Below are 261,847 nucleotides of genomic sequence, written 5' to 3'. Positions count from 1 at the left end.
TTCTTTTTAGAGAATCTAAATAAAAAATTAAACATTTTATCCTCCTTAAATTTAATACAAAAACATAATTTATCAATTTAAAATTATAATATATATATGAAAAAATCATTATTTTTATTATATAATTGTAAAACTTATTTTTTTCTTCATAAAATTAAAAATTAGAATAAAAATAAAAAAGGTAAAAAAACAATAAATGATATTTTGAAAATATTTTTTAAAAGTATTTTTGTTTTAAATAGTAAATTTAAATAACAAATTATATATAATTGTAAGGGTTAAACCCAAAATTTTGATTTCAAATTTAAATATCAATAATTACAATAAATATGAGACTCATGTACCATAAATGTATTGACAAATGAAGTGCTTTAAATGCTTTGAATTTTAAAAGTTTTAGTTAAAGGGCAGTTTTGGTATATTAAACCTATTAAAGTCCTCCCCAAGAATTATTAAAAGATACCACATTTTCTAATAATTGTTCTGTCCAGTCCACCCTTTTAGGCAATTCTCCCAAACCCAAATGCCACTTGCCTAGATTATTTGGTGGATCAAATAAATGGATTTTCAATTCTTGTAGTAGATAAAATCCATCCTTTTCACAATTGGTTTTTTGGGTTGGTGTGCCTCATGATTCTCACTTGTTTCAAGAATATTTCATATAAAAATAATTATAAAATAATAATTTTAAAAAGATTCAAATTTTATATACTCATAAATCAAATATAATATTTGAATGATCAAAGATAATATATTTGATGGTAAATTACATTAAATGTTAATTATTTTTAAATTATCACTTAAAAGTTATTATTGAGAAGTATTTTGAAATATAAAAAATAAATTGAGAATATTTCAAGTTTTTAAATAAACTTTTATTTTATAAATCATTAAAATTGTTTTCCAAAATATTTTTAAACATATCTTTATACTTACTATTCTAAAAAATAAAAAATATTATATTTTCATACAATATTTTTAAAATTGTTTTAAAAATATTTTAAATTATCAGATGAATTTTTGTTTTATAAAACATCACAAAACAATATTTAAAAACCATTTTCAAAAATTATTTTTGAGAACCGTTTTCAAAACCGATATCAAACCATTCTTAATAATTAAAAAAATCTTTTAATGAGCTTATTTTCCCAATTATTGCTACCAAATTTAAAAAAAAAAAAAATGTCTGACATATTATTATAATTGAGCAGACGAAGTAACTTTAGAAAGAAGATGGAAAAATTTACCATGTCCCAAGTACGGAGCACAAGAAAACATCTACTTTCAAGGCATGAGAGCAGAGACACATGCTCCCAATGCTGCCGGCCTCTTCATCCAAAAACCCAATAACCCACTCTCATGTATATTTTGCGCGGACCACTTATCAATGGTTAGTTGATAGAAGCATGAGGTTTTTTTTCCTTTTATGTCTTTTCCTCCCTTGTACCCCCAACTTTCTTGCTTTGATTTCAATGTAGAGAATTGGCATTTTGTAGGGGGTAACAATCTTGGGCAGGCTCAAGTTCAACTGCCTTCGCCTAGAAGTCACTCTCACCCAAGATTGGAGAGTCCTGGAGAGTGAGAAAGAAACAGGGGGCATGATATGATATTATGATGGCCCTTTAATTTATTGCATTGAATTGCAAGTTGGCGAGCAAGTTGGTACTTTGGGTTTGGCTGAAAGTGGATGGCTATGACGTTGCTATCACATATTTTCCAACCCCATCTTGCCTTTTCAGATTCGGAATGCTGCCTCTCCTTTGGCTTCTTCTTTACTATATATTTTTTTTATATCTCTTTTACTTCTTTCTTATTATATGTAAATGATACATGATACATCATGCATACACACACGTCTTCGTTGGAGGGACATATGTCCCTTCGCCCAATTTTAAAGTCATCTATCCTTTTTCTTCTTTTTCTCTTTAATTTCTTAATACCCAATGCCTCTTCTCCATCCACCCATTCATCCAACATTAGGGTCGCTCCCTTCCTCTTCCACTTGCTTCCTCCTCCCAACTTTCCATCACCAGATTATCCATGCATATGCCTTTTTTTTGATACATTTTATGTCGCTATTATGAGTACATTGATTTTTCATTATCATTTTTTTAAATATCCTTTAATATTTATATTTTTTTAGGTGTTCATGCTTCATTTTTTAACTAAAATGAATAATAACTTTTTATAACAAAAAAAAATACCGTCGTGTTTAGAACACGACATCTGGCTCGTATTTTCAAGAATACAGCTGTAGAAGGATCTCTGATATAAAGAATTTATATCGTATTATTGTCTATATCTGAATGCTCACTTTAACCATCACCCCTAAAGCTTCCGTGGCTTTTTCTTCCTAAATTTTCTCATATTTTAATAATTATTTTTCTTGGATAACAATTGAACTTAAAATTAAATTATTATAAATGATGTAATACAATGAAGATGATTATTGAGGGTGAGGCGGGTGGGGTGATGATAAAGGAGAGAAGCAAGGGAGGGGAGCAAGTGGTAGGAGTGGGGACAAGCAAAGGAGGTAAAAGCGGATGATAAAATTCCGACATGAAACGGGATAGGGCATGGACTTCACGTGGCGCTACCCTAAAATGGCGGGACAATAAAATCCGACCAGATTTTTCACGCTCCGATATGGTTGACCCTCTACACCCAAACTCTTGGGGGATGCATATGCTGACGTGACCAAGAATGTTTTGTGGCACGTGAAAACGTCAGTTCACAGTGTCCACCTCCATCCAAACGGGAGTCCATGATTCTTCCCCCCTCCCCCAACCCAACTCGTTTGTTGCCACTTGCCACATGCCCACTTGGCTTTACCTACACCTCTCCTCTACATTTACTGTGTCTCCACCGGGCCCCCATCTATATTTATAAACATGGGGTTATAACGTATACCTTTTGTTAAACTGAGACGTACTGGATAACGTGGTGTGCGTTTGGGCTGCTAGGATTGAAATCTGAACATGTCCTTTCGTTGGGCTGGTCCTGCTTCTCATCGGGCCCAAAAAGCAGCAAATGGATCAAAAGCACTTTGGGCTGCCTGGATAAGAGAATCTGGACTTAAAGGTGTATGGGCGGGCCTAAAAACAGATGGATCGTTCGTCGTCTACATCCTGCAGCCCCTGCTCCATGTGGACTCCAATCGGGCTGCTCTTAGGTGTGTTAGAACTTAGTAGACTTACTAAGGATGGAAATATCGAAATGAAAATTTTGGAAAAGAAAGAGACAAAATGTGATCAAAACATGTTTAATATTAAAATAATAATCCATATAATTTAAATGTATTTAAGGATAAGCAGTAATAATGATACACTTATAATTATTTTTTATTTAAAAAAATTTATAATTTCACTTACAAACATATGTATTTTTATATTTAATTATTATATAAAAAGTACAAAAAGTTTTATTAAGAAGATTATCAAGATGATTTTTATATTTTCAGTGAATATTTTAATGAAATTTGAAAATATAATAATTAATAAATATAATTTTATTTCTAATATTTTATTTTTGCATGATATAAAATTAATGTGTAAGTTTTAGGGAAGACAAACTAATATAGTTACATTTTGACATTATTAACCATTTATTTCACTTTTTTTTTTTGCAGAAGAAACATTTTCTTATTATTTTAGAGTTTATTAAATTTTTATATTTTTTTTCTAAAATTTCTTATTAGATTTAAAAAAAAAAAAAATCAAAAAGCAGTTATATTTATCATTTTCATTTTAAAACTAAAAACATTTTTTTAAAAAAACAAAAGTATTTTTTGGACCTTCCATTATTTTACAAAATAAAAAAAAAAAATTCTATAATTTCTATTAACATCTGCAATGTCATTATGACGGATCAATAAAATGAATTGGCATAATTACACGAGGGGCCATCTCCTTAGGCCTAGTATGACCCGCTCCTTTAGGATAGATTGTCTTAGGCTCAGTATGACTTATTTCTTTGGACCATGTCAGCCTAATTTAACCTTTTGGTGTGCCCAGTCATAGGTCAAAATGGACGGTCCGATCCATTGGATACCTTGCAACAATGGCTATGGCCTTGATGTGGGCTGTGGAAGCAATTGACATAAAAAAAGATAGAAAAAAAAAACACATAATTGCTAAAATAGAAAGGATATATGATGCTAGAAATAAGAATGATGACAAAGGAAATTTCAATAGATGATAATTAACAATTTAGCATCAAACACCGCGTAAGATTGGACCCATCAACAATTCCATGAACGTTGTCGTCTTCTTGGTTGGGAAACATTTTAATTCCAACCCATATATATATATTAAAAAATAGGTCCATGGCAGCCATGCTTTGTAGCTTCCAAGTTTTAATATAGGACCATATCACATTTGAGATTTGGCTAAATATTACCAACTGATGCAAGATTCTATACGTAACCCACTCTTACCAATTTCTTAATCCATTGAAAATAATTTCATATGCTTTATTTTATCTTCGACCTACCTACTTAGATGAAGATGAGTCCTCTGAGTTTGTTTTGATGAGGTTTGGTTTTCCACTTTATTGTTTTTGTTGTTCCACCAACCAACTTTGGAGTACTATGAAGTAAATATATTGGTGGTGGTGTCACTCATGCAACCGACATATTGCACATTTGCTAGTTTAGAAGTTAGAACTAGTACTAGAATGGTAACGTTTCGGACTTTCTTTGTCATTTCAACCTTCTCAACTCATTATTAAACTTTAATTGTGGGGAGTAAGAGCTTGTTCGGTAATTCTTTTTAAGAACAATTTTTTGTTCTCGAGAACAAAAAATAGAAAAATATGTTTGATAGATATAAAATTGTTTTTATTTTTTGTTTTTAAGAATAAAAAAGAAAGTATTTTTCGAGAACATTTTTCAATTATTTTTACTAGTTTTTTTTTTTTTTTTTTAAATTTTGTTTTAAGAAATAATTATAAAAACATAAATAATGATTAAAAATAAAGTACTAGCCATCAAAATTATTTTTAAAATTTATTTAAATATATTAAAATCGTGTCAAAATCATTTTAAATTTTTAAATAGACTTTTGTTCTAAAAAAATATAAGAGAACAATTTTCAGAAACTAGTTTTTAGAATTGTTTTTGAAAACATTTACTAACCAGAGCCAAAGACATGACTTTGTTTTTGAAAATAATTTTTTATTCTTAAAAAAAAATTGAAATTTCTATTTTTGAAAATAAAAAACAATTTTCTATGGTTAAAAATAGAAAATAAAATGTTTTTATTGAATATCTTTTAATTATTTTTTATTGTTTTCATTTATTTTTTAAAGACTATTTTTTTAAAAAATATATATAAATATAGAAAATGATTAAAAATAAAGTAGTATACATAAAAGTTATTTTTAAAATATATTTGAAAATATAAAAAACATGTTAAGGATATTTCAAAGTTACTAAAAACACTTTCATTCCATAAAATATTAAACAAAATTATTTCAAAAGTGTTATAAAAAGCCATTTTTCCGAAGTGTTTTTGTTTTTTAAAACACTTCCTAACTTGAGCATAATAGTCTACTTCAAAACATTTTCAAAAACCGTTTTTAAAAAATAGTTTTTGTGAAAGGTTTTTAAAAATAGTTATTTAATTTAATTTAATTTTGAAATAAATTAAATTACTAGAGCCTAATAGCCTATTTAAAGTCATTTCCAACAATCTTTTTTGAGTGAAAGAAACGATGACGACCAATTCTAGATTACTAACCTCATTAATTACCAAAAAAACTTCCTTCCTAATTAGCTTGCAACAAGTGCTTGCTAGTTTGAATCCTCATCATATTCATGCAATAGTTACCTACCTTTGTGGCTAGGTGGTCCTTTGCCTTCACAATAGTTCCAACTTCCAAAGCTACAACAATGATCCAAAAGAATTTCTAGAATTGCAAAAAAGAGAACTGACTAAGGTTTTTAATTACTTGTCTTTGGCAAGCCCAAAATGAAATGTAGTTTACTATGGTCACAGCTGTCACACTCTCATAAATTCTTCATATTATATACAGAGCATATTGGTGGGAAGAGACCATAGATTATTAATCAGTATATGAGACCCAATTAGATGCTAACATATAGTCCATCTTCTTTCTTAGTTTAATCAGCCTCATACAGATGAGAATACCAGACTCTTAGTAATGATTGGGTGGGTTGTTACTTGCTCGAGCCAAGCTTAGATTAGATGGAATAAAAATGGTCACAAGTACTTCTAAAATTACATGAAAAGGGGAATGTCCTTTTTCCGTAGCTCGATATTCTATGCTGCTGTCTCTATGCCTTTGGCCTCCATGCATATTGGGTAATTGTCCCGAGCTTAATGTAGTATAGTCCTAAGCTTGTATGCTTATGATATATGATAAAGAAACAAAGGGAGGAATTATTTGTATAATGAGGGTATCTTGAGCACATGCTAACATTCCTTACTTTCATGCTAAGACCCTTGTTTTATTTGGTGTCTTAATGGAGGAGAAGGGAGGAGCATGGATGCTCGAGAATTCCCCAGTGAGAAAATCCAAAACATGGTCGAACCGTTCACGATAGCCAGTGTGTCCTTTAGTCTTTGTATCTCAAAGTTTAGGAATCCTCCTCAGAATTCTCACAGGGATTATTCAATGCCACTTGTTTAACTTACTTGCTTCTCCTTATGTGCCCTCCTCAGATTCTTCTTAAAACTCTTTTGTTTTCCCTGCATGCTGGTTCACCATATTTTAATGGACACACAAAAATTCATACCCATAGAGGAGAGGGAAAAGGGAAAGGGGGGGAAAAAAAAACAACTAAATAGGAGGATTGGGAAAAGCGAGTCAGCTTTCTCAGATAATCGAGAGTTTTCGTTCACTTTGAAGTTTGAACAGTGAAAATTGGTTGGCAATTGGCATGGATACAGTACAAAGCTAGGGTGGAAGGAAGTCAAGAACATGGTAGAACTTTTAATTCTAACCTTTTAAGGGAGGCTGACTTGGCGACAAGGGAAGTCTTTTCTAGCATAAACCCATGGTTTTCATGATACATAGAGCCTGGAGGAAGATCGACGGTGAGCCCCACAGTAGATTTTGAAATCACATCAGTGAGCTAGAAATGAGCAATAATAAAGCTGGTTTGCTGCAGCCACACAGGACACAGTAAGATAGCTAGCTAGCAGCATTTCTTTTCCTCTCTTTTGCCCCCCTAGCTGTTCATTCTTGGTGTCAGACCTTTTGGTCCCACCTTATTTTTGTGCTGACAACGATTACGTCTATTAAAAGAATGACCAATAATGCTCACTTATAGTATGCTCTTCTGTTGTTTCAGTCGAATAATTGAGGAAAAGGTACATTTCATATATATATGAATGATGGGTCATGGTTTATTAGCTCATCCATCCATATGATCAGCTGAGAGAACATGAATTCATAAAACCCCACATTGACAAGTGAATTTCGAAAATGGGATGAAGGTGATAATGCATGAAGGGGCAAGATCAATATGTGGAGGGTAATAATGAATATTGTTGTGGTTTGGGCTTTTGAGGAGAGGGTGTCCCTTTTGATCTGGGTTGGCATGGTTGTGTGGTCTATTTAAGGTGGGGCTGAGGTTGGGAGAAGAACCAGTGGTTCAGGAGGGAAACAAAAAGAGAGTGTATCACGTGTGGGCCGCAGGAAACTCCAAGAAAGGAATATAGATATATGGACCCGTTCCAAGGGTTGTGCACCCTTTCACACGATATTGCCCATTTATAATCCTGCCTAGCTCTTGCATATATGGCAGATTCAAATTTCCACTGGATATCCAAAACTGGTCCTGGATAAGATTGTAAAAGTTTGGATACCAAAAATTTCAGACACAGGTGGATCAAGTTTGGAGAATTTTAAAATATTAAATCAAAGTGCCAACAAGTGTTTGATATTTTCATGAGATAATTGGCTGATTGAAAATGAAAGGAGATGGGAACATTGATATAAAGAAAATTTGGGAAAAGCTGATATATTTATGTGAAAGAGTTTTCCCTACCACAAGAGTGAGGACTGGGGGAGATGGAATAATGAAGGGGAGGGTGTAACTGATCAATTGGCTTAGACAGTGACCATTGATTTATCTTAATGGAGGGGCGTGTAAAGATATTGGCTGCCATGGTGAGTCATTTGAGGGACCCCTTTCCTCTGTATAAAAACACCCAGAGAGAAGCAATCAATAATATATCATAAGCATGAGCCTATGAGGTATAAAAATTTCAGACTCATGATGAAAAGAATATAGATTAAGCAGAGAAGTGGGGAGTGCAGAAAATGATTTGTGCATGATATGATGGCCCGTGAGTGAGCCAAAGCTAACTGCCTCCCATTCCTCACAATATATGACAAAATCCCAACTCCCACATAGAGACAACACGCTGGCCGGCAACCTCACATGCCACCAAAATCCAACACAAGCCCACCTCCTCTCCTTTATAGTACATCTGTAACCTCCCTATCTGCCTCTCTCTCACTGGCTCTCTTTCTTTCTTTCTCTGTGTCATATTACCTGAGAAGAAAAACAGAAAAGGAGAAATGAAGGGGGATTAGGCCAACTTGTAGTCATGAATAGGTTCATCAAACACTAGTTCTTTAGCCTCATTGCACCCATCCTACACACTGAAAAGTCTGAAATTTGCAAAGACGGGTCTTTTTTTTGCCGAATTTGACTTTAACTAAGCTTTTTCGGGATGAGAGATTTTCTCCTTCTGATCAGTTCTTTTATTTCCATGGGAAGAAAAATAAAACCCCCAGAAAAAGCTGAACTGTCTATTTTCTTGATTCATCTGCAGAATTTTCCCAAACAGTACTCGATTCACCACTAATGGGTCGTTTCCCAATGGCAAGGTACCACTACTAGTCTGGTCTCTTTCACTCTTTCTGCCCTTTTCAGATTTCTGAATTCCATTTTTCATTCTTTCTTACTGCTTTCTTCTGAATTTTGTACTCTCTCTCCCTCTTTCGCCTCTCTCTCTCTCTCTCCATGATGCAATTCACTGAAACTCCACCACCTCCCTTGCATCAAATTACTTCATTCTCAAATCTTCCAATGAACAATAATCAAATTCATCGAACTCGTCCATGGCCTGGCTTCCCTACATCTAAGGCCCTTGGAAGCTTTGGTGATGCCAATTGCATGGAGCAGCTGCTAGTGCACTGCGCAAATGCAATCGAGAGCAATGATGCCACTCTAGCTCAACAGATCTTATGGGTTCTAAACAATATTGCTCCACCCGACGGTGACTCTAACCAGCGCCTCACTTGTGGCTTCCTTCGAGCTCTCATAGCTCGTGCTGCCAACAGTGGAACTTGCAAAATGTTCACCGCCATGGCAAATGCCCACGCCAATCTTGCTATCAATACCCACAAGTTTTCTGTCATCGAGCTCGCCAGCTTTGTCGACTTAACCCCATGGCACCGCTTCGGATTTGCAGCAGCTAATGCAGCCATACTTGAAGTTGTTGAAGGATACTCAGTCATCCACATTGTTGACCTAAGCTTGACCCACTGCATGCAAATTCCCACTCTGATCGATGCTTTAGCTAATCGCCCAGAGGGACCCCCACTTGTCAAGCTCACAGTAGCCGGTGCCACCGAAGATGTCCCGCCTATGCTCGATCTTTCGTATGAAGAATTGGGTTCGAAGTTAGTTAATTTCGCTAGGTCTAGAAATGTTATGTTGGAGTTTAGGGTGATCCCTTCAACTTCTTCAGATGGGTTCTCCTCCTTAATCGACCAACTTCGGGTGCAACATCTAGTCTATGCAGAAAGCGGCGAGGCCTTAATTGTAAACTGTCACATGATGCTTCATTACATACCAGAAGAGACCCTTTCTGCAATTCACAGCACAAATTCCTCATCTTACTCTGTAGAATCTTCATCTCCTTCCTACCACAGAACCATGTTTCTCAAAGCCCTTCGGACTTTAAACCCAACTATTGTTATTCTAGTAGATGAAGACGCGGATTTCACATCAAACAACTTGGTCTGCAGATTAAGGTCCGCTTTCAATTATCTATGGATACCTTATGACACTATGGACACATTTCTTCCGCGAGGGAGCAAGCAGAGGCAGTGGTATGAAGCTGATATTTGCTGGAAGGTTGAGAATGTAATAGCACACGAGGGTCCCCAGAGGGTTGAGCGGCTGGAGCCGAAGGGCCGGTGGGTGCAGCGGATGAGAAATGCCAATTTCCGGAGCATTATGTTTAGTGAAGACACAGTTTCAGAAGTGAAGCACATGCTTGATGAGCATGCAGCTGGGTGGGGATTAAAGAAGGAAGAAGAAGATCTTGTTCTCACATGGAAAGGACACAATGTTGTATTTGCTACTGCATGGGTACCTGCTTAATTAGTTGAAGCCATTTAATTCTCATCACTAAATCCCTATTAATCTTCTTTTGTTAATCCCTTATTCTTCTTCTATAACTATCTTCCGGTTCCAGAGTAGATTAGATCTCAATGTGTTGAGGGTTTTAGCTCATTTCCAATATAAACAACCATTGTTTTTCTTCCTGCAATTAACATTTCTCTAGCTCTCACGTAATGGTGTTCTACAAGCATATCATAAATCTCCCGGCACTACATTAATTTTCCTTGCGGTATAGTTACTTATTATACAGATTGAACTTCATAATTTAACCAGGCGTTTGCAACTGTAAGAATCATCAACAAGAACTGTTCTAACCTTCTATGGCTCTATATCCTTAAGCCAGCTGGGAAGTTTCCATTCTCATATGAACCTTCAATGATTCAAAGTTTTTGTTTCTATGCGTGGAAGTAAATTCTTGGTTGTTGAAATCTGGAGCAAAAGGCAGCCTTCTATAATACAACGAATAAGCAATATATACAGTTGAAGACAAATATAATTGTAATGGGACGTATAGCTTTGATGTTGGGATGGACATCTTGCTTTGTCAGTTCATGTTAACCACAGACAAGCTGTTATCATGACAAGAAAAAATCAACATTTTTCAGAAATCAAGCTGAGAGTCTTCCAGCTAGCAGTACCATCTTAGCATTTACTACCGGGCAGTAGTATAAATACGGTCATTTTGGTTAAGAAAAATGATTTATTCTTCTCATTACTTTTTTGGTGGATTTAGTGTCCCGCCGGTATCTATACATTATGGTGGGTTGCCAAGCATAAAGAAGACTCTAAAAGAGAACATGGTTGATTTTCAACCAATTTAGCTCCCAGAAAGGAAGTGTACAAGATTTGGGTTTTCATCCTTGGGAAGGGGTTTTGAGAAAAATGACAGAGAAATTAGCACCAATTTTGGCTGGGTAGGACGTATGAATAAGAAGCCTGCAGCAGAATCCCCTGTTATAATTACCACACATTTTAATGGTCAAATATCAACTACACGACAGTCCTGAAAGCGAGCCTTGAGGTGATTCTTTGCCTATGCTTTGGGCCTTGAGGTGAATCTCTGCCTATGCTTTGCCAGTTGAATTAAATGCTCCACAATTTAGATTAGATTGGAGCTCTGCAAAGGCAGTATAAGACAAGGGTTTTCCCTTTCCCTTTCCCTTTCACTTTCACCCTGTGGCCATTATTAACCTAAAATGGGAACCCACCATTTCATGGGTTCTCATTTTATTTATGTCAGTATGTATGATGTTAAGATCAATTTAATGTATTGAACTTTGGTCATTGAATTTTGTAACTTTTTCACTAACTGAAAACATACATTTATTATCACTAATTGTGAATTTTAACACCTCAAGTAATGCATTGAATGGATGAAAGAAAAATTAAAGAAAAAAAAAAAACAAAGAATTCTATCTACTGCACCCTTGGTACTAAAACCCAGCATTGGTTCAACTTGAGCTTTTTCTTTTTCTATTTGAAAACTTCCATTAAAGTAAAAAATTCTTAGTCATTTCCAGCAATGGGGTAAAAGTTTTAGAGATGACGATAGGAAAATATCTTTTTGCAGTCGTCGAGAAGGCTGTACCATATGAAAAGGACATATTCAAATAGTGAAAAGAGAGGAAAAGAGACGAGTCTTTTGTAGGTGTTCACAAGTCATGAAATTCAAATTCATGATCTCTTAAAGAGAAAAAAGCGCTCTCATAGAAGCATACGACCTACAACCAGGTTTGATGTCTTGTTAAACCACTATTTTGATTTAAAAATTTAAATCATTATAATAAATATGCTGGTGTAAGAACTCTCCATTGGGTTGATATATAGGCGAGTGAGCCCACAACTCCTTGCACAATTAGTTGATGATTATGCAAATAACACAACATCTCAAGGACTAACTCCTGCAAAGAAAGAATAGGAGGATGATCCTCAAATATGCGCCTCCGACTCCTAAGTAAAGTCTTGATGGAAAAAAGGGATGATTGGAAAAGGATTGATAGTGGTCCCAGGATACCTCTTCTTAGGATAGAACCCTTAAAATGAGATATGATGTAACAAAATTATATTTAATTGTTTTAATCAAAATCGATCTAGGAACATTTAGATTATAAGTATGTTTTTGTGAGTAAATAAATTTATAGTTTTTCATGTATATGCTTTAGCTGTGAAAATGTTGAGATCCTTAGGATAATTTTTCATGCACTCCAACAATCCTAGGCTTGGAATGGAACAGTCTAAATATTCCGACAACTCCTCCAATCAAGTAGCATTGAAATAGGCAATTATTTCGGCATGCTTGGAATCTCTGACCTAGTCTCAAGAGGTCCATTTCGAGTTGCTAGTTGGAATCTTGAAGAGTCTTGCATTAATTGCCATGACCATGCTATAGCTTTGCTTTTGTTGGGAGGCACACCACACATCTACTCCCATCCTATCTAAGACAAAGATTCCAAAATTCTTTTCTGACAACCTTACTTTCTTAGACTCAAACTCCCTCCAATTATGTGTGGAGGACCAATCTCAAACTCTGGAGGGTTTAGATTCATTTGCCTAGACATCCTGAGGCTAGCTTTTATGGTAGATGTTCTCTCAAGGTTCACCAAGGACTATGTAGGCTCAAGTGACACTCAAGGGCTTGAATGACAATAGTCCTGGAGCTCATAATGTCCTTACTTAAGTTGCTACTCTTTGCTAACTTTTTCTAACTTCCCTATATTCTCTTTAGCAAGTTTGTATGAGTGTTTAAGATTTGAATGGGAACTAGAATTATTTTTATGAGAAGCTTTGTGTACAAGACTCCATTAGGGCAAACGAGACTTAAGTCACTTGGTAGATTCGGGCCCACAACATTGCACTGGTTAATGTGGAGAAATAAGGAATTGATGTTACTGTCAAGTTGGCAACAATAAAAAAGAAGGTGAAACATACAAGCTCATTGGAAACCTCAATTGCCTTCCTTAAGGTTAAGCTTGATTAACTTCTTAATTTATGAGAATGACATCTTGAAAAAAAAAAAGAGTTTGGGTCATACATGAGGTAGTTCCCTATAAGGTCAAGCAGGACATTATTGACTTAGGCGAAGAAATACTTGGCCTAGGTTGATAAGATATACACAATGGGATACAACGATTGCTTTTCCAAGCACAAGCTTGTTGAGGACTTCACACTACAAGAAAATTGACTTTCAACGATAAAATATTTTTTCATTGGAAGTCTAAATTTCAATAATAAAAACATTTCCCAACGAAAATTCTTTTGTGCCTTGTTCATCGCCCTAGACCCATCGCTAAAAGTTTCGTGACAAAAATCTTATTTTGTCGCCCAAAGTTTTCCTTGATGAAATAAAATTTTGTCATTGAAGGTGTTTTCCAACGAAATATTTCATCGACAAAAGTAAGAATTTTTTTCATGAAAAAAATAAAATTTGTCCCAAAAGTCATCAATATTTAATGCCGATGAATTTTATTTTTGTTGCCAAATATATTTGGTAACAAATTAATTTCGTCAGTGATAGCCTACCGTCTCTATTAGTTGACTTGGCCATGCCCCAGGTCTTCGCCATTCACCCACAGTGCTAGCTCACCTATCAAACATGTGACCAGGCTCTGATACTACTTGTTGATCGAGGTGCTCTGTATTTCCCAATGGGTCACCCATCTTAAGATTTCTTTGGTTGCAGCACACTTAATCACGAAATATTTTATGACAAGGCCCCCATTTGTTCTAAAAACCAATTGGTGATCAGAACAGGGACCTTATATTATTTACGTTCACTCTCCATAGTCCATTAGGGTGGTTGTTAGCCCCCCCATAAGGCCAACACTATTTATTTATTAAATAAGGTATGCAAGTCGATATGAATTTGACTTGAACTCAATTATACTCAATCCAAAATCATGAAAGGGTGTTAGATTCAAGTCATATTGACAAGTCATATCAAATTTTGTCACCTCTAAACAAACCTAATGTTAAATGGGAACAAATTAGAGGACTATAGTTTATTAATAGTTAGAATAAATTAAATTCCAAACTTATGGATTAAAGTGATAAATTTGAAATATAAAGTAAAAGTACAATTGAAAGACAATGATAGGAGAATGCCAAAGTGTGTTGGGATTTGTGGAGCCTAGTTTTTTTGTTTGATCCGGTTTGACGACCCGACCTGAATAATATTACATGGCTTTTTAATGGGAGATTTATTGAGGCCCGTTGGGCCCATTTAGCCCATTGTGGAACCACATTTTGTAATTAGGGTTTTTTAGTATGGTGGAGTTGTCGTGTTATATATATAGAGAGAATAGTGTAGCCGCTAGGTTGTACTATGTATTCTTCCCTGATAATAGTGATATCCTTGCAACTCTGTGGATGTAGGCAAATTTCCGAACCACGTAAATATTGTCTTGTGCGTGTAATTGTTTTTCTTTGACATGTGTTTTCTCTAATTTTTTTTTTCCCCACGGGTTGAGAATTTGGTTTAATTCCCTACAACTGGTATCAGAGCCTAGGGTTAGGTTTGAGTGGGAGCAATGGCAGAGGAAGCAGGAAAGGCGTCTGGAATAGAAAAGTTTAATGGCACAGACTTTGCGTATTGGAGGATGCAGATTGAAGATTATCTCTATGGGAAGAAATTGCATCTGCCTCTTTTGGGGCAAAACCTGAGAGTATGAAGGCTGAGAAATGGGCGCTTCTTGACAGACAGGTTCTAGGAGTAATTAGGTTAACTCTGTCTAGGTCTGTTGCACATAATGTTGTAAAGGAGAAGACCATAGCAGATTTGATGAAGGCTTTGTCCGGTATGTATGAAAAGTCGTTCGCAAACAATAAGGTGCATCTGATAAAGAAATTGTTCAATTTGAAGATGACAGAGAATGCATCAGTAGCACAACATCTGAATGAATTTAATACAATCACAAATCAATTGTCATCTGTAGAAATTGATTTTGATGATGAGATTCGTGCTCTGATCGTCTTGGCTTCTTTGCCAAACAGTTGGGAGACAATGAGGATGGCAGTAAGCAATTCTACGGGAAATGAAAAGCTCAAGTACAATGATATACGAGATTTAATTCTGGCTGAGGAGATTCGCCGAAGAGATGCAGGTGAAACCTCAGGATCTGGTTTTGCCCTAAACCTTGAAACAAGAGGCAAAGGTAATGATAGAAATTCAAATCGGGGTAGATCAAATTTCAGAAATTCTAATCGAAACAGAAGCAAATCTAGATCAGGCTAACAAGTACAATGCTGAAATTGTGGGAAAACAGGTCACTTTAAAAGGCAATGCAAAAGCCCTAAGAAGAAGAATGAAGATGATGCTGCTAATGCTGTAACAGAAGAGGTACATGATGCATTACTTCTTGCAGTAGACAGTCCACTTGATGATTGGGTTTTGGACTCAAGAGTTTCGTTTCATACCACTCCACACCGAGAAATCATACAGAATTATGTTGCAGGTGATTTTGGTAAGGTGTATTTGGCTGATGGTTCAGCCTTGGATGTTGTGGGTCTGGGAGACGTTCGTATATCGTTGCCCAATGGGTCTGTTTGGTTACTGGAGAAGGTTCGACATATTCCTGACCTGAGGAGGAATCTGATTTCTGTTGGACAACTTGATGATGAAGGACATGCAATACTATTTGTTGGTGGTACTTGGAAGGTTACAAAGGGAGCTAGGGTATTGGCTCGTGGAAAGAAGACCGGTACTCTGTATATGACCTCATGTCCAAAAGACACAATTGCAGTTGCTGATGCAAGTACTGATACAAGCCTATGACATTGCAAACTTGGTCACATGAGTGAGAAAGGGATGAAGATGTTGTCAAAAGGAAAACTATCAGAATTGAAGTCCATTGATTTTGACATGTGTGAAAGTTGCATCTTAGGAAAGCAAAAAAAAGTGAGCTTCTTAAAAACTGGCAGGACACCGAAGGCTGAAAAATTGGAACTAGTACACACTGATTTGTGGGGGCCTTCTCCGGTTGCATCCCTAGGAGGTTCAAGGTACTACAACACTTTTATTGATGACTTAAGTAGAAAGGTATAGGTTTATTTTCTAAAAAATAAATCTGATGTATTTGAAACTTTTAAGAAGTGGAAGGTCATTGTTGAGACAGAAACAGGTTTGAAAATAAAATGTTTGAGGTCAGATAATGGAGGAGAGTACATAGATGGAGGGTTCAATGAGTATTGTGCTACATAGGGAATTAGGATGGAGAAGACTATTCTTGGGACACCACAGCAGAATGGTGTGACTGAGCGCATGAATAGAACTCTCAATGAGCGTGCTAGAAGTATGAGGTTGCATGCTGGACTACCAAAAACTTTTTGGGTTGATGCTGTTAGCACTGCAGCTTACTTGATAAACTGAGGACCATCAGTTCCCATGGAGTTTAGACTTCCTGAGGAGGTTTGGAGCGGTAAAGAGGTGAAGTTTTCACATTTAAAAGTTTTTTATTGTATTTCTTATGTTCATATTGATTCTGATGCTCGTAGTAAACTTGATGCAAAGTCAAAAATATGTTTTTTCATTGGCTATGGTGATGAGAAATTTGGCTATAGGTTTTGGGATGAACAAAATAGGAAAATCATCAAAAGTAGAAATGTGATATTTAATGAATAAGTTATGTATAAGGACATGTCAACTATAGTGTTAGATGTTACAGAGATAGATTAAAAGAAATCTGAGTTTGTCAACTTAGATGAATTGATTGAAAGTACTGTCCAAAAAGTAGGTGAAGAAGATAAGGAGAATGTAAATTCATAGGTAAATTTGAGTACACCTGTAGCTGAAGTTCGCAGATCTTTCAGGAACATTAGACCTCCGCAGCGTTATTCACATGTTTTAAATTATCTCCTGTTGACTGATGGTGGTGAGCTAGAGTGTTATGATGAAGCCTTGCAAGATGAGAATTCAAGCAAGTGGGAGTTAGCCATGAAGGATGAGATGGATTCCCTGTTGGGGAATCAGACATGGGAACTGACTGAATTGCCAATAAGAAAGAAGGCTTTGCACAACAAGTGGGTATACAGAATAAAGAATGAACATGATGGTAGCAAATGTTACAAGGCCAGATTAGTTGTTAAAGGGTTCCAGCAGAAGGAGGGCATTGACTACACAGAGATATTTTCTCTAGTTGTGAAGATGTCAACAATTAGATTTGTACTTGGAATGGTGGCTGCAGAAAACTTACATTTTGAGCAGTTAGATGTGAAGACAACATTCCTTCATGGTGACTTAGAGGAAGACCTTTACATGATTCAGCCAGAAGGGTTCATTGTTCAGGGACAAGATAATCTAGTCTGCAAATTGAGAAAGAGCTTATATGATCTTAAATAAGCTCCTAGACAATGGTACAAGAAATTTGACAATTTTATGCATAGAATTGGGTTCAAGAGATGTGAAGCTAATCACTGTTGCTATGTTAGGTCCTTTGACAATTCTTACATCATATTACTGTTGTATGTGGATGATATGCTTATTGTAGGGTCTGACATTGAGAAGATTAATAATCTGAAGAAGCAATTGTCCAAACAGTTTGCAATGAAGGATTTGGGAGCTGCAAAGCAAATCCTTGGTATGAGAACCATTAGAGACAAGGCTAATGGTACATTAAAGCTTTCACAGTCAGAGTATGTGAAGAAAGTTCTCAGTAGGTTCAACATGAATGAAGCTAAACCAGTGAGCATACCCTTGGGTAGTCATTTCAAACTAAGCAAAGAATAGTCACCGAAGACAGAAGAAGAAAGGGACCATATGAGCAAGGTGCCCTATGCCTCAACTATTGGCAGCTTGATGTATGCTATGGTGTGTACAAGACTAGACATTGCACATGCAGTGGGAGTTGTGAGCAGATTCATGAGTAGGCCTGGAAAGCAGCATTGAGAGGCAGTCAAGTGGATTTTAAGATATCTGAAGGGTTCATTAGATACATGTCTTTGCTTCACAGGTGCAAGTTTGAAACTGCAGGGTTATGTAGATGCTGATTTTGCGAGTGATATTGATAGTAGAAAGAGTACTACTGGGTTTGTTTTTACTCTAGGTGGTACAACTATATCATGGACTTCAAATCTACAGAAGATTGTTACTTTGTCTACTACAGAAACTGAGTATGTTGCAACCATTGAAGTTGGAAAGGAGATGATTTGGCTACATGGTTTCTTAGATGAATTGGGTAAGAAGCAGGAGATGGGCATTCTACACAGTGACAGTCAGAGTGCAATTTTTCTTGCCAAAAATTCGGCTTTTCATTCAAAGTCGAAACATATACAAATAAAATACCACTTTATCCGTTATCTTGTTGAGGATAAATTGGTAATACTTGAGAAGATTTGTGAATCTAAGAAGCTTGCAGACATGTTGACTAAGGGTGTCACTATTGAGAAGTTGAAGTTGTGCACAACTTTAATTGGTCTTTTAGCTTGAGAACAAGAGGATGAGTTGTAGGGATGAGGGATTGTTTCTTGGAGGATAGCGGTTTGATGTTGGTGATTGGACTAGTCTCCAAGTGGGAGATTTGTTGGGATTTGTGGAGCCTAATTTTTTTGTTTGATCCGGTTTGACGACCCGACCCGAATAATATTGCATGGCTTTTTAATGGGAGATTTATTGAAGCTTGTTGGGCCCGTTTAGCCCATTGTGGAACCACCTTTTGTAATTAGGGTTTTTTAGTATGGTGGGGTTGTCGTGTTATATATATAGAGAGAATATTGTAGCCACTAGGTTGTACTCTGTATTCTTCCCTGATAATAGTGATATCCCTGCAACTCCGTGGATGTAAGCAAATTGTCGAATCACGTAAATACTGTCTTGTGCGTGTGATTGTTTTTCTTTGGCGTGTGTTTTCTCTAATTTTTGTTTCTCACGGGTTGGGAATTCGGTTTAATTCCCTACAAAGTGTAATACTCATATTGACATTAATAAAATAATGATCAAAATGAAATTAGGATTCTACATCATTTTTTTTCTTTCCCTTTCTCATCTATTCCAAACAAAAACATCAAACATAATGAAACACTATAAATATAAATCATATAATAATTTATGATATATTTCAATTATTTTTATAACTATATTTGTTTTAAATATTTGATTAAAAATGCATACAAGTATAAAAACTCAGTTACAAGTTAGTAGCCATAGAAGTTACTATTTTGCGGTATAATTTAAGATTTTATTCTTAATAGCTAATCAATTTTGATAAATTAGTCATTAATAATTAAAAATAATAAATATATAATTGATCAATAAAAAATAAAATAACCAATTATTAATAAAGATGTGGTTGAAAACTTTAAAAAAAACTTTATATTTATATAGAATTTCACATGTGCTATATATATTAGACATTTTTTATTTTGTAAATATGAAAATAGAGCTACACATATAGTACTTGCAATATATTATATCATATAATATTTAAATTTTATTTATTTATTTATTTATTAATAATATATGATATATTCGTACACATAAATAATATTTGGAATTTTATGTAGGTAGAATGTTTTTATAGACACTAAACAATTTATTTGAGAAATTTAATTCTGACCAATTATTTAAAAACCAAGTAATAATTAAAAGAAAAATCTATTAATTTAAACTAGGTAACTAAATGTTAGTATAAATTTACTACTTGAGTGAATAAGGTATGATTTTGAATGAGAACAAATTAGAGGACTATAACTTATTCATAGCTAAAATAAATTTAATACTACATTGGACTTGTATTGATAACTTTTATCTAATATAATAAAAATCATTTAGTAGTATTTATGTATGTGTAGCACCATATAATAATATTGAAATTTATATAAATTTATATAATAGGATGTAATCTTACATATCTTGGATTATCTATTGTTATTATTTATATTTATATAAATATCAATAACATATTACACTATAAATATTAATTGCTTAAATAATTTACATTTTTGTTATTTCATAACAATACTATTATTGCATAATAGAACATTTAAATTTAAATAAATCTACATTATAGTATTTAATTTTATGGATCCTTAATTTTTATTATTATTTATATAAATAAATTATTATAGTATAAATATTAAGTGTCAACAAATATATATTATATTATTTCATAGTATAAATCATCTACTTATTTATTAATATTCTTTATTAATATCACAATTTAATAACATTATTTTGGTGACAAAATTACTCAATTTGTCAGGAAATAATATAATTACGGATGAAACCATTTTGTAAGCAAAAATAGAAAAAAAATTTGTAACTTTTAGTGAGGAAATTATTTTCATCATAAAAAATTATAATTAGTGATAAATATTTTCGTAGGGAAATAGTTTATTTTCGTCACAAAAGTGTTTGCGCAAAAAAAAAAAGTGCCAAATTTTCCCGCCACATCCTTCAACGACAAAAATTTCAAATTCGTTAGGAAAAGTTTGTAGAAAATTAGCATTATTGACAACATCTAAAATTTCATCCGTAAAAGTTACTTTTAGCGACAAAAGTAGAATTCACTCTTAAATTTTTGTCATGAAAAGTACATTTTCTTGTAGTGTCAACACAAATGAGAAGTGTCAATTCTCTTGTTGGTAATGAAACTATCAATTAGAACTTACCATTTTCTTATCCGTTGACTACTAATATTGGTCAATGAGGATAACTCAATTGACATAGAGTAAGCATGATGTTGACTATGATATTTTTGTTTCGCTTTCTTGTTTTCATTTAAAAATGGGCCAGTGCCCTTTTTATTTTTATTTTTTTTTAATTGTAGCTTTAATGAATTTCTTCCTATCTTGCAATTCTACTTTCATTCTTGTTTTGCATTGTTTTTATTTAGAAACACCATAAGTACCTTCAACACACTGAAAAACTTTAGAAACATTGAAATTCATGTATATGTAAATGATCTTAGTTCCTTTAAAACATGTAATCAAAGAGATTTAAGAAATATGATGGGTCGGACAAGTGTCAATGTCGGTATGATGACCTTATAAATGTAACGAGTCAAAGACTATTGGATTGTGTGATTGGAGCCAAAATATATGATTTATACATTACAAAAAGTATAAATTACCATACTTTAACTTAAATCACGATGGTTATGAGTTTTTCTATTTCCATGCCAAAATTTTTGACAGGTGCTTGGTCTAATTTAAAATTGACTACAATCCTTCGAATGTTGCAAGTTTTGGTACTTTTCCAACAATAGGCCTTATTCATTTGAAAATTATAATTTTATTATTATTTTTAGTGATTTTTAAGTAATTTTTTTTTATATAAGTGACCAATCAAAAGATGTCACATGTCTCTTTTAGGGTTAGGTGTTATATATGTAGATATGGGGTTATGGGATATGGAACATGGGGAAAGAAATAGACCTATCCTCTTGAAATTCTTCAATAAAGTTTTAGGTTTTCTTTTATTTTCTATTCTTTTCCATTTTATTTTTTTAGCAATCAAATATGGGTTGTGAAGAGAAATCCTCCATCATATTTGATTAATTTGATATGATTTAAGGATACAAACATGAAAGTGAAGAATCTATAGGAGGAGTGACAAGAAACAATAATATGTTAAACAGTTTGATTATGCTTTTAAGTTTAAATTAATAGAAGGGGTTTTACGAGCCATCTTTAGCCCTCCTACACAAGCCAAGGTGATGTTTGTTTGTTTGTTTATTTTTTTTTAAAAAAAACTTAATTATAAATATAACTTAAAACTAAATAGTGCTTAATAGTGTTAATAATTAAGTTTTTTTTAATATTGTATTTTTATTAAGTATTAAGAAGTAAAAAAAAAAAAAAATCCAATAGATTACTTTTAGCGTTTAGAAAAAACCAAATATTTTGGTTTTCTCTATTCAATAAAAACATTTAACAAATAAGTAATAAGTTAACAAATAATAATAATAATAATAATAATAATTTGAAATTTGAAAGCAAATTACTATAAGTAAAAAGGTAAAAAAAAAAAAAACACCTAAGTCCTTATTACTAAATTAATACACTAGTTTTTCGAATTCATTGGATTCTAATAGGATATATCAAAGATAATGCTTTCTCAAACCATGAGTAAGGTACACTCCTGTCGTCCAAATCTTCTAAGTGATAAGTACCTTTCTTTTTTGGTCATGACAATCTATAAGGATCTTTCCAATTAGGTAAAACTTCTTGACTTCAACTATTTTTTAGTGTTTTAGATTACAAGTTGGAGTACCAAATCGCCTTTGCAAAAGAGCCAAGTCTAGATGCGTTTGTTATATTGAGCCATGGTATTTACTTCATCAAAATAATGCTTAGGAAATGAAAGAGTTACAAGAGACTTGATCATCAGATAATGTAGGCAAAGATGAGACACTTCTAGGTAGGTGCCATAGGTAATGGGCAACAATGTCCATCCCTCGTTATGCAAATAGTCACACGATAATGATGAGGGTGAGTTTTGACCTTCTTTATGCAAATTTTTCTTGAGAGACCTTCTCATATTTATGCTAGAACATCACACCCCAAAGTATGCAAATTCAAAAGCACAAATTTATCTCATGAATCATATATATTGACCTAACATTTGGGCTTATTTGGTATGTTTTCTCATCTAGATTTCTTCTATGATGCCTAAAAAGGGTCTAAATATAATTTAGAGATCACAAATCGTTTAATCTTATTTATTCATAGGTTGGATTAGTTAATAATTTATTGCATAGAAGAAAGTTTTTATTTTAGGTGAATTTGAGTTTGATTGTTTTGGTAAGTTATTCTGAGTAAGAGTATGGGTAAAATGTTCAAACTTGAAGCCTAAGATAACCTAGTTTAAGCTTCCAATGATCTTGTGTTTTACAAGTGTCAACTACGAGAATTCTTATCTTGGGTCCTTGTCTTGAAAATATTTTTTAAGGAATGCTGATTATCAGATTGGATTATGATATTTGCCCACTTTTTGAGCTCTTTCTCATACATGATTTGAATTTTGATAGGCCATCACATGTTGTTTCATTTGTATAAGGTTATTTTTATTTTTATTTTTAATTTGGTGGGTGTTTAGATAAACCACTTAAATTATTCTTTAAAATAAATACTTGGTGGATGTTTGATAAACTAACTTAATAACTTAATTTATGTTATTAAGTAAATTAAGTATGTTTGGTAAATAACTTACTAAAATGCTTTAGTAATAAATAAAAATAATTAACTTATTCTTAAGCCTACATCTTCATTTTTAATTTTTTTATCTTTATTGTCATAATTATCTCCACAATATCCTTTACTAATTTACGACTTCTACTGTTACTTATCCTTATTTGCCCTAATTATAATTTATAAGAACAATATGTCAATTTGATGATTTAAAATATGTTTTAAGTTAATTTTATCAAATAACTTTAATACTTAAGGTAAGAATTAAGTAATAAATTTTAAATTAACAACTTAAGTATAGTTTAACTTAAAGTCTACTTAATTCATTAAGTAATAAGTATCAAGTTTTTTTTAAACACCCTCTTGGTAATCCCCTTTTTTTGTTGATAAAAAAAAAAAAAAAAACAAACAAACAAAGCTTTAGGATGACATTTAGAAGGTGTTTGATTTTTTTAGTTTTTTGCTAAAAGTAATTTACTTTTAGACTTTAAATTATTCATTTTTCTAATTTTTGGTCATTTATTATAAATTTTTAGCTAAATAAAAAAAGTCAAAATATTTTATCTTTCTAAATGAAAACTAGTAAATAGTAGTTTTTTTTTTTTTTTTTTTTTTTTTTTTTACTTTTTTAAAATTTTAATAGAAATAAAATATTATAAAAATAAATAACTTAATATTCAACCCTAGTAAATACTATTTAATTTTAATTTTTATTTAAAATTAAATTAAAAAAAACAAGCACCATCTTAATCACTTCCCAAATCCCCCAACCCATAATATACCGGATTGGCCCAAATTTCAATCCGACCCGTTGACATTCGTAGAAAGTGTAACAGTAGATTTTTTCTTCTTTTCTTTTGCAGAAATGCAAAATTTGGTGGGCCGAAGAGGCGACCACGAGGGAAGGAGCGAGAGTGAGAGACTTCAACTAAAAACTGGAGTATGATTGGAGGCCACCAACTTCAAAACCTTAGTAGTACCTCACACCTCCCTTAAACGCACGTGTCGTTTGACCTTGACCCAACCCCAATCAGTCCATGCCTCAAAGAAGCTTCCGAAACCCCAGTCCTACTCGGAGTCTGGACTAAAAGCCCTAACCTCTCTCTTCGTCCTCTCTGACTGTAGCTAATCAACCAACCAGCGAAGCAACAATCTATAGGGAATATCATGTGCAGCTTAAGTGAATTCGACATAACCCGCCCCTTCATTGTCGCAGGTGCGTTTTCTTTTCTGTATTAATTCAGTTGCTTTGCATGTTTCCTTGTCTGAATTTCTGTCCCGGGTTCTTGTTTTCTGATCAAATCCGAAAAGGGGTTGCTTTGTTTTGGGTTGAGGTTAGTTCTTGAAGTTGTTATTGTTCTTTTCCTGTGTTTGTTTTCCTGAATTTGGAGTCTTGGGCGATGAAGATTTTGGGGTTTTTCTTCTTTTTCTAATGGAATAGTTCGGTTTGTTTTTGGTTGGCAATTGAAAGAATCGGCTAGTTGCTTTTGAGTGTAATGGGCTTGTGAGATGTGATTTGAGCTGAATTATTGTCTGGGTTTTTTTTTTTTTTTTTTTTGTTCCAGAATTTTCGTGATGGGCATTCTATCAGCATCCATTGCTGACTTTTCCAAGCTGATGTCGGACCTACCAATTTAGACCGACGAAATTAGGGTTTTCAGTTTGAATTGAGAAATGGTTTGAAGCTTATGGAATTTCTTGCAATTGGGTGGGGGATTTGATTTTGATGATAGTGAGGAGTACCGGAAATCAAAATGCTGGTTGGTCGGAACTTTTCCCGGATACACACTTTGGAGCTGAAAATCCAGATTGAAAAGAAGCTAGGGCGTGCGAAAGCAGAGAAATACTTTGATCTCCTTACCAAATATTTAAGTCTCAAACTTAGTAAAAACGAGTTTAATAAACTCTGTATAGACACAATAGGAAGAGAGAATGTGTTACTTCATAATCAACTCATTGGATCCATTATAAAAAATGCATGCCTTTCCAAGAGTCCCCCACCTAAACAGAGCAAAACAGAAGGTTCTTTAAATGTTAAAGTAGCAAATGGGTATCAAAGGAGTAGTCTTCAGTCAATATGCAGAGATGTGTTTCCTCAATCCCCTCGAAAGGGAAGAACTCCAAGTCTTCGAGACCGCAAGTTCAGGGACCGTCCAAGCCCTCTTGGACCACATGGGAAGAATCATAGTGTTGTATGTGAAGATACAGTGCCTAAAATTCAAGAACAGCAAAGTGCTACTGAGCTGCTTTCCTTGGGCAGCAGACCCCCGGGTGAAGTGAATTCAGTAGAAGATGGGGAAGAGGTTGAGCAGGCCGCTAGAAGCCCAGGAATCCACAGTAGGAGCCCTGTTACAGCTCCTCTTGGCATCCCAAAGACTACAAAAGTGACAAGAAAAGTGCTGTGTAATGAAGCACCGTCTGCTTTCCAAATTGAGTCTTGTCAGATCATGGGTGAGCTACCTGATACCCATTCTCTGAGGAATAGGTTGGAACAGAAATTGGAGATGGAGGGATTTAAGATCTCAGGGGATTGCATTAGCCTTTTGAACAACGGGCTGGATGTTTTCCTGAAGAGATTGATAAAACCCTGTCTGGAATTAGCCAGTTCAAGGTCTGGACAGAAGCATCTAAGCCAAAAACACGGTCATGTTGTACCTGGTCCAAAAGGGATGTGGCCTGTGAGGTATGTACAAAAACCAGCTGGATCCATTCCTGCATCCATCTTGGATTTTCGTGTTGCAATGGAGTTAAATCCATATATACTAGGGGAAGATTGGCCAGTAAAACTTGAGAAAGTTTGCTTGCGCGCATCAGGAGAATAACTGAAACTGATGGTTTTAATGTGACCATAATTTCAGGTTTGTCTTTCGAAGTGATGACATGTTATTGTCATTCTAAAATCCAACTCTAACATTTATCTTGACCTCCCAGTTTTCCAAGCATTGCTGAAGTACATAAGAAGTAGAAGCGATGGGAAGTTTTGGAACAAGGTGATTAGGTTGTAAATAAATCTCAGCGCCAATTATTCCCAGGATGGTATACCGTCAGTGGTATAAGATAAACACATCAACAGAAGCTGGCCATTATAAATAGCTTTGTAGACTTCTTGAACTCATATCTATAGTTTTTTCATTTTATAATTTTGTTAAATAAAACTTATTTATAGGGTTGCAAGACTTACAGTTGTTGAATTTTTAGTGAGGTTGAATAAATTTTTCATTTTGACATAATGTTGTTCAACTATTTATGGTTTTGATGCTTTCTTACTCCCCTTCCCCCTGCACACATGTGCTCTCTCACTGCATGGTGGTCATCTGTTATGAATCATAATGATGTGCATTTGTGTGCAAGTGTGCATGTGTGTTTCTGCACTTTCTTTCCAGCAGTCATCAGCTATGCGATCAAAATGGACTTGCGTCAACGCTGTCTAAAAAGGCTGGTCCCTTGATCAATAGAGTGTGAAATGGGCATGAAGCTCTTTGTTTTTGGCCTGAGTCAATACAAGTGAAGGTTCTATCTTTTAATGCGTTCTCTGGCAAACGTACAATCTTTCAACATATTCTCTTGGCTGGACTTGTCAATACCCACTGCTGTACAAATTTGTTTATGGTTGATTTCAGAGGTACCACTTTCTCATGTTTTGTTGATTTTTCACTGGTGCCATTTGGTTTTGTGTAAAGTTTGTTTTTTGATTATTATCATTCTTGAAATTTGCTTGCTCATTTGTGTTCCTTGCAACCCTATGTAGTTGGAAATAAGGCAGGCCTGCAGTCTGGCAGTAGGATAAAATATTGATTCGAAAAAATTCTTCAAGGCTTTCATGTCATTTATCTATCATCTTACTCTGGAAATGAAACATACTGAAATGGGTGGACAACTAGATGTGATACACCTGTCTGGAGCTCTGATGCCTATCCTTCAAATAAGACTTCTGAGTGCAGAGGAAGTATGACACTCATTGGCACTGAAAGCAAGCCACGGGATTCTTATTCTGATTGGGTGCTGCTTTTCTCCCTTCTTTTCTTGATTGGCATATTAATAATTAAAGCATGAATAAATAACAAGCTTGGAAGCTATTCCAATGATCTTACACCTTTTCAATAATTTTAAGCAAATTTCATCGTTGAAATGAGTCTCAAGGGTGCAAGTACTAACTGGTTCTTGGGATATTGAGGAGCACATTTTGGAGACCATTCCCATGGTATTATTATTCTATATTAATTAGAACATTGGGCCCTGGAAGAGGGGGAAATGGCTAGGAGTAATGGTAGGGTTTCTAGCTTGGGATCAAGGAGAGTTGTCCTACTATGCATTGGGTTTGCAAGGTTTTTTGGGTACACTCAAATTCTACATTTTGGCGTCTTAGCAAGGAGCATGTTGGAGGATTTTTTAAATGGTGCAATGCTCTTTGTGGAGAGACTTAACTATAGTCTATAGGGTCTTACTATTGATATATTTTTGGATTCAGTAGGGATTTCAGCAGGTGTTTCTTTTCTAGATTTACTGGAACTGTTTTCATGTGGTTCCCCTTCCTATAGCTCCACAAAATAGGATCCTCTTTGTGCTCATGGGGCTTGCTCCTTTCTATTTCCTTATTATAAAAAAAATATTACATATTTTTTAGAAAACAGAAATGAGGTTATTTATTAGGTGGTGTTATTAGATACTCTAATCATGAAAGACCAGCTATCATCAATCAACTTAACTAGCATAGTTGTTAAGCTGATGAACAAAGGAATTTATCATGTTTGTTTGTGGTTCCTTCTCTGCATGTTTCTAATTTTTTATGGTTATATTTACCCTTTTTTTTGGTATGAGACAAATAGGATTATAATGTTAATGCCCAGGCACCATGCTGATTTAAAGAAAAACGCAACCCAGGATTTATGAGTCACTTTCACTGGTCCCGCTGCTTTATGCCACCTTTGTTTTCCAATGAGAAGATGTCAAAAGTATGGCTCTTATAAGGTTTGTGGTCATTAGGAGTCAGTTCTTCCTTGTACCAGTTTCCAGAACACCACCCTCAGCATTGGAAATCTATAATTTCAGCTGACTGAAATGCATGTCCTATTTTTTGCTTGTAAATAATGTTTCTAGTATATTCATTGCTCTGTACTGTGCCAGCAAATGGTCATTCATTTCTAAAGCTTCCAGTTTTTATTCTTGATGGAATAGCCAGATGATATGATCTAAGCATGATGGTTTGTTGCTTATATGCTTTACTGGTTCAAGTTTCAACTATCCCTATTTGATGTGATGATATGTTCAGATAGAACTTTTCATGCTCCTTCATACATTTTGGTAACTATGACTTTACTGTTCATTTTGAGTTCAAGATGGAAATTTATGATGTAGAAATGGAAATAGGTCTACTTGGGAATCAGCATTGAACTCTCAGGTTAAGTTGTAGATTTTTTTGTCCAAAGTGCCCTTTTCTTTTCTCAAAAACATGAGAGCTCAATTATCTTGGGTATGAAACCAATTTTTCAATTTTTGTTTCTCATTTAAGTGTGATTTCAATAAAGCTGCTGCTTAAAACAGTTTGGCTTTCATTTAAATCCACTTTTTCGATATATATATATAAGTTATTTTCTGTTGTTACAGGTTGGCGTTCAGAAGAACTTCTGAAAGTACGCCTTTAAACTGCTGTTATGAAATGCCGTTGAAAGAAATTCTGAAATTATTCTGAAACTGTTGCTAAGAAGTGTGATTTAAAGAAATTCCAAAAGCTCTTTAACACTCGAGCAATTTGTTATAACGCACTTGTTTTCCTAAGTGTTCTGAGCATAGAGTTTTAAATTTTTAAAAAGCTCTTTAAACCACACTTTGTAGCAAAGGGCTTGAGAAAAATGTAAGAAACACTTCTTGAAACAGCAGTTTTAAATTTTTATTTAAGTACTTATGCTCAGTTTGCCAATGGTTGTCATTTGAAACAATGGATCTTAATCAGCTGTTCAAATTTTCTAGTAATGTTTGAAATATATTTGCAACATATCATCTGTTCCTATGCAGTATGAACGAAGTTTGTGCACCTATAAATAAGGAGAAAAAAATAAAAAAAGAAGAGAGAAAAAGGAAAGCATAGGTTCTGGGGTGAAAAACTCTCTGGTTGTGGATTGACATTAGCCTGAAGAAAAGGATAATGATATCTCTGCCATATATGTAATATTAATTTAATATATCTTCCTTTGACATATTAGATTTAGCTTTCTAACTTATAACAAAGTTTCTGATTGGCACTAAATATGTTGTGAATCAACAGGCTCCCATGGAGTGCATTGCTGCAGGTCTTGATAAACCAGGTAAGAGAACTTGATCGGTCTCTCCACTCCTTAACCACCCTGTTTTTCTTTTGTGTAATGGCATCCTTACAGAGATTGTGACCCTAAAGTAGTTAGGTCGATTTGATTATCATGGTATGGTAGAAAATCTTTCAGAGGTCTTGAATCTTGGCTCAAAATTATAATACTTGCATCAAACTTCTCAGCAAAAAGGGGTTTAGCTTCTGACCAGCTTTTTCTTTGCTACATGGAGCTTGTATCTTTGACATCTCTTATCAAAACTTCAATATCAATTATGAAAGCGGTTAGAAATCATCACTTGCGCATATGTATGGTTCTTCTTCCATGTTGATTTTCCTTGAGCCTGACTTGCTTCACAAGTAATGTATTGACCGAGTATCACGCCCTTGCCCGGCTTCACAAGATAGAAATTCTATTAATGTTGTGGCCATGCCCTGCTTACAAGGTGTAAATTAACCAAGCTTAGTGGGTTGCCACACTAAGAATACATGCGATTTTGATTAAGTTCAATCTTTACGCAGATCATTTATGGGGCGATTACACTTGCCTTCTGTCAAATTATGTGACATTTGACAATGATATGTGTTTATTATGTTTGACAAATTTGAGTGCTCTGGTGTTTTTGGTTGCACGACTCCTACTGATGTAAACCATTGGTCTAATGTCTCTGTGTACTACAACTCAACTATGTCCTTTACTATAAAACATTAATGAAAGATGTCGATATGTACAGCTTTTTCCAATATCAAAACCCGTGGAAGACGAACTATCGGATAGGGTTGGACTTGGAGAAAATGATTGGATCAGCTATCTCTATATAAAATTAAGAGATTATATATTTCTATGCTGTTGGAGGGTTCTCGGTGGTGATGATGATCTAATTTGATGTGTCGGCAACACTAAAATATGATTTGTGAATTTGAGTACATCGGCTTAATCATGTTAAAAGCTGAATTACTTACTTGATCAAGGACATGATGATACCCAAAATAAGAATTGGTTTGTATTGGAGTCACATGTCGATCAGATGAGGGTGACATAATCATTGAATGTAGAACCGAACATCGTCAATCATGATGGGAGGATCAATCTAATTCACGTGGTCTGAATCAAAATGGGGCTAGAACAGGTTTTGAACACGGTAGGTATTTAAGGATCAGGATATTTTTGTAAATCAAGCAATTCAATTCCAAGACACGACATGTTTTGATCGGAATGTGTAATAGTCCTTATCAACTGCTGATACTAATCATTTCTCCATCGAAGTCGTGTCAAAGACACGTTGGATTCAACTTTAATTATTTGATCAAAGACCTCACCTCACCTGCCTTCGTTTTTCTTCCAATGCTGTCATCTGTATTGCTAACGACGATAACAACAGTAATACGTATACCCGTTTTTGGACTTACCTTGCTAACGTTAATGATAATTTTAATGAACCCAAGAGTGAACCATGAGGTAGTGACAAGATTGAGAAAAGAGGAAACAGCCACTTAAATGTAACATTTTTTTTATAAGAAAATCCAAAGCAAGATCCAACATTCACATGGACTTATTTTTTCTCATGTGATTTGGTGATCTAGTGCATTTGACCCTTATTCCATACATAGACCCACCAAAATTATTACAAAATTTAATCTTTAGATTACAAGTAAGCTCGATCCCGTGCTTTTCCTCTAATTAAACACAGAACAATCACGGCGGATATTGCCATTTTTCCCGGTCTTGACTCCGACTCGGCCCAACTTGGTAATGGCCTGGACAAAGGCTGTCTGGAAGGCTGTTGAGCTGGAGGCCCAAGTGTTAACAGTGGGCTTGGACCTTGAGTCCGTGAACAAGACCTCGTCGGAGGTGAAGAGACCCTTTCCCTGCTGCAGGTTTTGGTAGTAGACATTGTCGAATTTTTTGGGAGTGGTTGGGTCCATATCGATGGCTATCCTTGGGTCCACATTCTTGGGGCACATCGATTGAAGCTGGGCCGCATACGTCTTGTCTAGCGTGGGATCCACTGGATTTGCACGGCTGAAATTGTATATCCTGTTAGCGAACTTGCTGCAGTGGGAGAATCCAAGGGTGTGGGCCGCTGCAATAAAAACAGAGGACCCGTTCAGTGGACGGACCATACTGTGTGTGGTGGTGCTCAGCAACACGATCACGAACAACGCCAGCTCATAGTACGAAAAAGAAAAAGTGGCTCAGTGTGATTGGAGAGTTATTACAGAAGCAAATACCTGAGAGAGCAATCATGTCTGTCTGACTGAGGCCATTGGCGGCAAACAAGGAGTTGAGCTTATCTAAATTAAAGGTTGGCTGAGGAAGTTTTCCATTTACGCTAGCAGAAGTTGAGCTCAGCCCATCCAATCTTCCTAGCTCCACTGCGTATGAAGGTCCACCTGACTGCATTATCACGATCACACCCAAATAAACCATTAACAGATATCCATAGAAGCTCATCTGCATTTTCTTAGGGTACGATGAAATTTAAGAGAACAAACCAGAGCAATGACATCTCGGGTAGCCATGGTGAGAATATCAGCACATGAGACCTTGTTCCTGCACGTTGGGTTTTTATCCACTTCCGCTTTGGCTTTGATCACCGTGTCGAATCCATCTCCAGCCAAGGACAGATTATCAGGGTGATCCTTCTCTGCTGTGTTGCTTCCGGTGGAGGAAATTATAACCGAAGCATCACAACCCTGTGAATATTTAAACCACACGAACAACAAAGTTTTAATTCAACACCGAACTAGCATACTGGGATTTGATCCAAAAAAATGAATGCTCTTTCTTTCTATTTATAATCTAGTATTTACCTGGACAAAGCAGTCATGGAAGAAGAGACGGAGAGTTGCAGGAACTGTGACAAAGGTTTGTTTAAATTTCGTATTAACAACGCCTCTAACGATGTTTTCGACATTGGGGCAGATGTTGGCATAGTAGTTTTGTTTGAGTTGGGCGGATGCGGTGTCGGGGAAGACACATACACTAAGAGAAAGCGACCACATGGCTATAGCGAGAAGAGGGAATCGACCCATTTTCTAGGCAATACAGAAAACAAGAAAATTAGGACGCAGAGATGCTGCTCATAAAGGGGTTGAGTAAAAAGAGTATATAAAGAAAAGGGCGTGAGCCCAATTAAGGTAGACTCATGTGTCAGCCAAAAAAAATTCATATTTTATGGGCTGAGTTAGTGATGTTTGAAAGACACGTCGATCTTGACTCAATCGATGGCCGCCTCCGAATTTTCTTCATATTGTAACTGCTCCCCTCGTCGTCTTCAGATTTAATTTGAGTTACAAACTAAGAGAGCCTGAAATCTGAATCCGGAACGTGGTCCATGTAAAAGAAAGTAAGAAACAACCAGAGAGAGACAGAGAGTGAGAGGCAGCTGGCTAAAGCAGTTGAAGAGCATATCCAGAACGTAGCACGCACGCTACGGCTGCCTCCTGTGGGCTTCACCAACTCACTGTACCGCATTCAACACAAGCCTACTTACTACAAAGCCGGTTTTCTATGAAGATGAACTACCTTGATAATAATGTTAAGTCGTGTAAACACTAAGCTCTTTTAAGAACCGAATCCAATTTTCACGTGGAGGGGATTCACTCCAACGGAATACAGCCGGTATGCATGAATAATTTCTTAAAAGATTCATTTATTTACTAGGTTGCTTCCTAAGAAAAGCTGGAAGGAAATGATTAGACGCCGCCGCCGTAAACATCAGGATGAGTGCATTGTGTCGATGGATTAAGTTTTATTATGTATTTTTAGATGATTAAATTCTTAATTAAGATTAATATGAATGAATATGACATCCAAATCTTACTACCAATTAACTGTTTTTTAGGTGAGAAATTAAAAACTTGTTTGATAATATTTTCAAATATTAGAAAGATTAAAAATATTTTTTAAAATTATTATTCGATAATTAGTAATGATGTGATGTGGGTTAAAATGGAATAAATGAATGAGTGTTTCATGGGTTAGGAGTCAATGGGGACAGCAGGGCCATGGTGTGCGAGAGCTTACACAAAAGGGATATGAGAGGCCAGCGTGGGGGCATTGACTTAAAAAGCTCATCAGGGTCATGGGATATCCAAAGTGAGCAAATGACAGCTAATGAGAGCATAAAGAAAACTTTAGGAGAAGGAAAAGTAATATAATGAGAAGGGTACACATGCTCTTGGCCAAGATTTTTGCTGCGGGGCAGAAATAATGCAAAAATAGTCGTTGTTTTGGCCATTAAAGAAATGGAATATGATTGGATTATGGCATCTCCTTCATCTCCCATTGCCTGTATTTCCTGCTTTTTTAATGATTTTCTAGAAAACATGTCAAGCTTGAGTGAGCGAATGGAATCCCTCATTGCTAGTTAGGTTTCACGTTCTTGTCTGATGGTAAGGCAAGTTGTCACTTGGATGCCCAAGCTGGTCAACCTGAATTAAATTTTTAAAAAATAAAAAATAAAAAATAATATCCTCTTTCCTCTTAAATAAACCTACCAGTCTTGGATTTCTTTTGGTAAATTAAAAATAATAATAATCATAAAAAGCTTCTCATTTAAATATATACTCCGATCATGATTTTTTGTTTTATCTTTTCCCTGCTTTAGAAACTAAAAGTCCAAAAGTTGATTGAATTTTGTAAGAAATTTTAGTACAAATTTTGATTTATTCCGCGAAGCTTTATTAGAGATTCTTATCAAAAGTTTTAGGTTGCTTTCACGCACTTATATAATGATAATTACAAAATAAAAATCCTAAAAAAATAATTCAAATTCTATATATTCATCATATTCGAGATAATGTAATTAAAAATAGTATCTGTACCATTAAAATATAATATCTAAATAGTTAAAAGATAATATATTTTCATATTAGTATATGTATTTAATTTAAAGTTTATTAAAAATCCAACACCATTTAGGCTTGTTCGAGCGCTTGCAGCTAGAATGAAGACGGGGGTGTGACGATACTTTGTTGCATGAACAGGGAACCTGAGAACCATACGACCCAAACATCACTCATACGTCATCAAATTCGCTACAATACGAGACCACGTGTCGGACCACGACTCGTTGAGAGGTGTTTCCTGCTAAGCGCATGGAAGCACGAGCGAAGAAGATCAAAAATTGAAATGTTCAGATCCAATCCGGTTACCCCAATTTGAAGCTACCAAACTGTGGCCAAAAGGTCTCTTTACTACTACTGCTACTTTCCTTTTAAAAACCGTGTGCAGAGCTGTAGATTAAACTTTTATTATTGTCCTTTCACTCTACCTACTACCGTCGTTTCCTCATTATTGTAAAAGCTAAAGATGCCAATTACATGGATGCATGTGGGTCAGAGGCGGCGCCAATAGATACATAAGTTATAAACTTAAAATTAATCAAGTTGACTCTCTGACCCTTGAACTTTCCATGCAGTTCAATGTAAGTAAATAAGTGGGTAACTTTTTCTTATCGACAAGAAAAAGTGTAAGAGAATGCATGGTTGGAAAATTTCAAGATATTTGATCGGAATTTATCAAATGGTTAATGGGATAAAGATACAAAGCAATAGGAACTAAATACAAATATATGAAGAGAAATGTTGGGACAATGATCCCTGGAATTTTCTTGGTAGGGAAGAGAATCAAAGGAGAAAAGTAGTGGTGGGTTCAGAGATGGACTTATGGGGAGAGTGTGATAAATGGCCGATGGAGACTTAGGATACTGAAAAATATTTTGTAGTTTGGTCCACACCCAACCCAGTCCAACAATCACCACAAGACTACAAGAGCCTCTTGGACTAGGCCAATCCCAATTTTCCTCACACTGATGGGAACAGTCTAGAAGAATAGGCGGAATCTTCAGTCACCCCACGTGTCTTGCCAGTACCCACCCTAGAGCCCACCGGTGAGATTGCCTCAACACGGCCAAACTACACCACCCATGTCTCTGCCTTTTTTTTCTTCCTCTCCCCTTTGTTTTCTAATGGGGCCATACCCATTGGCCCATTTATTGTGTTTTGTCCATTTACCCTCTGGAAAGTCTTTCTAACTTAAGCCCAGCATCCAATGTTTCATGGGCTGGCCAAGCCCTATATTTAATTTATTGGGCTATTGTTTCTCATAAAGGAGTAAAAAACACCTTAATAAGATCTTACCAAAACGGAGTTTTAAAGGCGGGAAAAAAAAAAAAAATCCTAGGAGAAGAAACACGTGGAGAGTGAATCCGACATAAAAGGTATCTCATCCCTCCCAAGATTCAACGAAAATCTTTCTCCACATCATTAAAAGTGGTCATATGATACACATGGGACACATACGATCCAAATGTTTTAACATCTTTGTTTCTTAACCCGTAAAAGGAAAGGAAATTTACTAATCCCATTGTTTGACCTCCACTTTGGTTCTCAAAAAAATGATGGAGACTAGACTTATACCAACTTTCTAACAAACATTGGAACCAACCCCATATTAAAATAGAGTTCCAAAAATCATCATCCAAAGCTTCATTGAATTTCTCAGATTTGAACAGTCGAATGGTCTAGGGCCCAAGAGATCTCCAACCAAAGCCTTCATTTCAAATTCTTCGGATATGAAAGACCACTGACCCACCTTCTAATCTGGAAATCTAGAATGGGAAGTGTGGGTGAGAAGCTGATATGATATGACTAAAAATAAGGAGAAAAAAAAAAGAGCAGAGAAAATGTGTGGCTAGAGAAAGAAGATGCGAAAGGCAAAATGGGGAGATGGAGACAAGGATCCAACTAATAATATCTGAATGGAAAAAAGGCGGAGAGAAAATTGAGACCACATTGTGGGAAAGGGGTAGTGTCCAAAGAGATGATGGTGCTACCACGAGGCGTGTACGATATATATATAATATGACTGTGACGTAGTCATCCTTATAATCTCTTTCTTAGTTCTGAGTTGATAAGGATATTGGTGGGGCACTTTCCCTAGATTTTTCTAATGGACCATGTTGGAGTCCTACTCCTCCCGGTTACCATCTCACTAGGGGATGGAAATCAACTGTCTACAAACTTTTCCACCACTCTTTACCACTTTAAAAATCTATACATACATATATGAAGGAAAATGTTTGATTTTTGTTCTTCCACGTCACTGTTACAACTTCCAATTAACACAGCCATAACCTTTGCCTTTTCTTCCCTCTTTGTCTAATACTTGTATTTTTTTAAATGTAGATGGGGTGCACCTTTTCTAAGACGCTTCTTCTAATACATTTACTTTAATTTAGCTGACGATTGAAGAGACCCCATTTCAATTTAGTTTATTAAGGGTACGTCATACGGGAATCAAGTGTAACGATCGGTTTGAAATTATATAAATATTAGTCTGATAAATCATCATAACATTAAAACACGTCTACATCAATAAAGATATTGACAATTTTTTTTTTATGAAAAAATCAAATTAATTTAAATTTTTTTTAAAATGCATTATAAATTTTATCAAGATGTTTTTTACATTCTAACAATATCATAGACAAGAACCTCACCTTGTACAAGTGAGTCTAGCACTAAAAACACTAAGCAGAGGGTTATGAAAAGAATATTGATGGCATCATCGACAGTGGAGTTAGGTAGCTTAACCTATAACAATAATCCAAATAGACGCAGTGGTGCATTTTTGACCAAATTAAACTAAGGAAAAAAGAAAAAAACTCCAGAAAAAAGTCTTGTGGCACAAGAAAATCATGTTGTAACCAAGATGTTTGGAATTGACTGCAACTTCTGTGTGGAGAATGTGAGTAGTTTGGAGAAAAGAAATTGAAATCATATGTTATTAAATAAAAAAGATGTGCAGATAGTCATAGCCATTGAAAAGATGGACAAGGTCTAGAAATGGGAAAATTAACTGGGAGGAAGGAAGCACCACGTGTTCCACCACTAACTATATGACATTACTTGGATTTGAGATTCCACCAGAGTTCATCATCACTATTGGTTTGAATTATCTAGGATTAGTTTATTGAAATTAAATATTAGTTAATCCCTGTCACTAGTTCCATGATTTGTCCCGTGATCATGACAAGGGAAAAAACAATTCACAGAAACAAATGGTCTTTGATTCCTGTATAATTTAATTCATGACATGTCCACGTCGCTTGCTCTAACTCATGATCCAATGAGCTGTAAGAATTCCATTTTTTTTTTCTTTTTTGAAAAAATAATAATAATCAACAACATGTGGATTCCCTTTTACCCACTTCATCTCAATGAATAAGGTTAAGAAAAATAATAATAATAATAATAAAGGATGAAAATGTGGGGAAAGAAGCCAAAAGGGGAGGGGGCAATGGCAGTACTCAATGGATGAAAAGAAGATATCTGATATACCCCGGATGCAGTGGCAGGACTTTCTTGCTGATCCATGAAGAGGCAAGAGATCATTGGTCCAAAAAAGATGTCAAGTATATACTTGATGTTCTTGGGCTTCCATAAAAACAAAATTTGGATTCCATGGAAATGCATTTAGGTGGAAATTTAAAACAAGATTGATTAATTAGTTGATATTCTCCAACAGCGCATGTCATTCTGCTGCATGTTTCTGGCTAAGATGATTATAAAAATGGTAGTGAGACTGAGTTCTAGAGGCTTAGTGGAGACAAGATTGTGGTACAAGCTTGAAAAATACATGATATGAAACAATGGGCTTTGGGGGTTATACGCAATGACAATGATGGCCTAGCCAGCTATGTGTGCTATTCTTTGTTGGATTGAGAATATTTTGTCTCTAGATTGACACAGAGCACAGATACAAATTGGGGAAATGAATCAAATATCAAGTCGTGGATATGTTTCCAGATCTCAGACTCCCAATATTTTATGGCTAACAGCTTTGGCTCAATGAATGAGGAAGTCAGCAAAGAGGGATGTTGATTTCTGATATCATGTTAATTAACCAACAAAGTATGAGAAAGTGGTGTAGAAAGATATACTTCAAAAAAAAAGAAGTGTAGATGGAGGAAGATTGTTAGTTTGATGTAACATAAATGAAGAAATGGGGAAATAAATTTGAAGGGAAACAAACAGAATCTTAAAAGGATTGTGGGCTTTTGCAGGAGGAGGATGGTCGATGCCCCCATGGACAATCAGTGTGACATATGTATCTGGCACTTATGGCTCTTTACAAACGTATAATGATGATCTTGACTAGTATTTTTTGGGTGGGATGGCTCACTTGAAAGTTGAAAGATCCACCCAACACCGACAAGGCAGAGCGCAGATTCCCCAATGAGTCATGTTTTGAAATTCTGGTACAGAGATGAAGAAAAAAAGAAATGGGTGTACCAGCCATCCATGGCCACCGTACTGTTAAAAACAATGAAAATTTTTAAAGTACCCATAATAATTCCCATTTCCTACTGGATTCATTTCTCGAACACTCATTATTATTATTTACTGTGGGACCAGACCCAACAGAGCAAGCCCGTGGCTCAGCCTTTTCAGCAAACCCAATGGACCCACCGCCCCATACGGCTGCACCTTCTCTCTCCGGCAACGCGTGCTTCCATGTCCTCCCTTCTCTCTCTCCAGGCTTCTTTTACTGTTCTATTCCTCTCTCTCTCTCTCTCTCTATCCGCATTAGCCCAACATGCATGTGATCATACTTTCTTGATAACTACGAGCAGACATGACCTCATTTTGGCGTTTTATTTTATTCCGAAAATTATTTAAATACCAAATCCATCCATCTGCATTTTCTTAGCCTTGGATCTTCCTCTTCCAATCTGTCAGTACAGCTACAACAACATAACAAAGACAAACCAACTTCAGATCTATCCATATATATATATATATATATGCCATTTAAATCTGTGTTCATACACAGTTTGAACTGGGTACATTTTTGTAGGGCCATTCCACATTCAGATTGATTTCACATGGGCAATCAACGGCCATGATCATCATCCCTTATCCTCCCCCATATTAAAAATTAGAGCTCTCCTACACTGTTGGATTCAAGATCCTGTGGTCAGTCACAGTTTTGGACTAGTTAAGAGGTACCCACTTAACGTACGGTTGAGATCAAACTGTCGGCGGGCCAGGTGATGCCACCTTACACTCCATAGCCCAGATTAATGCTTCATAATTTATATTATAGATGCAACTGTACTGCTTATATAGAATTCTTGGGTGCATGTGATTCACCTCAGCAGGCTAAGCTGTTATATTTGTTGATTGTCTGGAGCATTGTAAGGTCCTGTGATCCTGAACTAACTGTATAAAATATGTAGGTATGTTATTATATTCTACTTTAAATATTATCTGTATTGCTGGAGCTGTCTGAGGCATCTCTTTCACAAAACTTGAATCGCATTGGCTGGGGCACTGGGATTTGTTTGGCATGCCTCAAACCCCAAATGCAACAGCCCTTTGGTTTCTGTGTGAAAAAAGAGAATCTTAAATTCTTCTTCAGTTTCATTTTTTTAATTTATTTTTTATTTTTTATTTTTAAATTTTTCTGTTTCTTATCCTTTTGCAGTATATAGTACTGATGAAGAACGTGAGGGAGGGTCTTTCTCTATCGAACAAAGGTTTGGTTGAAGCTGAGATGTAGGAGGAGCTATTTCCTAGCTTTTCCTCCCAGTGTTCCTTTTTTTTTTCTTCCCACTTCTTCTCCAAATCAACGCAAAGTTGTGATCTCCCTCGGGTCATCAGACTCTTACAGGTCAGAAGATTCAATCTTATCTTTCTTTACCACCTTTGGTGTATGAGGCTGGGGAATATGTAGGAAAAGCTATATAGTTTGGTTACAGGAAACCAGTTGAGTCTTCCTTTCTTTTTTCTGATTACTACAACAATCAGATTCATACTGACGAATTTTTGTTTTTATAATCTTCTGGGTATTACCAAGATGATCTTAAGAGGAAGTGTTCCTTCTTTTTCTTTTTCTTTTGTTTGATTATCCGTCAGCAATGATAGCAATTTTCTTTTCTAAATTATGGGTTCTAGTATACAGGCATGATCTATGGAAAATTATTTTCCATACTGAGCCTGCAACTCAGAAATTCCCAGTTGTAATTTTTGAATTCTTAGAACCCTCTGGATTTAATTTTGGAGAGGTGGGGAGTTAAAAATTGAAAACGCTAGGCTCAATTCCTTGTCGGGTGTCGAGAAAAACGATTTGAATTTTTCAGTTCCATGGTACCTTACACACAAGTACAACAAAAAGGATAGAATTATCATATTGATGATAATGAAACATAGCTGAAAGGAGGTCATTTCTTGGATCTTTAGGTCTGGTTATCACAAAAACAGAAATAACAGAGGACAGATTTCAGACGCTATAATTAGAAAAAAGGAATATTTTCATTCATTTGAATGAGGCTTCCAGAATCACTGGCTATCGTGCATCACATTTGACAGTATTTGAAATTATCAGGGGGGGGGGGAGGAAATGCTTAGCCACTGACCCAGAAGGATATTTAGTCTGGGAAACTATTATTGTGGCCTAAAATTAATGGGTGAATAAAGAAAAACAAACAAAAAGAAGGAAGTTGGAGTCATCATCCATGTTTAATAGTGTTCAAACTCATCGGTTATATGGATGCTCTCGTCACTTATCTTTTTTTGTCCGTGAACGAAGAAGCCATTATCAATCAATTACATTCTTTGTTCTGATGTTTGTAATATTTTTTCATTCCACAGGTATTGAGTGATGTGAGCTGTTTTTTTCCTTTTCCTGACTGAGAAGGGGGGTCTCGGGAAATTGAGGAAGAATTCAGATTTTATGGTAAAAGTTTCTCTTGGAATAGGACCATTTCCGAGAACTGTACAGGGGGTGGGTAGAGTTCAATGGAGAAGCTTCTCAATCCATACGATAGGGAGTACATGAAGATGGCTATGTTAAAGCATGAAGAAACATTCAAAGAGCAGGTACTTTTCCTTTCTCTTTTTACTTTCCAGAGCTCATGCCTCTAGGGGCAATGATTCTGAGCTCCAGAATAATGTTGCAGGTATATGAACTTCATCGTCTGTACTACATTCAGAAGAAACTAATGAAAAACATTGAAGTCAGTGGGTCTAATGGACAGAGCCAAGAGAGGTTGAACTCGAATGATACTAGTATGAATCAGATCAACCACCAAGAAAAGCCACGGATGAAGCTTGACTTGGAACAGCCTGCAGAAGAGTACAATGCGGAATTGGATGGCGATGGAGTGCTAGAAATTGTGGATGAGAGCAAGTTAGAGCTGACACTGGGGCCAGTGAGTTACAGCCGGAGGAAGAAAGCTGAGACACCACTAACTTCAGATTCTGGACCAAGCTTTTCTTCTTCTTCCACTGGATCCAGCCATATGAAGAGGACAAATTCAAGGACACCTAAGAGGATAGATACAACAAAAGAGGAATCAAACGGCCATGACTGGGGGCTCTTTAATGTACCTGACATGAAGCCGGGTTTCCAAAGTGGACGAAAAAACGGTTTTCATGTGGATGAACAACTAAGACAAGAGAGACTAAATCAGCCTCCTAGGATATTCCAAGTTTTGAGTCTGAACATGACTTGAAAAATCTTCTTGAGTTGGTATGATAAGATTTTAGACTTTTCCCCATGGATAAATTCTATGATTGATCGATGTTTGTGTGGAATTTTCTTACTGGTTTCTGTTGTAATGGGTGATGGAGTCTTGTGTAGATATTATCATTTCCATGGCTTACCCAATCCCATTACAAATTTACAAAGTGATCTAATATTCCATTAATCTTTTCAATCTCCCTCATCTCTGTACATCATCATCATCATTAGCCCAAACCATGGAAAATGCTAGGTTTGACTTTAGGGACAAAAATGTCTGTACTTATCTCAAAATAATAGCGCCTACAATCTCCTTTACTCCCTCATTGGCCCACGTTGGAGAACAAGTTAAAATAAGCTCTAGATTTATGTTCCCCTTGAGTTGATTAAACCTAGATGTCATGTTTGCTTAAATCTTTTGGCATCCTTTTTGCACATCTGCAGCACTATTTCCTGAAGGATTAACTTGGTTTGAAAGAAACAAGTTCCTAAAGTTTGACCACATTTCTAAAAGCTAATCAAGCTGTTCACCATCATTTTTGTCCAGTAATGGGTAGAAGCATTCGTCCATACAGTTGTTTATGGAGTAAGTAAACCATCTCACTACTGGTATAACTTGCAGCAGCCATTAAGGAAAAGACTTCCATCTCAACTTCCTAAGAAAAGCCAAAGGAGCCTCAAGTCAAATGATGGCTGTTATGCTACACTGGTTGTACTCATGGAGACAGAATTTCATCTTAGATTTCCGTCATATCTTCCTGATAACTGGGATTTCATTGTACCAAGTGAACAGATTTACAGTTATATGTAGGCCGAAGCAGCCAGGGGAAGGGGAATCTGTGATTGAAGCCGTTTAACTTCCTCAAAAGAAATATAATTGGTCTTGACTTTTAAGACTTCTTGTTATCTTCATTGTTTCTTTATTTTCCACCCACCACTTGAAAGCTTTTCCCCACCAACAAGAAGTAGAAGAGCCTATTCTTTGCCTGTCTGCCACCAGATCAACACTAGATTCCCCTGTCAAATAAACAAGACCTCCCCTGTAAACAAAACTTCAATGATGCCTGCCCTAAATTATTGCCAACTTATCAAGTTAAAAATCCTTGCCAAAACATATCTATTCTGAAAGCATCATCTTTTAGGTTCCATGATGAATGGCCTCAGACATCAACGTGCACTTCTGCTAGCCTGTCCTTTGAGCTATTCTTACTTTTCCAAAAGCTATTTATCCTAAAGGCTTCAATAATTCGCATAAAGACCCCACTGACTGGTATATCAGGCCCTGCACCCTCGTAATCCAAGCTCGCTCTTTTAGCTCTGGATTACTCCTAGTTTTACAGTAATCTGAGACAATGGATTAGACCCAACTGCAGAACTTGGATGAGTGTAGTTATTACTCCTGTGTGAAGCAACAGCAAAAAAGCTCTAAAATGAGAATAATAATATGAGAATAAACATCAATGAGAGTTTTTGCTCGCTCTGTTTGGAAAATGGAAGAAAAGAGAACGAAGGCTAAATCGAACCTTGGAACTGTTTCAACCAACATTTGTAAGCTCTCAATCTCTTTTCCTTCTCTCAACCACTCAATAGTATTTTGCTTCAATAATGAACTCAGCGGCACATAAAGTTCCATTTCAGTTTGGTAGAGTAGACCCAAAAATCTACCAGTCCTTGATACAAGGAGAATGATCACAGTCCAGGTGATGATATCCTCAGTTATGTCACTTTGTTTATTCACCAGCCTTTGAATTTATATACCATAAAAGGAATATAATTTACAAGAATATCACACAAGGAAGAGGGAGGAAACAAAAAACATACGCCAACTAGTAGTCTTCTCAATCTTTCAGAGACAATGAAACAAAGATGATACATTCTTCACAAAGCACTATAAAGACCTGAGAGATAACCAGCATTTCAAGATATTGAATGCCGCCTGTCTCTGCTGGGTTTCGTCCGAGCTTTGCCATCAGGAGCTACTCCATCAGCACGCACAAAGGGGTAAAGGCGCCCAAGTCTTTTTGACACCGAGTTCATAAATGATTTTCGAGGCAAAGGAGGCTTATCAGCAGATGGCGGGGTGTTTCTTGGACTGCTCGCTGCAGATTGAAGTATTGATGAATATGCTGATGGAAGTGAAGTTGGAACTCCTGATGGAACGGCTGATTTCTCAATTTCTTTCAATCTCATTTTCATTTTCATGAGCTCTAGTTTGAGATCCTCATTTTCCCTTCTTAAGCTCAAGAGCTCATCTGAAACCGGGTGGAGATCATTGGAGAATAGATTCGATTTGGGTGGAATAGCAGGGGATTCCCCACCCATGAGGCTGCCATTCATAACATCTCGCAGGCGTTGTTGCTCATAGTAAAGCACTTGAACCACAGTTTGAACCGGTAGCCTATCATTCTGAGCAGCATGAGCACAGGCCTCTCGAGATAGCTTCTGGCAATCCATCAAGCTGCAGACCTTCTTTTTCTCCATATCACTTAAAGAAGGATGAGCCTGTGGATTATCAAGAGAAAGAGGTGGTGGATCAAAAAGACAATTTCTTTGAAAGATCCATCTCATGGGGTTTATGTTTCAGCAGTTCCAATTACCAAAAAATAAATAATCCAAAATTCTGAAAGATACATAGACACTTTATCCTAAAGTAGATTCCAACCATCAAAAGACAAAATATTCAGATATTGAAATGGCCAGAAATTAAGACAAGAAGTATCATGATGTTCAAATTCCACTGAGACTCGAACCCTTCATCAGTAAAGCAACAATAGAAAATGCCAAGGAAAGCATGAATGAAAGTGCTCAAAATGCTAAAAGAAGCTGTACAAGGAAATTAGGAACATATTTTCTAAAATAGAAATGGTTATGTTAAAAAGTCATGTGATAAGAGCAGATGCATTAGATAAAAAAATAAATAGAAATAAACAGAATCACACATGAGAGTGCACCTTTAAGTAGATGTCTATGGCTCTATACATCCCATCCTCTTTCACCCTGGATTGTTCTGGGAGTAGTTCAGCAAGACTGATGAACTTTGAAACATTTAAGTTCCGGTCTGAGGCTATTTCAGCAAGATAGCTCTCCATGAGCTTCCCCACCCGCTCCAGGTCACTTGGAGGAGGAGAAACATATTCCTCATCTGCATTGTAACTGAAAGGGTTTCCATCAGTTTCACACTCAAGATAGTTCATCATAATTCTCTGAACGGTGTCTACATCAAACAACAAGTCCCCGGTAAAGGAAAACGAAGGAATCAAGAGATCATCTAAGACAGCTTGTCCTAGTTGCAAGCCCATCCTCTTCTCTAAATCAAGCCGGCAAGCAACCGTTGTCTCAAGATATATTGCAGCACGAAGCAGCATAGAAAGAAAGCTAACTGACATGGCATTCTTCTCTCTTGGTAGAAGACTCACTATTGTCTCTAAAATAACCCGTTTTTCATGTTCTTGCTTTGGTTCAATTTTCTTCCTCCCCTTTCCAAATACTTCCTGCAACAAAAAGAAAATAGTCAGTACTTGAACAGAAAAAGTCATAAACCATATAATTGAAAGAGCTTATGGGGTGGGATCTCACCAAACCCCGAAGGGATTTTTGTGCATATAGCATGAGTATTGGACCAAGTGCATATTGTTTAAACCCTCTGGCCATCATTGCAATTAGAACCCTTTGGAAGATGTCGATTCTAAGAACAATTAAATCTTCAGCCCACCAATCTACAATGTGCTTTGGGTGAGATACTAATGAAGAATTGAGAAGATCAGTCCCACTCTCCACCCTACCTGACATACTAAATTGGCTTTCCTTGCAGGCTATATATGCTATTGCATCTATACATCGGCTCACCACTTTTACTTTCTCAGCCATTGGGAGGAGAACTTCAGACAGATGCAAAATGGTAACTGCTCCTGCAAGGCTCTTAAGTGCCACTTCATTCAAGTAAGCCTCTGCTCTTCCCACTAGGTTTCCCACAGAATAATCCTCTGTCATCTCCAGATACTCTGCCACACATCGAAGCATAGCTATGTTTTCTGTGCTTATCTCAAAATTTATTCCATAACAAAACTTTGCTGCAAGTTCGAATGCTTCTGCCCCACCCGGAACATCATGCACTTCTATCACAGAAAGATCAGCATCGCTAGACTCTGATACCAATTTCCTTATGTACCCACACTTTGAAACTAGTGGAAACTGAAAGTGAATTAGGCAATGAATGAAATATTAGATTCAACCCATGATCAGAATCACAATTCCATTCTACTCCTTCATGCAGTTTTATTCAGGAAGGAAAAATGCAAACAACAAATGTGAAGATGCAATTGAGCTGCCCAAGCAGTTAGGACTAATGCTTCAAGTGATAAGTGCTCTTACTATTAAGGATTCTTTAAGGCACTTTGTTATTTGAAATTAAAGACTAGGCAAATGGCCACCCACCTCATGAACATGAATCATGACAATTTGTTATGCCATCTAAGGAGTAGAGTTATGGTAGTTAAGTTGAAATTGAAAAATAAGAGCAGAGATTGAGTTATACCTTGTGCAATGAAAAGGAAACTTCTCCAGCATGCACAGTGACATCGCTGGGAATCTCTTGGGAGAAAATCCTGTAGATATTCAAAGAACCATCTTCACTATTCCCATTTAAATTCTTTTCCAAGAACAAACAGTCAATATACAATTAAAAAAGAGCTGAAGAAAGAAAGAAAGAAAGAAAGAAAGAAAAAGGAGAGATAGGGAACGCAAACCATTCACTTGTTCTCTTCATGGCTGTGGAAAGAAGTTCCTTCTTCTTAGAAGACATATTAACAGTGGTAGGTGCAATACCCTCCTGCTGAAGATCCACCATGGTAAAGGTTGAGGAATCTTTATCATGATCATGTCTCCATTACAGAGTGAACGATGAGGAGAAAGTAGAGATAGATTGAAACTCAGACCCAGTTCCTCCAAAAAAGCTTGTGGGGAAGCAAAAACTCAATGTGCATGTGTCATCTCCTTTGCTCCTTTTGTTTCCTTGTATTCTCTCTTTCTTTCTTTCTATCTTTCTTTCTTTCTTTTTCCTCTTTTCCTTTTCCCCTTTTCTTCTTTTCTATTTTCAATGGCAAATGAAGTGGATGAGTACCTATGAGAGTACAAGCTCAAGCTCTCATTTCTGTAATAATTGAACTATCCCTGTTCAGCATTTGCACACAATGATCATCTTTGGTGAATTTCCGCATTTGGGTCTTCCCTGTTTGCTCAGAGAAGCCACCCTGCAGGGGTAGGAGGTGGTCATCTTCACATTAAGGATTGGAACACAGTGGCATTATGGGAATTATTGGTAGGAAAATGGGTAAATGTAAGTGTGAAGATGTAGTTTATACGACATGTGGTATAGATTTAGGGAGTTGATTTGAATGGATGAGGCAGTTGCCTTTGAGTGGTTGCTATTAATTCACCAATGAGAGCAAACCTCCATGTAGGGAAAATGTAAAATATTCCCATCCACAACCACAAGTATACCCATCTTCATTTCTCTTAAAATCATTTTCAATTCTAGAAATTGGAAAAAAAAAATTAATTTATAAAATAATAATAATGCACCTGTTAATCAAGAAAATGACATTTTTATAGGGTCGAGATTATTAAAAAAAAAAAACCATTTTAAGAATGTGAAATTACTTGTTAAGGAAAGATTATCCAATCTAGTTCTTCATTGTGTTTTCTTTTTCATTGGAAACGGAAAATGGGTAAATGACAGGGCATTTTGGGAGAGCTGGGACTGTGTCCCTGCCACAACTACCCTTTATAAAGATAGCAAGCAGAGGAGGTCGGGGTTAGCTTTAAGACTATACAGTTGAGGAGGATTTGCTCTGCAATAAATGATGCTCCTAAAAGTAATGAAAAGAGCTGCACCTGTAGCCATCAATGGACTACCACAATCGGAGTCTATTCACAACCAAGTGGCTTTAAGGGTCCCGTTCCTAATGTGGATTGGTCATTGGGGAGAAAATGCATCACTGATCTCAATCCCTGATTTCATGTGCGGTCCAATTGACATAGGGTCCTCAAAGCCAAATAATGCAATACATAACTCTTTCGGGTCCCCAAAGCCAGACTACCCAGCTAATCCTCCGTACCCAAACGTTGGGGTACTACCATTTGGCGTTTTATTTTTGTCTTTTTTTCAAAATCATTTTAAAAAAATATATTATTTGATGCTATTTTCTCCCGCCTATTTTGCATTTACATTGATAACATTTTTCAAATATATAAATTCACTTTTTGTACTTAACTTTTTATATATGAGGAATTTAACTTTATATTAAAAAAAAAATAGATTTACTTTTTTTCACATTGAATGTGATATCATGTATCAAACTCGTTTTAATTTTATAAATATGTTTTAAAATTATAAGGGTTCAGTTGTATTTTAAATGAGTAATATCTATACGATTAAGTATGAATCATTACAAATGATATTAAATTTGATCCCTAACTCAGATACGTAAGTTTCTTTAGTCCCGTGATGAATATCTATATATTTAGTCTCATAATGAGACACATTTTCAAAAAAAATAATAAACATTGCATCTTTATAGATCATTTGGGTCAGTAAATTATATAAATGACTGACCGGACAAGAAAACAATCCTGTTTGCTAAAATTCAGAAAAATAAAAATAACCCAACAGCGAAAAGGACACTTTAAGCATGAAAAGGATATCTTCACCTTATAAGGAGAACACATCAAGTGGGATGAACGTGCTCGTTCACATAGAATCACCCAACAGTAGAAAAAGTTGTATGCATTAGACAGACAAGAGCTGGCTCCGATCATTTGATAGTGTCTTTGAAATACCATTTTACCACATGAAGAGGAAACTTCAGACTTTGTCTAATCTTTTTCATAATAAGATTCTTAGAAGCCAGATTGCAATGCTGCCAAGGCTGCAAGGGAAAATCTCAGAATCAAAAGGTTGATAGAGAGGATCGTGAATGAAGAAAATCCAAGGATAAAAGGGACAAGGGAGAAATTTTTTTTGAGTGTATTACAAGGTCCACACCACAATGAGCAATAATTTTCATGCTGAGATGGGATATGATATAAAGAAGACAGAAAACCTATAAGTAGGCATGAGTACTAAACTCGTCATCCCGGCCACTTTCCAATCTGCGATTTGTCACCTCAGTGCAGTACTGTCTCCTTAGACCTTGCAAACTGCCAAGGAACCGCGAGAAAGTTTCAGCCACAGACAGTGAACAGATTCAATAGCCTTATAGGCTTATAGCCATGCCGAGCAAGGCCACAAGGAGGTGTCCCCATTCTGCATGTGGGGGTGCAAAAAAACGATTTAACTTTTCCTGGGAAGCATAAAAAGAGTATGATGTTGATGACTGATGTTGAAGAAAGATTGCATCTGCTCTTCCGCAGTGCTGACGCTGCAACACATGGGGCGCTCCTAAAAGACACTTGGAATCTTGGAGTCAGTAGGATAGGATGTTTTGGTACGACTCAGCTCTTGCTTTTCGTTTCTTCAAACTTGCCATTGATTTCAAGTAAATAATCCAATACTTGAAAACAATGGCCTGCTTACTGGGGGCTATCTGGTCTGGTGCCCAAAAATTTGATTGATGATTCACTATTCGGACGACTATTCCGAGCACATCTATGGAGGGTCAGTACGAGACCAGTTGGAAAAAAGCCTTTCTTTTTTCTTCTTCACGAAACATCATGACCACTAATGCATAAAGATGCATACAACGTAGTTGTAATCATCCAGTCAAACCGTCTTATGGCCCAGTGACCATCTCCTACTTCCTGCAAATTACAGAGACGGTCTCTGGCAGGCCAGGTAGGAATAATAAGATGTCATTTGCAAATTGCAATTTTGCAATACCTGTTCAGCAGAAAATTTACTTGTTTATGCTTAGAATTCAGTAAAACCAAGACAAAGCAGTGGAACAGCAGGGACGAAAATGGCGTGGAGGATGAGTAGGCCAGTTTTTGGATCCAATGCCCCCACGTACCCACCGAACTGTGAAGATACCATGTCAACTGAAGCCTCCATTTTGCAGATGCAAGCCAAAGACGAAAATGTCGCATTGCACTTGCAGTGCTCAGTACGGGTAGAGCTCAAGGCTCTTAACCTTGTGGCTGTGGGTTCAGTTCAATGGTGGGCACAAATTTTTTCATTTCTTTTCTTTTCCGTTTTTTTTTTTTGTGTAGTGTCAATGAGAATGTTAAGATTGATGAGCAGCCGCAGAATGACTGTTGAATTAGTGCATCTTGTTAATAAATCAAACTGAGGAGCAGAAGTAAAGAAAAGAGATTTGTAAAATGGTTTGGCAATATACACACGGAGTGCAAGACACTCAAAAATCTATTATTCAATCCAATGAAAAAAAGTTACAAAAGTGAAGGGTAACCCATAGTACTCTCAATTGATTGCAATCACACTTCAATTTTTTATTTTTTTTTAAGGAAATTCTAAATTATAAGAGAGTTAAAATATAATAAAAACAAACTTGTCATTCAAATAATAATAAAAAAAAAAAAATTGATTCAGGTTTCAACATCCAGCACATGCAAAAATAAAATTAAAGATAGTACATGTTGCACTGACTTGAACAAAATGGGAGGAAGTTGTTTAAGATGGATCAGCCCTGTGCAACGAAGATTTATGAAACCACCAGTATAGAGATCAAGTGGTTTGGTTCAGGTTGAAAAGCACAAGTGGTTGACCAAAACATCTATGGAGGCAACAGATAACAATCTGGTTGCAGGGGATGACAGTGGATTTTGGCTTAATTCAGTTAGAGGCTTGGAGATGGATGGTGGAAAAGAACTTATGAAGCCAACCCTGGTAAGTTTGGATTAAGGGTTCGTTAAAGTTTGGTTGTGTTAGAGACAACATAGTTATCTTCGTAAATTCCCAAAAGGCAAGATTATTAGCAACACCAGTCAAGAAATAACAAGACTGCCTCGGTAGAAAACTTTGAACAGCCATGTATCAGAAGGGTTGCCGTTTTAAGATGAAGCAGAAAGGAGTACAAATCCTGGAAAATCTACAGTAGGAAACATGGGACTGCCATAGGAGGTAGAGCTGTCAGATGAAGCCAATTGGAATGAGCTTGAGTCGACTGAGTCCTTTAGAGATTGGGACGTCCTGGGAACAATCAGACCCAACCAGTCCTTTCCACCCTTAGAAGACCCTCACATTCTCCATTTGCTCAATTATTGTCCTTTAACATTATTGTCCTTTCATTTTGAACACCTTTCTCACCTGATTTTCAATTCCAGTTGTTAATTTTGCAGCAGCCACATCAAAGTACTAACCCTAATTTAGTTGTCGTTAGGCCTCAAGCAGACCATAATCCAACTTTATCTAATCTAATCTCAGACCCAAGACCATGATCAGTCCAAAAGTGAAGAAATTTGAAGGGTAGAGGATTTGGAAATTTTTTTAAGGGATTTAGGAATTCAAATGAGAATTTTATAAGAGTTGAGTCATTTCTAAAATTTCATTTTGAAAGTTTTCATAATGAATAGAATTAGGCACTTAAGAAAAATGAAATCTGATTAAGGATTAAAACCTACCTAACATTGCAGTAGGGTGACAAGAGATTAAGTATGGAAATAAATTACATATGGAATGTAATATTCAGATAATGCATGCCATGTTGTAATTTTTGGTCTCAAAAATTTCCAATGAAAAATGTTAATTGAACAAGTCCAAAAGCTTAGTCACCACTCATCTCTGATGGGATCATTTGTCAAAGTTATCAGCCAATTTTTACAATCAAATAATTTAAGTTGAATTTGTTGGAGTTGTTTGATAAAATTTAATATTTGTTACTTAATGATCTAAATTTACGTTAAATTATATTATTAATTTAAAACTTCTTACGTAATTTTTATTTTAAATAATAAAGTTGTTTGATAAAATTAACTCAAAATTTATTCTAAATCATCATATATTTATCTTCATAAATTATAATTAGCGCAAAAGAGGTTAAGTACTAATGAAGATCATGGAGTAGCAAATGAGATCGTGGAGGTAATTAGGACAAAAGAGAATAAAAATATAAAATAAAGATATGAACTTAATAATAAATTAATTGTTTTTACTAATTACTTAAAGTTGTTTTTTACTTTAAATCATATAATTAAGTTATTTTATCAAACATAGTTTATTTAATGACTTAAATTAAGTTATTAAGTTGATTTACTAAACACCCAATTGTTTTGGAATTTGATTACGTCATATGAATCATTAAATTAAGAATATTGAAGCTAGGGAATAATCAACTCCAATTAAATTGAAGGTATATTGTGTGATTATTTATCCAAGTTAAATTTAATTTAGGATATTTCAAATTGAAAGTAAGAGATTATATTAAATGTTTAAGATTTGGATTATGAAGATTAAAACATGGGTGCTTAATTCGCAACCAATTTCATATTGCTTGGGTGGGTATAATAATGAAATTAATACCCGAAATCTTGATTTGGCATATGATAAGAAAATATTATAGAAGGAATTTAATGAAGAATAATATTGTGGAACGTAATTCCAACAAAAGCTATGAATGTTGAAATTGTTAAGTTAGAGTTATAATATATGCATAGAGATTAAGTTTGGGATTTGATTTTTTAAGGTAATGTTGAAGAAAGTACATAAATGGTGAGAATTGTTGATTGATATGTATACAATACAAGAAGCAATACTTTTAGTCACGTTTTATAATTGTGACTAAAAAAGATGAAATTATAGATAAAAATTACATTGTGATTCTAGTTATGGTTCTTTGGAAGTTGTGATATCAAATTTCTAGATATAATAGTGGGCAAAAAAATGTGAGGAAAACTATTAGACTTTTGGTCACAATCATTATATAAAGATGATTATAAGTTGCTTTTTTTGTCATAGTTAAAGTAAAAACCATGATCATAGGTAAATTTTGTCACGATGTGTGTCCAGTCACTTGTCTGATACTGTTTATTTTATTTTTCCTAAATATCTCCTATAATATGAAATAAAAATAAAATGTCACTTAAATAAATACTAATTAATGAAATACTACAACATAATATTTTTATAATTATCTTACCTTTGCTTCCTTTAAATTCTGAAAGTGAACAAGCCATCTCAAATCATTCTCTAATACTTCTAAAAGTTGATGTTGGAGTTTCTCCTCAATAGTATCATATGGTTCACATGGTACTTGGCTTTTAACTTGCTTTTATACTTGTCTCTCCAAAGCACTTTAGTATATATGGTCTATATTTTTCGTCTACAAAATATTTTTCTTATATTTCATTGAAATGTTAGATATAAATTAAATTTATATCTTTATAATAAGAATATTAAAATATAAATTAATATGAGTTTCTATATACCAATACTACAGCCCACAATTTCTCCTTCAAATCTCTAGTTATTTTGTGCCAAATTTTTAATTAAATAGGTACATTAGTTTCATATCATAACAAAGTATCCAAGTAACCGGCTAATTTTCTACCCTTATCCTTTTCTACTAGTTGCACATTTGTATTGAACAAAGTCTTCAATTGTTTGTCTAGCTTCATTCCATAAAGTGATGGATTACAAGCCGATCCACATATCCTCTTTTTTCTAAATGATGAACCTATTCAAAGTTTAACAATTAGATTGTTTAAAACATAATCAAATATATGAATTAAACAAGAGTTAAACATAACTTTGTCATCATATCGAAAGTAGTCAAAGTAGAGATTAAGACATTAGAGATATTAGGAGATGAAGTACCCAATGGTTGTGTTAGTGGTTATGAATAATAAAGTTCATCTATTGTAAAAACAATTTGAACTTTGTCTTCCAAATGACATATCTGTATAAAAATATAGCAAACACCAAATTATATATTAGAAATAGTTACAATGCAATATAAAATAACTTAAAGTCAAGTGAATCCTAACACAGGCATATGTTTACTCAAAATAGTTATATAGTGTCTTTTATGTTATCATCATTTATAAATCCAATATTTCCTTCATAAATTTCCTTTTACCTTGAAAACTAAATATCGATATGAATAGTTTTTCCTGTAACATCATTTCTATTCCAAGTAATAATATCATTATCAACTAACTCATGCATAGGTTAATTATGATTTATCGCAAATTCTTGATACAGTTCTAAGTGTCAACACTAGATACTTCCTCATTCATGTAATAAACCTTTTGAGGTTGCATCTATACAATAATATGTCAATCTGAATCATTTAAAATTTTCACATGAAACACTTGCTTTACTTGGGATGCAAGCACAAATGGTTCATCTATGAATAAGGTGTGCGCAATAGTTTGATTAAAAATTGAAAATTATTTGAACCATATCCTTCTAGACTATATAAAAAAGAAGCATATTAAGGTGAATGACAAAAATAAATAAATAACAAATAACCATTCCAATTTTTATAAATTAAATAATGACCCATGGGCTATTTAAATTAATTAGTCATATATTTGGTGTATTATTCTTTTTAGTGAATAAAAAAATTAAAAATTTTCATTTTTATCTTTAAATTGTTCATGATTTCTTACCATCAAGAAAGTTTTATTTATTTATTTATTTTACTTAAAAATCATAGTACTATTCCTCCCCCATTTTTTTTTTATTAAGAATGATAGCTAGCTCACAATGCCATAAAGGGTAGTCATAAAAATTTGACAACTGGGGCTAGTTACGATCCGAACAAATAGGAATAGTGTCAAGAAAATTCTCAAATTTCAAACCACAAGATAAAATTCAGCAAAATAAGAAAATCATGTAAGGTTATACTTTTTTTTGTTGACAAAATATCAGTAAAGTCACAATCAACTTAAATGTGATTAGTTCACATCACTGCAACACCACCACGTAGTTGTAACCCTTGTATGTTGTCAAAATTTCTCTCATGTCACATTCATATGTTCATGACCTTATAGCTACCTTGACTTTTAAACAATGTTGTATAATATTATAACAAAATAGGTTAATAATTGCAGTAAGAAGATGCTAGTTTTAAAAAAATAAATAAAATCATTACCCTAAAATAATATTAGGATCTATAAATAATAGAAAATGACAAAAAATAGAGAAAATACACTTCATTAACCCCTCATCGGTTGAGGTTTAAATGCTAGAAAAGGCCTAACATGAGACCCTTTTGACCACATTGTCTCATTTTTCATTGCTCCATGTCAACTTTCCCTACTATAAATTCTCTTTTTCCTCACATACTCAATCCCAAGCATAAAACCTCTCAAACAATACCCAACACTTTGCTTTTATGGAAAAACAACACCATCATACCATAGTCAGGGGCCACAGCAAGGAAAGTGTTATAGTTTTTCATCAAGAGTGCAATCAAATCCTATAAACTCAACTACAATTCCCTAATTTTACTTATCCAAGTACAAATCCAAGTAGTTTCTCATCATTAATCAAATTGCAATAAAAGTCCCTTTAACAACGTTGGAATAAAAGGAGAAAAAGATAGAGCTAGTACTTGGAAGATCTCGTCAAAGTTGAACATACATTGGAAATGGAGAAAAGATTGATACTAAAGATGTGTTTTGGGTTTCCAAAAGGAAAAAATGAATCGTGGGTTTCAGGCAAGAAGGTGGAAAAATGAGTGAAATGTGTTTTTGCTTAAATATTATAATAATGTTTTAAAGATAAAAGGAAACAGGTGAACCACTTTTTGAATTTGAATATCATGACGATAATATTATAATGGTCGAGAGAAAATGTTGAAAGAAATATTCTATTCAATTATTTTAGTAATTTAACCACTAAATAAATAATTTTTCCCAAATTATTGAATACATATATAATATTTCGTGATAGTTTTTAATAAATATATATAATCCTTTTAGTCTCATTTCTATATAAAATTGTGATAATAATAAACAAACATTTCTTATATTATCACTGATTTATAGAAATTATAACCGTAATTCTGGTTATAAAAAACTATAATCATAATTATGATTGCTAATACATATTTGATCACGTTTTCGTACAATAAACATGACTTTATAAGTGTCATGTAATGATTTTTTAGGTTACCATTTTCATTCAAAAACCCACAAAAATTTCTAGTGGGAATTTTTTTTTTATAATCTTTTTACACATCTATTGTTAGACTTCATTGATAGAGACTAAAACTCACATGTGGTTTTGAGTTTTTTGTGATCATGATTAAAACATTGTGACAAAAAACTAAATTTTTTATAGTGCAAAGTTTAATTCCTTTTCTTGTGAGTGCTACTTGAACTTAAAGCAAGTTTCTTCTATAAAAAAAAAAAAAGATATTAACTCTAGATTAGTTTTAAAGAAGAGGATAGACATTAATTAATAAACACTACCTCTACAAAGTCGAAGAACAATTCATTTATTACATTCTCCATCATTTTACTAAGGATTCTTTAACAGTAGTTTGTCATATGGAGACTATTTTAGGATGGCATAAGAAGATTAATAAGATTTGGAGAGGCTCAATGTTCTTAATTGAATTTGTTGATCGGTTGGATTCTAGTTAAAGAAGGTCAGTAAGTTATTTTTATGTTTATGGGCCGTGTAACGAGCCAATGTGCCTGGGCCGGTTTAAATCAGACGCACCGTGTTTGTGCGCATCAAAACGCACCGTTTTTGAAGCGGGCCTTCCTCTCCTGAAATATCTATCTTATCCGCTTCTCTGAGTCGCTTACCCCTGCCAGAACCCACCCTGCAACCCCTAACTCTCCATAAACCTCCATATATGGCTACTGAATTCGAAATCCATTTTTAATACTCAAAGTTCCTTACGCTTATTTCTCCTTCTTCGCGCAAACCACCCACTTTATATATTTTTATCTTCTGATGGAACTCTCGTCTCCCTTCATACACCGCCAAAAACCAAATCCTTACTCATGCCTAACACCTGACCTTTCTTTCTCATCCTCATTTTCTCCATTCCCACTTCAAATTGACCTCAAAAATTCCAAAAGCACAAACCCCACATCGCTAAAATTTCGCATTCTCGCCGTTGCTGTAGACCCCAAAGAACTCCCCCAAAACAGTCCTCAGAGGCTCCTCAAAGAGCTTGCGGAGCGTAAGAAAATCACATCCCCGAAGAAAAAGTTTCCCCCTAAGAGGTTCATTCTAAAACCCCCATTAGATGACGCCAGATTGGCACGAAGGTTTCTCAATAGCCCACAATTATCCCTCAAATCATTCCCTTTATTGAGTTCTTGTTTACCGTCATCGCGGCTTAACAATGCCGATAAAGCTTGGATAGACGAATACTTGCTTGAAGCCAAGCAAGCCCTGGGGTACCCACTGGAGCCGTCCGACCAGTATGGGGATGATAATCCGGCTAAGCAATTTGATGCCTTGTTGTACTTGGCGTTTCAGCATCCGTCGTGTGACAGGGCGAATGCTCGCCATGTGAGGTCGGGGCATTCAAGGCTGTGGTTTTTGGGGCAGTATGTGCTTGAACTGGCGTTTGCAGAGTATTTCTTGCAGAGATATCCGAGGGAGTCGCCGGCTCCGATGAGGGAAAGGGTGTTTGAATTGATTGGGAAGAGGAATCTTCCCCAGTGGATCAAAGCAGCTAGCTTGCAGAATTTGGTATTTCCATTTGATGACATGGACAGGTTGATTCGGAAGGAGCGCGAGCCTCCTGTGAAGTAAGTTCCATTTTGTTTTCCGGGTTTTAGCTTTGAAATGATACTCATGTGTGCTTCCACGTCTTTCTTTGCTTTGATGAGAAATGTGTTTCATTTCTTTTTGTAAGGCATAGAATTGTTTGGCTTCTATTGTGTGTTCCCAACTAGTTTGAAAGAATTGGTAGATAGCTGAATAGCTTTTTAGTTGAACAAAAGGATGATATATGAGAATAATCTATGTAGAAGGCCAGAAAGCCTTGGTATTTATATCAATTACTTACCACCATAAATTTAGGTTCAAAATCACGCTGTTGATAGGATGCAATAAAATAAGAAACTACATCATTGTTATAGTTCGGATTCATATGGGGCAGGGGACTCTGTTTGTTTGCAGTCAAGGATCACATTTATTCAAATTGTAAAGCTTGACAGTTATGTTACATAAACTAGCAGGGTCAAAGCAGTGGTTTTCTGGGTTGGTTTTGCTCTTACATTCTTGCAGAGGTGGAAGGAAGTTAGACCAACTGAAATGGTTGGAAAATGATGGGCCTGTGTTGGTCCCGATTATGATTTTGTGCATTTTTTTTCTATTTTTCTGCCTGTGCTGAAGCCACAAGTTGAAGCTTTTCTGAGTTGCAACATCATCCAGGAAGTTCATGACATTTCTCAAATGCTTTCAGTGAAATTCATGAAAATGGCTTGGGAAATAATCATAAAATGTTTGGATTATGGATTCATCTATAAAAAGGCTTGGATGGCAGCTCCATTATGTCTCATTTGGACGGTTTGGAAGGAAAGAAACATGATCACCTTTGATAATGAAGAACTTTCGATTCAAAGGATGAAAAATTATTTTGTTTGTAATTTTTGCTCTTGGACTAAGTTGTTTATAGATGAAGGTCCTTTATCTTCAATCAATTTTGTTGATTGGTTAGGTTCTAAACGAGGGCGGGTAAGATTTTGGTTTCCCCTCTTCTTTTTTGCTCTTTCCTTTAGGTGCCTGTTGTATACTCCATGTTGCATACTCCCTGTATGCTTTGGGTTGGCCTTTGGGCGCCCTTTTTTTTTAAAAAAAAAAAGATGACTCACTATTTTTTGTGGAGTCATTCTATCATGGAATAGTACCATGATGGTTAAAGCCCTAATGCAGAATGTATGAAACTTTGAGAAGGTAGAGGTTGAAGATATGATTGGCAAGATATATGAGAAGGCCAGAAATAAGTTAGAGCAATGGTGGATGGTTGTTAGGTACCACTTATGTTGATTGGAAGCAACGATATGTGTGCACAGTTCTGTCAGTTTGGTTTTGAGTAATAAAATCAAACCGAATCAATCTAATGAGTTTTTTTATGCATTAAGAACTGAAATAATTGAATTTAAAGAGGAGACCAATGGATTGGGTTCAGTTCGGTTTAATAACAATGACCAATCTAAGTTGGTTTACTTTGTTTCAATTTGGTTTGTTTGCTTTGGTTCGGTTTAACAACAGAAAACCTTCTTTTTTTTTTTTTTTTAATAATTTGGGACAAAACCAAAAAGTCTATAATTGGACAGTGTGGATGAAAAGGTTTAAATGATACTATTATAATAAATTGTGTTTTCATCTTTTCTTTTCAAAATCACATCATTATGGCCAATTTCATATCATATTATTGTAACCAATGACATGAATAACTATTGTTATAGGTTATGTCAGTCATACTGAGTAGCACAATCGTAGAAAAAAAGCTATATGGCTCTGGTTTGGGATCCCATCAAATGTGAAAAATGTGCACTAAATTAATAATATAACTAATAGATATTATATGTTATAGGTTTGTATGCATAATTTTTTGTTCAGTTTGGTATCTTATTGGTTTTTTAAAAGGGAAATCATGGACCGAATTGATCTAATTCAGTGTTATGTTTGGAAAACCAAAATTGCTAAAAAAAAAATAAAAAATTAAACTTGATTAATTCAGGCCTATTTGATTTGATTTGATTTGGTTGGTTTTGTCCGTTAAATCAATTTTTTGCACACCCCTATAACCGTATGTTAAGATGTAGGTAGCTTTTCCATAGGCTAGGAAGTTTGGTTTCTTTGGCATAGTGAAGAACCTCTGGTTTGACATACTACCATTCCCTGAATTATTTCATGATGCATTATGCACAACAACATGCAGACAACACTCATTTTTTTTTTTTTGGAGAGAATGAAAAGTGATGATTTGATGACCTTTCTCTCTTTTCTTAATCATGTAGAGTTTAGGACTTACATCTTTCTTACATGGATTAGGATCCTATGGTTCTCTATGCTGGTTTGTTTGTCATAACATAAAGGCATTCCCCATTTTACTGCATTAGGCATGTAACCTGTTTAAATAGTAAAGATTGTGGACAATGATTTCTCCCTTCTGTAGGATACTTTTATCTATATTCAGCAGTAGATCTTACCTCTCTCTACTAGGTTACAGATTTCTACCAGCTGAGCCAGGCCAACGTTAGCTTGAGCTCATCTTAAACTGTGCATCTTAGCTCAAGCTTGGCTCAGGCTGATTTCAGCTCACATCCCATTGCTGAAGCTCAAACAATTCTGCTGGAGGAGCTACAGGCTGGCTCAAATAATTAGTATATCTTCTACCAAAAAATAAAAAATAAAAATAAAATAGTTCTTTAATATTATTGTTGCACAGTAACTAATAGAAGAAGCATGCTGATTCATGCAAGCAAGGACTTTCACCCAATGCCCTGAGGGTATAAGCTGTTCTGCATAGAACATTTATTTTGTCCAATTAAAAGACAGTATAATTACATATTGGCCTTGGCTGTCTCATGCTGTGCTAAGCATAGCCCAAGCATACCCAAATCCAAGTTTGGGTCTTTGACCAAGTTCAGGTGAGAGTCAGACCAAATCCAAACTCAAAAGAAATATCTGGCCAACCAGACAGTCTGAGCTACCTTACCCCAATTTATAGTCAGTAGCTTCATGTGGTTTTTTGGTGGTAACACTCTGTGATTTAATGTTAACAAATATATTTTGGTACTAAAATCTTATTCTATTGGGCAGGTCTGTGTTCTGGGCTTTGTTTGGGGCAATATATTTATGTTATGGAATGCCAGAAGTATACCGTGTTCTTTTTGAAGTATTTGGAATGGACCCAGAACATGAGGACTGCCAGCCAAAGTTGAGGAGACAGCTTGAAGATGTAGATTATGTTTCTGTGGAATTTGAAGACAACAGGCTCAGTTGGCAAGATGTTGCTGCCTATAAGGCAAGCTTTATCCCTTCTATTTCTCTATTTGGAAAATTTATAAATTAGACATTTTACAGTCAGCATTAAGTTTGAATCTAAGAGTGAAAAACAAAGAAATTCAGAGTAGTGCTTTCTTATTGTGTTGCCTTGGCACAATATTTAAATACTTAAGCCGCAAGGTTCACCTTTGGGAATAAAAGATTCTTGATTGAGATCTAATAAGCATGGGTCTTATAGTTATAAGTAATTTTCAAGCTAATAATTGCCTTCATATCTGCATTCCTTTGTAGAAGTGACTTAAAGTGGTCAAAGAATATCCTTGGAGGAAGACTTGGCTGTATGGAAGGGGGGAAAAAATGGGAAGTATGAAGTCAAGGATGCGTATGGGCTGGTGACCAGCCATAGCACCCCTATGTTTCCCAAAAAAGGAGTTTGGGTGGAGAATGTTCCTTCCAAGTTAGCGTTTTTTGCTTGGGAAGCGACTTGGGGAAGGGTTCTTACTATTGATAGGCTTCAAAAGAGAGGATGGCAGATGCCTAACAGGTGTTACCTTTGTGGTAGTGAGGAGGAAAATGTAAATCATCTTCTCATTCAGTGTACAGTGGCTGGAGTGTTGTGGGGGATGGTTCTTAGCCTGTTTGGAGCCCAGTGGGTTTTTCCAGAAACTGTAAAGGAGGTGATTATCAGCTGGAAGGGCTCTTTTGTGGGCAAAAAGAGGAAGAGAATTTGGAGATCCATACCGTTATTTATTTTTTGGACGGTATGGAAAGAAAGGAATAGATTAGCATTTAGGGGGGGGGAGCTTGCTATACAGAAAATTAAATATTCTTTTGTTTGTAATTTGTGGGGTGGGCTAAGTTGTATAATGGTGCGGAGTCCCGCTCCCTTATAGGTTTCCTGGAGTGGCTAGCCTCCAGTTGAGGGCTGGTGGGTTTTTTTGTTTGTTTTCTGGTCTTTTGTTGTGAGGCCGTCGTCGCCTCGTATACTCCCTGTGTACCTTGCGGCGTTTGCCTTTGCTAATATATTTGTGTTTACGTATCAAAAAAAAAAAAGTGGTCAGCACTTGCTGTTGGTAGTGATTGTAAAATGATAATTTATTCTGGTCTTGGAATCAATTTACCAGTTGATGTTTCATTTTTGTACAGCCTCCCGAAGATGCTCTTTTTGCACATCCAAGACTTTTCAGGGCATGTGTTCCACCAGGTATGCATCGGTTCCGTGGAAACATATGGGATTACGACTGCAGACCCCAAGTTATGCATGCACTGGGTTATCCTTTACCTGTAACTGATAGAATTCCAGATATTACTAAAGCAAGGAACATTGAACTTGGACTTGGTCTACAGGTAATTTTTTTTCCCTTAATAAATATTAAAGGTTGTATGCACATGATTTGTGTAAACCCATATTGTGTCGTATCATAGATTTAAAGAGAAGCTGACTTCTAACAAAATTTGAAAGTTGCAGATTTTATTTGAATGTGTGATTTTAAACAATTACCATGCCATCAATTGTTTTTAAGTAGCAACAAAGGGGGAAGGACCAAATTCACACTCTTCGGTTTATATATTATATAGACACATGCGCATAAATACACACACACACACACACACACATATAAATATATATATATATATATATACACACACACATATATATTTATATGTGTGTGTGCGTGCACGTGCGCATGTGTGTACAGTCATATTCGACCGGATATTATTGGTGGCTATGGATGTCTGCCACTGAACTGTCCATTTTGGCAGCAGCTCCTATTCGCTTCTTATTGCATTTGCATTGAACTTATGTTACATATTGCTGAGTAGCACTTGGAGAAAATGAAAGGGAACAAAATGGAACATCAAAAATGAAAAACGAATAAAGAAAGAAAAAACAGCATAAAGAATATTTGACACTTTTGAATAAGAGTCAACCTTGTAAATATGCTCTACCTCCTTTTATTGTCCACAACTTTACATGAAGGGTTCAATTGTAACTTGTGTGTGTGTGTGTGTGTTTTTGTTTTTTTTTTTTTGGGGGGGGGGGTGGGTGGGTTCAACTTACTCTTGAATAATTGGACCATTGTAACTTCGATTTGAACTTAATATTTGTATAAGATGGGGACCCCATAGGGACTTTCACTGGGATGGAAGTGGGGAATTGTGTGTTAAGATAAGGAGTTTGGTGGCTTTGGGTATCAGGAGTCTTGAGTCACCCAACAAGGACTTGGCACATAAGTGGCTCTGGAGATTTGCATATATGCAAGATAACTTTTGGAGAAAAATGATTGTAGGTAAGTACAGGAAAGTGGAAGGGGGTTGGTCTTCTAGGGAGAGTAGAGATGTTCATAGGTTGAGTTTATGGAAAGCCATAAGGAAGGGAGGTAAAGATTTTTTCTCAAGGACAAGCTCCTCAATTGGAAATGATCAGAAGAATCAAGTTTTGGCATGATATTTGGTGTGGAAGTAGACTGCTGAAAGATTGTTTCCCTTGGCTATTTAACATAGCAGCCTTGTAAAGAAGTTTAGGTTTTTGAATGTTGGGATGGTGGAAGATGGAACTCTATTTATTGAAGAAACTTCTTGGCAGGAGAATTTAGTGGGGTTGCTGTTACAGCTGCTGACTTCTTCATCAGTGGCAGATGGTTTGGAGGATAAGCTTGTGTGGAATTTAACCAAGAATGACTCTTTCTCTATTGAATCCCAGTTCTAGTTTTTGACCATGTGGGAGTTTTCTTTGTTTCCAGCTATTACACTTAGGAATTTGAAGGGGTCATCTAAGGTTAATTGCTTTGTTTGGAAGGTGGCATGAAGAAAATTCTCACAATTGATCAAATTATGAGGAGAGGATGGTCTTTAGTAAATCACTGCTGCCTGTGCAAGGAAGGAGCTGAATTGGCAAGCCACATTCTAATCCAATTTGAGTGGGCTTGTAGCCTTTGATCCTGGGTTTTCTCATCATTGGGAGTGGCTTAGATGCTGCCCCAATCATTTAAGGAGTCTTTACAGAGCTAGCAAGGAGCCTTTTTTTGTATCCAGACACAAAACAGTGTGGATATTAATCACTCTTTGTTACTTCAGAATGTTTGAAAGGAACGAAATCTTAGAACCTTTAAAGGGTCTGAAAAGTCGATTATGATAGTGAAGAATTCTTTCTTTAATGTCTTGTTCTTTTGGTCTACTAAACATTATTTTATTTTGGAGACAGATAGAGAGTGGATTAGCTTGTAAGGGTTTTTTTTTTCTTTTTTTTTTGGCATGTCTTGTATTATATAGTATGCACTTGGTTTCCACCCTTTTTCCTTGGCGCTTTTAACTTAATTCTTCTTTTCCTTGGCTGTCAAAGAGGTTCCATATTTGCTTCAATATCGTCTACTAGTTCAAGTGCTAAATACTAGTTTTCTCTTTCTTCCTATTTATCTTTGGTGCATGTGCACATGCACGCATGATTCTATTTGGTTCAATTGCTAAATACTTTTTTTTCAGAGAGATTCATCGTCTCTCCTGTCTAGTCATGTGTCTATTACATTGAGAATTGATGGCATGTTAGGAATTGTTTTTGATTTCTCTGTCCTGATATTGTGGCATTTCTCATTGACACTGACGTACAGCTTTGCTTCTTGCACCCTTCGAAACACAAATTTGAGCATCCTCGCTTCTGCTATGAGCGATTGGAATACGTCGGCCAAAAGATCCAGGTAATGGTTTTTCATGAGGCAAACAGCTCTGTTCAATTCCAAAGTTGAATCCATTTTTTAAAGTGAAGAGAGATGGGAATATTTCCTTTTGATCATTTACTGCTACTATTATCTATAGGATATTGTAATGGCTGAGAGGTTGCTCATGAAGCATCTTGATGCTCCTGGGAAGTGGCTACAGGAGAAGCACCGCCGCCTTCTTATGAACAAGTTCTGCGGGAGGTACTTGAGGGACAAGTATCTCCACCGCTTTATCATCTACTCTGAGCAGGTTCAGGACTCGTATGAACACAATCGAAGACTAAGGAACCCAGCCACGACTGCTGTTCAACAAGCCATTCATGGCCTCTCCTACCTTGTATATGGGAAACCAGACGTAAGACGCCTCATGTTTGAGGTTTTTGATTTCGAGCAAATCCAACCCAAACCTGTATTAAGATCTTAGAAACATATTTCAATCATCTTGTTAGTTAAAAATATAATACAGTCTTTGTAGTTGAAAATTTTGGTGAACTATCTTAATTTTGCTTTCAGTTTTAGCTTAAGATATAGCCACTTATTGTAACAAGTGTAACCGGTATTAATCTCAAGATCACTGAGTTCTATCAAATCTATCTCATATTTTTCTAGATGAAAGGAAGAACATGTAGGATTTTCTTATGAATATCAATGGAATTTTTTTTTAAACTTTCGGCGGTATTTTAATTCGGTTACATTTGATTGGTGGAATATAAGAAAAAGTGATATGTGAATCATATGTCTTAAAATATTATTTTTAATAAAATATAATATTTTTATATACATGAACATGAAATCTTTTGGTAGTATTTATGATTGGATATATTATGTTACATTATATTTATATTTAGTTTATAAAATAAATAATAATAATAAATAAATAAATCAAATGAAATATATATTTATTTTTTATATTTAATATTTATTTAAAATAAAAATTATATTATATTTCAATATATATTATTTATACTTTTGGGTAGCATTTATCATTTTTTTATATATATAAAAATAAGTATTTTTTAATATATATTTTAAATATTTAAAAGTATTTATATAAAAATGAGTTACTCTTCAAATAAAAATATTAGAAGAGATAAATTTATAAATATAAGAAGTATTTCATCAATTTTAGCCAATTATTTTTAAAATGGTAAATAACAATAATAATAATTTATTTACAAAAGTATATTTAACTTATTTTAGTGTAAAGATAAATTATTTTTAAAATGGTAAATTTTTCTATCTTCACCCAATGGCAGTGGCACAAAGAGATGGGAGTCATGGAACGCATGGACAAGAAAACCGGGAGGGCAGCTTTATGATTAGGGAAGGGATCTCTCTTGTTAGTAGGTAATGGTTATGGCACATGAAAGATGCGCACACCCCCCTCGTCCCACTTTTTCCTCTCTTGCTAGTGTGCGCCCTCGTGGCTTTGCGTGCGCCGCTTGCGCTACCTCCTAACCTACGCCCACACTCATCTCCTCCTATCCCCGACAACAAGATCATCACACCCATCGTCGATACTTCCAAGGCCAGGCTCAAGCTCCAACTTTCCAAGATCTCTTCATCCGACGTCGCTCCCATGTCCAAAGCTCGAGTCTACGCCGACGTCAACGTTCTTCGCCCCAAAGATTACTGGGATTACGAATCTCTCACCGTTCAGTGGGGGTACATATCGATTTTTCTCCTCTTAACCCTAATTCCGGAGGTTTTTTTTTCTTCTGGTTTTTATCTTAGGTTGTTGACTGGGATCGTTTAATTTTTGTGATTTGAACCGAGAAACCCTGATTTCTGAGAAATCTCTGTGAAGAAAAAGAACAATTATCCAAATGATTGAATTTGTTTCCTGCGGTTTCTCGTCAGCCACATGGACTGTGTTGGCGATCGCGATGGATGAGGAGATTAGGTTTTTTTTTTTTTTTTTTGTGTTGATATGGCGGGAATTGAATTTTGTCTACAGAACCTTATTGTGAAAGGTCGGTTCCTGAGTGAGTTCAACTTTTAGGGTTTCAGCTGAAGTATATAGAGGTTAATCTCAAACTTGTGGTTTGGTGTTGTATGTTCATGAGCTTGTTTTTCGACTTATGCTCAAGGAGAGTCGAATACATGAGATTTGAATTTTTTTTTTCCTCTGTATATGTATTGAAAGCTTCACATTCCATGATCTTTGAATATCATTTCCGGGAAGCTAATGGTTTTATGATTTGTGGTTTAGGTGACCAGTGTCACTCCCAAGTTGTAGTAAAGTGAGATCTGGCCCAGGACTTTACTCAGCACTCCATTTGAGAGTTTATGGTTCATTACCACTAATGGAATTACCTCATTCTTATATATATAGTCTTCCTCTTGTCCTTGTGGTCCTTTCAACAATATAATTAAAGATTTATTATAGCTGGCCTAAAGGAGCTTTACTATTATAATGACCACCGGCTTTAATAATAGTTTGTTCTCTTTGTTTAGGGAATTGTAATTTTCAAAATCTGTATGTTGAACTAATTTTTCTCTCATTCTCTTCCCTTCTTTTTCTCCCAGTGATCAGGATGACTATGAGGTTGTTCGGAAAGTTGGAAGGGGAAAATACAGCGAGGTTTTTGAAGGCATAAATGTTAATAGCAATGAGCGATGCATAATCAAGATCCTCAAGCCTGTTAAGAAAAAGAAGGTGATTTTTTTAATCCTTTCTTATGTGGATAGTTAGCACATGATAGAGGTTATTGTTTTGTTGGAAATTACTCTAGCTAGATTTGGCGCTTCATTTGCTTTGTTGATGATGTTTGGTCTATAGTCACACAAGGCCCCTAAGAAAAAAGAACAATGCATTGTTACCCTAAACAATGCATGTTTTTATAAAGAGCATGTAACAAACAGAGAGTGGAAGGAAAACCCCTGCAAGTGTGATTAGTTGTGAAATCATTTACCAGTTGGCTACTTTAAATATTCTCTATTGTAGTCTGATGTTTTATAGCATTTTTGAGAAATTGTTGTGTAGTAAATTTATTAATATAGTTTATCAGACATATCCATTTCTTTAAATGATTGTTATGCAGATAAAGAGGGAGATAAAAATACTTCAGAACCTTTGTGGGGGCCCAAATGTCGTCAAGCTGCTTGATATTGTCAGAGACCAGCATTCAAAAACTCCTAGCTTGATATTTGAATATGTGAACAGTACAGATTTCAAAGTTTTGTACCCCACTCTGACCGATTATGACATACGCTACTACATATATGAGCTTCTCAAGGTAATTTATACTTTAGATTTATTAGAGAAATAACTTTTTTGCCTTTCTCTCTTTGTCTCAACTTGCAGAAATTATGCCCATTCTTGATGTTTTGCTAGTTGATTTATTTGTTCACCTGAGCTGCATGCTTTTTTTATTTGGGAACAAAGAAATAAAACACAAAAAGGATTGCAAGATCTGGATAGGTGAAGATATTGTTCAGAAAATTTTTGTGGACACCATTTAGCCAAAAAAAAAAAACCTGCTTTGCCCGATTGCCTGCTGGAATATCTGCATCTTACAGTGGAAAGAAAGCTTCAGGAGTCACTAGGGTTTTTGTTTTTCTTTGATCTAACCATTTGAATTTCCAGAATTTAGTTCATTTTAAGTTACTATATGGTTGCTAGTTTGGATATAAAGAACATCTGCTCTTACATCGTAAGAAGCCACAAACTTTTTCTGCATCTTCCTATCCGATTTTTGGGTATCCTGATCTAGTTAAAACCTCTTCTGATAGGCTGCCCTTTGTTGCTAAATTGATGGAATTTTGCAAGATCTGGATGGGTGAAGATATTGTTTAGAAAATTTTGTGGACACCATTTAGCCAAAAAAGAAAAAAAAAAACCCTGCTTTGCCTGATTGCCTGCTGGAATATCTGCATCTTACAGTGGAAAGAGAGCTTCAGGAGTCATTAGGGTTTTTGTTTTTCTTTGATCGAACCATTTGAATTTCCAGAATTTAGTTTATTTAAAGTTACTATATGGTTAGTAGTTTGGATATAAAGAGCATTTGCTCTTACATTGTAAGAAGCCACAAACATTTGGGAATTCGTCTTTTGCTACAAACTTTTTCTGCGTCTTCCTATCCAACTTTGGGGTACCCTGATCTAGTTAAAACCTCTTCTGATAGGCTGCCCGTTGTTGCTAAATTGATGGAATTTTGCAAGATCTGGATAGGTGAAGATATTGTTTAGAAAATTTTTGTGGACACCATTTAGCCAAAAAAGAAAAAAAAGAAAAAAAAACCCTGCTTTGCCTGATTGCCTGCTGGAATATCTGCATCTTGCAGTGGAAAGAGAGCTTCATGAGTTATTAGGGTTTTTTTTTTTCTTTGATTGAACCATTTGAATTTCCAGAATTTAGTTTATTTAAAGTTACTATATGGTTAGTAGTTTGGATATAAAGAGCATCTGCTCTTACATCATAAGAAGCCACAAACATTTGGGAATTCTTCTTATGCTACAAACTTTTTCTGCATCTTCCTATCCAAGTTTGGGGTACCCTGATCTAGTTAAAACCTCTTCTGATAGGCTGCCCTTTGTTGCTAAATTGATGGAATTCACTGTTAAGAGTCAATTTGATGAAAGAACCACATAAAATCAGGCTATAGTTGCTGCATATGAAATCATGTGTTCACACATGATTGCTCTCTTTACGCTAAAATCCTAACCACTAGACCTTCTTCATGCAAAAATTTTGCCTTTTAAGGATTGATACTTGAAACTGAATTGGGTACCATACTGGTCATAGGTACTTTTATGTCTTCTACATTGTCTCACACCTTTAAAAACATAACTTGATCTATCCTCTTAGGTTGGAGCCTTCAGCACTGTTTTACTTAAGGATCAGGGGAAACTTTCTTGTTCCCTTTCTGTTGTTGTTGTTATTGTTGTTGTTGTTATGTGTGTTTTGTTTTGTTTACCAACTTGGAGGTCCTCTCTTCAACTAATGGAAGTCAAAAATGGCTTAAATCACATGTCTCAAGAAACAGGAGAATTTTGAACTTTTGATAACTTTTTAAGAGGTGCTGAGTATCTGTTCTAATCAGCAACATCTGATGGACAGTTACATTCTCTCAGCAATAACTTCTTTTAATCATGTGTTCTCACACGACTGAAACAGTGTCAGACTAGGTAAAAGTTCTCCCTCACATTCATCTTAATTGTATATCCTGCATTTATTTTTGGAAAATTAAATCAGTGTAAGAAAAGTAGTGGTTTATTTTATATGTTGTTTTTGATGGTTGACACCATTAGAACTAATTTTTTTTTGGAGAAAATGAAGTTTGCAGGAGTTTCAAATTTTTATTGAGAAATAAGTTTGGATTGAAAATCTTTTAACTGGAATCTCCAAATATTATCATGCATGTAAACGCACTTCATTGTGATAGACACAAATTTTTATGGTGTAATCCTATCATTCCATTCCAATCATTTCTGGAGAAAGTTATTATTCTTTTTCATCCTTTAATTTTTCTAAATGTGTTTTAGATACACTTTAACCCCTTAACAATTGGGAACTATGTTATCTATTGCTTGCTTATTTATCAAAAAAAAAAAAAAACAATTGGGAACTATGTTGGTCTCTCTCTGCCCAAAATCTGCAGACTCGCTGCATGATGCTTTGATTGATTGGAATTTAAATGAGATATATCCTTCTATTGACATATGTACTTGTCATTCTTGTATGGATTCATGTATTTTACTTTCATTTGGTAAGATCAATTTAAGTATCAATCATCATTTGCATTATGAAGATAACTAACTTATTACATGAAACAAACTGTACTTATAAAAAAAAAAAAACTTATTATATGAAACAAACTGGAGGCTCAGCATCACAGAGAACATCTCAACTTGTTGCAAGTGCTTCTTTTCATGCTTGCTTAATTCAGTAAGTCTTGCATATGCAGGCATTAGATTACTGTCACTCACAGGGAATAATGCACAGAGATGTCAAGCCTCACAATGTTATGATAGACCATGAGTTGCGAAAACTTAGACTGATTGATTGGGGTCTTGCTGAATTCTACCATCCTGGCAAAGAATATAATGTTCGTGTTGCTTCTCGGTAAGTGTCTAGAATTATTTGAATTACTTTTCTGGTTCTTTGCCTCTAATATGTGTGTGTGCATGCAGCATGTGTGGGTGGTGTGGGGGTTGGTTTGGGGTGGTGTGCAATTTTTCATTTGTGATACATTTTTGATTTCTTTTGCCTCATGGGTAAAACATGCAAGAGTTGGGGAGAGATGTTGCTAAAATTAACAATTGTGAGTAAGCTTATGTGGTTCTATTAGCTTCATTCTTTCCCACATGTGTCAATAATTTCTCTGACCATGTGAAATATTTGAAAGGAAATGATCAAGATTTCCTGTTCTCTTCAGCTAAGCCATCTTCATGATGCCTTATTTTGTCATATCAATGAATTTCTTAGCTGTACTGATATTGATAATCTAAATTTGAATTTAGACTGACCTAGCAACCTGTTAAGCTCAAGTATTGGATGGAAAAGCTTTGTTATTTGACATGCTTGATTGGATGATCTTTTCTGTTTGATTTGAACCGGTTATAAAATGGAAAGATTGAAATCAAGGATGGTGCCTAAGTGTGGTTTTCTTTGATTTCTGAAATTTTTATAGTAAGATGGGAGATCCTAAGAATTCAGATTTTTTCGTAAGGTTTGAAGTTCCTTTCCTTGTTACTCAGATACTTTAAGGGGCCAGAACTCCTTGTTGATTTGCAAGATTATGATTATTCTTTGGATATGTGGAGCCTTGGGTGCATGTTTGCGGGAATGGTGAGATTTACTTCTACTGTTGATCTTGAATCATTTGAAGGGCTGATTGTGCCATTTACATTTTTTGTATTTATTTTAATTATCATTTTGTTTTACTCAGTATACTTCTACTATTTATGTAGATCTTTCGCAAGGAACCATTCTTTTATGGTCATGACAATCATGATCAGCTTGTCAAGATTGCCAAGGTATGTTTGGCTAAATGATCTTAAAATTTAAGGCAGTCTTTTCATATCATTCAAAGGTTCTGCCACTTTGCCAAAACAGCATGTATTTCAAGTACTAGATCCATATATTCTTATTTATTGTACTGCTTACTTTGTTTATATGAATATTTAGCATATATTGTGTATCTGTCTTATCCATCCAGGATTATTTAATGACCAATGCATTTTTTTTCTTAACTAACGGAAATTTTGTGATACATTTTCTCAAAAGAGTTATAGTTAGAAAATATAGTGGTATATGCAGTGCTGTATTAAAAAATCCGATCCGTGTTTTAATTTAATTTTCTGGTTGAAATTGATTATAGGAATGCCTTCTGACAATTAAGCTTCATCTATTACTCTTGGGTTATTGGTAATGTTCTATATATACTATTAGGATGATGCTGATACTAGTGGATTCACACCCGGACCATTGCACTCCGTCTATTTTGGCTCCTCTAGATGGTTCATCTTCCTGTGATTCCAAAAATAAGTCTTGAAGAACTTGGAATAAATATAAAACTATAACAATAAGGACAATATGAACTTTACCTATCAGAATTATTGATAAAAAAAAATGAACTTTACCTATCAGAAAAAAATAAGGACGATATGAACATTGTGGCCTAATATCATAATAACCCAAAATGAAAGAGAAAAGAAAATAGGAATCCAAGAAGGTACATGCAAAAGACAATGAAACAAAGGAGGCAGAAGAAAGGCCCACAAGGCCTTGTCACTCACATATAGAACAATGGAACATGTCCATCTTCAGCAGTGACTACTCCTTTCTGTGAAATATCCACTTTTCTCATATCAAATTTCCAAGTATGCCATAACAGCCATAGGAGCAACACTTTCCATGGTTTTGTTTTCTTCCTGTCCACAGAACAACCATTCCCACCCAACAAAGACTCTTCAATCGAACTAGGCATCACTCATTACAACCTGAATAAAAACTACCACTGGTTCATAATTCCATGGCTATATTGCAATTAAGAAATTGATAATTCTGTGCTTGTTTGGATATAATTCCTATTTTTTGTTTCTAAAAATAAAAAATGATAGTAACTTTTATAGAAAATATAATAACTCTTATATAAAAAGTGTAGACTTACCTTATGTCCTTTTACTTTTAAATTTTTTAAATTTTGAGTGTATTTTATATAAGAGTTATCTATCATTTTCTGTTTTTGAAAAACAGAAAACAAGAAATGTATACAAACGGGCACTTAACATTCCCCCATCTCTCTTACAAATATTACACTATCCATTGTTAAGATCACCTCCTCTATAGACATCCCCACTAAAATCACCTCTTTTAGAGGTGCTTCTGTAACCATATCTCGTTCCTAGGAACCACCTTCCCCATCTTCTGGTAGAACCATCTTAAAAGCCCACTTTTAGACACTTTCTGCTTAAAGAAATCATCTCTTCCCAATCTTCAATTAACAGCTTAAATGTATTCCATGGATTCATGCACCAATTTCCCCCCTCCCCCTTTTTTAGTAAGCATTTTTTTTCATCTTTTTATTTTGGATGCTACTAGCCTACTATGAGTTGAAATTGGAGACTCACACAACAGTTGAGCAAGGCCTCAAAGGTGTACATACACCAACTTTTACTCCCTAGACAAATCTACTTTCCTTAAGAACACTCATTCTTGGACAATATCTCAAGGGATTTTCTGGTAATTGTTGGACCAAAGAGCTGATATTCAATTATTCAAGTAATGACTCCCCTGCATGGGTTTCATGTTTGTTTGGTACACTGAGGCCTGCTTAACCTGGCAAGGTGGAAATGGTTGTCGGCTTATGTTGTGATTATCACTTTTGGTGATAGTTTTACAATATTTATGCAATTCTGGGGCCTTGATTACCTTTAGAAAGACCAAACAATAATGTTCAAATGATTGAACCTAATTTAGTAGGGTCTTCAAAATGAGGTGATGATTGAACCATTGTATCATATTGAGACAACATTAGATGGCTAATGCTTTGATGACATATAAAAAAAAAAAACCTACTGAATCATTTTGCTGCAACTGCACTGTAATTTCTGGTAGGCCATGGATAATCTGTTTAATAAATATAAAATTTGAATACTGGGTAGAGGCTGCAGCACTACCATAGCAAGTAGTGTTGTATAGGTTTCTTCCCTGCTTCACAGGCCATGGTGGTTACTGACTAATAGTTTGACTGGGACTTAATGAATACAAATAAATAAATAAGTATATAAATAAAAAATGAAAATAAAAATAAAAGTTTGCATTCTTTGTAGCACATGCTATACTAGATCACACAATAACCAAGTCATTAGCAAGTTAACTTGTTCTATGTTCCTGTAGGGTGACGTTTCATGTATTTTCAGGTACTTGGTACAGATGAGTTAAATGCATATCTGAACAAATATCGTTTAGAGCTCGATCCTCAACTTGATGCTCTTGTTGGGAGGTATGTTCAACGTGAATTTCTCCAGCATGTGGTTAATCCACTATCACTCAATGAAAGCTAGGATTACATTAAAATATTACCTTCCGTGGGAACATAAAGGAATGTGAAGGTTTCATTCTTCTCCATAAGTAAGATTTAAGTCACACCACAAACAAGTGATATTAACAGAAATTAATGGGTCAGTTCATTTGTCTGCAGGCACAGCAGAAAGCCGTGGTCCAAATTTATCCATGCAGACAATCAGCATCTAGTTTCTCCAGAGGTCTTTTATTTAATATTGTTTAAAAGCATATCAAATCTTTAGCTTGCTCCTTTGTGCAGCAATAGCCCTATAACTGGTGTTGATTCTTTTGAGGTATGTGACATGCAGGCCATTGATTTTCTTGATAAGCTCCTTCGATATGATCATCAGGACAGGCTTACAGCAAGAGAGGCAATGGTAATGTTATATGGGTCATTGACTCCTATTTCTGTTCCTTAATGCCATAGACTTATGGTTAACTTAAAAAAATGGCTGTTCAGTGGGTTGGACCTTATTCCTGGAATGGGGGGCAGTGGAAGCTAGGGGCCAATCGGAGGGTATTTTTGTGTTCTGGGGCAACCGGGTGCTGGACCTTATTGAGATGGAGAATGGTGCTTTCTCAGTCTCCTGTTGTTTCAAAAATTGCGTGGATAATTTTGTTTGGATGTTTACAAGGGTTTATGGCCCTGTTCTGACTGATGAGGGAGGAAATTTCTGGAATGAATTGAGTGATATTAGAAGTCTTTGGAATGACCCTTGGTGTGTGGGAGGGGACTTCAATGCTGTGAAGTTCCCGGAGAAGAGAAGGAATTGTCAAAGGATTTCAACCTCTATGAGTCACTTTTCAGAGATAATTGAGGACCTGCAATTAATTGATCTTCCTCTAATCGGAGGTTCTTTCACTTGGTGTGGTGGGTTAAATAATAGGCTAGCTTCTAGGCTAGACCATTTCCTTGTTTCTGAAGATTGGGAGAACCAATTCAGTGGTTTGCTTCAAAGCATCCTTCCAAAACCTGTCTCTAATCATGGGCCAATCCTTCTTGATAGTGGAGGGATTAAGAAAGGAAAAGCACCTTTCAAATTTGAAAACATGTGGTTGAAGGTGGAAGGTTTCAGAGAACTAGTAAGAAGCTGGTGAGAAGGGCGTGGTGTACAAGGCTCATTTAGCCACATTTTGGTGATCAAGCTAAAAGCCTTGAAGTGGGATCTTAAGGCTTGGAATAAGGAGGTCTTTGGGAATGTTTCTACAAAGAAGCTAGCAGCCTTTGACAACTAGGGTTTTGGGACTCTCAGGAAAGGGAAAGGGCTCTCACAAAGGAGAAAAGGGAGGTTAAGGAGGGGGTGGTGGAAGATTTCAAAAAATGGGCAGCAATGGAAGAAATCTCTTGGAGACAAAAATCAAGAGAACTATGGTTGAGAGAGGGGGATAAGAATACAAAACTTTTTCACAACATGGCTAATGCTACAAGAAGAAGAAATTTTTTGGCCAAGTTAAGAGTGGATGGTAAATTGCTAAGAACTGATGAGGACAACATTAAAGTTGGTGTAGCAAATGCCTTTAGCAGGATTTTTGCTGAGTCGAGGGATTGGAGGCCAAGCATTAGTGGGTTGAAGTTTGACTCCTTACCAAGTGTGGAATCAGAAACACTGAAGATCCCATTCTCTGAGGAGGAGGTCCTAGCTGCCTTGTCTAGCTTAAGTGGGGATAAAGCCCCCAGTCCAAATAGCTTCACTACGGCTTTTTGGCATTTCTGTTAGGGCTTTGTGAAAAGAGAGGTCATGGAGTTCTTCAAGGAATTCTATGATCTAAGGTCTTTTCAGAGGAGTTTAAATGTCACTTTTCTAGTTCTGATACCAAAGAAAAGAGAGGGGGGTGCGGGGTGTGCAGAAAATCTAAAGGACTTTAGACCAATTAGTTTAATAAGAGGGTTATACAAGCTTCTAGCTATAAGGTTCTTGCAAACAAACTTAAAAGGGTGGTGGGCAACCTAGTCTCGGATTTTCGGCATGCTTTGTGGCAAGTAGACAAATCTTGGATGTTGTTTTGATAGCAAATGAGGCCATTGACTCTAGAATTAAAGGCAACTAAAAGGAATCATCTGCAAGCTAGACATTGAAAAGCTTGCAACCATGTTGATTGGAGTTTTGTTCTTGCTCTATTGGAGAAAATGGGCTTTGGATCCAAGTGGATTAATGAGATTAAATGGTGTATCTCTATAGCACATTTCTCAATCTTGGTCAATGGATCCCCTTCAAGTTTCTTCCAAAGCTCCAGGGGTTTGAGACAAGGAGACCCTTTGTCCTTGTATCTCTTCATTTTGGCAATGGAAATTCTCTTGCATTCTACTAAGGGCAAAAGAAGAGGGTTTTATTGATGGCTTCTTGGTAAGGGGTAGAAATGGTTTGGAGGTGGAGGTCTCCCACTTGCTATTTGCAAATGACACACTAATTTTTTGTGATGCTAGCAAAAAGAACTTGCAGTACTTGAATTGGATCTTCATGTGGCTTGAAACAATATCAAGGTTGAAGATCAATCTAAAGAAAAGTGAGTTGATCCCTATTGGAGATGTTTCTAACTTGGAGGAGCTTGCAAGGATTTTAGGTTATAAGGTGGGTGCTTTTCCTACCACCTATTTAGGCCTACCTTTGGGAGCCCTTTACAAGTCCTATAGGGTTTGGGAAGGAATGGAAAAATGCTTTTAGAAAAGACTTATTTTGTGGAAGAGATAGTATCTTTCAAAGTGGGGAAGATAGACTTTGATAAAGAGCATTTTGTCTAGCTTACCAATCTATTTCATGTCTATCTTTGCCATCTCAAGGAGGGTAGCTATGAGATTGGAAACGATGCAAAGGGATTTTCTATGGGGAAGGGGGGCTTTGACTCACAAGCCACATTTGGTGAATTGGTTTGCTTGCTGCATGGAAAAACAAAAAGGGGGTTTGGGCATCAGAAATTTATCTATCCTTAATAAAGCATTGGGAAAATGGTTCTAGAGATTTGTGAGTGAAAGGAACTCCTTTTGGAAACGGGTAATCATAGGAAAGTATAGTCAGGAAGAAGGGGGTGGTGCATTAAAGAAGTGAGAGAAGGGTATGGTGTGGGTGTGTGGAAGACAATCAGAGGCAGATGAGAGGTGCTCAAGGCTAGAACAGGGTGAAGTTCTGAATAGAGACAAGTGGTGTGGGGACACTTCTTTGAGGGAATCATTTCCAGCTCTTTATTCTATAGCCTCCTTGAAAGATGCTTGCGTGGTTGACGTCTGGGATGGTGGTAGTTGGGGCCCTAGGTTTGTTAGAGAGTTACATGACTAAGAGCTTGAGGAGGTGGTTGTATTTTTTAGGAGATTGTATGACTATTCCATTAGGGTGGGCTCCGAGTATACCATGGTGTGGTTAGGGTTAAGGAATGACACGTTCTAAGTTAATTCTTTTTACTTCTCTTTGGCTTGTAGAAGAGTGTAGCTCTTCCCTTATGATATAGTTTGGAAATCTTAAGTCTCAATGAGAGTGAGTTTTTTTGCTTGGGAAGCTACATGGGCTAGAATTTTAACTCTAGATTAGCTTAAAATGAGGGGTTGGAGGATCCCTAATAGATGTTACATGTGCAAAGAAGATGAGGAAACGAGTGATCATATTCTCCTTCATTACACAAAAGCATGCAATTTGTGGCAATTGGTTTTTTCTTTGTTTGGTGTACAGTGGGTGATGCACTCTTTAGTTAGGGGATTTCTCTTAAGCTCGAGTGGTTCCTTTGTTGGGAAAAAAGGAAAAAAGGCTTAGAAAATTGCTCCATTATGTGTGTTCTAGACCATATGGAGGGAGAGAAATAGGAGAGCCTTCGATAATTGTGAAAGTTTTAGATAAAACAATTTAAAATTCTATCTTGAATCTTTTTTGAGATTGGGTTAAATTGTATATTGGGGACAACTCTTTGGTGATGTTAGGATTTGTGGATCAGTTAAGCTCTATGTAGGGTGTGTTTGCTGGTTTTTGTGTTTTCGCACTTCCTTTTGGGTCTTGTGGCTACTTTGTATACATTGTGCATACCCTCTTTTATACTACATTTTCTTTATCTATAAAAAAAAAACAGCTTAAAAAATAGCTGATGTGATTTTACATTTTCCTCTTATTGGTAGAGATGCTACACATATCTCTACCTAGTTTATTGGTCCATGAAGTACCACTAGCCTGTGTTAATGGACATGGAACTTGATCATATTCATTCTTATTATTCGACCATTCCTATTCGCACTGGGGTAGACTCAGGAATTTTTCATGTGCCAAAGTAAATGTATTTTTCTTGGTAGGATCCTTTTGTGATATAATTCAAATTAGACGGTCCTTCTGATATATTTCATGATTTCTTAGAGAAACCTTTTGAAGCTTTGGAAGGCCATGCAACACCCCTAACCCAACAGCCTGACCCACCAAACACACACCCGATGGTCTAGCCACCATAAACATTATATATAAATACTGTTATGTTTCAAGGAGGTTGTTTCCTTTTGATTGATACATCGTGATTCCTTTTTTTCCTCCTATATCTCCATCAATGGTAGTGAAGATCAAGACTGAAACAAGAAGCCCTCTCTATGCAACATTTTATGAAATGTCATACGCATAATTACATCCTGATCTTAAAATCTTAGCCTCAATGGGAAGCTTCAATTCAAACATTTCTTGTCATACCTATGCAGGGTGGTAAAAAATCTGAACATCTGTCTTAGGACTATGTTACTGAGAATTTGAATTAATTAGTCTCTGACAGATTGCAAGTGGTTTTGGAGAGGGCAACTGTAATGTTCTGTACAGATATTGCCATTCCTTTGAACTATAGGCTTCTCTTCCCTCATCACCCCCGGATAGCGGATATATATACATCTCTATTTTTGTCTTATACAGACCTTTGAAGTTGCTCAAACAGTTGTCTTTCTCAATAATATCTTGGCCTTTTTCTATTTACTTCTTCTGAGGCTGCAATTTGGCCAAAGTTGAAAAGAATCCAACATCTGGAATTTTGTATTTTTTCCTCTCTATCTACACATGCACACACGAAGGAAATTCTCATGTTTGAACCAAGAAAAGCGGAAAAGAAAATTTTTGGAACTGCACAAGCTCTGTTTGATGATAAGAACAATTGCTTGATTACACTGACATGTTATTCTCAACTTATGTTCCGCTGTAGGCACATCCATATTTCTTTCAAGTGAGGGCTGCAGAGAGTAGCAGGATGCGAACACAGTAGCCTCTTCATCTTGTGTGCATACATAAAAACAGCGCATGTCATTGGAATGTAGCATGTTTGCATTTTTATATACCCTATAAAATGTTGGAGCTACCTTGTGCCACTTGTTAGCTCTAGCATTTATCGAATTTTAAAGAATGATCCTAAAGTCTCTCCCTTGAAGATAACTATTGTGGATTTAGGACCCGTCTTTGATATCTAAATTTTTCTGGATTTTACTCAACGTGAAGCTATTTTATATTGTCTGTAACTCACCAATAAGTAGAATTCGTCTTGGAGTGCTTATCTTTTTATTCTTGCAGGAAAGGATATGTTAAAAGATGAGTTATGCTTTGATTGATACCTTCCTCGCCCATTTTTGGTGGGTTCAGTCTGCTAGTTTTAATATTAAATCAAACTTGAAATGGTGGGAAATCTAGCAAGAAAACTGATATTGATAATGGTTCAACTTCTAGAAGATCACCAACCCTGATCCAAGACCATACAAATAAGCAGTAGTAAACCAAAGAGAAGAAATTAATAAAGGCAATCTTCCAATGACCACTTTTTGCAATCCAATTGTATGTTTGGTAAATGAAAACAACTTTCTGTTTGGTAAATGACAACGAGGAATGGGAAGAGAATATTTTGTTTTTATTTTTATTTCTTTTTTAATATAACTGAATTTGATGATTTTAAATTTATATAGATTGGTTATTTGTTTTCATTTTAATGTTAAGTAAAATGGAAATGAAAATGAAAAAAGAATATATTGGTAATATTATTCGAACATGAAGTTTAAAATAATTTTTTACTTTTATTTTTTAAAATATGATAGATATAATTAAAACTTTAATAATTTTAAAAAATGATTTGAAACTAAATATATATAATAACTATAAAAATTATAAACATTATTAATGTTTTAAATTCTTTGATAAATCTTCTAATTTTTAAAAATAATTTAAAATTTAAAAAATTGATTAACTAATCATAGATAAAATAAAAATTTTCAAAATATTATATCCTTAATTGAATGTAGTATATATATAATGAAATTTTGAAAAAAAAAAATTATTTATTTTTAACAAAATAAATTATTTATGCTTTTATAACATATCAATATCCATATTCTCATAATATTTATAAAAAATATATATATAATTTATAATTTCTTTATAAACTACTACTTATATTTTGTTGAAACTATTTATTTTGAAAATTTATTTATAATGACAATTATTTTTATTTTTAATCAAACTTGAACTGAATTGATTTTATATTATATAAATTAAATTTACAATTTATTTTTTTTACAAAATAAGAATAATAAATTATTTTTAAAATCAACTTATCCAAAAAAAGTTTTGGTTTTTTTTTTATTTTTTTTTTAAATTCTAAATAATTTACAATAAAAGTTCAAAAATAAAAATAGTTCCCATCAGGAATCCCACTTATAAGTCATAACTTGATTCCATCCCCACTGCTCTGGAGTTCATCCAAACATACAAATGAATAAATAAAAAAAGGGGAGAGATGCGTACTCACACTCCTCACCCCTGGTACCAAAACATAGCAAAGTCGAAAGGAAAACAAAGTCTCAAGTCGGGCACTACACCAGAACCACCAATAAACATGTAATATGGTCCCAGATCAATTAAGATGTTCACTTTTTAACAAAGACTACACGTGAACACACTCTTTTTAAGAGACATAAGAAGAACCAGTTTAAATGACATACATGATCAATCTCTCTCCAGAACGTCCATCAAGCAACTACCATTAACAAATACGGGCCTGGCATAACTTCAGCATGATCATACTAGATCGGGTTCATCCATTTAAACAAAGTATATCTTCCCAACTCCTCTCAATCCACTTATTTTTTCAGATGGGGGAAACAGGTAGAAAGATCAGATTTGGGATGCTTTGCTTCAGCATGTTCCTTGCACTTTGCCTCAGATGTCGTGCAGATGAATGTCTGCATGCACACCTTACACTGCAATCAGCACCCATACAACACCATTAGGAGAATATATAAGATCATGAAACAGAAAATTCACTCTACCTAGACAGACGACCATGGTCCACACACCCCTGACTGGGCAGACAGGTTTTCAGGTACCTGGCCCAAGAAGGATTTAGTACAAATATACCGGATGGAGTTTAGTCTGAGAAAATTTTCAAGCACAGGATGGGTCAGTTTTAACCCAGGTAGGGTTTTCCCAGCCCTACCCTGGGGATGGGAATAAATTTTTTATTTCCCTTATTTGTTCAATAAATCAGTAAGATGATGTTTGTTTTTGTTCCGGAAATCTAATTAAAACTTAATTTAACTTAACTCTAAATACAATGTAATGGTATTAAGTATTAAGTTGTTTGTTTTTTCATTATTTTATTTTTGTTAAATGTTAATAAGGTGATGGTCATATTGAGATTGTATCTTGGTTGTTCTAAAAAGTTATTTTTAGCATTTAGCAAAAAGCTAATTATTTTGGTTTTTTCTATTCAATAAAAAAAAATTATAAGTAAAAAAAAATTAAAAACAAATCATCTAAGTCTGAAAACAAATTATATTCAGCATTAAGTTAAATAACAAATACCACCTAAGTGTCATAAATAGTCTTAAAGTGCGTTTGCCAGTATTTCTACTCAGTATTTTTAATAAAAGTGTTTTCTCTAAAAATGTTTTTAGGAAAATCACCTATCAAGTGTTTATCCAAAAATCATTACAAGTGATTTTTCAGATTGTCAAAAGTATTTTCTAAATTTTATCAAACACCTAATTTTTTTTCAAAAACACTTTTTAGGTTAAAAGCACTTCCTATAATTATTGTTAAACAGACTCTTATTCTCTTAGCACTAGCCCTAATCCCCATTTTTCCTTTCCTATAGTTATTCGCTGTTGGAGATTTCACGGTGAAAGAAACCTTCTCAATGAAGGGAGGGAAGAATTTGGGATTGAATTGCTCATGAAGAAGGCCTTGACTAGAAGTTAGACTTTGAGTTACAAGGTTTTGTGGCTCTATGCTTAGGGTTGGAAAATGGCTGCATTCTTTGATTCTGACTTTAGAGGAAAACATGCATTGGTAGTTGGTGCAACCAAGCGGTTGTGATAGTGACTAGAACTCAGTGCGCCTCTCTAGTCTCTACCTATCTTATCTCTATGGTCTACGAACATTGCTCTCTCTTCCCAAACCTTAATCCTATGGCCATGCTTGAGCTTTGACCAAATTGATTACCCATCATCTCAACTTCAGAAATCCCAACCTCATAAATACGGTGGTTGCGGCAAGGGTGGATGTTTGACAAACAGGGATCAGACTGTCCCAACAGCCTTGCCCCATGTTTGGAACAGGAACAGGGTAGCCAATTTCCCCTTAGGGGCAGGATTGGAGGAGGGATGCCCAGTCCTGATCCTGCACTATTGTCATCCCTATATGGACAGCTCAACTGGAAGGCACTCCTACTGGAAAAAAGACATCCTAGGCCTAAGGCCCTGAATTTTTTTTTCACCCCTTTGTGTGTGCGTGCGCTCGTGCACACTCAAAGGGTTGTGCACACCCACATGGATTCGTGGTGGTGGTTCTTCCATCAGAGGTCTCCTTAAGTCCTGCTGGTTTTCCTCGTTATTGTACCAAGGGAAAAGAAAAAAAAAAAAAAAAAGGAATATTGCCTACATGGCCTGCAGTGGTTTTCCCAAATCAATTCTTATTAACCTAGTAGCCAAAATAAAAAAAAATATCAGGAATAAAACAACAACACAATTCTATATGTTTCTACATACATCAGATGCATGTCTATCAAGAATTCAACAAGCAGTTCCAGTGATCAATACAATAAAAATAATACCATCAACTAGGCATACATCCTAACATTAAAGCGCCCGCATAAGAGAGATTAGCTATTGAAACAAATTTTATAAAATAAGAAAATTCACCAAGATGAACACTTGTTTCAACTATCTGACTCATTTTGAACGCTCTTAGATTCCATCTGACAAAACAAAACACACATCCATTAAACATCTTTATTGAGTCCATAAAAAAGGCCCATTTTCCACTCTATTAGTGCTGAGCATATAACAAGATCACTGACAATAATTTTAATACAAAACTAGATCCACTATGCATACAACTGAGCCCACAAGCAGCAAAAATATGTTGGCAAAATCCATGAACCTTTTAATGGATTCACAACAGCAACATACAGGAATCACTTTTCCCACAAAAAAAAAAAAAAAAAAAGCCTGGTTCATCTCATCACCTCCATCTGTTTGTAGAAACCATGGGCAAGGAAGAATATTCATTCTAATGTCCAAATCACCAACTCCTATATGTCGAGGTGATGAATTAAGGATCTAGAACTTCGTCAGCATTCCCATATTAGGGATAGCATAGCATAAACACACTCAGTTTTTGTCCAATTTCATCCAGTTTTCTTAATTAAGCGACCATTGTCCACTAAAAATGGACACAAATCAACAAATAAATTTATTAGAATAAAGGCTCCGTCCAATTACGAGGAAAATAGTTTAAGAGAAGAATCATTTTTAAGGTGAATTTATTTATTGTTTCTTTTTAAAAGAAAATTTTCCTCGAAAACTTTACATGCCAACAAACCGAATCAAAGGAGGAAGAAAAGATACCTGGATTGTCATTGCTTTCTTGTTTGACTCAAGCTGGCTTCCTGAGAAAATCGAATAGTTAATAGGAAGAAAAACACGAGAAATAACGCAGAGTTTCCCAAAAGGAAAAAAACCCTAAGAATCCTTTAGGTTTAAGATAAATGTAGAGGAAAAAGTATTGAAATATCTCCGAATCTCATGAAAAGTTAAGGCTGAATCCAAATTTTGGGCCTTCCATGATCTCCTTCGATTTTTCTTTTCTTTGTTATTTCTGAGAAGGGTAAGCATGAAGAAAAGTAGAAGAAAGAAATACCCTTGGCGGCTTTCGTCTTTTCCATGTTCCGCTCACGCGCCGTCTTCGACTTCTGGCCATTGCCCCCTCCCATTTCTGATAACCCTACTTTCACCCACTCAAACCCTAATTTTTGTTTCAGGAGATGAAGGAGGCTCGCTCAACACGCCGAACGCGTACGAGTGAAGCGGTTGTTTATGACTTACACAAGGTTAAAAATTTTTGTCGGTCGCGCTAGTGCCCTCACCGTCCAATGAAAATTACACGGCTGTTCTTCACTTCCGCGGGTGATCCGTGCCTTCCACGTGTGATTTACACATCCCCGCGCTCATTTTATTGTTTAGGCGCTGTTTGGACAATGAAAGGATTTCAACTAATTGGTATGCTGGTTTTGTTAGGCGCTACAAATTCGATTATTCAATTACTCCATAAATAAATAAATAATTCACCTTAACTCGACCACAATAATTTTCCATAATAATAATTTTAATTTCCGAAGGAATTAAATTAAAGATTACACTCAACATTATTTTCAGGTTAACTTGTTATAAGTTGTAACCCCAATTTAATATACCAAAATCTTCTTCCAAACTCTTTTATTTTTTAAGAAAAAAAATAAAAAACCTTAAATTATACCATCTTCTTACTACAAACCATTTTTAGATTTTAAGAGTATGTTTGGTAATCATTTTTAAAAATGATTATAAAAAAATAATTTTTAAGAACAGAAAATTGTTTTATGATGTTTTGTAAAATAAAAATTTATTATGAAACCTTAAATGTTTTTAGCCTAATTTTAATATTTTAAAAATAAAATTTATTTCAATTGTTTTTATTTTTAATCATTTTTTATGTTACTATAATTATTTTTTAAAACAATCCTAAAAAAAATTAAATAAAAATAACAAAAAATAATTAAAAAAATATTACTTACAAATATTTTATTTTTTATTCTTAAAAATAAAAAATAATTTTTAGTTCTTAAAAACAATTATGAAACAAGTTCTAAGCACATTTTTCAAAAAAAAAAAAAAAAAAAAAGCCAATGTAAAATCTTAAAGAAAATTATAACAATCGAGGATTTTCAACCAAGTAGATATTTTTTATTTTTAATATTAACCAAACACCACGTTCCAACTGAAATTGGGCCGATTTTATTAATCACGTTTCTTTTTGTGATATAAGATCACTCCTATCTCAAAGCATCATGAATCGTACAAGAGAAACTTCGTTGGAAAACAATCTCAGCCACAGCCAATATCAATGATGTGATCAAAGACCACCTCCGGTGGCTCAACCCCTTACTCCTACACCCTTTTTCTGAAACGTGATGGTAGTGCAAATCTTCATTTTTATCCTCATGATGAGAGATTCTTTCTTTATCCATTATTAGGACAGCTTTCTTTTGACAAATTAACATGTAAAAGGTGGCTATTGTTTGGCACAATGAAGACGTATCGTCTCGTAGCATTTGTCATCATGCAGTCGAATTAAACCACATTTAGCCCGTTTTTCCTTTGGCCACACTAAATTTACGATCCCAACAAACTTTTAATACTTGAATATGACTCAGCAGAAGGTTGACAGAACAGCCTTATCCTACAGCTCAGAGTCATTAAGATAGGGGAAAGGATTCCACAATACAAATCTTGTCTACAATACATATCTTGTCTTACACTCTTGATCATTAGATTTCATCCACAAAAATCAGTCCTAATATGTGGGTTTTCTCTCCCTGTGTCTCTTTCAATTAATGAATATTTAAATTATATTATTAGAAAATATATTTTTTTTTTATTATAATTTTTTAAAAATTGCAAATTACTTAATAAATTTGCATAACAATCCCTAATGATCTTAATAAAAATAATTAAATTTTTATTTTATTTTTTTAACTTATATGCATCCAAATATGATTATCTTGGACCCGAATAGATTTTTTCAACATGATAAAAATAAAAACATGGTAATGCTTTTTAAAAATTAAGATGATCAGACATCACTTATTTATAGGGATTCTAAAAAAAAATATTAGTGGGTGTTTGTTAAAATTACTTAATAACTTAAATTAATTTATTAAGTAAATTAAATATGTTTGATAAAATAATTTAACGGTATGACTTAAAATAAAATATAATTTTAAGTAATAATAAGTAAAAATAATTAAATTATTTTTAAATTCACATATTCGTTTTACCTTTTTATTCTTATTTTTTATGAGGATAAATATGTTAATTTGATTATTTAAGTTAATTATCAAACAACTTTAATAATTACAATAAAACCTAAGTAATTAATTTTAAATCAACAACTTAAGTATAATTTAACTTAAAATTAGTTCTAAATTATTAAATAATAAGTATTAAGTTTTAACAAACACCTCTAAATATATTTCTTATTTAAATTTTTTTTTCTATCCATCTTTCTTCTAATGAAGTGTTTTCTTAAATTTTTGTTTTTAAGATAATCACCAATCTAAAGTTTATTTATAGGACAATAAAACTAATTTTTTAGCTTTTAAAAAATATAAATTTTATATTAGGAGTGTTTTTTAAAAATATTATCAAGTTGACTCGAACTTAAGCAACTATGAATAAATTAATTAAATTTATATCATGATAAGCCAGGTCAGAATACTTTTGCTATTTCATTTAACACTTTATCATGGTAAGTGGTTCCAGAAATGCTGATTTGGCCATGACACTTCAAAATACCCACAAGCTAGTGTCTAAATCCAACATTTTCCGTGTCGAAGTTTAGAGCATATCCATTGGGGGTGGTTTGAGCTTCTTTTATGTAACAAGGGTCCCATAAACCACGAAAACGATGAGATTGGCACTCTCTACTTCAATGCTTAAATTATGCCATCCACCACTGCACATTCCACCTAATTACAGAAAAATTAAAATATATATATATATAGAAAAAAAAAATCTAATAATTGCACATGCATGCCGCCGACAAATTCTTCCATCAATAATTCAAGACACTAATTCTCAAAAGCAAATTCATTGCCATGTGAATTCACATTAACGGGTTCTTTTTTTTTTTTTCTCTTATTTTTTTTACTAACGCAATGAATTGATTGCCAGAAATTTAGAATCGACCGTGTACCAAACTCAACATGTAAGAACATACAAGTGTCATTATAAGGCTGTAATGCCATTTTCAATGTAATCTAGTAATTGGGCTTTGAATTTCTCGCTTCCTGGAATTACAAGTCTTTGAATCAAAGTTTCTTGGTGATTATCCCGCTTGCTACCCTTTATTAGAATATACAATATACTTGAAAGAAAATAAGCGATGGATTGAATACGACAAGGGCTTGCGGTTAGACCAAGATGGATGGTCCGGCCATATAAAAATGGCCAAAATGAGTGATTCTTCGCGGCGCGAGCGCGATGGATGGGTACAGTGGGTGATAGCTGAGCAGCCGCTTTGTCTGTCTCTGCCCGCTGAGGGACAAACCTTCCTTGGAAAGGTGGGGCCGACAGGCATTAGTAGTAGTACCAGTACCGGAAGCAAACCAGAATATGCTTTTGCTTTGGTCTATTAGGCTTCTCTCTTTCATCGGGCTCTGTTCTCTATCTACATACATCTCAAAAGCTATGGAGCTTTTTCATGAGCTCTTCCTAACCGTTGCGATTTCGGTTATCTTTTCCTTTGTTCTATCAAAGATCCTTTCATTGGCGGCAGGTGGTGGTGTTCAGGACGATGCCCTTTTGGGATCATGCAAGGATGGGGAGAGTGAGAGAGGAGGGAGGTTTGTTGGAGTGGGTTCGGGATTGGAGATATGTGAAGGCGAATCGGTTTTGGCAAAATTGGAGGTTCAGGAGGTTTTAAATGATTTGGATGTGGATGTGGATGTTGGATTGGAAGGAGGTTGTGGTGAAAAGACGGTGGGGGTCGGTGGGATTGTGGCTGACTTGGTTGAAGAATGTGTTGAGGATGAAGGAGGCTCGGAGAAGAGGGAAGCGGTTGAAGATGATGCGGCTGTTGGATTGGAAAAGAGATTGATGGAAGGAGGTTATGGTGAAAAGACGGTGGAGGTCGGTGAGATTGCGGCTGACTTGGTTGAAGAATGTGTTGAGGATGAAGTTCGTTCGGAGAAGAGGGAAGCGGTTGAAGATGATGTGGCTATTGGATTGGAAAAGAGACTGATGAAAGAAGGTTGTGGTGAAAAGACGGTGGAGGCCTGTGATGGAGTCGGTGGGTTTGAGGCTGACTTGGTTGAAGAATTTGCTGAGGATGAATGGAATTCAGAGAAACGTGAAGCGGTTGAAGAAGATGCGATTGTTGGATTAGAAGAGAAATTGATGAAAGGAGATTGTGGCGAAGAGACGGTGGAGGTCTCTGATGGAGTCAGTGGGGTTGAGGCTGACTTGGTTGATGATGAAGGGTGTTCGGAGAAGATTGAAGCGGTTGTTGGATTGGAAGAGACATTGACGAAAGGAGATTGTGGTGAAGAGACTGTGGAGGTCTGTGATAGAATCAATGAGGTTGAGGCTAAATTGGTTGACGAATGTGTTGACGACGAAGGGAATTCAGAGAAAAGTGAAGCGGTTGGTTTGGAGTGTGAAGGCCAGAATGAGGTAGGTGATGAGAGGGGAGAGTTTTTTGATGATGATTGGGAGGGGATTCAGAGAAGTGAATTGGACAGGGCTTTTGGTGCTGCTGCGGCATTTGTGGGTTCGGAGAAAAATGCTAATCACATCTTGAATCTTAACAGTGATGTAAGGATGCACCTGTACGGGCTTCACAAGGTTGCCATCGAAGGACCTTGCCGGGAGCCTCCACCTATGGCATTGAAGATTTCCGCTCGTGCCAAGTGGTAATAAAATTGTTCCATGTTTTTTAATCGTTATTACTCTGGAATTGCTAGTTTTGATTGCCCGGTTATGTTTGCTGATTCGACGTTACTGATCATTGAAATTCTTGATTTATAGGGGCATTAGCTTGTTGGATTGAGTGGGTAAAAGTGGAAGAAAATTTGAGTAGATTAACCAAAATAAGATCGTGAAACTGGAAATTTTATCAAAATTTTGAAAAACCATGATGTAGGAGAGCAATATTTTATCAGATATTTGAATTGCCCTTGTTCCAAAGTGGATATGCTGACTATGGTAGTGTTTGGTTGTTGAGAATGTTGAAGACTAAGATGGATTCAGTTGTCAAAGATAAGAATAGAACTGAAAAGGGTGGAGGACTGAAAGCAAGAGCAAAAGCATGACTAGAAAAATTAAGGCAATAAAAATTGATAAATAGGAAAATGGGTGACTGAGAGCAATAAAGGAAGTGATTGGATGTGTTTCATGTGTTACCAAATGGTAATCATAATCTCTGGACCATGACTCACTATGCATTATGTCTGCAATGGAAAGTCATAGATGATGTTCCTGTCCTTCAATGCCTCTTAGATTTCGGTCACCATGGCCTTTTTTTGTGCTTCCCCTTCTTTGAGTATTTATTGGCCTGTTTTGGTTGCAATTGTATTCTTGAATTGACAAAGACTGAGCAGAGAAGTTCTTATGCTGTGGGCAAATTTAGGACACTTGATAAAAACACAATAAGTGTTAATTCTCAACTGATTAGCATTCCAGATATTTTAAATTAAACCAAAAGTTAAGTTAATCTCAGAGTGCTATCCCATTGAAGTTGTGTAATATCAGATTAGGGCCTACCCTTGGTCAAGTTCCAGGGTATAGTTTGATTGCTTGCTGATATAGGAGCTAGCTGGCGCATGTAAGTGATGAACATTATTACATTGTGCAAGGAATGCTTGGCAGCGGCTTGGGAACATGAGTCCAGAGGCAGCTATGGAGCAGTATGTTGCCCTTCTTTCGAGGGACATTCCAGGGTGGTCAGTGGACGATCCTCATGTAAGTGTTTGCTTTTGGAACATATAAACCACTGCCAGTCTTTTCAAATATTTCTATTGTTGAGAAAGTGGGGATTGTGTTCCTTGAATATAATAATCGGTAGCACAGGAGGCAGTAAACATATTTGTTCAGATGCAGGAGCATTGGGGAAGCTAGCTTCTGAGTAAAAACATTGCTACAGGAATAATCCATCTCTGAAATGAGAGGTAATTTGTTATTAATTCTGCCATACTTGGTTTACCAATGGTAAAATTTGTAAATTTTTGTTTATCCTTTAACATGTCATTGTTTGTTAGTCTACTTTTCTGTGAGAAATCTTATGACTTCATTCATTTGATGTTCAACTTCTTCTCATGACTTCTTTTTCTTTATAGCCTGGCATACGAGATAGTGGATAAGGATAAACATGGTGGACATGATATTAAATTTGATTGATATTTTTGAAAAACATAGACAACATGATGTTATAATTACCATGATATGGGTTTCATAAAGAAAAATCCATTCTCCATGCAATGTTTATGGTTTCGTGATTCACTTAAAATTGCTTCTTGTTGTTCCATCAGATAAACAAGCTGATGAATCTTTAAGTTGAATCGATTGAATGGTTAGCCAGGTAGTTCTTATGACAACTTGTCCATCCCTTTCCCCATCCCTGTTATTGTCATATGATTGCATTTAAGTTTCAAACAGTGTCCTTGGGCCCTGGTTGTGTGGAAACATACAGTTTCAGAATATCCTTCACAATTTGGATCTGAAATCTGATTTCATCATCATTACCTATTAGCTTTTCAAGGATCTGCTTTAGACAGCAACTAAAATTTAGTTTAACAGAGGAAACAAACTTTTGGAGCATCACCTGCATAGATAAACCTTAGAAATGACTTCAGATGATAAAAACCTGGAAATTCTCTGCTGATTTGGACTACATTTGGATGTTTTCTTTTCTCATCAAGGCCTAGACATCCAAACTTCACAAACCTTACCTTCATAAAATTTGCTATAAGAAGTTTCTGTTTCTAAAATTTGTTTTTCTCAAGGAGATCTGTGGTAAATGGTTTTGACATTGTATTCCACCCTTCTATCTGCATCTCTCCAGAATGAACAATTTGTTTTCCTTAAGGGATTCTAGCCTGTGGATTAAAACCTTCATTTGCACAGATCTTCAAATAATTGGCCAAGTGACAATATAACTGTCAATCCGTTACCAGCCATTGTTTCTTTTATTTGGCTTCCAATTCTGCAGAAGCATAAAGGTATTAGTTGTTTATTCCACTCATGTATTATTAGATCTGAGTATGGGATGGTAATAGATAGTAAGAGTTTTATATCCTAGCCTGTCAAGTCTTGCTGATATCAAAGTGCTATGAGAGATGAAATACATCATGCTCATTTTTGCTTATTCTTTTCCCTCTCTTTTCCTTGTTATTCAGCCCAACTAGGCTCTGAGGGTTGGGATTGGCAAATTGCTCTATTTGTGCACTTGTATATAGCGTGCCTAGTTGCTTGCTTCTTTGCTTACTTTCATTTTTCTCTTTGGCTGTTTCTTTGATGACTTATTTAGGGGATCTAAAGTTCTAAACTGCCTAAATGACAGTATATTACTTTCGCTGACCTGCCTTTGTTTGATATTCAGGACAAACAGTGAGATGCATTTCTATGCTGGTTCCTCTCTACACTACGTGGACTACATCTGCCTTCCCTTCACTGAAAATGCAACTATCCCCATTGCCAAGGGTTTGGACTTCACTTCTCGGATTAGAAGCTTTACTTCTCATTATGACCAAGTATATATATATATGACTATCTGTTGTGTGTAAATAAATTAGTGATATATATGGAGTGTCATTTATATGTATGGGTTTGACTAATATTGTATTTGATATTAGTCTTGTAACATATATAGTTTTTCTTTCTTGATTTTCAAGAAAATGAGGAAAGGAAAGAAGAATTTGTAATTTTACATCTTCCATGCAACAGGAGCTACCCATTAGTGGCTGGACCCGCCCTTTTATCTCTGTCCATCTCTGTCTGTAATCTGTTTCTTTACTATGATGATGGTGATGATGATTTTACACCAAGAGGGAGATCCGTCTAGAAGAGATATCATAGTCCTACCAAATATTATGCTTACACACGCACTTAGGGCAACGTCGGATTTGGGGCAGATCACCGAATAAAGTCAAATTTGTTTAAAATAATTTTTTATTTAATATTATTTATAATATGGGGTGAGACAGGTAGGATAAAGTCAAATTTGATTCCGTTTCGGGTTTTAACAAAATTTTATTTTTCAAACTTTATTATACTTGTTTTAAACTCATTTCATTGGTGAGGGATGTAATAAAGTCTTAAATAATGAGTAATTAATAATAATAATGTTATTGAGTAATTTAATCATAACTTTTTTAAATAATTTAAATTTAAATGATACGAATTTAATAAATATAATATTTTAAATTTTGCTTTTGATATCTTGAATTTTTTTTTTATCGTTATTAAAAAATGTATATTTTAATGCTTTATACCTTTTTTATTTTATTTTTATTCATATAAAATTGTTTTTTTCATGATAATTGCCGTACACATTATGTTAAGCATAAAAATTTAAATTTATTGTATTAGCATTTCAAATTTCAGGCGATAAGTTTAAGCCACTAGAGAGACCATAAACGAACACTGACAGGAGCCATTAAACGACACCGTTTCGAGACACGTACATCATCCAAGTGCTTAAGCAGTTAAACTGACACGATGAGGCGAATCCGCGGTTGCAGGGCCAATTCTTCTTGATCCGCCGGTTTGAATATTAAACACCTGGATTCAATTTGTTCAGATCTGATCCATCGATGAGCAATGATCTAGGGTTTTGAAATCTAAACATCTTCTCTGCAAATCGATGGGGATCGTGATCGAGAGCTCAGTTTGGGAACCAAAACCTTCACTATATATCTTCATTTTCTTAGCAAGCTTCCTCTCAATCTTTCTTCTTCCTAACTTCTCCAACAGAACCCTAACTCCGTTCGACCATGGAACCTCACCTTCATTCCTTCGTTTCCAGAGAAATTTCCTTCTCATTTTCTCTCTCGCCTCAGGTCACTCATCTTCCTTCGTATTTTCCTTTTTGCTTTGTTTGGCTGCTGAAAAGCTTCGGAAAGGAAAATAATTGAAATTGAAAATTGCATTAATTTTCTTCTTTTCCTAAGTTTTCATGGCAATCAAATGGTCGACTACGAAAATTTTGAATGAATCTAAATTTTGTGAGCTATTGCTTTTCTCAATCATCTATTGGTTTCAGTAACTGACTTTCCCCCCTTCTCACAGGAATGGAAGGTGTTTCTTCAGTGTTTGGAGAGTTTGAGTTGGCTTACTACGGCGTCAGTAGGGAGCAGATGGTGGTGTCTCTCTGTGTTGGATATTTAGTTGCCTTTTTCTTTAGTGCTTTCTTAGGCATGCTTTGTGATTTAATGTAAGTGCAACTTTTTCTCTGTTTTTTTTTTTTTTTTTTTTTTGTAATTAATTTACTTGTTTTCAGAAATGTCATTCCCACACCTGATTATGCAATGTCCAAAAGTGGTAATGTGAGAAAAAGTTAAATCGGAGATTTGTAATAGAATGTTGTTCTGGTTATCATTAGGCATGAAAATAAATTCAGGATTCCAGATCATTCGAATATTATATGATTTTGAATAATTGGAAATATTCTCAATCTTCTGGGGAATCATTTGGAATATTCAGGATTATTATGAAAAAACGTGGAAAAAAAAAAGTGCAGGAGTCTAGAATTGCCTAAGGATGACATTAATATGCATGATGATCTATTCAAAACAAATTATTTGTTGTTTGAACTTGTGTCCTCAAATTTGAATCTGGTTTTGTTCTTCCAGAATATTGTGGAAGGCTTTTTGTGATTAATATTCAACATCAAACTGTGGCCACAACAATTATGGTCTTTAGCTTCACACATTTGGTCTTTTATGCTTATTAGACAAAAAACAATGGCTTAGGAAATTCAATACCTTCTTGATTTAGTACTATTATTTCAATTAAATAAGATCTTAATAAAACTCATATTCCCACTTGATATGGGGCATGATAACCTCTTGCCAAATTAATTGTCCTATGATTTTCTGTAGTGGTCAAAAGAAAGCTTGCTTGTCCTTTTGTGTTCTACACCTCTTGGTTGGCATATGGAGGAGGATTACCCTGCAACCTAGTGTTTGGGTAGCAAATATCTGTTTATCTCTTGCCACTTCAATATTTTCATTCAGTTTCGAAACATGGATGGCTGTTGAACATGATAAGGTTTGTGTTCATAAAGCTTGTTCTTTTTCAGTTACGTGTTAACCATTGCGTTCTTTTTCCCCATTATTTATTACTTATTTTGTGAGCATTTCAGGTCCATTTGTTATTTTTCAGTTATATGGATTTGGAAATAGCTTTTATTGCTAAATAATGATGAACTTAATATTCTTTGTTTTTTTGGCTACAGCTTGGCTACAGACGTGATATTTTGAATGATACTTTCTGGTTAATGACATTCTTTAAGTCTGCATCTTTTATTGGAAGCCAAGTGCTTGCAAATTGGCTGCTTGGTAGTGATGTGAAGAAAAGTGTGGTTGCTCCTTCCATAGCAAGTGTGATCTTGGCAATGATAACTATCATTTATATCACCAAATGTTGGGCCGAAACTCCACAAATGGCAGTTTTTAAGGACTACAGAATGTCCTTCTACACACATATTTTTTGTGGTATGTTACATATTCTTAATGTCTTACTCTTTCCTTAATTTTCTGACTTAATGCTTGCAAGCTTGCAGTATGAGGACTTATTACTATATTAAATAAGCTTGAGACTTGGAGGTGTACTACAGATGACACAACTTCAATCTCATTGAGGTCATGGAATTTGTGTAAACAAAACTGTACTCTTTTTAGGTTAGAAGATACTGATTGAATGCTAATGAGCACTATGGACCGATTTTCTTACTTCTTATGACAATACTTGTCTTAGTTGTAAGGTTTACCTCTTATTTCTTTGAACCAAGACTGATTTATTTTTGTTGTCCATAATCTTCCTCTTGTGCATGTTTCTCTCTTTGCTGGTCCTCCTTACAAATGTCATGACAAAGTCATTATGTCCAATTCTTTGCAGCCCTTTGTTCACCTTATCCATTCTTCCCTTGTTGTAGCTGACGTGTAGTACTGACATTGATTGTACTTTGAAAGCCAAATACTTCTAGAGGGTTTATCATAATTTATACCTGGAAAGTGTGACTTGGGATTTTGGAGGTTTCTTTGACAACATGAACATATCCTTGGCATTTTAGAAGACCGATAGCATTGTACGTAGAAGAGCAGAACTGTCTAGAAGGTGTAAACAATATCAAGTTGCAACTCCATTAAGTGATGATTAGGCAGTTGATCTCAGATTAAGCTTTTACAATTTTAGTGTTGGCTACTGTTGGTGTGAGCTTATGCAATTATTTAACTTCTTGTTTTTTTTCATACTTGATTGAAATTACTTTCTTAGACTTCCAATCGGTATGGAGCAGTCCTAGAAAAATGCATCCTTATGCAATTCTTGATTCACCATAATATAGGTTTTGCTAATGGATAATTTGTATGTTATTGGCTGTTGACACTACCTAAATGGACTGTTAAATGAATACATATTGTGTGTACATGTACATATGGATGGTCATTTTGTTGGACAAATTCTTGAGGTAAATACAGAGTCTGGAATTCTGATCCTGTGGAATTTTCATTTTCTAACAGTTCTAGGTCATAAATATTCTTCTTATATTTGTAAGAAAAGTAGAAGCTAGAACATGTGCTCATCATGGATGAACTGCTTTTATTTGACAGATAAAAGGATATGGCTATTGGCATGTGCACAAGCTTGCATTCATTTCTCCATTGCAGTTTTCTGGATTCTATGGGCTCCAACTCTGGTGGTACGACCTTTTCTGTGGTTGAAATACAATATGATTATGAATTTCATCCCCATGATCCTAGAGTCCTTTGAAGTTATAAGAAAAACAGGCAATATGGCTGGCTTTTAAAAATTTTCTTCTATTTTTTTCCCCTCTAAGGTCTTAAGTTTCAATGGTACCTACAAATCTCAGTGCATCAAAAACCTTGGACATCTGATGAAATTTTGATATTGACAAAAATTGAGAAAAAAATTGGGCACTTTAATGTATTAGTAGTGAAAATTTTCAATGAAATTTCAGGATAAAGTACATTAGACATGTTTAGAAACAAAAAGGGGAAAAAAAAAAGGTACCAGACCAATAGTTTATAAAAGTTAAACAAGTTTAAGGGGAAATGTTACTCCCTAATGAATATTATCAATCACAGACACTCAAAATCATTGGGTTTTTTTTTTCCTTTTTGATTGAAGCAAAATGTTGAAAGAATTTGAATTTCTGGCACTATTGTTTATTGTCTAAAATTTAAAATCAACTTCTTATTCAGACAGTGAATTAGATTAGATCCATCTATTTGGTCCAGTTCCCATAATCAAGTTATCTATTAAATACTAAAACTAATTTTTTTATCTTTTCAATTTACTACTTTAGTTCCTGTGCTGCATGAAATTTTGAGAATACGAAAAATCTGGAGTTTATTCTGATCCCTCCCCTCAACTAAGAAACCCCAAAAAGCCAAAAGAAAAAGGAAAGAGAAGAAAGATCGTCACTTTTGCTGCTTAATGTAAATTATATGGAGAGAGTGGAAGCCATGTATTTTACCTTATTTCTAAATCATATCAACCTGTGTGAAGCCATCAAATTGTGCATTTCTTTAATACATGTAAGTCATGTATTTTACCTAATTTATTTCTAAATCATGTTAGCCTGTGTAAAGCCATGAAATTGTGTGTTTCTTTAATATATGTTGTGAATTTAGGCTGATGGGCGAGAAGTGCATCTAGGGTTGATTTTTCCATGTTTGCTGGGTGCAAGAATGCTTGGAAGCACAGCGTTACCATGGCTCACCAGTGTGCCATCATCTCTTCGAACTGAGGATTACCTAGTGTATGCATTCATTATAATGGGGCTTGTCTTGTCTGTAGTAGCCTATGATTATCAGGTATTTTCTTGGATGGTTGAATCATTGACCATATGAAGAAAAGCTTCCTTTTTTTTTTTTTTTAATGTTTTGATCGTGAAGTTGAGTGTTCTGAAATTTACTGTGTAATTTTGTCCTGCAGGAAATTGGAGTTCTAGTGACACTATTTTGCTTATTCCATGCCTGTGCTGGCTTGATTTTACCTTCCCTTGCCAGATTGAGGACCATGTACATTAAATATGCTGTTTTTTTTTTTTTTATATTCTTTTATTTTATTTTTAAATTTAATGCTACCGTTTGTGATTGTCTTTAACTGGGAAGTAATTAATTGATTCTTTGTGAGTCTGAGTGGAACTTTAACAGTTCTAATGCTTCTTTTTCCATGCGTAGGTATGTGCCAAATGAGTTGCGTGGAGGGATGATAAGCCTGTCTTTGGCTCCATCAAATGCAGCAATTCTATTTTTTGTAGTGCAAGTGCGTGTCTCTAACTCGGATCACTTCACTTCTCATACATTTGAACTAGTTGCTTCAATCCTGCCAATCTCCTTTTCCAGCTTTGCTTAAATGTGTACTCCATTCCATGGTAATTTCGCATATTGAACTTGCTACCTTGGTAATATCACAGGGAGGCTACTATCGGAACATTGGGAATGCAACAATCTTTGCATTTGCTGCTCTTGGACTATTCGGCGCAGCTGGCTGCATGCATGTGTTAAAGAGGTGGGGAAAGCAACCTTACCAAAACGGGCACAAGTTGTGATTTCCAAGGGGATAGGGTCTGTTATCAGTCACCTATTGATGGAAATGAGAGATCCAACTAGGAAAATAGCATGTTCTATGCCCTTGGAATCCAACTGCAGCATGTAGGAGTTAACACTATAGAAAAATGAAGGGCAGGGGGAAGTTTCAACAAACCCACACAAGTTCTTAGAGAACGCCTTGTGCAAGAGGGCAAGAGGATTTTGAGCGAGGTAATACGGTAGAAATGAAGGTAAGCTGCTGTTAAGGTCTAGTAGTAAATATTTTAGTGGGCGATCAACAAGTGGGCAAGCACATTGAGAAACACGTCAACACATTGAACCATGGACCATAAGAAGCTGTCACCTTGACTTCCAACTTGGCTCCGTTTCCGGCAGTAGAAGTAGATTGACCTAGAAGTTGCTCAGGTTCTAGTTAGGCATTCGATTGAATCTTTGTAAGTGAATTGGAAATATCTTAGAGGCTGTTAATTGTTTTTGAATCATTTGATGGAGCTTAAAATATATTTTTATATTTGGGATGTACTTTTGCGGCTTAGGAAGATTCAAAGATTTGAATGAAAGATAGGGATTGCCCGTATCAAATATATCCTGTATAGGTTCGTGCCTAAGAAAATTGAGACTGGGCCTAGCTGGGCCGAGTTTCAGGGCACCGGACAGTTTTAACTCCCTGCATTTTTTTCTCCACATGTCGGTCCACTATTGGAGTGATAAATTGCTTAGTTTTGAGATTAAAGAATAGAATGGATTAATTGAACAATTTCAAACTTACTTTTTGCTTAATATTTTCCAGCCAAGTTTTCTCTACTTTCTCAGCTCTAGATCAAGACTGGTCTGTTCCTACTAAGAAGGCCTTAAAGTAGCCAAAAATGAGCTCAACCTGCCTGTCTGGGGCCATTTTGAAAATAGGCTCAGTTTGGGCCTGAATTTCAGCCCTGTTGGGCTGGGTTCAATGCTCATGCCCCAAGCCCCTTTGGGCTTTATCCCAGTTAAGACTGAGGGGCCACTCCTGGCCTAATTGGCTTCCACCTTCAGGTTAGACGTAAGGCCTATTAGGGGAACTCAGATGGTTTAGACTGGATTGAATTGACAGGCAACCAAAGTCCAAATTCCACATGAAACCCATTTGCCTAAGCTTGACCCGAGATTCATCCAGGCCAAACTTAAACCTATTTTGCTAAACTTGGGTTAGACTCAAATTGACAAACCTAACGTCCATTTCACCAAATATTTTACTAATCAATTTGCATTTAATAAGTAGAAAATGCTCAATAGCATTCAATTCACTGGAAACCTATAATCTTTACAAATCAATATACCAATATATAAACTTATAATACCATTACTCAATCCGATAATTACAACCCGATGCCACAACATGTTAAATGAATCAACTGAGCCTCAAAGCCCAGCCCAACCCAAATTTAATTCAAATTTTAATTGGAATTGACATTTGTTTGTCCAAGCCTAATCCAAATCATAAATTAAATTTGGCCAAACCCATAAAAAATCAGATTGGGTTGGGTTTGGGTTGGGTTGGGTTGAAACCACCCCAAGTTTTAACCAATGTTTAAAATATTCGGATATATCACCCATATATCCGCGATATATCCAATATCCGTAAATACCAATACAAAATTCGGGAAAATATATCCATTTGTTGTAAATGAAAGGGTGGTGAATGACCACATTGATGGTCATTATGAACTCCATTTACTCATCTTTAAGATGAGTAATGGGAGTTCATATTATGAAGCCTATAAAAGGCTTCTTACCCCCCCATGTAAAAGTATCCCGAGAAAGAAAGAAAGTTCTTCCTCTCATTCTCTCTCTCTCTCTCTCTTTCTTTCACTGTCTCAATTCTCTTCTTTGATTCCTTCTTCCATATTATATATCAAAGTAAGATATATTTTATCTCTACTACTTTGATTTGCATTATATTTGTCTTTGTTTTACAACACGTTATCAGCACGAATTGCTCTAAAGATGAATGAGGATGATGTATGTCTCGCGGACTGTGCGACCACGCACACAATTCTTCGAGATAAAAGATATTTCCTCGAATTGACATTAATAAAAGCTAATGTAAGTACCATATCTGGTACTACAAACTTAGTTGAAGGCTCTGGAAGAGCAAACATAACGTTGCCAAATGGAACTAGATTCCATATAAATGACGCGTTATATTCTAGCAAATCCAGAAGAAATTTGCTCAGTTTTAAAGATATCCGTAGAAATGGATATCATATTGAAACTATAAATGAAGATAATGTAGAATATCTTTACATTACTTCCATTATATCTGGCCAGAAGCTTATAATGGAAAAACTCCCGGCTTTCTCCTCTGGGTTGTATCATACAACTATAAAGCCTATTGAATCATATGTTGTCGTGAACCAGAAGTTCAACGACCCAAAAGTTTTTGTCCTTTGGCATGACAGGCTAGGTCACCCAGGGTCTTCAATGATGCGTCGAATAATCGAACACTCACATGGGCATCCACTAAAGAACCAGAAGATTCTTTCGCCCAATGAATACTCATGTACTGCCTGCTCACAAGGTAAATTGATAATTAGACCATTTTTTACTAAAGTCATATCTGAGTCACCAATCTTTTTAGAAAGAATACATGGAGACATATGTGGGCCTATTCATCCACCATGTGGACCATTCCATTATTTTATGATCTTAATAGATGCTTCCACTAGGTGGTCACATGTTTGTCTCCTTTCTACACGTAACGTAGCCTTTGCTAGACTCCTTGCACAAATAATCAGATTACGAGCACAATTTCCAGATTATCCAATTAAGACAATACGTCTTGATAATGCTGGCGAATTTACTTCTCAAACATTCATTGACTATTGCATGTCAGTAGGGATAAATATTGAGCATCCAGTTGCTCATACTCATACCCAGAATGGTTTAGCAGAATCCTTCATCAAACGTCTCCAATTAATAGCTCGACCATTACTAATGAAAACCAAATTACCTACTTCCGCCTGGGGACATGCTATTATGCATGCTGCAACTTTAGTCCGTATTCGACCTACAACTTACCATGAATACTCCCCTTCACAACTTGTGCTTGGAAAACAACCAAATATCTCTCACTTACGAATCTTTGGTTGTGCAGTATATGTACCAATTGCACCTACACAACGCACTAAAATGGGTCCCCAACGAAGACTTGGGGTTTATGTAGGTTTTGATTCTCCATCTATCATAAGATATCTTGAACCTTTGACAGGCGATGTTTTTACAGCCCGCTTTGCGGATTGTCATTTTAATGAGAGTGTTTTCCCATCATTAGGGAGAGAAAAGTCGATTCCTGAAGAACGACGAGAAATTAGTTGGAAGGCATCTACTATGACCCATCTTGATCCTCGTACAAATCAATGTGAACTAGAAGTTCAAAGGATCATTCATTTGCAAAATCTTGCAAATCAATTACCAAATGCATTCATTGATACAAAGAAAGTGACAAAGTCACATATCCCGGCTGCAAATACTCCAGCACGGATTGATGTCCCTGTAGGACAGTTAACAAATGAATCTAAGATACGCCTGAAGCGTGGTAGACTTGTCGGCTCAAAGGATGTAACTCCCAGGAAGAGGAGAACCCAAGAAAAACTTGGCACTCTAGAAGAGACCATCAAAATGACTGATCAGTTTAAAATTGATAAATCTATAGCCCTAGAAGAGGCACAAATAATGTAGAAAGCCCCTGAAGAGGCACATATTGAACAAGAAGCCCCCGAAGAGGCACATATTGAACAAGAAACCCCTGAAGATCCACATATTGAACGAGAAGCTCCTGAAGAGGCACAGGTACCTGAAAATTGTGAGATCTCAATAAGTTATGTACAAACGGGAGAAAAATGGGATCGAAATAATATTGTTATTAACAATATTTTTGCTTTCCAAGTGGCCTCTGATATCATAAGAAATGATGAAGATCCCGAACCACGAAATGTGAAAGAATGTCGACATAGAAATGATTGGCCAAAATGGAAAGAAGCTATACAGGCAGAATTAAACTCATTAACAAAACGAGAAGTTTTTGGACCTGTAGTCCAAACACCTAAAGATGTAAAGCCTGTTGGGTACAAATGGGTATTTGTACGAAAGCGCAATGAGAATAATGAGATCATAAGATATAAAGCGCGATTAGTAGCACAAGGTTTCTCGCAGAGACCTGGTATTGACTACGAGGAAACATATTCTCCCGTCATGGACGCAATCACATTTCGTTTCTTAATTAGTTTGGCAGTCTCAAAATGACTGGATATGCGTCTCATGGATGTTATTACAGCATATTTATACGGATCCATGGATAATGATATATACATGAAAATCCTCGAAGGATTTAAATTGCCTGATGCAAATAATACAAAGCCTCGTAGCATGTACTCAATCAAGTTACAACGATCCTTGCATGGATTAAAGCAATCTGGACGCATGTGGTACAATCGCCTTAGCGAATACTTGCTAAAAGAAGGGTATGTGAATAACCCTATATGCCCATGCATCTTCATTAAGAAATCAGAAACCGGATTTGCAATTATTGTAGTGTATGTTGATGACTTAAATCTTGTTGGAACTCCTGAAGAGCTCACAAGAACAACAAATTACTTGAAAAAGGAATTTGAGATGAAAGATCTTGGAAAAACAAAATTTTGTCTCGGCCTGCAGATCGAGCATTTTCCAAATGGAGTTTTAGTACATCAATCAACATACATTAAGAAAGTTTTGAAGCGTTTTTATATGGATAAAGCGCATCCTTTAAGTTCTCCAATGGTTGTCCGATCACTTGATGTGAAAAATGACCCATTTCGTCCTTGCGAAAAGGATGAATAGTTACTTGGTCCTGAAGTACCATATCTTAGTGCTATTGGTGCACTTATGTATCTTGCCAATTGTACACGTCCAGACATTGCTTTTTCTGTCAATTTATTAGCAAGATACAGTTCCGCTCCAACTCGAAGACATTGGAATGGTATCAAACATATATTGCGTTATCTTCGCGGAACTACTAATATGGGTTTATTTTACTCAAGGGAATCAAAGCAATAATTGCTTGGATATGCAGATGCAGGATATCTTTCAGATCCACATAAAGGCAGGTCACAAACAGGGTATGTGTTTAATTGCAATGGTACTGCTATTTCATGGAGATCTGTCAAACAAACAATGGTAGCCACATCATCAAATCATTCAGAAATACTGGCAATTCATGAAGCAAGTCGTGAATGTATATGGCTAAGATCTATGATCCAACATATTCGGGAATCATGTGGACTCTCCTCTATCAAAGGTGACCCGACAACATTATTTGAAGATAATGCTGCATGCATTGCACAAATAACAGGGGGTTATATTAAAGGAGATAGAACTAAACACATTTCACCAAAATTCTTTTATACACATGAACTCCAGAAGAGTGGTGAAATTGATGTGCAACAAATACGCTCAAGTGATAATCTAGCAGATTTATTCACAAAATCATTGCCAACCTCAACATTCAAGAAGTTAATACACAGGATTGGAATGCGTCAACTCAAGGATATCGACATGAGGGGGAGTATGCTTGTAAAAGGGTGTTAGTGTACTGTACTCTTTTTTCCTTCGTCCAGGTTTTGTCCTACTGGGTTTTACTGGCAAGGTTTTTAATGAGACAGTCCTAATATACCAAGAAAAGAATATTGTACTCTTTTTCCTTCACTAGGTTTTTCCTATAGGGTTTTTTACTAGCAAGGTTTTAATGAGGCATATTCTTTTAATATGGTGGTCATCCAAGGGGGAGTGTTGTAAATGAAAGGGTGGTGAATGACCACATTGATGGTCATTATGAACTCCATTTACTCATCTTTAAGATGAGTAATGGGAGTTCATATTATGAAGCCTATAAAAGGCTTCTTACCCCCCCCCCCCCCCCCCCATGTAAAAGTATCCCAAGAAAGAAAGAAAGCTCTTCCTCTCATTCTCTCTCTCTCTCTCTCTTTCTTTCACTGTCTCAATTCTCTTCTTTGATTCCTTCTTCCATATTATATATCAAAGTAAGATATATTTTATCTCTACTACTTTGATTTGCATTATATTTGTCTTTATTTTACAACACCATTAACCAATATTTCCGGATATTTTATCGATTTTTCTTTTTTTCTTGTTTCAACTGACATTTTAAAATATTTTACCGATATTTCACTTATTTTTAAATTTTTATTATTAAATAAATAAATCATATCATCTTTTCTTAATATAAAAACATAATTTTCTTAATATGTCTTTTTTATATAATCTATATATTTATTAAATATAATGAATATAAACATTAAAAAAATTATATATATATATATTATTATTTATTTAATATCATTGATACATTTAAATTAAAATGGATCACAATTTTAATATTAAATATATTTTAAAATTAAACATATTATCATAATAATATTATAAAATAATCTATAATACAACTTATATATTTATAAAATTTATATTTTTTTTATCCATGTAGAGTATATTATTATTAAATATGACAAATTACATATATATATATATATATATATATATATATATATTTAACTAATTAATTTTTTAAAAAATAATAACTTTAAAATATCTATTTTTACTTTTTATATAATTTTTTAATATTTTTCTTAATATTTTTAAAATTTTTATTAATTTTTACATCAACGATATTTTATGTCAAAATAACCACTGATATATTTATCTTTTATATATCCATAATTACCCATATTTTCATTCTTTGGTTTTAGTCTTAAGACCTCTATTGGTAAAACCAAGTCAATTTCCTTCCTGGGTCTTAAGGTTTGATAAAAGAGTTCACCAAGTTCAATCATTTTAGCTGTGATTGAGCTGACGTAAATGCAACTTCTAAAAGGATAATTGCATCCTACTGTTTCATAAGACATTATTTTGTGACTCCACATGGAAATAACAAATTACTATGAAGAATTACCCACCCACCCCTTTTTTTTGTGAGACTCCAATGGCAAGAGACAGATGCAAAATGCCGGGAGCAAACCAAAATTTTTGAAGCTCATTGGTTGGAGAAATAAATATTTAGTCATCTTGTTCTTGATCCCTGATCCACTTTGTCGCCACCCATTTCTCCCCTTTGATTACCGGACAGCTCCCATGAAGTGATGTCTGTAAAGCACCCAATCAATGCTGTCAGTCAGAAGCCAACAAAATCAACCATGGAGAAAACTGAACTTGTGCAAATGGAGACGTCCAGCACTGCCTTAAACCATGGCGCCATGCTATGACATTGTGGTCGGAAAACACTAAACTGATCAAGTATTGCTTTTCCCTTGAATCTAATATCACAGATTCACAATACAGTAAAAATATGCTTATATAATAAAATAAATATGTAGATTTTGTGCAATCCTAAAGGGAATGCTGGCTCTGGTGACACATGTGGTTCAGTGGAATTCACTCCATCTAACCCACCAGCTGGTACTGTTACATTACGATGTGACTAACAATCATTGTGCTTGCATCCTTGCATATATCACTCCTGGAAACTATCAAACAATAATGGAAAAAATTAAAATAACTTATCCCCCAAAAAATGTAAGATGTTAAGGTAATCCTAAGGGATAGTTCCATGCCCAAAACATCTGGTAGTCCTCCTAACTATGCGCTTCTGTGCTTATTAAAGTATTAATGGCTCATTCCCTAATTTGTGGGAACCTTTCCGTATGAAAGGGCACTGCATCCTCATCCAGACAAACTGGGTCAAAATCCATTCTTGACCAGCCTCTATGCAACCATGTTAGCTTTTGCGGAAGGAAAAAGTTCAAAATAAATAAATATAAATAAACAGAAGAAGAAGTGCCTTTTGAGGATCCTAATGAGCTTCACGATGTTATTAGCTCTTGGGGAAGAAGTTTCTAGAGCTTGTACTCTGCTCAGAAAATTTGTGAGAATATAGTATAAAATCCCAGTAACTACTAAAGGTCTCACTCAACATTTTTATATGAAGCAGTTGCATTCAATCTCAAAAATGAATATTCAGGCTTAAGAGTTTGAGGAACCATGCACACAAGCACTCATGTACGTGTATGTGAACTGATGTAGAGTTTTGAACAAAGGGATTTTTCCTTTGAATTACAATGAAAAAACCTCCTTGTCAATAAAAAGTTATGATTGTGTGATGTTGATGAGGATGACAAGAAGAAATACTCACGGGATCAATAGTACCATTTGGGAACATTGAGTAGAATAGAAGTCCATCCCCTTGGTGTGGCTTTACTTTCAAACCAATACACCTTTGGAAATCGTAGTCTTTATCCATGTTCAAGCCATTCTGAAATCAAGGCCTAGGATGAGTGACAAAAGTTGATTTGAAAATTCAACAAATGCAGGGAAACAAACAGGGGTTCTGATCCTTACCTCAAATGGGAACATGGTTTCCCCACCTTCTTCAACATCAGACAAATACACCAAGAATGTAGCAATCTGTATTAGGTTGATCAAGTACAACATTACAATATTTGAGTAATCTTTGACTCCTTAGCAAAGTATCAAGAATTATAATACAAAAAATTGAAAACTATCATAACAGCTTTAGAGTTTTCTACAAAAAGACATCCTACATAATAGTCTGAATAAGTGGCATGCAAAAATCTTAAAAAAAAAAAACTACAGCTTCACAAAAGAACACCTCAATGGCAAAAGAAACTTGTTCTTTTCCGAACATCAAGAATTGGAACTTGGAGCTGAAAACCTCTTCCAATACATTCAATTTAAAACTAGTTGGCTACCAAAAGGGCAGGAAAAGTATGCAAGGTAATTTTGAACCATAACTTAAGGAATGGTCAGAACCAATGTAAACCAGACCATTAACTAACTTGTAAAAGTGGTCAGTCCACCTTCCCATGATCAACTGGCCCAGGTTGATGGATTAAGCCATAACAGAAACATCACTATAAATACTTAATAATAAATCTAAATTTGAAGAGAGAAGCAATTTCATCGACTGTCTTTGTGCCTTCAGAGCATGTAATTGGTGTGAACATGAATTCTCATAGTCAAAATTGGGGTAGATCATCTTTATTGTCATAGGAGATAAATGTGCTTGTCTTTTTATGCATTTATGCTACATAGAATCCACATCAACAACTGGAAACTATATGTTACAATGAAATTATATATTTCTATGCAGCATGTACGTTGTGGCTATTTTGTGGGCCATATTCAATGGGATCGAATGCATCATAATGGGAATTATAAATATAAATCCTATAGAATAGTCTGAACAAGTGGCACATAAATTTTAAAAAAGAAACTAGCACTTCACTATAGAATCACTCAATGGCATAAGAAATTTATTCATTTTTGAACTTCACAGAGAACAGGAACTATGGAGATGTAAATTTACCAATAAATTAATCTTAAAACTGGTTGGCTACCATGAGAACAGGAAAAGTAATGAATTTTGGTCATTGTTTTATTTAAACAAGTCAATTGTAATTCAACAAATGGTCAGAACCAATGTAAACCAGACCATTGACTAACCTGTAAAAGAGGCAGGTTCACCTACCAGCAATTAACCAGCCCAGGCCAACGGATTAAGCCATATGTAATGCCAACATCTCAATATATACTTAATGATGAATGTAAATTTGAAAGAACTATGATCAACTATCTGTGGCATGTAATAGGCACTAATATGACTTCTCATAGGTCCTGAAAAAATCATTTTTGTTGCCATTGGAGAGAATGTGCTTGTTTTTGTATGCATGTATGCTATGAAGAACACAAATCCAACCACTAGGATACTATGTGTTGAAAATGAAACTCTGTATGCTTGTATGCCATGTAGAACACAAATCCAACTACTAGGAAACTTTATGTTGAAATGAAAGTATATATTTCTGTACAGCATGTACCCTGTGGCTCTTTTGTGGGCCATATTCAGCAGGATCAAATGCATCGTAATGAGAATTATACCTCTGCCCAATCTCATAGCGCAAAACGTTAAATGCCTGAAACATGGTAATATCCTAGTATTAATGAGATAATTTTAGAATTTCCCTGAAATGAGAAGTTAACTAATTCAATGAAAACAACAAAGAAAGAGGTGCATCCAATAATTGTTCAGCAAAGAAACAAGAAAATTGAAAAAAAATTCTGGAATGCTTTGAAAGAAGAACAGTAATTGATGATTATAATTGTTTAAGAAAAAATACACCAATGTCATTGAAAAATAAGGAAAATTTGAAAAGCATAAACTGTGACATTTTTGTTTATGCATTATGTTTGTAAAGACAGACATGCAGAAATTTCTACCATGGTGAAGACAATAGAAATTGTTACAGCCACCATACAATATTACATCATATTTCTAACTGTTATCATGATTTCCAATTACACCAAACAATTTGCCCCCAAGCCAAATTGCCTCCACCAACACTTACCACATGGTACACAACATCAGTCAAGAACCTTTTCATCACTGCAAAGAAACCACAGTAACTCCTCAAAAGTTCCAGTTGGTCTCACCAATGTTTTCAAAACTAGACTGGTGACTAAACCAAAAAGGTTACCGAGTCACGATTCACTAGTCAAACCATAGTTCAATTGTGGTTGAATAATGGTGTCGTACATCATAAATAATATATATATATATATATATATATATATATATATATATATATATTATTTAAATTTAAAATAATGATAAGAATTAAAAATATATATAAATAATTTTAAAATTAAAAGATGATTTATCTTAAACATTATTGCTCCTTTATTTATCAGTCTTTTAGGTAGGTAAGGTTCCTTTTTTTGTGTGTGTTATTTCAGCTAAAACTAAATAATTATAAAAGTATTTTTATCAGTTGGTTTATGATTATCATACTTTATTTTTGTACTAATTTTTCATTGAGTTTTTATTTTACATTTAACTTAAGTTTATGAATTTAATATTAATAATAAAAGAAAAAATTGTAGTTTTCTATTTAATACCGTAAATTTAATGATGTGTCTGATTGTACTATTATTTAACTGTTAAAAAGACATATTTGAAACTGACATAAAAAAAAATTATTTAATTTTATCAAAATTTTAGCAGTTGTATATTCTATCATTATATTATTTTAAAAATTACCACCTTGTTATACTTTTACCTGTATTATTTCAACAAGTAATTAAATTGATTCTATGTCATATTTTGATTAGAAGGATTTGACCTGGTGGTGAGGCATTTGCCTCTTTATGCAACAGGTCTTACCAACAAACTCAAAAGGGGGAACTTGACCTAGCCAATTCAGGCAGTTCTCCTTGGGTTTAATCTATAAATGAGTTTAAAATAAGAACTGAATCAGAACAAGGTCTAGAAAGAGGCTTCTACTATGTTATTCTGTAAGTTCAGATTATTGAGTATCTATGATCATTTTTAAATCTAAGAGGTGTTCAACACATGCCATATAGCTAAAAATCATATAATAAGAGATGTGATGTTAAAACCATCAATCAATTTTATTCACTAAGTAATGTTCCCATAGATAGCAAAAGACCTTTTCTATAATTCCTAGCTTTTGTTGAGAAACAGACATTAATAATAAATTTGAACACTATGAAAGAAGCTGTTTTGAAGAGGAAGTGACAGACAAAAGGCAGACAACCAGGTTTCCCAGCTGGCTTCCAGTAGCCTCTGTGAATTGCACTGAGCCTTATTCCACCTGAACTCCCTTACCTGTGTTTCGTGTATTAGTGGTGTATATAAAATGTTTTTTTGGTTAGTGAGCTGCCAAATTTGGATGTGTTGAAGTTTTGACAGCAATGATGAACTCATACAATCATGGTGCATTTTTGTAAACAAAACAAATGAAAACACTCACAGATTAATGGAATTGGCAGATTTTAAAGTTGTAAGAACAAGAATACCTATGTGCTTTGTTGGAGCGTGATATGTATTGGAGGCCCAAATCCTAATAGTTTAAGCTTTTAGGAAAGTTGGTAACTCAACATAGTATCAGAGTTTTGGTTAATTGGAGGTGTCATTACTGTCTGTGCCTCCCAAAGCAGGTATGGGCTACACGTGAGGGGGGTTTTAGCATTTAGAAAAGTCGGTAACTCAACATGCTCGATATTGACCGCCAAAATAGGTGATAACAAACATGATAAAGTTTAACATGACAGAAATACCTCCCCATGAATCCTTGGAATCATTATGACCCTTGCGATTTTTTGCTCTATCAGATCCAATATCCCAGTTTTGTCTTCAGATGCACTAATAAACACACCAGAACTGATTCCAAAAAAAAAAGTATAGCAATGAATCTATGGGTTATAAAAGACAACCAATATGTGCCTTGTAAAAATTTGTTCATAAATTAAAAACAGCAGTACTGTGATAGCCATTAACTATTGCATATGAAACAAAAAAATTATGATGTGAGAAATATACATATATAAAAAATAATAAATAAATAAATAAATAAAAACTATATTACCCTATGGAAGACTGAAACAAACATTTTCCAATCAGCACGTACTAAAAAAAAAAAAAAAGAACAGTAAATTTGGTGGCCAATACTGCACATGGATGAGATAAAATACATTTACTTTAAGGCTAAGAATTTGAAAAAAAAATAAAAAATAAACGAAAAATATGAAATGAATATCTGGTCCATCATAGGGAAAGCAATACTTTTGTTAATTTAAGTGGAAAAGAAACTTGCACGGGAAGTTATTTATATGGTTACTAGTTTAGGAGATGTAATCTGTCTACCGCACATTAATGCCCATTCCAGGGACAGTCCCAACTCATTTTAGATTCCAATATCACAAGACTGTCCAAAAGTTTCTGCATGCCACTTCAACTTCAAAGAATAATCAGTAAAACTCACTGTCTACTATCTGAGCCATTGAGTGTTCAACATAATTTTCACTTTTATTTTCTTCACCAGCAAACACTTTTTCAACTGATTATCCACAGTCCACATTTGCATCTTCATATTCCTCACTAGGGCCTTATCCTTGCCCTTTGTGCCATTACATAATCTGCAATCCCCTGTCCTCGAACATTCCATTCATTATGTGGCTAAAATTTCCTTAGTTCAAAGTTTAAGCATCACTGATGCATATTTATCCAAACCAAAAAAAAAAGGGTTGTCTACTGCAGACACATAGAATTGGTGCTCAATAAAGGATCCCCAAAAGATATTGAAAGTGCATGAGAACTTATGGAAACTGGAATACAATTTCCTTTAAAACAAACTAAAAGATGAAACTGAATGATATAAAATCAAGATATCTGCACCCGCATGATATACATGCATATTGATACCACATGAGAACACTGAAGGAAAAAATAAAAATAAAAAAACTCAAAAGCTGTAGCCTCTCACTTGAATGAAAAGATAACTAAAAGTACAGCCATTCATACAATAAATGCCATGTCAGGAACATGGATAAAGATATACTTGCTTCTGAATGCTATATTATATTTGACAAAAACAGTATAGCAGGGACACAGAAAAATCATGTTCAATGTGTATTATAATTGCAAACTCCAAGCCGTCAAGTATGCACACAACCGGTTAGAACCTCAATGCAATCAACCTTCTTTTCCAGTAACCAATTAATTTAAAAAGATAAACAATCTCCATCTCTAATTTAACTCAACTAACTAGCATTAACTAACCAATAGTCTCATAAGTGATTAGGAACAGTGACAATAAAGTGAGATAAAACATACCTTGTCCTAATTCCTTCAGTGTTTCCCCGTATCTCTCCCACTCTCAAAGCAACCGTTGATGGCGTAAGGTTAGACTTGGCCATGTTGATTATGCTCTGGCATTGTTCTGAAGTTGCAAAATTAGGAAAATACAGGGCACGTGGTCTCCAACTCAAGACCTGCATCAGAAAGTTAGAAGGTCCGCAATAAATATGTTGGGAAAAGCACATTGATTGTAATAAAATAGAGTATGTATGAAAACAGTCTTAATCTTTCTATGGTTGGTCGATTTTATGAGGAACACGTATTAATTCTTGATTAGATCTGCATCCTTAATACTTATCAAATATCAAAGAAAGTATTCTGAACACATGCCTTTAGTTTTAACCAATAAGGAATGTTGTCGGTTCAATTGTAATATCCTTTCATCTTAAGTTTTTGCCACACTCCTCTGTTTCAACTTTCAATTATCCCTGAACTTTGAGAAAAGTCATTATTCTTTGAAGTTGCTTCAAATACACCCTCACACTAACAGGGAAACTCTTTCCTTATATCTTAAGTGTATGAATCTTATTAAGTATGACTGTATGAGAACAAGGCGGCCAGGCGGAATAACATCTGACGATTCTGACCTATAGAGGAACGGGTTAACTCAACGAATGAACAAACCAGTCAAATACTTCCATTTTCCATTTCACTTGAATTCATAACTGAAAGTTAACGACATAATCAAATTTCCTTCAAGACGCCTTACTGGTTACTAAACAATATTAGCAAAGATAAAAATGTCTTTTCAGGTAACTAGGCAATTATTTCACTCGGTTTTTTTGTTGATCCAAGCATAAAAAGAACCGATTCAACTCCAAACTAAACAGACAAGCAAAGCACCTGAAAAGGGATGGAAGTAACCGAGTCCTCTCCGCTCTCTCCATGAGCCAAGGGATCATAATCTCTCTCCTCTCTGATCAACCGTCTCGGTTCAGAGCTAGAAAACTCCTGAAAAGAAAATTGAAGAATTCATAACAAGAATAATAAAAAGAAAAAATTCAGAAGGCAGAAGCGAACGAAGATAGAGAGAGCGATACGAGAGAAAACCTGAGGGAGCAGACCAGAGCCGAATAATCCGGCGAGGAAGAAGAATAAACAGAAAAGGAAGACCATCGGTAACCTTAGCTTGGTGCCGAATCTCCACTTGCCTTTCGCTTTGCTCTTCATTTGCTGCAACAGTACTGTTATTCTGTCTCTGGTCTCGGGGAAGGCCTGGTCGGGTGATGAAGTGCCTGTGTCTGATGTTTAAATCATTACGTGGAGTGGCACACGGCGGGAGTTTTCTGTGGGTCAGCTATTAATTTTACCAAATCCCACAAATCCACACAATCGGATTTTGGCAGATTTTAAATAAATTCACGGATTTCACTATGTGCATTTAGTGTACGCTATAATGACAAAAAATTTGGACCCATAATCAATGGGTAGAGTGACTTTCAGTGCTTTTAAAAACGCATGTATTCTTAACAAATGTTTTTTTTTTAAAATAAATAAGATATTTAATAAAATTAAAAAAATATTTTTTAAAATTAAAAAATGACTTTTGTCTTCATTTGGTATGGTTATATCACTTGCTAAAATATTCTTAAATAAAGTTCAAATTTTATTAAAGTAAATGATCAAGAAGAAATTATTTAAATCTAAAAATTGAGTAGTAGTAATCAATGCTTTTTCCTTTTTCCATCAGAAGGTAAATGGAACTGAGGAATCATGGCAAAGAAGCTGGAGAAAATTTAGGATATCTCTCAAGCTGGAATCCAGTATTGTCTTTTCAGGTGGCCTCCAATACCCGACATATAAAGTGGAAGTTGCAGTAAAGGCTAGAGGATGTACGAGTTGGAGTGTTTTGTCGTCAAATATGGGATGAGCTGAGTGAGATGCTCAGTCATATTTCCAATCAAATCAGTTCAGAGTATGCGACTACTGAGCGCAGGGTGTTGTGACTTTTGGCCCACTGAACTTCAGTGCCGTTTCAGACCACCCAAACGCTGACCCTCTCTACTGTTTTCGTGAATAAAAGCCGTGAGAGGACGAGAAGGGAGGGGAGGAAAAATGGAACACCGAACTAAAAGGTCGGGTCTGTTAAACAAAGACTATTTAAAATTTTTATATCAAGTTTTTTTTGGCTATTTGATTAAAAAGATCAAATTTAATCCTTAGCTTTTTTTTGGGTCTAAAGTTATCTTTATTTTTTCTTATAAAAATATATTTTTTAAGGAAATAATTAAAATATTAAAAAACATTTATATCAAAAATAAATTATTTTTCAAATTCAAACATAAAAGGTATTAAAATTTATAAATTTAAGATCATTTTATCTTTTTTAATTAATTAATCTTTTTTTAGTAAACAAAATTAAATAAGGAAACGGTGAATGCAACAACTCAGCCCCTAAATGGAATAGGCCACCTAAATTATGGTGGTCTACCGTGAAGATGAATGCTTATTGGTTTCATATGAAATTACTATAATGGTTCAAGTCATTGATACACTTAGAGCATGATGTGGGGAAGGCTTGTCCTTCTTTTATTGGACTCCAATTCATATTCTATCAAAGTGGGAAAAGTATTGGGTTAAATTTCAATTTTCCATCTTATTTTTTATTTGATACTCAATCAATTTAGGTTCATCATAATCAACCTTGTCGGTGATTTTAATGCAACCTCATTATGAATAGCACTTGTCCTTAAGAAAAATATTTCGATTCATCTCTTATATTTTAGCATGTAATTTGACAGTATCACATTAAAGTATAATTTTGCATCACATTGAGGGGAGAATATGTCCATGTAGTAGAGTTGGTGATGGATGCCTCATTCATCAAATGGGAAAGTCATTTAGCTCTCCAAGATGCTCAAAACTATTTGGATCTCCAAGAGAGTTACACTTAAGCCTAGGTTCATGCAATGTTCCAACCTTTTAGAAAGCCCAGTTAAGTGCTTTAAAATTTTTAAATAATATTATTAATATAAAAAGAACTGATTAATATATCACTCTAAGTAAAACTATAATTTAAGTAGATCGATCTAGTTGATGGTTAGCTGAACTCAACTTAAGCTATGAAACAATCAATTCAAACCCAACTTCATCCCACTTATAACTTGAGGTGCTTACTTTAAGTCTAATTCAACCTCATTTTTATGATTTGAATTGAATTTAAATTAATTCAATTATATTCAAATTCATCAAATTGATGAAGTTGCATAATTTCATATATATATATATATATATATATATATATATATATATATATATATATATTTATATAAAAATTTAAATAGTAAATAGACAACAACAAAAGGCTAAAAATAAACTTATATAAAAATCTAAAAATATTAAATTATGTTGGCTGAGTTGTTCTAATCTTACCTCTAGCTCAACCCAAATTGAGTTTCAATTAAAAAAATATGAGCCGAGTTCACTTCCAAGTATTGAAAATAATTGCTCAATTTTTAGCCACTTTTCTCGGAGCAGAGTGGCCCGTCTAATCCCTTACAAGAAAAACTGGCCACAATAATAGTAAGTAAAAACAAAGCACTTCATAGTCAAACCATTAGCACATCGACTGGCATAGCAATTCACACTCACAAGCCACGCCAAACTCAACATAGGAGCGTTCCCTCCAGAAAATTTCAAGAGTCGACGTCCATCAATCTCGTGGAAACTTGAGACCTACACACGAGTAGGGCGTGCAAGGAACACCTGCCACGTTGCACAAGCGAGAACTTCCCCTCCCACCTTCTACTCCACACGATATTATAGGGAAAGCCTCAAGGATTTTGGATAATCCACATTATAAACCTGTCAGTCGATCAGATCGACGGTGCTGGACAAAACACGTCAGTAGAATCCACGTACTCATAACCTCTGTGATGGGACCACCCATACATGGCAGTTTTTTATTGGTGAATAATGCGGAATTGGGTCTCCATCCAGCATCCTTTTTCTCAAAATATTAAACAAAAAATTGGGCGTCAATTGTTTTCGTCCACGTAAATAATGCATGGTCCCTGAAAAAACAACAAAAATAAAAGCAAATCACCGTGGAGCTCAAGAGCACTGGTACCCTCCAGCTTCAGTTTCAGCAACTGAGTATCATCTTCAGCCTGTCTGCACCAATTTGATCCAAATTCTGGAGATAAATGCTAAGGCTAAATGTCTACTGTTCTCCAATCCCTAGTGTAAGACAAGTCACGATTGGAAGCAGCACCTTCAGCTCATGGACCATTCAGTATCACAAAGGTCGGAAACTTGGGATTTCCATCAGGGCATTGAAAGATGAGACAGATGGGGGCACAAGCGGAATCCCTGGTGGGAGCTGGGATCCTGGCTTGGAAATTGAGGTCCCGTTCGAGCAAAGGCCGGTATGTTCATACTAACCAAATGCTTTCTGTACTAGTTAGTTGCAATCGCTTAGGTCTTTTGCTTCAATGGTCCCTGCAGAGAGAGATAGAATCACTGGACTGTGCTTTCAAAATTCAGAGGTGACATCATAAATTTATAGCTTTGCCACCTACTTAAACATCATCATATGAATCTATGGTATATTTTACAGGACAGCATATTGGCTTCCTTGGAATATGCAAAATTGATAAAAAGAACACAATAAAAGAGATGGAACAAGAAGTTAATAAGTGAATCATGTCTTTTATGCAGTGCACTATTATGGATTTATACTTACCATCATCAGCTTCTCTGGTAGGTGAATGAGTACTCATCTCTGAAAGATGGACCTTTATATTCATGGGGTGAACTAAGTCCAGGATCCTTCTTCATACGTCTTGGAGGCCTTTGGTTGGTAGCTTTCACTGTTCTTGGAGTGCCAATTGCAGCTGCGAGCTTTAATCCTTCAAGGGTAAGTTGAATTTGAAGACCCTTCTCAATAAATGTTGCAACAAAATTTATCTGGTTGAAAAGCAAATTCCATATGCATGGTTATAAATCTGGAAAAGAGAAATTCAATCAACAGCTGACTTAGCATGAAAAGGAAAGAGCAGGGCCTTCTCCATGTTTCCCATTTTCAAAATTGAGAACTAGAGACATAAATGGGAAGATACTTAGCCCAAATAGTACAACCGAACAATGACTATATTTCATTTAAAATAAAAAATTGAATTATTAACTAATCCTCAGTGCCTTAGACTAAAATTATGGAGTCGGTGATCCAGTAAACTAGGTACCTGATAGAATATGGTAATGTATGCAGACAGTCAATCTTTTCTCATAGCTATACAGAGTACCATTCTAGGAGACATTTCTCTGCTTTTATTCTCAATATCAAAACCCATGAATCCTTGGTCTTAGAGTATCAACTTACCAATGTAATTTTAGAAATTTATAATGTAAATCCAAGAAGGCAAACAGCTATAATTTGATAGGAAGAATATTATTATATAAATTGCACAACATGAGGTACATGGTAGCTGGTATTTTCAGCCTCATGCAAAATGACAGATGTTATCTTCAATCAGTTTATAAAAAATGCAGAATTGCCATGAAACATAACTAATGCCTATGCTAACACAACTAAATTCTAGTGCTTCAAGCACAACAGTAAATGAGGCTTACAGTACCATTTCTTGGATCTATCTTTCCCTAAACACCAGATGAAGCCTAAACTCTTATTTGGTACCACCTAAAGTCAGACACAGTAATTACTTTTTTTTTTTATCAGAAGAAACAGCAAATATTTTGCTTCTCAAGAAAAGGAAGATGGAGAAAAAAAAGTGAGAATGCGATGCAAAGTAACATACATGGGTATATTACTATTGCAAACTAGGTAGATATTCTTTTAGGCCAAAATCTCTTTCAGCTACTAAGCAAGTTAATTATCTCTTTTTCCAACCTTTGCAGGAACCTTTAAGATTTGTGCTAGCAGCAGGGACAGGAACTCTTTTCCTTGTTTCATTAATTGTCTTGAGGATTTATTTGGTACTCTCTCCAAATTATTGTAGTTTTTATTACATAAATACAAGTGCATCTGTACAGAGACCTCATGTTCGGAAAAATAATTGTACATATACAACATATTTAATACAAGAAAACATCATAATGCCTGATCTGCTTCAATGATGATAACTGTAAGCAGAGTTGCTTTAAGAAATTTAGGTCTGTTTGAAAATGTTTTTGAAAACAATTTTCAAAAATCAGTTTTTGAGAATAATTCTTAAAAATAGTTCTCAACTGTTTTTAGAAACAAAATTCCTTTTGGGAACTTAAATTAAAAAAATAAAAAAATAAAAACAGTTTTCTCAGTCTATTTGTAGTGAAAGCATCATACACTTATGTAGAATACAAAAGTTCTCAACATATTCTCTATGTTACTAATTGTTTCTTAAAACCCTCTACAAAAAACACTTGAAAATGCCTCAGATTTGTCTAAAACATTACTATATTTTTGGAACAAATTCTCAGAAAACAGCTTTCAATCCAAAATTTGTTAAACATGTATCGTGTAAATAGAATTCAAATTGCTTTAATGTTAATGGGGCCATCATTGTAAAGAAAACATGAACACACTTCAAAGTCTCCTTGAAGGGAGACATCACAAACTCAAATCAAAGTCTTGTACACAAATCCTTGGCATGATGCCATCTGGGCATAGAGCCAAGGAAAACATACACGCACAATCCCTGTATCAATTTAAAAGAGTATACAACAAGAGCAACAAACTTCCTTATATCTGCTACATGTTTATCTATTGAAAAAAAAAATTCGAACATGATTCCCAGTCATTGGCATGCTTGATGTTTAATAAAATAATTTTCTTAATTCACAGTTTTGTTATGAAAACTATTTAACTGCATGTATATTTCTTATTGAAGGGATGGAGTTATGTTGGTGATAGACTTTTATCAGCAGTGATACCTTATGAAGAGAGTGGATGGTATGATGGACAAATGTGGGTAAAACCGCCTGAGGTTGGTGGCCCTTATTATTCTTTTTTTATTTATATACTTTTTTGTTGGGATGGGGGGATGAGTTGGTGGAACAGGAACACAAAGCAAACTGCTCTATTATTCTAGGTTATGTTACCTAGAACATGGACGATTATTTGCCACAGAAAATTTAGGTCGGACTTTAACAAGAATGAATTCGTAAAATATGACACAAAAAACTGGGTTCATCAACCCTCCTCAGAGTTTCTTCCTCTGATTGCCCATAAATTTGGTTCAAGTCTTGTACAAAAGGGTAACCTGGACAGGATTAAATGGAAAAGGTAGGATTCATATACAGGAACTGTATATTGGAATAGAGCTCAACAATATTGTTTAGATTGATATTATTGCCATTGCTTCTCATAAGTATGACAGTTACAGTATTGCAGTTAAAATTGTGGAATATCATCATCCTTCACATCTTTCAAATTAAGCATAATTTGGGGTCCATGAAGTTCTTAGAATGATGACAAGAAGAATAATGAATATCAAGCAGAAGCAGAAAAGACTGGCATGCAATTATCCTACACTTTTTAGGTCCAACTCAATCATGAGGAATGTCAGAGCTTAAGTCATGCACTTCACTATGGAGATGAATATTTTAGGCAGAAAGTGTTGAAGGACCAACTAGCTTCACAAAGAGAGGAATTCATAAAATAAATATTTCGAAAAAAGATAAGGTATAGGGCCATGGAAAAAGGGTTTTTTTTATTTAAAAGTTTATTCATGTTTACATTATGAATGAGGAGCCTTACTCAATGAGTGATCAAACTACCAGTAGATGAAAAGCAATATAGGTTTTGGGGATACCTGCATAGACGCAATCATGTGACCGCTTCATATCAATTCAACCAATTAAAAGGGGCATCAACAACTTTGAGTGTAATTGTAGGCACACTCAAGTGTCTAAGCTTTAACTGATATCTACACAGGCTAAAACAGTTAGAATTAGCGACTGGCTGGTAGTGTGACCATAACATTAGAATTCTACTTATGGCCATTTACCATAACCTAATAATTGAAAGTCCAAGACAGATGAAATGATGCAGTACAATTAGGAAGATGTAACACAATCCTCTATTATGCTTAGCAGACTCAGAGACACAGATATTGCTCTATTGCTTAGGTTCTTTTATTGATAACTTGTATTTTTCTTGTCTCTAGGTCCTGGCTCGTGATAGACTGTTGGGCTCTTATAAGGTAATAACGAATGAACAATATATCCATTTTGCAATGTTGTTATAAAGAAATAATCTATGCCCCAGGAAGTGTTATATGCCAAGCCAAGTACATATTTGCTTTATGCTGTCTTTTCATATTTTACAAGGCATTAAAGATCGATGTGGCCTAAAATTATGAACCTCTTTACCAAAAATGAAAATCTTACAGAAAATATTGTACATCTAGGTTAAACCAGTCATCAAATTGCTGAAACAAACACTAGTTGGGACAGGAGTGTTACTTGTTACAGCAGTGACACTATTTATCTTTGCTACACCAGTGGAGGATTTCCTCAGAACCAGTTTTGCCACAAAAGAGACCCTGTCAAATGTTCCAACTTCAAATATCAGCACAAAGTTCAATATAAGGTATGAATAGACAAATAGAGGTTTAAAATCTTTGCTCAGCAGTATTTATTCTACTTCTCATTTATCTCTTCGACTTGATTCTAAATTGTTCTAGAAAAGAAGAGCTGTTAAGATTGCCTGCGGAGGTTATGGCAGATGATGAATTAGCAGCTGCTGCTGCTGAGGCTGCTGATGGAAGGCCAGTCTACTGCAGAGATAGGTTCTATCGTGCATTAGCTGGTGGCCAGTATTGCAAATGGGATGATCTACTAAAATGATATGACAGAAAAATGGAGAGACTGGTCATTTAACATTCAGATTATCAATACGCTATGTAATCTGCATTGACAATAAAGTTCATGGTCAAAGTTTGATCTCATTATTTTGGTGAAACCAACCACCCAGATTATTTAATGAGTCAGAAACGCAAGGGGAGTGTAAATGAGTATATAATGAAGAAATTTTGGAGCATATAAATAAAATAATAAGGGGATTCGTAACCAGAAAAAACACATATACATCAAAAGTAATTAATGTAAAGAAAAAAGGCCAAGGATTCTTATGGGCTCAGCAGCTTGTTATATAGAGATACAGACAGCAAACATGTGAAACCATAGAGAATGAACCTAATTTATCAACAGCAGGTCAAAATATCACCAGTTCTCCTCTTGCATTAGCCACCATCCGACAACAGAAGTAACCAGATGAATTGTCAGAGCATATTATACTCTCTTTATATATATATATATAGGAAAATAATGAGATTTTATAATAAGCGTCAAATGAACAGCATACCAAAATACACAGAGCAAATACAACAGGCAACACAAAGGCACATCCAGAAAGAGGGGACGCAAAAAATAACTTCCCTCCTTTAGCAAGAGCCTAACCAATCAATTAAATTGATTAAATGAATAGAACCTACATCTATGTACAACTTTACCCACAAAAAAAGGATATTAAGAAAAGAATTTTCAAAGCATAATCCGGTTGCTCCTCATGATCAAAAGATAGCATCTACTCCTCTCTTTAATATCATCCTCAACAGAGTTCAAATTCCACAGGTATCATCTCCTTGGAAAAAGAAGTAGACAGAACTGACCAAGCATGTCGCCATATATATACAAAGGGTAAGCTTCATGAATCCAGAGTGCAGCATACAAGTTACTGAATTATATTCCAAGGATCACTTTAATGAATCTTATAGCAAAATATCAAACTACTTTGTCAAAGTTGTTGGTGATGCTACTCAGCTTAATATGAACTTTATTATTAAGATGGTAAAACAAAAGCAACAGCTAGTCATATGATCTCAGAAAAAAAAGGAATTTTACCATGCTAGAGAACTGAAGCTTTATGGTGCAAAGGTCCAAATTATTCCTCCCTAAATCATTTTCTTGCACCAACTGAGAATTCTAAACAGTTTGCCTTCCACAATATTCCTAACTGTCCTTTTCCTTCTTCTGGCATCTTCAAGATCTAGAGTTCTATATGCAAGAGCAAGCAAATACATCGCTGGATGGACCCTCCTGCAGACAATTTAAATAAATGAAGTGCATTCCAATGACAAGAATAGAGAAAATAAACACAGGAATGTTCATTTCCAAAAATAAAGCAATGGTATGGTGTAGACCCACCAGGGTAGAAGACATCTTTAGTCATTTGCAAAAATTAAGAGCATAGAAATAAAATTCAAATAACCAGATATTAGAATATACTATGACACATGCGGAATTTTGTTTTAGTTCTACCAGGATCAAAACTGATTCCAATGTGGCACTTCTAGACCAGAAATAGCAAAAACATTTTCTGACCTCAGTAAGCAGTTAATCATGCAAAGGATGAGAAGCTGTAAAATATGAAAAGGCTTAAGATTGCCCTTAGCTACTACATAAAGGACTTACTTTTGATATTGTTCATGTGCATCAAATCCATCCCAATATCTTTGGGAAGGGATTGTCCATCCTTTCTTATCTTTGCCAAAAGTTTCAACATACCAACCACCAATATCATGCATTCCACAGCGAGGCTCAAACAGCCAATATCTGTTTAAGGAATTTAAAAAGAGTTAAGTACACAGGTAAAAAAAATTTAAATTGGGGGTGAACCATGTGATAGCATGGAATGCCTATAAGTAACACATGAGACGTAGAGATAACGAATTACATGTATACAATCTTATCTTGAGAACATGGTTGATTATATTTCTTCTGATCTCAATCTCATATTTCTCATTAATGGATATAATAAGGAAGCTCTAGACTGCTTATAGTCATAACTCAATCAAATCTTGGTGTGTATTTCATTTAGATACCTGCTGACAAAAGAATCTAAAGTGTATAAAGACAAAGACTCAGTGCACGACCATATGCACCAGCCCATAAACTAAGCCATTTCACTAGAATCAATATTAACACCATTTTAAAAATAATTGAAAATAAAAGAACCAATTAAGTGGTATTAATAAAAGAACAAATGTTTATCTGAATTGATAAAAATGGAAGAGTGCATGTACTCGTAATGTCTTAGGAGAAGTTGCTGGCCAGTGATAAGAAAATGGCAAGGCAAATAAATGCTTAAGGAATGAGAAGATTGGCTGTGATAAGTGCATAACATGCTTGTGAAATGAAGGGAGAACCATACAATCATACACTTTTGCAAATAACAACAGTGTCATGAGATGCCCAATCAAACAAGAAAAATTATATCAGGTATCAATTGGCATGAATCCTCCAGTCTATTATCCCTGAACATGAATTCAACACAACAAAAAGGAAATACTCAATTCATTTGTCCAATGCTAAACAGTTGGATACTTTAAATTAGCTCATTACTCATCCAATATGAATATGCAAGAATGACACAACTTACTTGCTGGGTGGTAAACGTGCTCTACTGCATCTACACTCACAGACAGAAACCTCATCTCCAACCTGATACCAGTGCATGTGCTTTACCTGAGACAAATTTTAAAAGACATACACAAATGCTCTAAAATTCTAAATTACAATGATCCACCCAATTGTAGAGCACCCAGAAAAAAGTATAGTTACAGCCACATGAAGTAGACACTGATGAATGACAATTAAATCATCACTAAGGAACACAAACTTTTAAATACACATCTAGCTCTAGATAAATTAGAGTAAAATTTCACCATGCCAGTAATAAATTTAGCAAAAAATCAATTATCAAGACATATATGGAAAATCAGGAAAAAGACTGAAAGGAAGTTATAAAGAAAGAAAGAGCAAGAAACACCTAAAGTAATGGTAATGCATGCTTGCTAAATATTTACATGAATGTGATCACAACTTATGAATGGTTAATATTACTCCAAGCAATTTTCTATGCACCATGATAGAAAGCAGCAAACAGAAATTCCAACAACTCACATTTTCCAAATCCCAAATCAGTTGCTTGTAAATGGTTCTTTGCAATGTGCATTATCCAAAGATACAACGAGCAGCTAAATTCAACATTAATGCATGCTGAGTTATTTTGTTGATGCAATCACTGTAGCTACAAATAAGGTCAAAACCCCAAGTATTTGTGTCCATCATAAGCTATAGAGGAAAAAGAAACAAGAAGGTCTGATCTTTAACATCCAGTAAACCCAGTTATGTTTGCGGAGAATCATGTCACACTACCACATTGAGTGGGTCTTGGCAAAATGCACCATGCAGATTTTTGAAAGTCAGTCACAATTATCTAGAACCAAAACCAGTCTTTGTTTTCTCATGAAACATAGACCAACAGTAAAGTGAATAATACATGATAAAATCTGACAAGGATAGAAAAATAAGGTCCATTTATACAAACCATCAATGTTCTGTGTTTTATAATCGCATGGGTTTTTGTACCGCCACTATCATAGACGAAACAGGACCCTTCTTCTGGGTTGGTTCCTAGCCCAATTATTGTCCCCAATGGAATCCGCAATCCAACTGCACCACCCAGAAGGGAATCCTTAGAAATCCCATGGCTAACTTGCATTAAGCCTTCATCTGAGCTAAGGAAAACTTGTATCTGATCTTGAGAATCTTCATTTTGTATTCCATCATTGTAACTTTTAGGAGGGATTCTAGTGGCTACAGCAACCACCTTCCCAGATACATGCAATTCTAAATCTTTGTATGCATCCGATGTATGATATTTAATATTTTTGGCTTGCATCTGAGAAGTTCCTGTGTCATCTGCCGCATCAGAATTCATGCTGATGCTTGCATCCCCAACAAATTGATGCATATCCAAACCCAAAGATGCAAAAGAAGTCAACTTTTCATTGCAGGCATGAGATAATTCAGGAATTTTTTTGACAATGCATACCATCCCAAAAAGATCACGCCCTGAAACCAGGTGCAGCACCTCAGGAGTTTCATATTCAGACCTCTCCTCAGCTTCGAAACGGTCAGGAAGAAGGTCCATAGACTCAATTAAAGGGCCATAATATGCTGCATGAATGGCTGAATAAAATTCCCCTTCAAGTACATCAAAATAGCCTGATCCAGCTATCACCTTCTTCTTAGACAATATCTCATTTGTGGCAAACCTGTACCACTTCAACCATTCAACAACTTCCATCTGCCTCTTCATAATATGGGATTCATATGTATATAAAGTTGAACCCTGTCTAGAATATTTCTGCACTAGCCTTCTCTGAGATAATAGATCCCTGTCATAATGGGCCCTTTTCTCAGTATCTGAAAGAATCTGCAATCCATTATTAGTTACACTTTGAAGTCAGGATCCCCTGTAAATTAAAAGCATGCCATGACACTAAGCATTACAAGTACCCTCGATCATACATGCATATGGTTCGATATGTCCTTTTTTCAATTTTAAAAGTATTCAAAATATTCTCCAGTTAAAATGATATCAAGCAAAATTATCAAGTTATTCTCCCAGGCAGATGCACAAGTCATGAGCACAAAGGAGTAGAAAGTACGCATCAAAATCCCTTTTTAACACTCCACATTAAAACTAAAACTTTCGATTATAATCACATCACAGGAAGAATGGACGCCAGAACTGTCTGAATTTGAGGAACTCACTGATGCAAGGAATGCTAATCAGCCCTCTAAATACAAACAGATGCACAGAACCAGATATTCAAAACATCCTAGCTCTACCAATAAAAAGGACGTTTCTAGTAATTTTGTTCTCGTTTGTTATTATGGAATCTGGATTCATATTGATTCAACAAGACTCGTATAAGGAGGTGCTGCTACTTTCATGTAGCTTTTGCAAGTTCAGCCCTCCAGTTTCAAATAATGTGATAGCTAATAATTTTATTCTCTCTGTGTCCGCTGGTGTGCGTACACGTCAGTGCGTGGAATGTGGATTCATACCGGATAATTCTTCGCCATACATCAAAACAAAGACATTAATCTCCATTTCTACCTCAAAAATACAATTCTTCCTCACAAAGTAAACCTGATCCTCAGAGGATTAATCCATACCATTAACATATGATGTCTTCATACATTCTTTAAGTCATTTGAAATCTAATGATCAAATCAATTTCATAATTCAATCTACGTTCATATAAAACAGTCACTGATAAAGCAAAAGACAAATGCATAATCATAAATCAACAATCAACAGCACAAGCTAGTAATACATTCGTTTCTTGGACATTCATTTCTTTGATGATTAATTTATGAATACAATACCTCATAAGCTGCCCGGATTTGAATGAATCGCTGTGAAGCAGTGGAATCGTTATTTGAATGCGCGAGGTCCGGGTGAGTCTCTTTAGCCAATTTCCTAAACGAAGCTTTGATTTCGTCGAATGAGCTGCTTTCTGAAACCCCTAAGAGGTCGTATGCGTTTTCTCCGCCGAACTCGGTACTGCTACTGAACCAGTGAATTCTACAACTCGGACGTGAGGAGAAGAGATAGCATACAGTGGTCTTGCGATTCTCTTGTACTGAATTTGACAGGATTGGCCGGCGGTGATGAAGTCCGGCGAGGATGGCCATTTTTCCGATTGCGGAAATACAGGAAATGAGGCTACAGACTAATATACGTAGAGCTGTAAATTTGAGCCAGGCCCAAGACTCGATTCGTCGATGAATTTGGGCCTGGGCTTGTTTATGTCACCAACTTGAACCAACGTACCATTTAGGCCCAAAAACGATAATAAATAGTAACAAGACATGGTGGATGTTAGTCTAGAATAAAGCGTGTGAAATACACAAATGGATATCATGAATGACATCCAAGATTCAACGATAAAGGAACCTTAGATTTTTCGAAGAATTTTACAATGAAAATAGTTTCAAAAATCGATCCAGGCAATGAAAAATTGTGATTAAAAGGCCAATAGAAAACTTGTAAATTGCAACAAGGGGAAATGATAAAATATTGCTCAAATTGATACCAAGCAAGGGAAATAGTTGATATCAATCTTATATTAGATGGTACATCAAACCAAACTAATGTCAAATCAAATATTAAACACATAAAAAACGATGATAGCTCAAAGAACAATTGCTAATGGCTTCCAAAATCCAATATCATATCCGATAACATATAAGAACCGATATTAAATTTGATATTGAAATTGACATAACAAGATAATGATAGCAAACTCATAATAAGCCTAAGGTGCAAACCAATAGCGAACTGGATATCATGTGTGACATCAGATGCAAGTCAATACCACATCCAATATTAAATCCAATGTAGTATACAAAACCGAGAATCATAAAATGGGCATTTCAATATTGAATATAATGTCAAATCCAATGTTGGCATAAAGCTTAAACTCGATGAAGGTTTAGCAAAACTGAATTTGTCTCTTAACAACTAAAACCTTGTAACTAGAAGAATATTAGTTAAGACGTCTATAACTTGATCAATTACATGAACATCTTGGATGGTCAAAAGCATTTTTAAAACTTTCTCACATGCAAAATGCATTTCTAATTCCATGTGCTTAGTGTCTCCATGAAAAAATGGATTTAGGCTAATGTTATTGAACTAAGCTTATCACATTATAGAATTGGAGTTCCAAGCAAGAATATCTTCGATGCATGTAGAAGATATTGGACCTATATGACTTTCACATTTGCTAAACTCTTATACTCTATTTCAATTGATGATCTGGAAAATGTGTTGTATCTTTTTACATTCCAAATTATTAGATTTGGACTAAGATAAAATATCTAAATATATATTTAATGCATATTTTTTGTCATCTAGGTTAGATGTCCAATATGCATTAAATAAAACATTTATTAATAAATGAAAAGAAAAAAAAAAACTTCAAAATTGAAGTACTTAACTTGTTTGAATTGTTGACCAATTTCAATGGTTCACTTTAAGTGGCAAAGTATGTGTTCTATAGACTTCTTATATGGTTTAAGGGACATTGCATAAATTGAAAGGCCTGATTCATTGCAACAGTGATTTCAATTCGAGTAATTTTTATATATTATAAGGACTTGCAATACTTTTATAGAGCTTAGGATTATCAAAAGCATCACCTATAAAAGTTGAAAGTTGTATCCCACTAGCCATAAGAGTGGGTAAAGACTTCACTTTTATCCATTTTTATCCTTTGAAGTAAATCTCTAGTATACTTAATGAAAAAATCATTACTTGATCTATATTTGATCATTTTTATTCCCAAAAAATAATGGAGTTTACTAAGATTCTTTAGAGTTAAAGATGCATTTAGTTTCTTGATTAGTTCCTAATTGTGTGAAGAACTGTTAGTAATGATCACACCATCCACATAAATGAGTATAAAAATCAAATTTGCACCCACGTCTTGTCAATAAAGTGATGTCTATTTAGAGGATTTTAAGCCTAAATTAGTTGGTACTTCATTAAGCCTTTCAAACCACACATTTGAGTCTTTATTGAAGTTATATAAAGCTTTATGTAGTTTGCAAGCCAAATAAGAAGTATTATGATTAATAAATCTTGAAGGTTGATCTACGAAGATTTCCTTCTTTCAAACACGGTTGAGAAAGACATTATTAAAGTTTAATTGCATCATTCCCCATTTTTTAGAAAGAATAATGGAGAGTATGAGTCTTATAGTTTTTAACTTGAATGCTAGAGTAAATGATCACTAAAATCAAATCTAGAACTCAATGAAAGCTTTTGGTCACGAATATTGCTTTATATCTTTAGATTAGCCCATCTGAATTTCTTTGCACCTTAAAACACTCATTTACATTCTATGATTTTTAGTTTTATTTTTTATTTTGTAGTGGTGTAACAAGTGACCAAGCATTACTTCAACAAAATGCTCTATATTCCTTTTCCATTACATTTTTCCTTTTTTTTGTGTGTTAAAAATAAAACTTTGGATTACCTTTAAAAAAAAAATATCTAAGATCCAATAAAATTGTTTTACTATTCAAATTTTCAGCTCAAATGTTGAATGGAACTGCAATCAAATCGGGAACCACCTAGTTTTCAAAGAACTTTTCTTTTCGAAGTTCTCTTTGTTTTTTTTTTTTTTTTTTTTTTTTATAAAATGCAAGAGTTAGAGAACGGGAAAGAGATAAAGATTATATATATATATATATTTAGTGAAAAAGTTTTTGGGCAGTTTTTGACGGTTTCAACTCCCATAAATCACCCTCATTTTTGACATATTGGATCGGGTTAGGTCAGCCTAACTTCGGCACCCAATTCCAACATTTTGGATAAAATTTATTGTAAAATGTTAAAGGAATATGCAAAAGATTCTTTAAATAAGCATGTTATGGACAAAGAAAGAAAGTTTCTCTTTATGTTTAAACCTTTAGCTTTATCTATATATATCTTTTCAGGACCATTGTAGTCGTATACGATATTTGGTTGTCCATATTTAGTATGCAATGATTTGTTACTCTACAGTTGAAAACCGATGTGAATCCATCGTAGTTTCAGGTGTTGCTTAACATGACACTCATCTCATCATGACATAGATTTGAACGGGCTGTATAACAATGTCTCCTATCTTATTCTCAAGTGTTGCCATGGTATTCGCGGCATCTTCTTATCCTTCTTTTTTTTAGATTGTGGCCAAAAATTTTGTCTACGCATCCTCCAAAAATATTATTAGCATAACTGAAAAGTTAAAAACAACGTGTTGGCCAAGTCTATTCTCGCGCGTCAGCAATAGTGTCTTCCATAGTGAGGCTCGGATGTTACGACTTACGACACGATATGCCTTCCAGGCTTCCACTCAATTTCTACTCCCATACACTGGTATCAAATCAAACAGAATATCCCGGATATACGAGAGGAAAGAGAGAAATGACTCTACAGTTTTGGTAATAATTCAAAGCTTTAATGATTAGATATTGCGGGGCAGCTGTAATGATTAACTGATGCGGGGCAGCTAAGCTCTGAAAAAGCTTGTTGTGTCCAATCCTAACACAAAGGGAGGAAAAAAAAAAGGAGACTTCTACAGCCATTTTCAGATCATTGTCTTCAATCAGATTATCAACCAATAATATAACCATTAAATTTAGCACTCCAGAAAATTCTATGTTTTAATCTGTTTGCAAAAGCTCCTTTCTCTCTGTGGGGCCTGAAATTTTTTATTCATACAGCTGTGTTTTCTTTTAAATCAGGTCATGGGCCCTCTTTAACGATGGAATTGCTGAAGAATCTTTAAATAAAATAGTTAGACAAAGCGTGATTTTGCCCTTTGAAAAAGAAGGAATTTAAAGGGTAGATTCAGAACACATATGAGGAAGCAAGGGCATGTGTCCTTAGCCCTTTCTTTTTTCTTTTTTTTTCTCCTTCAGAACCCACCAACCATGAGGTGTGAGTGGCATCCGATGATGATGTTGGCCGGTCGGTTTCACTGAGAAGGGAGGGAGAGATGGATGGTGGATACGGGAGGAAAAAAAAAATGAAAGACAATCTCAATATAAAAAATACAACCAACTTAAAATACATAAAAAATATATAATTTTTCACATTAAAGATTGATTTTTAGATTTTATAAAATTGGATTCCGAAAATAATATATTTACCCAGCCCCATCAAAACATTTCCCAAATAATTTTATATATTAAAATTTAACAGAAAATCAAATAATTTTTACATAGCATGTTTGTACTGTTCTACCTGTGATATGAATTTTCAAACCATTACTTCCTATTCGGCTGATTATAAACGGTAACCTTCATTATAATTCTGAAAGCAATAATACGTGTCACACCAGAAACGGTAGAACATAGTACTGAAATAATGAATGATATGTCGATGACGAAAAGACGCAACTCGCAATCTCTGTCTCCTCAATTTTTACCTTTTTGTTTTCACTTTTATCCTTTTTGGAAAGATAACACGTACCAATAGGTTTGATTTGGATTTCAATGCCTTCCAGTAACGTAGATGGATGATGACATTACAGTACCGATTAAGGTCTTCTGGTTCCCACTTGGGTTTCATTGGGGTGCCATTTCACATTCAATATTTATGTGGCGATGGAGACTATGCAGCTCAAGGCACCCCAGAAAGCTGCTTCCGCAGTTTTAATGAAGAGAAGAGATGGGGTACTTTTTTATTTATTTTTTGTATTGACTTATCAATTTTGGAGTCAATTTTATTAATTTGGACACGTGCTAAGTTTATAGTATTTGTCTCCCAAAATTGGAATTCTCTTGAAAGCGGATGGATTTGGCATTGAGTTTCTAACATGCAGTAAAAAAATTTCCATGATATGGGAAAATTATGAACGTTTGTTACTAGTTAATAAAGGGTAATGGTGAAATATATATATTGCTATTGATATATGTTTTTATTTTAAATATTTTTAATTGAAGGATTTTTTTAAAAGCATTTTAAAGATAATTACTTATTAAATATTTTTTATTTTTCAGATTTTTAAAAATATTTTTAAAATTTTATAAAATATTTATTTTTTAGACTAAAAATGCTTCCTCTATCTTAAATAAAAAATACATTAACATTAAATAATAACATAATTGACTGGGTTGTCTTTTTTTTTTTTTTAATTTTTAAATTGACTACCGCTATCAAAAAATCAAATTAATCACAATATGTTACATATACAATATATAATTTGATTTCATTATATGTATTGGTATTTTGGTTAGATTAATTTATATTTGGTCTTTATTTGTTCTTTTCTTTAATGACTTTATACTTATAAATTCAACAAATATCAAATTTTTATTCTATAATTTTTTTATTGGATAAAATTGTTGGTAGACCTTTTTCTAGAAAAAAACACACTCAAGAAAACGAGCTCAAGGGATAACCACTCGATCATAGTGGTTGAGTCACGCCGCCCACCTCTTAGAATAAAAAATAACTTTAAAGAGATACTGCTACCCCAACCCCATAACCACGATTCAAGTTTTCCTCATTTCCCATCATCAGCAATAAAAAGTATCCTATGTATTATTAACGCAATGAAACTGGAATTATGGTTGCTTCACTGTGAAGGGTTGTGACTCTCACCTCTCCCCAAAATCCATTGTCCTTTGGAGGTTACAAAAATCAACGTATCTTTTAATGTACCACCTCTCTCAAATAAGGTATTTAAAAACTTACAAAATCATCTCATCTCAAAATTAGAACCATAAAATAAAAAATAAAAAAAGACTTCTCGAACTTACGAGGATGGCCTAATTGACTAACATGTACTTAAGAAAGACGAGTCCAATTATCATTATCTTTATGTACCCAAAAATCAATAAAGTTTGTTGAATGCCATAAAAAAACTTACTAATCCGAGAATGACTTGATTGACTGACATGTACTTAAGAAATATGAGTCCAATTACCGTTATCTTTATGTGCCCAAAAATCAATGAAGTTTACCGAATGCCATAAAGAAACCTACTAACCAATTGTAAAAACCACTATTTCATATTCTTCATAAGAAAAAGTGATTATAAAAGAGGAGTCTCTTTCTCTAGGGATGACAACGGGGCGGGTCGTCCCCATCCTAACCTCATCTTGTTTATTTAAAATAATTTTCATTCTCGTTTCACTTCGTTTAACTTTTTTTAAATTACTTTCAAAATTTTTAATTACATTAAAATAAATATATTTATAAATAATTAAATTATTATATTTTTATAACTTATTTTATTAAAAATATTTTTTTTATTATCTATATATTGAAAATAATAAAATAAAATTTTAAATTAAATTATTTTTAAAAATTATATTAAATTAATTAAAATTTTTAATTTTATATATATTCGGGACGGGACAAGGCAATATCCAAACCTACCCTAAATCCATCCCGGGTTTTTTTTAAAAATTTTAAATACATTCTAAACCCGTTTATTAAAATTAAAACCAGTCTTATTAGGGTGGGACAGGTATCACCCCATTATTATCCCGATCTTTCTCCTCACGTGACTCTTATGTCTAAGACTACTCAAAATGTGGAAAATGCATACCTATACCAAAAAAATTATTGAATGAAATCTCCGTTATTTTCCTAGAAAATTTTTAACGTCTTCTTCCCCCATGCGGTGAAAAGTTTGGCTGTTTCCACAATTTCAACAACCGAGGGGTCCCCTATCCACATGCTTCCTGTTCGCCAACTGGCAATGATTTCTTGCTTCAGTTGCGGAGGAGATTAGCCTTCTCAACAAATTTATAAAGTCGAGCCATTTCTGTATTTTGTATGCTTGTGGATAGACCGGAGACCGAGACCCCAAAGTTTTGTTATGGTTCACCGGCTGAGAAGAAAAAGGGAGAAAGAAATGGTTGAGAAGGACTCCACTGTCGTCTAGTTGGGAATATTATTGTTGATTTTACCAATAAAAAGGTGGCACAGTTGTAGCTTTTTCTTTATAACAACATGGGCCGGTGTTATTCTCGCTTGACCCATACTTTAGATTACACAACCTTTTGGAAAAAGAGCAAAAAAGGAAGCCAAATTGAGTCCATTTGTTCTGATATTTTTTTCCGGAAACCTCATTTACGACAAATTATTTTCTACTTTTATTCTAATTTCGTTTGACGCGAGAGTGTGACGCACATCGTATCCACATGTTTCCACTTTCAATTGCCCATTCCTCCAATTTCCATTGGAATATCTCCTTGCTAGGCCTAAGCTTAACTTCAATTATTATTTTTAGATGGAATCGAGCGGAAGATAGGAAAGTAGTAGTAGGTGGTCCACAAAGCCAGTCCATACGGTAAGTTCGGTGCAGGTACAGCATTCTTAATAGTCCCTCCCACACCATGCTGCCGTGGACGTATTGTTTGGAGCGTGAAAGGGACACTGGTTAGTGACCTAGTGGTTACTATTATAAGAAATGGTGACAGGGTTCAGAATCTAGGCCCTGTCGTGGCCGCCTCAGCCATGGCCGTACCGGACCGATATCGGAGTCAAAATCGGTGGGGAAAATAAAAAATAAGGAAAATTCGAAGCCCATTTTAATTTTCATCCTTCAAACCTTAGTTTTTACATTTTTATAGAGGTATTTTTCATCGAAGTAATACCTTCAAACTTCAAAATGATGTGAGAAACTGTCGTTGAGTTGAGAGTAGTTTTTAGAGTAACGGAGACGTGAACAAAAAAAATGGGTATTGCGAAGAAATACCGTGAACGACTGTCTAAGAGTTGAACGGGTACTGTGTATAGAAGATGAACGGGGTATTTTGTAAAAATGAGTTTGTTGGTTGTTACATAGAAATGATAGAGGAAATAGGTATTTTGGATTCGTTGAGAGAGAGAGAGGACTTCTGAAATGGGAGAGAGGACGTCTTTCAAAAATTTTAAATTAATAGATTAAGTATTAAATTTATATATATATATATATATATTTTAAACTTATTTATTTAAATGAAAATAAAAATTAATTATTTTTTTTATAATGGTTTTATTTAGAATATGTTTGTTAGGAAAATTGATATTTATATTTTGAAAGGAGATTCATGATTACTTTTTAAAATTATCAAAATATTGAATTTAAACAAATATATTATATATAAAAAATTAATAGTTTTATATAATATTTAGTATGAGTGATAAATAAAAAAGTTTTAAATATATTTTAATATACTTCCATCCCTATATGAATAATATTCTTTTTATATATTTATTAATTTTTTAAATTTATATGACTGTATTTATTTTTGTAATATATTCAATAATTTTATTAAAAATTTTGGAGTTTTTAATATAACATATTTTGCGTATTGTGTAATATATTTAATAACACGAATTTGAATTGTGAATGGTAAGGGGTTGGTAAAGTCGAAGCCGGGCTCATTTTCAACACAGGAGAGATGGATCCCGTGGATACGCAAAAGTCTTCAAATCGACGACTCTCTATTAATTAACTCTATCTGATCGTCCAAACCCATGCACGTGATCGTGGGACCCATGTTTATCTAAATCTAAAACTAATGTACAAACAGAATTCGTGGGACTTTCCTTACCGGAAATCCGCCGTGATGATAATTTTTTTTTATATTTGGGAGTGAATTTGGAGGGGAAAAGGCCGGTTGGTTGGGTGGTGGAACCTCCACATCCATTCACCCACCTCTCGGTGTAGAGTAGCTAAGGACAAGACCCGTGAGCAAAAGCCAGAAACCGCGAGATTAAAGAATTTGTAAGTATTGGGAATCGACTGGAATCAAACGGTGATGGAAAGTGGTCAGGTTAAGACTACTGTTTCTACGATGGCTAAAGATTTTGACTGTGTGGGATCCACCAAAGGAGTGGGGTGTAGAGAAATGGGGGGTGGTTACACATGGAGATTGCTTATGGGTTTGATTTTGCTGATATAAAGAAGTGACAGAGATAAAACTGTGACAGAGATAAAACTGTGACAGAGCTTTGAGAAAGAATCTCGAGATGCAGAAGGAGAGATGGATATAAAGGGCGCACACGTGATGAAAGCTAATACCTCGCTCTGATTTAAGCTGTCCCCGCTTTTGTCAGAACGCAATCATTCAACGAACCAGACAAAGAGCACCGTCCCCATTACCCTTCTTTCTTCCTAGCTTTTGCATGATTTCACACACGAAAACATCCCTCCTCTCTGCTCTCTGTTTTTCGTTATAACAGAGAATCGGTTCCTCTTCTTCTTCATTCCCTGATCTCAACAACTCAGGGAGTGATCAGGAGACGGTGAAGAGGATGAAGGGGTTGGGATTTCTTCTTACTGTTGCGCTTACGCTTCTGGGTTTCTGCCACGTATTTGTGGCGGCAGTGGAGAGGAACGATGAAGAGAGGAGGACCTACATCGTTCACATGGCCACATCCCAAATGCCGGAGAGTTTCCAGGAGCGTGCACACTGGTACGACTCGTCATTGAAATCGGTATCAGAATCAGCTGAAATGCTCTACAAATACAGCAACGTCATTCATGGGTTTTCGACACGGTTGACTGCTGAGGAGGCCCGATCGCTCCAGGGTCGACCTGGGATTCTCTCCATATTGGAGGAGGTGAGATACGAGCTTCACACCACTAGGACACCAGAGTTTCTTGGGCTTGACAAGAGCGCCGATTTGTTTCCTGAATCAGGGTCAGCGAGCGAAGTAATCATCGGGGTACTCGACACTGGCATTTGGCCGGAGAGCAAAAGCTTCGATGATACCGGGCTTGGACCCATCCCCAGTAGCTGGAAAGGCGAGTGCGAAACTGGCACCAACTTCACTTCCTCAAGCTGTAACCGTAAACTAATAGGGGCCAGGTTTTTCTCCAAAGGCTACGAGGCTACTCTGGGACCAATCGATGAAAGCAAAGAATCGAAATCGCCAAGAGACGACGATGGTCACGGAACCCACACTGCAACCACAGCAGCCGGTTCTGTAGTGGAAGGAGCGAGCCTATTCGGGTTCGCAGACGGGACGGCGCGTGGAATGGCCACGCGCGCCAGAATAGCTGCATACAAGGTGTGCTGGATAGGAGGATGCTTCAGCACGGACATATTGGCGGCCTTGGACAAGGCAGTGGAAGACAACGTCAACATTCTTTCACTGTCGCTAGGAGGTGGAATGTCCGATTATTATCGAGATAGTGTTGCTATGGGAGCTTTTGGGGCAATGGAAAAGGGCATTCTCGTGTCCTGCTCAGCCGGAAATTCAGGCCCCAGTCCCTACAGTTTATCAAATGTCGCACCATGGATCACCACCGTCGGTGCCGGAACCTTGGATCGCGACTTCCCTGCCTTCGTTAGCCTCGGCAACGGCAAGAACTACTCCGGCGTGTCCCTCTACAGAGGCGACCCACTACCGGGAACACTACTTCCATTTGTTTATGCTGGTAATGCGAGTAACGCACCAAATGGGAATCTATGCATGACCAATACGTTGATACCAGAGAAAGTAGCTGGAAAGATGGTGATGTGTGATCGCGGGGTGAACCCTAGGGTTCAGAAGGGATCGGTGGTGAAAGCAGCTGGTGGTATCGGCATGATTTTGGCCAACACTGGCACCAACGGGGAAGAGCTTGTGGCTGACGCCCACTTACTGCCGGCAACGGCGGTTGGCCAGAAGTCCGGCGATGCCATTAAGAGCTATCTGTTTTCGGATCACGACGCTACCGTTACAATTCTCTTTGAAGGTACAAAGGTTGGTATCCAACCCTCACCGGTGGTGGCCGCCTTTAGCTCGAGAGGTCCCAGCTCAATCACTCCCGATATTCTCAAACCTGATCTGATAGCTCCAGGTGTCAACATCTTAGCGGGATGGTCCGGTGCAGTGGGCCCCACTGGGTTACCAACCGACAAAAGACACGTGGATTTCAACATTATTTCGGGCACCTCCATGTCTTGTCCTCACATTAGTGGGCTAGCTGGACTTTTAAAAGCGGCCCACCCAGAGTGGAGCCCTGCTGCAATACGCTCAGCCCTCATGACCACCGCCTATACAAACTACAAGAGCGGGCAAAAGATCCAAGACGTTGCCACCGGAAAGCCATCCACAGCTTTTGATCACGGCGCTGGCCACGTGGACCCAGTATCTGCCCTCAATCCGGGCCTCATCTACGATCTAACCGTTGACGACTATCTCAACTTCCTCTGCGCCATAAACTACAGCGCGCCACAGATCTCCATTCTCGCCAAGAGAAACTTCACGTGTGACACAGATAAAAAATACAGTGTAGCCGATCTTAACTACCCCTCCTTTGCGGTTCCACTCCAAACCCCACTAGGTGGTGGCAGCGAAGGCTCGTCCACAGTGGTCAAGCACACGCGCACTCTCACAAATGTGGGCTCACCCTCAACGTATAAAGTTTCAATATTTTCAGAGAGTGAGTCAGTTAAGATTTCGGTTGAGCCGGGCTCGCTGAGTTTCAGCGAGTTGAATGAGAAAAAATCTTTTAAAGTAACCTTCACCGCCACCTCAATGCCGTCAAACACCAATATTTTCGGCCGCATCGAGTGGTCGGACGGCAAGCACGTGGTCGGAAGTCCAATCGTGGTCAGCTGGACCTAGGATCAATAAGGAGTAGAAGAAGAAAGAGACTGTAGGACACTCGCTCGAAAGAGAGGGAGTGGTAGTTAATTATTGTTGTTTTTCAAATGCCTTGTGTTCTTGTTTTCCAGCAAAAAGAAGCAAAAAATCCAAAAATTTGTAGCTGGTTCCAGTGTTCGATGATGTTCCCTGAGAGAAAAAACATGGAAAAACCCAAGAAAGTGGGTGTGTTTTCTTGCTCAGTGTACAGTATTATTGACGGTATGTATGTTTAATTAATGGATTGATGAATCAAGAGAGCATATGATATAAATAATCAGTTTGTTTGTGAGTCTTATTATTGAAATATAAGCAGCCGGTGAATGGCACATGATTAACCAGCTTATGATGATGGACAATGATCGATTTATACAATATTAGCATGCAGGATGTCTTCTAGTACAGAAGTCAAAACTCTATGTGGAATCACCCCAAAATCAAGGAGCCATGCACGTGATGGTGTGTATGAAACGGCAGGGACACAAACTAGGTATGAACTTATGAAGCAATGAGCAGAAACTAGATATAAAGTAACGAGACTAAATTGTGTCACACACAAACTTGGTATAAAACACCACCACCAAATCATGCAAGTAATATATTGTGATTGGTCATATCTTCTGTTTATCTTACAATTTCAGAGCTAGCTACCATACTTGTACTTGGCAAGAGCAGACCTCTCTGAAGAATCACCTTTTGCCATGCTACTGTAATTATTAATTTATTATTATTATTATGAAATTGTAAATTAATAAAGAGATTTTTTTTAATCTTATAAAAGACTATATATGAAACTAAAAGAATTATTATCATGTTTTAAATTTATAATGAGAATAAAGTTAAAGTTAAAATAATTTTTTTAATTGGGGTTCAACCCAGTGATAGCATGGAATGCCTATAAGTAACACATGATACACAGGGATAACAAATTACTAGTATGTGTACAATCTTATCTTGAGAACATGGTATTGATTATATTTCTTATGATCTCAATCTCATATTTCTTATTTACGGATATAATAAGGAAGCTCTAGACCGCTTATATAGTCAATAACCCAATTGAATCTCGATGCATATTTCTTTTAGATACCTGCTGACAAAAGAGCTAAAGTATAAAAACAGACTCAGTGCACAACCATATTGTCACAAGATGCTTCAAATAACCCTTCCCATAGGTGTTATATAGAGGGTAAGAAGCTTCTGGAAACTCCTGGAGTCATCTACACTAAGCCATTGGTGGGAAGAGTGTGAAAAGTTCTAAGGATGCCTAAAGATGTCCACACATCTCTACACTATGGTAGAAGGCATGAAAGGAGTCCAAGGCTTTCTAGAGAATTCTAAATACTAAAGGAACGAGAAGAGTGGTTGTGATATGTTCATCACATGCTTGTGAAAGGAGGGGAGAACCATACAATCACACACTTTTGCAAATAATGACAGTGTCATGAGATGCTAAACAGTTGTCCTTGAACATGAATTCAACACAACAAAAAGGCAATACTCAATTCATTTGTTCAATGCTAAACAGTTGGATACTTTAAATTAGTTCATTACTCATCCAATATGAATATGCAAGAATGAAACTACTTGCTAGGTGGTAAACGTGCCCTACTGCATCTACACTCAGACAGAAACCTCATCTCCAACCTGATACCAGTGCATGAGCTTTACCTGAGACAAATTTTAAAAGACGTATATAAATGCTCTAAAATTTTAAATTACAATGATCCACCCAATTGTAGAGCACCCAGAAAAAAGTATAGTTACAGCCACATGAAGTAGACACTGATGAATGACAATTAAATCATCACTAAGGAACACAAACTTTTAAACACACATCTAGCTCTAAATAAATTAGAGTAAAATTTCACCATGCCAGTAATAAATTTAGTAAAAAATCAATTATCTAAACATATATGGAAAATCAGGAAAAAAAAGACTGAAAGGAAGTTATAAAGCTAGAAAGAGCAAGAAACACCTAAAGTAATGGTAATGCATGCTTGCTAATTATTTACATGAATGTAATCACAACTTATGAATGGTTAATATTACTCCAAGCATTTTTCTATGTACCATGATAGAAAGCAGCAAACAGAAACTCCGACAACCTGCATTTTCCGAATCCCAAATCAGTTGCTTGTAAATGGTTCTTTGCAATGTGCAATTGTGCATTATCCAAAGATACGACAAGCAGCTAAATTCAACATTAATGCATGCTGAGTTATTTTGTTGATGCAATCACTGTAGCCACAAATAAGGTCAAAACCCCAAGTATTTGTGTCCATCACAAGCTATAAGGAAAAAGAAACAAGGTCTGATCTTTAACATCCAGTAAACCCAGTTATGTTTGCGGAGAATCATGTCACACTACTATATTTGTCACACTACTATATTGAGTGGGTCTTGGCAAAATACACAATGCCGATTTTTGAAAATCAGTCACGATTATCTAGGACCAAAACCAGTCTTTGTTTTCTCATGAAACATAAACCAACAGTAAAGTGCATAAGACATGATAAAATCTGACAAGGATAGAAACATAAGGTCCATTTATAAAAACCATCAATGTTCTATGTTTTATAATCGCATGGGTTTTTGTACCGCTGCTATTGTAGACGAAACAGGACCCTTCTTCTGGGTTGGTTCCAAGCCTGATTATTGTCCCCAATGGAATCCGCAATCCAACTGCACCACCCAGAAGGGAATCCTTAGAAATCCCATGGCTAACATATATTGAGCCTTCATCTGAGCTAAGGAAAACTTTTATCTGATCTTGAGAACCTTCATTTTGCATTCCATCATAGTAACTTTTAGGAGGGATTCTAGTGGCTACAGCAACCACCTTCCTAGATACGTGCAATTCTAAATCTTAGTATGCATCCAATGTATGATATTTAATATTTTTGGCTTGCATCTGAGGAGTTCCTGCATCTTCTGCTGCATCAGAATTCATGCTGATTCTTGCATCCCCAACAGATTGACGCATACCCAAACCCAAAGATGCAAAAGAAGTCAACTTTTCATTGCAGGCATGAGACAATTTAGGAGTTTTTTTGACAATGCATACCATCCCAAAAAGATCAGGCCCTGAAACCAAGTGCAGCACCTCAGGAGTTTCATATACAGACCTCTTCTCAGCTTTGAAACGGTCAGGAAGAAGGTCCATAGACTCAATTAAAGGGCCATAATTTGCTGCATGAATGGCTGAATAAAATTCCCCTTCGAGTACATCAAAATAGCCTGATCCAGCTACCACCTTCTTCTCAGACGATATCTCATTTATGGCAAACCTGTACCACTTAACCATCCAACAACTTCCATCTGCCCTTTGTAATATGGGATTCATATGTAGATAATAGATCCCTGTCATAATGGGCCCTTTTCTCAGTATCTGAAAGAATCTGCAATCCCTTATTAGTTACACTTTGAAGTCAGGATCCCCTGTAAATTAAAAGCATGCCATGACTTTGATATGTTATTTTTTCAATTTTAAAAATATTCAAAATATTCTCCAGTTAAAATGATATCAAGCAGAATTATTAAGTTAATCTCCCAAGCAGATGCACAAGTCATGAGTACAAAGGAGTTGAAAGTAAGCATCAAAATCCCTTTTTAAGGTTCCACATTAAAACTAAAACTTTCAATTTTAATCACATGACAGGAAGAATTGGTGCCAGAACTTTCTGAATTTGAGGATTTCACTGATGCAAGGAATACTAATCGACCCTCTAAATACAAACAGATGCACAGAACCAGATATTCAAAACATCCTAGCTCTACCAATAAAAAGGACATTTCTAGTAATTTTAATTCTCTTTTTATATTATGGAATCTGGATTCATATTGATTCAACAAGACTCGTATAAGGACGTGCTGCTACTTTCATGTAGCGTTTGCAAGTTCAGCCCTCCAGTTTCAAATAATGTGATAGCTAATAATTTTATTATCTCTGTGTCTGCTGGAGTGAGTACATATCAGTGCTTGGAATATGGATTCATACCGGATGATTCTTTGCCATCCATCAAAACAAATACATAAATCTCTATTTGTACCTCAAAAATATAATTCTTCCTCACAAAGTAAACCTGGTCCTCAGAAGATTAATCCATACCATTAACATATGATGTGTTCATACATTGTAAAGTCATTTGAAATCTAATGATCAAATCAATTTCATAATTCAATGTACTTTCATATAAGATAAAGCAAAAGATAAATGCATAATCATAAATCAACAGTCAACAGCACAACCTAGTAATACATTCATTTCTTGGATGATTAATTTATGAATACAATACCTCGTAAGCTTGCAGGATTTGAATGAATCTCTGTGAAGCAGTGGAATCGTTATTTGAATGCGCGAGGTCCGGGTGAGTCTCTTTAGCCAATTTCCTAAACGAAGCTTTGATTTCGTCGAATGAGCTGCTTTCTGAAACCCCTAAGAGGCCGTATGCGTTTTCTCCGCCGAACTCGGCACTGCTACTGAACCACTGAATTCTACAACTCGGACGTGAGAAGAATAGATAGCATAAAGTGGCCTTGCGATTAGATTGTAGTGAATTTCACAGGATTGGCCGGCGATAATGAAGTCCGGCGAGGATGGCCATTTTCCCGAATGCGGAAATACAGAAAATGGGGTTACAGACTAATCTCCGCAGACCTGTAAATTTGAACCAGGCCCAATAGGCGATTCGTCCATAAATTTGGGCCTAGGCTTGTTTATGTCACCAATCTTTTCTATCTGTTTGGGGAGCTTGAACCAACATACCATTCAGGCCCAATGTGAAACACATTTTTTTTAAATAAATAAATAAGATAAAACCCACAAACTAGACTCGTCATTTACCAACATAATTTATTTAAATTTTGCGAAAGGAACAAAATCGTTGTTTGGCATCGGATGTTGCCCCCATATTCCTAGAAGGCCAATAGAAAACTTGTAAATTGCAACAAAGAGAAATGATAAAAAAAAAATTGCCCAAATTAATACCAAGGGAAATAATTGATATCAATCTTATATCAAATTTTACATCAAATCAAACTAATGTCAAATCTAATATTAACACATAAAAAAACTATGAGAACTCAAGGAACAATTGATAATGGGTTCCAAACTCCAATGACATATAACATCAGATATTAAATTCGATATTGAGATTGAAATCACAAGATAATGATAGCAAATTGATAATAAACCTAAGGTATAAAACAATAACGGACTAAATATCATATGTGATATCAGATGTAAGCCAATATCACATCCAATTTTAAATCTAATGTAGCATATAAATTTGAGAATAATAAAATGAATATTTCAATATTGAACATAATATCAAATTCAATGTTGGTATAAACCTTAAACTTGATGAAAGTTGAACAACATTAAGTTTGTCTCTTAGTAACTAAAATCTCGTAACTAAAAGAACATTAGTTAAGGCATTTATAACTTGATCAATTATACAGAACATCTTGGATGGTCAAAAAAAATTTTAAAACTCTCAAATGGCATGGTAAGTACGTAACCAGCTTATGATGAAGGATCCTACAATTTCAGAGATAGCTACAAGGAGGGAGTGTTGACTCACCATACTCGTACTTGGCAAGAGGAGACCTATGTGAAGCATCACCCTTTGACATGTTACTGTAATTATTAATTTCTTATTATTATAATTATTATCAAACTGTAAAGTATAAAGAGTATTTTTTTTAATCTTATAAAAGACTATATATGAAACTAAAAGAACTATTATCATGTTATAAATTTATAATGGGAATAAAGTTAAAGTTAAAAGAAAATATTATCATATTCATCCATGTGTCAAAGTGCTACAGTACCTAGTAGAGTCCAAATTTTTAAAAAAACTAACAAATTGGACACGTGTTTCGAGATAAATCTCACTCCACATGAACAATGGACACGTACGTGATTCGTGGCAAAGCCCTGGAGCAAGCACAAAACGTTATATATCGATCAACTCCATGAAGGAACCCACGCCGGCCATCTTTTGGAGAAAAGTATGGATAAGACGACAGAGCAGATGAGGAAGACAGCAGAAAGTGAAGAAAAGGGAGGAAAATTGGAAGGTCTGCCAATGGAGACAAGTCCATACACACAGTACTCGGACTTGGAGGATTACAAGCGAAAGGGATATGGAACAGAAGGCCATCTCCAACCAAAGCCCGGTAGAGGTAGCTCCACCGACGCCCCCACAATTTCTGGTGCCTCCGTCTCTTCTCGGTCTGAACTTTCCTCCACTGATGCCAAGAACCGCCACGGGGTCCCTTAGTTTTTCTTGAGTTTGTTTTGTGCGTGTTTGAGAGCCTGGACTACTTGTAAGACGCCCTCCTTGGGTTCAAAGAGAAGCAAGAAATGCGTTTGAAATTAATCTTCTTTTTGTATTATGAATGAATTATCATTTCAAATGGCAACTTTGTGTCTTTGATGTTACTGTGGTTTTGAGTCTGATCCAGAGTAAGGAAACATTCGAAATGGCCCATGACGTGGAACAGACCCACTAGAAAATTATGGCAAAAAGGAGATTGAAAATCAGCCCCAATATGGAAAATTTGAAGTGCAGTTGAACTTGGGAATGTGCATGTAAGACATAAGAACATTATTGATAAAGGTGGGTATGGACCAGGCTAAATCTTTCCCACCCAAAAGGCCCATGTGTTTTTGGGTCCAGGTCAAGCCCAAGTTTTTTATCATATTATATGGTTTGAAAGTTTAATATTTAATACTTCTGCAAAGCTCTTCTACAACTAGATTTCAAATTAAAGTTGACCGTTTTTGTATGATATATAGGTTTGGTGGTATAATTGGGCCTGGAAACAACGCTGAAATGAAATAAAATAATAGCCATCCTTTCCCTGCCTGATGGGCAAAGGCAAAAATGGACAGTTAAGATGAGACTCCCCCTCTAGTCACATTCTCTCCCTTCACGAGTCACAGAACGCCCATGACTAAACATCCAAAAGCTCGACACTCTCAAACACAGAGCCACACAATTTCCCTTCTAAGGATCAAGCCCACCGACCCAAGATCTACACATAAGTATTATATAAAACCCCAACCGACCCCTCTTCTCTCCGATATCCAGTCCACGTCCTGATAGAGCAGAGAATTAATACGTTCAGTTCCCTCCCTGCTGATTCATGTAATGCAATATGCCCAACAAAAGGTCCCAATTCAGCTGCTCACCAAATTTTCTGTTTTGATCCCAAAAAGAATTAAAAGAAGGAAAAACTGTGTCCCCACTCAAATAATTTGAAAGCGAGAGTGGAGATGTACTCGCTCGGGTAATGGCCGGCCAGGCAGCTACAGTTTTCTTTACTGCCAAAGAAGAAAATAAAAAGGGGAATTTGGGTCGCCTGCACTGACTATCTCTATTTCTACTATTATTTTTTCTGGTGCTTTTGGAGAGTGGCTTTACTTCTTTAAATTCCACTTGTCTCTCATTCAAATATTTTCTTGTCTCTAAAAGTTTCAGTCTCTTTGTTCCTTACTTCTTATTGCATCAACAGTTTTTTTTAAAGCAGAACTGGAGAATCTACCATTGAAGATGGCGATAAACAATAATGATGAAAAATGGGAGGAGTTTGACTCTGATGAGGAAGAGGATGAAGCATTGTCGTTCTGTGATCTTCCGAACGATTTAATATGTAAAGAGGATAATTCGGGTAAAGAAGAAAATCCTCAAGTGGTGGGAACCGGGGAAGATTTCGATTTTGGGTCGTGGAATAGGTCTCTTTTGGCAGAATCAGATATGTGTGCGGCAGATGAAGTGTTCTTTCAAGGCCAAATTCTGCCATTACGTCTTTCAGTCAGTTCCGATAGCGGCCTTGCTGGCTACCGCAACGATAGCAGGAAATCAAGCCGGTGTGTCTCGAGGTCTGAGTCCATGGATCGTGGTTCTTGGGGTGGATTTACAAGCGTGAGCAGCAGGAGCAGCAGCAGCAGAAGTCACAATTCATCAATTAGCAGCACCTCCACCGCAACCACACACAGGTCAAGAGTGCGAAATCATTTCCACGCCCACCCAAGCCCCAAGCCCCAGATCAAGATTTTCAACACTCGGCAAGGAAATATCGGCAGCCGGGGCCGCAACTCGACGATGTGGGACCTCTTCCGGCCGGGTTTGGTACGGACACCGGAGATTGAATTGCAAGACCTCAAAGTCCGCTCTACTAACAAGGGTTTTGACAGCCGCAATAGCAGCAGAAGCAGTAGTTTCAACAGCACGGCTAACAACACAGCAAAGAGCAATCATGGTTTCAACGCAGAAAAGCGAAGAAGTCATAGATTTTCCATCAAGAAGAGAGAATTTCTAAGTGGATGTAAGTGTTCGATCAGTGCAGTTGATCCAGTTCCTTCGAGGATTGTCGTCATTAAAACCAGCAGCAATGGGGGAGACAGCAACCCCAATGAACATCCATCACAGAAACAGCGCCAACACGTGAAGAAGAAGAACATGCATCGCACCTTTGAATGGTTAAAGGAGCTTTCGCATGCAGCTGCTCCTGACGAAGCCTAGATTCAAAAACACCACGCCACAACCTTTTTTTTTTTTCATTTTTTGATTTTTCCTTCATTATCCAGTATGTTCTTGTTATCTGCCTCTAAATTTTCCCTCATGTTTTTAAAATTATTCAATTATAATATCCAAGTGGTTGGCTCTGTTCTCAAGAACTGTTGTCTTTCCTTGAGACATTGATGTGGTCACTGCTGGTTGTGGTAGCTTTTTCCTCTTTTCATGCGCATAAAGAAAAAAAAAAATTATAATTAACAACACAAGAACCCTAGCCGTGATGCGTGGGCATGATGATCAAAAATTGGAGGTGACGGTGATGTGCGGTGGTGGTGGAGACGGAGGAGGAGGAGGAGGTGGTGCTGGTGGTGGTGTGGTGGTCATGATTAAAGTGTGAAGTTTGATGCTTTTTTAGTGTGGGGCGTGTGAAAATGGCGTTTCGTGACTGCCACAAAAGCACGAGAGAGACAGAGAGGGAGGTGGCCAAAGCTGGCAAGAGAGACAGAGACTTGCGAAAACAAAGTAGTGGGAGAATTGGGAAAAGGTAGTTGAAGAAATGACTTGCCCTTAGAAAATTAATAAAAAAGGCTATATAATAATTGTAAGCGTTCCATGAGAAAGAAATCTGAATCATTCTTTTCATGCTCACTTTTGGATGTTTCTCTGTCCCCTCTGCCCTTTACATAAATGTAACCTCTGTGGACAGGTTCCAGAGAAATGTTCATATCCTCTTTTCCATTTATGTATTTATTTATTTATTAATATTATTTAAAAAAACATAAACTTGATATATTTACCTAAAAATCCTAAAATAAAATCCATCCTCTTTTTTACTTTAAAATTATAAAAATATAAAATCTCTTATGTCGACTGAGACTTCTGATTCTCCACTTTCTACACTATAGACTTTTCTGCCAAGTGCTACTATTAAGCGTTTACCATTCGAAAGCTGGTTCTCATTATCTTCAAGCCAAGTTGGCTTTTTAAAATTTATTTATCATAAAAAATCAGGTATGGTTTAATGAAACAAAAGTCGGTGGAAAACTCACGTGGCGATGTGGTCCTAGGCCGACCAAAGTTTATCTCGTAAGTGGGTCCGAGGAAGCAGTGGTGGGCCTGAGGTGGTTCAAACTAGAAACCTTATGATACCAGGCCAGGCCAGGCCCGGCCCGGCCCATAGATCGAATATGCTTGAAATTTTTGTGAGGCCCAAATATAGTGGTAGAGGGGGAAAATTTGCAGTGAATTTGTTGGAAAATATCAGAGAGGGGTGTGGACTTTGGAGTGCGGAGGGCAATGATATGAATCCACTAGGGACAAAGTGCGCGGAAGTTGAAGTAGTCAGATTCCTCATTTCGATCTTCTCTAGATTCATATCTAGTCCTGTGATTCGGCAAAGGGACCCATCGTGCAAACCAAGTTTTGTCCAAACAGTGAGTCAACTCGATAGGATTTTCTAATAATAAAGTAAACAAATTTAATATTTCTGTCTGAAACAGGCAGATTCCGGAGATATCCGTCCGAAGTTTTAATTTTTAAGTATTCATTATTTTGGTATCCAACAGAATCGCTAATTAAAAGAGAAAAAAATTACAACTTTGGATTCCTCTTTTGTGCCTGATCTATTTTACGAAAGTCCAAAGCTCACAATTTGGATTTCTCATACTAGTAAAAAAAAAAAAAATTTTTAAAAACGAGATTTCAATATATTTTGACTATTAATATAATTCCAATGGTAACAAAGTGTATTAATACTCAATAATTTATTAATAAAAAAATATTATAAAGGTAAAACTTTTAAAAAATAAACCTCTCAATTACATTCATATTCCTTAAAAATAAAATCTTAAAATATAAAAGAGTTAAATACATCATGAAGACGAATATGTGATTCATCGTATAAAATAAATAAAATAAAAAATTAATGTCCCTTGAATCCCGTGAGCTATTCAGAGAGTCTAATCCTTTTAAGTCATTAAGAAGTTTAATCCCCAACATCTCAAGCGAAAATGTAATAAAATTAAATCAAACTTCCTAATCTAACAATTATTTTATAAGTTCATCTTATTTAAACAACTTCAGATGTACCTTAAGAGATTTTCCTTAAAAAATATTATGCAACAAGACAAAAAAAATGTGCAACACAAATAACTAAAAAAATATATGATTGCAATATTTAGCAGCCTTCCAACCGACCCACATGAGTTTCACACCATCAACGACAATTGGAAGCAAATGTTATGGTGGAAAGTCCCCATCTCCAACGATTCCAATCAAAATGCTACAATGAAAAGTCCAAAAGTTTTGAGCCGTATCCATACAAAACATAACTTGTTGAAATGGATCTTCTCATTTTCTAAAATTAATTATACCACTTCAAAATTTGTCACCCTTTTATCTTTGCCTTTTTGAAAAAAATAAAATAAAATAAAAATCTACTAGTGAATTGGACTTGTGTGTTTCCTCGTAACAAATAGGTAAAAGCAACAAGGGAAAGTGGTAAAAAATGAGGTCACCCTCCACCTTCCAAGCAAGAGCCATTTTTTCAACAGTAGGGTGACCTAACTTCCAACATTGAGTGATACGTCCAAATTTGGTTTAAAATTTATTTGATTATCCAACGAGAAATCATCCCCTGATCCATGACCCATCACTTTATACAACACCCTACATTGAAAGCTCTTAGAGATGTACAGTTATTTGACGTTTTCCTACCTTCCAAACACCCATTAACGAGAAGAATCTTGGGGGACACCATGAGCCAATGACTCAGAAGTCAGAACCTACCCCATCAATTCAATGGGTTTTTTCCGATACATCAAATTTGGTTTCTTGGGTTGAATATAATAATGGACTGTGGCCATGGACGAGAATAAGTATAAGCAACATCGCCATCGTGTCCCCGGGAAAATCGATGAATCCTTATCAAAGGAGGAAGGAAAATTTAAAAGAGAGTAGGGGCTCACCATGGTTTTCAAGGACAAGTTTTTTGAACCCATGTTAGTAGTCCAAGAAAAGAAAAGGCTAACCTTCTTTCTTGTAAGCTTGGCCATTTAGATAAAACTTGAAAATCTTAACCAAATTGGTGAGATCCACGTATTAAAGAGATTTAGACATCTCATCTTAATGCAGGTATGATTCATCAAAGTAAGATGTGTTTCAATTCAATTATTTTTATTTTCATAAAAAAAAATATATTAGGAATATTTTTTTATAAAATAATATAATATCGTAGTTTTTTTTTAATTTTATATATGTTTGACTAATTTTGTCAAAAACTTTTATAATTTTTTTTAAAATTAATATAAAATTTTAAAAAATATTGTTTTTTTTTAAATAAAAATCATATTTTTACTTAAAAAAAAAATACATATTTAATGAATTTTTTTCAAATCAATTCTATCATTTAAAAATTAGAATTTTAATTTCAACTGCTAACTTTTGGATAAAACAAAAAATAAGAAGTCATTCATATCATAATTTAGATGGTGTTTATCTTTTTATTGAATAAAAAAGTTAAAATATTTAACTTTTTTATTTAATTAAAAATAATTTATTAATATCAATAATTATAATTAAATTAAAATTATTGATAATGACTTTATTTTTATTAATAGATTACTTAAAATCAAAATTCTTAACTTTTTTATTCAATTCAAAAATAAATTGAAGTCAAAAAATGCTAAAATTTGCGCAACTGAAAAAACAATAAAACTAGAAAATGTAAAGTCAAAAGAAAAAGAATTTCGCAAGGAGGCGAATTTCAACGGTGGGTGAGCTTAAATGATAAATATCAAGACCTTCCCAAAGTTTATCCGTAACGCACTCATTAAATTTTATAAGGACAAACATGAGCCACCTAACAAAATCGAGGAGGATTTGGTGGGGCAAATTTTAAAATTGCTTTGCTTTGGTTTCTAAACTGGATGGGGTGGCAAATTAAATTCAAACTCAATTTGAATTCAACACCAATCTTGTTAGAACTCGAATTTGCCATCTCCACCAACCCATGGACCAAAGTGATGAATCAAAGGGGCCATTTTATTTGAAGTATTTGACTTATTATTAGAGAATCGCATGAAAAGTTGGCATGCCCAACACAGATGAGGTTAAGATATCATCTGACAAGGCAATGGGTGAGCTTCTCCCTCCACGTCACGGCTACATCCAAAAGCATTTGGTCGTGACCGTACGGTTGTTCTAGTAGCTTCTTTGGACGGTCCAGATTCGGTTATTTCAGGCCTCCTTGAAAATGCAAATCAGATTTCCGTGGCTAAGGTTGGCCTCCAGGGTCGGGCGTGAATGTGATAATTTTGAGTGGGCTTCCATTTTGGCTTTGTTTGGATGTCGGAATTCGAGAGGGAGAAAATAAAGTGAAAATTTCAAGAAGGAAATATTGGTGCAAGTTGTAACTGAGTTTTCAATCTTTGCAAGGTTATGATATAAATGGTAACGTGGCAAAATTTTAAGAACCATTCGAAGACGCTAAGCGAGAAGTGGCTAGACAGAATTCCCACACCAAATTTTCCAGGAAAATCGCTTTCCGCCTCCTCCAAAAATTCCCACTCATTCTCTCTCTGTTTTCCAAACGCGGCATTCCCACGTTTCTCACTCCATTTTTTTTTTCCAATTTTTAATGTATTTTCAAATTAAAAAGTCGTTTACCACCACACTCACGTCTTCTTTCTTAATTCACACCGGTCCAAACTGTACCAAACTTCTTGGCACCAGAATTCCAGAGAGAGAAAGAGCAATTTCCAGAGAGAGAAGATGAGAGAGATGTTGGAGTCGTGTTGCAGACCATTGGAGAGGTGTTTCAAGGCAGGTGGTGGAGATGAGCTTCTATGGCACATGGATTTGAAGCCACATGCATCTGGGGACTATTCGATTGCAGTAGTGCAAGCCAACTCGTCGCTGGAAGACCAAAGCCAGATCTTCACTTCCCCTTCAGCCACATACATCGGTGTCTACGACGGCCACGGCGGTCCTGAAGCCTCTCGCTTTATTACCAACCACATCTTCCCTTTTCTACATAGTTAGTAACCCCATCTAAACCCTCTCTGTACTCCGTTTGTTTGGTTCCTGAGGAAATGTTGGAAAAAGGATGAAAATGAATTTTGAGAGTTTGGTTCTTTAGTATTGGGACCCGGGTAAGATAAATACCTGTACTTAACTGCGCCGGGTTAGTTGAGGAGACAAGACGAGACATCAGATTCAAAATTTTCTCAGCAATCAAACGGAGCTTAATTTTCGTTTTCTTTCCCGCTTGTCAGTATTGGTTATTCATGAAAATAATCTTTTTTCTTCAATTTTGTTCTTTATTTTCTCAGAGTTCTCGTCTGAACAAGGGGGGTTATCTGCGGAAGTGATAAAAAAGGCGTTTAATGCCACTGAAGAGGAATTCTTGCATTTAGTGAAGCAGTCATGGCTAGCTAGGCCCCAGATTGCATCTGTGGGTTCGTGCTGTCTGGTTGGGGCAATTTCGAATGATGTATTGTATGTAGCAAATCTCGGGGACTCAAGGGCAGTCCTTGGCCGGAAAGTCACAGGAGGGAGGATGAATAGCAGTCAGATGGTGGTGGCGGAGCGATTATCAACTGATCATAATGTTGGAGTTGAGGAGGTGAGGAAGGAGGTGGCAGCCCTTCACCCTGATGATGCCCACATTGTGGTGTATACTCGAGGAGTTTGGCGCATTAGGGGCATTATTCAGGTATTAATTATGGCCTTTTCTTTCACCTTGTAATTGTATTTTTGATGTGATTTAAAATTTGGGTATAACATAATATATGTGCATATTGCTGTGATTAATTTAACATAGTACAAGTAATTATTTGAGATTGAGATGTAAGTTATCTGCTTTATGATATCTCGGTCGATTATGTGTTGTTTGATGGATTTGTGGCTTTAAGGCAGTCTTCTTTCCCATTATGTGCTATGTGGGACTTGTTTACTAGAGATTTGCAATTGGTTTTTGGGGTTGAGCGCTTGCTTCTTCTTTGGATAGTGAACTTGCATTTGGCTTCACTTTACTCTTCTTTGGATAGTGAATCTTCATCTGGGTTTATTTTGTTTGATACATCATTGATTTAATCTAGGTATTATGAACTTGAAATTCTGATGAAGTATGAATAGTCGTCAATGTGCTTTTTAAGGCCCTTGTTGTATGGTTGTACTATTCATGGTGAATATTTCCCCCTCCTTTGGATTAGGCATTTAGCCTTCATTTGATTTGAATTTTATCCTATCAGGAATGACAGCTTCAATTCTCTTTGCTCGTATAAGAAGTTCAAACTCCTGGATGTAGTGATTTGTAATTTTGAATTCCTTTCGGTGAAAGTATCCTCTTTTATCTTATTTGTCCTTCTCTGTCTGAAAGGTAGAGCCTTGCAGTATATTTTTGCCATATTTTGTCGTTTTCTCATCTTTTATCACCACAAATTTCTTTCCATGGTTGATATGAGTGTGAGGAAGAATGCTTTTCTCACAATCTTACTTTTAACATAAAGTTGATTGAGAATTTATTCTCAAAAAGTACACATGTGATCTAAAAATAAATGACTCCAAAAGGATTTTCTAAGCAATTCTTTTGAGAAGGATTTGGTGGATATGGTAAATTAAGATGTTGAAGGTCATCCCTTTTATTCTGGCGGATAGGAATAAGCATAAAGGCAATTCTGTCTTGTTTATTAACATAAGCCCTTCACCTTCTCTTTTATTACTTTTGTGTCTTTAGGCTTAATAAAAATCCTTATATTCCTCCTCTATCTTAAACTTTCTGTTTTATTTGGCTTTGTTTGGGTCTTACCTTCTAGGGTCGGGTAGAAGACTCTAAGTTGGTATGACTCTTTTGTTGGAAGAGACAAGAAGGTTTGGAGAACTGCCTTTTTGTATATTTTTGGGCAATTTGGAAGGAAAGGAATTAAAGAGAGTTTGAAAATGAAGAGCAGCTGGTCCAATCCTTGAAGTGCTCTTTCCTTAGAAGTTTGGTGTTATGGGTTAGGATGTAGATAGTAGACGGATCAATGTCTTTAACTAATTTTGCAGATTGGGTGGGATCGGGATAAGGGAGTAGTTTTTTATGTTCTATTTCTGACAAAGCCTTTTGGTATCCATTGTATGCTTCTTGTGTACCTTGGCGTATAGTTTTTTATTGTTATCAACATGTTCATTTTGCTTACTTATCAAAAAAAAAAAAAAACTTCATCAGTCAAATCTGAGTTTCTGATCCTTGTATAAATCACATTTATGCTCTTTGGCCACTCCTCCATGCAGCTAAAATATTAGTTTGACAAGGCATGACTTGCAAAATGTGTAGGCAATGTGCAAAAGCACCCCTATATGACCATATGTATCATTATCCTTTTTGTTTTGATGGTCATAGATGAGATATGTTCCTAAATACCAATGTCTATCTTTACTTTGATTATGCAAGTTGGTCCTTTTATAAGTTCCGTGGCTGTATTAAAAGCTTGCATGACTACGATGACTTAAACTTCTGGACCATCTTGTAAACTTTAAGGTGTTAGTATCACATGGTACTTGATATACAGTGCAACTTTCTATAACTGCCATAGTTAATGGAATTTTCCTTATTGCTGCTACTTCGTTTATTTCTATTGAAATTTATATTCATATCTAAGTGCATGTGGAGAAGACCTGGGCTTCCCTTAACGGTCTTTTTTTTATATGTATATATATAGGTCTCAAGATCAATAGGAGATTTCTATCTAAAGAAACCCGAATTGAGTAGAGATCCTCTTTTTCAACAATTTGGATCACCTATTCCTTTGAAAAGACCGGTAATGACAGCAGAACCCTCGATAGTAATTAGAAATTTAAAGCCGCACGACTTGTTCTTGATATTTGCATCAGATGGCCTTTGGGAGCAGTTGAGTGATGAAGCAGCTGTTGAAATCGTCTTAAAAAATCCAAGAATTGTAAGGCACTACCTAGTTAATCACTTTTTCTTGCTTTCATATCTTCATCTTCATGATGTCGATCCATATTTCTAGGTTGTTTAATAGCTGGTAAACTCTTTTACAGGGAATAGCAAAACGACTAGTGAGAGCTGCCCTTCAGGAAGCAGCAAGGAAAAGAGAAATGAGATATGACGACATAAGAAGAATTGAAAAAGGGGTGAGGCGCCATTTCCATGATGACATCACTGTAATTGTGATGTACCTTGATCACGCACAAGGCTCTCCAAATGGGAGACTCAAGGATCATGGCATTGTTGACTGCACCAGTGCCCCAGCTGACATCTTCTCTCTTAATTCAGATGAAACCCACAACCGATTTCCCATTGTTCACTAGCAAATCTACTTGCATACAGGTATATGTACCCTCTTGTAAATAAATATAATAAAATACCATATAGATAGGTGTGCCAAAACCAAGGGACACAATGGGCCTTCAAAACAATAATCACAGGGGGGTGTGTTGTATTTGTACATAATCTGGTGAATAATGGGGTTGATACATTGATCCCATCTTTGATTTTGACTACTTTTTTTTCTATTTTTCCTCCTTTGTTTTGGGGAGTGTTTTTGGAAGAATTTTTTTTGTTATTTGTATGACATTTTGAGGAAAATATATATAGCTTGAACACAGTGAATTGCAATTGTTTTCTCCTCCTATAAGGTATATGCCAAATGAACTCATACAACTCTATTTAAATCATAAGTGAATGATTGCTCGTTTCGGGAGAATAGCACTGCCCGCCACAGGATTAGGGTGAGGTGACTGCTAAGTCGTGGACCTGGGCCAGGGCCAAGGTGCTCTATAAATGAAAGACCAAGCTGGTCCGGCCTGTCTCATCAACTCTAGCCGGGACCGTAGGATTGGATTCGCCTTTCTTTGGCCCGTTTTCCTCTGGCCCACCCAATTTTCTTGGTACCGCGACCAAATCTCTGATCTTGTCGAGCCTTCAAAATCTGTAGTCAACCCTTATCCTATACTAATGATACATTAGAAAATAAATAAATAAACAAAATATTTTATATAATCTATTTAATATTTATATTTCCTTTTTCTTGTATTTTACTTAAAATCTCAAAATCACTCTACAATTTAAAAATAAATCACACAAAAATGATATTTTCATCTTAAAGAAAATTAAAAATTGCAAAAGTTTTAAGAAATTTAGCATCAATATCAGACTTTTGCAACGATTTTTTTTTCCGCAGCAGATGTGTCGTGTTGTGCGTTATGTGGCGCCAACATCTAATGTTGAAGATACGGTTAGCGTAACAAATTAGAACTAGATCTTCTGTTGGAAGTTGGAACACCATGATGGATTGAAGTGAAAAATCTGTGCCTTTTTCAATCCTCAATACCCCCTAACCCTACGAATCTCCTTTCACCATAAGATGTCCATTCACATCAAGATCTCATGAGAGGCCCTCATAGAAATATCAAAAGTTTCACCACTTCGCCAAGAAACAAAAGGTACGTAGTATCTGAAACATACAACCCCAACTCCAGGACTCCACCCCATCTTCCAAAGGATTGTCCAAAAATATGATTAAGGACATGAGAGAGTAGGGTCCACCGTCCACCGTCCACCTTTGTATTTGCTTCTGTCCCTTGTCTAGTGTCAGTTCATGGGGAGCAGTGTGCCACAATCTAAAGTCTCCATATGCGGTGTGTCCCTAGTCCTACTCCTTACTGTGGTCTGTGCTCTTCCACGACTAGGTTCAAGAAAAATGGCGCGTCACAAAGAATCAGAGTGAGTGGTGTCTGAGCATGTATGCCTGGAGGCCAATGCCACTGCGCCCATGTGCACATTGTGCGGCTGCCTCCCGCTCTATTTCTTTTGCACCCCGCACCCACTAAAGTCACCTGTTATTGTTTCGGGTATAAGCGCTAGTAGTGTGAGCTTCCATTTATGTGCCAGCAGCCTATTAGTTGAAACTTGAAAGCAAGAATACCACGTCAATTTAGAGGTTGAGGTGAAATGTATACATAACCTTATTCCTGTCAGTCCTATCATCACCTCTAATTCATATAAGAGACTAGTTATGTTCAAAATTAACTATTCAACCTGTCTAATCCATTTTAATTAATCTTGTCAAAATCATGCGTTTATAACCCATCTCGTTAACTTATAAATTAATAAAATTTATATATTTTAAAATTATTAAATTAGAAATACTTTTTAAATTAAAAATAAACAAATACCGATACATTGTATGACATTATTTAAAATTATAAATAAATAAAATTTTTATTTTTATTTTTTTTAATTTAAATACTTGTGTCACAAAAGATAATATAGTCGTACACCCAGTATCTTCGCCATCTTCGCCCGAGCTTTGACCCAAAATAGTGTGTTTTAAAAAAAAATTCCAAAAAATAAAGTTGTTTTGAAAATAATGCCCGATCTAATGTGTTTGTGCCACATAAGTTGCCATGTCATAAAACCGTAGTTGGTGACTACGGTTTTATTTTTCTAAAGTGGTTAGAAACAGTAGTTACGAACTACGATTTTAACTTTAAGTTTAAAGCCGTAGTTGGTGACTACGGTTTTAACTTTTTTTAAAAATGGTCAAAGCCGTAGTCACCAACTACGGTTTTAACTTTATATATATTTATATATAACTTTAACTTTTTTAATAAAAATATTATATTATTTTGATTTTAAATATACTTATTTCATTATTTTAAAAATAATAATATACAAAATTAAATAATTGATATTTTTAATTTGATATAAATCTATATATTTTTAAATTTTATTAAAAAAAATATGCAATATATTTAATATAAATATAATTAATTAATTAAAATAAAATATAATAAATTATATTTATTTAAAATAAATAAATTATAAATGCTTATTTAGAAAAATAAAAAAGTAATATAAATTATTATATTAATTAATAATTTTTTATATATTATATATAAGTGGTATATAATACCTCTCTCTCTCTCTCTCTCTCAGACACACACACACACACATATATATATATATATATATATATATATATATAAAAGTTTAATTTAAGTTTAAAATTTATCACATTTTCATTTAAATATAAAAATAAATTTTATTAAAACAATTGACACTATATTTAATATAAATATAATTATTTAATTAAAATTAAATATAAATAAAATATAATAAATTATGTTTATTTAAAATAAATAAATTATAAATGCCTATTTGGAAAAAAAATAATATAAATTATTATATTAATTAATAATTTTTTTATATATTATATGTAAATAGTATATAATATCACACACACACATATATATATATATATATATATATATATATATATATATATATATAAAAGTTTAATTTAAGTTTAAAATTTAGCATATTTATTTAAATATACAAATAAATTATTATCATATCTTATAATATTATGAACTTAAATTAAAATATGATAAATTTTAAACTTAATTGAACTTATATACATGTGACATTATATACCACTTACATATAGTATATAAAAAATTATTAATTAATATAATAATTTATATTATTTGTTTTTTAATAGGCTTTCATAATTTATTATATTTTATTTATATTTAAATATAATTAACTAAATATATTTATATTAAATATAGAATATATTATTTTAATAAAATTTAAAAATATATTTATATCAAATTAAAAATATCAATTATTTAATTTCGTATATTATTATTTTTAAAATAATGAAATAAATATATTTAAAATCAAAATAATATAATATTTTTATTAAAAAAATTAAAGTTATATATAAATATATATAAAGTTAAAACCGCAGTTGGTAACTACGGTTTTTAACCACTTTAGAAAAATAAAACCGTAGTCACCAACTACGGTTTTATGACATGGCAGCTTATGTGGCACAGACGCATTAGATTGGACATTATTTTCAAAAACAACTTTATTTTTTGGAATTTTTTTTTAAAATGCACTATTTTGGGTCAAAGCTCATCTTCGCCCTCCTTTAAATGTTTCATGTACAAAAAGACTTAAGTGCGTAGACAGATCCCGTTTGACAGTCAATTTCGTACTCAAGTCGTAGAAGAAAAATGGAAACACAAGAGGTAAATTTTTTTTACCGAAAGCCATAAACTAAGATCATTGTCTGTCTTGAATGGGGACGGATTACGGATAGTGGCCTCATCTCCACCACCCGATTGCATTGATACTAAGCCAATAAGAATGAGAATGGGTCGGCGGCTTCTTGACAATGTACTAGAGATGCGCTTTGCATGCTGCCCTCAAGTCTCAACTCAGTGGTTGAAACTTGACGGCCCCCTCGAGTACATCCAGTTAAAGATAGAAAAAAATCAAACATCAGTTTTGACTTATAACGTCTCTGTTGTTTTTTTTTTGCTGGTTTGAGATTTGAGATTTATCGGAAAATTTCTCAGGGTAAGTAATTTCAAAAATAAGAAATTGGTATCCAAAATGTGAACGGCAAAGATATCTTAAAAACATTTCGGCAGTTGATTTGATACGATAAAGAAAAAGCCATGCTGTGACATGAGGCTAGATATTTTTTGAGCATAACCTACTTCTGTTTCAAATTCCATCGCCGCCATCATCATCTACATTTGAGAGAATAATTATATTCAAAACAACACTACTGTTCAATTTGCGGTTTTCGACTCGTTCAATTTCCTTTTGTCCTTTTTTTTCCAAGACTTTGTCCAGAGCTTTATAGGCCCAGACATTTGCACTAAAGCGACGGCTTTGTTGATTTTACATCCACTTGGATGTTGCTTCTTCGCCGCCCAACTACCTCTTTCAACGCCACAATTATGGCGCAACCGTGGTTCGACTTCTCTGGTACTAGTAAAAATTGAATTTTTGATATTTAATGAAATGCTCCACAAAAATGAAATAATTACTAAAATTTTTAGATTATAGTTCTTTAAAACAGAATTGAAGTATTTTCAAAGGTTTTTACTTCGTTGATTCCAAACCTTAATTTGGAGCAGCTCCTCCCCGGATTTAGGAGTCATTTAGACCAAATCTCCATGGCGGTCTTTGTTATCTGTCAACGCTCCTTAATTAGAGACCAATGCATATGTACCACGACATTCAACTTTGGCCGTGGGAACCGTATTTAAAATGTTCATATTCAATATTTAATTTTATTTTAACCTACTTACCTACTTGCACCTAAAAAAAATCCTAAAACTGTCCTATAAAAAAATCTGACCTTTAATGGAAATTGAAAATCAGACATAAGTCCTTGAAGAAATATTAATATTTTTTTTTCTTTTTAATAGAAAAAAAAAAAACCTGTTGTGACAGCGCAATTATTTGGGTAAAAGGTTTTACACAAGTAGAGACAATGTATGGAGGCTGTAACAGATTGAGATTGAATAAAATCTTATCACAGTGTCAACATGTGGTGGTAGTTTGTCAACCATCTTCATAGGGGACTAGAAAAAACAAAAAAGGTCGTCAGAAATCCAATAAAATAAACACAAAAAAATAATCGAGTGGGAGAAAAATATCGATGGGAATAGTAGAAGAAGCTCACAACTTGAAGGTGGTGGGATCAGGGGAGCAGATCATCGTGCTCGCCCATGGCTTCGGCACCGATCAATCTCTGTGGAAGCACCTTGTTCCTCATCTCGTCGACGACTACCGAGTTATCCTCTTCGATAACATGGGCGCGGGAACCACCAATCCGGAATACTTCGATTTTGAGCGCTACTCCAATCTTGAAGGCTATGCCTACGATGTGCTCGCCATTCTGGAAGAGCTCCAAGTTCAATCTTGCATCTTTGTCGGTCACTCGGTTTCCGCCATGATTGGCGCCATCGCCTCCATCACTCGGCCTGATCTTTTCTCCAAGCTCATCTCGATCAACGGTTCTCCCAGGTAGATCTCGTGATTAAATTCAATTCGACGGACTATTGGTTTCAGGTCGTCGTAGGAAGTCAAAGTCTTGCATTAAATCACAGATCAGCTCAAAAAATCAGATCATTGATATTTTTCATTTTTCAAATGATTTTAAGGTACCTGAACGACGTTGATTACTACGGAGGATTCGAGCAGGAAGATCTAGACCAGTTATTTGAAGCCATGGGATCGAACTACAAGGCGTGGTGCTCCGGGTTCGCGCCGTTGGCGGTCGGCGGCGACATGGACTCGGTGGCGGTTCAAGAGTTCAGCAGGACTCTGTTCAACATGAGGCCGGACATAGCCCTGAGCGTGGCTCAGACCATTTTCCAGGTCGATCTCAGGCAGATTTTGTGCCACGTCACGGTCCCTTGTCACATTCTACAGAGCATCAAGGACTTGGCCGTGCCAGTAGTGGTTTCCGAGTACCTGCATCAGAACCTGGGAGGCGAGTCCATTGTGGAGGTGATGACGTCGGACGGCCATCTGCCGCAGCTGAGCTCGCCGGATATTGTAGTGCCAGTGCTCCTTCGTCACATTCGCTATAATATTGTAACTTGAATTATTGCTCAGTATGGTCCTCATGGACCCAGGTAGTTATCTCTCCCGTTTATCCTGCGATCCATGTGTAGTTGTACTTGTTGTAATAAGATTCAGTACCAGGAATTTCCATTTTTCTGTTCTTTCCTTTTTCTACTTTCTTCTTTATTTTTCATGTTTTTGCCCTTTTCTCTTTTTCTTTTGCAAATAGTCTTTCCAGCTAAGACATGGCATTCTCAATCAAATTCAATACTATCCAGCGTCTACAATTTTATTTTTTTTCCTTTTCGTCTTTCTTGTCTCTTCAACAAATCATTTAAAAACTCTTACGAATTCATTTCCACTCTCTACCATTTACAACTTCTTTTTCTTTTTTTCCTTTTCCACTTCAACAAATAACTAAGAGCCGCTCCAATGAACTGCTGACCCAAATGGCTCCTACCCACCAAGGTCATGCACCAACAATGCAGCATACATACATACATACATATATATATATAAACCTCTATATTTCCTAACGTTTCTAAATTTCTCTTCAAAAATCATAATTTTTATTAGTAAAAATATCGCTTTACATTATCTCCACATAAGCTATGTCTTCAAATTGATAAATGAGAGTTTTTTCATTGATTTTTTCATTCACTCATGTACAGAGTATATATAGAGGGTAATCACCATTCTAAGAATGAGAAATAACGATATAAGAAAAGAATGATATAAGGAAATAATAACTAATATCCTAATATCTCAACTTTTCTAATATCTCAATATTCCTTATATCTTAATATTCATAATATCTCAACTTTCCTAATATCTAAATATTTCTAATATCTCAACACTAAATGATATAAGGAAAGCATTCCTAATATCTCAACACCCTCCCTCAAGTTGGTGCATAGATGTCACACATGCCCAACTTGTTTAAAAATTTTGAGAACACTTGACTTGAGACAACTTTGGTGAGGATATCGGCCAATTGATTTTCTGATCGAATCTTAGGCAATTCCACAATTTTATCATCCAACTTTTCCTTAATGAAGAATCTATCCACCTCGACATGCTTTGTACGATCATGTTGTATTGGATTATGAGCAATGTCACATGCGGCTTTATTGTCACAAAACAATCAGATTGGTTGCCTAGATAGGTAACCTAAATCCTGTAAGAGGAGTCTTAGCCATAATGCCTCACAAAGTCCTAGAGTCATACCTCTAAATTCCGCTTCTGCACTTAAACGGGCGACGACATTCTGCTTCTTACTTTTCCATGTCACAAGATTACCACCTACAAAGGTAAAGTAACCAGATGTAAATCGTCTATCATCCATTGCACCGGCCCAATCAGCATCAGTATATACTTCTATACTTTGATGATCAACATTTTTAGCGAACAAAATTCCCTTCCCAAGAGCATTCTTCAAATACCTCAAAATACACATGACTGCATTCATATGTTGCTCTCCAGGATTATGCATGTATTGATTCACTACACTCAATGCATAAGCAAGATCTGGTCTTGTATGAGCTAAGTACATTAATCTCCCCACAAGTCTCTGGTATCTTCCCTTATCGATTGATACTTGATTAGGCTCAACACACAATTTCAGACCTTCTTCTATTGGTGTATTAACAGGTTGACGTCCCGACATTCCAGTCTCTTGTAAAAGATCTAAGGCATACTTTCTTTGAGACAGAAAAATTCCTTCACTTGATCAAGAAACTTCAATCCCAAGAAAGTATTTCAGAGGACCTAGATCTTTCATTTCGAATTCTCTAGATATATAATTTTGCAGAGTTTTTCTTTCTTCAAGATCATTTCCTGTAACTACCCTGTCATCCACATATACAATGAGTGTCGTAATCTTACCATGTTGCTTTTTCAGGAACAAAGTGTGATCTAAATTATTTTGACGATAGCTAAAAACTCTCATTGACTTTGTGAACCTTCCAAACCATGCTCTCAGGGATTGCTTCAACCCATACAATGACTTCTTCAATTTGCACACCTTCTGACATTACTTTTCTGACACCATGCATCCTAGTGGAAGATCCATGTATACTTCTTCAGATAACTCGCCATGCAGAAATGCATTTTTCACATCGAATTGTTGTAATGATCAATCTAGGTTTGCAGCTAAAGATAGTAATACTCGAATTGTGTTGATCTTAGCTACAGGTGCAAATATCTCTGTGTAGTCAATTCCATAAGTTTGAGTGTACCCTTTTGCTACCAGTCTTGCTTTAAATCGTTCAATACTACCATCTGCCTTGTACTTCACAGTATAGATCCAACGACACCCAACTGGCTTCTTTCCTGGTGGACATTCTATGAGTTCCCATGTTTCATTCTTCTGCAATGATTTCATCTCTTCATTCATGGCTGCTTTCCACCTTGGATCAGTTAAGGCTTCCTGCACACTGTTAGGAATAACTACAGTAGATAATTGATTTACAAATGACTTCTTTGATTCAGACAAACGATAGTTAGACACATAGTTGCTCATGGGATATTTGACTTTGGTAGACAATTCAGGTTCATATGTGGGTTTAGGAATACCTCTATCATGACGGTGTGGTAACCCTTTCATGGATGGATCAGGTTCCAAATTAAGAACACCCTCAGCAGACGACGATTGGTTTGGTATTTCAGTGAAGACATCTTCGAACCCAAATTGTTGACCACTCATATCCAACTCACCCGCTTCCTGGTTTATTAGTTCAGATTTTCCAGATTCATCCTCCTCATAGATATGATAATCATAATCGAGAGTTTGAATTTCCTTATAGTACTCCCCCTGAAGTTTAGACTCAAATGAAAAATACATCGAATCTTCATGAAACACCACATCCATTATAATAAACATTCGTCGAGTTGGAGGATGGTAACATCGATATCCCTTTTTGTGCAATGCATATCCAACAAACACACATTGCAATGCATGAGAAGTTAACTTGGTGCGTTGGTGTTTGTGTAGATGCACAAATGCCATGCAACCAAAAACACGAGGAGGTAGATTTGGGACGGTTGGGGCAACTATGACATTAGTAAGAGCTTGGAGAGGTGTTTGGAAGTTAATTGGCTAGAAGGTACCCGATTGATCAAGTATGTGGCAGATGTGATTGCTTCTTCCCAATAAGATATCGGTATTTTTGCTGCTATCAAGGAAGCACGAACAACCTCTAACAAGTGCCGATTTTTCCGTTCAGTGACTCCATTTTGCTAGGGTGTATTGGAACAAGTAGTCTGATGAATAATGTCATGTTCTTCCAAATACTTTTGAATATCAGAACTTTGATTTTCTCCACCATTATCACTACGCAAAACCCGAACCTTTGCATTGTACTGAGTTTCAATCATTTTTTGAAATTTTTGAAACAATAAGTTCACTTCATTTTTGGTCTTCATCAAGCATAACCATGTCATTCTGGTACAATCATCAATAAAAGTAACAAACCAACGTGAGCCACTCAAAGTTGGGACTTTGGATGGGCCCCAAACATCAGAATGTATAACCATAAAAGGAAGCGGTCTTTTATTCAAAATTAACGGAAACGAAGCACGATGACTTTTAGCCAATTCACAAATATCAAAACGGAAACCAGAAATGTCACTCTTTGAAAACAAAATAGGAAACAATTTTTTTAAATATCCAAAGGAAGCATGTCCCAGACGTCAATGCCACAACCAAATTTCAGACTTTTTCTTCTCCTCCTTAAATCCATTTGCCATCAAGGCTTGTTGCAATTTGTTTGAATCCTTTGACTGCAAGTACAAGTAATAGAGTTTTCCCCGCTTAATACCACAACCAATCGTCTGTCTTGTTTGGATGTCTTTAATCACACAAAATTCAGGCAAAAAAATGACAATACAAGATAAAGCTACAGTAATTTGAGAAACTGACAAAAGATTGTAATCTAGAGATGGAACAACTAAAACAGAATCCAAATTCAAAGTATCGATAAGAGTTAAGGATCCTTCCCCAATGACTGGGGTTGTGTTACCATTGGTTGTGGAAACAATTTTTTGTGAGGAAGGTCTAAGGGGTGAAACTTGTCTAGAATCAAAAGTCGTATGATTTGTGGCACTAGAATCAATTATCAATGCACTATTAATAACAAGTGTAAAAGTATTTAAAAACTTACCACCATGATCTGTAGCGGCTACCAATGCAAAGACTTTCTCAGCAACATTAGCCTTTTTATTTCGGCAACAGTTGCAGTCGAGGTTTTCTTGAAATCCTTCTTCCGTTGATCACGATTATTATCATTAATAACAAAGTGGTGATAACCTAAACATGATCTAAAGGTCCATGGTTCAAACCCTCAGTTCCTCATTGTTTTCCTGGTCATACCAAGAGTCGTTGCTTTGAAATTGTGGGATATCTAGACTGGTGGGATCAGTCTTATTGCAGTGAGTGCATTTGAAGGTTGACTTATCAATATTAGGGTTTGTCTTAGGATGGTTGATCGCTGTCGGACTACCATAGCGACAAAATATTCAGGATTTCAATTTCATGGCTCTGATACCATCTTCAAATTGATAAATGATAGTTTTTTCATTGATTTTTTCATTCGCTCATGTACAGAGTATATATAGAGAGTAATCATCATTCTAAGAATGGAAAAGAATGATACAAGGAAAGAATGATATAAGGAAATAACAACTAATATTCTAATATCTCAATATTCCTAATATCTCAACTTTTCTAATATCTAAACATTCCTAATATCTCAACACTAAATGATATAAAGAAAGAATGATATAAGAAAAACATTCCTAATATCTCAATACTATGTGTATTGATATTTGATATAGTTCTAAATTTTGATAGTAATTTTTTTTATTTATCAATTATTTTATTTATTTAAAAAGAAAAAGAAAAAAAGAAGCTGATTAAAATACAAGCTGCACGAGGTGGGGGACAAGATCCCTATCAATGAAATTATTGAGCCTATCGCATACACTTACAAGTTACAACTACAAGTGGCTCTGGCCCTTTTTCTGTGCAGCATTCAAGTGGAGGCGTTGAGTTGGCCGCATGGAGATGCTAGTAAGCGTGATCCCAATCACGCCACGTCGACAATCAATAAAATATATCAACATCATTAAATATCTCAAACATCATTTAATGACTCCAGGTCACATACATGTAACATGGCAATATTTTCAATTATTTGTTTTTTTATCTTTTGTTATTATTATATATTTTATTATAGGGCACGGTGGGAGACTATTTGGGGTGGGTATTTTTATATTGGATTCCGATTTACTTCTAAATTTGGAATTGCTTTTGGACATGGCCTTCTACTCTGAGTAAAACCATGGTGGTGTTCCGGTCTAATGGAGTAATAAATCATTTTTCTTACGTGGCGGCAGTGAGGGAAACCCAAGGCCACAAGTGAGTCCATTTATAGTGCCACGTCAGACATAAGAGTTTGGAAAGCTCCATTCGGTTTAGGCATTTTAAAAATTTTTTACCTTTAATTTTGCGGGAAACTATACTTTAATGCCTGTCACTTCCTTTTGGTGGCCCAACTTACTTGCGAATGGGCCACAGGCCCAAAAAAAATATCACCCTTATCCATTCTACAACCTATTTATGTTACTAAACACACATCTTTTTATTATTATTATTATTATTTTAATTTTTGCTTTACAAATTCACTCTCTAGCCAAATGCATCCGTCTTTTATTTTATTTTAATTTTTTTATATTTTATATTTTCTACTTTATAACCTCATTCAAAATTATCCTTTATAAAAAGTATCCAAAATTTTCAATTTTTAAAATAAATATTAGAATGATATATTTCTCATTAATAAAAATTGAAAATTTTTAATAATAAGTCATCGTATTTTTTAAATTCACACAAATTTTTATCTACTTTAAAATGTAATATTTAATTAAAAGGAGTACATAAAAAATAAATAGATAATGTAATGATAAATTTGATACGTAATAACAAATATAAATTATGTACTTAAAATATAAATATTAATATTTTGATAAATTTATAAGTGGGACATATTTGTCAAAATAAATAATAATATTTTTATAAATGATAAATAGCAATAATATTTTGTTTAAAATAATTATAAAAATATATCATTTATTTTTAAAAATATGCAAATAAATCATCTTTCTTCGTTATGCATTTACTCTTTAAATACTGTAATGATATTCTATATCAGTTTGGGCTAGTGATAAGTATAATTTTGGAGTTCCAAATTATTTTTATAAATCATTAGAGTGGTTAAAGAATTGAATTTTGTGATTGGAACCATACCAATTTCAATTAAATTAAATTATTTTTAGTTAGTAAATTAAAACTTATTACTTATTTTTTATATTAAGTATTAAATTTGTTTGATAAAATTAACTTAAAAGTGATTTCAATTTGTTAAATTACTGCATTTACCCTTATTAATTATAATTAATATTTATTTAAAAATTTTTTAACTAATGTTTATTTTCATTAATTTTAAGTAATAATATTTTGTATTAAACATTCATACTTAAAATATTGTAAGTTTGTAAGATAATCTTAAAATATTTACTATAAGAATTGAGTCATGTATGTGGAGTCATAGTTATTAAATATATTATTATTAGATGTGAGTAAATAAGACAAAAATAAATAAATAAAATTAAAAATAAGTTAATTATTTTGTTGTAAAATATGAAATTAAGTTATTTTATCAAACATATTTGATCTACTTAACAACTTAAATTGAGTTATTAAGTCATTCTGAGTTACCAAACACCCTCTAACATTTCTTCTTATAAAATACTAATGTTTGATTGCTCTTAATTTATTTAAAATAAATATTATTTAATAAATTAAGAAAATAAAATATTATTAATATTCGATTGCTCTAAATTTATGAAAATATCAATGGATCCTTAATATTTTCCTTGTGTCCTACCATTTTGTGTCCATGGCCTATAATTTTGCGTTCATTTATAAAGAATTGATTAAAAAAAATGAATGTAAAAAATGAAATTTAAACTTTAAAATTATAAACATCCAAAAATCTTTAGAGCACAAAAGGCATAAGTTAACTCTAACATAATTACGTGGTTTCTAGATGAATTTATATCTAATGAATAATTGAATATGTTGTTTCCAAAATTTTGGTTACCTTGATTAAGAGGAAGTTTGAGGGAAATGCCTTTAATTTTTTAACCACCCTTTTAAAAAATTTGGACAGCTTAATGTGGAAACTGTGACCCTAAAAATGGCCCATGGACCAGGCCCACCAGGCAATATTTGCTTTTGGCAATCCAATGATGGCACCTCGTCAAATGCCTGACAAATGGACTGGGCTGCAATCGATCGCATTTTTAAAGGGCCCAAACGGAGCTCTGACAAAGTTTCAAATCCATCGAGGTCATACCACATCGAGTCGTAATATACAATCAGTCGATCACAATAGGCATGTTCTACACTTCTACTACTAATGCCATGATACTAATTATTTTCTTACATGTCTTTTAATTATCTTTGATGAACCCCCTTTTTCCTTTTATTAATTTCTTTATGTATTTTTTTCCTTTGTTCACTTTAATCTTCGGTTCCTCCACTTTACTTTGTTTGGGAGGAAGCATCTTTTTGCACGACTACTCACGCAAAGTCACGTGGGGGTCTGTTTTTTTTCCCATTTTCTCACGATTATTGAATATTTTTATTTAGAAATTCGACACAAATGTATTTTGACTATTTTCTTAAATAAAACTGAGTCATATTTATAGAGAAATAAATAAATTAATAAATTATTTAATTAAAAAATATGTTTATAATATAAAATTGATCATTTAATAGTCTATTTTGTTTTAAAATGTTACAAAAGTTGACTTTAAAAATTATTTTATTTTGTTTTTTAATTGAATTTATAAGTATTTTTGTTTCATAGTGTTTTTAAAATTTTTTAAAAAATTACATTTGTATTCTTAATTGGAGTAATTTTTTCCGATCGTCCAAACTTACCCTAATAAGAAATAACAATGAAAAAAAAAATCTTATTTCAATCAATTTTTTTATATAAACACAAACTACATGGTCATTTTATTTTATTAATTATTTCACTTTATGAGAAAACATTAGTGGATAGTAGGAATTGATATAATATAAATTAAATTAATTAAAAAGGATTAACTTTATCTAAAAAATAATGTTTGGTTTGTCTCTATGCCATAAAGGCAGAAAAAAAATTATAAATGAATTGAAAGATAAAAAAAAATTTTAAAAAAATGATTTTGCAATCTTCTTATGGTTGAGTTGACTCGGGTTGAGTCCGACCATGAATCGTGATATCTAGTTCAGAGTTCAGACACTACACTGAGTCACCGGTTCAAGTTTGTCACACGTGTAGGAGGAGGGGATGAACCCATTTAACCATCACCTATCGGTGGCTCCAACACTCGCCCAGCTGCTTCGTTCCCTTTTCCTCCAAGTCTCATTTCGTTTCTCCCTTTCAACGATTTTCTCTCATTAGAAAACGGCGAGAGAAGGAACGGCGTTGACGAGTTCCGATCTGTACAAGAGGAGCTCAGTCGTGGTCGTGGTCCATGGAGTCTGCAATATCGGAGAGGCAGGAGCTTGCGAAGCTCTGCAGCTGTCGCGACTGGTCCAAGGCCATTCGTGTTCTCGATTCTCTCCTTGCGCAGTCATGCGTCATCCAAGACATCTGGTGCGAGCTCACTTCTCAATTTCTCTAATCCTGGCTGCATTTGATATTCAATTTCTGCGATTTGATTGATCCTCAACTGCAAATGTGTGTGTTCTTGGTTGCAGCAATAGAGCCTTCTGTTACAGTAAATTGGAGTTGCACAAGCATGTGATTAAGGACTGTGACAAGGCGCTTCAGCTTGAACCCACGCTACTTCAAGCATACATCCTCAAAGGTTTTTCTCTTCAAATCTTTACTGCTTTTCTCTGTGTTTTCGTATCTCATGGTTTGATTTCTTTGTTTTTAGAATCTGAATGGTGGTAGTGGGAGCCATTCGTCTTAGGTTCCATGTTAGCAGAATTGTGATATTTTCTACTTTGTTAATTAGTTCAGTAGTTGCATTTTCAATTAGTTGTGGTATAGTATGGTAGAGTAAGTTGTTCAACCTAATTATAACGATTAAGAAAATTATGGAGAAAAATATCTTGGGGCTTGGATCACTGGCTGAGTATAGGTGATATTTAGGACTTTCAACCTATTCTTGGTGTTGAACTTTTTATTCATGTTACAAAGGTTCGGGAGAAAGTGATCGGAAGGAGTGATACATGAAGTGAAATTATAGAAAATTAATTATGTTTCCTGCTAGGGGGATCAACAATAAAAGTTATTTTCTTTCCTTAAGTGTATTGTTTTCAGAGGTTTAGAGAAAAGAAGAAAAACCTAGGTATTTTTGTTTAAAAATAAATATAAATTGTTTAGTGCAGCCCTTTTTTTGATAGGTATATAAAAAATATTAAAAATTGCCATCAAACAAAGGGAGTGCTCCCTATGTACACAGGGGTATACAAGAGGTTAAAACGAAAAAAATGAAAGGGTAACACCAGGACAAAACAGCAAAAAGCTCTGGTATTCATAACTTAGGATATTGATCAAATCCAACATAGAACAGTTTTCCCACCCCAATGGGGCTTTAGACCATTCCAAAAGAGACTTAATAAAAATTTGCTACAACATTTGGTCAGGGAGTTGTTGAAGATCCTTCTTTTTGGCTCTTGTCACAAGCGCTAAAATAAGCAAAGGGGAGCCACACTTCGGACCTTATTTTGCCTTTTATCCAAGCTTCTAGCCCAAAAGAAGCTCTTTCACAGAAGTTGGAAAAATCCACTGTAACTGACAAAATTAGTAATGATGTGTCCCAAAACTTTTGAGCTCTATCACAATGAATAGGGATGGAATTTGTGGATTTCTTATTGATTTTACAAAGATGGCATCTATTTATCATTGACTACTTGATAAGTACATCAATGGTGAGCATCTTTCCCCACACTGCTTCCCAAGTGAAAAAGTAGGTCCTCAAAAGGGGCACAAGTACCCCAAATTTCTTTGGCAAGGAGCAGGACCAGATTTTTATTACAAGGAATTGTAGAAGGATTTCACCCTTAAAGTTTTCCTCTTCTCCTCCTCCAAAATAAAGTATCTTCTTATTGTCACCAGGTACTAGCACATATTCAAAGGGATATCAGAAGCTAGCTATTATTTGGGCATGTCTTGCATCTACTAAAGCGACACTTTGGATTAGGCTCTCATCATTTTGTTCATAAATTGTTCAATTGATGTACGCATTGTGAAATTAATCCTTGATCAATCTAACTTACAATAGCTGGGAACTTATCGCTTGTATCGTGGTTCTGATCCCTAGCTTATACAACGGTGCTTCATGTCTGCATGCACGTTGTTCTGCTTCTTTGATACTTTGGTTAACTTCATCTGCATCATGAGGTTGTTTTGCATGATGCTTTGAATTCTTGTTCACTGAATAAGAAAGTTTTTTTGCTTCTTCTTGTTGAAGACCAAGATTCTACCATCATTGTTTATTATGCATTTTTTTGTGCATTAATTTATTTTCATCCTCTCTCGTCTTTTTACATGATTTCTCTCTTGATGGTGATGCTGTTTGGTTTCTTAATTCTGTAAGCAAGAGTGGTGAAGAGTTGCCATGGATAACATGATGTGCATCATACAAAAAAACAATATTAGGGCTTGATTTTTCTGTAATTTAGATGGTTACTTGCTGAAATTATACTGCTGAGTGTAGATATACTATTCCAACAGAAAAAGATAGAATCTGAAAATTTGCAAAAAAATGAGGTGCTTCTACTGAGGAAAGTAAACATTAAAAATAAAAAAGGGAAAATTGAGACATGATTATGCAAGCATGTTGCTTGCTTAAACAAGAAAAGTATAATGTGGTGAGGATTTCAGTTGTGGGATGATTTGGTCAGATGAGATCTATTCCTGTGGCTTATGCAACTGATAAAGGTTATTATAATGATCAAGGTAAATCTGTGAAAATATGAATTCTTCATTATTTCATTTGGCTGATTCTTTCTATGATTCCATATAAGGAAACCCCCTTTCTTTGTTGAAGAAAAAATTGCAGCTAAGCTAGAGAATGAATTAGTTACTTTGTGGGGGCTTATGCTTTCTCTTATAACTCACTCTGGTACTTTATGTGGTCTAGGTCATGCACTTTCTGCTTTGGGAAAGAAAGAGGATGCTCTTCTGGTTTGGGAGCAAGGGTATGGCCATGCTGTTCGTCAATCTGCTGATTTGAAGCAATTTCTAGAGCTGGAAGAGCTTCTGAAACAAAACAGAAGAATCACTTGTGAAAACCATGCCATGGAGTCACCTGAGTCATCCATATCTGTATCTGAATCAGCTCTTCATGTCGATGAGAAACCAAATTCAACTCATAAAAATGATAGTAAATTGAATGATGAGTCTGAATTATGCAGTGAATCGAGTGATACATCTGAGATCCACTGCAAACCAAATTCAACTCATAAAAATGATAGTAAATTGAATGATGAGTCTGAATTATGCAGTGAATCGAGTGATACATCTGAGATCCACTGCAAAGCTTTTGATACATCTGATGGCCATGATGAATTAAGAGATACAGTGAATGGGAACGAGAAATTGAATAGTGAATCAAATGGAACTTATGACATCTTTGTTAAATCAAGTGATGAGTCTGAGTTATGTAGCAAGTTAAATGATACATCTGAACAAAGCAGTAAATCATCTGTGATTCACAGCAAATCAAGTGATATATCTGAGGTTCGCCGAAAATCGAGTAATAAATATGATATACGCAGTGAATTAGGCGATGAAGCCAACAGGAATAAAAAGTTCTGTGTTACTAGGATTTCAAAGACCAAGTCAATAAGTGTAGATTTCCGATTATCAAGGGGAATAGCACAAGTATGTTTCAACTCTTCACTCAGCATTGCTTTTCCCTGATTTATTATTATCCATATATGCGATTCTCATATTCAAGTTTTGTCATGATATAGTTTTAATTGAACTTCATCAGAAAAGGGAGCATTCTTCTTTTTTGGCTTCATGTATATCTATAGATTGCAATTATTGTTTATTATTTTTTTGTTGTATGTCTTAAATGAATTATTATATTTCAACATCATGATCTACTTCATTTGCAGGTAAATGAAGGAAATTATTCCAATGCCATATCCATTTTTGATCAGGTTATACTTCTTCCAACCTTATTAGTTATCCTCATGGTCTTCTAGTGCTTTACGATTGGTCTTCATGGTCCTTTTTTTAATTATTATTTTGTTACATTCTATTATTTATTTTATTTTGTTGTCTTTCTGTTTCTTTTGGGTAGGGATGGGGTTGAGGGGTTGTGAGTGTCAATGGAAGTTTCATGAAACATTGGCTTTTCTGTATATTATATGTGCAGATACTGAAAGAGGATCCTACTTATCCCGAGGCACTAGTGGGAAGAGGAACTGCATATGCATTTCAACGTGAACTAAGTTCTGCCATTGCTGATTTTACAAAGGTACTTAAAGCTCCCAATCCAAACAGGTGTCGAAAATATTGCAACTTCTAGTTAAATGTCATTTCTAATATTTTGTGTTTTAGGCTATTGAATCAAACCCATCTGCTTGTGAGGCATGGAAGCGGAGAGGCCAGGCCCGAGCTGCCTTAGGGGAATCATCTGAGGTTAGAGCAGTTTTTCCTAAAATTTTAATTTTATTGTTGTTGAGTATGCTACAATTATATGTAAATATGGGCCCTTGAGGCTTGGCTCAAGTGGTAAAGAGTTGGGAGGGTTTGTGGAAGGTTCTAGGTTCAAGTTTCAATGGGGACAAAATTTAACTATACACACACGGGCCTGTAAATATTGGACATTTTCAAATTTTATAAAGTATTATTAGGAATGTGTTAGAGGATGCATATCTGATCAGAGCTGAAATTGGTGTTGTTTTGATCCGTCTTCCTCATGGTTAATGTTATCCCTATTCTTGCAACACTTGCATATTTGTGCTATTGAATCAAATCAATCCTAAAACTTTTTAAAATCCAAGTCTTATGAAATTCCCATTTAATATATATCTCAATGCATGAAGTTATTGAAGTTATTGATGCTTGTTATTGTGCACACATCCTACCTACATGTGTTGTATATTTGATTCTCTTTTGTTAACAGGCCATTGAAGATTTGACCAAGGCATTAGAGTTTGAGCCGAATTCCACAGATATTCTGCATGAAAGGGGTAACTTTCTTAGTCTCATCTCTTTTGTTATTCTTCTTTAGGACACTCTTTTTTCTTTGTTTTGTATATACCTAAATTCATGACCCGGCTTCTTCTATTTAATTTCATTTTATACGTATGGATGGAGGATGTAACCCTAGATAGAGGTAATGAAGTAATAGTTGCAATTTGAAATTTTGTTGAGTGGAAAGAATTATTCGAAATACTATTGATGATTATCACCATATTCCTATAGTTTCAGACTTGAGGGCTCTAAAGACAGTTGCAGTTGATGGTACCCTTTAGAAATTGTTGGTAGTGTCAGTGAATGAAATTAAAAAGTTAGGCAATGTTAATAACTTGAATATGTAGTTATTCTATAGTATATCATAAAAAAAAAAAAGTGTGATTGGAGGGTGCTGAGGCAATTGCATCACCTTGACATCACTGATAACTTGCAATTCTAATTCATAAATATCTAGTAATATTAAAATATCAGTCAACTTATGGGTATCAAATAAAAATATAGTGATTGTTCTATGAAATACGAGTGACCATTAGGATCCGAATTAATGCAGGAATTGTTAATTTCAAGTTCAAGGATTTTAATGCTGCTGTTGAAGACCTCTCTGCATGTGTGCAGCTTGATAAGGAGAACAAGTCAGCATACACATATTTGGTGAGTCCACAAGACCTGGAACTTAACTAATTCTGGAGTCTAGTAGAAGTTTTCAAAAATTTTTTTGAGGCATTTTTTTTTTAATAAATTGTTGATTTTAGAAAATTTTGAATCTGATAGGGTTTGGCTTTATCTTCAATTGGCGAATATAGAAGGGCTGAGGAGGCACATATGAAATCAATTCAACTTGATCAGAATTTCCTTGAGGGATGGGCTCATCTAACTCAGGTATCCATGAACTACTACTCAATTGATTTTTAAATTGAAAGAAATTGAAATTCATTGTATGGAAAAAATACACTAATTTCAATGCTGAACTATGAGGTTGATCAATGGAAATTCAGTGCTGATCAAATAAAAGATTCATTAAACTGTTTGGAACAAATTAACTAAACATATATGGGGTGGAACAAATAGTTTCTGTAGCTTGAACTATCCGGGGTTGACATTCAGTTGCTTCAATGGCTACTTATACAAATTGCAAAGTCAACCTTGGCTCTTCTTGACTATTGGCACTTAAAGATCCTGTCAGGTCTGGTCCTGGAATTGAATGGGAATGCAAAATATGCATTACAAATTGTCAATTTGATCAAGTCTTGTAGAATTTAAGTTATCAATAAAGAACTATCTGGGCTTAACATTTAGTTGCTTCAAGAGCTACTTATATAAATTGCAAGGTCAACCTTGGCTCTTCTTGACTATTGGCACTTAAGATTTGTCAGGTCTGGTCCTGGAATTGAATGGGACTGCAGAATATGTATTAGAAGTCGTCTAGTTGATCAAGTCTTGTAGAATTTAAATTATCAATAAAGAACTACGAATATTGGGTTTTTATTTATTTATTATTATTTATATGGCAATATTATTGCTCAACATTGCGGATCAGGCTGGTTAGTGCTTAAAAATTGGCAAATTTGGTCGCTCATAATGCCATAGCACAGTTGAGATTTTTTTGGGTTACATGCACCTTTATTATTGCAACATTAGATGTGCTGGTATTGGCCATTTGTACCAGGTTGTTTCCTTATGCACTCAGTATGTGGTTTGTTTGGGTGACATGCATGACCCCACTGCATCAGTTAATGCCATTGATATGCTGCAGATTGTTGGATTTTTTTGGTCTGTTCTGACGTAAAATCTGAGGCTACCCATCAAAAAACTTTTGACTTAGTAAATATGTGTTATCACTAAAGGTTTGGAACTGTGTTATGATTAATTCTAGCCATCATTTATAAGTTTGGAACCACCATATAATTAATTATGCGCATCATTCATCTTTCGATCATTCCCGATGCATGGTCAATGAGCTTCCTGTTTTTTTAGTATAGTTATCATTGTCACCATTGTCATCATTTATATCACATGATGAAGTTCCATCAAGAGAATATTGGGAAGGCATTGCATTAGCTTTTGAAAAACTAAAATTTTTATGAGAAATGTTTGAATTATTCAATTTATAGTATCAATTCTATGTGTCAACTAGTTTTTTTAAGTGCTTTGTGTTGAATTTGTGACAGTTCTATCAAGATTTGGCAAATCCAACAAAGGCTTTAGAATGCATTGAACGAGTATTACAAATTGATGAGGGGTAAATTCTGTGGATTCATACAATATCGTTCATGATATAATTTAATTTGTGCTGCATATATGGTGCTCTGTTGCAACTGTGACACTCCATACTTCGAAAACTTTCCATGTAAGATATAATTGCTTTCTCTATTGCCTTCTAAAATAGGTTTGCCAAAGCATATCACCTGCGTGGACTACTTCGCCATGGCATGGGAGAACACAAGTAACTTTCTATCAACTTGATATTTTATCATAAGGATTTTTTTTTTTTAAATAATTTTGTTCAAACTAGTAATTGCTCAATCAAATCTTTGTGCTACCTTGTGAGCCATTTATGTTATTGGCCACTGGAAGAATCCTTGAGTTTAAAATGGTATCACAAAGCAGATAGAGAAGCATTTCTGTATTTGTGGGGAAGGGCTTGGTCAAGGGTTTGTTGAAGTTAATAATGATGGTCATGCTATTTGTGTTAAATTTCTAGTCAGCAAGGAGGTTCTTTTAGGAAAAGAAGTAGGGGAGAAAAAATACAAATGGAATAAGCCAACACTCAGTTTAAGGTGGCATGGTGCTAACCCGTTCTTCAAGTGTGAAAGCATCCTTCTTAACTAAAATTTCTACTTCCCAATTCCTGGGTCTAGGTTATGAAAAGAGAACAAAATCTGGAAACAAATCAGTAATCTCATTTTAGACATATTGAAATCGTCAAAGGCCCATAGAAATGCACTATCTACTCTTTGTATGTGCAAAGTCAACATATTTTTAACCTTCGATGAATTTCTTTTTTCTTTATTAGGTTATTTCTCCACCAGTAATGAGTTTTTTCTTTTTCTTCTTAATTGCCTGAATTGAGTTTTTGGCAGGAAAGCTATCACGGATTTATCAATTGGGTTAGGCATTGAGAACTCAAACATTGAGTGTTTGTATCTAAGAGCTTCCTGCTACCATGCTATTGGAGAATATGGAGAAGCGGTATTGAGAAGTTTTCTTTTTCTTATTTTTCCTTTTTTTTAGGGGTGGGGGAGGGTTGGGTTAAAATATGGAGCAACATTTTTATTGCCCTTTTCCTGCATTTTCTGAAATGGATTTTTTTCTTCTTCTTCTTCTTTTTTTTTTTTGGCATCAGATTAAGGACTATGATAAGGCTTTGACGTTGGAACTAGACTCAATGGAAAAATTTGTGCTCCAATGCCTGGCGTTCTATCAGGTTTGAATTGTAGATGGAATATATTTTGTTAGAAATGAGCAACTTACTCAACTCAGAAAAGGCCTTTATTTTCAGTACTTGAGATTGGATACATGTATCCCTTTTTACCATCCAAGTCTATTTTGAGCCATAACCCTCATTAAATCCTTAGCTATCATGTCGTTTGTCATTGTCTCTTTCCAAAGCATGTCGTTTTTAAGCCATGGTGGGCTATTTTTATTAATTTTTTTATACTTAGACTCAATGTTTTCAGTCAAAATTGCATGCCTCAAACTAATCATCTTCCTTGATTCCCAAATCAATTCAGATTTCTGCTCAAACAATTGGTAACTGGAAAAGTCATCTTTTGACAACATGCAAGTAAATTATTGGTTGTTTAGCAGTATTAACATTGTTTAATATTTGTTCTCTACGTTTATGTGTCTTTGTCTATATTGAAATGCATGGTCACACAAATTTGCACTCAAAGGTTAAATTTTTTTTTGATTGGGACATAACAGTTGTATGATGTATAGGTTAACATTGAATTCATTCCTACTGTGAGTTGTTCCTGAATAATAGCATCAATGTGTGATTTTTCTGCAAGTAAGACTGATCCAATCACTAAGCCATTTAGGCAGTCACCTAAAATCTAAGTATTCTAAGTTAATTTCTATTATTGTAGAAATGTGTTGGTTGACTATTTATCCAATTGGGAAGATGAGAGATCAAATACTGGCTTCTAAAAATAATGGAATGAAACTTGAGAACGTGTTTCTTTGGAAAAATATTAAATGATAATTAGAAAAAAATGAATAAAAAATTCAAATCGAAAAAGAATGATGGATAAATTATTTCATATTATTTTTACCTTAAAATGGAACTCTAGATAAATTAATTTTATTTCAAAATTAATTTGCGCTTAAAAGGACTTCATTTGGATATTTTTCTTTAGGCCTCTTGATTTATGTTGCTCTTGTTTTGCTTGCTTGCTTGCGATTTACATTTTTGCCTTTATTTGTGCCACTATTATTGTGAATTTGTTTTGCCTTTCTTGGAAGAATATGGCTGTGCTTAGTAATAGTGGCGCACCCATAATCTTTGGCTGGGTTTTATAAAAATCGTTTGCAATATAAGCAGGACTTTTATCTAAATTTTATTTCAAATAGATGTCAACTTTTTTTGATGGAATTGTATGTAATGTGATTTTCCTTTGAAACAGAATTGCCATTTTAAAGCCCCTTCTGTTAGACGCCTCTAAACAAATGATTAATTTGCCTATAAAAAGAAAAAAAAATCCAGTTCTAAAACTGAACTGTCTCATGTAATTTGACTTGCCAATTTTTTTGCAGCCATCGTTTTAGTGATGGGCTAGCTGTGCTGCCCTTTGAATTTGCCATTCCCTTTATCTGGTCTTGATTGCTAGCATCTGATTTCATTGTCATAGTAATGCAAATGTTTGCATCAAATCCCTAGTTTCCATGCCATGCCTTGTCAAGTCTACTATCCGTTTCCGGTTCTAATTTTCAAGTTTCTTCTAGCTTGTTCATGGTTCAATGGCTTTGAACACTGACAAAACTTGACCTGATCCACAAAAACTATCATTATCTACAAGTTAGCCTCAAGTCTGCATGAGCATGACATTCCTTTCCTATAGAATATAAGAAAATATCCCCAACTTGAACTCAAGTTGAGCAAGCCTCACCTGGTTACTTTTGGTATTATGTTGTGTAGAAGAAGAGAGGTGGAAGGAATACAAGGTATAAAATTCTTTTCCTTGATTTTTAGCCTGTATAGAGGCTCACATATATATATATATATATATATATATACAAAAATTCCTACCATCAAAATTAGGAACTGGAACTAAATTATATTAGATCCTTTTTATTATGGAATTGCCTAATTCTCTCCCTCATTTAAAAATCACGACTTTCCTAATTTCACTTTTCCACACTCCCTCTCAAGTTGGTGAATAGATGTTTTCCATTCCTAGTTTGGATATACTTGCTTGAAATCAAGGACGAAAATATTGCAATGTCACTGATATTTTGCCAAAATATTGAGTATTGGGCAGTCCCGACATGTTATATGGGATGAAATATTCAGAGTCTGATTTTTCTACCCATTTTTTGCCAATTTATCGGTGATATTATGGTATTTTCTCAATATTTTGGGAATATCGCCGAAAAATCGGCGTCACCTTAGCACGCCCTTCAATGTCAAAACTTCAGGAACATAGCAATGTGAGCCAAGCAGCCCAATATGGGGCTGCCTAGCCCATTCTTCACATGTGACCGATAGAGGAGCACTCCCTCCTTAGATATAGCTATATTTTGTTCCTCGTTTTCAATGTGGGATTCATCTTCACAATGATATTTAAAAATCATAAATCCAAACATGTTGCTACTAGGATTTGAACCGTGGTTCAAACACTTAGTTTTTGTTTTTCCACTATTTTTTGTTACAAGATTTTGCATTTCTTGAACCTCTTCATATTTCGGCACATCCCCCTTAAAGTGTGACACATTAGGGTCATGTGGATGTTCATATTTATAAGCTTCTTGAGCTGTTTCTTTTTTGTTATTTCACAAACTTCTACAAAGAATTTTCCATTTGAAATCTATCATCAGAAGGAATCGATTTACATGGTTCAATATCTTCTTTCACTCCAGCAAGGTGTTGTTTCATCCTATGAATTCCCCCACTTTGTAACTTTTTTGCAATACAAACAAATGAGAGCTTTCCTTTCATTAGCATATCTTTATTCAAAAACATGCTTTTATGCAGGGTCAGTCTTACCTCTAATTCATTGTGAATTTGCGGTTGAATTTGGAGTAGAGGTTGGAGTTAAGTTTGATTCCATTTTTCTATCAAATTGTAAAAAATAATATATAAAAAAAAAAAAAAAAAAAAACTAACAATTTTAATCAATATTCAAAAATATTATCAACAATTGCATTGATACTTATTATAAATTTAAAAACTTCTAGCTAAGCTTCATTCATTAAAAATCTAAGATTTACAATATTGATAAGTGATTACAGACTTTCCATTTCAAATTACAAACTTTCTATCAAATATTTTATGCAACAAAATTTATATGATAATTCATAATTGATAATTGAAATTAGGAATTCAAAATATTAGAAATTTAAAGAATCAGATATTTTTTTGAAAATAAAAAATTTATTTGAAAATCATATATTTATCCTAAAATAAATAATTTTAGAATTTATTTTTAAATCAAAAACTTCTTTTAAATCAAAAATTTATTTTAAGATAAGAAATTTATTTTTAAATGAATAAAATGATTCAAATCAAAATTCAAAAATTAAAAAATTGAAATCATAAATATAAAATCACATATTTGAAAATCAAAATTTAAAAAATTAGAAATTAAAAATGATACAAACTACAAAATAACAAATATCAAATGAAATAATTAAATAAATCAAACGGATTAATGATAAATAATTAAATATTGAACGAGGGAGGCCGGAGAACACTTGTTATCGGTGGAGTTGTCGATGTCAGCGCTAACGTGAGTCTATTGTGCTGGTTGAAGGTGCTGTTGTGCTGGAGAAAGGGGGGGGGGGGGGGGGGGGGGAAGCCTGCTGGTGTTGGAGAGGAGAGGAGTGGCTAGGCTGGTCGGGAGAGGGAGGGTAGATGGGAGTTAGGGGTTGAAAGTGGAACATTTATACCCAGAGGAAATGACGTTGTTTCAGTGCAAAATGCATTAAAATGACGTCATTTTGGATTGATAATAATAATAATAATCAACAAACCGTTCAGTTCATGGAGAATCGTCTAGTTCATTGGTTCCGTTGGTTTGTAGATGGTTCAATAGCCAAACAGTTTAATAGGGTTGACCAGATCGGTTTGATCGCCGATTGGCATCCACTGGTGTGGTTTGGTTTTTAAAACATTGTAAAAAGTCATATTGCAACCCAAATCTTGTGTAAGCTTTTATATAGAGACAAGATTAGTGGGCAACTTTGGAACATGAAACACATTTCTAAGTGTGAGTGTAAGATTAATTTGGAGATCTCCTACACTTGCCTTAGTGTTTAATGAACCATTCGCTGTGGCTATTTTCCTGCTGCTTGGGCAAGGGTTATAGTTGTTAATTTGATGTGATGAATGAGTTATGTGATTTGTGACACTTGAATTTATAACCTAAGAATAGACAAAGGTTTCATCGAAGACTTTTAATCTAATGGATATAGGAAACTTACCTAAAAGTGCTAATGAGCAGGTACCTAAAGGTTTCTCAAGAGTTCCCAACAAAGCTCCCAGTTTTTCAATATCCTCTTAATTGAATCTGCCTTGTTCCAAGGATTTTTCTTCAACAGGTTGAACAAGAGACAAGTGTGCTTGCTCATTATCTCTCCATTGCCGTCTATTGTAACCCCACTCTTTGTTAGATGTGGTTGGCTTACCATGGAGTTTCCAACATTTCTCCCATGTATGTCTAGTGTTTTGACAGTAAGTGCACCATAAGTTATCCCTATTATCACGGTTTGAATCCCTTGACCGATCACTCCTTTTGTTATCAGTAGTGCTAGCCATCTAATCATTGCCCTTGTTAGCAACCATAGATGAACCTTCTATATTATGAGGTTCAAGTATGACATTTTTCTTGCTTTCTTTTGCTCGGATAATAGAGATAGTCTCTTTCAAAGTTGGAAGCTTTTTGCTAAGTATTTGAACTCTAACTTGGTCAAACTCAACATTGAGACCAACTAAGAAATCGTATATTTGATTTTTTTTTTATATAATTTTTTTTATAAGGAAAGTATTATATTACGGGGAGATGGTAAAATAGTGACTCAAAATGTACAAGATAGAAAGGGAAATATTCACTCCCTAATAGGAGCAACAAAAAACTGTCCACAATGATATAAAAAAAAACAGCACTTCCCTTAATGGGAACCCACCCAATTAATAAACTCCAAAAAGGTCGAAGGATCATCTTTTATAAACAGTTTAGTCTTTGATCAAAGTTAAGAAAAGAAGTTTTCAGCCTTTGGATAGATAACACCTCATCTTCAAAGGAAATCCTATTCCTTGTCTTCCAAATTGTCCAAAAAATGCAAAGGGAACCCGTTTTCCAAACTATCTTATGCCTTTTTCCCATAAAGAATCCGTTCCAACCCAATAGGGTTTCCTTAACCGAAGATGGAAACACCCAAGACACTCCAAAAAGAGTGAAAAACATCTCCCACAAAGCCCTTGTCTTCCCATAGTGAAGAAGAAGATGGTCAATGGATTTCTTTTCTGCTTGACAAAAATAACATCTATTTGCTAAGACCTGACCTCTCTTTTTAACTTGGTTGAAGGTTAGAACTTTGCCCCAAGATGTCTCCCAAGCGAAGAAACTTACTTTTGACTTCACACATGATTTCCAAATGTTCTTCATCGAAAATAAAACTGAAGAGCTACTTTTGACTGCACACATGATTTCCAAATGTTCATCGGAAATAAAATTGAAGAGCCCGACTCTAGAGCTTTGTATAATTCTTTTTTTATATAATTCTTCAAGATTGTTGCATCCTTAAGACATTTTGTCTCAATGCATTGATAGTAATCAAGTTCTTACCATAGATTTTTCAACATATTGGCATACTCCTTGATTGCCTTGTTTCCCTGTTTTGTCGCTCCAATCTTAACTTTTATTTCATACACTTGGGTTGCATTTAGAGCTTTTGAGTCTATCTTGTGAAGTGCATTCCAAATGTCTTTAGCAGTTGTCAGAAATATACATGTATCACTGATTTCAAGTGTCATTGAGTTCCACAACCATGCCATAATCATTGAGTTTTGCTCATCCCATGCATAAAATCGCGGGTCTCATTTCCTTAGTCTAATTCCCAGAAGATGACCGAGTTTCCCCTTTTCCTTTAGAAAGGTAGGAACAAGTTGTGATCATTTTAAGCAATTATTCCCATTAAGTCTGTATGTTGTTTGAACATTTTGTAATTCTCTTGTGTTGTGATTGGTTATAACTCCCTCATAATGAGCAGTGACAACGGTAGTTTTTGATACCTCCGACTTTTTTTTTTTTTTTTTTTAAAGAATTATAAAAAGGGCTAAGATTAAAGGCAGAAAGGATTAGGCCAACCAAAAATAGAAAATATGCAGAGTATGGGAACTTAGCTGTAGGCATGGCTTGTGGTGGTCGAAACTTCAAAGCTCGTGATTTTGTTGACCGTGAAGGGAAGTTGTAGAGAACTAATGCAAGACAATCCTTTATTGCTTCCGACAGAGCAAGAAGGATTGTCGTCGCTGTCAGAGACTCAAATCATGTGAGAGAAAGATCAACGATGCCGAAGAAGACAAGCAAAGTCGAGGCAACTAGGGCTTGTATGAGCACTATTGAGTCCATTTGCAAATAACACAAGGCTTGCAAGAAGGAAGATCTATACTGGTACAAAGCAGAGGGTGCAATCATGGTTTTGGGATGAGTTCACAAGGACATCAACGTGAGGACGATGATTGAGGTCTTTGGTTGCTGAGTTCGCAATGTGGGTTTACAACGTCTATACAAGGTTTACAACAATGGCGTGACTCAAATGAGAGGAAAACCTTAGGGTCGACAATGAAGGTTGACTATGATCTTCAACTCGACAATGAAAGCCGAAAAAAAATCACTTTTTTTCCAAATTTAAGAGCCTGATGCTTTAATACCATGTAGAAAAAAACAAATGAAAGAGATACAAGATATAAAATTCTTTTCCTTGATTTTTAACCTATACATAAACTTACATATATATACAAAAATTCTTAACACCAAAATTAGGAACTTTCCTAACTTAATTACATCAGATCCCTTTGATTACAGGATTGCCTAATTCTTTCCTCAATTACAAAATCATGACTTTCGTAATTTCATTCTTCCACAGATTGAATGTTTGTCCTAGTCTATCAGATTGATGGTTTGGCAATATGCTTACAAAGCATTCTAAGTGATTTATTTGCATCATCTTACACAAACATGCATATGACTATTGAGTTTGGCATGTCTACACAACGTAATAAGGCTCTCCAGCTTGAATTGGTTAGAATTATTACTGTACAAATTATCGAAATTGTCATGGAAGAAAGTAGTAAGTATGGTGGAGAAAAACATCTCCATTATGCACAAATAAAAAATAAAAAAATGGTTTTGTTGCAATGCATTTTTAATATTATTTATGTATTTGTTTCTTTGTTTTTAAAGTTATATTTCTCTACTATCCACCTTGATGGACTAGAACCAAAAACAAACATTATAGAAAGTATAGTGAAGATAAAAAATACTTGGGGTGTTGAATGGCAGGAAGAGTATCCTTGAGAAATTGGTGGAGGCACTCCTCCATAATGCTACTCATATTTTTTGCTAATGCAGAAATGGGTACCTAGGTGTTAATGCATTAGGGAAAGTTAGTAAATTCCCACCTTAAATTAACAAATATGGCTCTTTTGTTTTGTGGATGTTATTTTGATTTGTATTTCCCCTCATCCTTCTTTACTTGATAGGTGACCTTTTCTTCTTCTTCTTCTTCTTCTCTCTCGCTCTCTTTCTCTTAGGGTTTGGGCTTGTGGACTCAAACTATAGAACTTCACCATCCACACCTCAATTTCTTCTCATATGAGTTAGGCCTTAGGGACATTTCCCTTCTTCTTTCTTTTTCACTTTCTTTTCTTCTTTGTGCACGCATGTGTCCCTTTGGTGTTTTCTTTGGTTCCAAGTGGGATGGTGTTGGATGTATTGGAAAGTATGATATAGATTGTGAGCTCAAATCCTATTAGCTTAAACTTTTAGGGAAATTGGTTAGGTCAATTGAAGGTCTCGTGTTTAAGTCCTTCCCATATCAATTTATTTATCAAAAATGTGATTTGTTTGCCATTAATGTAGTTTGGGTTGCAAGGTGGGGAATATTCCTTCTTTTTACCTAGGGTTGCCTTTGGGAGCCTCTTGCAAATTTGAAGCAATATGGGACGAAGTGGAGGAGAACTTTCGTAGAAGACTTTTGATGTAGAAAAGACAATACATCTCAAAGAAGGAGGGGCTTCCTTTGATTAGAAGTACTTTGTTGACCTTGTCAATCTACTTCATGTCCTTGTTTGTTATACCTAAAAAGGCAAGAGTGAGGTTAGAAAAGATTCAAAAAATCTTTCTTTGGGGAGGTGGGAATATGGAAAAGAAACCTCAATTGGTTAGTTGGTCTACTGTTTGTATGGATAAAAGAAAGGGGTGTTTGGGTATTAGAAGTCTCTCTTTGTTGATTCGAGCCCTCCTTGGAAAGTAGAGTTGGAGATATGTTTCTGAAGAAGAAGTTTCGTAGAAACAAATTATAGAGGAGAAGTATGAGAGGGAAGGAGCAGGTTGGCACCCTTGTGGAGTGAGAGGTAGCTATAGGGTTGGTGTTTAGAAAGCTATAAGGAAGGAATGAAATCTCTTCTTTAGTAAAACCTTGTTGGAAATTGGTAATGGTAGAAGAGCTAAGTTTTGGATGGATAGATGGTGTACGGAGGAGCCCCTATGTAACTCATTCCCTTTTTTGTATGCTTTGACTTTGTTAAAGGAAGTTTGGGTGGCGAATTTGTGGGAACTTTGGTCTCTGTGGGCATGTTAATTGTTGGGAGATGGAAGAGGTTGAGATTTTTTTTTCCTTGTTGCAAGCAAGGATAATTAGAAGAGATGTTAATGACAAGGTGATTTTAAAAAAAAGTAAAAAAAGACTGTTTTCAGTTAAATCTTTCTGTGCAGCCTTGGAGCTGGTGAAGATGGTCATTTTCCCAAAGAACATTATTTGGAACCCATGAGTCTTGTCTAAGGTGAGCTTTTTTGTATGGCAAGCAAGTTAGGAAAAGTGTTGACTTTAGACAATCTCCAAAAGAAAGGGCAATCACTAGTGAATAGATGCTTTATGTGTAAATGGGAGGGGAAGTCCATTGATCATATTCTTCGCTACAATGTAGGTTGGGTGATCTCTTCTTCAGTCAAAGATACCCTTTTAAGTTGGCATGATTCCTTTGTATGGATCAAAAGGAAAAAGGTGTGGAAAGTTGCTTTCCTTTGCATATTTTGGACAATTTGGAGGGAAAGTAATCAAAGAGCTTTTGAGACAAAGAACAAAATGATCGAAAGTTAAAAAACATTCGTTCTTTTGTAATCTTTCTCCTTGGGTTATCTTGTATATAAGAGAAGGTCCGATGCCTTTGTTTGATTTTGTAGAGTGGGTTGAGTCTTTTTGAGTGTCTTGGGGGTTTTTTGTGTACTTTTTCGAGGCCTTCCTTTTGGTGCTCTTTGTATATGTCTTGTGTACTCTGGTATTCCTTTTTCTATTATTGATTTATGCATATCTTTTTTTACGTATTAAAAAAAATAATAATAGTAATGCAGTTTGTGCCTCGTCACATGTAGAGGAGGGTGATTGTGGCCCAAATCCAATAACTTAAGTTTTTAGGAAAATTAATTGTTGAATATTATATTAGGGTCTAGATTGGTGGAGGCTCATGAGTTCAAATTGCACTGTATGTTTATTTTCCCAATTTATTGAGCTCATATGTAAGTCCAAAAAGGTTGTTGTGATTCATTTGGCTACGAATCTGTTTGTTTCTCCATGTGTGGGTCAGGGGCAATACGTGAAAGGTGTTAGAGAGCATGGCATATACTGTGGGCCCAAATTATAACTACTGATTTTTTTAGGAAAATTGATTGTCCAATAGGGTGTTTGTATTTGCTCTATGATCAACTTGAGGCTGCTTATCCCCAGACCAGCACCACCAGAAAATTGTACCTGGAACTGGCTGATCATGGCAGCTGACTCAGGTTTTTTCTCAGAACTAGCAGGTTCCTGTTCTACCCTCTTGCCTGCCACAAATGAGTTTGCATGAATAAAATTGTTATTTCTCTATCTACCAACACATGCAGCAAGCTTCTTGATATTCCAGCAAGCTTAGAGGTCCATCTCTCCCAGCCCAACCAATAAAGGGTTGAAAATAAAAATTTGTCTGTTCAGTGGGATGTTATTTAGATTAGGAAATAGAGCCCTGGCCTGTAACGACCAAATTTGGACTGTTTTCTAGTCAGGATGGAACATGCTGACCTTGTAACTAGATCAGAACAAGAGTGACAAATTTGGCATATGATAGGTGAGTCTTGAGTTATATGCATATGTAACATACAATAGGTGAGTCTTGAGTTATATGTACACATGCCATAAATATCTTACATATGGGCAAATACATATGGAGATGGTTTAGTATGTAGGCACTATAGAAGCACCAAGTTTGTACTTCTTATTTAGATATAGATATGCCTTTTTTTTAATGTATATGTTCTTTTAAGTGCATGTATGTATTCATGTCTGTATGTCTAAAATATCACATACCTAAATTATCATGGATTATATATCTATATATCTATATTTATACATACATGGGAACATTTTTTATCAGTAAAACTTAGGACACTTCCTGGCTTGTTCTCTTTGGTTTCTAAAATTTATACTTAACCAATTGAACAAAATAATATCAATCTTGCCTAATTTATGGTCAACCAAATCTTTTACTCTTTACCAATTATAGGATTGAAAATTTACTCTTTGCCTAATTTATGTTCTCTTTGGTCTCAAATGATCGATTTTTACTTATATCATACCTTTTTATGCAGAAAGAACTTGCTTTATATGCTGCTTCAAAGATGAATGTTGAGTTTTGCTGGTTTGATATTGATGGGGATATTAATCCCCTATTTAAGGTAATGTCTAGTTGTTGATAATTCAATTTCTATTTCTTTGTTATTATTTTTCTGCTGCTTTCTGCACCAATTCATGAATAAAAACTTAGCTCTGTCTCTGGTTTTCCCAAAAATTAGCAGTTGAAACATGCAATATTGTGCTTCATGTTATGTTTCAGTTTTGTTATGAGAAGTTTATTTTGGGCTTACTGGCTCCATATGTTGTTTATGTCCTACACTATTATGAACATGTTTTGGGGAATAGATTCCTGAAGGCAGTTCTCTCAAGTCCTCTGGAAGGAAACCTTGAATATCTGCTTGCATTGATTTTAAAGCTTCTGGATTTCTTTTCCTTTATATTTAAAGTTGAGACAAATTGAATCCCCGCAAAATTGGGTCAAACTATTATGCATTACTCTGTTCATTGGATATATGATTTTATGTTCAGGTTCAAGACAACATTTTTAGGACTGGTTTATGTGGTGTATGGCTTTGAGGAAAAACTTCTCGATCTTGAACTTAGTTTCTGTAGGAAGAAAAATTGTTTATGCACATTGCATGTACAATTTCCAACAACATACTGTAGACAGTGTGAAGTTGCAGTTGAGGAGACCTGGCTAGACCCTCAACTCTAATTGTTGTGTTATGTGCCTGGACTGTAGTAAGTCAGTGGATCATCCATTTTTTGTTGCCTGGTCTCTTTAGGGCTTTGGCATAGGGTTTTGAGCTTGCAGTGATTGACTGGGCTCCTAGGAATGTAGTTGATATGTTTGATTATTGCCTTTTGGGGTTTTGGAGGACTTTCAAGAGGTAGAGTGCCATGATCACTTGTTTGCCTCACTTCAATTAAGGTGATAGGGCTTGAAAGGAACACCAGAATTTGGAGGATAGATGGAAGCCAGTGGTGGCTTTCTGGCAACAATTTTCTTTGTTTGCTTTAGGCTTCATTACAAATTCCCTTTTTAATATTCATTTAATCTTCATCCAATTAGATTGGAGGCTCTGTTTGTTTTTCCAGGAGTATGGTGGAGATACAGGCTGAGTGGATCCCATCCATCAGGTGTCCTCAAATTAAACTTGGATGGGAGCTTATTGGGTGATGGGGAACATCTAGGGTTTGGGGCAGTGATCGGAGGGAGATCATGATGGTAGCATGTTGAGAGCTTTCTCCTAACCAGCTGGGGTCTATGTAACTGTTGAGGCAGAGATTCACACTATATCAGAGTGTTTGTCTGGCTAACTCTTTGGACTGTCATACAAGCTGAGTGGATCCCATCCATCAGGTGTCCTCAAATTAAACTTGGATGGGAGCTTATTGGGTGATGGGAACATCTAGCGTTTGGGGCAGTGATCGGAGGGAGATCATGATGGTAGCATATTGAGAGCTTTCTCCTAACCAGCTGGGGTCTATGTAACTGTTGAGGCAGAGATTCACACTACATCAGAGTGTTTGTCTGGCTAACTCTTTGGACTGTCAATCTTTTCAGTGGATGGCGATTATGCTATGGTCATTTCTTGGGTGTCTAAAAAGTGAGGATCATGAATGTTTGGTCATGTCAAATCATAGATTTAACTGGAGTTTTGGGGTGCTTCCACTCTTGGATTTCATGCTTAGTGTACCAATTACTAAACCTTCTTGCCAAATCTGGAACCTTTCTGTTAGATAGTTTTGTAGTGGAGTTTCTACCTCCTTCGTCTGTGCTCTTTTTGGTGTCTATCTGTTTCTTTTGCGGTTTTGGGTTGTTGCACTTCATAATTTTCCTTGTTCCATGCTTAGTTTCCCTACGTTTGATCAGATCCTTTTATTTGTGAAAGGTAGCTTATCCTTTTCTCTGCATCCTTATATTCTTCAATGGAAAGAATTATTTATCAATGATAAGAAAGATATCATGGGAGTTGAATGTGTCCTTTCATATATGGCTTTACTTTCACTAATAATTTTCAATTTCTAGAGGGTGCAATTCCTTTATTATGGTCTAAAGTTTAAAAGGTAATGCGGTGACTATCAGGGTATAGTAACAAGCCAAGTACCACCAACAAGTACTTTCTCACATGAATGCAAATAAGTAGGAACATAGGAGTTGACCTTTTAGCTTGTACATCACTTCACTCGTATGTTAATTGAGATTTAATCGTCTGGTCATACACCAAACTAATTAAATATACAGTTTTAGAGAATGCAAAAATGCTTGATAGACAATTGCTCCTATAATAAACATATTCTTTTCTTTATTCACACGAATTTTATGTTCTCTATTGTGGTTTTCAGGAGTACTGGTGCAAAAGATTGCACCCCAAGCATGTAAGTGAAAATGTTTTCAGGCAACCTTCCCTGAAAAAGAATAAGCATAGAAAGCAAGATTTTGCTGTTACAAAGCAGAAGGCTGCTCTTCTGCAGGCTGCAGATTCTATTGGCAAGAAGATACAATATAATTGTCCAGGCTTCTTACCCAATAGGCGCCAGGTGATTGTGATTCATGCACTATTCTGATGGACAAGTTAATCTCTATTTCTTGTTATAGCTTGTTTTTTGTGTTTGCTTTTTCACTTTCTGATTTCCTTCTTGTGATATATATGTGTGTGCATATTTGTTCTTTCATTTGAGGGCTTATTGTAACCAAACATATTTTCTTTCAAATATTAAAATAAGGGCAAAGAAGCATGTTTAGAATCTAAGTATTGGTAATCAGAATACTGCCTTTGGCTATTAACTTAAGCAATCCATGCTCCAATGATTCTTGTTGTTGTTCATGGAAGCTCCATTATCTGTGCTGTACCTTTGGTGAATTTCTGTATGTATTATTTATCTTCCAAAATTGAACATGTCCCAGCATCGTATGGCGGGATTAGCTGCTATTGAGATTGCACAAAAGGTCTCAAAGGCTTGGCGTTCTTTGCAAGTTGAACGGAATAGAAACACATCAAAACATGGAAAGAAAGCCCGGAGAAAGGAAAAAATTAATACGCCCAGTCTGAATAGAGGTGGTGCTGGCTGTAGTACAAGTAGCTCCTCAGAAACATCAACTTCATATAGTATTACAGAAGATAGATCATCAGGCCGTCCTATGATGTCATGGCATGACGTTTATTCCTTGGCTGTGAAATGGAGACAGATCTCTGAACCTTGTGACCCAGTTGTGTGGGTTAATAAGTTAAGGTAATATATCTTTGTGATCAGATGGTCTTTTTGTTAGTATCTCTTATTTGTTGTGTATAAGCATTGCATCTTTTGCCTACTAAAAAAAGGGGAAAAAAAAAATGCACTGCATCTTTTGCTCATTTGTTGTTTTGTTGTGAGGTTAGCATTTATAGAGTTCCGCTAACCTTGTTCTACATTATCTATAATGTATCATTTCTTCTTAATCGTGGTTCCTTATAGAAGTCCATGTCCTAAGAGAGGCAACTTTTTTCTTCCTGTCCCAAGAATAAATGAAAAAGGTGTTTCTTTCTTCTAGAGATGACAATTATTTACCATTGGTCCAAAATCTGCTCAGGCTTGTGGTCCAAGTAACACTTGAAATTAACTTCTTTACCATTATGTTAGATTAGTTCATCTCAAAACTTGACAAGCTATAGTGCCAGGGCCAATCTTCATTAGCATGCTTTTAACTCTAGCTATCAAATCAAGATCCACAAATCATTAGAGATATTTTAGGTTGGGTAGGTCAAAGCCTAACACCAAGGTGCACTTAGCCTAGGTGGGCTCTCGAGTTTCGCTTTAGACCATAGTTGTTAATGCTCATGATTCACTAGTAAAACTAATGAGTGAAGTTGGGGAACTGACCTCCAATTGCTCATCATTTCATGTTATACTTGTGGGCATTCAGCACAAGTAAACATGGCTCTCTTATCAACAATTCCGCATTGGTCACTGACAACATAGTTGCAGGGGTTGGTAGTACTATGTTAGAGGTATCTCCTCTTTGTGTTGCCAAACTGGTAAGAGTTGTGGTAGCCTTGATAGAGTACCAACATTCTTGGTGGAGCAGTGGCCAAGTAGAAGCAGTAGTAAGTGGGTCAACGATAGATGCCTCCTTGCAAACTTGGCATCCCTGGAAGAGACACTGATATTATAGCTGCAACAAGATAGTTGAAGATGCTTCCTTAGAATACCTAGTAGGAGCAGTGGAAGATGGTCCATGGTGTAGGCACTAGAACTACTAGGTGTCTGAAAGATCCATTGACTCAACAGTAGGCATTAGCATTGGCAGTGAGTGGCACTGGGGCAGTGTAGTAGGAGTGGAACAACAAATAATGTGACCTTTGAGAATGCATCCATATATAACTGATCCTGCTGTTCATGATGGTCACATGGCATGTGATTGTGGATCCACATTTCAGATGAAATAACACTTGGAAATATATATAGAAAATAGATTATAGGATTATATAAATAGAACACAAGTGTATCTACTAGATCAATATATATAATTTGAACAACACATACTTTGTTTGGGGTTGCCTAAGTCTAACACTCAGTTCATTTGAACCACAGCTATGAGCTCAAAACAGGGGTTGAGTTTAGGTTAGGCACAGTACCACAATATTCAGAAACTGGCATGGCTTAATCATATTCATTTTCCAACGTTAGGAGACATTTTCATTCATTGGTCCATTTTGATCTATAGAATGTGAGTTTGGTTAACAACATGTGGATGAATTTCATTGATTCTCATAGTTTCACTGTTCACTCTTCTTTGTTTGAATGATTAAAGAGTTACTTATTCTGGTTGGGTGCTCTGCAATTCAGTGAAGAATTCAACTCTGGATTTGGGTCTCACACACCACTTATTCTTGGACAAGCAAAAGTTGTTCGCTATTTTCCAAATTACGAGAGGTAAAAGGTTGTTCTTATTCCATTTAAGAACAATGTTTTTTTAATAGATGCTGATTATTTGCTAATCTTGCAGAACATTAGATGTTGCCAAGACTGTCATGAAGGAGAAAAGGTATGTGCACAACAAGGCAGATGACATCATGTATCTATCTGAAGATGGGAAACTACAAGAAGTGAGTTTTTTATTAGTTTGTTCCGTTTCTTCTCTCTTATTGTAAAAACACTGCTCTGGGGCATTATCCTGTGTTCATCCACTATTTTCCCATTTAATCAAATTTATATAGAAGATTGTCAAGATCTTGTTTCTTGTATGTGGTTAACTAGGAAATTAAAGAGTGGAACAAGAAGTTCTAGTCGAATACTATTCAAATACGTCATGAAAATGTTAATAAATTGGGTTATTTGATTAAAAGGGGTGAAATAATTCCCTATTTGGAAATCTAACCCTCCACATTTTGTAAGTCTAAAAAATACATATTTTTGACAAAAATACCCTTATTTTTTTCTTGTCAAAATAACCTTCTCTTTTAAAACATATATGTAAATAATCTAAATATTGAATGTCATTTATGTTAAAGATGGGTTATTTTTCAAGTTCAAACATGAAAGGGGTTTGATTTACAAATTTGGGATTTTTCATCCATTTTAATCCTTTAATTCTAATAAATTAAAGGTTGCATCTTCAATATACTACTTTCTGTGTCATAACTTCACTGCACTAAATGAGACACAAGTTTTATGTCAAGAATAAAGAATGAAATTGTTGAATGTGTATTGGAAATGCCAAAGCATTATTGAACTTAACTATTTGTCTGAAATTTTTGGAAGTGACTTGGTTCACGGAATTTAGAAATGGTGAAGTGATTCTCCTGACTTCAAAGGATAGATTTTATTAAGAGAGAAGGGTGGGGAGAGAAGGTGAAGGAACTGTCTGTCCACCTTAATACAACAGCGGAGACACAAAAATAACATCTTCTCTTGCCCCAGCACAGTGGTTTTGCTCTTACGCTTTCATTCACCCTTTTGGTGGCAGTTTGATCTAGATATTTCTGACCTCTAGTTTGGAGATGATTCTTTTATTATTATTCTGATACATCTGATCCCCAGTTGCAACATGTGAGATACCTGTTAAGATATTGCCAACTTGCCCTAGGCCTACAAGTTAAGTTCAAAAAGAGTGTGCTTATGGTTATTGGCAGGGTTAACATTTGTAGGCTCTAGGGACTTGGATATTCCATGGGAAGTTATTTTGTCAACCTGTTTGGATCTTCCTTTGGCAGTAGATTGCATAATTAGACATGCATTGTTGTCCTGTGCTCCCCTCTTGTGGCAGCTGAATGTGAATTATTGCTCCAAAATCCTTTCCTGCTCAACCAATCACCTGGAAAATTGGATCCTTGGTATACGAAATTCAGGGTTGCAATCAGGTCTGGACATGACAAATGGGTCTAGTTGATCAAAAGAAACTCACATTTCAAGAAAGAAAGGAAAAGAGGTTGGTATAATATATATTTTCTGGTGCCCCTCTTTTGCTCCAGCTGAATCTAAATTGTTAGTCCAAAATCCTATCTGACCACCACCAACCTGGAAAACTAGGTTTCTGGCATCTTAAATTCAGGTTGCAATGAGGTATGGGCATGACAAATAGATTTTATCAGTGACCTGTCCAACCAACCACACACCTTGGGAGGAAGGATATTAGTTGACCTGGATTTGATGGAATGGCTAAGAGAGTCCATTTGTGGTGAAATAGAAGAACAATTATGGCAAGGTGTCATGATTTTTGTTCCGCTCCATTAGCTAGGTCCCTAGTTCTAAAGTGCCAAAATTAGGGAATCAAATACAGACTATTTACCAGATGGGGTACCACTGCATTACTGGGAGGCAATGCAACTATGCAAGCCTCTTGGTTCTTCTTCTCCTCTGAACCCCTCAATCACACTTTAAAATTAGTGATTTTTGTTTCAGAACAATTGTTTGTGTGAAATGCTCTTTTCTTCAAAGCATATTTGCTAGTTTTTATCTACTTTTCTGGTTCTGTTGATTTTATATCTCTTTGATTCCTGTCATCATGTCTCATACTTTTATTAAAAAGGAAGGGTAGTTTTAATAGCTAATTTAAACACAATGTGCAGATTATGCATGCAGAATCCTGCTCTGATCTTTACAAAATTGTTGGTGAGGATTTCTGGTTGGCTACTTGGTGCAATAGTACAGCAATTGAGGGGTAACTAGGCTTATCAAGGAAGATGTAATATTTTAGGCGTCTATTTCTTGTCATGACCTAATATCTTATTGTTATTATGCTTGTTTCAGGAAACGGCTTGAGGGAACGAGGATCACCCTATTGAAAATGTAATTCATAACTGATTAAGTTCAAGACTTATTTCTTCTTTTATTTTTTGTTTTAATTTTTGTTTCTTTTGTTTTATTCATGTTTTACTGCATATTTCTTTGCTGAGTGTATCTCTTCCAGGGGCCAACATGGATTTGACTTTGCAATTAGAACACCGTGCACACCTTCTAGATGGGATGATTTTGACACAGAAATGGCAGTGGCATGGGATGTATGTTCTTCTAGCCTTAACTTGAGCCAAATCCTTTCCTGTTTCTTTCAGGCATTGAATGTGGTGCCTGTTTTGCTCATGTTTCAAATTGCAGCTCAAATTCAGACTGCTATATGATTCCCACTAGCACAGTAATGTGACATTATGCAAACAGTTTTGCCCATGTTATGTGATTCCCACTAGCACAATAATGCGTGACATTATGCAAACAGTGTTCCCACAAGAAGCATGGTTCAAAGTTTAAAATGACATCTGGATAAGGCCATGTGCTTGGGTTTCTTTATCTTTCGAAGAGTTATCATGCTGTAGTTTTTAGAATTTGTTTAGCTTAATCCATCAAACCGAGTGGAACATTCAATACTTAGGATGGAAATAGATCATTTCCTATATTTCTCCATTATTGTCAGGTTTAGAATTAATCCTTCAAGCACCATGATTTTCATGTTGCATGTGTTTCAGCCATACTGGACAGAGTTTTCAATTGCATCTTGGGGTGTGGTGCCCTATAACATCATAACTGGTAACAGTGCCAACTTTGAGGCACTAAACCGTTCGCTTGTAACTTAGGAATTCAGCTGCATGAGTTTGCATTTATCTCAGGATAAAGTCACAATTACAATAAGATGGAGTTTATATTTTAATGACTGGCACTACCTCTGTTTTTCTTGGCATTTTCTGAAGTTTAGCCATGGTAGATTCAGGTCTCAATCGTAAATTCTCTGCCATCGGGAGGCAGTTGGATGCCAGTCACCCACAAGGCCATTGGTATCCCATATGTTTGGACATAATTTCCTTCACTGTGTGCCAATTCTAAAATGTTCTTTGATAGACTCATCATGCAGACTTTGCTGAGATTGAAATACACTCACTTTTTTGGGCCTAGCACTGATATTGAAATTAAAAGATTTTGATCCTGCCATAATATCTGACTCTACTCAATTATGGATTTGCAGGCTCTGTGCAATGCGTATTGTGGGGAAAAAACTTATGGTTCGACTAATTTTGACATGCTTGAAAATGTGAGAGATGCAATTTTGAGGATGACATATTACTGGTAAGATGCCAATGCACACAGATGGTTTTAAACAATTTATGCGGTTTGTTTATGTAAAAGAAACTGAATTACTTTTCAGGTACAATTTCATGCCACTGTCAAGAGGCACTGCTGCAGTTGGGTTTGTAGTTTTGCTGGGATTGTTTCTTGCTGCTAACATGGAGTTCACTGGAAGCATCCCCAAAGATTTGCAGGTGGATTGGGAGGCCATTCTGAACTTGGAGCCAGACTCCTTTTTGGATTCTGTGAAGAGTTGGCTGTATCCGTCCCTCAAGGTCACAACGTCTTGGAAAGAGTATCCGGACGTGGCATCAACTTTTTCGACAACTGGGTCTGTTGTTGCTGCTCTGAGCTCTTATGACGACTGATCTCCCCTTGGCCTCCTAAAGAGGCAGAATTTAACACCATTACTAGGTCTTTTGAATTTGTCAGATCTACCGTGGTAAAGCAAAGGTGAATATATAAAGGTGAGGCGTTTGAAAATCCCATGAAAATGAATTTTCCATTTGTTTTTCGTGTTGTTTGAGAATTCCCTCTTAGAACTTTCTAGTCATGAACAGAACCACTCAGATGGTTGAGGTTCTTGTAAAATTTATAATTAAAGCTGTATTTTGTTGTTTATTATTATTGCTATTATGAACTTGTTTTTGGGATTAATTCTCATAAAATGCTTTTCGTCTATATCATTTTGTTTGTAGTATACATAAAAATAAAAAATAACTGCTGATAGTATTTTCAGTGATATATAACATTTTAGAAAAAGGAAAAGTGATTATCTAAAATTCTCTGAGTTGATGTTTGGATATAATATGAGATGTGATAAAAGAGAGATATTATATCTTATTTTATATTTAGTTGAAGATAAGATTGTATGAGATAAATTATTTTATCACGTATTTCATGTTCAACTAAATACAAAATAGAATAAATGGATGGATATATCATTCACTTTCTTTTTTATATCCTTCTACACGAGTTATGCTGAGTTATGCTGATATATAAGATACGTATATTCCATATTCATAAATTTATTTTTTTTATTAATTTTTTATTTTTTATTATAAATTAAATTTATGATTAAAAAATATTTATAAAATAATATTAATATATTATCTATAAAATATTTTTATATATTGAATATCATAATATAAAAACTTTATATTTATAAGTTTTAAATATGTTAATTATGAGTATTTAAAGATATTATATGTAATTAAAAATTATATCTTAAAATATACATATTTCATTCTATTGTATCACGCCTACCAAATATAAAACACTTGTAACATTTTGTTAAATCACTTACGATAACTCCCAAACTGGTTCATGGTCTATGCAGAAGTAAAGGAAGACACTAAAATAATCTTATTTCCTTGCTCCACCAACTTCACCTTGAAATCGATCACATTTTAAAAGATGGTCAGCTGAAGCAAGATCCGTTCTCATTAAACCCATACATGGTTAATCATTAGGGATGGAAAACAAGAATGGGAGTTCACTAACGTTTAGTGGTATCTAGCATCTTTTATCGAAGACACTGAGTGCACGTGTGGCACATGTTGGACCTGTTTTCCACCTGCCTTGACCCTTGAGTTTGTACGTATGTGAGTTGAACCGTAGTAACCAGTGAGAAATGATTTGAGCTTCAGGTCAGTTTCAGCCTGTTCATGACAATGAAACTTCCCTTGCAAGATGTTGCTCCTAATAAAGCTAATGAAATGGACGGTTTTACTCGGTGGCTCAATTCCAAAGGTAGAGACGCCTACCAATTTGAAAGCTATACTACTACCTACTCCAACTAAAGCAAACAAGTTTATTGAATAATGCAGATTTCAAACAATAATTGTAGTGTTTCTGCATCACGTCAAACCATAATTAGTGCGGTAGGTATGATAAAATCTTCCGCAAATCTAACTTTGATTCACTGTCAATAAGTTGTTTTGAATAGGTCTCTTTGGAGGGCTTCCAAGTCTTGGAGAGAAAAGAGAGCAACTGAAAGCGGCTGCGAAGGGCATGCAACCACCAGGTGAAAGAAGGTTAACGGCCCTTTGCCGTAATGGTTATACATTCCAAATCTCGGTACATACTACTGACAAAGGAATTTTAAGAATTAAAAGCTGAACAACACCGGATCAATGCCGTCACCCAATTTTGGCACCTGTCAATTTAGCAATAACGCTGAGACCTTTCTTTTTATTATGTCCTGTCCTTTCTAGCTTTCTCCCCTGCATTATTCCAATCACCGGTTCTTCTGCAATAGTGGGCATACCTGACAACAATCAAAATGTTAATGAGTTCACCCCATAAAATCATGGAATTTACAAATACCCAAATATTCTAACGTGCCTTTGATCGAATCCTACTTTATCAGATCAAATTCACCTCAACCAATCACACATGCCAACCCAAAAGTTCCGCTTTGGTTCACTGCAACTGTGCCCATTTTTGGGGCCTATTGGCATAGGCCGTTGTTTTAAAATATCAACTGGGGGGCGATGCTTTGTAAAATTGTACTTTTAAATTTATGAATTTAATATTCATGAATTCTTTTTTTTTTTTTTTTAAGGAGGCAGCAACTTTTGATAAATAAATATTGGAGTTTAATGCAGCAAGAAATAAGTAGCTTACCAGCAATGCCCTTCTGCCTCTTCCTTGTATCCGTCGTCATTGTCGTTTCATCAACTTGGTCATGCCCGTTCCATTCTTGATTTTCGACACCATGATTGTTCAAATTTTTTGACCTGGCAGTTGCGAAAATCCACGTGGTGTTCATCTGCTTGGTAATCATACGTGCCGCGTAGTAGGGGATCTTGACACCGTTGGTGTCCAGAGACTTGATACGATCATTGATGAACATTAAGCAGTCCATCAAGCTTTCTTTGGCCAAACCTTTCATATCGTAGGCCTGTGATCTTCTCCACAGGCTCTTACTGTGAGGACTCACCACACTGGATAGGTTCAGAGCTCGTGTTGAGTCGCTAATGGCGGATTCTGTGTCTCTCAGGAGGAGATGGCATTGAGCTCTATTGCTATGAAGAACAACTCTCTCTTTTCTCATCTTTAATGGGCACAACTCCAAAGCTTCTGTGTACTTCAACACTGCTGCTTCAATGTCACCTGACCAGAACAATTGATTTCCTTCTTGTTTCATCACGCCCGCCAGGATTCTTCTCTCTCTAGCCTCCTCTTCTGTCATTACATTCTCTCTCTTTTTTCTCTCCACTTTCAAATCCCATATCTCTTCCAATGTTCCTTCAGCTCTTTTGCTCTTCAAATCCAGATTCCCGTATTTGAGTTGATTATAATCCTGTAGTAGTGTCTGTGTGATTGCTTCTCCTACTTTGGTTCTTCCTCTGAGGCTTCTGAGTTCAACCAAATCAACGAGGAACAGAACCGCAGTATTCAGAACTTTATATCTCGTATCTGGGTCCTTGAGAATTAGGAGAAGACAATCAATGGCCATGTACTGCCACTCATATGAAGATCTAGATGTGTTGCAGAGGCTCTCTATCACTTCCTTTGAATCTGCCACGTTTCTTCTTCCGGTTTTGGTGTAACACAGATTTCTGATGAGTCCAATTCCTGCGGGAGAAGATCCATTAGCCAACCCACCCCACATTCCACACAATTTCTTCAAGAACTCTTTGTTACAGATGCGATTCAGAGATCTTTCTTTGCATGCAAAGCAGTTCAGGAGATAGAGAGACCAGCACTGGAGTTGGCTAGCCCATTCCTCAGCCTTTCTGTTCTCAATCTCCAATCCTCCAGTCCCTCTTGTTAGCAAATCACAGTGGTACTTCAATCTTCTTGTACGTTCCACGCCTACGAATTCAACGTAGACCTCGTCAAGACATGTGGAAGCTGTCTCCATGGATTGGTGTATTATCTCAGCTTCATGCACAGCAATGGCTTCGAAGGTTCTTTCATGGCTTGCCAGGTGACCCAGTGCCCGAACTGCCACTCTTTTCTCGACCCAACTCATTTTTCCTCTCAAAAGCTCCATCAGTGACGAAATCACGCCTGATTTCACAGCTCTCTCTGCAAACTGAACCTTGTTCATGGTGTAGGACCCAATAATATGGGCCGCATAGTATGGGATGTAGATGTTCTGGTCCCTCAGAAGCCACTCTTTGTCACTGATCCCCCTGCGGATTAAATTTGCAGCGCATTCAAAGATGCCGAGCAACGGAAATTCCGGGTCATCAGGCTGCGTCATGGCGATGTTCCAGAGCCCACTCAATGCCAGGACGTGCTCTTGATCGTCTCTGAGAGGCATCTCCTTGAAACACTTGGCTATTCCTGCCCTCCTGAGAGACGGGTCTGCCTCATTCATGGCGCAAAAGAAACAACAAGGGTTTGAGCACTGCACCTTAACATTCTTGTGTGTCGTATTCTTTTGGTGCTGCGACTCCATGGCCGAGTCAAAAAGAAGATGAGCTCCGATGAAGTTTAGTACACTGGGCATCCGAGGAAACAGAAAATTAAATTTGGCTGCTAGCCTGCAGGTGATGGAGAGAAACCTATCTGGGCATGGGAAGCACTAAGCAGGCATATTATAAAGGGCTGCGTTGCCGTTTTGAAAGAACTGAAACCAAACTCTATGGAATGTGCCCAACCCTTCATTCCACGTCTTAAGACTCATGGCTGTCCATCCATACATATAATGATTAAATGAATGTTCATTATCAATGCTCTTCACTTGAACCCAATTTCCTATGTAAAATACTAAAATTTGAATTCCAGGTCTGTAATTTTATAAGACCGGATCCTAATCTAGGACGCACGTGCTACAAATTGATCCCACAACAAACAATATAAACACCAACAAATCCTCCAAATCTTGCTAATAACTAGTGTTGGACCACATTAGCAATTCATTTGAGATAAAATGTTCGCAGTACTAATGATGCTGCCCAACTGGGTTGCTTCACCAGAACTCACAAAAGGTAAAAACAAAGAATTCTAGCTCTGGTCCCCTCCATAACAATTGAACAGCCGGACAATGGCCCCATTTACAAAACAATATGTTATAGATTGAGGTAATTTATATATCAAGATATATGATTAGAGTTAGAGGTCCCCCACATAGAATGCAATCAAGTTTTCCCATCTCAAAAGCCAAGAAGAACTCACAAAAGTAATACACAGGCAAGTACAACTGTGTTGGTCTCAAGAAAAAGCGGCTAGCAACCACATACAATATACTTATAACTATGATATGAAAAGCATATATTTTAGTTACATGAGTCTGCTTTAATAATGTGACTCAGCGTAAAACAAATCCAACTTTGGGAAATTTTTTACCATGATCATGATCAGGATCCTACCCATCGTGTAGTTCTGAAATCGACATCTGTCTTTCTCTAATAGTCAAGTTGCATTTCCTGGATTAAACTGTTGTTAGGCGTGGACCGACATTGATATCTAGGCACATGATCTTCTGGGTGTGGCAGGGGCGTGATTAAAGGCCAGCGTATTTCTTGGTAAAAAGCTTGCCAAAAGAAGGGAACATTTCAGAGTAGTTCCAGGGAGGATGAAAATTGACATTAATGAACATTGATCAATTTTTAATATGAGTTTCGATCGGTTTAGGCTGAGAAAGAGGCTTATTAGCATACGGTTTGGGCCACTATCCCGAATCTAACCAGTATGTCATCCATTCAAGGGGCTATGCATATAACATGCATACAATAAGGAAATGCTTCGTTTAGGGCTTTGGACCTTGGGTTCATGAATAGCACAAAAATCATCCATCATTACAATGGGCTTAGGCCCAAGAAGTGAGCGAAAGCCGTTCTTCTTCCCATCATTGGGCTACCACTAGATAGGCCCATTTTGGTTGGGCACACAATTTTGAGCCTCAGTCCATTGAAGGGCAGTCGCTTTCATGTGGGGCCCATTGGTCCACATAGTTCCAAAGATGACATGACCAATAGAGGTCCAGCCTCTTGTTCACTGGCCCATATCCAACCGCTATTTAAAGAATGAGCCAAGTAAAAATTGATTCAACCCATAGAACCTATCAAACCGGTCCGAATTGATTAAATTTTAATAATTTTAATTTTCTAAACATACAAAAGGCCGCAACAACAACAAGAATCGCCTCAGCCAATTAGCCCAATCATGCTTCACTCCACCTGATCTTCAGTTTAGTCCATGGTTTCTATTTTAAAAATTGGAAATAAATGGAATAGAATCGAAGGAGAAAGAAAGATGACTTTGAGCTTTGTTGATTTATTATATGGTGATTTTGTTAAAAAAAGACCCAAAATTATATTATTTATTTCACTTAAGATCGGACAACTTATAATAATATTTTTAAAATATTTTTATTTATAATAGTTGATAATAAGTTTTTGGTTTCAACCAAGGCTTAAAAAACTGATTTTTATTATAAAATTAAGATATTGTTTGTTTTTTTTATTTAAATCTAATAAAATTTAATTTAACTTTAACTTTCACATCTTAATAATATTAAGCATCAAGTAGTTTTTTTTTTTATTATTTTATTTATGTTAAATGAAGGATGAGTGTTATCTTGATATTATGTTTTGTTTGTTTTAAAAAAAATTATTTTTAGCATTTGATTAAAAAACTTAAAATAACAATAAGAAAAATTAGAAACAAATTATCTAAAGTATGAAAGTAAATGACATTTAATATTAAGAGTTCGTTTTATAGTAGTTTTAAAAAGTGTTTTTAATTTTAAAAAATATTTAAAAAAAAAATAGGTGTTTAGTAACATTTTAAAAAATCATTTATAATATTAAAAAATCACATATGATGTAATTTTCTTAAAAACATTTGTAGGAAAATTATTTTTACTTCAAATAAAAATACAGTCAAACCCACTCAGAAACAAATAGTACTTAAAGGTTCATTTAATAGGTTTTTTAAAAGTACTTCATGTCAAAAGTATGTAGAAAAAAAAAATTAAACATTTAGCAAAATTTAGAAAATACTTTTAAAGAGTTAGAAAAATATTACACATTTTTATTAAAAATACTTTTTGATAATGTTTTTACTTGAAGTGTTTTTTTTATAAATGTTTTCTTTTAAAGCATTTTTAAGAGAATCATTTATCAAATATTTTTATATAAAACACTATAAGTGATTTTTCAATACAACAAATTGATTTTTTAGATTTTTATAAGTATTTTCTAAATTTTTCCAAACACTAACTCCTTTTTTTTTTTTTTTCAAAAACACTTTTTAAACTAAAAATGTTTTTTTATTTATAATAATTACCAAACGAACTCTAAACCAAAATAAAGTAAACCCACTTACATAGGTTATTTTTATTAAACTGAATTAAGAGTGCGGTTGTGAGTAATTTTAAAAAATATTTTTAATATTTATAACACTTAAATATAAAAATTTTAAAGTATTAAAAATACTTCCTAAAATCACTATTGAATAGACAGTAAGTCAAATCAAATTCCCTCTTTTTAAGTTTAATTAATAATTAATTTAATTTTTAATGTATTAAAATAGATCAAATTGGTTGGATTATTGAATCATGCACAACCCTAGATATGAATCATATGATAAATAGTGTGATTAGCTTACTTCAATCATAGAATCTCACTGATCATGTTTAGCTCAAATTAATGCCAGCTACATCAAGCACACACCAAGCAGAACAACTGAAATAAATAAAAGCAACCAAGAGTGAAAAAAAAATTATGAAGCGGGATGATAGGTAAAAAAAAAAACCCCGAAATTCTATACTCAAATTTTACTGCAATATCACGTCTTTTGAGCAAAAAAATGTCTTCCAAATGCATATTAAAATTTTACTTAACAAGTTGCGTTACATTTCAAAACACAAAGTTAATGTGTCCAAAATCTAATTTTACATTATGCTAATTCACTGATGACAATTTTTTGCTTTCTTGTTATTATTATTATTATTATTAATATTATTATTATTATTATTATTACCATCTGTGATTGAAAAGGTCAAAATGAGAGTCTGACTGTGAAGGAAAAAAAATAATCATTGCTGTGATTTAAACCCACATTCTGACAATATGTTACTTATTTTCTATTGTAAAATAATTATTTAAAAAAAATATAAAATAAGAAAAAATCATAAAGTTGCCCGTGGGCAGAGAATATCTATTTTCATAGAGATTCCCCAATACATTTTTTTTTTTTTCAGTACTTTGGTAGAAAACACCTGGCAGTTTCCTCAGCTTTACACAGCCGGACAAAGCAAATGTTTTGTTTACAAAGGAAAGCTTAGCTTTGGTAGCTTTGCACAGGACCCACACGTGGCGGTGCCCCCCAAATCCACATACAGCTAGCCCGCTTCGGGCAAGCTTACCCCACAATTATTTTCCTCACCACACACGTGGGCGGTGTCTATTGGTCCGTGATCATAATTCCACCTCCTTCACGCGAATACTCATCAAATCTAAAGTGCCAGCACAGAATTATTTGACGTTGCGCGTTATCAAAATAATCAAAGTAGGGGGTGACGTGGCGATCTAAGGCTATAGTCATCTTTAACTCTCGCATCACATGCATTGATGCCGCTTTTGTGGGACCCAGCCAGCGCCACTCTGCTTGGGCCCCATCGTTTGGTGGTAATCTGTGGGTCCCTTTGTGGAACCTTTTTGATCTTTATGCGTTGATCCAACGCAGATCGTGGTTTAGCAGGTGGGCTCCACCTGGCGTTGAGGACCCACATTTACTTCTATTTATGAGGTTATGCTACTATGGGGTCTCACCTCCGCCTCACTCAGTCTGTGGACGCTATGGATCGAAGCAGTGCGTTTGGGCTTGCATTTATCTGCATTATAGTGGCCGGCGTCGGAGGTCAATCTCCGGCAGCGTCGCCGACGGCTACTCCTGTTACGGCTCATAGTCCGGCCACTCCTGCTGTGGCCACTCCACCTGCTTCTTCACCTGCGGCTGCTGCCCCCACCAAATCTAAAACGCCGGCTCCGGTCACGGCTCCCACTTCGTCACCACCTACGGCAGTTTCCTCTCCGCCAGCTAGCTCTCCCGTGTCATCTCCTCCTACTCCGGCTGTGCCAACGCCTGCCTCGTCACCGGTGGCTGTGACTCCGGTGAGCTCGCCACCTGCTCCGGTTCCGGTCAGCTCTCCACCTTTGCTCCCGCCTGCGAAATCTCCTCCTGTTCCGGCGCCGGAAAATCCCCCCGCGGCTTCTCCTCCGGCTCCGGTTTCTTCGCCTCCTGCTGAGACTCCGGCTGCAGAGGTTCCGTCACCTGCTCCGAGCAAGAAGAAGACTAAGAAGCTCAAATCGCCGGCTCCTGCTCCGGCGCCGGAGGCGCTGAGTCCTCCAGCACCGCCGACCGAAGCTCCCGGACCGAGTCTGGATGCGACCTCACCCTCTCCGTCTCTGCCAGATGAGGTACGTTATGCTAGTTTTTCTATCCATGGCTGAAGTCTAACATGCGCTGGAGTACAATGTGCATCCAGATCTGGAACTTTGCTAAAACAAATCCACAGCACTGCCCACTTCTTCATTGACACGATTTACGGCTTCAGTTACATCCTCTCTGTCCTTTTCTTCCTTTTTTTTCCAAAGGTCAATTTAAATAAGTTCATTAAACTTCATATTAGATTTTCTAAAAACCAAACCGCGCGGCGTATGAACTGAAGATTGATTGGCGGAGCAGGTTTTATTGCTTCACCTAATAATCTTCAAAGCATGGTAGGCAAAGTCCTTCCTGAATCTTAAATTTACAGCTCTATGTTGTACGAGCCAATAGTCAGAGCTATGTGAAGTGTGAAGGCCGTAAATTTCGGTGGTCGAGCTGGTACGATAGAAAGAAGGTGACAGCACTGTGGGCTGAAGATAGGTCCACACCTCCATTGGTGTTAGTGTTAGGCCCTGCCGACACCACAATCTGGAGACTGTAAGACTCCAACCATGTGACATTGTAACCTCTTCGTGTTTCCCGCTCGCCTCCAAAATAGAAAGCCAAGCCAGATCACATTACACTTAGAGTAATGAAAACCAGATTCATCGATGATGCAGTACCTGGAGCCAGATGAGGTCAATGTCACGGAGACACGCTCACACCGATACCCCACATACGCGACACCCATATTAATTATTGTTCGTTATTGTATATATAAAAATATCCAATTAATTTATTTTTTTTTAAACACAATTGCAGAGTGGGGCAGAGAAGATCACGTGCGTGATGCAGAAGGTGGTTGGAAGCTTGGCATTGGGATGGGCTGCCCTTGGTCTGCTTCTCTAGAGAGACAGACATTTATTGCTGTTATAAACTTATAATTAATCATCATTTATTTTAATCTTTTTTATGTTCTCTTGCATTGTATCTTTATTTCATGTCTGTTACTCTATCGTTTACTGGCTGGGGTATGGTTCGTTAGGAATTATACCACGTTGTCTTGTATTCTTTGGGAGAGTTGTGGGGGAAACTTCGTAGCTTTGTATTTTTTGACTGCTTTTGTTTCTTCTTTTCATCATTCATTACTCTCTCTCTACTTTTGCTTTTTTCTTTTACTGTTCTGACCGGCGATGGAAGTGACTCCTAGGTTTTGTTTCATGACCAATATTGCACTTCAAGTAATTGGCAGAAAACTTTTAGATTTTCCAAAAGGAAAATCAGAGAACTTTTGGCTAGTAACTCAACTGCTGCAAGGAACGAATAAGAAAAAGCTGAAAAGGGATATTCAATTCTTCGGAAGTAAGGAATCGCCAGATCTTAGTCAATTTGCAGGAACAAAGCAAAATTTTGTTTAACTTGGAGACCTCCTAGAAGGTTCGGCAAACTTTAACCTTACTTAAAAGCAGAAGGGTCGAATAGTTCACATGTTCCAATGCACATCTATGAAAATAAGCACCCATGCAAGTGTTTGATTAAAAAATGATGAACAAAAATTAGACTACATTAATACGAAGTCGGATCTAGCGCATGAAGTTTAGATTTTCATTAATGTATTTATCTTTTGAAGCCGGATGGCCCGGATTGTAGTCAAATTGCTCCACTTGCATCAGTAGAACTATTACCACTAGTTGCCTTTTATTTTTAGTAATATATATAGACATAGTGAATTCTTTATCGTTGTTTCTAATTAGATGATCCATTAGCTGGAGATGAGGAATAGATGGACTCTTTACGGGACCCATTTTACCACTTTAGCTACTTTAGTGATTTAGGCCCATTCACTTGAGATTCCACCTTATTCCATTGTCTGATGTTAGCAATTTATACTGGTGAAATAGGATTATTTCTTTTATTGAAATCTTTTAATTTTTGAATTAATTGGTTAAAATGATAAAATAATCCTAAATTTGTAAATTTAACCATGCATTCTTATACTTTTGTTTAAAAATAATTCATTTTAATCAAATTACCTTTATTTTTATTTATAATCTATTAATATATTTCAAACATAGTTTTTAATTTTTTTCCTCCCAACCATATCTTCTTTTTTCTTTCTCAACAAACCATAAGACAAAATCTTCTTCTTCAAATCCTATTTGTCTCAAAAAATATATATTTAAGTTGGGTTTAAAGCTAATTTCAACCTCTTTTATATATATATTTTTAATCTATACACTAATATTATATTTATTCCACGATATAATTTACAGTTTATTATTTATATAATTTTTAACAAATATTTGTTATAAAAATACTTAAAAAAACATTTAGAAACAATTTAAAAGTGATTTATAAATGAAACATTTAAAAAAATTGAAAAAAAAATTTGGACACTTATCAATCATTCATTTTTTGAATCTAAAAAAAAAAAAGTACAAAAAAATAAAAATAAAAATACTAATACAAATGCACTTCTAACAACAGATCATCAACAATCAGCATCAGCCATGTCACTGTCTATATGTATTCCAGCTTTAATAGCACCAAATATAAGCTAACAGTTGAGTATGATGCCATAGATGAAATACTGCACGCAAAGGTCAAGATGCAATCATTTTTCATGCTATTGAGTTTTTTTGTTGATGATGCCATAATATACCCTATAGATCGTCCGAGGGACATTGATGTTTAGGTTACCTCATATGTTTAAATTACTTTTGATTTCTACATTTGACTGTAATTTCTATGCTAATCATGATGATGTCATAGAAGATCGACCCTATAAATGATGAAAGAGATTCTAGTGTTGCTTTTTTATGTTCATGTTAGTCTAGGTGTTTAGTTTGCTCCTCGTACAAATGATGTCATTATTGCTTTTAATGCTTAGGCTAATCTTGACAAAGAGGAAGAGGGACTATCACAAATGAGATTTCAAAGACATCCAACATGAAAGAGAAGCACTCCTCCACTTGTGTGCCACTTGAGATTTTGTTTCTCTATGTCTTAAATACATTTAGTTTGTTATTAGACATTTTTATATTTTTTTTTCATTTGATGATAAAATACATGGTGGTCATGAATGTTAAGGTAAACTTTGCTAGAAATTGATTTTGAATAGGTCCAATTTTAGTTGAGTAATTTGAAGAAATTATAATTAATTATTTTTTATATTAAGATTGAAATTAGATTAAATATGATTTGAAAAATTATAGATTGGTTGTTTGTGTATATAGGCTAAATTTATATTGATTATGATATGAATATTTATAAGATTGATTTTTCGAAAGATAAGTTTAATATAAAAATGTTGAGTTCGAGTTTTTTAAAAATAAGTTCAATATAAATTGCCAAACTTTCCTTTTTAAAGAAGGTGTTTAATGAAAAAAATTAAACTCATATAAAAATATTAAATTTATCTTTTAAAAAGATAAATTCAATGTAAAAATTAACTTTTAAAATATACGAATGTAGAAATACTAAAACCGTATTTTAATATTTTAAAAGAAAAAATAACAATAAATTGTCAACATCATGTACTAGTTTTGTATTGAACTTATCAATATTATTGAGAGTAAAAAAAAAAAAAATTATTTATTTATATTGAACTTGGTGTCAATTGAATTTGTTCTTTCAAAAACCGATTTCCACTTGAATTCCACTTCACATAAACTTACGATTGTTTAGAATAATTTGTAGGAGAATAATATTTTCTAACATATAAACATTTTTTTTTAATGTTGTATTTCCGCAAAAAGGCCGGCTAAAGGGTACTATTAAGGCTTGCGTGTTGGAGGAATTTGGCTTGACTTTAACAATCTGGACTATGATTATTCTTGACGCTGTCTCGATTACTAATGATTTTATATGCTTTATATAGATATATTGAGGATATTAATGTTTTTTTTTTTTTGGGTCATGGAAAATTTGAATTGAATTTGTAAGGGGACAGGTATACGAATGCCATTTATTGTTGTTAAATGGATGCTTGTAAGAAGGTTTGTTGGGTCTTTAATGGGATGGGCTTGGTAGGTTCATCGATATGAATTTTTTGTTGTTGAAACTTGAAACCGAGTAGGTCTGGCCCTACCCGATTAAGGCAGAATCTTGAATTAGGATTATACGCCATGGGGTTGGTCCAACAAATGGTTTTGTTCTGTGATGAATGATGATTATGGCTGACTCTAAAATCCTGAAAAAATTTGAAAATCCTTGATCCCATAAAGCAGTACGATAACGCTCTTAATGACCTGTCATCGTGTAGATATATTATAATATAAGGTATTTTTCGTGTTTCACAAGATTACGAATTAAATAAATGATCAAACAAACTTTCACATCAAGATGATGATCGGACATTGTTCATATCATTACGAGTTAAAAAGAATAAAATATTTCGTTTAAGATGATATATATAGTATTAAAGGCTTTACATATATAACATCATAATTTTTTTTCTTTTTTAATGTGAGACATTACAACTTCATGGAAAACCATAAAATGGTTTCCATTGCTATGTACATGGAGACTTTCCCTGTTCTGGCAATTTTCATTTCTAGCTAACAACATGATCTCCTTCACGAGAGGAGGAATGAAGGCAATTGTGAAATGGAGGCCTGGGTCCAAAATGTCGAAACAGGGTAGGAGCAGGTAGACCCGGCAGGTGAAACATGTCTTTCCCCACTGGGTCACGCTGACCCCACACACATATTCTAGCATCTTGGTTAATTAAATATATGTACGATATGTACACTGGTGCTTATCCTTTTGACATATATGGTTTCGTGCCTCGTGAGTAATGGACTAATGAGATTGAGAACTGGTTCTACTTGTACACCCCATTTCCATCTATGCGTCCCATTTCAAGTTTTCAACTTCCACATGGCAAAAATCATTGTTTGACATCTCTGGAGGGCCTCCTTTCATGTCTCAGACTCAGCCATCACTGTCTCCTTTCTGAAGAAAAACGCCATGGCTATCGATATCTCCACCCTGGATGCCAGGTCTCTCTCTCTTCTCTCTCCTCTCTATCATTTCTGGCTTTTAATCTTTAGTTGGTTTTTGTTGCTTTTCCAGAGAAAGAAAGTTTAAAGGATGTTTGGTTCCTAAGAAAAAAAAAAGTAACACTCAACTCAACCTGGTGTCATAGCTGTACAAGAATTATTTAGGTGTTCTTCTATTTCGGGGTTCAATCCATGGTTTTCCTTTCAGGTTCTTTTACTGTGCAAGATGAGTTGGGTTTTCTTTTGGGATCAAACAATGGTTTCCATTTCCTTTTTCTTTAATGTTAGAAAATTAGTTGGGTTGTTGTCTTTCTTTGTTTTCTTTTCTTTTGGGTGTTGGGGTTTGAGTGGGGTGGTGGAAAAGATCAAATAATGGGTTCCATTTCCAACCTGGGTAGCTGCTTCAAGGAGTTTTTGTTGAATTAATTACTGATGAAGTAAAGTTCTCCATGTAATGACTAATGAGTTCAACAGGCAGAGCATGGAGCCCTTTCTGTGCTTCGGTAATTACCGAAGTTGCTAGGAAACATTACGATAGAGGAACTTGCTGCGAAATTTCCTCAACTGTGAAATTTGGATATCTGACATTAAGGCACACAGACACGTGCTTGTATGGCAGTTGAGCCAGCTGGGCTGAGAAGACTACATGATTACTATTTGAATTGATATCAGAAACTGTTGATTAAATACTGGATACTTGGCTGTTGGTTGGCTTCAATGTGAAACAAGAAAATGGAAAGCAGAGTGTCAGTCTTGTTGAATGAGACTGTCATTGTGATTGTGATGTCATACCACGCCATTGAAGATTTCCATGATGAATGATGAATAAGATGATGGGAAATTATAATAATTCCTTGAAAAAGATTTGCATGATGTATGATGAATAAGACAACTGAAAAACTATAATGATTCAGATTGGATAAAGAAGCCTTCCTTCACTTTGAAGGATTATGGAAGTTCCTATTAACAATCTTCTTGTATTACAACATTATAGTTGTGCCAATTTTCTATGGTTATTCATGAATAAGATTCACATAACCGATACATGAACAGATTCCAATGATTGAAAATTTTTAATAGATTTGTTGGAAAATATGACAATGAGGAATGTTATGAAAAGAATTGATTGCATGGTCTTTTTAAGGGCTTGATGCCTTGTCTCTTTTGTCTACATAATTTTGGAATAAAGATTCATGCTAGTTTTTCTTTTATGCATTTATTAACTCTAAATTATTGTGGTTTTGTTGCTAGGTATCTTGATTCTTGCAAAAGGCATGGAGTGGTGCCCAACTCTGCAGTATTATCATGGTTCTATAAGGTTATTACTAATGACTTGTACCTGTTTTAAGCTGGCACCAGTGGAAAAAAAAAATCATACTATGGAAAAGTCGATTTTGGTTAGAATTTTTTTTCCTTTTTTTTAATGGGGTTGGGGTGGCTGGGTTATAGCTTTTGTCTTTTTGATGATGATAATTTTGAAATTAGTAGTCTTGAATCACAGAGATAGAAGTTGAGATGGATAAGTTGCAAGTAACTTGATTCAGTACAAACTCATTTTGGAGAACTGGAGAATCTTGAATTAAAGGAACCACTTGGATAATTGACTATGCATTATAAAGGCCACATGATTCATAATGAGGAGCTTGCTTTTTGCAAGGTTTTTGGTTCTAAAAGAAAGCTTGGAAAACATACCCACTAGTGACTAGTGACTGAGCTCATATAACACATGTTCAGAATAGTGGTGGCCATTGATTTAGTGGTTGTAATGCAGTGGTGGTGCTGGTAGCAATGGCATATGTGGGGTGCTAATTCGATGTTGAGGTGGTGCAGTAGCTAAAAAGAATGATTAATATTAGCCCGGTATGCATTATGGACCAATTTCCTAACAATTTAAGCTTTTAGCAAAGTTGGTAGCTTAAGATTGTATCAGAACTATTTTATTACCTCCTCTGTTAACATCTGGTATACATTGTGGGCTCATTTCCTAACAACTTCAGCTTTGAGGAAAGTTGGTAGTGTAACAACTAAAAATTATTTTAAATGCTAATTTGTCTCTCCATGTGTGGGTATGGCCTCATGTGAAGGTGTTAGCAGGGGTATATATTGTGAGCTCATTTCCTATCCGTTTAAGCTTTTAGGAAATTAGTAGCTTTTTAACAGTTAAGAATGATTTTAAAAGGGCGGAGTTACTAGAAACTATGAATTATTTGATGAAATACTTACTAATACTGAATTGTTTGATGACATATTGTTTAATACTCACAGCTCTATGCTCTCTCTTCGTTTTTGCTTGCCTTTTGGTGTCCTTGGTAATACCATGTGTCCTTTGATGTGCTCGTTTGCTAGGCGTTGTTAATATATTTTCTTCTTGCCTATAGAAAAAAGAAAAAAAAACTCTCAGATCATATGGATGTGGAAGATCCCTTTTCATATCTAGTACTTATAGGTTGTGGACAAATGTGTTTCTCATCCTGGCTTATGATGGTTGCTTAGCTACCAAATTTTGTATCCTGCTTTCAGTAGTTATATAAGAATGCTGAAAACAATGATAAAAGAGTGGAGTTAGCACTATCTGGATGACATAATGGCATCCAAGACACTTAATATTCTAATCTCATCTAAACATGGAAGATCTTGTATAAGAATTAGTTGATTGAAGAGATTTCAGATCTCTAGAGTCCTTGTCCTTCTTTTAGATGCGGCAGGTAGTGGCACTATCATATGGAGCTATTCCTAGTCCATTTGTGGTGACTGAAGTCACTGAACTATCTTAAAAGCAAGATTACCTTATTTATTGGACTAAAGTTTCCTGAATTCCTACGTGGAAGCTTTGCACTTGGTTTAAGTTGTTTAACAGCTGCAATGTAGTAATGCTTCCTAAATTGCATACTTGTTGTTCTTTCAAAGAAATTGAAACTGCATTTCCTGTCATCATATGCTGTGAATCTGAAATTGTGCTCATTATGGTTTATTAGTTGTCTTATCTGGTAAAATTTGTAGTTAAATCCTTTGAACTTTTAAGTTTGGATTATTTTTTATTATTTGCAGTGAAGTTGATCGTGATGGCTAAACATTTTCCTTATTATGCAGGCCAAGATTCAGAAATCCAGTCATGAGAAATGCAGCATAGTGGTTTTACTGGACCACCTAAGAGCTGCTGATTTTTCTCCTCTAATCGATGTATTCCTAGAAATTGACTCTTCTAATATCGATGCAGTTGACATACTTCATGAATCACCTATCATCTTGACTGAAGAGTATGTTTTGTCTATGATACGTACGATAAATTTGAAGCTTCGACTTGTTGAACTCCGAGATGTTTCATTTGGGAAGGACTTTTTCCGGTTTGTGCTGTGGTTTCCTTCCATTATATTTGAAAAAGATATGGTAGTAACATCTTTTATGCGTCAATTGTGAATATATATTTATTACCTTGCAAGTGTTTCCTGTTAAAAAAATATCCTCTTTAGTCTCTCTTTGTCTCAAAACTCACATTCACATGTATTTGCACTTGCATGCACATGTACTTATGCATGCTCTCACTCACAGGAAAGGGCAAAAAATGCCTAGTACTTGAGGCAAGAGAGCTCCAAAACCTTTCTAAAATTGTAAAGCATGGAAAGGTAAACCAACTATTTTCTTCTTATGGGTGGTGAAAACTAACATTCTTTGTGTAACAATGTCTTGGGAAAGTTGAAAAGACATAGGAATAGGAGGGGAAATGTCGGCTAGTCAAGGAGGTGAAGTCTTATGTGTTGTATTGGAGACTTGGGCTCAAATTCTTCATTCACCAAGGTTGGGCAGGTTCAACGCATATGACAGAGAGGGGCTAGCCTACAGGTCTAAATGGGATTCTTTCCCAACATTCCAAAATAAAAAGTAACAATTGGAAGTATTTTAAAAGGCTATTTGGGCTTATGCCTTGAGACTCACCTCAAGGTGAGACTATGCAAATTAGCTTCGAGGTGAGACTAGTCAAGACTTAAGCCCCACCAATTGAGGCTTATAGCCTTGAGGGTGTTGTCTCAAGGCTATTGAGGCTTAAGCCTTTAATTGGTTTGGGGCCTTTATGGACTTTTTATATATATCTTATAAGATGTTTAAGTCTCAATATTTATTAGTTTTAATGAATTGTGCTTTTGTGAGGTTTTGGTATAAATTTATAAGTTTTGTCTTAGGCTCAAGGTTAGAGTTAAACCTTTTATAAAGTAAAAGCTTAATTATCTACCAATTAATTCTGTAAATGGAGAGGGAAGAAAAAGATTGAGAAAAAGAAATAAAGGAGCTCTTGAGCACTGTCATGGTTGAACTCATATATGATTCATTTCATATTATAGATAGATAATGGAGATAGACCATCATAATTGATGGACGAAGTACAGGAATTTATAAACATTAACACTGATGTGGAGGATAATATAGCAATTGAATATGATTGTAATTCCTTGGATGATCCTAGTAGTGTTATGATGGTAGAGCTCAAAATTATTTGATGAACTCATGAGAGAGAGAGTTGAATTTTAGAAGAGAGAAAGAGGAAGCAAATTAGAAACTATTTAAAATGACAAATGATTAAATCGGTTATTATGGATCATATGGTTTTCATTATTCAATTTTCATGTGATTTTATTAGTATTTTTTATGATATTTTTATTTTCTTTTTTATTCATTTAAGTTGAGGCTTATGCTTGTTCTGCCTCGCTGCTTACACCTTGACTTATTTGGTTAAAACACCTCAAAACTACCTCTACCCTTTTAAAACATTACTAGGAAGTGAAACTGGTATTTTTGCTCATCCAGAAAATTCCCACATTTAACATGGTTGGGTGATCTAAATTGTTACCTACTTGCAATTCTCATAATTCTTGAGAGGACCACTTATCAAGTGTCCACATCAATATGAAATGTTGGTTGGCATCTTCACCTTGGTGTGATTTTCTTCACCATGTGTATGACTGGATTTTTATCTCTCTTCACATTCTTGTGGTGGTCATTATAGATATCAATAGCTGAACTGAATGGAAATAACATAGTTGTGAATTAGAGTAGTGAACTTGTCATATACAACTCAATTCCTCAAAGTTAGGCTATTATATACAACCCAATTCCTGGAATCCCCATCCTAAGTTCCTAACTATTGAGGCCATGCAAATTCCTGGATCTAATGGCACTACAAGCTTGAAGAATGATGTAATTATTGAAAACACCATATTTTCAATAATTTAGACTAGAGGAACTCTTGATTTTGTGAGGAAGGTTGTCTTAACATTCCTGTGTATTTGAGTTGGCTTCTCTGGATTTGGATGGTTCATTACACTGAACAAGTTATTGGGGCTTCAAATAGACCTTAGTCCAACAAAGCATAATGATGAAATCATATTCTGACAGTAAATTGTGCGAGACCATCAAGATTTGTCAACCAAAATTTGTGCATTTGGCTTGCATTGGTGGTCATTCAACATAGTAGATGTTACTTGACATCTAGCCCTCTTTTCACTGTATTTGACTGATGTCCTTATTTGTATATTTACAAAAGGACAAATTCAGAAAAGCTTTCGCTTTTCTACCATGAAAAAGTTGGGTGAGATTTCGGCCAGCTTGTTCTTTACCAACCTACAATATTATTCTATGTGTGGCACACTCCCTCTCAATCTGCTTCCTGGCTTGAATGTTCATCTTTGCATAATAGGCAACTAAATTATTCAATTTTTTGCTTTGAGTGAATTTTGTGATTATGTTAGTCAAACTCACTTAACAGGAAATGAATTTTGCAATTGTTAATACATTTTGGAAAAATTACCATGTATGATAATGAAATATAACAAAATTAGAGGCAAGTTCCAAAGTCAGAGCTGAATTGGCAATATCCATGATCTGTAAATAGCACCTGTTACTGCCCATGTCAACCAAAGAACGGATTATTTATCAAGCTAAACTATCATCTAACTGGTAACTGAGGCCAGTAGGTCATACATATATCTTCTTGTCAATGTTGGGCCTATTAGAGGGGTCATAAATATTTGCATGGTTGATATTTTCCACAGCATTCTGGTTTTTCAATTGCATGATATTTCATAATCCTGCAATTATCAATAATATTAACATTTTACTGATTCCATGCTCTTGTTTTAGAGGTGCCTGGTATCAGCTTTTTTCCATGTGGAAATAGAAGATTTATCATTTCTATGCAACACTTGTTCTGAAGTAGAGTTAACAACACCTGATTTGTCCTTTTGAAATTATATTTTAACTCTTTTATTAATTTGGACTCTTTTCAGGGATCTCTCCCATGATGGCTTGGCTTGCCAAGTTTTAAAACTAAGGTCTTCCCATTTTCAAAAGCTCAACATGGTTGGAGGGTTTTTGCAGTTACACACCCTTAATCTGGATTATTGTACACATCTCACTAGTTTGCAGAAGGATTGTTTTGCTTGCATGCCAAATCTGATGCGTCTTTCAATGTGTGAGACAAGAGTTGCTAATCTTTGGACAACTAGTGCAGTCCTGTCAAAAATTCCTTCTCTGGTGGAACTCAGGTTCCAAACTTGTCCATGTTGTGAAAACACTGGGCCATGTCCCATGTCATCCAATACTGATGATTCGTTAACTATCGATGATGTTCCAAGCATGGATGAGTGTCTATCAAATGATTGTCAAATCACAGTATCAAGTGAACTTCAAAGAATAGGTTTATTGGAGTTGTCATCTGATAATGCTCTTCCAGTTTCGAAGAAACATGGCCATTTGCAAAAGGAGGTGAGAACACAATTATTCTCATGAGTTTGGTATATTCAATATAGAACAGCAAGGCTTATTATTGTTTATTTGCAGGTGTTAAATTTTCTAGTCTGTTTAACAGGTTTCTTTTAGTGAAATGCATGTTCAACACAAAAATGGATCTCTTTTAAGTGGGCTTAACTGGGACTTGACAGATGCTGCTATTGCATTGAAGTATTGCATTTCACACCATCCTTCTCCCATATGCTTTGAGAAACATTACCGGGACTACATGATTGCTTCATTGCCTCTTTTGCAAGTTTTAGATAATTTGCTTATCAGAAAGATGGACAGGGAAAAGGCCAAGACTATCTTTTCAAAGTACTATGAGTATTTACCATATAAAAGACAGCCAGAGAGTGTTGTTACAGTCTTGCAAAAGCGTGAAATGGGATCAAGTACTATTCATGGCAGAAAATCTTTGAAGCCAAAGCAGCCATCTTCTTACAAAAAGAGTCCATATTTCTTCTCAAGGTCTCTTTGTGCCACCAAACTTGGGGCATGGCCACTCTTATATCCTGTATCCAACATTAGCTACACTAGCAAACAAGAAAGTAAGCAACTTCGTCCAAGGCAATTTGAGTACCATCCATCTAACTCCAGTCTTATGGTTTTTGGAACACTTGATGGTGAAATAGTTGTTTTCAACCATGAGAGTGGGAATATAGTTGGTTACAGTCCATCCATAGGAGCGGCTAATAGAGTTTTGGGGCTCTGTTGGCTTAAGAAGTGTCCATCCAAGGTATGTGATCACCTCATCCATATATTATTAAATCAGATTTACTTTTGGACCATCATTTCTAATGTCATCCTCGTGAACTTTCTAGTATAATAGTGGAATCATTTTTTTTTTTAACAGAATCATTTTGAAAGGAATTTCTGTTTTCTTTTTTTTCTTTTTTCTTTTTTCTTTTTAAAAATATCACCAGTCTCAGTGTTCTAATATGTCAAATGTCATGATACATGATACATATGCATGGGCTGTTGGCCTAAGACGTGTATACTCAATATCTTTCCTTCTCAATTTAAGAGCCGACTTGAGAGATCATGAAAGCCATCTTTATGATGATGTTTTGTATATAACTCTTTATGATAGTGGTTTGTATGACTTATCAAACAACAGAAATAATTCTCTAATGTTTCAAGGGGATGTGATCAATCACTCATCCTGTTATTATGTTTTTTTTCTTCTTCTCTGTTTTTGAGCACAATATTACAGTGGGACCCAAAGATCCAAAATAAGGTTGACAGCAGTTCCTGATCTAGGTTCATGAGCTGCACTAATTGTGAACCACTCCATGTGTTCTAACCAGTCAGCAGACCTCATGCTTACACCTGAAAGATTTCAAAATATATCTGCTCACATGGCCTCTTATTTTTTTTTTCCTTTTTCTTTTTGTGAAGAAGAATAACCATCTGAATTCTGAAGGGCATACATTTTCGTTTCGAAAATTTACAAGCACTTGCAGTTTGGTATGATGTTTTGGTCTTTGCCTATGGAGCAGTCACTGATTTATCATTATTTTTTTGTTGAACGATCAGCTCCTTGCCGGTTCTGATAATGGTTCCTTGAACTTGTACGACATTAATCACATGCCACCAAACATTGCAGATGCCTATTGCAGTTCTGGCATTGTTACATATGATAGGTTTGAGCAGTTGACCTCTGTTCATGTCAACTCAACAGATGATTGGTTTCTTGTGAGTGGATACTCAAAACATGTTGCTCTATACGACATTGGGAGTGGAAAACGCTTAAAATTATTCAATAATATGCATAGAGAACCGATTAATGTTGCTAAGTTTTCCAACCATTCCCCCTCAATATTTGCCACTTCGTCATTTGACCATGATGTCAAGTTGTGGGACCTGAGACAGACACTAGAACGGCCTTGCTATACATCTTCCAGCTCAAGAGGGAACGTGATGGTTTGCTTTTCTCCTGATGACCTTTATCTGCTTGTTTCAACTGTTGACAATGAGGTACACCTATTAAGATTGAATACACCCTGTGGTCCATTACCATCTAAAATTTTCATTGATATATCGTATATCTTAGTTTGTGATGACTCTTATTCTCATGGTCCCAGTGGTCATCATTGAAGGATCTGTTTAGCATATTATTTCCATTCACTCAATTTCACCGTCCAATTTGGGATAAGTTTAATCAGGAGGACCTCTGAAACGAGGTCTCAGACCTTTAGTCATGTGAATGTGTTTGTTATTAAGTTCTTTTATCCAACCTATACCTTTTTCCATGTTTAATTAGTAATAATGAATTATGGTGCTCTTTGATGGGTGCAAGATTGAGACTAACTGCTAAAAGGTGCCAGGTTAAGCAACTTTTGGCAGCAGATGGAAGGGTTCACATGAATTTTGAGATTGCTTCAACTGGAAGTGCTCATAATTATACTCGTTCTTATTACATGAATGGAAGGGACTATATTATCAGTGGGAGTTGTGATGAAAAAGTTGTTCGCATTTGCTGTGCTCAAACTGGAAGGCGACTTCGGGATGTTTACTTGGAGGTATGTCCTTTGATGAGATATGTCAATTTTATTTGGGGAGCATCCTTACATGTGCACCACCATCTTTGTAATTCTGTTTGTAATTTGAGGTAATAAAGATGTTAGATGCATCTTGTTCCTTTGCAGGATAGGGGATCAGGGAATTCAATGACTGTGCAATCCTTAAGGGGTGATCCTTTCAGGGTAAATTTTTTTGTACCACAGAGCTGATCCATAATTTCTACTTTTCCTTTCTAATTTGAAGTTCTTTTCTCAGAGTTGTTTTTAACTTTTCTGTTTGTGAGACCTAAATCATCCCTTATTGTCTGCATATTCTATGACAACAGAAATGAAGAAAGATGGGGAAACACAAGTGAAAACTGGGGATAAATTAGATCTCCACAACCCCAAAGGGATGAGAGCAAGAAACAATAACTCCATTCAAAATTCTGGAATCACATATATTTGCATGAGTTAAAAAAATTTAATAGCATTGGCTTGGAACAACCACCAAGCTTGGATTGATTTTGAACAACAAATAACACCTTCTAAGTAGACAACGTAAGTTGAAAGGAAGGGTAAGAAAACTAAGATATCTTTGACTAACATAATGAACAATTACCATGCCTGATTGTTGTGAAGACTTGGAGGACATTAAAAAGGCTTCTAATCATAAATTATCACAAGCACAAAAGACCAAGAACTTTTAGAACTTTGCCTGAATCGGTTAGTTTCAAATTGACAGAACACGACACCCTTTATCAAAACAAGTCCTTTCTCCCTCTTTATTTCTCCAATTAACCAACCACAATATTTTATATTTTGCATTAGAATCTAAGCTCCTAGAGCTTACAGTGGTATGACAAGTCCCACTAATGAGGAGACTGGGATTTTGGTTCCAATTATGCCGATTTTCTGGCTCCATTTTGGGTACTCAGATCCCAACAGTACCATCTCAAACCTCTGCCCTTTCTTGAATTTTCAACTAGTTTTGCTCAAGGACATCAACATTGTGAAGAAAAATAATTGAGAAATGGGTTCACCATGGTCAATATTGTTGTTCTTTTTGTTGCTCATGTGTGCATGTTTTCCCTAAAGAAGCACAGTATAGCATGGCAAGTTCTGGACTTATTTATATATGTTCTCATTAACCAGGATTTTAACATGAGTGTCTTAGCAGCCAATATGCATCGGAACTCAAAGTGGGAGGTCATCAAGGTAGCGTTCTTGCATCCTCTTCTTATTGTTAACTGGTTAAAAATGTTCCATTTTGAGACACCTAAAATCGTTGAGGTCCATATGCAGGTCAATTTGCTTGCATCCAGTAATTGTGCCAAAGAAAGTTATCATGGCGAAAGTGTTCATCCTTCCTATAGCCTTGGAGGTTGAGATTAGTGTTTACAATGTGTTTTATGTACATATATGTTTTGGGAACTCATTCTTGTCCAGAAAATGCATGAATTTTGTGTAATAAGTATATCACAGCTCTTGTACCTTGGTTCATTGATCAAGGGGATATACCCTGTTTAGGATGGGCTCGGGTTAACATCCCCTAATGGTCTTGTATATGTAAACTACCACCTTCACCCAAGAAATTTCTTTCCTACTACGTCTTGTATTGGTTTCTTTTATGAGTTTTTGAGGAGATACATGGCAACAATCAGAGGTTTTCTTTGGGGGTGTGGCAGGCATATTCATGGTTGGTAGGCTGTACAAATGCTTGAAATCTATGAGAAATTGTGTCCAACTCTAGCTTGAAGATGAAAAGAGATAATGTATGTATGTACGTACGTACGTACATACGAGCAGGGCTATCATATTTTATATATCAGGCTTGTACTGTTTTCCAAGCCTCAAGCCTATTATATGAATGCATTTTTTTTATAGCATGCAATGTTACAGTTGGGCCTGCTCAAATGGGGTTTGCAAACTGGCACAACTTCATATAAGTTTGCGTAGATTTCTTCATTTCCTGGCTGCTTCTCAAATTTGTGATCCCAAAATGACCTACCTTGGATGCCATGGAATCTTTGATTATACAAAGTTACTCGGGCTGTATTTTGTGAACATGCCCTCTTAGCAAAGAAGTCAGCCTCTTTATTATAATGCACAGAAAGTTTTCTTTTGGTCGGAGGAACACATGGTAAGTTGATTCCACAGAGCCTATAATATAGGTCAATAGTACCAGAGTGGTTTCCTGGACGTGTGCCATATATTTGTATACTTGGAGGTTTCTGCAACTATGTTCACCATCTTTGAGAAATATGGCTATAAAAATACAAGTTGGAGCCATAAAGAACAACTAGACACAGACCAGTATGAAACATGGAGTATAGTTCCAGGATTGGGTTAGTTGAATGCAGATCAATTTCTGATTTATGACAGCCATTTTCGTTCTGGACTCGAGTATTTTAATTCACTTTACTGTAAAATCAATCCAGGCTAGACTATAGAGGAAAACAGCCAAGAAGGTAGCAACTTCAACCTGCTCCCACCAAAACCAATTTACAGCCTGTATTTGTCTGTAATTTTCTTCACTATTCTTAATGAATTCCCGTTTCTGTCTCCAGATTGTTTGAATCATCTTTGCTTCCAGGAAGCTGTATACTTTTTAAACTCCCATTAAGCCAGTATAAATACCACTTAAGACTCCCACAAGCAAGCCAAACAGATCATTCTTTTCTTCCCTACTACCATCACAGTCTGAGGTAGAGAAGATGAAGCAGTTTGCCTTCCCAACTTTGTTACTGGTTTCACTGCTACTGAGCTCCATTTTCCTTCAACCTACAGTGGCTGGTCCACCCACCACAGCTGCTCCGCCTACCAAGCCTGCACCGCCGACCAAACCTGCACCGCCTACCAAGCCTGCACCACCTACCATGCCTGCTCCAAGTAAGTAGCTTGTAAATCATGGTTTATGCAATACAGTATCTGTTTCTCAAAATGAAGTTGGTAGTTGCTGATGAAATGGTGGTTTTGCTTATGTTTGTTGTGTGTTTAGTGAAAGGTTTCTGTGATTCAAAGTGTGGGGTGAGGTGCGCAAATGCAGGAGTGTATGACCGTTGCGTCAAGTACTGTGGGATATGCTGCCAGGAGTGCAAGTGTGTTCCTTCAGGGACCTATGGGAACAAGTCAGAATGCCCTTGCTACAGAGACAAGTTGAACTCCAAGGGCAAGCCTAAGTGCCCTTGATTTTTCCTTGTTAGGCCCCCCATTTTTCTCCTAGTTCACAGGTCTTTGATTAGCTTTATTGGAGTTGTCTTCTTACTTTTGTGGTTACAAGTGGAAAAAAAAAAAAAAATCTATTCAAAATTATGTTCTCAAAAAGTAAGAAAACTGCTTCTCATAAAGCTGATTAAAGGATATGGAAATAATTAATATTCATGTAACTTCTTGAGTAAGTGGGCAGAGAGATTGTCCTGGTGTGCCTTGTGTTGATGATGGTGCTCATGTCCAGCTCCTCTTGGATTTGTGAAAATTTTAGTTTGTGTTTTGGGATTAGTTTTTGATACAGTCTCTGTTTATACGCATCTTCTTATATTTCCCATGCTAATAATAAGAGTCATATTCTTCGAATTTTGACCCCAAACATTAACAAAGATTCTGTAGAGCATAGGGCAAAATGTTGATCCCAGCACCACAGAAAATAACTGAACTATGAATTTGAATTTATCATTCGCATTCTTTTGAGGGCTATGCATTTTGAGCCAGACTTAGTGGAATCGAGCAAAATGGATTTTTTACAAGCTGCTCGGGGAGCCGGTACACATTCATAATTTGAACATTGAAGTAGGGGTAGCAATTTGTAATTCCAGATGGGATTTAATAGGTCAATCCAAAAACAACAAAAATAATAAAGTTAAAAGTATGAATTGTATAAATCGGGTCCTATTTAGTAATCAGGCCGAGTTAAATATTATTTAAATTAATATGATTAATCTTTCAATTTAAACCTGTAAAAAACATCTCAGATTCGAGTCGTATTAAACTTCTTTGAACTGTCACCCAAATTTGAATTTGAAGATTGTATATGGGGGATATGGTTATAAATATGCACCCACCTTTACACAGCAACATATAAAAATAAGAACTGAAGTAACAGATATTTAAATCCCTTATTGGAGGTAATAAAAAATGGGACTAGTTGGGGAACTGGGGTAGGCAAATGAGGAAGCGTCCAGCTCCATATAAAATGTTAAATGCACGTCCCTAGAGAAGTGGGAGAAATCCTAAAATCAAATTTAGGTTGCTCCCATGTGATGGTGTCTACTTTCTTATTCATCATTGTCTCCACCCAAAGAAAAATGGAGGTGGCTATATTTTATTGGAGTATGACGAACAAACTCAAACAATAACACCAAAGAAAAATAAAAAAGTGTGCCTCACTACGTCCATATTAATGGTAAAAAGTTCACTTGGAAGAAAGACCCTTGAATGAATATGAAGAAGATGTAAACAACAGGGTTTAGTCAATGCACTTGAATGAATGGCAACCCTACTTTGCCATGGGTTTAGCTGGGCTACAGGGTCGTAGATGAAGCTTAAAATCGGTCACCTCACCTGTCCTGTACCCTCTCGTGCTGATTGCGGTTTTAATTAAAATAGCAGTGTCAAAACCAATCAGCTCCAGAAATTGACCTTCCTATAATTTGAGAAATTCTACCAACACCAAAAAATTGCTCACCCAATTTACTTATCCTACTAGATACAGTGGATATATGTCCTTCATCACCGGCATACAACACAAACAATTTAGCGGAGCATTTCAGCAAATCAAACATTTTCCTTATAATTTACAGAGAAAATAGATAATAATTAGAATTGGTAGTGACAGCAAGTAGATAATCATAGCAGGGCTAAAGGTCTGCCCTTGCCCACAAGCATTCATCCAGCAAAAGGGCAGGAGGTGTTGTGGATTTAAATTCTTGATTTACTGCTTCTCAGGTTAGTAATAATGCGCCTGAGCAAATCATGGATGGTCATTTAGGAGATGCCATCCAAAAGATGCACTGCATTAGCCAAAAGATCATTCTCGCTATGGAATTAGAATAATTAGCTAAGAAGACAGCATTGTTGATGGAATATTGGGTATGACTATTTCAGATCCATTTCCAAGACTAAATTCAAACTTTCTGAAACTAAAAAATTGTAACCACCAACTTCCCCAATTTGTAGGCTTCATGAAAATCTGCCTGAAACCAGATTAATATAATAATAAATAAAGAATGCAAGACAAAAATGCAGAGAAAGTACACATGAGAGGGACATGACAAAACCAAATAGAACTAATTATTCATATGTCATGGTCTTGCCAAAGCTCACATTACAGAGACTAGAAAGACTAGAATCACAGGTATAACTTTTCTCCACACTCACATTTGGTAAGGCAGTCATGAGAGGACTTAATGAACCTCTCCATAAATCATTTTTTTCCCCAAAAGAAAATGTAAAATCCAAGCAGCAGCACCTTAATATGCATTATTTGCAACATAAAATTTACACACTGTATAAAATTTAACTCACAACATTGGATGACACCAAAGATTATGTTTTCACCCCCTACCAGCATGACGGCTTCTGAAGCAGTTAAGAAGTGCCTGTGCCTGAATGCAACAAAAAAGTTAGCTCAGTTTTAGGGTAAGGAAGAGTGGAAAAGCAAAACCAATGATAATAAGCTACCTTTTCCTTGGCTCTTGGGGTGCCAGATTGCGACAATGCCACTAATGGTGGGACAGCTCCCTCCTGAAGCACCTTAATACAGGATCTACTACTGTTTGAGCACAGCTGTAGAAGAGCAGCAGCTGCATTCTCCTTCCCTCTTGCAGAACCTAATTCAACAACTTCAACAAGAACAGGGATCCCTCCTGCCTGATCAATCGCATGCCTCCCCTCAGTAATAGTAGCAAGATTAGCCAGAACAGCAACTGCCTTATCAACCATTCCAGCTGCAGGGTCCATCAACTCGACAAGATGCCTCACAGCACCAGCCTGCACAATACGGGTCTTGTTTTCATGAAATATTGACAAATTAAATAAAGCTGTGGCTGCATCTTTCTTTCCCCTAGGGGTCCCGTTGCCTAATAATTCAACAAGAGGTGCAATTGCTCCTGATCTGCCAATCGCGGCCTTGTTATCCTCAATCACTGAGAGGCTAAAAAGAGTGGCAGCTGAATTCTCCTTAGCCTCGGGGCTCCCTGTCTGCAGGACATGAATCAAAGGTTCGATTGCCTGAGCATTTGCAATTGCAGTTTTGTTATTGTCATTGATAGATAAGTTGAGAAGTGCTGTAACAGCATTTTCCTGAGTCTTTGCATCCTCTGAAAGGAGTAGATTAACCAACAGGCTTATGGCCCCACAGTTTGCAATTACAATCCGGTTATCCATATTGTGCTTGGCAAGCAGTCGAAGTTTAGATGTGGCCTCTCTTTGAGTCTCAACTGTCTCGCTCTTCAAGTCCTCAACCAGACTCTGAACTTGGGCTTCAACGCCAGAAAGATCAGCTCTCGTTTCAGTAGTTGGAGAAGACACTATCCTTGGAACAAACCTCTCTGATGGTCGGCGCCACATTGCTTGGCTCCTAGCCCTTGTCTCCAACCGAAGTGGAAAATCAGGTTCTCTCTGTGGGGTTGTCAAGTTAGCAGCAGCAGCCTGTGGCTCTGAAGTCATCTCCCCAGAAACATCACTGCTGTAGACTCCAATATCAGCCCCTAGCGTCCCTTCAGAAGAATTTGCATTACAAGGCAAAGTGGAGGCTGAGGCAGTTCGACACAGATTTTCATCAGCCCCAGTAGAATTAGAAGATTCTTTTCTTGATGGTAATGTAGAGGGCTGGCCAACCGAATCCACACTCATGTCTTCAATATCTGACCCATGCCCATTTCCAGCTACACCGGACAAGGAACCCTCTGAGCGAGAACGGGGATGTGATGGAGAAGTTCCTTCTCGATGGATTCCACCAGATGGGACTAAGTTATTTCCAGGAGAACCAGTAAAGCGAGTTGACTCAGGTGACATTGGTTGGCTGGCCCTGGAATGAGGAACATTATGTGCATCCCTGGGAGCACCGGGCTCTGCATGGGCAAGAAGGGGTGAGGACTGATTTAAATTCAAAGACTTTACAGGGTCAGGCAGCTTCACATTGTTAGACTCACACCAATTTGCAATCAGAGCCTTTACAGTGTAGTTGGGTATTAGGTTGGTGTGTGCCAGAGTTTGCCTTGTTTTAGGGCAAACAGTTAGCCCAAGATCAAGCCATTTCCTGATAAAAGCCCGCTCGTAGGTTTGACCTGATGCCACAATTACAGGGTCTGTCATCAGTTCAAGGGAGAGAGGACAGCAGAAATCAGCCGGTATTGGAATGGGATTACAGCTCTGGGACTGTTTCATTATGATAAAACGATCATGCATTTGGGTAGCAAGAGTAATCATTTGATCAATATATTCAGCTTCCTCAGTTTTTTCAGCTTGTTCAGCATTCTCCTTCAGCTTTTCCAGAGCCACAGCCTCAATTAGAAGCTCCTGGTTTGACCTTAGGCTCAGGCAATCTGCAAGTTTCATCAGGCTCTCTGAGCTGGACCCGGCACCCTGCACTTGATTTCTTATTGCTTCTTGAAGGATAGTTGATGTTTGTTCATATCCCATGTGCTTAACTTTCTGTATGCATGTCTGCAATCAGTTGTGCCAAGTATTAGACATACGAAGGGATTTTACCTGCTCATGCTTGATGATTTGACCATCTGAGAGATGGCTTTACATCCAATCAATGTACTTTATACAAATGAATTCGAGAAGTTGAGAGCTATGCTCTATCTACAATGTATTAAAGAAGCTAAAAACTAGAAGCATCTTTTCTTTATTCAGTACCTCAAGAGATGCCGAACTCAATTCATCAGGGAGGCATTGATGAGATGATTTAAGCTGCTGAAAAATTTCCAGGCCAAAAGTTCTAATCTTTGATATCGATAGTTCAATTTGCAGAACCTATACATAAAAAAAATGAAAAAGATGAGATTATCAGGAAAATTGCACGTCCAATATTACTATTGCATACAAGAAATACAGTAGCTCCCAATATTAAATTTCAAATAAAAGGTTAACTAAAACCTCAACTACATGCCAATTACAAATCTCTTAAAGGCAGCACAATATGAAAGAAATCCACCACAGTACAGAATATGAAAAAACAGTAAGGTCTACACATTAAGCATTCAAGCAAGAAGGTTTTGGGATGGAAGCTTAAGATTAATATACATACAAAAATACCACCATAACCACTGCTACCAGCTTACACTTGGCAATTTATTGATCACCACCACCTCCATCACATCCACCATCATATTGTGGCTTTCATTAAACCCTGACCACTGTAGGCATTACCATCATCACTACTGTCCATGGTACAAAGCCTCATCTGATACACCTCAATTTCATCTGGTGCACCTCAGTATTGTCTTAGAATGATTTGGGACCAAGATACAAGATGGAAAAAATCATAAAAGCACAAGGGATCATCTGATAGCTAGTGAGACATTCTGATACTGTTGTCTCATTATACATCTTGAAAAGACTGAGACATAGAGGCCAATAGCCAACCCACCTGCCAATACTTAAAATAAACTCCATATCTTCATTTCTTACCAATTCTAACACCAAAGAGAGGGGAGGACAGGTTGGAGATAGAATGAAATTAATACTTTGGATGGTTTTTCAAAAATTCAAACTACTAGGTGTTTGAAGCTTCCAACCTTCCTGTCTTATACTTTGAGAGCACCTTCTTTTTTCATTTCAAACAAAGGAGGTGACTTTTTGTGTTCATGTGTTTCAACTTTCACATGCTTTGATTTTGTCAGTCACTGTTGCATGTACTCAGTTCTAGCACAGTTTTAAATCCACCCAAGCTAAAAGATTTGAATTTTTGAACATTGGAACTCATTCGCTTAATAAATTAAAAATAAACTTACAACTTAAACCAATTGCCATGGATCCATGATATTGTTAAAATGCAGTGAGCAAACATGCAATGCCCATGATAGGATTTATATCAGGCTTGGGGAAAAAACATCCTATTTTTTTATTTTGAATTTCTGCAATTGGAAGGAAAAAAAAAAAACAAGAAAGTAAATTCATTGTTCATGGATCCTATGAAGTGTGAGATGAAGGTAAATCAATGGTTTTTTTTTTTTTTTTTTTGGTGGGGTGGGGGGGGCGCCCTAATGGTACTTGAAAAATCAACATTAAGATCAATTCATTTTGTGTGGACCTATGTTATGTTACAAGATTATGAGAGCAGATGCAAATCCCATGGTTGGATTTGCATCATCTTTGGAAAGAGCTTATGATGTATTTTTCAGTTGTAGTTAACATTTAATAACCAACTCTTGTGTACTATTATGGCAAGCCATCAGACAAGGCCTAAAATAGCATTTTGAACCCCATTATGTCTAATATATTTTGTGTTCTACTTTTTTTATGCCTCTATTCATTTTTCGTTTCTTATTTCTCCATTATTTTTGGAGATATTTTGTTATGGATCTTTAGGTTTCACCTGAAACCAAATTGTATGACCAATACTGTTCTAATACTATTATTTTGAACAGTTCCACTGGCACCTTCACTATCATTAATATTCCAACAATGATGAACAACTCCTCCCACTTATGCTCTCGGCAACCTTGTTTACTAGCTACTGCCCAACTCTAACAACTTGTCACCACAACCGCTTTGTTGTCAGCACCACCTAACAGCCATTCAGTGCCAACACCCTTTTTTTCCTCAAATACTGAAGCCAACCAGACTGAATGGTGACTCATTTGACAGGAAAAAACAGATGTGAAATGAAAGAAGCAAGAATGTGAAAAAATAATAAAGAGCAATTCTTTGATACTATGTTTAAAGAGGAGAGTGATTAGAAAAGGAGAAAGATGAACGTGGTCATACAGCTATATTAGGTCTCTCCATGTATCGAAAATACTAAGAAAGCATAGAATGACAATATTATTTCAGCCTATACGAATATGTAAGTAAAAAATAGAGCCTAACATAGACTAAGGGCAAGTAAAACCTGTAATGGTCAACATACTCTAACCATGAGGATGCTGATTCTTACAAGTTCCTTTCAAGTATTGTAGCTCCCTTAAATGGAAATTTATATTTCTAAAACTCAGGAACTATAGTTGTAAGCATAATTTAAACTTACAAAATAAACTTTACTCATCAGCGGATGGCAGTTTTCAAAGAGCTCCTGCAGGTCATCAACAGATCGACCCAGTTCTTCAAATGCTTTATTAAGCAGTTCATCAGAAGCTATTTCAGAATCGATAATGGTGCTAAGTATTGGCTTCAACAACTTTAATATCTCTTCTATCTTCTGGTAGTACTTCCGAACAGGTTCGGAATCTATGTTGTCATGAGATGATAAAAGGAAAAATGAGGAAATTTTGTTTAGAAGCCTTTTTAACAATGATATCTCCATCAAACCTGTATCAAGAACAAAATCAAAATGATTTCTCGGCTAAAGCTACTGAATCAAAAGAAAATTTCTAAAAGGATGAAAGACAAGATACTACATATGAAATGGAAAAGGAATAATACATAATATATATTTATTATTAGTGTGTAAAAATTTTACATACCAAAATGGTCAAGTGCTTGGAGACAGTGACAATCTATACAACCATATCTGGTCTAAAGTAGTAAAAGATAAAAATGAAAAACAGTTATGCATGGGAGCCAATCATTGTCATGGCTTCCACCTTGCATTAAACATTGACCACTTCTGCTAGTTAGGAGATACCGTGTTAATTTACAAAATGTTTAACTTCAAGCCTGCATAGGTAAGACAGAAGTTTCACTTCAAGATAAACCTTGATTTCTTCCAAGGTGAACTTCATCATATGAATTTAAAAGGCTTAATTTCAGTTTATACCATGCAAACTACCCAGCCCATGCTCATGGACTCACAAAATGTCTCCACAATACAAAGTTTATCACATGTGCTATTTACAGTTCTTGAAAGCAAAAAAAAAGAGCAAAGATTTTTATCATTCCATGAGGCTATGCATAAGGAGAACATATCACAAAATTTTGAATCTCAAGTATCATAACATTAACAACAATTGAAACAACAATAGTGACAATATTTTCCATTTAATACTCTCATATCATAACATACTCCATTTAGTACATCATGTGTCATAAAAAGTTCAATATATTTTTTTTTTTGATAAGTAAAGGATATGCATTAAAAAGGCAAAACGCCACAAAGCATACAGGAAGTATACAAGGCAGCTAATGCCTCAAAAAACAAAGACAAAAAAATCACCTCCCTTTAAGTGGATGCTATCCACTCTAAGAAGCCTATAAGGGAGAATGCCTCCACACCTACATACAATTTGGCCCAACTCCACAAATTACAGACAAAAAAATTCTTTAACTTTTGAACGTTCAACACCCCCCCCCCCACCCCCCCCCCCCCCAAAAGCTAATCTATTCCTCTCCTTCCGTCCAAAAAATACACAACGGAATGGCGTCCCATATCTTTTTCCTTTTCTTTCCCATAAACGATCCCCTCCAACTAGCTAAAACCTCCTTTATAGTTTCTGGAAAAACCCATTTCACATCAATTAAACCAAAAATAATATCCCATAAAGCTCTAACCACTGTACAATGTATAAGGATATGATTTACACTTTCCTCCTCACATCCACACAAAAAGCAACGATTTGGAAGTTGTAGTCCTCTTCTTTGAAGTCTATCCAAAGTAAGCACCTTTCCCCATGTCGCCTCCCACGCGAAAAAAGCAACTTTAGTTGGTACCCTTGCCACCTAAATGCTTCTTGAAGGAAAACCTTATACACAATATATATATATATATATAACCCAAACCAGGTGCAAGGAAAGCATATCACAAGCATCTGAGTCTAAAGTATCATATTAATAACAAAATATATAGTAGTAGAAACAGCAGTAGCAGCAATAGCAGCAGCAGTAGTGATAGTAGTAATAATATAAAATAATCCTCTATTTAATGTCTACAAATAAAAAATACTCCATCTAGTCATCATAAATTAAAATCTTAAATGAGAACAAATTAGGGCTTTCTAATATTAATGCTCTCTTTGACATTTAGTGGGCAAACTTAACTTGGATTTTTGACAGACAATTTATTGGTCCAACTTTTTGAGTTTTGAGTGATTCAATAACTAAAACGACAAAAACTAGTGCAGGAATTTAAGACAGGAACTGCTAGCCTAATACATTGCCAGCTTCCCCCTCATGCCTGGGAGTAAGACTTCTGAGCAGGTTTGGCACACCATAGGCTATTCAAAAGACCATCCGTGAACTAGACACTCAGAAATTCTTGGTCTTGCTTATGTACACTTAATTCAGAGACCGCTAACAACATCCTCAGTTCCTGCTCTCAAGCCAAGTTGCTTGTGGATATCGCTCCTCCATCTTTTAGTATCCCTTAGGTGATACCTTTCTACTTCTTTTTTTGTTTTATTTTATTTTTTTTATAGGCAAAGAGAGTTATACATTATATATAACAAAAAGTAAACTGGAGCACACCTGTGAGAACCAAGGCAGAGCTTCCTACCACAACTGAATGGCAAAGCAAGTCAAATCATCCACCACCTGTAACAAATTAGGTAAAACTCTCCCATCTGCTTTCACCAAGACTTTGGCCCATTGCAACTGTGAAAAATGGGCAGTGTCCTCGTCCACAGCAACAAAATCTCCACAACAATTCCCGAGTTTTTTGAACACTTCTCGACTCCATAAATGCAGTGAGAGCCCCACCACCGTCACCCACACTTCCTTAGCATGCACAGCTTTTCTCAAACGCCCGGCCTCTGGGCCCCATTTTTCCAAATGCAAAGGTTTCTCCTTAAACCTCCTTAAACCTCTTGCAAACACCCTCTCTGCCTTAGATCTAAACTCAAACTCGAACAAGAGAAGTACACCTCCCAGCTTAGCAATTCTCACTCCCCCCTTTAGAGGTCAATGATAAGTCACCCAACTCCATAAAGAAGACAACTCTAGGACCAGGTCTGAAACTTCTCGCCAACCAAGCAACAGCCTAAACCCTGCTTTGCACCTCCCTGCCCCCCAACTGGAGCCAAATTGCTTCTCCTACCCTCCCAAGCTTCAACTTAGCAACATCAGCAAACATCCGTTTCACTGGCTTTGTTGGAACATTACAACCCTTCACACACAAAGATGCAACTGTAGTGAATAGATTCCTTGCCTCTACAGAGGAAACCACTTCTAAGCTTCGGAGCTTCTCAGCCAGAGTAGCCCACCCCGCTATGATCCCCTTACCATTTGGGACAATGAGACAAAATCTCTTTGCCTCAAGATCATGGACAGAATAGAGTATGAACCTTCCCGCCTAATTTGAACAGCACTCCAACCTGAACTTCCTTTCCCTATCCTCCCAGTCAAAAAGCCACCTCCACCTCCTGTTTGCTTCCTCCCTACAACAAGCTTTCACTCCTTCCAGCAAACAACACAAACTCAGCTACCTAAACATATTTCCTTCCTATTTGATTCTAAGATCACTTAGAATAATTTGTAGCCAACCCTTGTAAAGAACTTTCAATGGTGAGACTCCACTGCTTTTTTTCTAAGTGAAACTCCTAAAAGGCTTTAGCGGGACTTTAAGGTTTCTTAGCTATCTTCTTTATTTTTCCTTTTCGTATATATAATTTTTTCCTGCTGCTACAACTTTATTCTTGTTCCCCTCCTTAAACCCTAAGGATTTTAGTCCTAGAACGCTTTATTTGATTGTACACAACCATCCTAGGGTTATCCTACATCAAAATGACAACAATTCACTGAATTAATTACCAATAAAATTAAAAATAAAAAGCATGCCTTTCTAACAAAGCACATGGAAGTGAGGCACCATAGCAGGGGTTTTGTGGTGCCCCTGTTTTAACAACCATGTACACAACAAGACAGATATGTGTAAAATATAGATTCATCCACTATGTTCTGACAAAAAGCAATAGTCAAACTATGTATCAGATAAAAAAAGAGTATGAAATGTACCTTCTCAACATAAACCTGAAATTCAGACACCAAAGTAATCTCTCTCACATTGCTGATCCTGAGGAACAAATCGAACCATAGGAATGCAGTCTTTTGAACATCCACAAACAAGACCCATGTACCAGCTGAATCTAAAGACCCAGTGCACACAGATTTTTAGGAATTTAAATTCTCCGGTTCGAGCAACACTGCATAAATTTGAAATTCTAAATCACCAGTCTAAAACATTAATATTAAAATCAGCAGCTGTCGAAACTACTAGGTTAGCATGATTTTTTTTTTTTTTCAATAGCATTTAATTTTTTTTAATTCCCCATCTCAGTAACTGCTTTAAATACACCTATCATTTCCTCCTGGGAATATAAGGTGGTGTCTCCTTCTGTTAGGCATTTTCAGAAAATCATTATTGCCTGTCCAAAAAGGGGAAAAAATCCAACTTTGTAACACATTGTCTTTTTTCTTTCACCTTGAGTTTTCTACACATTCTTCAATAAGCTAAAGATAGCAAACAAAATACAATGACATACAAAGTTACCTAAAGCTTAGTTATCAGAAACTCTCCTGTATAGGAAAAACAATTTCTAAACTACCTCAAGAAGCATAAAGATGGAACTTAGTTGAAAAACAAGTACTATGACTAGCTTCCTTCTTACGCAAATAATTTTTCCTCCTTTAGCTTTGCAGTCTACATATTGGCAAACTTAAGCAGATGTTACTCCATAGGCAAATGATTAGCCTTGTTTCGGTAAATCGAACTCAGACCCCTTAGGCTTCTAACAATTGCACAAACACCCCTCTAGTTTGTAAAATTACACAGCTGCCACCGATTAGATTTTGCCCTCTAATAGTAGTTAACAAAACTAAGAAATGACAAATTACCTCACTTATAAAAGTGGTAAAACAACGTTGTTTTTCCTTTTTCTTTTTTCTTCTTCTCCACTAGTTCTTTCTAAAACCTCTAATGGTAGTTAACAAAACTAGGAAATGACAAAATTACCTCACTTATAAAAGAGGCCTCGTTATAAAAGAGAGAAAACAACATTGTTTTTCCTTTTTCTTTTTTCTTCCCACCAGTTCTTTCTGAAACTAAACCTAGAAACCCTAATTTCTTTAGGGGGAAAACAATGGAAAAAAAACATAAAACAAAATATAGACTCATGGCACATAGTAGTAACCATGCAAACAATCTTCAAATCTGAAATCTAATAAATAAATAATGACTTTTAATCCAAGGGGGAAAAAAATAAAAAAGAAAAAGTAGCTTTTGATTTGAACTCCATTGTTTAGTTTTTGCAAAACCCCCGATCTCACATGCTCCGTTGATGCCCTAATGTTGAACTCCACCTCTAGTTTGCAATGTGCACAACCATGGTAGGAGTAACAAAATTAATGAGGTTGAAAAAGGTTAAAGGGTACAACCATGGTAGAAGAAGATGAACTTGGCCAAATTGATGAGGCAACTGTGATGGAAGTGCAGTCATGGAAATACAACTATGGAGTCTAGTACTCTTTTAAAAAGAATATAGGGTTGGGATTTTTTGGATTTGGATTTAGGATTGGGTGGAGGGGAAGAAAGTGCATTGAAGAATTGGGTTTGAAAAAAATGATAAGCAAATTTAGAGGTTATTTTAAATTTAGTTATAATTGAATTTAGATGTTACTTTAAAGTTAAATTAAAACTATTTTGAAGTTAAGTTAAAAAGGATTTAATGATTAATCAAAATTAATTAGGATTAATATTTTTATAATATATGATTAATATAACATAATTTTTATCTACTGAGTATTATGTGGTGATTTTAACTTATAATCTTTTCAAGTTAGTTAAAATTTCATCTTATTAAAAAAAACTTAATCAGGTTAGTGGAAAAATAATTTTTTTGTTATATAGGGAAGCACCCCCGACCATCGTCATCGTTATAGATGGAATTCTTAGCTACAAGAAGTGATCACTATTTGATAGATTCAATATGGAATGAAGTTGAGGATGACCGCATGTTGAGTCATACCGGCAAGTCACATAGTTGGTGGGTTGTTCTTTGAGTACGAATAAAGCTTTAATGGCGGAAGCTTCTAGATTTCTGGGTTCTTCTGTTCTCTCTGTGAAATCTCTTAGGAGCATGGCCTTCTCATCCTCTTCTTTGGGTATTTCTGATTGCTCGCAAGTGGAGGGGAGTTTTGGGAATTCTAGGGTTGTGGAGGAAGGTTTCAAAGTAGTTACTCCATGAGAGGATGATGGTCTGCTACGTATGATTTGGTGGATGGCAGTATGGGGGAGAAGTTTGTGGAAGCCCTAAGGTGTTTGGAGGTGGGGATAAAGGTAGAGGATTGTGGGAAGGATCGAGAAAGGGCAGTTTTTTCAGAAGAGGGGTCCGGCAGTAGCCTGACTGTTTTCAGTAAGTGGTTAGACATGCTAACCAAGGGCTTTGAGGAAGAAACATTGGCTCTCCTAAGAAAAATTAAGGTGAGAAAGGGTTGTAAGGTTCAAGAAAATGTCGAGAGGAGGAAGAAAGCATTTCCTTCAAAATTTGAAAGAGGGTTAAGAAGGTTGGAATGCTCAGTGAATTACAATGGAGCAGGACGAAGGGGAAGTGTTAATGGTAAAGCAGTTTCAGAGCTAGTGTCTGTTGGTCAATGAAGATGAGCATTATCTTCAGGAATGTCAGAAGGGCCAATAATAGGGAGGAGAAAAATTATAAAGCCAATAGTTAGAGCTTAGAAAGCAAACCTAGTTTGTATCCAGTTTGCTTTAAGGAATCAAAGGTGCTTCTATTATCAGTCCAGATGGTGAGGAGCTAAGGAGAGGAAAATTTCTTAGGTTTTGGTATAGCGGAGGCAAAAGGGTTGGCTAAGGGCATTCTATTTTACTAGATTGTTAGGGCATTGGTTTTGTATCTAGTGGTGGTGGTTGTTGTTTTTTCACTTTTTCTTGCCTTTTAACGCAATTTGTATACTCTATGTGTGCTTTGTGTGCCTTTTTCAAACACTTTCAATATAATTGCTTATTTTATCTATCAAAAAAATTATATAGGATTTAGTAACTGCTTTAAATTTAATTGGGATTAATATAAAATGATTGTTGTGTTATTTAATATTATATTGAGAACTAAATTGAGATTAATTTACTTAAAACTTTTTTTGAAGAAGGGCAAAGTAGGTATTTATATAAACTAATTAGTTGTTAACAACTTTTGGTCTAGTTTGGGTGTTCCCAACTTCAGTGAGAAATCTTCTACTATAATGGAAATTCAAAGGGCTGGGGAAGAAGAAAAGAGTAGTTTGGCGGCTAGCTCCGATTTGTTTATTTTGGTGTATTTGAGGAAAGCACAACCAAAGGACCTTCGAAGATGAAGAATTGTCAAACCAAAGTTTGAGGGATCTCTTTATCCATTCCCTTGTAGAGTGGTCCTAGCAGTTTTTGGATTTGGAAATTCCCTCTCATTTGAAATTTTTGGATGCTCTTTATTGTGGCTAGCCTCTCTCTTTTCTAGGTTTTTTCTTTCTTTTCTGGTGCTTGGTTTGGTTTTTTGTATATACTACCTATAGACGTTGGGTGCATCTCCTTTTTTGGCGTCTCTTAAGACAAGCTTTTGTGTATAAAAAAAAAAAAAACTAATTAGTGGACATTAGTATATTCCATCAGTAAGCAAATGATCAAATAATAGCAGGGAGGGTTCATAAGGTTTAAGTAGTGGTCCCAGGGGTGGCAGTGTAATTCTATAAACCAGAGGTGATGTCCATCCAATTTTCAAAAACCTCAAGGTGTCTAAATATAATCCTTAAAAAAAGTATCAAAAGGAGGCAAAGCCGAGTGCATGAGAGGTAATAGGGATATTTGGAAAGGAAAGACAAAAGGATAAACTTAAGCTATCCTAAACTTTCAACAAATCAAACAAGGCTAAACATTTGTCCCTAGAGAATACTTAAACCACAAAATTTGTAAGTCTCCCAACACGAACTCTGTCCTTTCACATACACCAAAACAAGCTTAAAGGTGCTCCAAGCTTCCTTCTGCCTCTCCTCAACAAAATTGGCTTGCCAAAAACCAGAGCATAATTCACCAAAAAAAGGCAACACCTACAAACACCAAAATAAAGAAAAGAAAACCCCACAGAGATCCAACTACCAACAAAATGGAGGAGGATAATATTTGTGTACTCAATCTGTCAACATAAATAACACGTGTTTACCAGAATCCTAGATACCCCTCTAAATCAACAAATAAACAATGAGGGCCTTCCCTTACTCCTTCCTAAGTATTTAAAGGAAAAGAAAGAACACTTGCTTGGAGCATTCGACACCAAAACCATCAAGTAGGAGAAAGAGTAAAAAAGGTTTGAAGAGAGCACTTTATTTTTTTGCTTCTTTCCCGTGTCATCTCCCAAAATCAGTTTCTGAACTAAATATGAGATAACCCAGCTCCAAAAGTATTAAAACATGTAAATTAGTAAAAATTCATTTTCCAAACTAATTTCCATATTAAGAAAATAGCATTCCCTATTTCACTTTTGAGATTATATGGTCAACATTCTCTATTACATTAACATAACCTACAAATTTACCAACCAATAGATATCAGAAATTCCTCTCCCATCAGAAATCCCATTTCTGATATTTCCCCCCACTTTCACAACTCATGAGAAGCCCTCTTGGAAATATTACAGAACCCTGCTTCCTAAAGCAATATATCCACACCAAAAAAACCATCATTTTACCCCATGTTTCATGCTGCTATGAGTGCATTTGAAGATAGTTTTTCACCAGTGTTCCTTCTATAACAGTAAAGTGAAATCTTGAGGTTTACTATATATCTATATGTATTTCCTACCCTTCCTAAAAATTTAGAGATAGCAATTCGTCTCCAAGTAATCAACCTAGTCACATTTACCATTTGCTGCTATGATTTTATGAACTGTAATCCAAAGTTACCTCAAATTGCACAAAACTAATGGTTACAAGGTCCGTGATGCCAACACCTGTCCAGCCATCTATTTAATCCAATCATACCATCCACCACGATCAAAGCCGTTTATTCAAATTTTCCAGTCTACGTCTACGCAAATATATATAGAGTGGAAGAGAAAAAAAGAGAAAGCGAGGAAGAGAAAAAGAGAGAATGAGAGAAAGATCGGATCTTTGTAACACGATCGGCGATGAGAGTAAAAAGCTGCAGCTGAGGTCGCGTTTTGGGAGTTTATGCGGCACCAATCGGAGTGGCGGATGGTTAAGGATTGAAGGATTCGAATCCCTCTTCGCTTCCAACCCTCATTCATCCGTAGCCTAGGTTGTTATTGTGGATGATCCACCAATTCAAACACCACCAACCCCCGAACTCGTTGAATTTTGATTCAGACAATTTTCTTTCACACTTAAATATCATGTGCTATGATTCTATAATTTTCTAGAAGAAAATGGTGAAGAAAATGAAGTTAGGGTTAGGGTTAGGTTACCTGGTGGTGGTGAGTTGATCGTGTCTTCCTTCTCCGTCCTCTTTCCCCAGTCTCCAGAGGCGAACGGTGGAAGAACCTTTTTTTTCGTGATCTTTTATTAAAATTATTCTATTTATGTGAACTAACCCCTTTACTTTACTGTTTTTGTATTGAAACCCCCCCGATTCTTTCAACCATATTCTCCCAATTTTGAAAAATCATCCACTACTTGATGTAATAAATTCCGATTTTGCCTCTCCAAACTTTGAAATAATCAATATGGCCAAATTCGTGTATTATTACTAATACGTGTAATAATAATCATCATGCAAAAGTATAATCATTTCCCAAATTGCTTTTTGAAAATAAAAATATATTTTTTGAAATAAATTGTCAATTTAATGACTCTGAAAAGTATTACTCTGGCATAGCGGTGTTCTCTGGAAACATATTTTAATATCTTAAACATTTCATAATTAGGAGAATTTTTAAAAAGTCCTAATTCTGTTGTATAGTATAATTTTGTTAAGGAAAATGCATGCCCCATGTACTCTCATATTCAACCGGAGACAAAACTGGTCAACTAATGTGTGTTTCGCCTAAATATGAAAAGTCGTAGTTTGAATACAAATAATTCCATTCAATGCCCAAAAGTAGTTAAAAAAAAACTTATCACTGAATCCCTAACCAAGCATCGTACGTTGGGAATAAATCATGTTGCTTTTTCTTAATATTTTTGTAAGGACCACTATAAAATGATATATAAAATTCATTTTTATTATCTTTGAATTTAATTTTATGGCCGAAAGGAACAAATTATTTTGTACCGTGTGTACAGAAGAAACCTTCTTAGAATGTCAACTAGAGGGAACTCAGCATTTCTAACCTGTCCGTGTCTACCTTTTGATCTTTTTGGCACCTGGTACACTGACTTTGATGCTTTTTTGGCTGCCCAAACTCATTAAATAAAGTCACGAACAAAACTCAAATGCTGGGCTGTCTTACCTTTTCACACGGGAGATTACAAAAATGCACCTTCCTCCATAAAAACTAGTATCAAAAAAACATATCATTCTCATTATATCAACCAGTTTCTAGGTAATATTGTGGAGAAAGTTTTGGATGAGCTGTATCTTACAATATTCACATACATGATGATGCCGAATTGGTTGTCTGGATTGTGAACAGATCCGTTTATACAACTGTAACCACATTAAGCATTGTAAATTTTTGGTGTAGTTTTTTATATGCTAGGTAGGTATATTAAGCATTGAGGTTACTGTGAGTCTTAACAGTTGGAGCAGAACAGCAACATTGCAGCACAAGCCACCAGGCAACAGCACCCTGTGAGTTTCAGAGTGGCTGGAGTTCATGCTCAGGGAAGACATAATTGACAGGCTTGTATGACCCGAATGAGTGCCATCTCCGTCTCCATACAAACCACATTCCTGAAGCCAATAGTCCTAGAAGTATCGTAATAAAAATGGTCATGACTACTGCCAAGTGATGCTGCTGCCACCATGTCCTGCATCATTAGATCATTAGAAAGATAAAACAGAGTTATATATGGATATGAGATATGATGCCCTGGTGTCCATAATCAATAACAGAAACAAATCAACATACCGGGGAAAGGGAAAAACTGTGATTTAATCAATCTTTCTACTTGCAGAATGAATATAAAGTGGAATTGGTGAATGGTATATCTTCTAGCAATTGCCTATGTTTCGTCATTAGCTGTACTTAAATTTATCGAAAATATTAAGACCCATCAGCAGAAAAGTTTCTTCAATACTCACCAATATTAATTTTAGAAAGATATAAAGTACCATTTCACAAGAAACTATTATAAGAGTGTAATTGTCTCAAACAAAGTATGCCCATTTCACTAGCATGGTGGCACACGTGTGATTAAATCATCTAGAAGTATAAATCAATTTTTGCTTATTACTTTTTTTTATAGAAAAATATAAATATATTGACAAAGGCACCTAGCAAAAATGCAATGGATGCCCCAATTTTTTGGTTATTATTATTTTTATCAAGTGCATTAGTGCGTGGGTGTGTTTTTTTTTTCTTCTTCCTATGCTTGGTCTTTCAAAGTTGTATTATAATCTGCAACTCCATATCTTATTCTAAATTTGTGAAAGAAACTGCCAGGCTTCAAACTTAGTAATAAGTCATCCATTAATATAATGTAATAGAGGTATCATAAGACACCACTTCCTTGAAATGAACAGAATGAATTTGTTAAAGCATTATTACTAGTAATTTTAGTAAGAATTAATCTATTTCTATATATATACAAACACATACATACACATAACACACTTTGTATTATTTATTAGTGAATAAGACAACTTTATCTCTCTCAAAAAAAAAACAAGTTCTTCCAGCTCAGATCCCCAGCATAAGATTTCCTGGCTTATTGGCAATAAAAGAGATCGATAATGATTCAAAACAAGAAAGCTCCTGATTCCAACAGCACTTTCCCGATTTAGGTTAGACAGATGTATATTCTAATCAAACCAGAATTTGAAAGATTTACCCACAAATTATGCCAAATGTTAGAAGTGCAAAGTTGCCCCCAAAAAAAAAAAAAAACCAATGTTAATTCCCTCCTCCCTCAAGAAACCATGAAAGGAAACAAGTTAAGGAAACCAGAAAAAGACAAAAAGATCAGATAACACTACTGAAATGCAGAGTGACTAACAGCAATTGACAATGCTAAAAAAAGGCAAACAATAATTGAAAGTATATACCGTTCTGCAGGGGGCTCAATACTCCAGTCAAACACCTGATAATTCCCAAACATAGGAGGAAGACTCACACGATGTTCAGCTATGCCAGCAAGTATATTCTGTAGATAAAATAAAATAATCAAGTGAAAAGTTATAATATCCTGAATAGGGACTACTTGAAATACCAGAAATACTCACCCTTGCGGCTGCATGAGAAATGTAATCACCAGATCCTGCTGGGTAGATGGCCCATGTTATGACAGAATGACCATATTCAGGTGTAATATTCAGCAAATGAACCTGAAATCATCCAACCAAGATAATTGGTATCCTAAAGCCTAAAGGTGTAATACATGCTTTTGTTTTGACCATGTTTTGTGTATACCGCCCGTATACATAGGGTACGCCCCCTATTTTCGGCATTTCCTAATGCATGCTTTCCTTGTCTATCAAAAAAAGAAAAAAAAGCCTAAAGGTGTAACTTTCACTTGCATGGACTTAAATATGAACAGAAACATTGCTTAGTAAGATTATTGCAACACTAAGTGATACTACCTGGGAAGTATCAACCTCTAACCCATGAGCAACAAAAGCAGCAAGTTTTGTGAGATGAGGCTTCAGCTTTGGGGGCATGATACTTAATATCATCTCAAATGTTATGAATCCAACAATGAGGTCCTCTGAGAAAAGGTAATGAGAAATATCAGAGCATCACAATTCAAATGGTAGAAAAGATGAATCTTTACATCAAATAAATTAAAAGGAGGCCAAACGACCTAGGTCTTGTTGGAGATGCAGATAAATGCAGGGAACACTATAAGTCCTCACCTTGGTCATATAGAGTATCCCTTCCCAATTATCTAACTGTATAAAGCTCAAAATTTGTTTGAATTGTGTAATGCTAACTTGTCTGTCATAACATTAATCATGCAGTGTAAGCGATTGCTGACACTTCTCCATTATTGCTTATTTGCATGTAAGGTAAAATCCACACCATACTTATCCCAAATGTCATACTGAAGCAGGGGCATCCAATCAGCAGCAATCAGGAAGGCATTATGCTTTTAATTTTCTGAAAGATTATATATTTCATGTGCTTTTAGAGTCTCTCCATTTGCATTCATCTAATCCCTTCACAATGTAACTCAACATGTTATCCTGCAGTTCATTGTGACTTCACTTCTGAAAAAGCTTTGCATGTTTCCATCTCCCAACAGTTCTATTTTAGTCCAAAAATGCCCATTTTTTCTTTGGTAAGTCGCAATAGTGGAAGCCAATCTGATCAAGATAAAAAAATGAAACCAAATAAGATAGTTCCACTAATAGACACCAAGGATGCAGTGTCCTGTCATGTCTCTTAATGTAATCCCATAGGCAATGATGAAAATTTTTTACTTCAATGACACTAATACCAGTTTCTTCAGATTTTAAGGGAGTTTCTGTAGACAGGTTGGTTAAGGACTCAGAACAAAAATTTTATGTTTAGTGTTGGTTAGTTCCATAGTGTTGGTTAGTTCCAATTTGGACTGTAGCTTGCTGCAATAACTTTGTCACCACGATGAAAACATTGTTGCTTTAAACGGAATCAGCGTCAGTTTCTTTCGATTTTAGGAAGTTTCTTGAGCAGGTCAAGTAAAGAATCAGAACATGACTTTTATGGTTATTGTTGGTTATTTCGCCTTTGGCTTGTAGCTAGCTGCAATTTTAAGTAGATTTGGGGGCCTATAAAAAATAAAATAATAATAATGATAATAAAAGTAGTAGTAGTAGACTAGTAGTAATAATAATGATAATAAATGTTGACTACGGTGGCAAATCCAAGGCACATAAAACAAAACCATAGTATCTGTGTTGTGCGCGCGTGTGTGTGTGTGTGTGTGTGAGAGAGAGAGAGAGAGAGAGAGCACAACCATAGCTTTCTTACATCAAATGTGTGTGTGAGTCAGTGAGTGAGTGACGAGAGAGAGAGAGAAAGTATTAAACATGAAGAAGTTGATTCAATAAAAAAATTTCAGAAAAATAAACGAAACTGTGAAGTCAATCAAAATATTAAAAATTTTACAATTGCAAAATATTGCTAGAAAGCCTAGAGTATCCAAGTTGATCGAGATTGCAATATTTAGACAGGGAAGTGATTGAAAAGGAAAAAAATGATGATGAAATTGATATTCTTGCTTGATTCTAGACTGAAAATTCTAGCAGAAATCATGATCCTTGAGCATGATAATAATGCAACTGCAATCAAATGTTTACAAGCACAAAATTGACCAGGGAAAAAAATTTATTCATGAAATTGTTTCAAATAGGATAGGTAAAATTAAGGTTATCTGAAGACTTATAGCTTTACCACACCTGGCATTGTATAAAACTGTGGTCCACTAGGAGCCAGTGGGGGCGAAGCTGAGGGCAGTGCTGGAGGAGGGCTAAGAAGGTGAAGTATTTCCCATATCTCAGAACAATTAGTTTTCCAGAAACCAATCTTCAAGTGCTCACGATCATACATCACAAGAGTATTCCGGACAATGATACCTGTTCAAAAATTATATTAATCACCTAATGCACTAATAAATGTACAAGCAGATGAAGTTGGTAATTCAACATAAAACATATAAGAAAAGACCAATTTTTCACATGATGAGAAGGATGGCATGTGAGGACTCGGTGTAGCATAAAATACCTCCCAAAAGTGTAGTTTGATCATTTTCATTCTGGAAGATTCCCAGGCAATATGCACCATGTGCCTTTGAGTGCTGAAATGAAATAAAAATAATAAAAAATGATTAAAAAAAAAAACAGAGAGAAATCAGCCAGCTCATGCTAAATGAACTCGCATAGAAACTGCAATGATTGAAGTGAACATTTTCAAGAAATCCATTTTTGTTTCTCTTTGGAAAATTATTTAAACAAAAAACAAAGAAAGAAAGTAACAAGAAGTCAATTGTTTACCTGGAACAAGTAGTTCTCAGGTGACAGTGACAATCTATTTCCATTGCTAAATACCAAGTCAACTGCCGGGAATGTTTTTGAGAGTTGTGAGACATCACTAAATCAAATATCAACTTTAACTGTTAATCACATTATGAAGATAAGTAATCAATCTATCCAATCACCCAAAGTTTACATATCCTCTGCTGCTCTAGACATTACCTTCCCACACCAGAAAAGCAAATATCATTATAATTTCGATCAGGACCCTGGATCAATTTTAAGGAATTAAGTTCCTTCATAATCTGCATGGAAACAAAAGATCATCAAAAATAAATAAATACATAAGCTGAGAATCTAATTGAATTCTTACTGGACATTACAACCAATGGAACAAAGAGTGCTAACACGACAAACAACACATGCATGCACGTACATATAAGCACATGCCCCTTTAAAACTTGAGGTGCATGACATCCACAAGATAATTTTAAACAAATTGTCAATGTATCCTCCTAATATACTATTATAGTATATCCATATCCATATCCCACCTAAGGTGGAATCTCTTTTTGTCATTGCATTCTGATCTGTCATCCTTCTCTTTGTGAGAATGCATCAGCGACATGTTGAAACTATGAATCCAATTTGGTCCCTTTATTAATGTCATTAGCCATGAATAAATACTGAGTCAAGCTAGGGTAGGCTCCTTTCTAAGATTTAAAGCAGAAGTTGAACTCAGACAAATCAAAGGGAAAAACAGAAAGAGTAAGCAGGAACTGGATAAAACTGAATCTTACAGCATCCTTAAATGCTTTAAATGCTGGTTCAGGTAGGTAAGCATATGTAGTACCGCTATCCAGGATTGTCCCATATTTTCCATCAAAAACCATTGGGTTTATAGGCAACTGCTTCCCAGCAATGTGTATCTCCTTCAGGTCAATATTGTAATATGCACTGTTCCCATCCCGAGACTAGAGTAAATGTGCCATATGTATCAAATTTATACATTAGGGAAGCATGTAGTGTTTTACATCTACAAGATAAAATATTTCAAACCAAACCTTCGTGCTGGGTCTGAATGCGTAAAAACCATGCCTGCAGGGGGGGAAATTCCACCAAGGACCATTGCGCCCCCACCAACATCCATTCCACCATAACATAATGAAAAAGAATTACCAATTACACCTTTCTCAACAAGTTGATCCACGATACTGAGATCACCACGTCCCAAACCCATTATGCCATCAGCACGTTGACTGTAAATGTCACCAGTTTCCACATTTTCACAACCGAAAACAGTACGCTGGGGTTTAAGTTCACTTTGCTTTCCAAATGAAACAATATCCTCACCAAGAACACCACTGCTAGAACTCATTTCAGCATACTGTCTGTCATAAACACAGTGCATCATCTCAGAGTCGCAGGTGCACTCCATGCTGCATTTTAAGGGCTGGTATGTGCTTGACCAATCTGGCTGGAAGTTTGGATCCTGGTTGAGGACAACATCAGCACTCAAACAGGAAGGGAAAAAAAAAAATCCTAAAAGGCAAAATAATTATGTGCCAAAACTATTTAAGATCATTAAACAAACATCAGAAAGTAACTTTTTCCTTCATAGGTCACACAACCATGGAGGAACCAACAAAATATATGGCTAATTTTGCTAAAAAAAATTGCTTGCACATAAGAGACAACTTGCTGCAAGGAAACCACCCGTGTATCCATGTAATATTCATTTCACAATACAGAGCAACACAACCAAGCTTGGCGCTTACATTACGTAAAATGAAATTCAAAGCTCAACATTTTCTTAATGGTTTAGTTTAGGACACATCTGCCAGAATCAGAAGCTCAACCAAAGTATATCTGTTCCCAAATTCTTTACAAATACATCTACTAACAATGATAATTACTGAAACAAAATCCAAAAACCAAACAACTCATAAATTAATTTCTGAAATTCATCATAAAAAAATGTAGGAATTGAAGAGTATATCACCTGGTGTTTGCCACACTGCTCGCACGTAGAGCATGGAACATACGTAAGAGTACTCCCCGTATCAACAATGAGCGCAAATGTCTGAGGCGGTGTTCCGATCCAAATCCTCGTAGTGTAATACCTAAAAGAAGCACCTCAATTCAACACAAGAACAGAAATAAAATGAATGCAATCGAGAAAAAAAAGAGGGGAGGAACACCGGGTACCCGTAAGGGATGAGATCGTCGTAGAGGGGCATGCGAGCGGTGGCGGTGGAGTGGGACTCCGATCTCTGGAGGTGGCGACGGGAGTGGGAGAGAGTTCTGGAAGAATTGGGAGCGGAAAGAGTGAGGGGTAAGACCATGGCGGAGGGGCCGAGGGGGGTGGCGGAATCAGCGGAGTCGGCGGCTGTTGACTGAATGTAGATGGTCAGGAGGAGGAAAACGAGGAGAAGGAGGGTGGTGGTGGTGGTGGTGAGTTGAATCGGTGACAGGGCCATTCTCTTGGCTCGGAGGGTGGAGAAATGGAAATGGAGTATTGTGGGAGAACAATGAAGGAAAATGATAGAGAAGAATGAAGAAGACAATGACTTGTCTCTGAAGATGGTTGAAGAGCGAGCAAGAAGGAGACAAGTCTACAGAGAGAAAGAGAAGAAGAGAGCGAAGCCTGAACCAAAGAGAATCTTCCCAAACGTTTCGTCACCCAACTGGTGAGCAATCGGAGTGGGTGTTGGATTATTACAAAATTACAATTTCTTCATCCTCGATTAAAAACAGTGAGACTCAAGGCCAAAGTTAATTTGATCAATACGCCAACACGACGCCGTTTCCATCGGAGTACGGAACTACGTCGTTTCAGGAGGGCATTTTTTTTACATCTCCGCAACATAACCGTTTTTGGTTGCACTCTAGCTTTTCATACCTAAGCATTTGTCGTCTTCTCGCCGCGAGATGGACCTTTATGCTGACTAAGTGACTATAGTAACTTTTTACGAGTGAATATACGTATGTATGGAAAGTTAATTCTATGAGGCAGCCAGTCATAAAACGTTTATCATTCAAAGAGTTCAAAAAATTATAAGAATTTTAGGCAAGTTCTCTTTTTGAAATAGATCTATGAAACAGATGGGCTTTAAATGCGAAAGGAACTCGCCACATTATGGCTACACGAGGCAATTATCATGCATATAAAACAACACTACATTGCAAGGAGAGTGACGAAACAAAGCCATTAACCAAGCATTCTTCTTCCTCAACAAAATTCTACCATTACAAGATGGCATCAAACTAAAAGTAGGCAGAGGTAAGACATTCTCTACACTCACTCTCCGTCCCACCCTACCTCTATGCCTTACTGAGAGTAGTCTCCAACACCTACTAGGAAGTTACAAACAGCGAAGAAAAGTCCAAGGGACAGTGTGGACATGCTAACAAAATAATTTTACCGTTAAGAGAAAGAGGTCTCATTTCCTCCGCAATACTAGACTTCATTACAAAATGATGTTTTGTTACTTTCGCAGAAGTAACTACCAACCTGAACATGATATGGTTCAAAACAGAACAGTACGAAGTCAGCTGCCCACCCCTTTTTTTCCTTTCAAATGTTTGTTGGGGAATTAGGCACTAACCAAAAAAGGGGAAAAAAATCTAAATCTTTTAGTCCATCTCTACTATACTGACTTCCTAAGATACTAGAATATGCAGATTACATGTATGGTTGGTGTGAAGACTGCAACCCGCTGCCCATGTAACTCCCATAATTTGATGGAGCAGCATTGTAAGAGGATGGAGGAACCCTGTCATCTTGGGGGTAGAAGTATGATCTTTGATCATTAGCTTGCTGAATATAAGCTGCTTGACTGGGAAGGGGATAATCGAAAGTATTTGGACCAGGACCAGGACCAGCATATGGATACCTTTCCACCGTGTAAGCTGCCCTCTCACTAAAAACAGGTGGAGCCTGCCTGCCAGCAGCTGCACCTCCAGACGCAGACCCTCGGAATCCATGGAATCCTCCATTGGCACGTTGCTTCTTTGGTTGTTGATATTTTCCAGCTTCTCCCATCCTCTTCTTATCAGCCTTTGACTTCTCAAGTTGAGCAACCCTTTTCTGAAGTGGATCAAGTGCATAGTCTGCTTCAAGTTTGTACTCTTCAACGCACCTTATAACAGCCTTCAGTGCTGCAAGTTCTTGTGCATTTGCATCACCCTGTGTATGCACATAAAAGTTCCTGTGAAGTACTAAACAAAAAAAGAAGTGCAAAGATTTTGCTTGATTATGACAAATAATACCAGTCCTCCACCAGCTCCTCCCATGTTCCCACCCTTCCCTTGCGAGTTTCTTCTCAAGTCCTTCAGGTATGTTTTTAAGAGGGGAACAGGTGGGAATCTTTCAGTAAGCTCAAAGGCATGGACAAAATGTACAGCATCAATTTGTCTCCCACCATTGACCAATACTTCAATGACACCTGCAAAGAATACAGCTCAGTGAAATCCTCATCAATAACAAATCCTTCTAATGTGGCAATCCCTTCTAACGTGGTAGAATTATACCAAAAAACTGCCTGCTTGTCCATTTGATTGTTGCATACACCTACATTTTTCAAATAATTTCATATCCTAACATACCCTAAAATGGTAAAGTGAAAGGGACACCTTACGGGATAAATGGTCTGGTGGCCAGACCCCACCAGGTCAGCTAGTTAAAAGAACACCAACCTGGCATTTTGTGTGTTAACCCAAGAGAACGGCAGAGCTCAGGTGCCTGCCTGCGGCGAGCAACTGCAAGAACAAGCTTGCAGAGTTCTTCTTCATCAAACTCCGAAGCAATCCTAAAAGTTGCGAGGAGCTTCAAGAATGCTTCTGCTTCCAATGAATTTCCATTGGCAGCATCAATGCCTGCACCAGCCAACTTAGGCTTCCACTCATCAGCAATTGCCTTGGCTTGCTGCTTGGTTTCAGGGTTCAGAAGGTGATCAGCACCTGGGTCAGCCCTTGCCAATAAGGCAGCCATGGCTTCCAAAAACATAAGACAGGATCGGCGCATGCCCTGAAGGGCAGCATCCTTCTTGTCCCCTTGTTGGGTGGTTTGATCAGAAGGGTAGAACCCCTCAAGTGAATCCAGCACCAATCGGGCTGGTTCCATTGCACTTTCCAGTGCAACAGAAAGTTCCTCACGGATGGCAGATAAATTTTTTCGATTCTCCATAGTGAAATTCAGAAGCCCTTTTGCATCCATCTGCTCGCAAAATTGCGTAAGCTCTGCACGAGGCTTAACCTCGACAGGTATGCCTTCAACATTTTCCCCAGTTTTACGAGGGGATTTCTCCTCTGAAGCAGTAAGGAGTTCATTTGTGTCACCAAGAGAGCTGCTTACCTTGATTTCATTGTTGTCCACATCATCCACAGGCTCTGAGGTTGTGGGCTGGTATTTCGCTCGTGCCTCTGCAATGGCAGCAACAGCTGCATCTTTTACCTCCTGGATCTGATCTAACAAATCCTGCTCTTTAGCAGCAACAGCTGCCTCCCTCTCGGCAATCAGTGACTGCATTTCAGTTTCTTGCGCATCAAATTCCTTTTCCCTGGCTTCTAGCTCTTCAAATTTCTTCTTGACCATTGTCTCAAGGTTGCCGAAGTGCTCTTCAATTTCCAACCACTGAACATTGTTTTCAGAAGCACCCTTGAAAGCTTCCAGATCACGAAATGCCCTGCCAAGTTGTTCTATCAGAGAGGATGCTGAATCAATGCTCACAACTTGTTCGGCAACAGCCATAGCTATGCAAAGTGCTGGGACTTCACTGCAAGAGAAATGCTACCAAGGGCAATAAACAATTAAAAACACATGCTATTAGTACTGAGTGAGCATGCACTCAAATATATCTTTAGGCATTAAAGCAAACAAGAAAAAGCAGTTATTAGAACATAGAAATCTATGTCTTCAATAGCATCAATGCTGAATAAATAAGCCACCATCTAAATATGGTTTAACCACTACTTCAAAAGTAGACATCAAATTCAGATTCTAAAAATGGAGTCAAAAACCTAAAAACAGCAAAAATTGTGGTCCCACCATCAGTCCAGTGTCGGTTTAAAACATTGCCTCTGACCATTTTTAACATTTCCCTCATTTTTTTTTTTAAAAAGGTTCATCAATTGTCTACCAACTTTGAAATTCCAATGCATTCATACATTGTGGGTCATTTGTCAAACCAGCAAATTTTCCAATGATAACTAGTTCCTATTATGGGTCAATGAAGTGTCTGCATTTAAGGATATTATCATCATGGACATAAAACCTCATAAGTACTTCCAGGCTTGAAAAGAAAAAGAGAACTAGTATAATTTTATATCTATTGATATGCCCTTTGATGTTAACTCCTATCATTGTCCAATGCAATGCTCATCAGATATATTACCATTTAAATTGTTTACTAGCTCTTTTAAGAAAAGAGGGTTATGTTTAGAAACTGTTTTTTAATTTAAAAAAACATGATTGACAATTTTTTAAAGGAATCAGGTTTTTTTTTAAAATTCTAAAAACAATTTTTTTAAAAGAAAAATTGAGAAGTTTCTATAGAATATTCTAAAAAATAATTGAAAATATCAAAAACATTTTATGAATTTTTTTCATTGTAGATAAGTGCACAATACCTTCACAAAGAAAAAGAAGGAGAAAATTGTTTCCATATTTGAGTTTTCAAATATATATTTTTTTATAGATAAAGAAAACGACTATTATAAAGAGTAACACCAAAAAAGTGCCCCAAACAAATTAAAAAAAAAAACAATTGAAAATTATTTTAAAGAATAGCTTTCAAAAGCTATTTTTTGACAACCATTTTTTAAATGTTGCCAAACAGTTCCTAGATTTTTTTTATAAATTTTGTTGTCAAATAACAAGTTAAACATAGAGGAGCATGACAACTTATCAAGAACCTAGCAACTAAATGGAGGGATCGATGTTTTTGGTGTGTAACAGCTAATGGTTGCAACCAAAGAACCTTTGATAGGGTGCAACACACTAACCAAGCTCTTAAGGACTCTCTTGTTTCTAATTTACACATGTGATCTCATGGGTATTGGCGGATTTATCCTCTTGTATACATGTGTGTGTGTGTGTGTGTGTGTGTGTATTCTTATTTTCTGATCAAAAGGACAATGAAAGATCTATTTTGCTACTATATGCTCTGATTGCATCTCAAAAGAAGCAAGGAGAAGGTGAAAGGAAAAGTAAAAGGGAAGAGTGAAAAAAAATAAATGGATAAAGAAAGTAAATACAAAATTTTCTTTTGTTTGATTACACACAAAAAATTATGGAAAAAGGTAAATATTAAAAAAGGAAAAACAAAACAAAAATAAAATTTATCATTTTTATTGTTTAAAAATCAAAGAAATGAGATTTGATAAATAAGAAAAGTAGATTCAAATACACCACCTCCATACTTTTTATATAATTATCTCATGATTGTAATGGCCGTTACAATAGCTATAACTTCTAATTCTTAAAAAAATCAATATTTTCAAAGTAAACCACTAAAATAATGACACAGCACCAAATCAGTAGTCAACAATATCATCCAGTCAGCAGAAATTTAAATCTCTTGTATAATTACAAACTAATTGATTTCTATATTTCCAAAAACATAACATTCTTTTATTTCTACAGGCCAGGGAAACTGGCCTCTTTTTATAGGCAAAACAAATAGAAATAGAATGCACTTAACAAGAGGCCACAAAACTGGCTCTTTTGGATGAAATGCAGATGAGAGTGATGGTGATACTGTCAGAAACATTTGGAGACTGCTGAAATGGTTGATGGTTTTAAAGATGTTGCGGGACAGAGGGAGACTGAATACATGTCCCTCCAACCCCAATAAAAATTCTCCTTGTTCTTTTCTCCAACTCTCTTTTCACCAGTAAGTGAAATGTTTGCGTCTTCACCATTTTTCATCCAATAATTGTTACTCCTTTCTTTCTTTGCTATATTTTCTTTCTCTAAATTTTCCAACGTCAACAAAAAATGGGAAAGTAATCTTACACTTTCTCCATTCTATGCCCTCAAGAATGAGGGAAATGTAATCAAATGCTTGTAACCAACTTAATTTCGCAAGTATTTTTCTTTCCTTTTGTTTTCTAACCCTCCAATAACCAAGAGGATGAAAAGAGATGACACCAAGTTTCCAAATCTAAATGTCCTATTTCTTCAAGACCAGTCACCAACTGTGAAAAAAACCAAAGATGTCGCTCTTTCTTTTAAGTATTACCAATCCAAAAACACAACCATGCACTGATTAAACCCAATGCATCAAGCTCCTGTATCACGCATATACTAATATACACCATAAAATGAAAATCCACTCTCACGAGTTTCTTGCATTCCACACAATGATACAAGATTCAAGCCAATGCCTCAAAATTTAGTCCACCACAGTAACATTCTTTCCAAACAAACTACATGGGAATCTATTCCCATTGCCACACTATAATCTCTATTTTATTTATTACTACTATCAGGCGAGTAGGCAAGTTAGGGCACGCCCCATTTTCTACTTATGAAATTACTTGATTAACAAAGGGTTTACTACTATGTCCAATCCTATGTGAGCTCACGCACATGCTGCGGGATCGTCTAGCTACCATTTTAGTCATTTTGTATTGAAATAAGCAGGAAAAAAAAAGCATTCATGGAACGGAACCAGAAGCCAGCATAAGTAGCATCCCTCTATCGGACACATAAAATTCGATTAACCACTTTCCTATAATTCGCATTATCAACACAGGAAAAAAATCAACATCTTGAATTCAATAACACCGACACAATTGAAGTAATACAAAAACCATATATTCAAGTACATAGCCCTCTTTTTTTTCTACTAAAAACCATTAGAACGATAACAAAATAACACCGAACAACGAACGCGCCTAGGGTTCCACGGAAAAAGAGAAGAAAAAATGAAAGAAAAAAAAAACAATAATAATAATAATAGAGAAAATGGCGTACCTCGAGCAATGGAATGAAAAGAACAAGAAACCTATATCAGGATTGGGAGAAACCTCGAATGAGGAGAGGTGAACTGGATTTCTGAAAACCTAACGCCGGTTGCGAGAGCCTCGCGAGCTTTCCAGAGAGTGTTACTGTAGGAAGTACGAACCCTAAGGGCGCGTTTTGTTTCTTTGTCTGGGAAATTAAGTGAATAAACATGAATTGTTGGAATCATTTATAGACACTAGCTTTGGTATATAATCTCTCGTTGGGGCGAGGGACCAAGTTCTGGGCCAAACCTGTTGGCTGTTTGGGTTTGGACTACGAGCTGGATGGTTTTCGGCCAAGCCCAATGGTCCCTTAGCTTTGGCCCAATTAGAATTGCATTCTCATATTTCCCTACATGTATATTTAAAAAAATATTTTTATTTGAGAATTGTTTCTAAAAACCAATTTTGTAGTATTAAAAATAGAAAATTGTTTTCAAAACTGGAATGCAATTTTGGTAATTTTTGACACAAAAACAGTTTTATGAAAACTTATTATAAAAATATAGGTCTTATTTGGCAATTGTTTTAAAAAACAGTTCTAAAAAATAGTTTTTAAGAATAATTTCTGAAAATTTTTATTTAATGTTTTGTAGAACAAATTTTTGTTTGCATCTTGAAATGTTTTTAACTTATTTTGAATGTTTTTAAATATATTTTTAAAAAACTTTTATATGTAGTGTTGTATTTTTAATAATTTTTTGTATTTATATAATTATTATTTTTTAAATAGTTATCAGAAAATAAGTGAAAATGATTGAAAATAACTAAAAAAATATTCACTTAAAACAGTTTATTTTATGTTTTCTAGTTATCAAACATTTTTTTTTTTGTTCTAAAGAACAAAAAATTATTTTCGAAAATAGTTACCAAACAAGACCATGATGTTTTTGAAAACATATTTTAATTGTTTTTAGTTATTTTCACTTATTTTTTAAAATTTATTTTTAAAAATATTGTACAAATATGGAGAATAATTGAAAATAATATAAAATTTATTTTTAATAAATATTTTAAAACATAGAAAACATAAGAGAACTTTTTTTAAAGGTATAAGTTTTTTTTTTTTTTTTTTGGTAATTATTCATAATAAATATTTAAATTCCCAAATATATTTTTGTTCTAAAAAAACATAAGAAAACTGTTTTTGACACTGATCTCAAAAACTACTTTTGAGAATTATTTTTTAAAACATTTTCAAAGTATTCACTCCAAAATGTTGCCTTTGATGATTGTACATTATTTATTGTCCAAATGGCATATTTTGGTAACACTTAACAAATAATGTGAGAAGAGGATTTATTTGTCCAAATAACATGTTTTTTAGTAACATTTTGGGCCTATTTAGCCACATTTTGGAAAACAGTAATCAAAAAACTATTTTTTAAAAATAATTTTTAACTGTTTTCAAGAATAAATTTTCATTTGATTAAAATATATAAACAATTTTCTCAACTAACTTGCCCTTCACAACACAAGAACCACCAAAATATTTTCCTTAATTTCAATATTTTCTTAAAATACTTTCAAAAAACACCCAAAAACACTTCAAACTTGTCACTTGTTCAGTTGTTCTCAAAACAAATTCTTAAAAAACTGCTTTTAATTAAAAAATTGTTAAAAACATATTTTGTTACTAGTTACTGTAGATGTTCTCTTGTTAGGGGTTACATACTTCTTGTGGGGAAACCAGCTCACAATAATAATAATAATAATTATTATTATTATTATTAAATAAATAAATAAATAACAAATCAGACTGTGCTTGAGTTTCAAGAAATGCAGCTGCAGCACAATGCCAGTGGATGTTTGAAAAGGAATCTAGAAATGAAGTATGTTCAGCTTGGCTTCTTTCAGTCCTCTGTACACAATGAGAAAAATAATAAACATGTTCTATTATACAAAGCAAAGAACTCCTTGGAGTTGTTTCATAAGGCAGACATGAACTATAATGGCATGGCCCCTGTTTAATATTCTCCTGTGCACAACTGATCTCAAGAAGGATGTGAGAAAGGTTGAAGGACATGACTATCGAAAAAAGACAAGGACAAGAAAGAAAAAAGAACTGGGTAGATGCAGTTTTTTTGAGAGGCTTCTATGATTGCTGCAGTTAATAAATATGGATCACTTTTAAATACTCTGCAGTTAACATGGGCTTGGGAGGAGATTGATCAATCAGCTCCCTGTGTTTGATAACCTCTTTGATGATAGAAAGGGGAGCCAAGGACAAAAGTTAACAGCCCGGAAAACAAGATAAATAATAAATGCAACGTATGCAGCTGTGAAAGTGCATATGAAAAAGCCAATCAACAGACCATTCACTTCTGAAGAGAAAAAATCCACCAAAAGATACCCGTTGATTATTATCACCAGGGCAGCCACAAGCCATGCCACCACCTATGAAAAAAAACAAAGAAAAGAATGGTTAACCCACAAAATCATCATTCACTTATTCTCAGTAGCTTTTTTAATTAAGAGGAGCATGGTCTAAGCACACTATATAAAGCAAATCATAAAAGAATCAATTTAGTTAAGTAGTTGTAGTTCAGTTCTGAGAAACAGGAAAGTGCTAGCAAAACCAAGGAGAATGACATAACACGATAAACACCCATTCCTTCTCAAACAGACTGAGGAAGATTCTTAAACCTTTATAATAACCAAAACCAGAGGAATAAGATCAATTATTATTAGGCAAGCATGAACCTTGGAAAACTACTACCCAACCAGTTCACTAAGCTTGGTGTTGCATCAGATGCAAAATGAATTAATAAATGTCTATCTGTAGTCTGGCTGAGGCTACATTGCCGGACAAAGTCATGTAGTTATGCCCAAGTATCTGATATGGAGGAATAAGATATTCAACTTGCAACATCAAGGAGTCCACCCGCTTTACACCTTATGAGTTCTAAACAAAACACAATTGGTACTTGACCATGCAAATTAGTCTGCAAACCAGTCTATTCAGATTTTCCATCCTCACTTCAGAACAAACAAAGAGGGTCCAACTTCCTTCTGTATGATAATAATAGCACTCTGTACTGTTCTGCACCACAACCCTGCACTAAAATTTTTTGTTTTATCTGTTTGATAGATTTCATCATCTCTATGGATCTAGATCGAGCGGGATGGCAAAAAAGGATTCATGTAGGTTCAAGGTATTGTTGTGTTGGGTGGCAGAGAACCAAGCTATAAACATTCTCATAAAATTCATCGATAAATTTATTAACTCTCATAAACTTGACCATCAATAAGGTATATTTCAATTAAAATATCCTCACTGTTCTCCTAATCCATGCCACTACGTAAACTCAAAGACTATCACTAGTGCTGGTGTGCATAAACAGACACATGACCAAAAATGGGATCTCAATGCAAAACACGATTCCCTCTAGTTAACTTATTAATCAGTTTCTATGAGAAGTTTTAATGAAAATGAGCGTATGATGTTACAAGAGTCAGGGCTGATGATGTCATTGATGATAATATCATGTTGTTTGTAGGTTAAACACTACAAGCATCTACACGCATTAATTTTGGCTTAATAAGGTATTGGTTGTCTAAGGGCAAACTAAGAGATATCTACTGTGGATCATTAAATCAAGGAAAATCTAAGATCACAATTATTTCAAGGGCAGAATGGCAATTGAGACTATGTTACATCAATCATCGATAAAGTTAATGGATTTCAAAAAAATTATCACCCAGGTTCAGAATAAAAGAGAGAACAAGATACCTTGAGAACTGGGCCAATTTTGAAAGTCCCCATGATCTGCTCCTTGGACACCAAACAAAGAAGGGGAATAAGTGCAAATGGGATCTGAATAGACTGAAGCACATTAAGCCACTCATTCATAACATCTAAAGTGTCCTCAGAGGTATCAAAAACAAGAGCAACTATCATAGTGGGCACAATGGCACAGCTTCGCGTGATCAATGCCCTAATCCATTTCTTCAAACGCAGATTTAGAAAACCTCCCATGATAAACTGCCCTGCATAGGTGCCCGTAATTGTGCTACTCTGACCAGCTGCTAGTAACCCAATACCCCATATATATAGAATTGGGAAAAACCCCCCTCCATACTTCTCTTGAAGATACTGGCCCGCATTTACAAGCCCGATATTATTGGCTTGTTCCGTACCATAAAACCCCTTTGCAAACACAGTTGTAACAAATAGATTGATAATGAAGGACAATACGAGGGCAACAGTGGACTCAATGGAGTAGTAATTGAGGGCTTCTTGAACCCGGCCTTTCTTGCTGTGGTCAATCTCCCTTGACTGAACCAGGGCAGAATGCAAGAATACATTGTGAGGCATGATTATGCAACCCACAACTCCCACAGCTTGCTTTATCGTCCTGGAGCTAAGTTTTGGGATCAAAATACCTACAAAGAGAATCCAATTTGACCATGTTTAAATGCAGAGAGGCAAAATGAAGGATCAAAAGGAGGGAATATTGAAAAAAAAAATAGGTAAATAGAATATATCAATTTCAATAGAGAAAAGTTCTGACCAAGAAGAAGTTCTACGCCACTGGGCTTTGCTTCACCAAACATCCATGCAAATGAGATTGCCATTGTCGCAATGAGGACTGCGAAAACTGCTTCCAATTTCCTCACACCATAGTTCTCAAGAAATAGGAAGATAAAGCTGTGACAAGAAAAGAAAAAAAAAATTATCCGATGACTTCATTTAGTTGATGAGAAAATTGAGCAACATAAACAAACATGGAAATGGTTTTTGTGTTGATCAGAAAGAAGAGGAGGTTGTTTTTGTTCTTTCTGAAACCAATGGTAATTATAAATCAAAACCAAATCAAACTTTGAATTTCTCTCCTTTCCTGAAAATTTTCTCAGCAACCAATGAAAGAACGGCCAACTTCGAACATCACCCAGAACTGTAAAAACTAACTCAAATGTGTTAAGAAACTCATGAAAGGTAATGGAATCACTCATACCAACTCAACAAAATCCAATTCCAGTAAAACTTAACACGAATTTGATCCAGTTTTAACCATTGAAAAATTTCATGTACGCTCAAATTGAGAAACTCCAGAAACCCAAGATCAAAATTTTCTCCAAGAAGAACATTATATTCCCGCAAAATCTAAAAACAATTCTCCAAATTAAAAAGAAAAAACAGAATTTTCAAAACCTGTTGAAAGAACGCTGAAATGAAAACAATTAAAATAAAAAATTTAGAGAACAGCCATGTTGAAGAAAACAAGAGGGAAAGTAAAAGAATACCAATCAAACGCGGTAATGATAACGCCAGACCAAAGAGGCAAAACTCCATTGCTAAGAATCTTAATAGCAATAGCGCTCCCGATAACTTCCTGAATATCAGCCCCAATCAAAGCCAGCTCCGCCATGACCCACAGCACCATCCTCGCCCATTTCGGATACTCATCTCTGCACAGCTCCGCCAAGTGCCTCCCTGTCGCCACACCGAGCCTCGCCGCCAGCAGCTGCACCAAAAGCCCCATCGCCGTGGCCCACAAGAGCAACCACAGCAACGAGTACCCGGCGATGGCGCCGGCCTGCAGATCCCCCTCCAGGTTCCCGGGATCGAGGAAGGCGATACTCATCAAGAACCCAGGCCCCGTAAACAGCCACAACTTCTTCCATGAAAACGGAGGCGCCCTCGACCAGTCTCCGCCGTCACCGTCCTCGATCCCCACGATCACAACCTTTTCACTCGAATCATACGCTGTCTCATCTAGTATATCCTCCTCCGAATCGTGAGCTCTACTCAGTAACGGTCTCTCGGATTCCTCGCTCTCTTCTCGAGGAGGCATGATGGCGGCTCCGGTGAGACAGAGTCTATCGCAGTTTATGGTCCCCCACAAAGTCTCTTTTGCTTAGGCTTCCACTCCTCCGAAGAAGAATGGTTGGTGCTCTTTTATATCGTTAATCCTCTAAAAACGAGAACTGCCAGCCACCAGTCTTCACTTTCATCTTCTCCATTTTTTTTCCCTCTCTCTCCTTTCCTTTCTGATTTTTATTAATTATTAATAAATAAATAAATAAATAAATATTTCTCATATTCCATTCATGTAATTGGAATTATTTTATATCGTAATTAATAAAAAAATATTATTGATAAGGTTGAAGCATCATGTGCTTATCTCGTGAGTCGTGAGTGGCTCTTTGTCATTTTGGTAATAAATTAGGTTGTCCTGTTCATCCCCTTCTTGCCCTTTCTACTTTAAATTATTTTTGCATTTTATCCTTTATGAGTAAGGAAATAGATACATGCTTTACTCTTCCTTTTTCTTTTTCCTTTTCCTTGTATTTTTCATTCTATATGGCGTGATCTATTATTAGAGTCCTCGATGGACCCCTTCGTCTTGAAACTTCTGGTTTAAGCCAAACACTCTAAAGAAATAATCCAAACTTTTATTGAATTTATAAAAGAAAATCGGTCGGTCCAAGCAAGGAGCCGGTGATTTAATAATTCTCTACCAATGATTTATAATGTGTTTATACACGTCATATTTTTAATTTTTTAAAAAATATATAAAATATTATAAAAATAGAAATTATTTTAACATTTTCTGTTTTCCAAAAAATGTATCCGACATTTAAATAAAGCAAAATAAATAAATTTACAATTCACCTCATAATTTCTTAAATACATGGAATCTGAGGTGTTCACTTTGAGAAGGTTGCGGGTGCCAAGTAGACGAGGGAGAGATGGTTGGAACTTGGCAGAGAGCTATTCATAAGGGAAAGCGCGAGGAAGGTGGATTCTTGGACCCCCAATCGTGCGTGGTGGGAACGAGTAAGCGCGTGGCTTTACTGTGGATGGCGGACGGGAGCACGGGTTTCTGTGTTGCCCTTTTACGACAAACCATACCCGTAATTTCGCTGCCTCGTTTTTGTACAACAGTCCTGCCTCTCCCACCTCTCACATAGGCACGTGTACAACACGCTCCTGGGATTGGATAATTTTAATATAAATTTCGGAAATGTCGTACATTCTTGCGTTGCCGGATTTTGAAATTAAGAAGGTATAAGCTGAAGGATTTTGAAATGTCATACATGTTTTTATTAGTTGTCTTGAATATTAAGAAATCAAGTTTATGATTGATTTTTTGGAAAATATGAGAAAAATATATATATATATATATATATAAAGAGAATAAAGAAAAATATTAGAAGGAATAAATAAAAATAAAAATAAATTTAATAAATTATATTTATATATATCTTTAAACTCATTTTACTTTTTTTTTTTCCTTTCTTCCACCTTTTAATTTTGCATGAATCTAACTATTTTAATTTTATGTAATTTCAATGGTAAATAAATTACCATAA

At 35.5% G+C, this 261,847-nt stretch overlaps 27 protein-coding genes and 1 pseudogene across 50 annotated transcripts; 17 read left to right on the top strand and 11 right to left on the bottom strand.

The window, feature by feature from the left end:
• The first annotated feature begins 8,496 nt into the window (after nucleotides 1–8,496).
• Nucleotides 8,497–10,556, top strand: LOC117917574 (scarecrow-like protein 32). Its single transcript, XM_034833891.1, has one exon. The coding sequence runs from the start codon at nucleotides 8,999–9,001 to the stop codon at nucleotides 10,364–10,366; it is 1,368 nt and encodes a 455-aa protein (XP_034689782.1). The 5' UTR covers nucleotides 8,497–8,998; the 3' UTR covers nucleotides 10,367–10,556.
• A 13,891-nt stretch (nucleotides 10,557–24,447) lies between these two features.
• LOC117918590 lies at nucleotides 24,448–31,106 on the top strand. Of its 4 annotated transcripts, none has more exons than XM_034835344.1 (3): nucleotides 24,448–24,722; nucleotides 25,072–26,364; nucleotides 26,438–31,106. In XM_034835344.1, exon 2 carries the CDS (start codon nucleotides 25,261–25,263, stop codon nucleotides 26,326–26,328), a length of 1,068 nt encoding a protein of 355 aa, XP_034691235.1. In that variant the 5' UTR covers nucleotides 24,448–24,722; nucleotides 25,072–25,260; the 3' UTR covers nucleotides 26,329–26,364; nucleotides 26,438–31,106. The 4 variants fall into 4 exon arrangements, 1 of the variants encoding a protein (XP_034691235.1); XR_004651894.1 differs by having other exon boundaries at nucleotides 24,449–24,722; nucleotides 25,072–27,128; nucleotides 29,769–31,106; XR_004651892.1 differs by having other exon boundaries at nucleotides 24,449–24,722; nucleotides 25,072–27,128; nucleotides 27,255–31,106.
• A 189-nt stretch (nucleotides 31,107–31,295) lies between these two features.
• LOC117918591 (peroxidase 73) lies at nucleotides 31,296–33,108 on the bottom strand. Its single transcript, XM_034835345.1, has 4 exons — nucleotides 32,622–33,108; nucleotides 32,304–32,504; nucleotides 32,040–32,205; nucleotides 31,296–31,891 (listed from the first exon to the last, which is right to left on the bottom strand). Exons 1-4 carry the CDS (start codon nucleotides 32,841–32,843, stop codon nucleotides 31,485–31,487), a joined length of 996 nt encoding a protein of 331 aa, XP_034691236.1. The 5' UTR covers nucleotides 32,844–33,108; the 3' UTR covers nucleotides 31,296–31,484.
• A 6,856-nt stretch (nucleotides 33,109–39,964) lies between these two features.
• On the top strand, nucleotides 39,965–42,538 carry LOC117917986. 2 transcript variants are annotated; one of them, XM_034834489.1, is made up of 4 exons: nucleotides 39,965–40,057; nucleotides 40,306–40,491; nucleotides 41,472–41,699; nucleotides 41,780–42,538. In XM_034834489.1, exons 3-4 carry the CDS (start codon nucleotides 41,619–41,621, stop codon nucleotides 42,332–42,334), a joined length of 636 nt encoding a protein of 211 aa, XP_034690380.1. In that variant the 5' UTR covers nucleotides 39,965–40,057; nucleotides 40,306–40,491; nucleotides 41,472–41,618; the 3' UTR covers nucleotides 42,335–42,538. The 2 variants fall into 2 exon arrangements, with proteins under 2 accessions (XP_034690380.1, XP_034690381.1); XM_034834490.1 differs by lacking the exon at nucleotides 39,965–40,057 and having other exon boundaries at nucleotides 40,135–40,491.
• Nucleotides 42,539–43,934: 1,396 nt separating this feature from the next.
• Nucleotides 43,935–47,561, bottom strand: LOC117917985 (BTB/POZ domain-containing protein SR1IP1). The gene is made up of 5 exons (XM_034834488.1): nucleotides 47,088–47,561; nucleotides 46,877–46,946; nucleotides 45,919–46,533; nucleotides 45,294–45,833; nucleotides 43,935–44,844 (listed from the first exon to the last, which is right to left on the bottom strand). The coding sequence occupies exons 1-5, from the start codon at nucleotides 47,186–47,188 to the stop codon at nucleotides 44,260–44,262; spliced, it is 1,911 nt and encodes a 636-aa protein (XP_034690379.1). The 5' UTR covers nucleotides 47,189–47,561; the 3' UTR covers nucleotides 43,935–44,259.
• A 9,483-nt stretch (nucleotides 47,562–57,044) lies between these two features.
• Nucleotides 57,045–65,533, top strand: LOC117918745 (ribonuclease III domain-containing protein RNC1, chloroplastic). Its single transcript, XM_034835612.1, has 5 exons — nucleotides 57,045–58,017; nucleotides 61,043–61,247; nucleotides 62,375–62,575; nucleotides 64,837–64,923; nucleotides 65,042–65,533. Exons 1-5 carry the CDS (start codon nucleotides 57,209–57,211, stop codon nucleotides 65,366–65,368), a joined length of 1,629 nt encoding a protein of 542 aa, XP_034691503.1. The 5' UTR covers nucleotides 57,045–57,208; the 3' UTR covers nucleotides 65,369–65,533.
• A 760-nt stretch (nucleotides 65,534–66,293) lies between these two features.
• On the top strand, nucleotides 66,294–79,952 carry LOC117917745 (casein kinase II subunit alpha-2). The gene is made up of 10 exons (XM_034834121.1): nucleotides 66,294–66,609; nucleotides 67,474–67,603; nucleotides 67,989–68,183; nucleotides 70,854–71,011; nucleotides 71,647–71,737; nucleotides 71,860–71,925; nucleotides 74,314–74,396; nucleotides 74,595–74,658; nucleotides 74,767–74,835; nucleotides 79,604–79,952. The coding sequence occupies exons 1-10, from the start codon at nucleotides 66,308–66,310 to the stop codon at nucleotides 79,661–79,663; spliced, it is 1,218 nt and encodes a 405-aa protein (XP_034690012.1). The 5' UTR covers nucleotides 66,294–66,307; the 3' UTR covers nucleotides 79,664–79,952.
• A 1,147-nt stretch (nucleotides 79,953–81,099) lies between these two features.
• LOC117919150 (uncharacterized protein At2g23090-like) lies at nucleotides 81,100–84,738 on the bottom strand. The gene is made up of 3 exons (XM_034836246.1): nucleotides 84,583–84,738; nucleotides 84,291–84,331; nucleotides 81,100–81,641 (listed from the first exon to the last, which is right to left on the bottom strand). The coding sequence occupies exons 1-3, from the start codon at nucleotides 84,653–84,655 to the stop codon at nucleotides 81,522–81,524; spliced, it is 234 nt and encodes a 77-aa protein (XP_034692137.1). The 5' UTR covers nucleotides 84,656–84,738; the 3' UTR covers nucleotides 81,100–81,521.
• A 3,099-nt stretch (nucleotides 84,739–87,837) lies between these two features.
• LOC117918987 (acyl-CoA-binding domain-containing protein 3-like) lies at nucleotides 87,838–92,462 on the top strand. Of its 4 annotated transcripts, none has more exons than XM_034835988.1 (4): nucleotides 87,838–89,392; nucleotides 90,335–90,440; nucleotides 90,549–90,646; nucleotides 92,077–92,462. In XM_034835988.1, exons 1-3 carry the CDS (start codon nucleotides 88,095–88,097, stop codon nucleotides 90,594–90,596), a joined length of 1,452 nt encoding a protein of 483 aa, XP_034691879.1. In that variant the 5' UTR covers nucleotides 87,838–88,094; the 3' UTR covers nucleotides 90,597–90,646; nucleotides 92,077–92,462. The 4 variants fall into 4 exon arrangements, with proteins under 4 accessions (XP_034691879.1, XP_034691882.1, XP_034691881.1 ...); XM_034835990.1 differs by having other exon boundaries at nucleotides 87,839–89,392; nucleotides 90,579–90,646; XM_034835989.1 differs by having other exon boundaries at nucleotides 87,842–89,392; nucleotides 90,573–90,646.
• Nucleotides 92,463–93,128: 666 nt separating this feature from the next.
• On the top strand, nucleotides 93,129–98,797 carry LOC117919357 (molybdate-anion transporter). The gene is made up of 9 exons (XM_034836538.1): nucleotides 93,129–93,535; nucleotides 93,765–93,909; nucleotides 94,577–94,745; nucleotides 94,933–95,191; nucleotides 96,308–96,396; nucleotides 97,352–97,534; nucleotides 97,656–97,741; nucleotides 97,904–97,988; nucleotides 98,140–98,797. The coding sequence occupies exons 1-9, from the start codon at nucleotides 93,340–93,342 to the stop codon at nucleotides 98,272–98,274; spliced, it is 1,347 nt and encodes a 448-aa protein (XP_034692429.1). The 5' UTR covers nucleotides 93,129–93,339; the 3' UTR covers nucleotides 98,275–98,797.
• A 6,332-nt stretch (nucleotides 98,798–105,129) lies between these two features.
• Nucleotides 105,130–113,309, bottom strand: LOC117917875 (probable prolyl 4-hydroxylase 9). 2 transcript variants are annotated; one of them, XM_034834328.1, is made up of 8 exons: nucleotides 113,088–113,305; nucleotides 112,881–112,988; nucleotides 112,014–112,171; nucleotides 110,459–110,561; nucleotides 108,199–108,294; nucleotides 106,700–106,765; nucleotides 106,494–106,613; nucleotides 105,130–105,448 (listed from the first exon to the last, which is right to left on the bottom strand). In XM_034834328.1, exons 1-8 carry the CDS (start codon nucleotides 113,205–113,207, stop codon nucleotides 105,362–105,364), a joined length of 858 nt encoding a protein of 285 aa, XP_034690219.1. In that variant the 5' UTR covers nucleotides 113,208–113,305; the 3' UTR covers nucleotides 105,130–105,361. The 2 variants fall into 2 exon arrangements, with proteins under 2 accessions (XP_034690219.1, XP_034690220.1); XM_034834329.1 differs by lacking the exon at nucleotides 105,130–105,448 and adding an exon at nucleotides 105,660–105,828 and having other exon boundaries at nucleotides 113,088–113,309.
• Nucleotides 113,310–115,431: 2,122 nt separating this feature from the next.
• Nucleotides 115,432–126,554, bottom strand: LOC117918394. 9 transcript variants are annotated; one of them, XM_034835021.1, is made up of 9 exons: nucleotides 126,222–126,554; nucleotides 124,369–125,259; nucleotides 123,418–123,503; nucleotides 122,451–122,591; nucleotides 120,441–122,075; nucleotides 119,789–119,911; nucleotides 116,722–116,945; nucleotides 116,083–116,477; nucleotides 115,432–115,986 (listed from the first exon to the last, which is right to left on the bottom strand). In XM_034835021.1, the coding sequence occupies exons 1-5, from the start codon at nucleotides 126,528–126,530 to the stop codon at nucleotides 121,931–121,933; spliced, it is 1,572 nt and encodes a 523-aa protein (XP_034690912.1). In that variant the 5' UTR covers nucleotides 126,531–126,554; the 3' UTR covers nucleotides 115,432–115,986; nucleotides 116,083–116,477; nucleotides 116,722–116,945; nucleotides 119,789–119,911; nucleotides 120,441–121,930. The 9 variants fall into 9 exon arrangements, with proteins under 9 accessions (XP_034690912.1, XP_034690911.1, XP_034690908.1 ...); XM_034835020.1 differs by having other exon boundaries at nucleotides 115,432–115,980; XM_034835017.1 differs by having other exon boundaries at nucleotides 115,432–116,477; nucleotides 120,441–121,713; nucleotides 121,881–122,075.
• Nucleotides 116,170–120,925, top strand: LOC117918396 (protein CONSERVED IN THE GREEN LINEAGE AND DIATOMS 27, chloroplastic). Of its 2 annotated transcripts, XM_034835023.1 has the most exons (7): nucleotides 116,170–116,404; nucleotides 116,743–116,895; nucleotides 117,894–117,971; nucleotides 118,865–118,960; nucleotides 120,143–120,178; nucleotides 120,386–120,567; nucleotides 120,662–120,925. In XM_034835023.1, exons 1-7 carry the CDS (start codon nucleotides 116,183–116,185, stop codon nucleotides 120,822–120,824), a joined length of 930 nt encoding a protein of 309 aa, XP_034690914.1. In that variant the 5' UTR covers nucleotides 116,170–116,182; the 3' UTR covers nucleotides 120,825–120,925. The 2 variants fall into 2 exon arrangements, with proteins under 2 accessions (XP_034690914.1, XP_034690916.1); XM_034835025.1 differs by lacking the exon at nucleotides 117,894–117,971.
• Nucleotides 126,555–135,364: 8,810 nt separating the features above from the next.
• On the top strand, nucleotides 135,365–138,263 carry LOC117918393 (subtilisin-like protease SBT1.7). The gene has a single exon (XM_034835013.1). The coding sequence runs from the start codon at nucleotides 135,646–135,648 to the stop codon at nucleotides 137,947–137,949; it is 2,304 nt and encodes a 767-aa protein (XP_034690904.1). The 5' UTR covers nucleotides 135,365–135,645; the 3' UTR covers nucleotides 137,950–138,263.
• A 1,998-nt stretch (nucleotides 138,264–140,261) lies between these two features.
• LOC117917299 lies at nucleotides 140,262–142,738 on the bottom strand (annotated as a pseudogene).
• A 1,211-nt stretch (nucleotides 142,739–143,949) lies between these two features.
• LOC117917441 lies at nucleotides 143,950–144,415 on the top strand. Its single transcript, XM_034833727.1, has one exon. It carries the CDS (start codon nucleotides 143,985–143,987, stop codon nucleotides 144,252–144,254), a length of 270 nt encoding a protein of 89 aa, XP_034689618.1. The 5' UTR covers nucleotides 143,950–143,984; the 3' UTR covers nucleotides 144,255–144,415.
• Nucleotides 144,416–144,839: 424 nt separating this feature from the next.
• On the top strand, nucleotides 144,840–146,656 carry LOC117917440. Its single transcript, XM_034833726.1, has one exon. The coding sequence runs from the start codon at nucleotides 145,530–145,532 to the stop codon at nucleotides 146,499–146,501; it is 972 nt and encodes a 323-aa protein (XP_034689617.1). The 5' UTR covers nucleotides 144,840–145,529; the 3' UTR covers nucleotides 146,502–146,656.
• A 4,134-nt stretch (nucleotides 146,657–150,790) lies between these two features.
• On the top strand, nucleotides 150,791–155,119 carry LOC117919058 (probable protein phosphatase 2C 63). Its single transcript, XM_034836099.1, has 4 exons — nucleotides 150,791–151,530; nucleotides 151,826–152,208; nucleotides 154,199–154,435; nucleotides 154,542–155,119. The coding sequence occupies exons 1-4, from the start codon at nucleotides 151,266–151,268 to the stop codon at nucleotides 154,809–154,811; spliced, it is 1,155 nt and encodes a 384-aa protein (XP_034691990.1). The 5' UTR covers nucleotides 150,791–151,265; the 3' UTR covers nucleotides 154,812–155,119.
• A 4,800-nt stretch (nucleotides 155,120–159,919) lies between these two features.
• On the top strand, nucleotides 159,920–161,055 carry LOC117917559 (probable esterase KAI2). Its single transcript, XM_034833875.1, has 2 exons — nucleotides 159,920–160,338; nucleotides 160,476–161,055. The coding sequence occupies exons 1-2, from the start codon at nucleotides 159,971–159,973 to the stop codon at nucleotides 160,918–160,920; spliced, it is 813 nt and encodes a 270-aa protein (XP_034689766.1). The 5' UTR covers nucleotides 159,920–159,970; the 3' UTR covers nucleotides 160,921–161,055.
• Nucleotides 161,056–169,312: 8,257 nt separating this feature from the next.
• On the top strand, nucleotides 169,313–197,432 carry LOC117917854 (suppressor of RPS4-RLD 1). Of its 3 annotated transcripts, none has more exons than XM_034834291.1 (24): nucleotides 169,313–169,589; nucleotides 169,694–169,803; nucleotides 172,090–172,311; nucleotides 172,402–172,832; nucleotides 173,072–173,116; nucleotides 173,335–173,436; nucleotides 173,520–173,600; nucleotides 174,088–174,154; nucleotides 174,712–174,812; nucleotides 174,933–175,040; nucleotides 176,330–176,400; nucleotides 176,548–176,604; nucleotides 177,242–177,350; nucleotides 177,505–177,585; nucleotides 188,228–188,314; nucleotides 190,563–190,757; nucleotides 191,125–191,450; nucleotides 193,044–193,130; nucleotides 193,204–193,303; nucleotides 195,266–195,357; nucleotides 195,447–195,485; nucleotides 195,607–195,697; nucleotides 196,651–196,751; nucleotides 196,831–197,432. In XM_034834291.1, the coding sequence occupies exons 1-24, from the start codon at nucleotides 169,468–169,470 to the stop codon at nucleotides 197,117–197,119; spliced, it is 3,114 nt and encodes a 1,037-aa protein (XP_034690182.1). In that variant the 5' UTR covers nucleotides 169,313–169,467; the 3' UTR covers nucleotides 197,120–197,432. The 3 variants fall into 3 exon arrangements, with proteins under 3 accessions (XP_034690182.1, XP_034690183.1, XP_034690181.1); XM_034834292.1 differs by having other exon boundaries at nucleotides 172,090–172,385; nucleotides 172,476–172,832; XM_034834290.1 differs by having other exon boundaries at nucleotides 172,090–172,832.
• A 1,209-nt stretch (nucleotides 197,433–198,641) lies between these two features.
• Nucleotides 198,642–201,311, bottom strand: LOC117917900. The gene is made up of 2 exons (XM_034834366.1): nucleotides 199,380–201,311; nucleotides 198,642–199,020 (listed from the first exon to the last, which is right to left on the bottom strand). The coding sequence occupies exons 1-2, from the start codon at nucleotides 201,214–201,216 to the stop codon at nucleotides 198,893–198,895; spliced, it is 1,965 nt and encodes a 654-aa protein (XP_034690257.1). The 5' UTR covers nucleotides 201,217–201,311; the 3' UTR covers nucleotides 198,642–198,892.
• A 4,167-nt stretch (nucleotides 201,312–205,478) lies between these two features.
• LOC117918986 (lysine-rich arabinogalactan protein 18) lies at nucleotides 205,479–207,232 on the top strand. Its single transcript, XM_034835987.1, has 2 exons — nucleotides 205,479–206,134; nucleotides 206,907–207,232. The coding sequence occupies exons 1-2, from the start codon at nucleotides 205,514–205,516 to the stop codon at nucleotides 206,991–206,993; spliced, it is 708 nt and encodes a 235-aa protein (XP_034691878.1). The 5' UTR covers nucleotides 205,479–205,513; the 3' UTR covers nucleotides 206,994–207,232.
• A 3,336-nt stretch (nucleotides 207,233–210,568) lies between these two features.
• Nucleotides 210,569–221,980, top strand: LOC117919345. 3 transcript variants are annotated; one of them, XM_034836523.1, is made up of 10 exons: nucleotides 210,569–211,087; nucleotides 212,339–212,405; nucleotides 214,178–214,431; nucleotides 217,366–217,843; nucleotides 217,947–218,606; nucleotides 219,407–219,847; nucleotides 220,198–220,392; nucleotides 220,519–220,575; nucleotides 221,552–221,589; nucleotides 221,677–221,980. In XM_034836523.1, exons 1-10 carry the CDS (start codon nucleotides 211,056–211,058, stop codon nucleotides 221,840–221,842), a joined length of 2,388 nt encoding a protein of 795 aa, XP_034692414.1. In that variant the 5' UTR covers nucleotides 210,569–211,055; the 3' UTR covers nucleotides 221,843–221,980. The 3 variants fall into 3 exon arrangements, with proteins under 3 accessions (XP_034692414.1, XP_034692415.1, XP_034692416.1); XM_034836524.1 differs by having other exon boundaries at nucleotides 210,571–211,087; nucleotides 221,527–221,589; XM_034836525.1 differs by lacking the exons at nucleotides 210,569–211,087; nucleotides 212,339–212,405 and having other exon boundaries at nucleotides 214,305–214,474.
• Nucleotides 221,981–222,973: 993 nt separating this feature from the next.
• LOC117918889 (snakin-1-like) lies at nucleotides 222,974–223,947 on the top strand. The gene is made up of 2 exons (XM_034835856.1): nucleotides 222,974–223,263; nucleotides 223,373–223,947. Exons 1-2 carry the CDS (start codon nucleotides 223,089–223,091, stop codon nucleotides 223,561–223,563), a joined length of 366 nt encoding a protein of 121 aa, XP_034691747.1. The 5' UTR covers nucleotides 222,974–223,088; the 3' UTR covers nucleotides 223,564–223,947.
• A 1,687-nt stretch (nucleotides 223,948–225,634) lies between these two features.
• LOC117918303 (U-box domain-containing protein 4-like) lies at nucleotides 225,635–239,980 on the bottom strand. 3 transcript variants are annotated; one of them, XM_034834843.1, is made up of 6 exons: nucleotides 239,874–239,980; nucleotides 234,424–234,611; nucleotides 230,567–230,847; nucleotides 228,235–228,351; nucleotides 226,051–228,036; nucleotides 225,635–225,974 (listed from the first exon to the last, which is right to left on the bottom strand). In XM_034834843.1, the coding sequence occupies exons 3-6, from the start codon at nucleotides 230,840–230,842 to the stop codon at nucleotides 225,924–225,926; spliced, it is 2,430 nt and encodes an 809-aa protein (XP_034690734.1). In that variant the 5' UTR covers nucleotides 230,843–230,847; nucleotides 234,424–234,611; nucleotides 239,874–239,980; the 3' UTR covers nucleotides 225,635–225,923. The 3 variants fall into 3 exon arrangements, with proteins under 3 accessions (XP_034690734.1, XP_034690735.1, XP_034690736.1); XM_034834844.1 differs by lacking the exon at nucleotides 239,874–239,980 and adding an exon at nucleotides 239,353–239,374; XM_034834845.1 differs by lacking the exon at nucleotides 234,424–234,611 and having other exon boundaries at nucleotides 239,874–239,963.
• Nucleotides 239,981–240,873: 893 nt separating this feature from the next.
• LOC117917913 (aspartic proteinase nepenthesin-1-like) lies at nucleotides 240,874–248,368 on the bottom strand. The gene is made up of 12 exons (XM_034834382.1): nucleotides 247,727–248,368; nucleotides 247,521–247,641; nucleotides 246,583–247,010; nucleotides 246,319–246,475; nucleotides 245,741–245,823; nucleotides 245,540–245,636; nucleotides 245,271–245,343; nucleotides 244,946–245,122; nucleotides 243,149–243,273; nucleotides 242,792–242,893; nucleotides 242,615–242,712; nucleotides 240,874–241,377 (listed from the first exon to the last, which is right to left on the bottom strand). Exons 1-12 carry the CDS (start codon nucleotides 247,996–247,998, stop codon nucleotides 241,206–241,208), a joined length of 1,905 nt encoding a protein of 634 aa, XP_034690273.1. The 5' UTR covers nucleotides 247,999–248,368; the 3' UTR covers nucleotides 240,874–241,205.
• Nucleotides 248,369–248,713: 345 nt separating this feature from the next.
• On the bottom strand, nucleotides 248,714–254,687 carry LOC117917914 (FRIGIDA-like protein 3). The gene is made up of 4 exons (XM_034834383.1): nucleotides 254,499–254,687; nucleotides 250,217–251,309; nucleotides 249,791–249,966; nucleotides 248,714–249,707 (listed from the first exon to the last, which is right to left on the bottom strand). The coding sequence occupies exons 2-4, from the start codon at nucleotides 251,268–251,270 to the stop codon at nucleotides 249,204–249,206; spliced, it is 1,734 nt and encodes a 577-aa protein (XP_034690274.1). The 5' UTR covers nucleotides 251,271–251,309; nucleotides 254,499–254,687; the 3' UTR covers nucleotides 248,714–249,203.
• A 1,646-nt stretch (nucleotides 254,688–256,333) lies between these two features.
• LOC117918611 (metal transporter Nramp3-like) lies at nucleotides 256,334–260,449 on the bottom strand. Its single transcript, XM_034835381.1, has 4 exons — nucleotides 259,775–260,449; nucleotides 259,042–259,178; nucleotides 258,261–258,913; nucleotides 256,334–256,924 (listed from the first exon to the last, which is right to left on the bottom strand). Exons 1-4 carry the CDS (start codon nucleotides 260,323–260,325, stop codon nucleotides 256,703–256,705), a joined length of 1,563 nt encoding a protein of 520 aa, XP_034691272.1. The 5' UTR covers nucleotides 260,326–260,449; the 3' UTR covers nucleotides 256,334–256,702.
• Between the last annotated feature and the right edge of the window lie 1,398 nt (nucleotides 260,450–261,847).

This window comes from Vitis riparia, chromosome 7, assembly GCF_004353265.1.
Source record: "Vitis riparia cultivar Riparia Gloire de Montpellier isolate 1030 chromosome 7, EGFV_Vit.rip_1.0, whole genome shotgun sequence".
Classification (NCBI taxonomy): Eukaryota; Viridiplantae; Streptophyta; class Magnoliopsida; order Vitales; family Vitaceae; genus Vitis; species Vitis riparia.
The sequence above is the reverse complement of the archived record's forward strand: the minus strand, read 5'-3'. Positions and strand labels throughout refer to the sequence as shown.

What these genes read in the sequence shown, in the direction of transcription:
- LOC117918590 (XM_034835344.1), top strand. Translation starts at nt 25,261, where the DNA reads ATGCTGGTTGGTCGGAACTTTTCCCGGATACACACTTTGGAGCTGAAA.
- LOC117918396 (XM_034835023.1), top strand. Translation starts at nt 116,183, where the DNA reads ATGCTAAGGCTAAATGTCTACTGTTCTCCAATCCCTAGTGTAAGACAA. An exon ending in CGAGCTTTAATCCTTCAAGG is followed by an intron (nt 116,896 to 117,893) that starts GTAAGTTGAATT and finishes CAACCTTTGCAG; the next exon opens with GAACCTTTAAGATTTGTGCT. An exon ending in AGCACAAAGTTCAATATAAG is followed by an intron (nt 120,568 to 120,661) that starts GTATGAATAGAC and finishes AAATTGTTCTAG; the next exon opens with AAAAGAAGAGCTGTTAAGAT.
- LOC117918745 (XM_034835612.1), top strand. Translation starts at nt 57,209, where the DNA reads ATGGAACTCTCGTCTCCCTTCATACACCGCCAAAAACCAAATCCTTAC. An exon ending in GAGCGCGAGCCTCCTGTGAA is followed by an intron (nt 58,018 to 61,042) that starts GTAAGTTCCATT and finishes TCTATTGGGCAG; the next exon opens with GTCTGTGTTCTGGGCTTTGT. An exon ending in ACGTCGGCCAAAAGATCCAG is followed by an intron (nt 64,924 to 65,041) that starts GTAATGGTTTTT and finishes TATTATCTATAG; the next exon opens with GATATTGTAATGGCTGAGAG.
- LOC117918393 (XM_034835013.1), top strand. Translation starts at nt 135,646, where the DNA reads ATGAAGGGGTTGGGATTTCTTCTTACTGTTGCGCTTACGCTTCTGGGT.
- LOC117918394 (XM_034835014.1), bottom strand. Translation starts at nt 126,530, where the DNA reads ATGGCCATCCTCGCCGGACTTCATCACCGCCGGCCAATCCTGTCAAAT. An exon ending in TAAAACACAGAACATTGATG is followed by an intron (nt 123,504 to 124,368) that starts GTTTGTATAAAT and finishes AATTTGTCTCAG; the next exon opens with GTAAAGCACATGCACTGGTA. An exon ending in GCACGTTTACCACCCAGCAA is followed by an intron (nt 122,592 to 123,417) that starts GTAAGTTGTGTC and finishes TTCCTTAAACAG; the next exon opens with ATATTGGCTGTTTGAGCCTC.
- LOC117917854 (XM_034834290.1), top strand. Translation starts at nt 169,468, where the DNA reads ATGGAGTCTGCAATATCGGAGAGGCAGGAGCTTGCGAAGCTCTGCAGC. An exon ending in TATCAAGGGGAATAGCACAA is followed by an intron (nt 172,833 to 173,071) that starts GTATGTTTCAAC and finishes CTTCATTTGCAG; the next exon opens with GTAAATGAAGGAAATTATTC. An exon ending in AATAGTACAGCAATTGAGGG is followed by an intron (nt 195,358 to 195,446) that starts GTAACTAGGCTT and finishes TGCTTGTTTCAG; the next exon opens with GAAACGGCTTGAGGGAACGA.
- LOC117918986 (XM_034835987.1), top strand. Translation starts at nt 205,514, where the DNA reads ATGGATCGAAGCAGTGCGTTTGGGCTTGCATTTATCTGCATTATAGTG. An exon ending in CTCCGTCTCTGCCAGATGAG is followed by an intron (nt 206,135 to 206,906) that starts GTACGTTATGCT and finishes ACACAATTGCAG; the next exon opens with AGTGGGGCAGAGAAGATCAC.
- LOC117918987 (XM_034835988.1), top strand. Translation starts at nt 88,095, where the DNA reads ATGCTTTTGCTTTGGTCTATTAGGCTTCTCTCTTTCATCGGGCTCTGT. An exon ending in ATTTCCGCTCGTGCCAAGTG is followed by an intron (nt 89,393 to 90,334) that starts GTAATAAAATTG and finishes ACATTGTGCAAG; the next exon opens with GAATGCTTGGCAGCGGCTTG. An exon ending in GGTCAGTGGACGATCCTCAT is followed by an intron (nt 90,441 to 90,548) that starts GTAAGTGTTTGC and finishes TCGGTAGCACAG; the next exon opens with GAGGCAGTAAACATATTTGT.
- LOC117917986 (XM_034834489.1), top strand. Translation starts at nt 41,619, where the DNA reads ATGGAGAAGCTTCTCAATCCATACGATAGGGAGTACATGAAGATGGCT. An exon ending in AAGAAACATTCAAAGAGCAG is followed by an intron (nt 41,700 to 41,779) that starts GTACTTTTCCTT and finishes ATAATGTTGCAG; the next exon opens with GTATATGAACTTCATCGTCT.
- LOC117917900 (XM_034834366.1), bottom strand. Translation starts at nt 201,216, where the DNA reads ATGCCCAGTGTACTAAACTTCATCGGAGCTCATCTTCTTTTTGACTCG. An exon ending in GAGGCAGAAGGGCATTGCTG is followed by an intron (nt 199,021 to 199,379) that starts GTAAGCTACTTA and finishes GATTGTTGTCAG; the next exon opens with GTATGCCCACTATTGCAGAA.
- LOC117919058 (XM_034836099.1), top strand. Translation starts at nt 151,266, where the DNA reads ATGAGAGAGATGTTGGAGTCGTGTTGCAGACCATTGGAGAGGTGTTTC. An exon ending in CATCTTCCCTTTTCTACATA is followed by an intron (nt 151,531 to 151,825) that starts GTTAGTAACCCC and finishes TTATTTTCTCAG; the next exon opens with AGTTCTCGTCTGAACAAGGG. An exon ending in TCTTAAAAAATCCAAGAATT is followed by an intron (nt 154,436 to 154,541) that starts GTAAGGCACTAC and finishes ACTCTTTTACAG; the next exon opens with GGAATAGCAAAACGACTAGT.
- LOC117919150 (XM_034836246.1), bottom strand. Translation starts at nt 84,655, where the DNA reads ATGGGAGGGGGCAATGGCCAGAAGTCGAAGACGGCGCGTGAGCGGAAC. An exon ending in AAAGACGAAAGCCGCCAAGG is followed by an intron (nt 84,332 to 84,582) that starts GTATTTCTTTCT and finishes CGATTTTCTCAG; the next exon opens with GAAGCCAGCTTGAGTCAAAC. An exon ending in AGAAAGCAATGACAATCCAG is followed by an intron (nt 81,642 to 84,290) that starts GTATCTTTTCTT and finishes TGCTGATTGCAG; the next exon opens with TGTAAGGTGTGCATGCAGAC.
- LOC117918611 (XM_034835381.1), bottom strand. Translation starts at nt 260,325, where the DNA reads ATGCCTCCTCGAGAAGAGAGCGAGGAATCCGAGAGACCGTTACTGAGT. An exon ending in TGGCGTAGAACTTCTTCTTG is followed by an intron (nt 258,914 to 259,041) that starts GTCAGAACTTTT and finishes TTCTCTTTGTAG; the next exon opens with GTATTTTGATCCCAAAACTT. An exon ending in AAATTGGCCCAGTTCTCAAG is followed by an intron (nt 256,925 to 258,260) that starts GTATCTTGTTCT and finishes TTTTTTTCATAG; the next exon opens with GTGGTGGCATGGCTTGTGGC.
- LOC117919357 (XM_034836538.1), top strand. Translation starts at nt 93,340, where the DNA reads ATGGGGATCGTGATCGAGAGCTCAGTTTGGGAACCAAAACCTTCACTA. An exon ending in CATTTTCTCTCTCGCCTCAG is followed by an intron (nt 93,536 to 93,764) that starts GTCACTCATCTT and finishes CCCTTCTCACAG; the next exon opens with GAATGGAAGGTGTTTCTTCA. An exon ending in GGCATGCTTTGTGATTTAAT is followed by an intron (nt 93,910 to 94,576) that starts GTAAGTGCAACT and finishes GATTTTCTGTAG; the next exon opens with TGGTCAAAAGAAAGCTTGCT.
- LOC117917875 (XM_034834328.1), bottom strand. Translation starts at nt 113,207, where the DNA reads ATGAAGAGCAAAGCGAAAGGCAAGTGGAGATTCGGCACCAAGCTAAGG. An exon ending in GCTCTGGTCTGCTCCCTCAG is followed by an intron (nt 112,989 to 113,087) that starts GTTTTCTCTCGT and finishes TTTTCTTTTCAG; the next exon opens with GAGTTTTCTAGCTCTGAACC. An exon ending in GCCCACAAAAGAGCCACAGG is followed by an intron (nt 106,766 to 108,198) that starts GTACATGCTGTA and finishes AACCTAATACAG; the next exon opens with ATTGCTACATTCTTGGTGTA.
- LOC117917913 (XM_034834382.1), bottom strand. Translation starts at nt 247,998, where the DNA reads ATGGCCCTGTCACCGATTCAACTCACCACCACCACCACCACCCTCCTT. An exon ending in AGCAGTGTGGCAAACACCAG is followed by an intron (nt 247,011 to 247,520) that starts GTGATATACTCT and finishes GTCCTCAACCAG; the next exon opens with GATCCAAACTTCCAGCCAGA. An exon ending in CATTCAGACCCAGCACGAAG is followed by an intron (nt 246,476 to 246,582) that starts GTTTGGTTTGAA and finishes GGATGGGAACAG; the next exon opens with TGCATATTACAATATTGACC.
- LOC117919345 (XM_034836523.1), top strand. Translation starts at nt 211,056, where the DNA reads ATGGCTATCGATATCTCCACCCTGGATGCCAG. An exon ending in TATTATCATGGTTCTATAAG is followed by an intron (nt 212,406 to 214,177) that starts GTTATTACTAAT and finishes CTTATTATGCAG; the next exon opens with GCCAAGATTCAGAAATCCAG. An exon ending in TAAGGGGTGATCCTTTCAGG is followed by an intron (nt 220,576 to 221,551) that starts GTAAATTTTTTT and finishes GTGTCTTAGCAG; the next exon opens with CCAATATGCATCGGAACTCA.
- LOC117917574 (XM_034833891.1), top strand. Translation starts at nt 8,999, where the DNA reads ATGATGCAATTCACTGAAACTCCACCACCTCCCTTGCATCAAATTACT.
- LOC117918591 (XM_034835345.1), bottom strand. Translation starts at nt 32,843, where the DNA reads ATGGGTCGATTCCCTCTTCTCGCTATAGCCATGTGGTCGCTTTCTCTT. An exon ending in TCCATGACTGCTTTGTCCAG is followed by an intron (nt 32,505 to 32,621) that starts GTAAATACTAGA and finishes AAATATTCACAG; the next exon opens with GGTTGTGATGCTTCGGTTAT. An exon ending in CCCGAGATGTCATTGCTCTG is followed by an intron (nt 32,206 to 32,303) that starts GTTTGTTCTCTT and finishes GTGATAATGCAG; the next exon opens with TCAGGTGGACCTTCATACGC.
- LOC117917559 (XM_034833875.1), top strand. Translation starts at nt 159,971, where the DNA reads ATGGGAATAGTAGAAGAAGCTCACAACTTGAAGGTGGTGGGATCAGGG. An exon ending in TCGATCAACGGTTCTCCCAG is followed by an intron (nt 160,339 to 160,475) that starts GTAGATCTCGTG and finishes AATGATTTTAAG; the next exon opens with GTACCTGAACGACGTTGATT.
- LOC117917440 (XM_034833726.1), top strand. Translation starts at nt 145,530, where the DNA reads ATGGCGATAAACAATAATGATGAAAAATGGGAGGAGTTTGACTCTGAT.
- LOC117917745 (XM_034834121.1), top strand. Translation starts at nt 66,308, where the DNA reads ATGAAAGATGCGCACACCCCCCTCGTCCCACTTTTTCCTCTCTTGCTA. An exon ending in AATGTTCGTGTTGCTTCTCG is followed by an intron (nt 71,012 to 71,646) that starts GTAAGTGTCTAG and finishes CTTGTTACTCAG; the next exon opens with ATACTTTAAGGGGCCAGAAC. An exon ending in AGCTTGTCAAGATTGCCAAG is followed by an intron (nt 71,926 to 74,313) that starts GTATGTTTGGCT and finishes ATGTATTTTCAG; the next exon opens with GTACTTGGTACAGATGAGTT.
- LOC117917914 (XM_034834383.1), bottom strand. Translation starts at nt 251,270, where the DNA reads ATGGCTGTTGCCGAACAAGTTGTGAGCATTGATTCAGCATCCTCTCTG. An exon ending in GTTAACACACAAAATGCCAG is followed by an intron (nt 249,967 to 250,216) that starts GTTGGTGTTCTT and finishes TATTCTTTGCAG; the next exon opens with GTGTCATTGAAGTATTGGTC. An exon ending in GAGGAGCTGGTGGAGGACTG is followed by an intron (nt 249,708 to 249,790) that starts GTATTATTTGTC and finishes GTGCATACACAG; the next exon opens with GGTGATGCAAATGCACAAGA.
- LOC117917441 (XM_034833727.1), top strand. Translation starts at nt 143,985, where the DNA reads ATGGATAAGACGACAGAGCAGATGAGGAAGACAGCAGAAAGTGAAGAA.
- LOC117918303 (XM_034834843.1), bottom strand. Translation starts at nt 230,842, where the DNA reads ATGGAGATATCATTGTTAAAAAGGCTTCTAAACAAAATTTCCTCATTT. An exon ending in TGATGAGTAAAGTTTATTTT is followed by an intron (nt 228,352 to 230,566) that starts GTAAGTTTAAAT and finishes TTTTATGTATAG; the next exon opens with GTTCTGCAAATTGAACTATC. An exon ending in TGAGTTCGGCATCTCTTGAG is followed by an intron (nt 228,037 to 228,234) that starts GTACTGAATAAA and finishes AACTGATTGCAG; the next exon opens with ACATGCATACAGAAAGTTAA.
- LOC117918889 (XM_034835856.1), top strand. Translation starts at nt 223,089, where the DNA reads ATGAAGCAGTTTGCCTTCCCAACTTTGTTACTGGTTTCACTGCTACTG. An exon ending in ACCTACCATGCCTGCTCCAA is followed by an intron (nt 223,264 to 223,372) that starts GTAAGTAGCTTG and finishes TTGTGTGTTTAG; the next exon opens with TGAAAGGTTTCTGTGATTCA.
- LOC117917985 (XM_034834488.1), bottom strand. Translation starts at nt 47,188, where the DNA reads ATGGTGGATCTTCAGCAGGAGGGTATTGCACCTACCACTGTTAATATG. An exon ending in ATGAAGAGAACAAGTGAATG is followed by an intron (nt 46,947 to 47,087) that starts GTTTGCGTTCCC and finishes GAATATCTACAG; the next exon opens with GATTTTCTCCCAAGAGATTC. An exon ending in CCATAGACATCTACTTAAAG is followed by an intron (nt 44,845 to 45,293) that starts GTGCACTCTCAT and finishes GATAATCCACAG; the next exon opens with GCTCATCCTTCTTTAAGTGA.